Raw genomic sequence first — 230,309 nt, 5'->3', positions numbered from 1 at the left:
TGGTCCTGGCCATTTAACATTTATCTGTGAGCATTATCGGTGGCATCCGCAGCGACAGCAGCTGTTTGCTCGCGTTCATTTGCTCAATCTCTACATTCGTTTCGGCGTCCGCTGCTGCCAAACCGAAACTATGCTCGGGCGTTCGGGTGCCCAGCGTGCCTATGCTAACTGTTGCTTCGCCTGTTGCTACACCGCCACATCGTGGGGGCAGGGGGGGAAAGGCTGTGTCCAGAAGCCGGGAGGACACCACACACTCACCAGCCACTTCACAGGTTATTCGCTCGAGTCGCATGTGTCGCCGCGAAAGAGCAGCCTCCGCGTGCTCCGTTCTTTCCCACGCGGCTGGTGTTCCCGAGTGGCGGGCGGGCCGCTGGTCCCAAATGTTGCGGCATCAACACGAGGACGAAAATAGAATTTCCTCGAGCTCGGTACATTTAAGGCTTCGGTCCCGAAAAAGCCTCCGAGCGATGGAGAGACCCACGGAGCAGCGGCCGTTGTGTTCTCAGAGAGAGAGAGAGCGCGCGGGCGCTTTCGTGAGAGAAATCCTTTCGTTAGACCCAGTCCTATCGTTTTAACGTTGCCCGCGAACCACGTTTTTCCCCTCGCCCTTTGCTACCTCTTCTTACCCTCTCCGCGCAAAACTTAACTTTCGAGAGGGAGCAACAGTTTTCCGCATTTTGCGCCAACGCGTGTTTGCGTTTCCTTTTGTTCGCTAGCACAGATATGTACGCTGTCGTTGAAATTTACTTCAAAATGCAATGACCCAAAAGAAAGGAAAGTTGATTGCTGTACGGCAGCCGATACTTCCCCATTTCCGGTTGCTGGAAGATGAATTCCGGTTCAACACACAGCGTTCAACAGTGCCTCGCGTGTGAGCCGTGTGCAGCTTCGTTCGCTCACAAAATTAGAGCCAATTTATGATTAGATCCAATTCCGCGTGAACCGTTGCGTGTTCGTTGCGCAGTTCATCTCCATCTCTTCATTCCTGGCATCAGAACCTCAGCCAGACTTCCTCATCCCCGTCCGCACTGCGAAATGAGATGATATTTCAAACGACATTTCAAACAGCTACTCGTAACCAGATTCGTCTCACTGAACACATCGGAAGCCGTGACAGTGTGCTTGTTTGTGCGTGTGTGTGTATCAAGGTAAAATCAACATAAATCATCCGGCATCATGTCAATCGTTATGATTGATGTAAGGTGAGAATGCTCACTTACTTTTGTACATGTGTGTGTGTGTGTTTATTTGCTAGATTGTGACCACGGTGAGGGCTTGGTACTTGTTTCGACGCAGCGTATCGCAACGCATTGCGTGACGCACGCTGGTATCTGTTCGCTGCGTTCTGCATGGATATGTCAACACATTTTACAAAGAAAAACATCAACAAACAGCAATAATGCCTCTTATTTATAGGTTCTGATGTGATTATAATGTTAAATTACAACTGTAAAATCATTTCCAGTTCTGCTCAAAACAGTGCAAAGCATGTTTTCGCTTTATTATTGCACATTGCATACTGACCCGCACACACCTGTTTTGCAGCAATTACGAAATTACTTTCTCTACATTTATTTTGTTTTGTTAATAAAATTATTTAGTAGTCCAATTACACGTCCAATTGCGCTCGAAACAATTTAACGTGAAAAAATATCGATTTTCACCCGATATGATTGAACCATTTTGACAGACGCATCACGACGTGCGTCGAAATAGAAATTTTTCTACTTTGACGCTGCGTCGTGCGTCGTTAACGCATGCGTCTGTCAAATCCCATACATTTTGGTAAAATCGCAACGCATTGCGTCGGAACAAGTACCGCTCTCTGAGGCTTTTCCTGCATGTTTTCCCCCCACCTTGGGGTTCCTGTTTTGCCACAATCTGCGCTTTGATGAATTCCGGCGAACGCGACGCTCTAGCTGCCAAAAGAATGAAATCAATACCTCCTGAAGCGAGAGGATCCTGCTCCTGAGGAATTCCAGCCCCTTGGGTATGACGTCAATAGACGGTGGAAAGGTTGTGAAATTATCACACCGTAAAAAGAGGACAACCATCTTCATCTGGTTCGCCCTTTTCTGCCTGCCTGCCTGCCTGCCCGTTCGCCATATCATCACGCTCATTGGCGCTTGTTGTTTGAGCTATGAAATAATATTTAGTAAAGACAAAAGCAAGAACCATGAAGAATGTTGTTGCTGCTTAACCATACACAGTCACCACGCGTACGCACGGTCCGAATGAAGCAAATCATGACGTATTAAAATCACGCTGCCAAATGCTGTAAAGATGGATCGTTCTACACAACCGCGTGCAAGCGCTCGTCACGTGCCAAACTCCATTAGCAGCACATTAAACATACCGTAAGGTCTAATAATCTTATCGTTGTGCTTTGGTGAATTAGCTCCACTTCGGGGTTTGCTCTGTCGGTAACTACTGTAGGAGCTACTGTTGCTGCACAATGTATGTAGCCTTTCCATCCTCATTACAGTCGACGTTATTTGCGCCATCTACTGCTCTACGATACCCAAAGGACGGTCGTTCGTTTGGAATTTAACTAATTTATACATGATTATACTATTTGCCGCTTCCCTTGCTGTTCTCTCGCGAGGCTCTCCGCGTGCTTTCCTGCAGCATCGACCAGCCCGCAGACGCTTTGCACGATAATCCTGTGGCTTTTTGTCCAGATTGGTCCTCTGGTAATCTGGACCACCGAAAACAATTTCCAATCACCATCAACCATTACGGTTGGCACGATTTAAATTACCCAAAATGTGTATCTTCGTCTTGGAGGAACCGGGGATGTAACGAAACGAAATTGAAGCAACCAGCAAAACCAAGTTGAGAATGTTCTGCGATGAAGGTGGGGCGGGAAAGCACTAAAGATGCGAATGAAACACAAACAGGCGTACATTTCCGGTGCTGCATAGAATTATCTTCATTCGCGTGTCGCAGGCTGAACACGGCTGAAACGGATATTCTCACCGAACCAGGCGCTCCGATTCCCGGGGAGTAGTCCGGCAAAGGAAAAGCTGCTCACTCCATTCCATTGCGGGAGTTGTTAGGAATTGCTACAAGCTACTCCCCCCCCGCCCCTCTCCACGAAAAGATCGGCCACCATTACCATAGCCACCACGTTACTACTACCGCTTGTGCGGTGCTGGTGGGACTAGGACGAACCAAATACGGTTAGCGCAGGACGAAGCAGGATCAAGGTCGCACTGACAGGCGAACGCACCAACACCACCAACGCACAGCACATACAGCATACGCAGCAGTAGCAGCAGCAGGTGAGTGGCGTAACGCAGGCCTACTACGATGATGCTCCAGCGTTGTAGACCAGCTGTGAGCTGTTCTCCCATGCTGGAAACTGGCGAGAGGACGAACGCGCGCGCTTCGCAGAAAGGTTCGGGCTCAGGTGCGCGGGATGAGTAAAATGTGTTCGTACTACAGAATGTGCTACAGAATCGGCAACGCACCGTGTTTCGAAGGGAACACGATAGGATTATAGCCGCAAGGGAAGGTAACGAGAGCGAGAGAGGCAGAGAGTGAGAGAGTGGGAGCGAGAGAGAGAGAGAGAGAACATGAACGGGATCTGACTTTGCCCAGATGTAGTTCCCCCGTTCTTCCATGGGGGGGTCTTCGTTACATTGACCCAATTTTTGTGCGTTGTGCTCCGGTTGGCATTGGAAACAGGGACATTGAACAGGCTTCTCGACTTTTCAACCGTTTTTCCCAACCCCAGACAAGAAGCTGCTCCCACTTTGGAACGATTTGCTCGTTCGTTCTCCTTTGTCTTGGAATGGTTGGAGTGGAGCAAGGGTTATTTGGCATTTTTTGTTGCTTCTTCTCAACGTTATCGAGCAGGTCCAAATCGAAATTCAAATCAACTAGCAAACAGTGACATCGTTATCGCCCTGCGGGATGACGCGCCCTGGTGTGTTGCGTTTGCACGGCCGGTGGCCCAAAAAACATGGCATCTCCCTCAGCATAGGTTGTCGTCGCCAGCGCCCTGGGCACTGGGCGTACACGCAACTGTATGCGACACACCTGCACTGACGCAAAAGGCGAACATCACCATGCCATGTTTATAAATAGCGCAATTATCTACTTTTGGGGCTAGTCGCTGGCGCAAAACGCACCAGCAAACCGGCTTTTGTCGTCCATTTTCCAACTCCACCATTTGTCCAGATTTGGACACTGCAACAAGTAGAGCCAGCCTGGTGCCAGAAGCGCAAATAAGCACGATTCTATTCATGGAGCATTAGTATGGAACATCATTTGCATTCGCGTTGGTATGGAAATTGCGGATGAAAATACCTTTTGTGCCACAGTTCCTCGAACTACAAATACGACCAGAATGATCGGTTTGGTTTGCGAAATTTCTGCTATTTTTCGATGGAATTCGATGGAAATTATGCAATACACGTTCATCACGCTTCATTTGCGGTTACGCCAGGAATCGTGGAAAAAGGGCGTGGGCATTCGGGGCGTTTGCGTTTATTAGCTGCAACAAGCTGCCGCGATGTCGGCCGTTCGGCTTTCCCTTTTCGTTGTTATGTTTTGATGCTCTTGTTTTTATCTCTTTAACACGCTCATTATACACAGTTACTGCCGGGTGGGTCAAATGATGTTGCGCATTTTTAACGCAACACGTTTTGTGACGGTGACATGTTTTTAACGATGGTAAGACTGCTGGCAAGAACAAATGAAAATTGTGGCTGATGTCACGAATGCGATTACATGTTAGAAAGCAGTTTAAGTAGTAAATCCCACAGTACACACGGCTCGTTTTGTTACGTTGCGTGTAACCTCTTTACCCTTCCATTGCATTGCTAATGAAGCACGATTTGTAAACACGACGGTTTACATGTATTTTTGGAATTAAAATTTCCCTAGGACATTCCTAGCAGTTGTTGATTTTGTCAATGAAAGAATAAATCTGAGCTTTTAAGATTGAGACTTCCTGCGGAAACAAAGAATTTTTAGATTCTTAATACTTCATGTTCATGTTCATGTTGTTAAACTTTTTTATATCGACAATGCAAGACACGTTTGCTTCTAGATGGTCAGTAGAATTGTTTCAATAATATGATGGCATTGTACTAAAATAAATCTTTTAAGTCTGTATGTAACCACCCATCAAAAAACTAACAATTGAGATAAGATATCTTTTTAAAATTGCTTTAAAAAGTCCTGTTCGATTCTCATCCAAATCGTCACTCCTGTAGGAGCCATGCTGCGAAGGTCGTTGCGCTCCGATAACGGAAATATTTAAAATTTGAAACGATTTGAAATAATTTGAAACGATTTGAAACTGTTTGAAATATTTCATCATTTCAATGGCGAAATTTTTCACACAACGGAAAAGTTTATACCGCTTGGTTGCATTCTACACCGTGCCTTCGCGTCAAAATCTATTCATCTTGACTTTGTTTACAATAAATAACCTCGTCAATCGACTGCCCACAAGCCAACAAAGACTTCCGTGTGATAAAACGTACATTTCGTGCTCAAACTCACCTGTAAAACGTGGCTCTACCGGTTTAAAACGCTCTCCAAAATGATGAACCAAATGGGCATGATGATGCAGCAGCAGGGTGTCGGTGTACCCGGCGGTCCGGGTGGTGTCGGTGGCGTTGGTATGCCCGGACCGGGAGGAGTCGGTGTAGCGCCCGGGATGATGCAGTCGCCTCAGATGCAGCAAGCCCAGCAGCAGCAAGTGCAGCAGCAACAAGTCCAGCAACAGCAGGTGCAACAACAGCAAGTACAGCAGCAACAGCAGCAAGTTCAGCAACAGCAGCAGCAGCAACAGCAGCACAGCCAATCCGCCCAGCAGCAAGCACAGCAAACCGAGAAGGTGGACAACATTTCCAAAGTGAAGGTTCTGGTCGGACCGCTTCGCGACGCCCTGTCTACTACGATCAAAACAGCTGCCCAGCTCATCCAGCAAAACACACTGGCCGATGCAGGATCGTAAGTTCCTTCGGTTGCTTAGATGGCGCCCGATTCTCATGACAGTTTCCTTTTTCACACGGCAGGAAAACGGTAGACCTGAACAATGCCCCTCGGTTTGATAAGCACTTGGAGGAGTTTTATTCGATTTGTGACCAAATCGAGCTGAATTTGGTGAGTAATGGGAGGAGGAAAATGTTTCGATGGAGCAATATCGTTTATTCTTCCCATTCCGTTCGCCTCTCCCCAGAAAACGACCAAACTGTGTATGCAGCAGTGTACCTCGTCGCAGCAGTATCTTCCCATTCCGGTGGCCACGAGCCAGCCACCACTGCCGGAAACGAACGCACTCACGTACAATCAGTACCTGGAGGTGGTGAAGCTGCAGATCGGCTACGCGAAGGACATCCACGATACGCTCATATGCGCCGCGCAAAACATTTCCCCCAGCGAATGATAGCCGAACGGAAGCCCAGGGTGGCATTACGGTGGTAAGAGAAGGATAATGGTTTACTTTATTTGTTCTTTATGGCATACATAGAGGAATGAGCGCATGAGCGAGAATGGTGGAGAGGAAGGGTCCAGTTCGTTTTTCCTCCGCACGGGGTCCAGTCTGGTTTCGTGGTAGCGGTCTTAACGATCGTCTAAGAAATAAAATTAAGCTTACACAACTATACAGCAATTCAGGAATTAGATACGGGTTTTACGGTTATTTATCGCCCTCCGTAAAGACGGCGTTGTCGATGCCCTGCTTTTCCATCGCTTTCTCGGCCAGCTTGGACACGACGGCCACCATTTCCTCGTCCCGGTTTCGTCGCGGAATGTAGATGTCGGTCAGCTTGCGCTTGTTGTCGGAGAAGTACAGCTCGATGTCCTCCAGCGTGCGCTTTTCCGTTTCCGGCAGGAAGAAGTACACGAACGCGAGCCCGACCATGCCCATCACGCCGTAGAACAGGATGACACCGGGCAGCGAGAGCGCACTCTCCAGGTTGAAGTACGTTTTGGTCGTCACAAACGACATGACGTAGTGCAGGGCGGCCGTAATACCGCACGCCAGGCTGCGATTTCTGTAATTTCGGAAGTGAAAGTGTGTTAAGACCGCTGAAGCTGCCAATTTCACGATCCCTCACTCGCCCACGACGACGTACCTGAAGGGAAACACTTCGCTGAGCAAAATCCAGGGCACGGGCAGCACGCCCACGCTGGTGAAGAACGCCAGCATGAAGAACAGCACCATCGGAATGTAGCCCATCGATGTGACGTGGCTCGTGCCGGGATGGTTATCGAACGACGTCCAACCGGGCGGGAACGTGTTGAAAGCGTAGATGGACAGCGAAATGCACGACAGCGCTGTGACCGCCATCGACGTAATGGCGAGCCGCCGTTTTCCCACAAACTTGATGCTCACCATGCACACGATGTTAGCGATCAGCCCGAGCAAGCCCGTCGACACGGTGGCCCAGTTCGCGTCCAGCGGCACACCGTACGCCTGGAAGATTTGCACCAGATACGGTCGCATACCCGTCAGTCCGCTCAGCTGACCGAAAACGAAGAACAGCATCACCAGCACGAACGGGCGCAGGTTACGCTTCCTCGTCAGCTCCTTCAGCTTGGTCCACTCGGTTAGCGGGGGATGCTGGCAGGTGGTCGTCGAACCGCTCTTCTCGCAGATGGCACACTTTGCCGAATGCAGGCTGTAGCGCTTCATCTCCTGGAACTCCTGCTCGACGGCCTTCGGTGACACCCAGCCACGCAGCCACTGGAGCGACTTGAGTGCATCGTCCGCCCGGTTCTTGGACAGCAGCCACATCGGCGTCTCGGGCACGAAGCAGATCGCAATCATCGTGGCGATCGGAATGACACCACAAATGGCCGCCGTCGTACGCCAGGTGGTTACCGTCCCCAGCAGATACACCATGAAGAAGCCCAACATCACGGCCACACCGGCACAGGACGTCAGAATGCCGCGGATCGATGGTTGACTGATGACGATGGATGGATGGAAGAAAAGCCTAAGGTTAAGCCGGCGCTACAAACAGCAAAAGACAGCGTAATTACCAAATTTCCCCAACATAGGTCACGATCGGCGCTTCCATGAAGCCGACGCCCAGTCCGAGCAGTATGGCCGCCGTGTACATTTCCTCCAGCGACCCCGCAAAGTGCAACATAAACCAGCCAATGATGTGCGGAATGTTGACCAGAATCATCGATCGCTTGCGCCCGAGCGGCTCGAGAATGATTCCGGACAGAACGCTTCCCACCGGTTGGCAGATGTAGGCAATGCTTCCTAATTTGCGGCAGAAAAAAAAAACAAAAAGGGGAGGAATTTTAAGAAATGATGGTCTGCCGCCGCCACATTGGCGTAAGGTGCTGCTGCTGCTGCTCACCAAACCAGGACGCTTGCTGGGGTGTAAAGTGGAGAAACTCGTCCGGGGCGCGATTTTTTATGCCCCGCAGTGCGGGAATGACGATCGTCGGGAAGGCGACCGCCATGCCGAGATCAAGCAGGAGGAAATTTTTTGCCGTACTGGCCAGTATCTGTGGCAGGATGCGGCGGAACGCGCTCACTTCCTGCTGCTGCTGCTGCTTATCGTTACCGTCGAGCCGTGTTGCCATCTTGTCGTCAGGTCGCACCTTTTTCTCGTCCCGCCCGTTGGTGGAGCCATTTATTGTGTAGGCCGTTTTGCTGCAAAAGGCCAACGGGAAGAAGAAAAGGCAAACGCCGGTCAGTAACGCACGTGCCGGTGGCAATATTTCGATTGAGAATTACAACCCCAAGCTCGGGTTTTAGATAAGGGATGATCTTTTGCGCTCGTGCGTTTTTGCTTTGCTTCTTGCGCTTTTCAATCCAATCGATCTGTCCGTATGACTGTGTGTCCCCGTACGTCAACCCGTACTTACCCCATGATGGAACTCGGAACGCCTGGTTTCGTAGATCAGATAATGATAGCAGGATCAATTCTTGAGTACAACGCACGATGATGATGAGTGCACAATCTAGTGCGATTGATAATAATTGGTCGCTGTCGATGCTGCTGCTGCTGCTGCTGCGTACTGTTGTTAGTGGATCGACATTTTCCAACCCACGGGCTCGATGGTCCAGGTCACGTCGATGGACTGCTGAAGGCAAGAGTGAAGCGTATCAGAAACCGAGAAGCAGATTATAAGGAGGCCACCCCGTTGAAAGGCCCGATCAACGGCGTTGAAAGAGCCGGTAGTAAGGCTGTTGCTGATAAGCTGAAGTCGGAGGACACAAGAAACCTCTCGTGACCATGTCCCTCGCTTTCCCTGGCACCCACCGTTAAAAAAAAAAGAAACAACGTTACAGTGTAAAACGGTCCCATCGTTTGTACCGTATGTTTTGATTAGTCTACGGGTCTATAAAAACAGCAAGAATTGATTTTGTCTGACAACATGTTTTGATTTGCTGGTGGCTTCTGAGAACGCAGCAGCTGTGCGCACACGACCCGCAAATGGGTTTTTCGCGCAGCGCCATCACAGCTGAACCGAAACGAACCGGTTCGTGCGCGAGCGAGCGCGCGCCCGCAGTCTATCTAATGGTACAAATGGGCGCAAAAAGGAACCGCGTGCATTTGGAAATTGCGCACACCGATCGGTGGTGGTGGCGCAATCGAGAGCAAATTGAATCTCCACATCCTTCTTTGCGTGCGTTTTGGGACACTGTGGGCACAGAACGGTAAAGCGTGCATTGAACGAGATCAGTCACCTGAGTGTCCAAACCCACGGCACCCGGCTAAGAGCACACAGACACACGTACGGCTCGTGGTGCCATTAAGTGCCGCACCATTGACCAACATTTACGCTCAGCCACGGTGGCGACAGATTTTGAAAGCGATCAGAACGCGCCGATAAAAACACGACTGGAAGGAGAGAGAGAGAGAGATGCTGAAAACGTGTCTCTTGCAGGCTCTGCACTTTGCCCACCCGTGGCCGAACCGAGCTGTGACTAATTTTGCATGAAGGTTTCTGTGCGCTGGAATTGGTGCCACGGGCATAGGAGGAAAAAAAAACGGTCGTAAATTCACTAAACGACGATTAGAGTTTGTGTACGGTAGAAATCGCCACCAGCATTGTCCACCGCTTATTGTCATTCCTTTGCAAATGATGCTAAATTAAGCAGAAATATGTTGTACAACTTGTGGTGTTTGTCCACCAGCTTCGATCGCTCCTCCAAAGCGCGTCTAAATGCCTTTCACTTTCTTTCAGCGCTGTACGCTCGCACGGTGCCTTCCTGCAAATGCTGCAATTCCAAGTCGCTTTCGGGCACAAATGCACATTGAAATCTAACGTTGACAGGTCTCTCTCCCTATCGCAACCGTTCAAGGTTTGTTTATCTAGCGTAGAACTTGTGCTTCCAACGCTTCCTAGGTAGACACACGCACGCTAGGTTCAGAACCGTCAGCGCCGTCGCCTACCTCGAGCACGATCTCGTATTCCCGGTTTTCGCTTGACGACACAGTGCGACTCGCTCTATGATCGATGATGATGATGGCGACGGTGACTTTTCTTTCTCTTCTCTGCTCAACCCGTGTGTTGCATTGCGTGCTGAGAACGTGCGAACGAGCGAACGGTCGCGGGGTAATAAGTTTAGTGCGATCGTTTAGAGTTTCGCCCATAAATGTAATTCTAATGAGGTACAATTGTGCATCGGAGCGCATCGCAGATTCCCCCATCCTTCCTCCGGCTCCATCCATGAAGCCGGCGAGCTTACAAGTGAACTTGTCACGATACACCAGATGTAAGTATGGTAGGGGGTTCGAGAACAGGTCCCGGTCAAGGCTAATCCTCGCGATCTCTGCTTCCATGCGATGATCATGACGATGAGCGCCATTTTCGGGGAAGGGAGATGACCCGTTCAGTTCAATTTGTTGGTTTGCACAGGTTTAGTGCCCCCTTACCCTGGACCATCACCACCATCGCCGCCTTGACTTGGCTGACTGATTGATGGGATTAATGGATCTATGTAAATAGCCTACGTGTGTGTGTGCGTACTCTCCTCCTATTCTGCGTTAAGCTTCAACTACATCTCCGGCTCACACAATAGAGACACTTTATAGATCCTCGCCTCATTCAGTTAGGTGACCATGTTCTACAGTACGTCTAATTCACTTTTCTGCCTTCGCAATGATAGGGAGAGAGAGAGAGAAAGAGGAGGCAAAAACAAGGAAGGGCACAAATCTCATTTATTCGAGGCAAAAACAGCGTAAGACGACGCAACAATTGCTAAGGGACATAACAATTCGCCATCACCTAGCGCGTCTAGAAAGATTCATCGCTCCCACGGCCTCTATCGTAAGCAATCGATCGCAAGTACACACATGCTACAGGGGCTCTCGTGACCCCTTGCTGCCCGGCACATACCACTGCGCCGACAGTCGGGGGGTTTCTGTGTGGGTTGAGTGGTACGACGGCTTGTGCGCATGATCCACCATCGATCATCACCACCATGTTGGCGGATGTTAATTTCAGCGGTTTCCCCGGGCCAACGAAATTGAATACCCCCTCTGGCGGCTCCGATGGCTCCGATGGCTTGTGGGGAAGAAAGCACAACTGAAGCCTGGTAGACAAGTCTCCCTCCAGGGTTGGATGGCATTTTCTCCCGCTATTTGCTTTTACGAATGTAATCCCCTCGCTTGACAAGCAGCAGGTTCCAGCAGAGTTATTGTTACACCTGCCTGCCACCTTCGTGGAGATGGATGTCGAAGAATTCGATGACGAAAAAACAGGCGATCTCCCTACTCTGCTTCTCTTCCCCTTTCATTTCTCGACTGCTGGTGGCGGAGCATAGTTTCCCTCTCTTTGCAATTCTTCCTTCACCTACACCTCCATTTCCATGCCGAATAGATAGAAGATCCGAGCCAAGGTGCCACGGCCACGGGAAGGAGGTCCGAAAAATCTAGAAACCGTTCGTTCATGTCCTTGAGTGATGGATGGGTCTCGCTCCACGATCGCTCGACACACACAGCCATGATCAGGCGTATATTTTCAAATCCCTCCGCCATCGGCAAAACAAACACAGGAAAGAGCCAGCACAAAAAAACAAAAAGCCAACGCCACACTATCGTGAACTGTGAATTGTATTGTGTTTTGAACTTTTGTACGCAAATTTTGACCGCGTCATGTAATTGCAGCAATCGCGATCGAATCACGCACACACACACACACGCACACACAAAAAACAAACAGCAAAACAAGACCTAGCAATCTTTTCCGCAAGCTCCAAATTTGGCCGACTGCAGCAGCAGCAGCAGCAGCATCGGCCCAACGGCCATATATTTATAGATGGGGTCATATATCTTAAAAAAAGGAGCATCATGGCACCTCTATCGCTCTATCTGGAACCCGTTCCGAAACGGCACAGCACAACAACAACAGCAAAACCGAATCAAACCGGCCCGACCTGCCCGACCCGGGCCCCGAAACCCCGGTGTCCGGTTCGGAGAGGAAAGAAGAAATTAAAACCTATTGCAAACCTAAATCTCAACTCCCGCGGGTCGCGTCCCCGGTCGACGCATCTGCGCAGCTGGCGCGACTGCTGGAGAAATTAGTTGCACAACACGTTTCGATCGCCGTGATGCATGGAGCGGGCATGGAAAGAAAGATCCGCGCAAAGAGGTTCAATCGGGCGGCGGGAGCGTGATGCGGTGTCTGTGTGTGTGTGTTGTTAATATGTGGCACAACGGTGGCCGGACACACACGGGACAGGTTTTGCATGCACAAATGCGTGTAGGTGGTAAGTACACTCCTTTCCACCCACTTTTCACCCGTTCGGGACCGGCGTCCGAAGTAGTACCCCCTCCCGTTCCGCAAAGGTAAGAGAAGAAGCGCACCGCGCTCATCAAACGGTTAATTAAACGTGTTGGAAAGCCTTTCTAGCATGGCATGGGGTCGGTCATTATCGTGTACATGTGTGGGATTGAATGCATATTAAAACGAACGGTACTGCAGAACGGAATCAGCTGAGCTTACAAAGCTTACGACACTGACGTATTGATTTAGCTAGCTAAACAACTAACCCACAAGTACACGCCATCACCCCTGTTATGATCACTATAATTGTATGCATTTTTTTCAATATTCCTTTTATACTAACCGTAGTATTTGCGCACTATTTTTAAACAATTTTGAAAAGGCCCAAAACACAAAGTCGCGATCAACAACGATCTACATTGACGAGTTTGTTTTTGGATACCTTTACACACAAATGCCGCTTCACTGCACTACTCCACTGCTTCCTTCCTGCGCCAAAAAAACATCTGTCCTTTCCGTTGTTGTTTTGTGCGTTGTTTGTTGCCGAATTTCCGTGCGACACACTTTTACTTTCACACTTGTCGCACGCGTGATATGTTGTTGCCCGCGGGCTAAAGTTTGTCCGTCGGTGGTGGAGTTCGAACTCGAGCTGTTTGCTCACGCGTCTGTGTTAGCCAGGCACACGAGCCACTCGACAGTTCAGTGCGTGTGAGCCGTCCGATGGTGTAATTCAAACTGAACCGCGGTTATGGTCCCGGAGGCTGAAAACCGTACCCACCGCACGGGCCGGGCCCCGGAGCCGTACGAACGATCACCGACCACGAAGCCCGTGGACGACAAAAGGGGAAGGGATGACCGACCGACCGAGCGACCGACCGAGCGACCGTGTTTGAGTGGTGCCACATGCACGCCTAGTGATCTCGCGGTATCGCGGCAGCATAATATACCAGCATATTGCTAAGAAAAGCTGCGGCCATTGTGCCGCCCGTGGATGGTTCATGGTTTTTGCTCTCGGCAGAAGGGTCAACGGGTAGTAGCAGGCTGGCAGGCAGGCAGGCATTTCGCAACTGCCTTGACGACCTTGCACCGGAGTAGCGAATCCGCAGTTGCATTATGACCGAGCGCGCGATTTGCAGTCTAATTGTAGTCTTCTTTTAACGTAGGATGGAAAAATGTAGAGCACGAGGGTGGGGGAGGATGGTGAGAGATGGAAAATAGAAGACCGATTGATAAGAAGGTGGGTAGTGAAAATGGAAACCGTTTGCGTTTGTGTTGTTTGTCCATGCAGCTTCGTTGCCTTCCGGTTCGTTTGCATTGGCTGATGGTGATGAGGCTATTGCAGATAATGGGTGCACTACTTGCATTGATATTTTCCACCTATCGCATTCCACCATTCTAAAGCCAGTGCGAGATAAAGGATGCATTATCTTTCGCAGTAATCAAGCTTAGAGATGATTAAATTACACAAATCCATTGTACGCTTTAGCCTGCAACGCAAACATTGTAATAGAATATGAATTTTGAACATCTCAAATAAGACGTTCGAAGTAAGACGTTCAACATGGCACGTTCGAGCCCACACGTGTCTGCAATAGACTGAAGGCAGTAGCTGTCGTTTGGATATTAATTTTTTTTATGTGCAATAAATAAGATGCATTCTCAGTAAAGGGGGTGAGTCTTATAAACTCCAAGAAAAATAGAAAAGTAGGGTGCATAAGATCTACCACGTGTCAGGGTACTAGTAGCACGTGGTCCACCTTATTAAACAATGTTAAGTGTTCAGTTCTAGTACAAACGCCTTAGTTTTGTCATTCCATTTCATTCGATCGCTCCAAAAGGAAACCGAAATGGTTAATTGTGGCTTCTTGTATTTTATCGCGTAAACAATAACCCTGATTCAACCTAGGTAAAACGTTCGTTGCCCATCTCGATTTTTTAAATATTCGAGCAGCTCTCGAATAGACCCGAACACTTCCATTCGAGCAAATCATTCGGAATACGCCCCAAATCGACTAGTGTGGAACCACTGTGATAGCAATTAAATGTTCAACTCTCTATAGTTGCAATTTGTATGTCAGCTTCGTTAGAAAGTATTTTTTTTGTTATTTAATTGTGATTTATTCCAATATATTTATTAATTAAAATGTACTAAAAATGCATGTTATTTTTACATCTCGGTTTTAGAACAATCGACTCATGACCTACGGACCTTCCACCGTCCACGCCGTTTGACAGCTGACATTGACATCAACAAAGCGTAACAGGGTGAAAAGAAAACAAATCCCTCGCACAGATAAAGCACACTCAATTGCTGATAAAATCGTACAAAAATAGCCAAAATTGTGAATTATAATCGCAATTCCGTTACTTTTCTTGCGCTGCGAACCACGCAGCAAACGCCCAGTACACCCGCTGGAAAGTGCGCGGAAAGAACGGGCCAGGCGCAAATCAGCTGATCGCGATCAGTGCATCTAGCTCGATCGACTAGGAAGGTGGTTTAAATAGTAGCAGCCGTGCAAACAGCGCAACAAATCGTTCCGTTCGATCGAGCGCGAAAGACGATCGACCTGTCCGAGCGTGTGGTTCAGTGCGTGAAAAGAGCGAGTGTACTTTAGCAGTAGCTCCACAAGGAAACAGCTGCCGTTCAGGATGGCCGTGTTTATGCCAAAATATAGACTGTAAGTTTCTAAATTACAACACCGTGGCGTGTTCGTTCTAAGCTGGACGGTACAATTTAACCAAAGGGAGTAATCATCAATTGACCTAGCTCGGCCCTGGACACGCATTTACGTTGATGCTCGAACAAAGAAACAGCTACCATTTCCATGGCAACGATTGCCTCCTCGCTCTTCTCCCGCTTCGATCATATGGTTCTGTGTTTGCCGTGAGTGAAGAAGACAGCACGATCAAGAATGTTGTGTGAAGTTGGGGGAGAAAAAGTGAAAAGATCGATCCATTTTAAGAACCAAAGATTAGAAAAACTTTCTCTTTTCGAGTTAGATTTACAATGTGCTTGCGAAAAGGCAAGGCTCTGCTGCACCAAGAAGCGGCCGTTGCAAAGCATTGATTATACAACCATTCACCCTCTCCCGTCGTAATCTTCCCTAATCTAGAAATTTCCTGTCCGCGTGGCCTAAAACAAATCGAACGCGTATTCTCCTGCAGACGACAGCCCACCGCTCATGGTGCCATGTGCTTCGCGGCGCGGTTAGGGTATGTGTGCATGTATGTATGTGGGAGAGTATGTGGAGTCGCGCGCATGATTAGCGCAGGCCGCCTAAACGCCGGCAACTGGGCAGCTCGGGTGGGGTCGGGTGTCGTAGGAATGTATGTTACTAACGCTACACGAGTATTGGTTGCTCGCGTTGAACATTATCAGCTGCTGATGGTGGGAGAAGGCGGCGGCGGCATGCTGCTAAGCTTGCCATCATCGTCACAAGGGTCAACAAACTGGATCGGTGTATGTTTTGGTATGGAATGCCCATTTTTTTAAAGGGGGATTGTGAACGTTTATGAATGTTCACCTGTGTGGGCCAAGGCCAAGGACCTCTGCATAGCTAGTTGACTTTCGATCATGCCTTGCTGGAGAGTATCTATAAAAAGTATGAATATATTGATCAATTGTAACATTCATCAGAGCTGTTGGAGGTTGATCTAATTTCCCAATTTGGTATAAACCGTCTCAGATAGGAAAAAACCCAATCAACTGTGCTTAGTGCACTTCCTTAGGGAGAAGAGAGCCGTTGTAAATGAAATATCAAGCGTTTCCGCTTTGATAAGTTTTATGTGTTTGCGAATATTCGCACGCGATATGAAACAGCGATCAATGAATGTGTTTGTTGATAGCAGGAAATGGGTGCCTAGCTTTGAACCTATCTCAACCTATCCAGGCATATGTTTTCTAGCCAATTTCATTATCTGCTATATAAAAAAGAAGGATTGGTGTGTGTGTGAGTTATCGCAGGAAACAATAAAATATTATCGCAATCGTTGCTTCATGTTTCGTTGCTGATGACTTAAAGTAAACATTTGCTCCAAAAACAAGAGCATATCTTTCAGCAACAGCAGCCAACAACCAGCCAACATACGTTTGCAAATCCTTCCTGCAGGAAACGCTAACCCCTTGCGAAGGTCTTGCGCAAACCTTGCGCACCCTCACACAAGCCATCATAGACAACACATGCATGCTTCATTCATACACCGAACGGCAGAAACAACTCCAGAAACAACAGGTGCCGGCCGCCCTATCGAAGGAAATCCACAACACCCCACCCGATTAGTCACTGATATCTAGGGATCGTGATAAAACGGCTCCGGTCCCCGTACTGCCCCGTACCCCGTGGATGCTTTATAGCCTCCCGGTGGCTAGATAAGGTGGGCTAATATCGCCAAAAATTTAACCGCTTGCCATTTGCCACCCCGGGAACAGTTGATTGATTGTCGTCGCTCGCGAAGGTTGCTGCTTTTGGGCATCTCTAGTTGCCAAATTAGCAGTATCATCTTCCCGTGCAGTGTCGTTGCAAGTCTGTGTTGTGAAAGAGTGCTGGCGGAAGTACACCATTGTGTTTGCACAGTGAGTAAAATTGGGAATTGTAATGGTTGCAATGATTTGTCCTTGTCCTTGTCCTTGCGACCAGCATCTGGTGCCAGTTCTGTTCCAGCCAACTCCCTGCACACGGGCATGTGTTGTTATCATCTCCGATATTGAACTCTGACTAACTGTGACTGGAGCTTGTTGACCAACGATAAGGATCGTGACGTGCATCGTGGCTCTCTGCCTGGTAGACTTGGAAGCCACACTAAAGCACAAGTGTCTCCAAACAAAGGCACTTCCTCTTTCGCTGTTCCGCTCCTCTACGGGAATCCCGGGACCCACAGGTCGCCGAAATGTGGGAAAAATCGATAAACTGTAACAGTACGCGCTGCTATTATTACTGGCCGCTTGTCCTCTGTGTGTCTATTTTCGCGAACCTAGCCTAGTGTGCAAGTGCAGCTACATGCCAGGGTCAGACACGTTACCAGTGGCCAGGTAGCATGGCTTGAAGCACGTGCTGCGCTGTAGTGTTTTGCGTTCGTCCACGCCAAGCGGTAGCGCATCACTGTCGGGGACACACCGACGGATGGATGGATTGATCCAAACGGCAGTAACAACACGTGATTCCGCTGATCCACTGGGCAGCATGTGCGCCAGAACCTTTCCACTGGTTGTTATTTCTGTCCCTGCCTCGGTCGGTTGGAGCCGATTCGTGTAATTTACATTGTCGTACGCGTACCAGTCGTCGGGCGTACGTCGCACGATGGACTTCCACTGCTAGACTTAGTATCCAGCTGCGCGTGGTACAGCCGTGTTGGGTTTTGATTAGATTTTCGCGTTTCGGTCGAGGTCTCGCAATCGTGAATAATATTTGCGCTCGTTCCTGAGTGTGTGGCTGTGTGTGTCTGGTGCCTGGATATCTTGCGAATCGTAATGCTGGATATTAAATTAACCAATTGAGCCGGGCGCGATCGCTCCGACGATCCACAGCAGCGCGCGTTTTGGGGATGGTCTGATTTCGCGTGAGTGGGGATTCGCGCGAGCAACCGTGCGCGCACATTGTTTCTGTGGGCGCGTGGAGTTGATCGTTGTGCACCGTCGTTTCGCAGTCCAAATTTTTGTCCCGGGCCGGGCCCAGTCACGAACGAACTTGTGAAAGATGCAGCAAATGACACTCCTTGCGTACAGACGGAACCTTATTCTCAACGTTTGTTTCGCTGTTTCTTGGTTTCTTTTCGCGTGCGCCAGGTTCTCGAAGGCGGTCAACTTAAAGCCAAACCCCCGACAGTGGTCTGCGCGATGGACTATTGTGCAGCGGTCAATATATGGTAGTAGACAGCTTCAGCAGCAGCCGAATTCATCCTCCACAAACCAGCACAATCATCACCATCAGCAGCAGCACCAGCAGCAGCACCAGCAGCATCATCATCAACAGCAGCAGCAGCAGTTCCACCATCAGTCGACGACAGGTAAATCCCGTAGCAAAGTTTACAGAAAGTGGAGTTGGAAGGCAGGAGCGGGCTGGACTATATTATCGGTTTTGGATTGGTGGTTACTAGCAGCCGGCGGTTGGCTGACCTGGCGTGGTGTATTTCTTCGTTGGACACCCATCGGTATCTGTATGGTGGTGGCAGCAAAGTGGCACCTTCACAATCGTGAACTCGATAAGAAGGGCCTACCGCGAACCGCCGCAAAATGGCAGGTAAGCAATGGCAGTTGATGTGCCGATGGCACGTTGCGGAGTAGAGTTACTCAAACGGTATTTGTACGGATTGCAGGCGAAAATGTACTGCTCGCTGCCCCTGCGCCTCATGAGCCGTTGCTGGGGCTGGATGGCCGATCGAAGAGTTCCCAAACCGGTGCGGCCCATGCTGTACGGGCTCTACTCGAACACGTTCGGTGTAAAGATGGAGGAAGCGGCCCCAGACAACTTCAAGTAAGTGCATCGTGTGCTCCCTTACAGATCAAGTATGTTTGTCCCTTCGTGTTTGTTCCCAGCGAACGAACGACGTTCCGCTCGGGCGTTACAAGTTCTCGTTGTTTAGTGCAACTTGCAGATAATCTATTATTACATTTAGAAAAGAAAGAAGGTAATGTTTTTTGTTTGTTGTTTGATATAAGCCACCCACACGATCGAGTGAAAGATTCTCTAAAATGATCTTTGACTGTTTGCTTACTTCTTCTTACTATCAGTGTGTGTCGTTGTGTTTGGTGATAATTGTCCTTTTCTGGGTGTTAGCTCGCTTTTTTCCTTTGCATTCATCAACGTTTAAAAGGTGTTTGTTGAACTGTGTGCTTCATTAATCGCTTCACTTTGCCTAACCTGTTCTTTTGGCTTCTGCTGATCAGTTTTCTTGATCGGCTCTTTGCTAAAAATGCTTCCTTTTTATGCTGCAAAATGGTTTTTCTCTATGTACTTAAACTCTTTTTCTCACCTCCATGTGTGTTCATTATCGCGTTCCTTTGTACTAATCTTATTGTATCCGTGTTTCCGTCAACGCAGAGAGTATCGAAGCTTAGGAGAGTTTTTCACCCGCCCTCTCAAGGAAGACGCTCGACCAATCGATCCCAAGACCAGCTTCGTGTCACCGTGTGATGGACGAATTCTGCACTTCGGTGCCGCCAATTCCAACCTAATCGAACAGGTAAGACCACCATTCAAAGCAAATCGCAACGAACGTTCACTAACTGGACCACATCCGTGATCCCCCGCCACCGTACCACCAGGTCAAAGGAGTATCGTACAGTTTAGAGGCCTTCCTGGGACCACCGACCTGGACAACCAAGGACGCCCCCGAGATGGTGGAGAAGGTGAAGAAAAACGCCTCGCCCGACAGCGTGCTGTATCAGTGCGTCATCTATCTAGCGCCGGGAGATTATCACCGCTTCCACTCGCCGACGCTATGGAAACCGGAACTGCGAAGGCACTTTTCCGGCGAGCTGCTCTCCGTCAGTCCGAAGATTGCCGGCTGGATTCCGGGGCTGTTTTGTCTCAACGAGCGGGCCGTCTACATCGGCAAGTGGAAGCACGGATTCTTCAGCTACACCGCTGTCGGTAAGGAGGGGGAAGCTTTTTATTTTTATTTCTTTTCACCCGGATCTAACTAACTCCACTAACTGACCGACAATTAGCCCCGGAGGGTTCGCTTATCATCTAGAGTTCAGCCGAAAGCCGGTAAGGTGTGGGCCTGGAAATGATAGTGATGCGGTAATCATTATCAATTGGCTGGCTTGGGATCCGGGAGGTTTTCTTTTTGTTTTCGTCTTCTTCGTCGACTCTGCGAGATCTGCTCGGTCGTACGATCGTACGATCGATGGATTCCCGCGCGAATCATGAATGAAGGTTGATAACACACAATCCGGTAGGGTGGCGTGAGAACTAAAGATCCGGGTCGTGGGATAATGCTGACAGGAGAATTTACATGTCTCCCTTTTCCTTTTTTTCCAGGCGCAACCAATGTCGGTTCGGTGGAGATTTTTATGGACGAGAAGCTGAAAACTAACAAATGGGTCGGTTTGGCCTGCGGCAGTCACAAACACAAGGAGTACGACGAGCTGGAAATGCCTGCTGACAAGTACCTGGAGAAGGGCGAACTAGTTGGCCAGTTCCGGATGGGCAGTACTATTGTGCTTATCTTCGAAGCTCCGAAAGAATTCAAGTGAGTGCGCTGCTGTTTGCTGAGCTTTGCGTTTTGTTATTGAAACATCGCCTTTCCCGTTCACAGGTTCAACCTCTTCCCCGGACAGCGTGTCAAGGTCGGAGAGCGGTTAGGAACGTTCGAAGGTACGGAAGAAGCAGTGGAAAACCCCGAGGAAGTGAAGCGGGCGATTCAATCCTTGGACGCAGTGGAACCGGTCACTGTGTAAAAGTATTCACCGATTACTTCATGCAGTATGAAAACGGAACTCGTTCTCGTCTTGGTAGTGTCTCAGGTTGAACATAGTTTTAGTTAACAATTATTTCTTTATAGTGTATCTACACCCGTACCCAAGCCTAAGTACAATATTGATACAACTGCGCGTGATCGTTGCTTGCGGTTGTTAATCCTTTAGAATATATCGCGCCAAGTGATCGTGCGAACGCGAAGCGAAGTCTATCGGGAAAACATTTGTTTAACTAGTTGCTGTCGATCGAACGGACACACGAAGCACGAAGCATACCACAGCCCGGCCACTGGGCAAACCGATGTGCGTGCGTTGTTAGTTGCAAATACCGTAAGAGTAGTACATATTGTACGCGACTGGGATTGCTTTCCGATTGCTGTCAGAGGAGCGTATGACAAACGATAGGAGACGACGAGAGCCTGTAAAGACTTGTAGTATTTAAACAGCGTGCTACACACACACACACACACACACATGCATACAAAGTGCTTTAGACAGTGAAAACGTTTTGCACGATCGTGATTTAAATGTGATGTGAAATACCGTGAGCAATCCCGCGCTTGATTGCTGCACGAGCTATTGCCAACACATACACGCGTATACATGACCTCTAAACAGTTTGTAAAAAAAAAGAAGAAGACGGACCCACTGTTGACCTCAATTACCCAAAGGGTTCTTAGGTGAACCTTTTACGTATAGGTGATTTTGTAAACTACTAGCAATGTACGAGATCGTACGAAACCTGTACGTTAGCTGAAACCAATTGTTCCTGCCGCGGTGTTTCATTTGAGGAATATATTTTTATGTTAATAGAACTATTAAAAACTGTGTTTGTTTACCTGCATTTCTTTCCGAAGAGTCCATTCCTCTGATTGGGTTTGTTCGTGTTTCGTGTATTTCTTCATATTTCACCACCCATAACTTAAGTTTTCTCCCAGTTCGTAGACCTCGGCACCCAAACGGTTCGCGGCTTACCAGAATCCTTTCGCAAGTACTTGCTGCAATCCATCCTTTTCGCCTTCCGGTGGTGGCACCACTTCGAACTGTATGCTATACTGCTGATCCAGCCCTATATAGCCATCGGATACCAGGTACACTGTGTATATGCACCGTCCTGCAGTGAACATTGAGAGGAAATGATTATACAGCACCACCAGAGATGTACAACACTTCCACTTACCTATTCGCGAAGGAGCATAAAAGCACAACTGATGAGTACTGCGATTGCTGCGGTAGACGCAGCGTTTCAGCGCCACCACTTCGCCCTCCGCCTGGTGGCCGAGCGTTAGGAACCAGCCCTCGTCCTTGCCCTTGGGGAACTTGGGACAGTGAATGTTGAGCGACTCGAACGCCCCCAGCCGTATCAGCTGCACGCAAACCACATACTCCTGATCGGCGTACAGCTCGATCCACTGGTCACGGCTCATCGGCTGCTGGACGGGCCGGTCCACGTCCCCATCCTTGCCGTACGGTCCACGCACGGAAATCTGCACGTTCAGCGACGGCAGCTCACATATCACCTTGTAAATCTGCTCAATTTCCGGCTCCTCAAACTCCTGCCTTAAAGTCGCGGCCAAATTCTCGTACTTCCGGTTGCATTTTTCTTTCAACGCCGGAAGCGTCAGGAATGGTAAGCTAACGATGGGGATAGAGATAACGTAAATTATCAAATTAAGCTTCAATTCCTGCTATGTGCAAGCGGGCCCAGCTAAGCTGCTTACTCTGTTTTTATCTGGCTAAAGATAGCCGCATTATAGGCTTCAACGTTCGGGAGCGTCATGACTACCGGATCGTCTAGCCAGCGGGCCTGGATGATGCACTGCATCAGCTGCTGTATCCGCAGGGTAGTTGCAAGCCAACCCCTTTCCGCACTAATGTCGACCATGGCCTACAAATGGAGCATGGGAACGGAAGTGAAATAATCAAATTCGCGATAAATGGTTAGACATGATTGCCCATTCCAGTTCGCATCGGTTTCGAGTGAGTGTGAGTAAGGAAACGATGATAAACGCTACATACCTGTAGTATTCGTATTGATTGATCGAGTACCGACTTGGTGTCTGTGCCGTAATCAGAGTTCGGTAGCGGCAAGCGCGATAAGTGTGCCTGCAAAAGCAGGAACACCTTCGTGTGCGGATTGTCCACCGATAGTGGATCTACCTTCAGGGGACACAGTTTGGCTAAGTCACTAAATAAAGAAAGGCAGCAGATAGAGAGAGGAATGAGATCATTATACGCTCGACCAATGCAGCTTCTTCCCGTATCAACTTACGCATTATACAAATCTTCATTATGGCGCACAGGATGCTCCTCGAACTCGGCCGCATCTGCCATCGCGCGCAGCAACTCTTCCATGTTCATGTCGTGCCGTAGCGTATCAGCAAAGTGACGCATGGTGATGTGGGATAGGTAATAGTACGAGGAAATGCGCCCCATCGATGTCGCCATCAGCGATCTGTTATCTTCCTCCAGCAAGACACACCCGGCCCGAATCAGCTTATCGAGCACGGTTTCAATCAGCTCCGAGAGGAAGTAGTTCACGTTCTCCATCTCCGTAGTGTCCAACCCGTAGTAGGTCGGATTGCGCAACAACCGGCGATAGAAGTACGTCCACGTCAGGTAGTCGAGGATGCTTTGCTTCGTTCGCAACGTTCCAGCCACTATTTCCGCATTCACGTGGTCCGGCAGCACGGCCAGCAGGCTGGATTCCACCGGGAACGGATCGTACAGGAACTTTTTGTAGAAATTCTTCTTCGTATCCTGCACGTACACGCAGGCGATACCTTCGTTGCCGAACTGCGGTCGTCCAGCGCGGCCCATCATCTGCAGCACGTCCGTGATGGGCATATCGACGTATCGCTTCAGCTTGCCATCGTAGTACTCCGTGCCCTTGATGATCACTAGATGGGCGGGAAGATTCACGCCCCACGCTAGCGTTGCCGTGGCGATGAGGATTTGAATTTTTCTGTTCAAAAACAGCTCCTCGGCCGTCTTTCGATCGCGCTCGTGCAGGCCCGCATGATGCATACCGATGCCGAACGCTAGCGTCAGCCGCAGGTTACTATCACGCACGTTCTGCAGGATTTGCTCCATCTCCTCTTCCGACGTGTGCAGGAACTGTTTGGAGTTGTCTTCGCTGGCCAGGAACGATATCAGATCCAGCGCGGTAAGGCGTGTCTGTCTACGGGAGGCCACAAATATGAGCGCCGGGGTGCAGGGTGAATACTGTCGAATGGCCTGGAACGCGGGCCGATTCATGGTGGCCATGCGCGGGCAGTAGTGCTTGCCCGGGAATCCCTGTATGTGCACCGACAGTGGAACCGGTCGGACGGATGGCTTAAAATTGTACAAGCCCATCGTTTCGATCCCGAGCCAGTTGGCCAGATCGCGTGCATTAGCCAGCGCCGTCGACAGGCCAACGATACGCACCGTGCGATCGGTGTGCGAAGATATAAAGTTCATGCGCGACACAATCACCTCCAGCACGGGGCCACGATCTTCACCCAGCAGGTGAATTTCGTCAATCACGATCAGCGCAACATCGCGCACGTAATCGCGCGTCTGCCACGAGCGACTGATACCGTCCCACTTTTCCGGCGTGGTCACGATCACGGACGATTCCTTGATCGCGCGAATGTCCGGCGTAACGTCCCCGGTCAGTTCGACCACCTTTTTGCCCAGCTTCTGCTCGATTCGCACCTTCCAGTCGTCCATCCGCTCCTTGACCAGCGCTTTCAGCGGTGCGATGTACACCACCTTCCCGGTGGGCAGCAGGCGAAACACGCGGAACATTGCCATTTCGGCGGCGATCGTTTTGCCCGACCCGGTCGGTGCCCCGAGCAGCACATTGTTGTCCGTGTGATAGAGACAGTGGAAGATTTGCGTCTGTATCGGGTTGTAGTGCGTGAAGTTGTACAGCGATTCGAACTTCCGGTTGTTTAACACCGTCACCGGCAGCGGCTGCAGTGGCAGCAGCTCCGTGTGCGGTGGATGCACCTCCGGCAGGATGAGATGCTTGAAGGACAGCGGTACCAGATTGTTGCTACCGAGCCAGGTATCGCTCGCCACGCGAATGTAGTACTGCGGTGGTAGCGGATCCTTCAGCGGAATGGTCATGATGAGTTCCTGCTCCTCCTGGCGCATCGTTTGACGTTTCGTGATCTGGAAGTACTCCGAATGGTAGATGTAGTTGCTCTCCGGATCCTCGATCCAGATCCAGAACGATTCGGCCGTCTTTCCGTGCACGCGATCGTTCCACCGGAAGGATGCCCGTATAAACACCCGTATCCGCAGCACGGTGCGCGTGATGGGCTGCAGCGTCGCTTCAATTTCCAGCATCGGGAACTCTTCCGCGCAGCGCTTCACCATTTTCGCATACCGATGGTTGCGCAGGAAGTCCCCTATCTCCTTCTCCTCCATATCGCGCAGCGCGAGCACGCTTAGGCCACGCTTCTCTATCTTGTCCACCACATCCAGCGGCAGCAGGGTGAACTGGTACATCGGTGTCTGGAACTCCCACATCTGTTTCTCGAACATTTTGCTTACATTGAGCATACGGCCGGCCAGAATCGGGTTGTTCGCCCGCAGCACCATCGTAAACAGGGCGCGAGCGATGCGTACCGCGTTCTGCGTAATGTACGACATGTCGGACATGAGCGAAAACGAACGCACCATACCCTTGGACAGGTACGTCTGCATGAGAATGTTCACCTTGCCGTGGATGTTTTCGCTGCCACCGCGCACCGGCACTTCGCAGCAAATGTGCGTCAGCTCGTCCAGCTCGTCCATCTCGTCGTCGCGCACCTTCAGCTGCTGGAACTCGTGCGCGTTCGACATCATCTGCAGGATGTCGGCGTCGGTCATGATCGGTTTCAGCATTTCGTTGAACACCTCCACCGTATCGTACTTGATGTAGAAGTGGGACGCCGTACGACCGAGATCCGTTACGTTCAGGTCGCCGGTGCGATCGTTGTACCGCACCATTCGCGCCTTATCCAACGCCATCGCGGCCGTGTGGATCAGCTGCCGCCGTTTAACCTCCAGCGAAGGGTCCTCGCGCAGATCGTCGTAATTCAGCCCGTAGCACTGTGGGTTCATGCGCATGCGCACGAACAGGTACGTGTAGCTGAGCCACACGATCGCCTCGTCCACGTTGCTGATCGTGCCCAGCGTTACCTCGGCGTTAAGGTTATCCACCAGACACTGGATAAAGTTGGATTCGATCGGGAACTGATTGGTTAGCAGGGACAGGTAATGGTTCAGCTTGTCGTGCGTGGTAATGATCGTGCCGACGCCACTCTTGTCGTACTGTGGGCGACCCGCTCGCCCAAAGATCTGCAGCACATCCAGTATACCGAGATCCACGAACGTGCCGTGCTTGGAGTCGTAGATTTCCGTCCCCTTGATGATGACGGCATGGGCCGGCAGGTTAACACCCCAGGCCAGCGTGGCCGTACACACCAGCACCTTGATCAATCCATCGGCAAAGTACTTCTCCACCAAGTTCCTATCCTGGCGCAACATTCCGGCGTGGTGCATTGCCAACCCGTTCTGGAACAGATCCACCAGCTGTTTGTTGCGACTTTTCGACACCACCTTCAGGGCGCTACCATAATCCGGACTGCTTTCCGGTACGAGCAGATTAATGTGTCCCCGCTGCTGGGCGAGATCCTTGATCAGTGTGGCCGTACGAACGGTCGCATTGCGCGCATGCACAAACACCATCACCTGGTGGCCCTGGCGGACCATGTCGATGCATCGCTCGTAGCAAATCGTATCCATGTCCGACATTTGCTTCAGTGCGTTCAACGCCTTCACGCCAATAAAGTTAGTGCTCAGTGGAACCGGTCGGAAGCGGGAGTCAAAGAAGAACAGTCCAATCATTGGATTGACTCGAAGAAACCGGGCCACATCGATGTAGTTGGGCAGCGTGGCGGACAGACCAACGATGCGAATCATACTTTGGGACGATTCCACTAGCCGCAGCGTTCGGGCAACGAGTGCCTCCACCACGGGACCACGTTCGCCGTGCAGCAGATGCACCTCATCGATGATAAGCAGCTTCACTAAACTGATGAACGCAACGTCCCCAGCACCCTTGCGCGTGACGACGTCCCACTTTTCCGGCGTAGTAACAATCATTTGCGTCTGCTGAAGCTCGGCCTTCGTCAGCTGCATATCGCCCGTCAGTTCCCGCACCGATATTCCCAGCGGCTGTAGCCGGCGACCGAAATTGGCCGTCATTTCGGCGGCCAACGCTTTCATCGGCGCTACGTACACGATCTTGAACTGGTCGCGGTGGATCACACCCTGGTCGACAAACTGCCGGATCGTGTACACTATCGTCAGCATGGCCACGTTTGTCTTGCCCGCACCGGTCGGTGCGCAGACAAGCAAATTCTCGTTGCTATTGTACGCCGCCGGATACACGACGCTCTGGATGCGGTTCAGCTCGTCGCACCCCTTGAACGCGATCTGCCCGATCTCATCCAGCGAGCTAACCTTGATTCGGTTGCTACCGATCGTCAAGGGCGGTGGATCGGTGGCCGGAATTTTCACCTCCTCAAACAGCTTGTTATCCGACCGTTCGACATTTTCCGGCAGAACGATCTTGTTGCCCGCGATGAAGCCCACGTGACTGCGCGCCTCACTGTACGAATCGTACACGTTCGGGTACTTCACCTGCTTCGACGGCGGTTTCGAGATCGGCAGCACCCCTCCCCGAGCCTTAATCTTTTCCAGCATCAGCTGTGGCATCTGTGCGGCGAGCAGCAAACTCTTCTGGTAGTTTTCACGCAGCTGCACCGGATCGATTTCGGTACAATCGCCCTTCTCGACCGATGCCTCGTTGAGGAACTTTTTCAACTTCTTCTGCTCTTTCGTCACCTGCTTGCGCATCTGTTTCTGTGACTCGGTCTGTATCGTGACCGGCATCAGATAGGCGGGGGCGTGCTGCATCGCTTCCAGATTTTGCTGGATCTTCTTCATCACCTTGATTTGCTTCAGTGCCTTTACCGATTCGATCAGATGCTTGCGGTTTTGCAGTATCTCCGGTATCACGTCCAGATACTCCATCCCGAGAAAGTCGAACAGATCCATCTGCAGTTCGTCGTTCGTTTTGGCCGACTTGAGTAGCGTCATCAGATTGTCCACCAGATCGGGTGGGACTTGCTGGGCCAGCCAGCTGCGTGTATACTTTTCCGTCTGTTGTTTTGCTCCGGACGCTCCGGACGACCCCGCAACGGGCTCGGTCGTCTTTTGAATGGCGTCATAGTTCATCGTGAACGTTTGTGCCACCTGGCTGTCCAGCGGATTCACGGGGGACAGATCCGTCAGCTTGCTGTGATCGTGTTGCTTTCGATCGAGTGATAACGAGCACTCGATATCATCACCCCACACTGTTTCCGCGTGGCCATTGGTGGTGATCTCTTTCTCCTCGAGATATTCCCGACATTCGGCGTTCAAATTGCTGCTGATATCAAAGACCAACTAAAAAAAGGAACAAAACGAAACATTATCAACCAGTGTTGCGGATTGACTGGCTCTACGGGTAAGCCTCCAATGAGGTTGCTCCTTACCGTACACATTTTGTTAATCAGTGCGTTCGGTACCTGACCGAACATTTTCTTCAGCTTCGACGAATGCTTCATCATCACGACCTTCTGATCGAGGAACAGGCGCAGCACCAGGATAGCTGCCTCGTCCACCAGTTCGGCATTCTCTTCCGATCCCACCATCTCCCGGCTCAGTTCCCACAGGTCGCGTAGCTGCTTCGACAGAACGCCGCCTACTTTGTGATCCGCGTTACTGTTGATGAACAGTTTCAGCTCCTTCCACGATACACCACTTGGGGGAGAAACAATGTGAACCCGTGAGTGTTATCGAAACGAGGATACTTCCACCTGATCTCTCCGCGCACACCTACCTGGTTACTTCTTTCTTGCGAAACAGCTGTATGGCGGCTCGTTCCTTCGGATCCTGGGTCAAGTTTCGCTGTGCATCTAGGTCGGTGTTGGCTCTCATGGCACGGGTAAGTCTCGGCAGTTCCGTCATGTTTGCGCAAGCTTTGAGCACCGGCAATTATTTCACTACTTATGATTATAAGCTAGCACCAATAGGATTTAGGCGAGCGGATGTGGCACTTTGTACGATAGCTCCGAGGCAACCGGATACAGTCGCGTGCAATGTGTAAGTGAAGATACACACTGGATTCCACCCTGCTCCCGAACCTGCCTTCGTGCAATGCGGTTAGTCACCGGCACTGATATGGAAACAAACGATTTCCAACCTGGCGAAATAAGCAGGTACACTACTTCTGCAATTGCAAACGTTGTCGCAAGAAGAATTTTTGCATTCCTCGTCAAGCGACCTGTCAACCGGCTTTCACGGCAACGATTCGCCCAGGTGGCATGTGGTGTGTACATAGACTGCGCGAGCGTGCTCCGTTGGTGCAGTTGAGTTGTGGCTGAAAAGTGCCGAAAACTGCGAGAAAAAAAATATTTCGTAATTTGCTGATGAACAGTTTTTCCTTCTTTGCACATAAATTGCATTAACTAAGGAAAAAGATGGTTTTCAAAAAGATGAAGTTTTTATTACCAACGGTTTTACACCAAATTCAAATATCAGCTGTCAGCCGTACCAGGTTTGTTGTTGTTTTGATGAACATCAACCAGTCGGCCATTCGTCCCCTTGGAAACGTTCTTGTGCGCCGCGCAATTTGTGCAAATGGAATCGAAAGATGACGATTATTGGAACGATTCGGCAAACAAATCATTCAACTTTGATGAAGATGATGTAAGTACGCCATTATACGTTGTGTGCGTCATGCTGGCACCAATCCAACACATGCAACTCTCCCTGCTCCGTCGCTCGTTAACAGGTGGCCGTGCTCGAAATAGCGACCAACAACAAACGAACCCTGTTCGGGGAGGACACTGCATCGGAAGCAAACTATGGCACTGGTCAGATCGAACTCCCACTACACACAATCATTTCGGACGAGAATCTCGAGCTGATATTGCAGGAGCAGTCGCGCAATGAAATGACCATCCCGAAGGGCATCTCGCTCGAGGAGGAAGTGAAGCTGCTGCGAAAAAAGATACAGGAGTTTAACTACGCACCGTCGACGGAATCGGTCGTGCGGAAGCTTATCCTTGGCAAGCCATGCTCGCTGGAAATGTTTCGCTCGATGGCGGAAAAGGAGCAACTGCTCGACGAGGCCATCGCGTCCGGCAGCGGTAACGCGATTCTGAAAGTTACCCTCTTCCTCGACCAAACGCTGAAGAAGAAACTCTTCTACACGCTGCTTCAAACGCGACCGGAAGCCGTTTATCATTATGTGAATTATTTGTCGCTTCGATTGAAAGTGACCGAATGTACTGATTTGTTGGTGTACGTGTGTGCGATATTCTGTGGGATAGAATTACATTTTTCAACCACGTTTCCTTTCTTTTTGCAGATTTCTAGGCCGACACCACGAAGCGAGCGTAAGAGAACCACTTCAAAACACCTTTTTTACCGTATTTAATGCTTCTTCTTGCATTTCAGTTGCTTCAATTTTCCATATTTGTGTGCAGCACATCGAATCTCGATATAAAGCGACAACGGTTGAAAAAGATTTACAGCGACTATTTCTCTCAGCCGGGCGCGAACTCGTTCTACGCGCAATTGGTGGCCAACTATATGAATCTGTTAGGTGAGTTCGGATAGCGATCGGAAATGCCCCGCGCTCTGTAAATGCTGTGTGCTGTGTTCCCTCCGCTTCAGAATATCAAATGGGCGAGCTCCATTCGTCGGGTGGCGGCAGCAAAGCGGTCGCCATTCAGGATAAGTCGGTGCTGGAAACGTTAAACTACGTCTGCGGGAAGTACAAATGGGGCGACACCTCGCTGCAGACGAACGACAACCCGTTCAAGCTGAGCGAGTACCACCAGGTCTCGCAGGCCCAGTTCGAATGGATCGCCTTGAATGAACGTGCGAAGCAGCAGGCGTGGCTAGACTTTGACCACATTTTCGAGCGTAAAGCGTGGTTGAATTTAAAGCAAAAGTCGTTTAAAATTAACATTCCCATCGATCGCACGATATTGCGGCTGCATGCACTGCACGCACCGGATCCGGTTCTGAACACATTCCTCGCGAAGGTAGAGGATCCGCAAAGGCGGCTGGCACTTGCGAGGAAGGTACAATCCAAGCACGGCATTGTGGATGCGCTGGTGCTGCTGAAAGATCGCGCCGAGCTGGAGGCTTACCGAAGCACACTGGATAGCGGGACGGAGGAACGTTTGTATGCGGAAAATGCTCTAAAATCATTGGTGAGTATTGATGCATGGCTGCATTTGAACGTTGTACAACAGAAATGCCATTACTTTGTCCCCATCTTCTCTTTCAGAACAACAAATGGAAAAGTGATGCAATGAAGTTGATAAAATGATGATGAAATAAAAACAACGCAACGCGTTATTTGAATGAATTCAAAATGCCTAATTCTTTACCATCGCGGACGAACATGGCCCATCGATGCGGTCGAAAGAGGCTCCTTACTTTGGAATTTTATTTGAGAATGTGCTAAAACATCAACTACAACTCGTACAACACTACTGGGACTAATGGCGCTTATTATTATTATTGTTAAGCATCGACTACTACGTGCATTAAGATATCATGGACTGTGTAATTAATAAGTGACCGACCGACTGGCCGGTCGGAGAGATACGCAATTTACATCGAAATTCTTTGCCATCGGGTTTGTGCGGCCGCCATTTTATCGCCCCACTGGAAATGCAAACATCGGTTGCCATGGGTAGTCACAGCCGAATCCGGGCGTGCCATGGATCGCCAACAGGGTGGAAAGCAACAGGCACCACCTATGCTATTTGAACTTTTTCTCACCATCCCGCTGAATCAGATCGGTCACAACGTTGTCCAGCTTGGTGCTGAACGCTTCGAAGGAAAAGCGCTGCTGAACGCGCTTCCGCCCCATGGCGCCCATGCGTTCGCAGTGCTTGTCGTCTCGCACCAGCTTTGCCATTGCGGCGGCAAACTCCTTCGGCACGGGCTCGCACAAAAAGCCCGTCTGCTCGTGAATGATGGTCTCCATCGGTCCGCCACTGTTGGCGGCAATGACGGGCTTCGAAAGGTACATTCCCTCCAGCGGGACGATTCCGAAGTGCTCGAACTCGGGTGTGTAAACCAGCGCTTGGGCACGATGCAATAGGAACAGCTTTTGACGATCGGTGGGAGATCGTAGCAGGCGCACTTTGGCTCGTATCTGCATGTCTTCTGCCAGCTCCTCCAGCTCGTCATAATGTTCCACGTTTTCCATCACACGATCGTCATACCCGCCGGCCATAATGAGACACACCTTGTGCCACTCGCTCGCGGACACCAGGTCCTGCAACGCCTTGAAGGCGTGCAAAGCGAGCGCAAGGTTTTTCTTCCGCTCGTACCGATTGATGGACAGGAAGACGAACGCGTCGTTCGGTAGCTTCACCACCTGGTCGGACTCTTCGATGGCGGTTTCGTCAAAGAACCTGGTGTTTAGCGACGGATACAGCACATCCGGGTCGGTTGCGATGCGCTTGAACGTTTCCTTAAACACGCGGCTGGTGAACTTGCTGTTCACCAGGATGCCATCGGCCTGGGCCGTAGTCACTTCCTCGAGGTAGTTGAGCGGCATGCGGTAGCACTGTTTCAGCAGGTTGCCCGGCTTCGAAAGCAGCTGGTCGGGGTAGTGACAGTAGAACAGGATCTTTGGGTTGGGCCTGGCGAGTCGAAAAATGGGAATGCCTAGCGAAATCAAATCGCAAAACACGACATCGACCGGTTCCTTCTTGGACAGGAACAGACTGTAGTAGAAGGCAGCGTACAGCATGCGTATGTAGGCGCACACGGCGTAAAACTTGCCAAAGATGTCTCTCGGCAGCCAGTCGCCGACTGTCATCACCGGCAAGCGACCATCCTTCGTCTCGTCGAAACAGTGGTTCGGATCGTGATGGTTCGTCAGAAAGCTGACCGTGTGGCCCTTGCTCTGCAAAGCCAGTGCAGCATCCACGACCAGCCGTTCCGCACCGCCAATGCCCAGATCCGGATGAACAAACAGTACACGCACCATGTCTGCACGTGGCGATCAAAGAAAAGGGTCTTACTTAACACAGGACGTCGAAGGGAGGAAAACGATACGATAAAAACAAAACGACCACATACCTGTGAAAAAATGCCCCTGTCGACGGCGAAAACCGCAAATACGTGTTGTGTGCCAGCAAAACAGCACCGAAAGTGAAGCACGACCGAAACCTGTCAAAACACGTTGTCACACGAAAGAAAAACATACTCTGCGGACGTGCTCCGCTAAACAGCTGATTGGACGCAGCAGTCCTCTGTCAGAGCAGCGGCATAACCAAACAAACTGTGTAAACAAACTGTGCAGCAATGAACGATCCCAACCGAAAAATAGAGATTGATAAATCTTCCGTAAGTATTTTACTGCATAAAATGGAAACAGAATATTGTGCATTGAGTTTACTTTTGTTCGTACATTGCTTACAGCTTCTCAGTTTGAAGGCGGAACTGTTGCGCAAACAGGAAGAGGTGGGCAGAGCAAAGGCGTCCACTTCGATCGACGATTTCGTGCCGAAGAAAGTCCCCAAACCGGAGAAAGATGTATCGGCGAAGCGAAAGGAACGCCGAGAAAAGAAGGATAGTTCGCAGCCGGTGGTCACAGAGCTGGAAGATTCGGCACAGCTCGCCCGGTCGAAACAAATGCTGGTGGCAAAAGCGAAATACTACGACCGAATGGTTGCAGCCGGCGGTTCGCTAAACAGCGACGAAAACAGTCTCGTTATGTTTAACAAAAAGAAGCAGGATACCAAACCGGTGTACAGCTCCTCCGAACATTCGGCCGAAGAGAGCAGCACAGACTCGGAATCGTCCGACTCGGACAGTGAAGGTGTGGAAGACGGAGACAAATGGTAAGGAGCAGCTGCTTACCGTTGAGTGTATTTCTTCGTATTGACACAGCACGGTTTCTTCTTTTGGCAGGGTTGAGTACACCGATTGCTTAGGACGCACGAGAAAGTGTCTCAAGAAGGACTTGAAAGAGTGTTTGGCTCGTGATAAGGAGCTGGCTAAATCGATGGCACCGCGCGAAGGACAACGCAGAGAGGATTTGCAAGGTGCTTCTAGTGTGCATACCGTACCACCAGCGAGAGAGACGTTGCCTAGTACCAGCACGGATGCACAAGAACAGGAAGACGAGGACGGTGAAATTGTCGGTCCAATGCCTCCTGCGATGAGTCGAACAGACGATACAGATCTGGGTGAACGGTTCCTGGAGATGAAAGAGCAGTGGGCACAGCAGGAAGAAGCTAATCTGGAGAAGGGTTCCATACACTACCAGGACGTGCTGTTTAATGGTAAGTACAGACAGTTGTTTTTTGTTTATACGTTACGGAACTGTTGTATAAATGGCTTTTGGTACGAAGAACATTGCAAATGGGTAGCTTGTTTTGTCAATGTGTCTCTCCATTTGCTAAGAGACGATACTGTTACAATGTTTTTTTTTCTATTTGGCGTACCGTCCTGCGCGGACATGCCGTTCTAGTTCTATATAGACTTTTGAGAGTTATTCAGATACTACGCAACCGGATAATCAGTCCTTGGTACGGGGAGGCGGTCCATGTAAGGCTTGAACCCACGACGAGCATGATATTGAGTCGAGCTTTTGTAACATCCAGTTGGATAGACACTGCGGTCTATTCATGACTATGCTGAGTCGTAAACATCTCCGTGCCTTTGGCCTTTTTATCAGACACTAAGAGTCCTTTAACATGCAGTAGTAGTCTTCGGGTTTTGTGCCAGAGTAGGACAGTCAGTGGTTTGGTCGATTAAACATCACCATACATATGTAAATCGAAGGATGATTGCATGATTTGAAGGGTCGAACTGCTGCAGTTGATTCCGTCACATAGAATTACATTAATTGAATCCAAACGCAAAACATTCATACTTAAACAAGTGTCAATTCACAGTATTGTAATGATTGAGTTAGTTGTAATACGATGCACTCGATGCAAGAGATTAAACAATCTAAATATGCTTCTGCACGCCATTCAACTCCATCGACCTCGTGTAACAACACTATTCAGCTACATTGTGGTTCGTAATCCAAATCCACCGGATGGTTGGATTCAGTTGCACCACATCTCCCGCCATCAACAAGAATTGACCCAATGGAATTGATTTGCAGACCATCATAAAAGGGAAGCCAATGTGTCATACACACAGCCATGTGTCATAGAGCGAGGGGATGCACTAGCACTGCCATCATTGGCGTGGCCAGCTAATTTACCATTAAACGAGGGTAGCAAGCGAAGAGTGAACCCGCCCAGGGTATGTGTTAAATCTGGCACGATTGAACACGACACCGGACCACGACTTTCATGTGGTGTGCGAGAGTTAAAACTGCTCGCCAGTGGAAAGGGAGGCGGCAAATACGCACTTCCGAAAGTTGTTATGCAAATTTGCACATCCCCCCCAAAAGCGCGAGATTGAGGCCGCCCCATCGCGCATTAGTTGTTAGTGATAATTTGCAGATCCACTTACTTGCGGCACGCATAATGTGGCTGTCGGAAATAGCGCCACCGGTTCCGGACATTTGAAATGTGCGCTTTACCTACCCGGCTTACGCTTCCGACGAGGAAATGTTTCATGGCTCGAGCACGTTGAATTGTGATATTTCGCACCGGCCTACGGGTTGCTTGTGCCCCTTTTCACAGCATCCGCATCCGTGTTTCAGCATATTTCAACCGGTTTTTTGTTATTTCTGGAGTTTATTTTCTGTTCATTTTTCTGGATCGACTTGTAATACTTCGGGATACTTGTATTCGATACAAATCGGCGCTAATTCTAACATTCAATACAACACGTTCCGACCGATGCAGCCAGTTCCTGTACTTTCCATTCCGCTACTGTTGCGTTTGCTTGTGTGTACATGGGTGAAATTCGAACAAATTGCGTACAATTTTGTTCCTTCTTTCTAATACTAATCAAGCACTCACTTTCCACGAACTCTGCTTGTCGGTTACTTCATTTCCCTTGCTTTGAGCTGTCGACGTTTTTCTCCTCATTCCGCCTTATTGCAATACTGTCCCCGCTAAATACTCGAATTACACCACCGCTCCAAGAAAATGCCTAGATTTGTGAAGATTAATAAGAGAACGACACACACAAACAAACACACACACACACACGAACACACATGTCAACTCGACTTCTCTCTACTGGCGGCAATCGTAGCCTCCGGGAAGGGAGCATTTTTGGGGATAGTTGAGCGATTGGTGTGTGGCCCCTGAAACAAAACGAAGCTCTCCCACGAAGCTCATTTGCGGACAAAATTGTGCCCGGTGGCGGGAAGATACACACAAAACTACATCCTACTGCTGCTGCTGCTGCTGCTTTCATCCTATAATCCAATACAGCCTAACCTGGTTCTACTACTACTACTACTACTACTACTATTGCTACTCGCGCCGTGGTCGCTTGCTTCACGTTCCGCTCTAACCGACTATTGCCTACGTGTATTGCTGCGTGTGTGTCCTTTTAGTTTGCGGGAAGGGATGGAATGAGAAGAAGTTGTTTACGATAATAGAATACATGATAGATTTAGCTCGTCGTCGTCGACGATGCAGAACGTAGCCATTGGTAGTAGTGGCTGTAGGTTTAGTGGCTGTTTTCGCTATTTACAATTATGTACAGATGTCTACAGCCCTTATCCCGCGCGCTCTCGCGTGGTGTACAGATAATTATTGCAGACCGAAGGACTAGCGGCGGAACAGATTGAACCGATGTATGGCACCGCACAAATAGTGTCGTTCTGCCGTGTGAGTGCGTTTCAACGGTGGTGGTGGTGGTGTACTCATGCTGCGTGAAACATGATTACTACTAATCTACTAATCGATCCAAAACCCCCCAGAAGACAGGGGGATACGGGGATGCGGGGAGATGGCAAGGACACTATCCTTTTTGTCTACTTACTCTTCTATGCACCGAAAGGAAAATTCGCTACCATTGGGTTATGGTTTTATTTTCTGTTTTGCGTTTAATTTCGGATCTTGCGGATCAACGACGACCAAGACGACGAAAACGCTTAGCATCATCACAGCTAACGCCACTCTCTCTCTCTCTCACACACACACACACAAATCACTTTCGCGCACCGGGCTCTGTCGCCGGTGGTGTGAGCTTCATTCTTGGAATGCAGTCGGGCGTTTGCAAATTACGGTTCGGCCCCAACAGAGGCCCACGGTTTAGTACGGATCGGTGTTGATTGGAAAGTGTTGCAGTGTGGCAAACAGGAGCACCGAACAGCTGGCAAAAACAACCAGTCGGCCCACAGAGCTGCAGGAGGATGGTGCCGAGCTGCTGCTCGTGCTCGGAATAGCGTTGCCATCTCTGCTTCGATCCGACGAGGCGGTGCCGTTCGAGTCTTCCTTGCTTCGCCGATCGGCCGTTGTCGCTACCGGCTTGAGCGTAATGGTGAGTTGCGTCGTGACGTCCCGATGGCCGGGAGCAACAATTGCACCGCCACCGCCATTGTGCAGCATCTCTCGGTGGTGCTGCTGCGAGGACGAACGCGACGACGGCAGCGTACGATGGTGCGTTTCGCTTCGGTCCCCATCCATACCGGAGGATTCGGCCATATCCTCGTCATCGCTGTTGTTGGGCGGTAGCTGATGATGCATACCAGCACCACCGCCCAGCCGGTTCCGGTGATGCGCATGCATCAGCGAGGTTTCGATCGACCGGCGGATCTCGGCACGGGTCAGCTGGTTGCACAGGTCCGTGCTGCAGTAACAGTAGTCGATGCTGTTTGCACTCTTGCAATCGTTGATGGCCAGATTTTCACCGCACGTTCGTATCTCGATATCACCTGCAGAAGAGAAGGGAAACAAAAAGAAATAACAAATCAGTTGATGTCTTAATTTTGTTGTTTAACGAACACAACAAGCAGGAGCGTCGTTTTCCCCCATTACTCATTGGAGGAATCAACCCTTTCATTCTAACGCCCCAACACACACACACCCACTTACAACATTACAAACGTTACAATTAGACGGTAATAAATTTCCACACCGATCGTGACTAACTCCAACAAAATCGCACGGAAAGGTTGCCGAATGGTGTTGGGGCATTGAGGGCCGTTGACGTTGACTTGTGTGTGTGGTTTTTTTTGCTTGTTTTCGGTCGTAAAAAGTACAAGGACGTCAATAAATCAGCGTTTGCAGTAGAAGGGAAAATATTCATACTCGCGCAGGCTAGAAATTTGCATAAGAAATTATAATTGCGCGCGGTTCGAGACTAAATTTTTTTGTTTGGCGGCAGCCACAGAGGAGGGTGCAGAAAAATGCCACGTGGCTTTGTGGCGCAAAAAAGGACATTAATTTGTTCGCAGAAAAAGAAACTGTACGCCAATGGTTGAATTGCTTTATTGCATGATTTCCTTCACGCGATCGCAACACACGGAGGTTTTTTTTACAAAATGTGAAATTTTTACTGGGTCCTGGGTTTTATGTACTGTTCTTAGGGTTAGAGTGTTTTCTAAAACTAAACAGTTTTGTTGGTGTGGTACACTACCTTCGTCTAATTGATTACGGTAAGGGGTTTGGCGTTTGTCGCATGATCACTTTCAATTTCTCATCCATTTACTCCAAATTACCATGTTTGAGAAGGATTCTTTTCCAAAACCGGTTCGAGTTCCTGAGTAAAACTTTAATTTTTCATTGCCTGCTCTGCAATCCCATAAAACCGCTAACTGTTTCCGGTAGGCGGAACTGTATAATACACACACACACTCACACCGACAGATCATAGCAACCGGCTTTTCTCTTCCGGGTGCGTGTAGAACTAATAAACTTTCAATCTTCATTAAAAATGAATCCTGTCATCGACCACCGGGGAGGCTCGCACGTTTACCGTACACACTACCGGTTGTGGTACGCACGATACGACGACGGTTGTAGACGGTTTTAGAACCGCACGGCTCGGTTCCGCATACGTGAACGATGCCGGGCCATAAATCCTGCTTCGAAGCGCCAGTGGAAACCCCGTGCAAGAGAAACAGCATGAGCGGAGTAGGAGAACGCGGAGGACAAGACAAGCGAGGTCCATTAAGATGTCATACCATTTGCGCGATTTTCAATGTGTCACATCGAACACCGGAATCCGTCCCTTTTCTCCCCATCTCCTGCAGTCGCTCCACGTGTTGCTGTGGAGAGCATACAGCCTTCAGCAGCGTAGAGAGGGATGGAGCTTTTTTGAAAGGAATATCATTAAAATTAAATTCGCTTTTCCCCATTCGCTGTGCGCGGTATTACGGAGCGTTTAGAGCGCGCTTTTTATGTGTGTGTGTGTGTTTGTGTTAGAACGTGTTGCCTGTTTATATTGAGATTGCATACCTTCTCCTCTCTAACTGCAACATCCCCCCCCTCCCCCCTTTGCGCCAACAACCATCAAAGTCTGTTGTTGATAATGATTTGTTTGAAGCATTTAAGGGATGCGGGAAAAGCAGCGGATTGGGATGGGAAAAAGCGAGTTGCCTCGATCACTGACGTGGGAAAGGGAAAGTGACATCCTCCTTCTTTTTGCGCTTCCGAACGTACTTTGTCCTTGGAAGTAATGTCCCCCCCCTCCATTGCCACTCCACCTCCACCATCTGCAGTTGAAGAGTTTTGTGAAGTTTGGTTCTGTCTGGTGCGCTTTTGCTTATTGCGTTTCGTCGTGCCTTGACTTCTGCCCATACTTCCCTTGTGTGTGTGTGACTCCCCCCCCCCTGTCTCTCTCTCTCTGTGATCACATCTTTCCACCCATGGGTTGTGTTAATGAAAGCGGTTTGTCTTGCCGATAAGCGCGAACCGTAACGCAGGCCTATGCTAAAATGAGGGAAAACTTTCTACCGAGGACGAAGAAAGTTTTCCCCGGTAGCGGCAGCAGCAGCAGCAGCAGATAGCAGATAGAAGCGACTGCATAGGCACAGCATCATCGTTACCGGAACGTTTCCATCTTTACCCGTTTCCCGTTTTTGCACAAGGGCAAAAGGTGTGCACAGGTACGGAAAGTTTTCACTCCCAGGCTCCGTGACGTTCGATGTGGGTTGATGCTGGTTGGTTGGTATGGATAGGTGAGGATGTGTTACTACTACTATGGGCGCTTTTGGGGACTTTCTTCGTCGATGCAGATGCCGATAGTGAGGGAAATAAACACAAAAACAGACGAGAGCTTTGTTCCCATCAAAAAGAACCACGGCAAGCATTTTTCAACCGAAAAAACCCTTCACAAAACGCACAACACTTGGATAATCTAGAGGACGCAAATTGAAACGCCAAACAGCTCACACCAAACGATCAGTTCAAACACATTGGCGTATCGCATTTAGTGACAATTATTGGCGATTAAAAAGGGCGGAAATAAAACCGCCCTCCCCGGTGTTTTGGCCCGATGAAATCCAATTTAATTGTGCACTGTTTGTGTGTGTGTTTAACCCGTTATTGCAACATGCTGTGCGGTCGTCTGTCGATGATGGCAGCAAACAGAAACAATATAATGTAATAAATGTGGTTCTTTTCTCCTGGCAACCCTACGCCCTACCCTACGGACCAATTTCCTATTGGTTGAAACTAATTTTCACTCGCGCGTCCCAATTCCGCGTCCACTCCTGACTGAGCTGACCAGCTGTGCGGGTGAGTTTGCGGCAAGGATTGCAACTTTTCGCCGTCAGGCCAGCCAGGTCCATGTTTTCTTTTGTCCTCCTCTGTGATTTTGGCACTATGGTGGTACGAGCTTGTTTCTGGCAAATGCGTGTAATCTTTGAATGGAACAAAGATCCCTCCCCTCCTCCCTCTGGAGGGAGAGAGCACGGGGAGCAATTTAATTAAAAACTTGCACCAGACAAAAATCGCTACCGTTTGCTGAATCTCTTGCACAATCGGTGCGTTTGGACGGCGGTATTGCGAGAGGAAAAGAAAAGAACATTACACCATTTGTGTGCATTGTGATAATGGTTGTCGTATTAATATATGCTTCAAATTTAGTATTCATATTTTGCATGAGAGACAAGAAGAAAAATTTAATTCTAATGCAATGGTTCCACTTACTGAAATTGGCTGCAGTGTGCGCTCATAGAAAAAACGGAATCATTAATTAAGCTTCACATGTTTCCGTTTCCTTCCAGAGGCAAGATTACACGGCGTTGGGTACTATGCATTCTCCACCGACCAGGAGGAACGCAACCGACAGCGGGACGAGCTGGATTCAATACGCGAAACAACGATGGAAGCGCAGAAGGAGCGCGAAGCACTGCGGCAGGCACGCGACAAGCTCATCGCCGACAGGGTAAAGGCAGCCCGGGCACGACAGCGAGCACGCCAAGGTTTACCGCCCGAGGAGGACGACGACACTAGCAAGCAACAACAGACCGAAGCATCCGATCAGCTGTACGATCCGGTGGAGGAACGACGTAAACGCAAGGCGGAGGAAAAGCAGCGCAAGCGAAAGGAAAAGGAAGAACACCGCAGGGAGCGTGAACGGGCGGACCATGTACGGCCGTGGGACGAGGGCAAGGAGCAGAATCCCGACGATAAGGAGTGGGTTCCGGCGAAGGAGAAATTCATTCTATCCCAGCACGAATGGAACGATCTAAAGCGAAGCGAACGGATTGCCGAATTCGCACCACCACCCGTCGAAACGGCCAGTACGGCACGGTCCCGGAGTTGGACACAAAAGCCACGTGCGAATAGTCGTGGTCCGTCCCCCGAAAGCGAATCGGAATCGTCCGATAATGATGAGGAGGTCGTCGTCGGTCCAATGCCTCTAATGACCGATCCCACCCAAGCAGGAGCGCTCGAGGACATTCCGCTTCCGGAGGAGATGGATGAGGAACCGTCCAAAGGGTCGCTCTTTTTCACCACAAAAAAGAACCCTCCCAAAAAGGAGCTCAAGCGCCGGAATCTAAACGCGGTCGAAATGTCAACACCCGCCAAGATGGCTGCTCCCGTGCCCATTAGAAATGAGCTAAGTGACGGGGAAGCTGATGAGGAGGCAGCCGTGTTGCCGCCGAGGAAAGGTGCTGAGATAGAGCCACCGGCGACGTACGATTACTACGGACCGTCGGATGCTGCGCGTCGCAGTCGTCCTGCAGCAGGCCAAACGGTCGCCCCGGAAAATAGAACAAACCTGGAGGCATCGATTGAGGCGGGGTTGAAATTCTTAAGAAACCAATCGGACAAATCAGGTGGCCCGGGGACCAAAAATCGCTGGACATCAAATGCAGATTATTAAGTAAGATAAATGGTTTTGACTGGAACAAACAGAGTTTTGCTTGAATTTTATCACACATTTCACCTTTCATTTCGTTGACTAGTTCAATCCTATCAGCGTGGCGCTTAGCTGTGTGTGTATGTCATCCGAAAGTAATGTTAACGAGCAGTGTGTGGAGTTACGAAGAAATAATAATATTCTCAAACTTCAAATTACAACCGTCGTTCTAGCTGTACCGCTGCACTCGAGCGAACATAATCAAAAGCGGGCAAAGTAAACATTTGAGCTGTGTGCGCGCCATGATGGTGGTATGATGAGACCCCTGGCAAGTGCGTTAATACGAACGGTTGTCCTTCGGCGTAAACCGCAACCGAGAGTTTCAACATTCAAGGCAAGGGGACACACATTCAGGGCTGCCGTTGGTTACTTCTTTTACTTCCTGGAAAGTGTAACGGTTGAGAGCCATATGTTTTAATGAGCAGCTAAAAAAGCCATCCAGGCACAAAACGCCACACGCCACCTTTGGAACCCGAAAGCGAAAGAGTGATACATCCCCTCGTGCATTCATACTCGATGCGACAAAGCACAGCGCTCAAGTGTGTGCACTTGTCATTTGTATCTTTTCTCGAGTGGCCCTCTCTCGCTTCATGTTAGTTAGGAATAATCTCTTACCACCATCATTACCATCAGTATCAACAGAATCAGCACCGCCATCATCATCATCATTATCGTCATGATCATCTGATGAGTACAGGCGACAGGGCAGTGTCATGATCATTATCGTTTTTGTCACCATCATAATCGTAACGTAGCATCATCTTGCCCAACGTGCCCAACGTTGCTCGGTGTTGGACACTTGGACGCGCCCGGTCTAGGGACAGCAGGGACCCGTCAGAAGTACATGAACCGATTTAAAAATCTGTTTTACGATTATGTTTGCGATGATAAAACCAAACTTTACCGGCATAACGTTAACCTCGTCCGCTCGGACAAATTCTGCTACGGCCAACAAATTTGTCAAAATTTATCTCGCCGGCTTAGCTCATTACAAGATGAGGAAAGCTACTTTCTATAACAAACACACACACACACACGGCGCGAACAGACAGTCAGTAACTTACCATCAACCTGCGTCAGACAGCTCGTGTACGTTGGTGGACAGTCGAAGGCATACTTCTCCTCCGGCCGGAAGTCTTCGCAAGTGCCTTCCACGGTCGGCACACTGCTCTGGCCGTGATGCGTCGGCAGCGTCCGGAACGGTCCATCGGCACCCTCGCCACAGATGTAACACTTTCGGGCGTGCACCAACCACCCGTTCATGCATAGCAGGGCTGTAAAGATAGTGAGCAAAGCATGGAAAGAATGAGAGAAATTACCGGAAATATTTTTGCACATGCGTTAAGAATGCCATTCCGCTTTAGTGGAGGAACAATTTCCGTGCGGATTTGCATTTTAATATGACAAAAGCAGGACCGACTTTACAATTACTTAAAATACTTTATCATGTTAAACAGTTTTTATGAAAGCAGCTTCACTCTAACCAGCGATCGAGTTCAGCTACTATTTAAGCACAACTTCTTTGTAATATTTTGCCATTTAATACGTCACTTTCTATGGCGTTCTCGGTAAGAACAAAGCCGAAAATACCACCAGTAGAAGATGATTTTATTACGCTTCTCGCACATGGGCTTCCAGCACCAGCGTCACCAGCCGGCACGCCCGCAAGGCGCACGAGAGCACAGCATCATTTAATTACGGGAAATGAAAACGAAATCCTCTTCTGGGTGTTTCTGTTATGCAAAAAACATACACACACATACACACACCCAGTTCCCCATCATCTGCAAGGAAATATGATGCGAAGAAAGAGGAAGCAAAAATAATAAAAACCTTCACTCGCTAACTGTGAGCTCAGGTTCGAAGAAATGTTTTGATAGCATACATCATACAACATATCATAGAATAGCTGACGATGGTGCAGCATAAAAGGGCACCCGGCCCACCCCCACCCCCACCGATGCGAGCGACTCCCATTTGTCCGTAACCACCTTGTGGAGAATCACATGAAAGATACATTAAAGCCAATTTTCCTGCTAAAGAGCTTCTCCTAAATGGGTTGCGTTAATAGCATTCCGGGTTTGAGGAATCGGTCCACCATTGAAGTGAAGTACGCCCGCACATGTGCTTCAAATTCAAATTTCTATGTAAATAATTTCACCAAATTTACCCGTACCGGTCGCGCTTTGTACCGACCACTGCAATCTATTACTTTCGCATTTCCGACACATTTCTGTGCAGCATCTGCCCCGTTTTCGAGCAAGTTCATCTTGAGGTTGATTTAAAGAGAAATAAAATTGCACTTTAAACGGCCAGCGAATGTGGGCCACATGGTTGGAGACGACTGTCGTTGGCTGTGTCCTTCCCCCTTGCCGAGAGAGTAGTAGCCGCCGAATGGAAACGAATGAATGAATGAATGAATGAAAAATGACGAAATGATTGAGCAATAATCGCGCGACTGTCCTCCTCCGGCCGGTTTCGGGGTTCCCAGCGGCCAACAAACGGCCGAACCTTCCGAGAGTTGTTACGATCGACTGATTCCCATCTGCGCGCTCGGTGCCCTCTCGGTGTAATTGGAATGGGTTGTTCCCCGGGCCGACAGCCGACGAATGGCAAACCATCGCGTCACCGGGCACAGGCAAACGATGAAACGTGAGAAGCTATTTACCGTTGCCCGTGTCGTCGTAATTGAGATTTATTTAAGAGGGTTCTCGTTCTCCGCTTCGGGGATGCCGCCCGGTCAGTTGCTGGATCGATCTCGAGAGCAGCAAGCTCAGCAGAAAGCAAGCGAGCGGGTGCGCCCGCACGCCCCAGCCTTGCTATTGTCACCGCACCACGAACCAACGTGGATCCTCAATTGAAGGCAAAAGGGTTCCTTCAACCTCCTCTCCCCTACCTTCTTCCGGCAAACATTCGATCGCCTGAGCGTTACCAAGAAAAGTCGTTCAGCACACGGAACCAATTGCGCCCCTTTATCCACCCATTGGCCCGAAAAGTTGTACACCAGGTGAAACCAACCTGGCGTGGAGAAGTCTCTCCTCGAACGTGTCGGCATTGTTACATGCACACGGAGACCCGGTGCCATTGTCGAATGCTGCGATCCTTTTTTTTTCTTTCGCCCTCGCCCATCGACCTCAGCAGGCAGTTCAGAAGTCAGCAGCTCCTTACATGGTTTGGCCGGTTCGGCAAGAAAAAGGATGAAAGCTGCTCTGATGGCACTCCACAATTGAGCCGGCTTGCGGTTCACTACTCCTGGCAGAGTGAGTTGCTTTCGTTGGAATCTCTATTACAGCTGAGCTTCCCATCCATCCATTTTCATTTCTCGATCGATTGCTGGGGCAATACTCACACACACACACCCAGTGGAGGCCATACATTACAGTTGTGGCCGATTTTTTGCACTCTCATCGTTACCAAGAATTTCTTGTTTTTTTTTTTTTTGAGTAAATGGCTCCTTGCTTGCTTTAGAGACTGTAGAACCTGAAACCAACAGGGAATGGTTGTGTCATGCCAGTTACTTAAAATTTTAACACTCACTCAAACGTCGTTTCCAATGAATTTGCGTTCCTCGCATGGTAATATGTATAATGGAAGCACCGAATGTTTCCGTTCCAAGATTCTACACACCAGCTTCTTATTTGATCGAACATTTCCGAGACCATGCTCTCCGCCCCCCTTGTTCTATTGTCGATGTCATCTTTCATCCAATTCGGATTTATCTATTGGCCATTCATCTCTGATCCCAGTCGAACGCTTTACGTCCTTCGTTAGTCTGCCTTTCAAGGGCTTTAGGCTTTTTTTGCCGATGCTTTCCGCCGCTAGTCTGTCGTCGAGAGCGCGCCAACAACGCGATTCTTGCACGTGCGGGACGACTCGTACGACGACGGTTCTTGCTTTTATTATCATTATTATCATTATTATTACTATTATTAGTAATAACATTACGAATTCTTCCCGTCAATTTCCCGATGCCTAGACAACTCCCGGTTCTGTCGATTCTCTGCGCCTAGCACCGAAACAGCGCCATCTTTGATTCACGTGCGCGCTTTTTATTTGATTACATTTCGTGCTTACCGCCAGTCGTTAGGCGTGTGCCGATTCGAGTTTCCGATTTGCCTGCGGACCTGCACCACCATCGGTGCTCGATGCGATGTGTCACGGGCGAGCCCGGCACCGTGCTGCTAAAGGATATACGCTAAGCTGTGTTTTGTTTTCTTGTCGCTAGGGACGACACCGTCACTCGCGGCAAGCACAAACACTCACGTCACACACACACACGCGCGCGAGCACCGGTTTCCGGGAAAACGGGATAAATATTCACAATCTTATGAAAGCTTCCGATTTCCGACGCTCGCGCACGGGTTCGTCCTCGTAGCGCCGTTAGATTTCCTCGCTAGTTGCTCCGGGGATTTACCAGCTGCCTACTATGCCTCGGAGCGTTTACCGAGCGAACGACGTCATATCGGTCCCACCTACCCTCGTGCTACCTTCCTGCCTACTATGATTTCTTTTCGCTATTCACCAACGACGGACGGCGTTACTAAGCCGACGTTGACAGCGTGCAGAGAAGCTACGCTATCGAAGAATTCGCGACACGCCGGTGTAATTCCCTTCGAATCATCTAGCACCCCCCCCCCCCCCCCCTCCCCTATCCCCCGCACTGTGATGCCGAGAGAGCTCAAGGCTCACTGGTAATGGAGTCACTCGGCCGACGGGCTATAGAGAATGTGTCACAGAAACTGTCGTAAATCAATTTATGGCAATTTAGCCGCGCTGATGTACCGTAGTAGTTTGGTATGCTTAGAGCACTACCTTGGAAGTTCTTTTGTAACAGCTTTTCTAGGCTCTGCTCGACTAGGGCAACATGCAACTAGGTCATCCCGTCAGCGCGCGACCGACCCTCGCCTGTCATCAACCATTCTCATCCCTACAACGGTACGAGACCGAGCTGAGAGGATGAGAGTCTTTTGATGCAATTAGTCAACGTGTGTCGGGTTCGGTTCGGGATGCAACGGTGATGATAACGGCCTGTTAAGGTTTTAAAGTCATGTCAGCTCGGGCACGCGGACACTTAGAGGACACAGGCACGAGAAGGGATCGAAAGTCACCGGAGCGAATAAATCTTTCTTCCTCGAGCGTTTCCGTTTTTGCCGCTACGGTGTAAGATTCGGTGATGCTGAAAAGTCCCACCTACATCACACAGACATACAAATTCACAAAGACCACGTGTACGTACTACCAGCTACACACCAGAAGCTCAAATTTGCCATAGTGCTGTGGAAAGAGCTACTGTTCGACGGAATCCTTTGCTCCGATTCGACACTGTGTCCAACTAACACTTTCGGGTCCGGAACTTTACCGGTACATTGTCAAACAAAACACCCAAAGGCGAACATGTCGAGAATGGTAGTGCTCGGAACGCTATTGGTGCCTGGGAGAGCCAACACGGGAACCTTCCAGGGTAGCACGAACCCCGCCGGACCAAGTGAATCATCATGTCAGCGACAGCAAGTGTCATTAGATTGTATTTTGAACTTCATTTCCTGTAACTCTCCTCCTTCCACTTGAACGCTGACCGTTGGTGGGAATCATTGGAGCTAGCCGGACGAACGGACCCGAGACCCGGACCTGAACTTGGAATTCCAACCAACCGAGAAAAGCTCAACCAACCCTTTAAAATCCATCGTCACTGCTCCGGATCCAATCCCGCTCTCATCATAGCAACGCCTCGATCATGTACTACTACCACACACACACACACACACACCCACCCACATAGCGTGTCCTCCCGGGGACGGTAAATAGAACTCGTCGCCCCTCACCCCCCTGCCCACGATCGGAGTGAAATCGCTTTTCGGTCCAGTTCAAAAATCGAAGTTCACTCAGGTGTAAGCAGCACGAGCCATTGTATGAAGGGAAGGACGACGGTTCTCCCCAACACCACCAGTATCTGAAGGGGAAGGAGACAGGCGGAAGCCGGCGCGTTACAGTGGTCTGCCACTTGACAAACAACAAAGCGGAAGTTCTTCATCAAATACACCCAACCCCAACACACACACACACACACATATACGTCGAAGCGTCCCACCACCAGTGGAACACAACTGTTTCGGGTCGTTGGACTAGCGCCCGAATGTCTGAAGTACGTTGCATTTTCAAACGGGCAAGTCTCTTGCCGGATGGGGAGTTTGCACCAGCAACATTCCGCTGGTGGCGCGTGTAAAATTAACATACAACATTCATTTAGCAAACCCAGACCGTCCCCGGTCTCAGTGCTGGGCCGACGGAGACGGAGAAATGGAGCCCGAGATGCGCCACAAGTCCACTCGAAAAATTAATTTTAAGTGACATTTTGTCTGCACTTCATTCGTCCCCTAACCCGGGTGGGGGGGGAGTTGAGAAGGTGATGAAGAGGCGGGTTTCTTTTGGCAAGGAGGGCCGCGTTGCTTGTTAAATTCCCGCAGGGAAAAATTCACACACCAACTCAACTCCACACAGTAGGCGGTGTAAAATGTCTTGCGGGGACTTGGTGAATACGGGGGAAAAGGTTCTTTCTTTTATATGATTCGTGTCGCCCGAAGGGACACGGCACACAAAACTAAATGTTTGAAGAGAAGCATAAAAACCAACAATCGAATAAGGAGGAAAGTGTTAAAAGCTAGACGATGAAGGAAGAGAGTGTTTCCGGTTCGATGAAGCAGAACACGCGCCGGCAACACTGGGCAGGTGGCAGTGAAGGATTCGCCAAAGACCACCATAACACCCGCAGCACAGCAGCACACAATAAGCGAAAAGGCTCACAACAGAAAGAGAATAATCCACCACACACACTGTGGTGTTCCTCCTCTCCTTCACACTTTATTCGATATACCAACGAAGTGCGCAAATAATGAACTTCCTGAAATTCGCCTTACATTGAATATTAAATACAGGATATGGAATTATATTTACCAACTTTTCGCCTGAATCAGCTAATGTTTTTTGTGGAGTGATAAAAAACCCGTAGATGAACACTCTAAATAGCATACACACACCGCTCCACTGTTAAAACGTGCGGACAAATTATAAAAATCATAAACAACCGACTTTTTAGGAAATGATAGCACACAATTACACTTTCCACTCACTCTCATACACTCTCGCGCTTCCTCGACGACAACTGTGACCGGAAAAAGCTGTAGTTCCGCTGGTGCAGCAGCAGCAGCAGCAGCAGCAGCAAAGGGCTACGATTTTTGGAACCAAAACTTTGCCCATCGTTCTCCGTTATCTAACATTCGCCAGACTGCGCGCCACAACCGAACCGTGTGCCCGCATCCCGTAGCACTTTACTCCCGGGTACTGTATATAGCTGAAGCGAAGCGAGACGACAAAAAGCCACGAAACCACCGGTAACAGGCACCGACTGCGAGCCAACTATGCGCCTGCAAAAAGTGGAGCCTACTTCGTTTGCCGGTGGGAAAAACGGACACACGCTTATACCACCCATGCTTGAAAGGAGGGTGAGGAGTAGGCGGCGATGGGAGTCAACCACTGGAAAATTTTCCCACAATCGCGGTAACCTGTGGTCCATGGAAACCAGCCGTAGCGACTGTGTGCAGTGTGCATGGGGCATTAGGCATCGCAACAGTCCTGCTGGCCCGAGCCCCATCATGCTTGTTGCATTTCCAAATAATGGTACTGTACTGTTTTTCGAGCGGACTGTCCACCAAACATGTCTAATGACTTCCGAAATGATAGAATCCCGTAATCCCGGCCAGCGTTTAGCATACGACCCCCGCTCTTATCAAAGCGACAGCAAGTCTGCAAGTCGGCGGGAGCTGGAATTGAATGTTGTAAATGATCGCCTCAAGCGGTTTTGCGGGTCTCGGATGCATCACTGGATCCAGACGGAGGAGCACATTAGAATAACACACCGAACACCTAACCTCTCTGCCGTTGGTCAAACCGACACGCTTTCGGGCGGGAGAGCCACAGAAACAGACAAAGTTTGATTCTAAACTGACCCAAATCTACACCGAAACTAACTGCTCTTCAGACCATTTCAACCGGTTTCGAGTGGAGGACACACCCGACAGCTGTGTGGTTGGTGCATTACGGTACAAGACTCAGAGTCTCCGACTTTTCGGGCATCGGGACAACTATTTGCCATGTCATGGGGATTCACAAACCCCTGAAGGATCTCCTTCCTCGCGTTCGGCTCCCGTGTTCGTCCCGACTGACCCTGAAAACCGTGACACACTCTCACACACATACACTGAAACTTCGCACCATGGGAAGCATATCCCGAGGACGAAGGTTGGAGCAGGTCCCGTCCAGTACTTTTGATCCAACCCGGGTTGCAGGGGACGAATGGTGAATGGTGGCGGTAAACGACGGCCGGATTTGTCGCGTAATGAAGATATATCTCTACAGTAAAAATGCTTAATGGGCGTTATTTATGGAAGGATGCAAAGGTACACAGCTCCAGCCCCCCCCCCCCCGCTCCTCCTTCCTGCTCCAGTCTTTTGTGTCGGTAGGTCAAAATCTGTGTATCATTTCCGAGCAAGCACTGAATTATGGAGCTCAATTTAGTTACCGTTACCTCCTCCTCGTTGCTGTTGGGTTAGATTGGGAAGCAGAAAGCGTCAACCGACGGCATTCTAACCTGCGAGGCTTGATCTGCTGGAGTTTGTGATATAGAAATACAAAATATTACCTTTCGCGGGTGTGATGTCATCGGGACGCATTTGGCAAACCGGGGCACTCGCAATCACTTTTCCCCGTCATGGAAAAGGTTGTTTGTGTGGTGACCCTTGTGCTGCTTGCGCCAAACATTTATCGAAGCGGAAAATGGATATTATTATTTCATCCACTGGAATCGGTTACCTCCCTTTTTACCAGGAACTGGCGCTCTGGCCCCATTGCTTTTTTTTTCATTGCTACAGTTTTTCCGAGACAAACAGTCGTCGGTCGGAAAATGATACTTCATAAAGCAATGTTCGCTTCGCTTTCGCAGCTTTCTTTGTATGAAATGTGCGATTTGCACACGAAGCAAACACACAAACACATCGAAACGATTTCTTTCCAGATAGGTCTGGGTGTAGATTTCCGATTCCCCTCTTCCAGATACAGAAGATACAAATAATAAACAGACCAATATTTTGTACCCAGTTTGTCGTTTGTTTTCCTTTGCGTCCGACTCACGGAACGGTGCGCGTCTTCTCCATTACAACAGCGCCGCTGCACCGTCTAATGATTGTTGCTCTTCCCTATTCCACGGCTCCGTTCTTTTGCAGGGGGGGAATGATGGAAATGAAACATAACGAAGTCAATTACCACGATGGTGGTAAACACAGCACAACACACAAAACCCACGAATCAGGTGAGCCTTGGTCCTCCTTGGGGTTTTTGCTTTCCGCTTTTTCCTCCCCAACACCAAGGCGGTTCATTTGAATAATTCGAACATTTTTTCAACACCTCTCGCTGCAGCTGCAGACACATGGGCACCTCAAAAAAAAGGCCGTTAAAAGTCAATAAATCCCATTTTACAACACGAAGCTCCCCCTGCTCGAAAATTCAAAACGCTCCACGCCATTGTCAGCCGTACGAGCGACTGATGACGTGGAACGGTGGAGAGCGACCTGTGCAAAAGGTGTGATATATTGTTGTGTACACGTCCCGCCGTCGTTGAAGCGAATAAAACTTTTTCCTCATAATTGCATTTCATTTCGATGCAAATTTTGTACCCTCCCTCCTCGTTTCCTCGTGCGAAACCTTCCTGGTGCGCGCACGCCGAGATACGCAACAGGATCAGCGCAATTGGTTGGGACGCGCACGTGTGTTATTAGCGTCCTGTAGTACCATGTCCCGTAGTTCTGCTGTAAAAACGCTTAGTATTTAATGCAAATTACTCTTCATCCTCTCTCTGTCTACTGAAGTGTTTTTTCCCTTCTGTACCTTAGGACAGGAAAGCATCCACACAACAACAACAAAAAAAGAACAACATAGTGGACATCCCAACAACTGATAAAAAAGGCACTCAATAAACGGTCGAATTACTGCTCAACCGCTTACGACGCCACGCGTATGGAAAGTGGACTATCATCGGGACCGGGAACTCCTGGTGCAAGCCTACGGGGAAAAAACAATGCCCTCCAGAGGACCACACACACATTTTTCCCCTCTTCGTGTGCATGTGTATTGGGTGTACTTTTTCACCGGTCAAATCCGATCCCGACCGTTGGTGCTGGTGGTGGCGGCTGGGTTGCATACTTTCTTCCTCCTCCTCGTTCTGGTCCAACTTTTGTCGACCCAGCACGGGCCCAGTCCCGGTGAAGAGTAGACAAAGTTTAAATATTCATGATCCATACGACAGCGACACCAAATGCAAACAAGTTAATTCCAAACTACGGTGGCGGCCTGTGTCCGTGCTGGCTATGAATATTCCACCACCTGAAGGCAGGAACGGTAGAACTACAACACTGTGCTCCTGTCGACAGTCGGGCGGACGACGCGCGTCTACTCCCTTTTCTCCCGAGTCCGTTTGTGGGTCCTTCCCTGCGCCTCGCTGTACCAGGCGCGCCAAATGCTGCTGCTAGAACATATTAGACTCTCGTTTTTTTTGGTCGCTGGCGCACATCTACAGCCACAGAGACTAGAAAAGTTGGCAATAGCTGCTTGTAGCGTACAAAAAAAAAGGGGGAAGAGAAGTTGCCGCGTGGGTTTTAATGTTTTGTTTCGATCGTGATTTCCAACAGTGATTAATATTCGCCCACCCACTCATCGTGGTGGTGGTGGTGGTTTGAGTGTGACTGTGAACTCTCCCAAGGATCCTGCTGCTCCTGCAGAAGAGTCTGGAGTGTGCAGGAGGACCTTTTGTGTACAACATAAACACAACACAAAACTTCCTTGAAGGACGGCGCGCACGCCGTGCTCTGGCTGGGGCCGCCGTTGAGGTCAACTTTACGAGGAAATTATTCAACCACTATTTTATCGCTTTTAATCCCCGCAGCCAAGCCACAACCACGCCGCAGCCAACCGCGCCAACCAGCCAAAACCACCAAAAAAGCGTGTTTCGCAAGCTGCGATAAATTAATTGATTTTGTTTCCGGCCATGCGAAACCCGGCGACCGCGGTCGGACCAGCGCCACCACCATCACCACCAAGAGGCTTAAAGCATTTTCTTTACGCCCGCCCTTTTGTTTTACCAGCTGAAAAAGGCAAAAAGAGGGAAATTGTAGTAGTTGGCCTAGCATTCTGCGGTGGGGTGAAAATATTCCGCCAAAAATAAGCCACCCCTTGAGGTCTTTTTTTTGGGGGGGATGCGAAGGAAAGAAAAAGCTGCTATCGTACACGTCGCGACGCAACCGTCACATTCGCTAGCCGTCGCACTGGACAAGAAGTAAGAAATTGGCGGCCCACAATAAGTAGGCCTTTCATTCGTCTCCCAAGTAACCATGGTGAATGCCACGACGGACTCAAATGCTCCGCGCTCCGAGTAATAATCGGATCGAATTAACATAAAAATATCAACTTAGGTAAATGAATTTTCAGCGAAGGAATCTTTCAATCAAGGTCGTATAATTGAAAGAGTAAAACACAAAACAATAAGTGATTCAGCTTGGGAGGGTTGGGGGGGGGGGGGGAGTGGGAAACGAACGGACCACCAAATCTCGCTCTCGCTTGGATGTTGGTCCTAAAATAATTAGGGACCGCCAGTGTTTTCCCGAAGGGGTTCTGTGAAGTAAAAAGACTATCATTTCGCAGCAGAAAGTAACAAAAAGATAACTAAATTCTCTCATCCCCGGAACCTTTCTCCATACCTTTCGGTGGGGATAAATCACTGAGACTGGTGACTACGCTTAGGATGGTTAACGTCCTAACGTTCCTAATTCAATTTTCACTAATTAGAAATGAAAACTAATCATGGCCCAGGCAGGCTTCACGGACAGCGTTGGGCGGATGGTTGTATTTTGTGTTTCTCTCTCTCATAGTCTCATTAAAAAGTAGCAAACCACCACAAGCCGTAGGACCGGTGTGTGTCTAAGGCATGGCGGCTGTGGAAAGAGGAATTGAACCCCAAACATTCCACAATCATCGTACGCCATCGAACGATCAACGAGAACCCGTTGCTTTCCCTCAATGCTCTGCTGGTGGCATTGAATCAGTGTGTGATACGATCGGTATGCTTTTTCGGCTTAATTTATGCGCATAGATTAATTGGAACACTTCAAACGATCGGCTCGAGGTAAAATATTTGCATTATCATTTTTTACAGATTGTACCTTTTGTCGATTTTAAACCAGATGGACACGGTCGTTAGTTTGATATGCTTTAGCTAGGTGTATCATGGATGGTCAAACCAGTATTTTTGTACGATGCCTTCAATCCAGACAACGCAATGCTTATCCGTATTACTATTCAAATCCAGTGCTCCAACAGTTTGTTAGATCATTTGTACGACTCATGTTGGCAGACCCGTATAATTTGGATTTTTGCTTCAGAACCTGCTTCAGATCCATGTAGTTTATCCATTACCCAAAATCAAAACACGCCAACAGTTTTGCATGCAACCTACCAAAAATCTCATCGTTTGCTCCCGACGACGTGTCGTACTACGGTGGCCGTGTGTTTTTGATGGGCATCATCACCCACTCCCCCCCCCCCCCCCAGTTTCTGCCTAGCTCTTAATACGGCTCATCAACATCGGCGCACCAAAATAGCACCGGCAGCCCAATAAAACCATACCGAAATGGAGCGCTGCGCGGCGCGAATGATCGACAAATCTAGAAGTCAGGCCTCGGTTCGTCCCAGAACGCAACCCTCGCACCGGAGAGCACCAGCTCGGATGGTCGGCCGGTGAAACGGTTGCTCGACAGACGGACGGACGGACGTCGGTTGTTGGTGACATCGTACCAAATGTCAAAGTATTTCCTTTGTTTTTTCGACCCTCTCGTTCCTGTGTGTCGTTTGGGACATCGGGGAGAGAGACCGGTTTTTTATTCGCACGTTCATTCATTCGCTATGCTGCCGGGCAGATTTGACGGCATCAGAACTTGCACTATTAAACACACCAAAGGCCCTCCCTCCGGCACCACCGGACAGGTTCTCCCGTTGCAGACATCTAAGCATGTTGCAGGATTTTAGAGGGCTGACATGTTGAAAAATAAATACTTTCTGCTCGCTTTTCCTCTTCGCTTTCGCTTGGGAACTGTCGCAAAAGCGTTAATTCAATTCCACGGCTAATTGGCAGGAACTTCATCGGTAACTGATGATAAACCAATACAGCCGGGCCCGTTTCAACCCCACGTACGATCGTGCCCGTCCTATTTTGTGTTTCGAGTGAGCTGCAATCAATTTTAATGATGCAAATAATAAAACAAACTAGTGTCACGGGATCTCTAGATCACTGGGAATCGCTGTGCCTAGTGAGTTTGTTTATTACGTAGAATTAGAACATGTGCTCCATCGCCCGAGCTGGAGTCAACAGGAAAATGCATCAACGAAAGAGGGGAAAAAAAAGTATTCTAACCAACCAAAAACTAGTGACTAGAGCATCCCGTACGCTGAATAAACAAAAACCTCCACCAGCAGGTCTGGAATTCGGGGGATGTTGTTTTGAAAAATGTCCATCTGTTGGGAGTCTTGTTCCTTTTTTTCCCCTGAGCCATGTGAAGATCGTTCAAACGAATTTGTCACGTCCAATCGTTGAGCCAGCCCAGATGTAATCCCTCGGTCCGACTAGTGAGAAGTTTACCCAGAATTCCACCCATCTGCAACACACAAAATCAATCAAAGCTGTACCACTTCTACTCAAAATTCCCCCCCCCCCCCCCCTCCCAAAGCCCAGGCCTGGGAAAGGTAATCTAGCGCGATGGTGCAAAGTTACCTACCCAGAGATAACCATTAAGCTCTCCGGGGGCTGATGATTAGGACGAAACAGCTTAAACGAAAACTAATCCTGTAATTCGGCAACTCTCATCACATCAACTTAATCTGGGTAATAGTATGTTTCATTAACCCTCCTCCACACACACACACACACTCATGCAAGCATTAACCTTTCTCCGGTTCCACCATATCATGCCGCGCAAAATGGTGTATCGTAAAAATTGATCTAACCTCCGCCGAGGCGAGAATTACGTCCATTACACACTTCGGCGAAGGTTAAGATCCCGCCCATGACGATGATTACGACGACGACGACGACGACGACAACGATGATGAGTTTCATTTTCATTTTCACATTTCCCAAGTGAATTCCCGCCCTCCAGCCCCTCGCTCCTTCTTCGGTCGCTTACACTTCTTACATGATCAACTACCTTGACATTGATTTTCTTTCAGAGAGAGAGAGAGAACCGCACAACCTTCGTATATCTGCAATATGTTTTGGGAGGTGCAGAAAGGTCTGGTAGAGAGTGGAGGTTAAACTGTATGTGTGTGTGGTAGAGGAGGTGTGTGCCATCAGACGATAAGCGACGCTGGAATGGTATAGAGTGGGATGGGGAACTTAAAATGTCGTCGTAAAATATAAACGAGGTGATAAAAAGGGAAGCACACTTAGCATCCGAATCTCCAGGGAACTTCCGGAGGTTTCTGCACCCTCGCACTCGGTGTGGCATTGGGGCCATTAGAAGACAAAAAAGCACACCCACCCACACACACAAACCTCTATTGCACAGGGTACCGTTTGAAATTGGTACCGGTAATTTGGGTTCGTGGTAAATGACACTGATAAACATGTGCGATAGGAAAGCGGCAGGGCAACGCTGTTGATCGTTGGTGCCGACCAGCCGACCGTTCGTTCGTTGGCCGTCACGCGATCAGCAGTATATAGTGACTCATTTCGTCGGAAATTCCGAATTTCAAACGGCCCGTTGCACACACTCCGGCATCGGCAAAGGTAAACAGTTTGTATTTAACTAATTTTAAACTTTGATCCTAGTCTGTGTTCATGGCAAATGGGTGAACAGGGGTAGCGTTACCAATTATAGGATAACAGAGTTTGCCCCGATTGGTACCTAATCACCTGGGGAAATGGGGAGCGTTGTGAAGGAGCAGTCACACACACACACACACCTGCATTTCCGGGTGTTAAATTCGATGGTTTAATTGGACCAAAACGCACCAACCGTAAACGCGACTAGCGAACCAGAGGGAACCTCCACTCACTCGATTGCTTTGTTTGCTTACACACACACACACCAAGAGATGCTTCGACGGGCTGCATTTCCACGGTCGGCAGATGCTTTATAGGTGCTAATGAATCGCCTCATTAAGCACGGCTATTGGTTGAGTAATATTTGACCCCAACGCCCCCCCCCCCCCACGATCGATACACCGACCACTTCACTCGCACGCGTCCGACTGTGAGAGTGTCGATCCAATAAATTCTACTAAATTATTGCAATATTACGTACTCAGCATTTACCCACCCACCGCCTGCCAGAACCGAAAATTAATGAAATGCGTAACAATCATGGGCATGGTAATTCTGTAATGATGATTTTAATCAGGTGGTTATAAGCCCGTTTTGTACGGGATACGCAGCAGATAGCGTTGTTGGGTTACGGCGGTAACGGCTGTTGGCTTTGCTGGTTTCGGTGGTTTGTCCTCCACACACACATACGCACGGCCCGGAGCCAATTATGCACTGCGATGGCGTTTCCAATGCCACCACCTACCAGGCCTGTTCATACAGAGGACATACCGAATTTTCTCTTACATTCCAAATAGTGAATGCCTTCTTTCCCGTGCCTCGCGTACGTGTACGGTGTGGATCACGTTTCTGTTTACTTTAAGCCCTCGTTCGCTACACTTGTCAATCGTTTGCCAAACTACACAAACAAATAAAAACTCCTTACTGCCCTCCCCCCGGGGAGCCGTAGGCAATAAGTCAGAGCAAGTGAAGTGAAATTTTGCACATTCCATCGCACATAATTTCTGCCGGCGTGCGTCATGCATGCGCGATGGGGCGGTGAACCTTCTGATGAGCGGCGAAGGAACATTCCCCAAATTCCCCACGCATAATACGCCCACCAGCCGTCACGGGGAGGGAAAATCGTGAAGCATCATCAGCAATGTTTTTCTAAATAAAGCCACCAACCAAACGGCGGCAGTGTGTGTGTGTGTGTGTTAAACGGTAGCGGCAATATGCATTCCCGCGATTCAGAACTGCATTCCTATGTACGGGACCAGCGAAATGGTGAAGCATCATTTGCGTTATGCCATTGTGAGTTACAAAGTATATTTCGGAAGAATTTGTATGTGTGCCCCTGTATAGAACCATCTATTATTGGGCTAAATTTGAAACCTCTGGCACGAAACAACCATCAAACATTTTGAGCTGGAAACGTTGAAACCCAAAATAGAACCGCCGGTCTAAGGCTTCATCCCGACATTCCCACGCTACACATCGATCGCATCCATCGATGATTGATGGCCAACATAGCCAACCCCTGTGGGCTGAGCCGAGGGAAGTCGTAATCCATTGGAGAATTGGACACCGCCAGCCACGCCGCCACGCCACCACCGACCAAATGGAAAATGCAAAATGTGATGGATGGCACGCGAAACCTGGAGCACGCATGGGAGCTTTTTTTTTGAGGTCGTTCCAACGCCAATTTCTGAAGGCCATCTACAGCAACACTGACCTAACGCACGCCGTTTTACCAGATTTTTGCCCTGGTGCGTGACTATGCCCCTTTCGCGGTGGATGGAAATTAAATTGAAAAGCATTCACCGTTCCGTTTCCTAGCAACCTGTGGTGTGTACACGTTGCTGTGACCTTTATCCCCGGGAACGGGGTCGTTGTAAGTTGTAAGAAAGTTTTGCGTGTGTGTGTGTTTGATTCACCTACTTGGATGTTGCACAAGGTAGTTGATTGCATTTATTTCCGAGAAATAAGGCTACACACACCACTGAGTTACAGTTACCGACACACAGTTCTTAAAAGCTTTTTAAGTTATTGATCGACTTTATTCCCCTTTTTTGGTGGTTTATCGCGGAACCGAATGTGGCGGGAGGCTGACAAAATGATGTGCAATTTTGCTGCACTTCTTCGTAGAACAATGATGGACCTTTCAGAAAAAAAATACGTTAAACATTTCCGATTACATCCTCGCTTCCTCGCTCACCCGATACGCTCTGCAACATGCAAGGCCCGTTGACAGTGACTACACGCTGCATGTGTTGTAGAGAAGCCCCCACAAAGGTACTTAATCGTATTTTGTGTTCTCCCGTTCTCCCGCTACACTCTCTCCGGCAACCGGGAGCTGAACAGGCTGAACAGTTTCCTGCATCGTTGATACCGAACATCGAACCATATTGTTTGAACCAAACCCCGCCCGCGATGCGCTCTCCTTCGCCGACCGTGAGAATGATGTATTCATAAGCATAAACTATGTCCAACAACATCATCAGCAGCAGCAGCAACGACACCTTCTCCCCGTTGCCTTTGCAGTATACCCGTATATCCCGTGGATGCACCAAATCGGCACCGGACTGTAGTAGCAAAGCGTGCAGTTTTTGGTGCATAATGCGCTAGTACTGCCAGCTGACATCCTGACTGAAGCAGCTGCGTAAACGAGCGCTCTACACAGACTTGCGACGCCCCATAGTCGGGTCAGGTCCGCCGATAGGACGATGGGTTTCCACGGGACACTTACGGACTGAACGGGAATGGTGCGCTCGCCACCAGCCATAACCATTCTCCCGAGCTCGAGTGTGCAAATAAATTCTGAACAAATTTTCCTCTTCCCACGTAGCGAGAGAGAGAAGCAGCAGCAGCGGCCACAGGACATGATACAGCTTCGGTCGTCGAAGGTTTTCGATGCAACCCGTTACCGGTGCGGCCCGAAAGTCACGAAGAAAACACACACACATGCACCACACGGGTGCTGCAGCCATCGCCGTCGCTCGCCCATCTTGAAGCATGTAACGAATTAAGAAGCGATCGCTTCCACTAAACTTCCAAACAATTTGATTTATGTTACCCTGCCGCGCTCGTACACGACCCGGGGTTCACGGGGCCGCATTCTCCACATATGACATGTGTTGGCAGATTTTATAGCCGTTCTGGGTCGTTCCTCACTGAGTGCGCCAGTGGCCTGTGATGCGAGGTGCTGTATTTATATTATCGGTACACACTGTGTGCTGCATTGGAAAATTATTATTTTCCTTGCTTCGGGGTGCTTCGAGCAAGAGTGATCGGCGAGAGAGAGAGAGAGATCGAGAGAGAACCTGCCTTCGACACTCGTCCGTACTCGCACCAGAAAAGGGTATGGTTGTAGATGCGCGCAGCACTAATTTAATGTGTGTAATCAAAAATTTATTGTGTCGTGTTTTATGAGCAGCCACATTGCACCAGAAACGATAACAAGTTTACCCCCCCCTTCCCCCCCCCCCCCATTGGCTGTTTTGGGTTTTCTGTGTCGGACTGTTTATCGGTCCCATTTCGAGTGAGTAAAACAGAAATTTACTTCTGTTTATCTGTTTGCTCCTTACACTCCTGTGCAGGCTGCTAGTAAAAGCAAAAGCGCTCAACAGTGAGTCTGTAATCGGACGGGCTGCATAATTGAATACCGACAACAACCTGGCCCTTAAATGTCGCGATCATGTTGAATTTACATAATCGATGTCTCGAACTCGCGCGATAGCTTGATCTCATTTCGATCACACACACGCACACGTGTGCTTCTTAATCAACTACCGCAAGCCCCCTTTGCTCCATCCCATCACGATCACCCGAGCACCACCACTCGTCGTCATCATCATCATCATTGGCAACGCAAAAAGCCAGCAATTAAAATTTCAATATCTACTTAATCGCCTCCGGTCGCAACCATTCACCACCACTTCGTGCAGCACACTCAAGAGTCAAGAGGGGAAAGACACTCAAATTATGTACTCGACACACTGGCAGAAGCATACACACACACAAACACACACCGGGGCAGCTACCACGGCCACTAGAAAGGTTCGTGTTCGTGTCGATATCGTTTTCATCCCTAATTGACAACAATTATGATAATATTCCGAACCATGTCCATGCCACGCATTACTCCCCCCCCCCGGCCCTCCCCATTTCACGCCCTCCATCTCCAAAAGGAACAAGAAAATGACAAAACAAATAATCAGTACTTTCCGATCTCAGCATCTCAGCGGTGAAAACGTCCGAGGTGCACGGTATTACTTCGGCTCGAATTATTTTCTTGCTTTATATTTTTAAAAGGAATTGTACTGCTAGAGTTCCATTCCCACTCCCCCCCGAGGGGTAGAAGTGAATTGCTCAACAAGACGACCGCTCGATGGTGTCGTTGGTAATTGCCCTTCGATGAGAGAGAGAGAGAGAGAGAGAGAGAGAGAGAGAGTGAGTACGCACAATGGTTAAGAGAAAACGTTCACTCGCAGCATCTCTACCCATTTAGCTCGTTCCAGCCGATGCTGCGGGGCCTAGGCTGCTTGTTGAGGTGAAATTACTATTCTTGAACGTGTAATTGATAAGAAACCCTTAAGAATCGTTATCGTCGTCTTCCGTTTCGACTTTTGCCGGATCGCTTTCGCCGGATTGCCGGTCGATCGATATCGTCGTAGACTGACGCCCCGCCCAACCGGAACGGATGCTCCCGCGGGGTGGTTCAGTTTCAAATTAATTTGTGCTTCACGCGCTTTCGTAGTGGAAAAACTTTATTAATTAAATAAAATTTCCACCTCCAATCCCCACCAGTCGAACGCGTCCTCGCAAGCAGTAGTACACAAGTACTACTACTTCTACTACTTTCTCACTAATCAATCTTTCCCCGTCGGTGTTGCTGCTTCACACGCACCAAAGCGTTTACCGTTACCATCGGTGACATTGTGGGTGGTGTGGGTGGTGTTGGTGGCAGAATGGAAAGTTCACGCTCGCTCAACTGTCGAAAAAGTACTCCGTCATTGGTTGCTTAAAGAACACCAACCACCCCGCCCACAATGGTCCTTTTCTTGTGGAATGAAGAAAGACCAAAAATTCACACACCCCACTAACACCACTCCACTGAGGGTTGAGGGCTGCTGAGTGAACTGGAAAATGGAAAATTGGATCAAATACGACTGACGGCCGTGCTCAAAGCGTACGCAGTAAATTCGTTGTGTCACCTAAGGATGACCAATAATTTTCAGTTCATCGGAAAGAAAAAAACGCTCCCACACTAGTACACACTTGGGTTAATTCTACAAAACCGAGTGAATATCCTTACTCATCGAAGATCATCGCTACAAAAAAAAACCACTGTCACAGAGATAAGATTGAGTGAGCGCCCGGTACACGCTTCTCTGCCCGCTCAGTGGTTGCTACACAACACGCTAACCCTCCAGCAGCAGCAGCAGCAGTAGCAGATCGATCCATTTCGGGAAGCAATTTCCCGACGAAAGACACTCCTTCATCCAAGTGTCCTTAGGAATGTTGCACATTCCTTGGCAGCTGTCATGAAGCTACCCATCCGCCTGGCTGAAGATTAATCGTACGCCGGGTGTTTCCTGTGCTCCAAAGTGCAGATCACATGCGAAACCACGTTTTGACACATTTCCGATACCTTCCATCACCTGGACACGCAGCAAGGCACGCAGAAGAAGATTAGTTCGTTCTGCCAGTCTCGCATCGTAAAGCTCAATGATGCGCAAAGCATGTCCGGGAATACTGTATCGACACTACTACGTCGGACGGTCGAACGGAGAATTAACGAAATGGTCCATCGTAGCAATCGCCCACTGGCCAACGAGCAGCAAGCTGCCTTTCAAAAGGCGGAACATCATCACCAACATCATCATCATCAGTCATTATATGGATTGGCTCATCACGTGTGTCAGTGTGGGTGGGTGATGTGTGTCGGAAAATCTCGAGATGAAACTGTTTCCACCAGCTCTTGAGCACCCATTCGCCTCAAACGAGCCCTGCATGACTCGGGCGCCACTCGGGCAGGAACAATACAACCTCCCCCCTTCCTACTCGCAGCACTACGAGATAATGGGGAGTGCTCCGGTGTACACGCGATACCAAACGATGCACTGGCCACAAAAAGCCGCGGCAGCAAACCCCTCCATGACCCGTTGCGGTAAGCGTTACAGTTCCATCCTCCAGGGTTCACTTCCATCATCTATTGTATTCCAATCAGGTGTGCTTCCCCGGGGGGAGGTGTGGTGTCGTGGAAGGTGACACACAACGGCGGAAAAGGGATTCTCCTACTATCTACCCCTCCCCTCTCCCCCTCCAGTACGACGCATTTACACCGGTTTTCAATTAAACCCCAAAGTCCTTGTCACGTCTTTCGCTAACAATGAGCGCCATCTCTCGATCATCAGCATCTACCATCCCCTCCTGCTGCTGCTGCTGCACGGCATTCCGCGGCACGAAACGCGTATTGCTCTATCTGGGTCACATAGTCACGGTGAAATCTTCAGCACCCACAATTGTTAAGCTTCTCACGGATGTGAACACGGAAGGTGCGAGCGAGCGAGCGAGCGTTGGGGTTGGAGGTTTTCCTTTTTGCAAAGAATTTCTAATTTTCTATCCGTGGAATTTTCCAACCACCGTGCTTCTCTTTCTCTCTCTCTTCAGCGGAGAGCATCAAGAATGAAAGAGGGCGCAGCTGCTTGAGCTTACAAAAAATGGCAAGATACAAGAAACCCTTTTAAACAGCTGGCCCGGCCCTACACTCACAGCATCCGCGGTGCGTAATGCCGGCAATTGTGCCTGCCTGCGCTTGCTGCTGTTGCGTAAAAGCAATTAAGTAATGTTCACTTGCCAATGGCGGAAGTTTGGCGTAAAGCGTCACCTCGACCGGATCATAACACACAAGCGAAAGACACGGTCGCTGCTTACCGCGTGGACAAACGGTGATCCATCCATCCACGTTGTCTCGCGGTCATGGAGCTGGCCTGCATGGATGCATTGCGTGCGCCCGTCCCACTACACACACACACACTGGGTGGTCGTCCACTGTGAATGCCGACTGCTATTGCTGCTGCTGCTGAGTGCGTTGAGTAAACAAGCGCATTTATGAGACCACAGTTAAATCAGCGCTAACCCGGTGTTGCGTTCTCTGGCAGTAGGCAGGTTCCCTCTGGCCCTCCGGCGACCGGCAACCTGCTAGGGACGATTTTTCATCTCCCATTACACACAACCCCATCGCCGCTCCGCCTGTTGACGGGTCTGTGTATTGTCGTACAAGTTGTTGAGACAACCGTTTGCCCGCCCTGTGGTGCTCCTACTAGCGCACCTCCGACCGTGTTAATGAGCGTTCCGCTTCCGAGGAAAATCCCAAATCGTTCGAGTGTCTCGGGCTCGGAAAAGCACGGCCAGACGGCGTTCTCTAAATACATGAATGAGTCCACCAACATCCAAATGCGAAGTGATGCTGCTGGCAAAGTGGGTAGAGAGTTCGCTTCGTTCGCCAAGAAGCAGGCACAGCATCGAGACGTACAAATTTACGACCACATGGTTGTTCGGCGCGAACCGAGGAAATTCTAAAGAAAGGTGATGAAATGTTGATGGCACGCTAGTGCTCCTGGAGAGAGAGAGAAGCGGATTTGAGAAGCGTCGAACGTAGGTGGTGGTTGAATTTGCATTACAAAAATGTGCTCCAGCCTGGAACGGAGTTTGTATAATTTTATCGTACTTTAAATTAATTCATGTCAAGACTTCTCGGTTACCATTTCCAGCAACCATTCCCATCGATGGGCGGTTGGGGTTGTGCCGAACATACATTAAGTTGCTTTTAAATTAAATGCGTTTGGTACGTCCTAACAACATCTAGCGCACACTCGTCGTCGCACCAGATGCAGAGAACAAAGCGCCAGCCGCTCGTGTGTGTTCACAGAAACTACAACAAGTACAGCGTAAATCAAAATTAGCTCAACACATAAAAAGGACCTCTCCGCGCGCGTTCCGCTCGCGCTCGATGCTGCTGGGTGATCGGGGAAATCGTTAAACCGTCGATAATAATGATACTCAAATCGCACACGCCCTACACGGCCTGCCGGCATACCAAACAGCAGCGTGTCCCCCCACCAAGCACACACATAAACCTATTTGAAAGCATAATTAAATGGCACAAGCCGGCCGTTGGTTGGCGCGGATCCAACGCAAACACATTGCCAAACGGTGTGCGGCAAACAACGCCCGGATATGGACGGACGGACTCTAGCACACAACACATTGTTGGGGAATCGAAAATAAACTATTCGTCACGAAGGCTCGGAGGAATTGCACGGAGTTTATTACCCACAAAGGGGGGGGGGGGGGGGGGGATTGGAGATTATTTTCAACTTGTGGGCCAGAGCACACAAGAGGCGAAAGACTACACACACGCACTATTCTGGTAACTGGTCATTTAAGAACGCCCTTTATGCCGAGCAGTGCATAAATGACGTGAATTTATGAACATTGAATTTATGGTGTCGTCATAAAAAAATATGCTCACACAAAGAGGACAACGCACCAACACCATTGCCAGGGATCGTCCACTGTCCACAGAAGGCTTGGGGACTGTTTGAGATTAAGTTCTTGGCTGCTGGTACGACGACGGTCGACACCAGGCCGGGCATTCCAGGCCTGGTGCGATACCCAAACGTCTCAGGACTTAATAAAGCCGCCCAGAACTGCCCAGAGCCCGGCGGCCCCGGGGTATTGCTGTTCTCAGGCTGCAATTAACATAACATATATAATTAATTCGGTGCGTAGTGCACCGCGGGAAGTTCGCCCGGGCGCTTCGGAACCTAAACAACCGGCTGCTCCGGAGAGACCAGAGTAACGGAGAACCTCATTTAGGGCCGACCCCAAAGCGGAATGAACCGATTGAATTCAATCAATGGCGGTACGCCCCTTTCCCGCAAAAGCCTCCCCCCAAACCCGTTCCGAGCCTTTCGTTCCGTTATCACTTAACACCTCTGTGGCCACCATCTCGGACTGTATGTGGTTCCGGTCTGCGTTCTGCTTCTTCGCTTCCCGCTGCAACACTCGCACGATGCAGCTTGGACCGAGCTTAAACGACTCATCTCAATCTTCCCTCGCGGCAAGTACGCCAGCAACAGCACAGAATAAATACTAATCTTAATTGGAAATCACGATAAGACGTCCATCTTTATCTTTCGCCGAGTTTCGTTCCATTAGGTCCGCCCTTCCCGCGGCCACTCTGAATAGCAAACACACTCACACATCACACTCTCGTGCTGCACCGTTGAGTACTGCCCTGTCCGAGCCCTGTCCTGCGGTGGAATTGTGTCCGTCGTCGTTTCGTGTGGAAATTCAATTAACTGTGCCTGCATCTCGATCTCCATAGGCGAACGGGGGAGAATGTCCGCCGGCAGGCGCAGGGAATAATTTGGCCGGAAGCTGGCAGCCAAAATTTAAACAGCCTTTTGTCTGCGTTAAGAGCCAAATCCCCCTGCCCTGCTGCCCGTGCTGCTGCTGCTGCTGAACATAAAGGGGTTTTAGAAAATGATGACTCCGACGCATAATGCTAAACGATTGTCCGATGCGTTTGTTATTCCCATTGCTCGCTCACTGATTGCCCCGGCGCAGCTACCAATGTTGGGGGGATCGAACGGATTCGGTGATCACGCCGCTCGGATGCATATTCGAGCGTTACCCACGGTAGTTATGCATTTTTATTGCCTCATTCCTATCCATCACCAGTTTGCTCTAATTTAATGTTATTACTCGCCCTCTATCGCTCCTCTCGTCCTATCAACACACACCAGCTGTCTTCGCGGCAGCGGCAAACTGAAAGATAAAAACATTCACCATTTAAACACGTGCTGAGAGATAGGGCCGCTTCCCATAGGCAGGGGCACCAGCATCCGATGTCGGAAGATGGTGGAGGTGGAGAGTGTGAGATGAGATTGAATCGACCCGAAAAGTGGCACCGCTTTTCTATATCGCACGATTTCGACACATACACACGGTGCATCATCGCATGGCACATGGAAAGCATAAAGCTGCTGATGTCTTCACCAATGTGCTCCAAACGAACGAACGATCGAGCAGAACCCCAAACCAATCAATGCATTCAACAAAGCCGGAATGCCGCCCGTGCGAAGATGACGTGCCACGAAACATTTTAATTGGATGCACCAAAATGCTAATGTGGAGTGTCGTGAAGGGTCCGGCAGGGCGTCCGCCGTTATTGCTACCTGATAAACGAACGGCCAAACGGTAGAGATTAAGATGACCACTTTCGGATGTTTATAAATAAACCATTCCAATAAAAGCCATCAACAGGTAGAGAAAAAATAACGAAGATAGAAGCATGTTACCTTATCTCAAGTCATAATTATGTTGCAAACTAACTTTTAAAACCCATGAGCTTGGCTCATGAGTCTCTAAGAATAGCGGATTAACTCTGCTACCACCAACGCTGAAGTTAAAGCCCTGGCCGCACGTTAATACATCCTTTCCCAGGTGCAATTATTATTATGCTACTGCTTTAAATCCAACTGCTCTCACTGCTGCTAGCGTTTCGAAACAGTTTGTACTAAAATTTATGATAATCGCATATCCGCGTACTGAGCCTGAGAGCGCGAGAGACAGACAGAGCATGTTAACTTTGCAATTAACTTTGCAACAAATTACGGAACCAAAAAATAAAGAAAATACAAGGTACAATTCCTACTCTTCCGTCAGAATACGGAACCGCAGCGGCAGCAAATGGCAAAAAAGGAGCAAACTTTCTGCCTCAGAATTACGGTTGAATAAATCAGCGCAGACTTACGGAGCGTTTCCCGATCGCACAGCAGCAGCACTGCACAGAGTAATTGCAAAGCGCTGTTCTTCCACCCTCGATGTATCGCACACTTTCCCCTTTGCTTGCAGTTTTTGTCTTTGGAGTGCATAATTAAAATTATCATAAACTTTGCTTCGGTAACGCACCTTGGCACCTTGGCGACGTAAGATGCAATCGACAAATACGATGAAAAGTGCTACCAGATCCCCCCCCCCTTTCCGCTTTCGCTCTCTTGCGCTCTCAGTTCAAAAGGGATCGATCGGAACGGAATCTATCGGTGCAGTGGAAGGTATTGGAGACGGTTCAGCAGCAGGTCATACAATTTTATCATCCTTCCAACCATCCGTCGAACGAGATTACATTTTCCCGCGGCGGCAAAGGAAACGACAGAAAAACGGCCGCCTGCTTGGATGGTATTACAGGTGTATAAGTGTGTGTATGTGTGTTTCTGTGAGTGAGAAGCGGGAAGTAAATATTCAACCTCCCTGGGGACAACTTCACGACATGGGGGGCCCCTACCAGAGAAGTTTGCAGTTTTGTAATAACAGGTACAACTTTCGAGTACGTCTTCCGCGCACTGGGTGCGATAAAGAAGATGGAAAGCGGTGAGCCCGGTGAGTTTTCCGGAGCAGAAGGTACAACAAGAAACAACTATGATGAAAATAACCGAGACAAAACGTACTGACATTCCTGTCATTTTCATCGCCATTTTGGATCCCGGTACGATGGCAGCAGTCCTCCTCCCGCTCTGCCACCGTTACTGTCATCAGGTCAGGCGCGGGTCCGTGGCCTCCTCCTTCCCTCGCGGGGAGGGTGGAAAGTTTGAGATCTTGTGGGAGGGAAAAGAACCTCCTGGCAACTGACATCTACGGCCACTGGTGGCTTGATCGCAACAAAAAGTTGACATTGTTGAAGTGGAAACACGCCAGCAACGCCAGCGAAAGGCCGGAGAGAAGAAGCAAAAAAAAAGAAATGCTACCCAACACACGCGAAAGATTCAGTCTCCACGAGCGGTCTTGGTCTGCTCTGGTGTGGAGCGCTGGGCATTCGAAGACATTCCGAGATGGAAGCGGCAAAAGTTCACCACCTTTGTCACTTCAGTCACTACCGCGTCAGGCGCACTAGGGCACTGCACGGTATTGCCCTTATGGCCTCGCGTATGGTTTCCACTGAAAAATGCTGCTCTCCCAAAGCTATCGCATGCCGGAAAATCCAGCATCCGAAGGCAGGGGTGGGGCGCAAAATAAACCAGAAAAAATACACACCAAGAAGGTGGAGCTTCCCGTGGTGGTGGCAGCATGGGGAGCGCATCAGGAAAATACACAGCCGGAAAAATCCACTGACTGAGAGACTAGTTTTTCTTGTCGTCATTTTCCACCTCGGCACCTTTCGGCGGGCAGTTTTGCTGCACTGCTGCTTCTCATTCGGTTCGGTTCGCGCTCATTCCACCATCGATTCCTTCTCCGTGCTCCTTACATCCTCTCCTTTGCTATCATTTGTCTGGCGATGGTAAACGGAAAAAACCGGTCTCCTGAAGGTGCTGACTGCGCCCGGGCAAACCGATCATACGGAGAGAGGACAAAATGTAATTTATTTCCATGGCGTTCGCACCACGGCGATGTACACACGGTCGTGGTAGTGATAGAGATGAAACTAAAACAAAGGTGAAATGAGAAACTCATGACAGTTTTTGTCGTCAAGTCCGAATTCCCTGGAGGGGAATTACAGTGTCTCGCCGGGCCCCCATCACTAAATATTACAAAGATTCGGAAAGGACAGTAAGAAAATCGTCCATAAATTATGAACCTCGTACACGCGTGAACGGTGTATCGGTGGCGTTGATGTGCATCATTACTCTCTGTCATTGTGTTAAATAATGACATTCAAAAGTGTCACTTCTAATCGTTTTCACATTTTTATAGAACAAAACAAGTACAGAACGTATCACGCGTACAACCATTCTAAACTTTTGCTAGGCCGGATTTTCCCAACGCATACTTCAAACGCATACATTGCCGAATTTTCGTGACTTTTTCACATTCTCCCCACATTCTGGATGCTTCCACAGTTTGTCCTGCGAGTTTCGCCCCAAGCTCCCCCAGCTTCCCTCCCCGTTAAACGTTATAATCGGATTCATTTTTTATTCAATTGTTTGCAACACCACATACACACACACACACATGTACAAACGAAGCAAACAATTTTCGAAACAATTTGCTGTACAAATGCAAAAACCTTACAAGTGCCTCTTGAGCAACAACACTCCCACAACACGCCATCGCATCACACGCCACGCTGAACATAACAATTCCAGCTGCTTCTAGTCGAGTTCCTGGTTTCATTCGCCGTGCGCAATCAAACCGTCAATGATGATGGATCCTGCTGAGTAACCGAGCAACGTATGAGGAACAGCGAAAAAACCAACAACCAGCAAACGGAATCGGATTCAAGTTTAAAGCTTTTTCACCCGACAAACACCAAAACGGTAACAGAAGCAGTTACAACCGTAGCCAAAACGACCCGTACAAGTGGTTCGTTCTGAGCGTAGAGCGTAGAGTCAGGAAAAGTTAGTATCATCAAACTTATTACTGGCATTTCGCAACTGGCACAAAACTCACGCCATTTTCTGGGGGCTTAAAACAACGAAAACATATTTCATGCTTCCGTGAAATCTCGCAAATATAATTGAATCGAAATGAAAGTGCACTTTTCCGCTTTGCCTTAGCTCTCTCCTCCAGTAACTTCCTGCAGACTGCATAATGCGGCAAAACAATCGAAGCATACACATTGGACCAATCTCTACAGCAAGTTGTGCTAAAAGTCGACCCATTTGTATCTTGGAGCACTGGGAAGGCTCCATCATCCAGGTATGACGACAGGCTGTGCCCCAACAACAACAACAATGATGGGCCGGGCAATGATCCGACAACTTTTCGGCCGACAATTACCACCATTAATTGGGCCGTAAACCGAGGTCCTGTCGATGGCTCCTGGTTGGCCGAAACCACCAAAGCTGACCATTAATCATCGAATGACGTTTTGAGGCGCGCGTGTTCGAGAGGTTTTTGACTTTCTTCGAATCACGGTACCCATCATCTCGAGAAGGGCCTCCGATTTTAATGGGTTTCCCATACCTCTTTTGGCCAAGCGGTGCGGCGAGCGTCCCAGCGGGTGACTCGTGATATCTTCATTCCGTACCATCCACGGTACAATCAAACACATTCGGCCGTGTTTTCACAGTCTAGTTTTGCTCGATTTGTCATTGTCACGGGATGCCTGGTTTTGGATTTCTACAAAACACACACACACACACACAAACTCGGTGCTTGAAACCGTGTCCGACTAAGCCATACCGACTAACGAGGCCCGAATGTGTACAGGCCCGTGCGCCATACGGTCGGACGACTTCTGACGAGTTCCACCTGCCTGCAACCTCACAAACACTGAAATTTGTTCTTCACAGACCGTGCGCTACCGGTAGAACCCACAGCATCAACTCCAACGAGGCACTGCCTACTACGATAGCCGCCATATTTAACTTTGTTGGCAAGCGACAACCGGAACACCAAAAACAATAGCTCGATGTTAGCCACCTCGAAGCTACGGAGTACAAACGTTGCACAATACATGTTTGTGTGTGTGTGTGTGTGCCTTTGTTTGGTTACGGCATAGAAAATTGTGTCCTTGCGTCCTTGCGAATCTCTTGAGGCTCCCTTTTGGCGCCCGTGTGTTTGGTCGGAAACTCACATGTGCTCTATTGACATGTGGCTCCCCTCGCGGCCCTCTCCACTGCACGGCCCAACTTGCGAGGGGCAGCACTTCAAGTGCAAAAGTTGGTATCTTTTAATTTGATCAACATAGTTTTCCATTATTGCGATATAAAACACCGGTTCGGGTTCGGGTCCGGGCGCATTCAGGCATCGACATTAAATGCAACAACACAGTGTCTGCCAAGGAAGAGCGCAAAAGGGCATGAAGTGCATGAGCTGTACGGATTCTTGTACGGCATTACGGTGTGCACTCCTGTGTGGGTGTGTGTGTGTGTGTGTGTGTGTGTGTGTGTGTGTGTGTGTGTGTGTGTGTGTGTGTGTGTGTGTGTGTGTGTGCATGTTTGGCTTGTTCGAAAACAACGTCATCTTCTCGTCTGCAGCGACTTCCGGTTTTTGTGAACCTCGCGCATTCTCCCATACCGGACCTACCGCAACGGGGCGCCTAGCAGAGCAAAGGGCTACAACCGTCTTCTTCGGCCAAAGTTCAGTCAAGCAAAAGACGAGACGAGTGACGAACAACTTCTGGCATTATGGTCATAATATGCACGACGAGCTTTTCGGGGGTTGGGCTGAGGCAAGAGCACCCGGTGGTGGTGCAGGTGGTATATTGTTCTACGCCAAACATGCACATCATGTACGCTTCTGCAGCATGCATCAACGCAGCTACCACACTGTGTGTGCTACGGGTGGTGTGTGACCTGCCCCATCCTACCGGTCCAGCAAAACCAACTGACCAAAATCTAGAGCTCGTACCGCATTCCACGAACAGGAGCATTTGCTGTGCTTCCTTCCTGCCTATTGTGGTTGTGCTGTGCAACAACTCTAATCGCTCTTCAGCTGCAAGTGTCAAAACACAGGGTGATTCTCCGGTGCGCTGTTTGGAGCGTCTTTCGAGACCGATTATAATTTGCACGATAATATGTTTACCATTCATTACAATTCCACTCGCTCACATACACACACACGCCCATTTTAAGACACCTCCGACAGTGTCTGACGTTTGGACAATCGAGTTTTTGTTGAACAATCCGCTCAAGGTAGGCTATGCCGCATCACTTGTACTTTGTCTGTGTACCTTTTTTCTATTAGCCACCTCACTGCAGGACCAACGGAATCCCCTTGTGTCTGCTATCTAATCCTTCCACCTTCCCTCAAACGATTGCGGGACAATGTCCGACATTCTGAGCCCGAGGATTCAATTCAATTTTCCTATTCCACCGAGATGAAGCATATTCCCTTGGACAACAGACAAACCTAAGCAAGAAACTGACCAGCCCTTCTCTCCTTATCGGTTGTCTCGCCCATACGATTCTCGCTCTCTCTCTGTCTCTCTCTCTCTCTCTCTCTCTCTCTCTCTTCCCTTTATCCAGTCGAGATACTGCACTTCTGGTTTTCTGGTTTCACCTCAACAAAAATGCCATTCAGCGAGACCTCAACGAGAAGAGGAATATTATCGGGTTGATGGCTCTTCAAAGGAAATGAGCTTGCACAATCCTTGCCTCTGTTGGCCATGTACACACCCACCGATCTACCTGCCTGTCTGCCTGCCCTCCCGGTCACTGCTTTATTTATTTCCCCAGAAATATCACCCACCATAAACGGGTCGACCGCAAACGGGTCCCACCCCCTGAGGGAGGGAACGACCTACGAAAACTAGAACGAAGATGTTGCCGAGAGTCCAAGGATCAACATTCGAAAGTGGACGCAAATAAACGGTGGGGAGTGTGTGTGTGTGTGCGAGCACACGAGAGGGCAATAATGCTTAGAACAAATAAGCACAAAATTTAATACCACAGGCACTTGGTCCATCGCACTTTCCCGACCCGAGCTGCCGGGTGATCCTGCTGAGCAGCAGGACGATACGAAACGATAAGGCGTAGCCCACTGCCTCCTGGGCTATTCCCAGCGGGCAAGGGATCCATCCGCCCGTCCGTCCGTCCGTCCGTAAGTTGGTTTGTGCAGAACACTCAGCAGGCTTTACTGTTTTTCCTGTCCTCCGGGACACAGATCGTCATCGTTCCGATTCTACGAGCAACCCCTTTTTCCAGGACCACCTGTCTCCCCGCTGTATCGGTGTACAAACGGGAAGGCAAAGCCAAATCAAAGGATGACATAAACGTGTCCGTAAATTTTTAATAAGCCTTTGTCTGGCTAAACTTTATCGTCCCCATTGTAAATCCCTGACGTTTCACTATCGCTACAGAGGGAAATGTCCAGCAAACAGCCGCACAAGTGTTACACGCCTGACCGTCGGCCATCGTCCCTATCGTTGGGGACGGCATTTTAAATCCAGTGCATGGCTTCAGTGTCTTACCAACCCGAACAAGGCAACACCAGTCCCCCGCTCGAGCTAATCTTCGATAAACGCTCAACGCTTTCCTTTCTTAGTCACGCTGAGACAGTGAAGGCTGAGGGCTACGATCGTAACCTGGCGAGAGGGGGATCTTTTTTTATAATCACTTCCACAAGTTGGATAAATAAATAAATTACCCGAAACTAATGATGAGCTCACGCTTTTCCAGTTTGCTCTAAATTACGTCCGTCCACGTACCCTAGCGCCATATCTGCCGTTTTGTATGTGTGCAAATGTGTGCAAATGTATCGTGTATGGATGTTTGCTTGTATGTATGTATGTATGTTAGCAAATAATAAAACTTTTTAATGGAGTTTCTCACCACCCTCCGTCCGCTTAAGGAATAACTTTTGCCACACAGCCGTAACTGCCGTAACCGTCCTAATGCCCATAATGATGCTTATGTGTTTGTGTGTGTGTGTTTTGGGGAGCCCTTGCCGTCCCACTCGAAGGAGTCAATTAAACTAACGAGAGGAGTAAAAGATCTTGTTGTGGGCTTTCGCCGTAGAGCGATCTGCAAAGCCGCTGAAGATGCTACACTGTGAGAGCAAGGCGCGATGCAGTCCCATCACCATCCGCTGTCGGCAGCTAACTTTGATATCAATTTCGTTAGGAATTTCAACATAATTAATCATGTATACATTTTATGAAACATGATCCAGTCTATCTTTGCCACACACACACACACAGACGTGTGCGCGCAGTGAGTAAGGGTGAGAGAAGTGGAATATTTTCTATATTGCCAACAGTCGCAAACAATTTTACTTCAAAGTGATTCATGTTCATGGTAATTTGTCCTCCAGAGATTCGATCGCTTGCCACATACCTGAAATGAGATAGAGAGAAAGAGAAAGAGAATCGTGAATATTTCAATCAAAGCTGTACACTCAGCCATTACAAGCAGAATACAATGTTTATTGGAAGCAACAGTAACAGGCAGTGAGTTGAGTGAGTGTGTTAGCAATATTCATCCCTACATTATATCCTATTGCATCTATCAACGTGACACCGGGCTCAAACTCAAAACAACCACCACTCGATGATGACTCGACCTACAGGAACATAATTCTCCAGTTTCCCTTCCGTCCGCTGAAACTCGGAAGCGCAGCACGGAACGGAAATTCCAAACATATCAATGACCTATCGTTGAACTGAGCCAGTTCATGTTCGTATGTCGCTTTCACTCAACTGGCTGTGTTCTCAATGGTTATCTACAGTAAGCTATACCATTCCCAACATCATGCGGTTTGTAGTTTGACCATCAATCGGCTTCCACAGCAACATGAGCGTGTTGTGCTCCAGTAACATATGATCGTGCATCATCCACAGATCTGTAGCTTAGACACAAACAAACTAAGCCTACTCTGTCTGCTACGATGAACGTTGTTGTTTCGATTGGTCAATTTGTCCGTTTCGAACAAGACGTCACAACAAACGACGACGCTAGCTGTTTATAAAGCAGTAAAATCAGCAATAAAAACCTGATCTATTGTTTGATCAACTGCACCGACGGGCCTAAAAAAGACACCAATAATATCGTACAATTTAAACCAACCCTCCTAGCTCCCGTAATCCATGCTAATGCAATTCTTCTATCCAAATTCCTCCAGACAGAATTAAGAAGATTAATGCTTGTTCCTACCAACTGCTGAGGAGCTCGGTCCGTTTCGCTGACTTGTACCTGATTGCACGCTAATGTAAACAGCTTAAAGTTCGTTAGCATAACCGTTGCACAACACAACACATTCAACTTCCACACCCGCCCCATATTATCAGCTTAGCATTTCCTGAACCCAGTTTTCCTATTTCTTCTCCCCCGACCCTCATGCGGACATACTAATGCTATCCCTATGCAAATGGTTTACATCACCATAAGCGCGGTGCCTGGTTGCTACTGTGGCGCTATAGCAAAAGCCAACGATGGAGAAGTGGATGATGCGAATGGTGCATTCGTTTGATGTGAAGCGTTAAGGAAACAAAAAAGAAAATTCCCCAAACCCCCTACAGAACCGGGCGGCGTGAATGACACTAAATGTCTCAAACAGAGGTGGTGGGAAATGGGGACCGAAAATCGAACTTCCGTTCTTTCATCTTGCCATGCCAAAGTGTCAAGTAACACTAACACTAAACACCCGATGGAACAACGGACGTCTTTTCTTATCGTGTTTCCCCCGCACCGTTTGGCGATGTGTCCCGGGGCACGCGGCACAATTCCACTCTCACAAAGACGCCGAGCGACTGAAACAATCTGTTTAACAAGCAACAAAATAAATCGATTTTGAATCTTTTCAGCATAATCCACTGTACGCTACACTCCACTTCCCTTGCCCAGAGAAAACACCGTTCAACTGTCGATAATTTCGACCGTACGCGCGACGACATCAAGTCACACTAGTGAACATCCTCCTCGCCCAAGTCAGTCTTGTGTCAAGGTGCTGGTGCGTCACTGCCGAGAAGAGATGGACGGACGTCGAAAACACATCGTTACCGCTTCCGATCGATCCTTTCGGTTTGATTAATGGAATGTAAATCGAACCATCACGCTTCGGCTTAGGCAAAAAGGGATTCGAGCCGAGCCGGTTCCGGACCAAAGTGACGTGAGATTGAATTCCATTCCAGCAAACCCACACAGCCACACACCGTCCAGTGCCTGTACCACCTTCGAGAAGTAACCCGAGGTTCCTTCTTTCCGGGTTCCGGGTGCCCGTTGCAAAAGAGACGAAATTAAAAACAAACATTCATATGTGTACGGAGCAAAAAATATACACACACACACACACTGCCGGGCACATTGCATCGATTTGAAGGGTATTGGCCATGTTGACAGCATTGTCGACTGGACGGACAGCGCAGACAGACAGAAGGGAATGTTTTGTACACGGGTGGTTTTAAATTGATAGAACCTTTGAACACATTCAATTTGCAGATCCTTTTGCGGTGTATACCAAACCTTAGTTAACTCAGAAGAACCCATTTTGTAAGCTCCGTTTAAGCCCACTTCAAAGTCAACCGGTGGAGGTTTGTTTCTGGGAAGTGTGCCCCGGTTGCCAGTTCAGTTGCACGAATAGCATAAAGCGCAGCAAGCGGAGAAAAGTTTGTTTGGCAGATACTTCTGCCTAATTGAACTTGACCCCGTTGCAGTGTCAGCGGAGTAATGATCTAAGCAGGCTGGCGTGTGCCAGCTCATCACCGACTCGTCAACTACACGAATGTTAACCAGATGTGTGAGTGTGTTTATGTGTCACGCACAAACGTATGACGACGTGCTGTTTTCGGAGAATTTAATCGCGTTCTGCATTGTGTCATCGAGAACGATCCCTATCCCTACACAATGGACAAAAACCGCATCCATCTCGCACATCCATCGATAGCAGAGTGTACCACGGCACAGACGAAGCTAAGCCGGCGACAACATTAGCAACAGCCACACGGTTCGCCCACAGACACGACGGATCCCCCGTTTGCCCCTTGGCAACTGGAATGCACACGGTAGGGCATCTCGCTGAAATTGATTCAATTATGATTAGTTTAAAATAGCGCTCCTCCTCGCGAAACTCGTTTGCTGTGCTGAAAGTCTAATTATTCTTCATTATTCGCGCCTCGCTTGTCGCTCTCTAGTTTCAACGGCCAGGGCACGCTGTTCGCGTGCCAAAGCCAAAGTCTCCCATAGCCAAATATAAGACCGGGATGTGCACTGGCGCTCGCAACGCTTTCCACCACTTCTACCAAAAACTAGTCGTCTTTTAGACGTCATCGTCGACAGCCCGGTCTTGTATTTTGGTGTGTGCAACTTTTCGACCAGTCTCGGGTGAAACTTTGTCTTGTTTCTGCTAATTACACGCCGGACTGGTGTAGACGAATTATATGCACCGGCAACACAGCGCACGCTTCCGGAACAAAGGAAATGCAACGGAACGAAATGTGTTTTCGCTGGGCTGCGCTCCAGCAATGGTCGGATCGGTTAGTTCTCGCTCTATCACTCCGTTGCACCTGTAGAAAAACAAGAGGGTGCGCAGGGAATGGAAAGTGCATTCTGCTTTCTTCACGGCTAGACTTGGTCGTTATTTGTAAGACTTTCTGCAACTACCTTGCTGACGTGCGCGAAAGAACTTCTTACAATGCTACCGGTACGGATTATACGGTTTTAGTTGGGGCCGTTATGGCTTTGCTCTACATTGTGTTTACAACAAACCCTATTTGTCGATCGATACAAGGAAGCATTTCCTCTAACAGAACAACGGATAAACGCGCTTCATTTATTACTCTTCTAATAAACAACGATCATTATCTTCCCTAAAATACTTCCCTGTTGAATGTGTTATTAAATTTCTACCTCGATTGCTATTTTTAGAGAAAAAAGCACAACTTTCGCAATTTTTCGACACCCTCTCACTAATGTATGCTAAATTGGGTAAAAGTGTTCCAACGACCAACTCACGCTGTCACCATTGATCAACATTTTTGTTCACCATCACTTTAGCAGGAACCTTTGCCCAAAAAAACAAAGCTCTACTTCGATCCTGAAATCCTGAAAGCATCAAAAATATAACTTCCACTACCTTTCCTCCTTACTCCTTCCACTACCTTTCGTGTTTTGGCGCCATACCACGCCATAACAAGACTACAATGCCCGGCCACCGCCGAGGTGGTTTTTGGCAATTTTTTACACCAATCCTTGCGTACGTACCCCTGAATCTAATTCAATAAAACGTTTTGCCCGTGCGCTGGGAAAACAAAAGGGGTGATAAATTGGAAAGATTAAAAAAAGGGTTTCCCCCGGTAATATTCCCGGGCCCAAATCCAGCCGGGCGCCGCCCACCGACACTTTGGGACACCGACTTGCCAACGTTTCGTCCGGACAGGTATATTAATGCCACAGTAATGGATTCCGAGCGGAAAGAAGCCTCGGTAAAGTCGCTTCCCCCGCCTGCCCTTGTGAGCCCTTTATGCCCTCTCCTCGGATTCAACAGCAAAACAGAGTTCCGTTTTGACAGGGATCAGCTGAAAATATGATAGGATTAAGGCCGAGCGATGCCTTGGGACGGTGGATGTATCCGAATATTCCGTGTACAAAAAATCGAGCCGTTGCCTTACCAGCAGAAAAAACGACCGTCTGGTAAAGTGAAATGTAACAGTAAATACTTTGCTGCAAGTTTGTTTATTTACCTTCCATATTGAACTAGACTCAGATAGACGCAACGGTACGTAAAAATCAACATTACTTTGATACCGGCAGGCTCATTTGAACGGATAGTTCCAGGGCCAAAAACTCCTTTACTAGTCACTCATACATTTTCAATCACGAAAGGAGAGTTTATTTTAATGATTTACTACAATATCCGAATATTCATCCAACTAAACCCAAAGCGATATCTACACCAGAGTAGATGGGGCAATAGCGATTTACAAGTTAACGGTTGATTGAACCGATGGCACCTTTCGTTTAAACGATTTCACAACTTCCATAACGCATCATTTGTTTACAAAAACAGTAGAGACCGAAATCGCTGTAATGGCTAATTGATTTCAAGCAGATGTAAAACATTACAAGTTATCAAGATTTCACGGTTTCTTGCCAACCGCAGGTGTCCCGGTGTGGTGACGCATTACATCACAACCGATGGTCGTTCGCTTTGGTTGGACAGCAGTTGAAGATTGAAAGCTACGATAAAGCGAATCGAAGATGAGATCTCATTAAACAAATGCCCTTACGGGAATAGAGTCGCACCGAACGTGTTACCAAACTGGTTTGACGATCATGCACGATCAATATTTACATAATATTAATTTCTCGTTTCTTAGCTGCTTTTATGGTGTTTAGTTTCCGTTGTTTCAAGATAAGAAACAAACCGTTGGTCTCAAAATAGATCAGTTTTTATTGAAAGTTTAAAAGATAGAAAAAGAAAACAGCTCAGTCAGAAAACACGGGTTTGATTTTGGTCCGATTTCCGCTTTTTATCCAGCGAATCCAAAACCGGCGCCTGCAGTCAGTCTGCTTCCAAAGAGTCCGCCGCTACCGGCTAGACTTCCTCCGGCGCTCAACTGAGAGCCAACATTGGATGCAGCCTGAATGCCGCTGGCCAATCCACCAAAGAGTCCCCCGGCAACATTGCCAATCACGTTTGAGGCAGCACCGAGCACATTGGTAGCAGTTCCAACGACTCCCCGCACTGCACCACCGGCCGTATTGATCGCAGTTCCGGCCAGGTTTCCAGCCGTATTGACAGCAGTGCCAGCCAAATTGCCAGCCGTATTGATCACACCGCCAGCCGTGTTAATTGCAGTTCCGGCCACATTTCCAGCCGTATTGATCGCCGTTCCGAGCAGCGATCCAATCGGACGAATGCCAGTGCCAGCCGTGTTAATTGCAGTGCCGGCCACATTTCCAGCCGTATTGACCGCCGTTCCGAGCAGCGATCCGATCGGACGAATGCCAGTTGCAGCCGTGTTAATTGCAGTGCCGGCCACGTTGCCAGCAGTATTGATCACCGTTCCGAGCAGCGATCCGATCGGACGAATTCCAGTACCTACATTGAGTCCGGTTCCTGCTCCGCCAAGATTGATTCCAGCACCAAATCCGGCACCGAGTCCTCCCAAACCTCCACCCACATTTATTCCAGCACCGATACCTCCTAGACCGGCACCAATACCAATGCTTCCTCCGATTCCTCCCAGTCCTCCAATGTTAATTCCACCTCCGATTCCAATGCCAACTCCACATTTACGTGTTGTCGTGAAGGTAGCAATCGTGGTAGTGGTAGGTGCAACAGTAGTGGTCGTGGTAGTTGGGGCAGCAGTAGTGGTCGTAGTTGTCGGGGCAACTGTGGTGGTCGTGGTAGTAGTAGGTGCCGCAGTAGTGGTCGTAGTAGTCGGGGCAACTGTGGTGGTCGTGGTAGTAGTAGGTGCAGCAGTAGTGGTCGTAGTAGTCGGGACAGCAGTAGTCGTTGTGGTAGTCGGGGCAACAGTAGTAGTCGTTGCTGTCAAACTTGTCAAAATTTGTGTCAACAAATTCACCAAGCTCGAATCGGAAGCCACAATGGTGATAGTATTTCCGTTGAGAGTAAGAGTTACAGTCACACTAGGAGCCGCTGTCGTGGTCGTAGCTGCAGTAGTGGTTGTGGTAGTCGGTGCAGCAGTAGTGGTTGTGGTAGTCGGTGCAACTGTAGTAGTCGTAGTTGTCGGGGCTACTGTAGTTGTAGTTGTGGTTGCAGCGGTTGTGGCAGCAGTGGTAGTAGTCGTAGTTGCAGCGGTTGTGGCAGCAGTAGTGGTCGTCGTAGCAGCAGTTGTTGCAGCCGTCGTAGTGGTGGTAGCAGCAGTGGTGGCTGCAGTAGTCGCAGCTGTCGTAGTGGTAGTAGCTGCTGTAGTAGCGGCAGTAGTGGCAGCAGTGGTGGCAGCTGTCGTAGTGGTAGTAGCTGCTGTAGTAGCGGCAGTGGTGGCAGCCGTCGTAGTGGTGGTAGCTGCTGTAGTAGCAGCGGTAGTTGCAGCAGTAGTTGCAGCTGTCGTTGTTGTCGTAGCAGCAGTAGTAGCGGCAGTGGTGGCTGCAGTAGTGGCAGCCGTCGTAGTGGTGGTAGCTGCTGTAGTAGCCGCAGTGGTGGCAGCGGTAGTGGCAGCTGTCGTAGTGGTCGTAGCTGCTGTAGTAGCAGCAGTGGTGGCAGCGGTAGTGGCAGCTGTCGTAGTGGTAGTAGCTGCTGTAGTAGCAGCAGTGGTGGCAGCGGTAGTGGCAGCTGTCGTAGTGGTCGTGGCAGCGGTAGTGGCTGCCGTCGTAGTGGTCGTGGCTGCTGTAGTAGCAGCAGTGGTGGCAACGGTTGTAGTAGCGGCAGCAGTTGTCGTTGCTGCAGTTGTTGTGGTTGATGTTTGCAACGCTGCTACAATAGCCAATATCGTCGACAAGTCCGACGACGCTAAAGTGATAACACCTGCGATGGGATTAATTCAAAGTTAAATTATTAATTTCCGATAGTTTAACCACATTTTGCACGCTTCCTTATTGCACTCACTTCCTCCAATATTGATCGATACCGTTGCCGACTGACTAGCAACTGGGCCGGTGAGTAAACACACGGCGAGTACCAGAGAAGCCAAATAGTTCTTCATTTTGATCACTACACGGCAGCTATCGAAGGATAGGTTCTGAAGATTGAAGGACGTGCACATGCTTTATATACATCTAGTTCAGACCACATGTGCGGGTGCGCGTATCACCTATACCTCACGTGTTAAGGCCACTGTCTGCAGACGTATCCCAATATAACAGTTTGCATTGTCTCGCTGTTTCGCACGAGCCAATATATGGTACACCGCATAAATGAATGAAAAGTTATTATAGTCTAATGAACCACAAGTATAGTTCTACAATCCGATCACGTCAATAGCTCTGGTGGTAAATAGGTTGTTCTTTCTGTCGTGCAAAGATCTTTTTTGGCTTCAAAAGACTCTTTCTTTGTTTCATCGTCGACGATCTGGCCAGCAAAACAAGTTAAATGTTTGCAAAGATTTTTCTAGAACTGAAGCACTTTTATTTTTTGTAAATAATCATATTCACATACATTCACAGAGCTATAAACCGTATTACATACAAGGGAAATTTATCGAACTCAATAAAGAAGTATTGTACTACTCAATGAGCTTATGCTCCACCCATGCTTTTGCTATGCTGTAACAGACCACATTTAAAATATATGTTGCAATATATCCACAAATCTGTTTAAAACGTTATATGTGATGCTATTTCTGACAAAACAGAAGATATTAAATGAGTTGAAAATACAATACATGTTTGTTGCATGGATTCTTTATTTTGAACTAAACATATTAGCTAATCGTAACAGTACACATTCTATCAGCACCGTCTATCAGCCCATTAGACCGGCGCGGAATCCAGTACGGAAACTTCCTCCAAAACCGCTGCCAGCCTGCAGATTACCTCCAAAGCCACCGCCAGCCTGCAGACTTCCACCAAATCCACTTCCCACTCTTGCTCCAATACCTCCGCTGAGGCCTGCATTCAGACCAGATCCAATTCCAGCGGCAGCATTGCTTAAACCTCCAAGCAATCCACCTGCTGCATTACCGACGGCTCCAACTACATTCCCAGCCAAATTAGCGGCCGAGCCAACCACGCCAAGTCCGGTGCGCACAACTTGGCCTACGGCTGGCAGAATTCCGAATCCTCCTACTTGTGGAGCTCCCAAGCTACCTCCAATTCCTCCTCGGAGACCCACACCAAAGCCGAGCGGACCCAGGCCTCCTATGATACCAAAACCACCTCCCAAACCGATTGGGAAACGTGTACCGCACGGTCTTCTAGTTGTGGTAGTAGTGCTAGCTAGAGTTGTGGTGGTAGTGGTTGGAGCAACTGTGGTAGTCGTCGTAGTCGTTGGTGCAACTGTAGTAGTCGTTGTCGTCGTGGGGGCAGCGGTGGTAGTTGTAGTGGTTGTTGGAGCAACAGTAGTAGTTGTAGTGGTGGTTGGAGCTGCAGTGGTAGTGGTCGTCGTGGCCGCAGCTGTCGTGGTAGTTGTTGTGGCCGCTGCTGTTGTAGTTGTAGTACTCGTAGTCGTTGTGGTCGCCGCCGTTGTAGTAGTGGTTGTAGCCGCTGCCGTAGTGGTTGTTGCCGTAAGGCTAGCAATAATTTGAAGAACAGTATTCACCAAAGAATTGTTGGAGGACGACACAGTAACGCTGGATCCGTTGACAGTAACAACTACACTAATAGTAGCAGCTGTTGTAGTTGTTGTGGCAGCCGTTGTTGTCGTCGCAGCCGCAGTGGTAGTAGTCGTCGTCGGAGCCGCAGTGGTAGTAGTCGTCGTCGGAGCCGCAGTGGTAGTAGTCGTCGTCGGAGCCGCAGTGGTAGTAGTTGTGGTCGGAGCCGCAGTTGTAGTAGTCGTTGTTGGTGCGGCAGTAGTAGTTGTAGTTGTTGGGGCGGCAGTAGTAGTTGTAGTTGTTGGGGCGGCAGTAGTAGTTGTTGTTGTCGGTGCGGCAGTAGTAGTTGTAGTTGTCGGTGCGGCCGTTGTAGTAGTAGTCGTTGGGGCGGCCGTAGTTGTAGTAGTAGTCGGAGCAGCTGTAGTTGTAGTAGTAGTCGGAGCAGCTGTAGTTGTAGTAGTAGTCGGAGCAGCTGTAGTTGTTGTAGTTGTCGGAGCAGCCGTAGTTGTTGTAGTTGTCGGAGCGGCCGTAGTCGTTGTAGTTGTTGGAGCGGCCGTAGTCGTTGTAGTCACCGCCCCTGCTGTAGTCGTTGTCGCAGCTGCAGTGGTAGTTGTAGACTGCAAAGCTGCTACTATTGCCAAAATGGTGTTAATATCGCTCGAAGCGACTGTGATAGTACCTACAGCAAAGAATCACAAATATCGTATGCAGTAAACGATTCATCATGTCTAGAAATTCGACCAATGCTTACCTCCACCAACATTTATAGCTACAGTAGCTTGGGCCTGCACTTGACTGATAAGCAGACATGCTGCCACAGTTAAAGTTAATAAAATATTTGTCTTCATTCTCTCTTCAAGTGTGGCAGAAGATATTGAATGCTACAACCGAATTATAGCCCGCACGCTTTATATAGGAAATTTGCGCAAAATAACCACCAGGCGTTTATTTTTTTGCAAACAATTTACAAAACAAACAACATTTTCACACATCGCTAATGAGCCAAAGTCTATGGTAGAAAATTCTGAAAAGAACTGATTCTTTATCGTTCCTAGTAGATTGAACAGTACAAAATTGATCTTCAGTTCTAAGCCACTTGTTGCAAGTCTTTTTTGCAAATACGCAATTTCTGTAAGGCAAATAAAGTACAGACGGACTATAAACCATTTAATTGTTTACTTTCAAGACCACTTTCACCAAAATATTTGAATACCGCTGTACAAGTCAACCGCTGGCGTATAATTGCTTTCTTTGATGCTCAAACAGCTTGGCTCCGACGCTCTTTTAGACTTGTACATAATAAAAAACTGCATTATACTGAGCTGGTGAACAGCTTTTGCTTCATGTTGTGGCTGTTTTAGCAACATACAAACAAATTTTATTGTGAAGCTTTGATAGTGGAAATTGTGTGGACGACGCCTAACGACGACTAATAGACAATTCTTTCCACTTGAAGTCAATTTTCCGATTCCAGTAGTACAACTCAAATCGATGCTTTTATTGGTGTAAATTTATAAGTCTCACCGATGAAATAATTTTTAAATGCTAAAAAAATTTTTAAATTTTAAATTTTTAATTTTTAAATGCTAAAATTTTTAATTTAAGTTCGCTATCAACGCAAGTGACTTTGGCATGCACTAACTACTAACTAAAATATTTGGCAATATTCAAAAATAAACTAGCACAGGAAGTTGGATTTTATTATTTAAAACGCTCAATTTGAGAGAGATTCCATGCATCGAATCTTTTCACAAATTTTACTTTTTATTCGTTGAAGCCAATGGAACATCAGGCAAACAAAAAAAATGGCAAATTAAGTCTACACACGTGTGTGAAAACTACGACAATCTATGGTTCGAAAATACAAATCAATCTATCAATCAGCACCTTGTTCATGTGACCCTTGCCTATGAATGTTAACTATTCATAAAACCCACGTTGACACTGACAAGCCCTGAAGGTCGGAAGAACATTTTTTTCTCACAGTATAGAGAAAGTGATTCTTCTTTTATCTGTGAAACACTAAACGCACAACAGTTACCATTCAAGTGTACATCTTTATTTTAGTTTATACCTCAGTGCCTTAACCCATCAATGCTACACCACCTCTGCCGCCCACACCAATGCCAAAACCACCGCCCACACCTACCCCCGCAGAAAGTCCTGCACCAGCGCCAACCACAGCACCAGCCGCATTTGCAATTCCACCTGCTATATTGCTAATGCCCTGCCCTATTCCATTCACAATGCGCCCGGCAGCAGTCAGCACGGGTCGGGCAACGAGACCAATAGGATTAACAACCGGAGCGAACGGTACTATTGGACCGGATGTGATGAGCGGAGCAGGAGGAGCGACCGGTGGCCTTCCAATGCGTATTCCTCCGCCAATGCTCAGGACACCGCCAGGACCACCGATACCGATTCTTCCACCAAATCCGAAGCCGAAATGCTCGTGGCTGTGATCGTGTCTATGGCAACCACCTCCGCGACGAGTTGTCGTCGGTGCAGCTGCCGTCGTTGTGGTGGTCGTTGTCGTGGTGGAAGATGTTGAACTACTCGCTGCTGCGACAGTGGTTGTGGTAGAGGACAGTTGATTAAGCAGCTGTGTCAGCAGTGTGAGCAGTGAAGCATTGTTAGCTACCACAATAACGTTAGACCCATTGTAATTGATCGTGATAGAGATCGAAATAGATCCTGACGCCTGAGTTGTAGGAGCTACGGTAGTGGTCGTGGTCGTTGTTGTGGTTGCTGCAGCAGTTGTGGTAGTTGCTGCAGCAGTGGTGGTTGTTGTTGTGGCTGCTGCCGTTGTGGTTGTGGCCGCAGTCGTGGTCGTCGTTACCGCTGCTGTAGTCGTTGTTGTAGTTGGACTAGCTGTGGTTGTTGTTGTTGTGGATGCAACTGTAGTAGTTACGGCAGCCGCTTGTAAGGCAGCAATTACAGCCTGAATTGTTGCTACGTCAGATGCAACAACAGTGAGGATGCCTGAAACACAAATGCGCACCAAGGTAAACGAAAATGAACCTCCCTAAGGGACAGTCGCTGCTCCTTTGGAGCCATACTCACTGCCACCGATGTTGAAACTGACGGTACTGTCAGGTGCTTTTGTCGTGGTCGTGGTTGGTGCAGCAGTCGTTGTAGTGGTCAGTAGACCTGCCACCGAGCCAAGTATGGGGATGGCAGATGGTACTGTGACGCCGAGCGTGGGCACTGTTACTCCCAACGTGGGAACTGTCACGCCCAGCGTTGGAACTGTGACTCCCAAGGTTGGTACGGTAACGGCGAGTGATGGCACTGTTACCGGGAGCGTTACAGGAGGTACTGTCACTGCCGGTATCGAGACAGTTACGGGTGGAACCGTAATAGGTGCGACGGACACGGAAATAGGTCCAACAGTTACCGACGGAACGGTGACAGGCGCCACTGATACCGTCACCGGTCCAACAGTGACCGGACCGACCGAGACTTTACCAATCGCGAGTCCAGCCCCGCTACACAGGTGCCCGGTAAGGGCTAAAAGTGTCACGACTGTGGCGAATGTTTCTTTCATTGCGATACCTCCACCTACTGCTTCCGAAATAGCAAATTCGCGAAACATCTCTCTATTTATATGTCAAGCAACATCTTTCATGTTAACACCTTCTAAGCACAATAGCTCATATTGTGCAAGCTTGCAAAACCAAACCAATTGTATAGCGCTGCCATTTTTGCAAACAACTCTGCCGGATATTTGTCCATCCTCATGACTTCGGCAAGTCATTTTGCCAAATTAAGGCATTTGCTGTGTAGCATGGAACATTTGGTACGGCAAAGGATTGAACAAACACCACACTTCTAATACAAAGGAGAAAAGAGAATGAAGCATACTATACTACTTCTTATTACGAAAACAAATGATCCAGTGGTATATACAACATTTTATATATTCATCTACATAGGTTTAGTAGGAATTTTATCTTTTTGTAACATTCATATTTTGAACAATGCCATTGATTGGTATGTGACTGTGAATGTTTGTGTTGATCTTGACAGTATTTACTTTTGTAGCGTACTTTTTGACAATGACAGCGACACAGCAGAACGTGGGCTTCTTGGATCAATTTTTCCAATTCAACAAACACACGATTTGCAGCCTAAAAGTATGCTATCCAACACCTTCGAACGATCAATGGTTTGATCGATTTTTCAAGAGCCTTATCACCGGAGAACACACACGTTAAACACCTGCTCATATAAATGTACTTGAAGTGCAGGGTTGTTTAGTGCTTGGCAGTGTTACCACCACTGGCAATATCATGAGACCGAAAAGAAATCGAGTAAAACGCATTCGATAATTAACTAATGACAATGATTCATTCCATGATGGCGTTAACATGGAAGCATGCTGTACATGCTTCCAATCCTGCAAAGGGGTAGATTTTGATAATTCTCCTTTTCTCTGATTGCGTTTCATGATTACTACCCATTTTGGTACTTCTTTGCACGCAATGGCTCCGAAACTGCACGATCCTTTCTCATGCGACAACCACATCGGTGCACCATTCGCCCTCCTGGGGGAGCCAATGGAGAATAATGGACTCAACAAATCCTGGATTTTTTATTACTGCTTCTTCCAATCCCAAGCGCACGGTACCCTGTAGCTTTAATTGAATTAATCAATCTGACGAATCATACAGCTGCCTTTCGTCATGGAAATTTTCAGCAAAAAGAGGAGAAGAGTTGTGACCTCGTCTGGCTGGCAGCATTGCGAGCCATTGGCGAATAATTGCATCTGCATTTAATTTTCCAGAAACACTTCCGTGCACTGGGGAACCCGGCAATCAAAAGCCTGTATCGCATACGACCCCCAATAGTGGTTTCTTTCGACATTCGCACAGGTACAGAGGGGACACTCCAGGCAATTCCGATCTGCTCATTCATTCTCGGAAATCCTTGCCTATCACACAAGATGATGCCTGGAGCATCATGCCAAAGTCCGCTTTCCGTATTGAACCACCTTCAAACCATCCCCAAAACCCTCCGTTCCCCATTCTTCGGTGATCCGGCAACTAGCATAACGGCTTGCTACAAACGTTGACTGAGCGCGGCTTGAGTACGATACTACACCACTCTGTGCTTCATTAAACTTTGAAAGTGTACCACATTTTAATGGATATACACATATAAGACTACCTCATCAGAAAGATGTGTCGCTGCTATCGGTGGTGTGCTTGTGGGAAGGCTGGCTGGCCATGTTGGCGAGTGCACATGCCGGATGTGGAGCACAGGTGCCCAAAGCCGACCGAAAATTTCCGGCACCACACCTCATCCAATGCAAGAACGCAGGACATTATGAAATCGCCCCTGGGACTGCTGCTTCGTTGAATTTACTCAAAAATCACACATAAATACGTAAAACGAATACGAATACCTCATGTGACAGGAAACGTGAACGATTGCGCTGGGAAGTATTGAGCGAAGGGCTGTTCTTCCTAATTCGTTATGCGTTTGCTCCAATCGCACGGGTACAGGTATCTTAAAATTTTAGTCATTTTGCCTCGTTATATATTCATGATGATTTCCATTAGATTTTCCGTTTCGCTTGCTTGCCTACGGAACGGGTTTGCCTTTCTCCGGTCCGGCAACATTCGGCAAAAAGCAAACGCTGCACAACCTAGATCGAGGTTCGGTTTTTTTGGGTCATTTTCTGAAGGAGCTGCTGCTACAGTATGCGCAATATGCTTAAATAATGCAAATTATTATTATTCTACAGGTCGATTAAAACCGAAACCATTAAGCGACGGCGAACACTGCTGCTTCGCACTGCCACACGGCAACGGATTTTTCATCATCTTGTCAATTGGGAATTAAAAATTCATCACTCAAAGAACGCAACACCCTTCTTTGCTCTTTCCCTCCCTCTGCGTTGGAAGCGTCCGGATACAAGCAATCAGCTCTGGTCGTGCTCTGATCTAATGTTGTCTAGCCCGAACCCTGTGAATGGCGCTTCGTCGTACACAGCTTAATCGAATCACACTCTGATTAGCATGCCAACGGAAATAGAAATCCTGTTGAAGGCGTGTTAATCCCTCCCCTACTTTTCATTATTCGGGAGAGACAAAAATTGGCCAGATAATAACAGCTACAGAGAGAGAGAGAGAGGGGGGGGGGGGGTTGTCTCACTCTTCTTCCCGCTCGGAGAAAACCAACATTCCGTGACGGAACGTTATCGATAACGACATTACCGCCGTGGCTAATGCTTCCGATGCCGACTCTGTTGCTGATGGGGTGATTTATTCACACGGGAGCTAGCCGTAGGAGCGGACAATCTTTTCTCGAAGCCCCTTCCTAAACCTTATTCCCTTGAGAGGGAGAGGGAGAGAGAGCAACTTCTTCGGTTTAGATCCGCGCGTTCGGTAGTCTACGCCACTATCAATCCTCATAAAAGCGTAATTTCCTGCGTTCGCGAAAGATGAATCGCCAGCACATTCAACTGGTGGTCGATGGCCGTGCTCGTGAAAGTACACCGTGTCTCAGGGCGGAAGTGCCGAGTCCACTTCCTATACCCTCTGTTCCACGTCCAGGCCCAAAATGTACCGAGCGTGACTTTCTTGGTCCGATGCAAAGCACACGATCACGCGCGCCCTCCTGGCCACGGGGGTTGAGAGGATTAAGAGTAGCCCAGCATGCTCCCGTCCCCGCAGTGCTGCTAAACCATCACGATATAATGCATTTCAAATTGCATTTTTCCCGTCCGAGCATGCGTCCCGTGCATAGAAAATACATAAATAGTGGGATAAAATATGTGCTTCAGCACGCGCACCGCTTTGCAGCACGTCAGCAGAATGTGCAACACATTTTCCTTCAATTTGTGTCAGTATCATGCCTGAGCGCGCTTTCCGACCTTCTACAGCAAACGGGAGCATAGTACCAGGGCTGCATCCCTGTTTTTAATGCCATTTTCTGGCGACCGATAAGGTTTGAACGGTTTCTAACTTATCCTTTCTTACGTTGATTTATCTGCCACTTCTTCCACGATAAGCAACACTAGCGAAGTGATACTGCTAGTTCAGAGGTTCATTAAATGCTTTGGGTTGGGTTGATTTTCCAAACGATTATTTGCTTTTCTTTCGTGTTTTCTTTCGTGCCATGTCTAAAGGACTAGAACGTTATCTGAAAAAGTGATTATGTTTGTGATAAACGGTATGCCAGAAAGGTTTTCAAACATTTCCTCAGTCCTTCAGCAAATACTTACTATCTACGATGCATTCATGACACACAGCATAGTACATTTCACTTACCTGTGAAGTAGAAACAAAAGAAAAACTGTTTTAAAACGCTTGTTATGTGCATAAATCAAAACTATATCAAACTGGCGATCAACACAGGAAAAAGCTACCAAAACAAACCCAATACAATACACATTCCCTACCATCAACTCAACCGGACCTGCTGGGAGTGGTTCGATCCCCCAACAGGTGTCATAAAATTTCTAAATGGAATTTTAAAATTTCACTAACTGCATGAATTATGCAGCAGAAAACTTCCTTCCAATGGTTTTCGCTTACAACAAAGCATACTCCTCTGTCTCTCTCTCACTCTCTGTCCCTCTGTTTGTCACTATCTTTTTCTCCACAGCTCTAACGCAAGGAGGGATAACCATACTATCCCATCACACCGGCAAGCAACGGTGGGAGACGATTTAAATATTCAAACCCAAAGTCGGTCAACCGTCCGGGTGGTCGCTCGTCAAAATTGCATCACCAATTTCGATGCCGTTTTACAAAAACAAAAAAACCCCAACGACCACATCCTCACACACACATTAGCACGGTCGATAAACAAACATTCGTGGCAAAAAAAAACAACATTCCACTATCACCGCCTACTGTTGCCGGTAGCTATGCTGCTGGGGTATCTTGCTGGCCGTTTCGGGCAGGTTAAGGTTTGCGTTGCTCTCGCACACCAAACTCCAAACGATGCCGAATTAAGGAACGATTGGAAAAGAAAAACGTTTTGCACACAGACCAAAAAAAAACTGCTACCACCATTGCCAGAGAGCAGGCTACACACAAAGCGAAAAAAAAGGATAACTTCCTCGGAAGCAGGGCCAAATATTGAGCTCTTCAAAGTGCGACCAACAACCTCCAGCAGCTAGACGGCTGCCAGACGGGAACGAAGATGTGCCCGAAAAAGTGCTTTCGCTTCCAAAAACGATCATACCGGAGACGGCACTTCCCCTTTTCCCTGTCTTCCCTGTCGCATGAAAAATTCGGTCGCTGTTATGCTTTGCCCCAAACGTTCGGAAGGATCACTTTAAACCTTCGAAACTTTGCACTAACCCTCCACACGCACACACACACAACACACCGAAGTACCCTTTGCCCGTGGCTGACATTTGGGCCACTTCAAAACATGCTTGCATCCTGAAAGGGATGCTGCTACTGTGTTGTTTGTGCTAAATTCCTTCCGCGCTTCCTTTCCACCTCCCCTCCAATTGGCAATGCATTTTCTTCTTCCTCTCATTCCGCTCACTGCTCAACTTTCTGGAGGCGGTGGGCGCGCAATATTTTTGGCATCCGATCAGAAGGCTCCACAGAAGGCTCCAAACCACCCAAGCCCCACACGTGTGTGTCACACGAACCAGCGGCAGTATATATGTGGGCGAAAAATGCATGCTGCAAGTGCAGAATGAGGGAGAGGAGAATACCATCTTCAGCACGTTGCAGATTCCACGCGAAATGCCACCCCAATCCCCTCTCCCCCCACACACGCTCTTCTTGCTCAGATGTCAGATTAACCTGCCCGCCATTTGCCAAAACGAAGCTACCCACACCACACATACGGTCGCGGTCGCTTTTATAAGCGAATTCCGGGAACCAAGCCCTTCCAACCACACTCGCAACCACTTTTCCTCGTTTTTCCTGTGCAGATGGTTAGGAAATATTCCCCCCTCCCCCCTTCGTTGCTTGACCTACCCCCAATCACGTTGAATGGTGCAATGTGAATGGGGTAACATTTAGCCACATAGCCCGAATACGACTCAGTACAGTGAGCGAGCGCGCGTCGCTTGTTTCGGTTTCGGTAGCTCTAGCTGTCCGGTACAAAATCAGCATTCGAAATGTGGCCAATGGTCATACAGACACACACACACATACACGTAGAACGGCCACTCACCTAGATCGCAAAAGTGGATTTGAAAACGGAGAGAGCTGGTGGGAGTAAAGGAAAAAAAACCCTTTCCCGAAACTTCTGCTGCCAAATTCGATTCCATTCGATCCCGATGTGAATTGTTTTAATGCTGAATTCATTGAATGCTGCCAGCTCGCGGCCAAGTCCTTGCCAGAGCTTCCGGCTCGCCACATTCCCGGTGCTTCCAATGCAGAGGTAGAGTGGTGAAGCTACTCGAAACCGCCTCCCCCGCTAAGCCGGAAGGACGTATGAAATCGGTCGGAAAATGGATAAAACTGTACCACAGACGTCCGCGGGGCTAAACTTGCTCCAGCTTCCCTATTTCGTCGAACGAACGAACCGGCAATGAAACCGCAGGAACGACAGGGACAGGGACGAAAGCACTGCTGCTACTGCTACTGCTACTGCTACTGCTACGAGTGGCGCTGCTTAATTTTCATCATACTTTTTCCAAGCTTCCGCTATTGTCTCCTCATTTATCAGTGCCGTGTCGAACCGCTTCCTGCCTTTCCGTGCGATTTCCGCATTTAAAAAATCCCTGCCCCCCCCCCCCCCCCGAACACTCAAACACTGAAGGATCACGAAACTCGGCGCAGCACCGTCATCAGAGCCTTCGGCACGTTACTCGGAAACGAGTAGCTCGATTTCCGGCACACACATACAATCAACACCGGAACCACGTCGCGAGCACCGCGCCCTCGGCCAATCATCTCTGCCGCCTCCATCGCCAGCATCGCCATGCATATCAAGCATGGCTGTACCCCGACCGTGACCAACTGGACCGTGGCGGGAGCGTGAGCGAGCGATAGTCCCGTTTTTCTTTTTTTGTTCGCGTTGTTCGCTGCACCCCGAAAAGCTCCACCTCACCTATTTTGCACGTAAAACGGCGTTGTGCCGGCCAGTGCAAAGTGCATTGCAATGCATTGCCATTTTTGCACTCTGCCGGCTGGATCGGTCCGTGCCGTCTCGGATGTCTCATGCCTGACCGCACACCGCACCGGATCTGGAGCAGAACGATACACACCCCGATACCGCACCAATCAGAAGGGGCTTTGGATGGGAAAACATGTGTATGTTCTTGACGTACATCTCTCCCCCTCCCTTCACCTATCGCACACGTTTCCCGTGGGACATCCTGGACACCGGACCAAATGCCGCTGTCAGTGCCGTGGATATACATGACCGACCATAACCATCGGGATGATGATGAGGATCTCGCCCATTCCATTGCCAGCTCCCTGTACCGAGGTTCGGGGTTCGAGGAAAAACAAAACAAAAAACAAAACCTTCACAGATCGGTACTATCCGGGGAAACCACGACGAATGATAATTGCTTAGCCGAAATTCGATGGACGAGGAAAGCTCTTTCTGTCGCTTCAGCCGGATGCAATCCTTACCGTCCTTGCGGTTAAAGCATTCAAAACAGCAAACACACACACATACACAGAATATTCGGTAAAATCGCTGCACTCGGTGGTGGGATTGCATTTCCGATCCGATCAACATGCCAATCCGCCGGAGCTAGTGGCAAATAATAACCACAACACACTCACAGAAGAGAAGGTCGTACGGCGAAAATTCGTCTCAATTATACTGCCCCGAAAGCTGATGCTACCGGGGCATGAGCAGGCCGGTTGGTTGGTCGGTTCCAATAAATATTATGTTTTATTCATTTTAATTGATCCATCTCTGCCCACGTAAAGCGCACGCAGCAGAATGTACAGGGCAGAGGGCTGGCAAAACTGAATACGACTTCTGTACTTTGCAATAAACTCATGCCGTAATGATGAAGAAACGGATCTCTCTGTCTCACACACACATGTACAGACCATACACGATGGAGACAGTACTTCCACTGCACTGCTGGAAAACTAATGAGGCGCATGCATTCGATAGCTTTCGTTATCATCGATGAATTTTGATCCACTTGCCGATACGATACATGCGCTCTCGGGGGAGGCTCCGGGGAGTTGTATGTGTATGTTTTCGTGTTTCACCATCCACCTTCTTAGAGCAGCTTTCATTTTTCACTCTTATCACGGATGAAATATTTGCATAACGAGATTCCGCATTCGTTTCTGTCTATGGTGCTCCTACCTACTCCACGCTACTGCATGCGCGCCATTTGAAAGAGCTTTACCGCACATTGCTGGTGGATTCTGCATCGATGGTTTTAAAATTGCTTCCCAGCCACGCGCAATGAACAATTTTCCCCAAGCATAGATAATGTGTAACATATTTGGATGGTTGGCGAAACGATGCATGCAAAGGTATACGATCCAACCTAGCTCAATATTTCCACCAGTATTCTCGCTCTCCAGTATGCATCCAGCTCACGTAGCGAAGCATATAATTGTCACACATCAACAGACTTTGGGGAGTTGGTGTGCAGGGCTCGATGTATTGATTTAAAACGGTTTCATCCATCATTTTGTGCTCGTTTGTTCATTTCTACCCTTCCAGACGATGACAACCGAATGTCGCAGAATCGAGACACATACCTAGCACAAACTAAGATTGACAAAGCGGCCGTCTGTCAATGTGCAGGCGGCATTTGTCAGCCAGTTTATCTTACTATCCATCGGGGTGGTACCCACCAGCTCTTTCTTCCTTTCCAAACTCGCCGTGTCTAGCGCGAACGAGATTCGATTGGGAAACGCTATCTCACTGCTAATCGCAACGTACCGAGCCGTACTGGAAGTAAAAGTATTCTAGCGACAGGGGAAAAACATAACATGGCCGAATGGACCTATGGATCACACAAACACACAGACGCAACAACCCCCAGGTCCAGCTAGGGTGTGTGAATACGTACAATTAAGGCTTCAATTCTAGTCCGGTTTAACCCGCGCCACACTGAATAGGGCGTTAAATGAGAGCCAAAATGATGACACTTTACACGCTGGTCATTCGATGAATGGAATGGCCAGTTAAAAATCGTCCAGTCATTCCCCGTATCTCTTGTATCCCGGTATCTACCTCATCCCTAGCCTTTTTTAACTGTAGCGGAACATAGTTGCTATGTTGATTTTACATTGGCTGAGAAACAATCCAGCAATAAACTGGATAGAAACAGTTGGAAGAATAAAAACGACGTCCCAAGAGATCCTATCACATTAGACCTAACAAGTTAACAAACCATTTTTCACTTAACATTGTTCGTGTAGAATCATTTCCGTGATTTTAACTCCATTCCTAAAACATTCGCGCAACACCAATGCACCAGCGCTCGCTGCTGGCAGGTCTCCAAACGGGACACACAAATTCCACCCAATCCGTTCATCGAAAGCTCCAAAAACTGCTGACGCCTGCCATAACGTGCACTCACACTACCTGCTGCTGCGGTGCTAGGGCTAGTACGTCTACGCTCTGACCTGTCATTAGCATTTATTTCCATCATGAAATTCCAGTGGCAGCGATTTCCTTTTTTACACACCTTCCTACAGCAACATCGGTCCTCCCCTCCAGGGTAGACACCGTGCCAAAATGTCCACGATGCACTGTCGTCGCTCAATTAATATTCATAAAAAGCATTTTACGAAAGGCTGCCGAATTGTCGTCCAACGTTTCACACACACTCTCTCTCTCTCCCATCAGTTTCCGAGGTCAATCATGTTGCGACCCGACTTCCTGACACCTGACCATCGTGTGGCAGGTGGAGCAGCGCGTCCCGGAGCACTCGATGTGCGTATTGATTTTCAGCAGGACACATTGCACCGGGGGAGAATGTAATCAATTTACTGACCATCGGAGGCTGAACTGAATGGACGGATGTCCAGGACACTGGTCTGTTGGTGGTGTTGGTGGAACCGGGAGGAAAAACTCAAATTTGCCAGCACACAATTGTTCGGTTTACCGTTCGAAAGCCAACCCCCCAGGCCGTAAGGTTCATCCGTCAGGAGCGCTTCGGCCGATCATACTACCGCAACCTGCCAATAAAATCGAACGCCGAGCCTGGAGTGACACACGCACACACGAAAAAACCGCACACCAAACCAAACCTGACTGACTGGCAAAAGTGCAACGTGCCATTTTCACCCCAACCTACCCCCTCATGATCACTCCCCATCTATCCCTCTATCTCTCTCTTCCTACCACCACCGTCGCACCATCAACGGAAGGTCTCCACTTGCCCTGGAGCAAATCTTGCGGAAGAAAAGTGCGATATCGATTTTTCATTTGCATCTCCGACCGCCGCTCTGTTCAACAACGGGATTTGGGCCGCTTTTTGTGGACCGAGGCCACTACGACGACAGCGACGATCCGTTGGCGACGGTAGTCGGTGCCAAAAATCATGTCATTCCCTCTCTCGTCCGACGCGGCCAAGCCATCGGGTCCAGCGCTTATGAGATGGCATTCAGTATGCAAAGCTTTCTTGGCGATTATTCCTTTCCGGAGCGGCACAGAGATGTGGCGTGATTTCTCCACAGTAACACACCACAGTCAGAATGGCCGGAGTGGATTTGCATTTCCAACCGAGGAAGATTGGCTTTAAAATCTGAAAAATGTTTATTCTAAATTATGAAGCCAACACAGTATGAGCTACACATTCCACCGCGAACCGGAAGCCTATAACGTTCACGAACGAAGACGACACCACCAACGACACATTGTAAAACAGGTTCTGAGCCGCCAGAAGGTCACACAATTTATTCGCAACTCAACAAACCGCTGTCCTCTAACAGGTTGTGCGAGATTCGCCAAATATTCCGGTTGAATAGATTAGCCAAAGAAAAAACCTACCCAGCTCTTTTATGACCTTCATCACGCTGTGTCCATTGATGATTGTGACGATTATTTACGAGGATGGGTAGAGAATGCCCAGCCCCTTCCCTTATGACACGCGCGAGAATGATTGCGTAAAAAAGGGAGGAAACAAACTCCCATTAACGTGCCAAGTTCTTTGGCCGAAACATAAAAATGACCACCCGTTGGGTAAACATCAATGCGTCAAGGCTCGGGGCCGATCGAATCAGCACAATCGCCCACTCAAACAGCATCATTAGCCATCGGCAACAAAACGATTAGAGACGAAGCTCACAGCTATTGTGGCACAAGAGCGGTTGTGTGAGCTGCTATAGACAGGGCGCGCTTCTGCCCAAAAGGTTTCAAATCATTTCGTTGCGCCATTAATGGCTACGCGGTATTATTATTCGCCACGATCACGATCCAGTGGGACGTTCCGGTAAAACAGATTATCTTGCTCTGGTCACACCTTTCCTGGGCTGATTGAACTCGCTTCATTTTTGCCAACAAATTCCACTAGCTTCGATCGAATGGCCAGTCCAAACAGTTCTCACAGTATCCTTACTGACTGAAACTGAACACGCATAGTTTGTCCCTCGACACCTTCGGGCCATCTTCAAAGGATGGCTTCCGAACACCGTTTATTTTGCCAACATTGTGAATTCACCCTTACCTGATGCTCTTAAAAACATGGCGAATCAATATTTACAGACCACTTCAAAATTCTCACCACTGTTACAAAACACTTCTGCCACACACACACACTCGCTTCTCCCCGATCCTTTGGGGAGGGATAACATATGACGGAAAGGTTGACCTGAGCTCCTCAAAACAACACCGAACAGAGTCCGAAGTTTGATATGACATTTGCACAACGTATCCAGTATAGTGTACACGGGGGTTCTATGACATGTACGGGGGGAGAAGGGACACACACATGACCGAGAACGGTGGAGCAGTGAAAGTTTGTTAATAGAATCTGCTCAAGATGCCAATTTGCTCCTGCTCCTGTGGGCAACAGTCCGCTATCGAAGCACCGGTTCGCTCGGGCGTGCCAAAAACAAGCCATAAATTTGTAACCAGCCAGGTAGCGCGCCATGTCTAGACCACGGTTGCTGCTGGTAGCTGATGCCAAGAATTCCAACCCATCGTGGCTCTAGACGACATGGAGCTCTGCTACCTACAAATTGATTACTTTCTAATCTATAATGCATTGGTAAACTGGTACGGTATGCCGTTTGTGTGGTCTAAGTCATGTCAAACAGCAGCAGCAGCAGCACCACCATCATAACTTCGAACCTTGTTATCTATGCATCATCGACCAAGAATTCGGGACTCGTAACCCATCCCCGCTGTATTCATATCCCACCTCTCTTCTCTGTCAAATACCAAACCAAAGGATTATTTTAAGTTCCATTAAACATCGCCTGCATGTGAATGAACATTCGCACACAACACCGATGGGGGTTCCCGCCCCGTTCGTCGGAATCCACCGACAGTTCCGCGGCGGGTGGTCCTGGGAAAGTGAACTATATTTATGATCATTGTTATGCTGTCCATCTCACAACGCCCTGTCGCTGTTTCTACACATTCTCCCAGCACCAAATACAACGCGACCCGGTGTCAAACGGATAGGGCCGGCCACCGATACATAACCATAAACAACCACACAAATCAGTTGATTTATCTAGCATGAGTTAATCAGGCCGAATTTGTGCTCGATTTAATTCGGAAATGCTACCGACACATTCCAATCTCCTACGTTTTGTTTTTTCTTCTTCCACCACACAATCTTGTGCATTTGGATGGGATGGCATGGTGATTGCATTACTCCGAAGAGAGCATTGTGGCGAGTTCATTCACGCATCGCGACTGACACAAAAGCGACAACATCGACATGACTTTATTAGCAGCAGCAGCAGCAGCACATCAAGCACACGCCCCAGTGCGTGCACAATGTGCGTAAAGATGTGAAATATGCAAACCATGATTGCCATGCTTCTCATGAGTGGGCTTTAAAAAAGCAGTCCTTCCAAATGACACGCCCTCGGACACATTTTCCCATTTCCCCGCGATGCACGCATCAATTGTGTTTCAATGCAACACGTGACCCGCACAAAATCACTCACACACGTGGTCCTGGGTAGCAGCAGCAGGCCCGCCGACACACCAATAAAGCTCGTGCCCGACGGTACATACACGCATTGCTGACAGTAATTACATTATTGCAATTGCACCAAAGCCAGGCCCCATGCAGCACAGTGAGAAACGCGCTGGAGGGCGGGGATTGTTCCCCAATCGCTTGCGACCGGTTAACCAAATCGAATCGCCCAGCAGCGTCGAACACTAATGATTCAATTACGTCTCTTAATTAGCTATAATTAATGAACTCGCGACGACAACAAACGCCGAACTGCCTAATTGACAGTCGACCGATTCACAATTGACAATTTTACCAGTCAAAACCATACAGGGCACTAGGCAGGAGGATAATGCTAAAGGTGATAAGTACTCCGCTGTCGGTACTCCGACGGCACCGATCAAAGTACAATCGTCTCTGGAGGGATCTTTGTTTTTTTGTGAGTGTGATTTATTACCATTTCACCTCTGTCACAGCAGCCGTAAAGCCTTGAATTGTATGGGGGGAAATGCCTGTCGCTAATTAAACGCCAACATACCACAGTTCAGTAGCCATTGGTCCTTTGTTTCCATCTTACGGCGGAGCAGAATGAAAGCACATCGTCAGTTTCCAATTTATAAGGCGCGGACATAAATTCTCCAAGGTGCAGCAGCAGCAGCTCCCACTCAAAACCATCAAATAGTGTGCGGCAGTAAAAACAAGGGGTCGGGGAGCCAATTCGCCCCGTTTTTATGTGCCTCGGACCTCCAATTCGGCAAAATCAAAATGAAAAGAATCAAACAACATCAAATCGTGTGCAAATAAATAAGAACAATCAAGCGAAGTATAGCCGACTGCGGCTCCTATCGGAAACACGTCGGACGCGATTTCTTGGCACATTTCTTTTTTGTCGATCTGGAGCTGTTTCCACCTCGCTTCTCGCTTCTTTGCCACCGTCTAGCAACAAAAGGGCATTCGGTGGCGCCCCACACGCACACACAAACACACAGCACGGTTGCAAAACTTTTAAATTTAATTTACAATCGAACCGAGCCGAAAAACTTCCCGGCCCCGAAGGCCATCGACAGTGGCACCCCAGCCCAGCAGCAGCAGCCGGGCCGAAGAAAGCAAACCAGCGTTGCGCCCTTTTCTTTTACCAGAAACCAGAAAATTAATGAACGGAGGATTCGTTGTGCCATTTCGTGTTGTGTGGAGGCTTGCTGTTTCCGTTTCGTCGGTCGGGGTTCGTTTCTTGCACCGAATCGCGTATCGCAGCACCGAACTAGGTGTATTGTTTTACGATATTCCTTCGCCAGCCTACTGCCATTCGTGGCCTTCGGGCCGGTAACAAATTTCGGAAGAGATCGATTGTCCTTGCTGGCGGGGTTTTATTATTTATTTTGCTGTTGTTGCTGTTGCTGTGGCTGCTGTTCCTTCTTCTGGTGGCTGCTGGGAGGGCCGGCGCAGATCTCATCATCGTCCCGGCCAGTATCATCCAGCACCGAAATGGATCCGGAGCCGTCCGCCCGGAGGGCTGTTTGTTTCGTTTACTTTTGCGGTTTCGATTTGTCGTGATTGATTTTAATTTGATTTACCCTCTCCCAGAGCTCTCCGCAAATGTTCCGGTGTCGTACTGCTTCCGGACAAGAAGGTAGAACGAGATTGATTTTTCCCTGCAGACATTAGCTTGCCTCTTTCTCTCGCGCTACCTAATCAACCGTATTTTTTAATCATGTGTATTTCCCTTTTCCAAAGCATGGGAGAGATGACTTGGCTGTTCTTTTACTGAGTCTGAACCTTACCTTCCTTTGGGCGGTTCGATTCGCGAGTGAAATGTTTCCGGCAAAAAAGGACAGAAACGCAACTGACAGAAAATGACTCTTTCATTAAAATCATGTTAATGTAACCGTCACACGCGCGACACAGAAAAACACACAGCACAATTCGCAAACGGAACAACGGAACAAAGCCCCGCGCAAGCAATCGCTCGGCAACCGACCGGCACTAGCACGCCGGGCGCACCAGAGAACCACGAGTGGGTGAAATTTTCAATTTGCCTCAGTCAGCATGACTCACCACCACAGGTGGCATAATTGAACCGCGGCGCCCGACGGTCCCATCATCCCAGCACACGGCACCCAGCATCCCATCTTTGATGCATGAGTCCTTCGGTGGTTTTGACATATTTTATGTATGGTAAAAGAGCTTATCGTGCACGAGCGATGGCGGAAGCAGCAGTAGCAGCACACAACAAACGCACAGAGAAACCACCCGCCGGAAAGATCGCTCGCTGTACAAAGGCTCAATGGAGGATTAAATTGAGCGATCAAATCAGCTCCAGCGAACGGGACGGAGAGCGTGTGCGCGCGTGGAAAGGCGAGACATTTTTTCATTTTTACTAACCACCCAATCGACCAGATTCAAACACACGCTAAGCTTGTCAAAAAAGCGTTCAACTGCACCGAGATCCGTACGATACACAGGGCGACGTACGCAACGCCCGATCAAAACCCGAAACACATCGCCTCGCGTATCGGGTGCAATATTTAATTTTAAATAGGCCCATAAATCGAATCGGTACTGAATTATTATTATTGTTTTGTCCCGCGACTCGGCGACTCCCCCGGATGTCGGGGCTGGACTGAACCAGATCGGCCGGCGATGGGTTGGGCCCCATTTATTTCCTGGCAGGCAAGCGCGCGCGCGCTCACTTTGCACACAAACACACAAACTTATGGCGAAAATCTGGCCAATAATTTTCGACCTGCCCAAGCTCACTTAATCCTGTTGCGCCGTGCATTTCGAGCCGGTGCACTGGAGACCCAGCGTACTACAAATAAAAATGCAAGCCTGTCCAAACAACAATACAAGGGTGAGAGCGGGCGGAACAGGGGTTTACTTTGAGGCAACCACAGTGGGACGACGGGTGCGGTCACAGATGCAGTGCTCAAGATAACAGCATACAATAACGATTTCCCTGCCGGGTGGGGGGGGGGGGGGGAGAAAGCCCCCCACCATCCCCTCAACAACATGCCAATCCATCGAATGCAATAAATTTGTGAACGAATGGCAGAAGTCGCAAAAACGCTTTGAACGATATTTACCCATTGTTCAAATCAATAAATCGCTCGTGGCGGTTGTAATTGTGTGCGTATGTGTGTGTATGCATGGTGAATGTATGGCCAATCACGGTGCACAGAACGTGTAAATTTAATTCTCATTTTGTTTTATAAAATTATGAGTTTTTCAATTCCATCCGAACGAAGGAAAGGAAGTTTTTTGGGGGGAAACGACGAAACGGACACCGACCGTAGTATCAAAGCGGATAAATTTTAATCACTCCAATCAACATACAATTCTATCGGGCGGCAGTACTTTATCATTTTCCCATTTTTTTTTTCCTGTCGTGTTTTCCATTTTATTTTCGAACTATTTATGTTTCGCTTTTCCCGTTCCGATGAGATAAGTGCCCATTGAGGTCAATGTTGATGTTCGACTGTTTCCACACACACACGCGGCGAGCACACATGCGATCAGTAAACATGAAACAACAACAAAGCGGAAAAAATGAACGGAAAACGGTTGAAAACAGTATAAAAAAACAAACTGCCATCAAACAAAAGCGCATTCAACTTTTCCTGACCGCGGGAACAATTTCGGTTTTAATGCCGACCATCGGGTAGCGTCCGATTGAGCAGATGTTGTCACACACACATACACACACACACCCTTGCCACCAGTCGGACCGCGGGCTGTTTGGGGTGACACATCCACGGTTCGCAGCCGTAAACATAAAACCAGAGACAAACAACGGAATGGCTCCTTCCGCCTCAGTTCGCTTCCATAGTGCCTCGCTCCTCTCACTCTCTCTCTCTCTCTTCCTGCTTATGCTCGTTACACGTTGGACCGTAATCCTAAAAGTCGGGATCAAGCCGGTATGAGAAAGGGCTTTAAACAGATTTATTGTGGAAGGGAATTAGTTTTATTGCCCTCTCCCTCTCCCGCCGGTGTACACATGCTAGGCGATGTGCAGCAGAAGGGAGGGGAGAAAAAGGATGTTTGAATTGTTCCGCACTCGATGGTGGAACTGCGCCAACCACCGACCGCTGACCAGCTGACCGATGGCTGATGGGCCAGTCCACAACACTGCTCAACCGATTCAAACAAAGGAAAGTGAAAAGTTCTGGCGAATGTTCTGTCCCCGCTCGCCAGCAGGGAGGGAGGGTGAGGGTCAAGAATCAAACAGTCGTCGGACCTTAAATGGCCGGCAAATTTTATCTGTTGATCTATTTGACGAGTTTATTGCGCGACAGATTTAACAACAGTCCAATAGCAACGACCGCGGATTACCGAAAACATGAACCGGAAGCATACTCCATACTCCCCGGGGTCTCCCCATAATCAAACCTCCTGTGCAAGTCCTGGAGATTGTCCCCGTAGCGGAACAGCTTAAAAAACCACAAAACCACCCAGAACTGGACGTTTCGTCGTCGTGGGCTTCGTCTACACGCACTCATAACTCAGACCCGCTATCGTTGCGGATCTGTGGCAAGTAACAGCGGGTACGCACATTTATATTGCCGCCACACGACAACACGACAACGTTCTTCAAGATAGGGTCAACCCATACGTGATGGACGAAGCGTACAACAAAACCAGCGGAGCATAATCGCGCTTGCTATCTATCGGGCCGCCCGAAGGTATCATATCAAGATCAATAGAAACCAGTCCCACACCCCTTGACGGGGGGTTGATTGACGGTTTTTTATTCTCTCCCTCTCTCTCTCTCTCTCTCTCTATCTCCGTGATTTTAACTCAAAGTGACCGCACGCACTAGCACCGATCGATCATCATTCAACGTCAAAAATGGACACACTGAATTATCGATCAACGGTGTCATTAATAGTCAACCGTCCGGCTTCGCCTCACCAGCAAGCAGGCAAGAATGGCAAAAACAACGACAATTTAGATCGTTTAGACGATTGGAACAAACAAAAGTACTTGCAATAATTGCTAACAACGAGAACAAAAGTGTTGTTGATGTGTCAACCGAACAACTTTGCAACACAATGTACACATGTTGACTCTACCTTTTAAGTTTGTTTAATCATGCAAAAATATAAATACCTTCTCCTCAACGCTCGAAACACACACTTTCTTAGCCTTTTTGGAGAAAACTTTAAGCAAAACCCTTTACCTCAACACCACCGCCCATCTTGGCTCGGAAGGTGCTTCCTAGTTTTATGTCGAAAAGTTTATACACTCTAAATGAACACTTCTTAAGCAACTTGCCGTTGCTGCAGGAAACTTGCAATCGAGAACAACTACCCGATAGCGTACCTTCGATAAGAACCGAACAAACACAGCACAGTGTCCAAATTAAATCGACCCATGCTTTGCTGCTTTTGTAGACGAGAAAAGGGGATGGTGGCTCTATTGGCACTAGTGCCACCACTGCAACAAAAAGGAGGTCCAACCAACAAACCCTAATTAAAGATCATCTCCATTGATTATCTCATTATCACGCCAAAAACCTGCCCTAAACAAAGCATGTGCTTTAGCTGCACTGTGATGCTGCTGTTGTGCTACCTTCGATACGAAACATTCCCAAGCTAGCCCGGGCAGGCCGAAAGACGACACCGTCCTTCATTGCCTTGTCCATTCGCCCTGGCAGTATCGAATAAGAAGGGACGGTGTACGCTGCAGTCATTCTAGAAACCATTAATTTGGGTTCACTTTGTTTTTCTTCTTCTGCCCGAACTACCGAACTACCGAGTTCGGGGGTAAAACCCGCCTTTTCTTTCGCCGGGGCTCTTTTGCTAGCGCCATCCGACTAAGAAAGGTTTGCATTCCTTTCCTCGGCAAGTCAAGCTTTCAGAGTCCTGCTGGGAAAGGTCTCTCTTCGTTCCGGAACCTTTTCTCCTCCACACAGCAAGATGCCATCAACTAACTGCTAAGGTAAGGAAGCTTCAGGACTACATTAAGACACGGTAGGGGCGGCGATTCCTGCATCGAAAGTCATGCTGTTTGTCCCTATCCTTCTCGCCTAATCCCAGCGTAGGTCATTTTTATTTCCGGTCACAATCATGCGGACACCCCTTTTCGACGTTTTGGTTTTTTGAACATGTTGACCGACAGAAACAGAATATCCTAACAAGAACCATCATTTGAAACCCCCTTTTTTATATATTCTGTTCGATTTCTTCGTTTGCTGGAAAAAGACACACACAAAATGCGGTGCGTGCCGCTTATGATTAGACCACTCCAAACCCGCCAATTCAAAGCAACGGTTCTGAGGGTTTTTTTCTTCTTATTCTTTCTCTCGTGCGTCTTCAGGGTCGCCCTTTGATTATGACATTGCCGGTTGAATGAGACGTTGCTGCCACCGCTTGCATGCCCTGTTGTGGTGTCTCGTGAGGAGAAGTGAGATATTAATGGCACCTCATCAATCGTACTAATTTGATGATTGAGATGATAATCGATGCATGTTAATCAATCCAATCCAGCCAGGCACTGCCTTCCCCGCCACGATCAACCATGAAACGCACAGTCATCAATATTATAAGGGTTAGAGGGGAGCAGCAGCAGGCTAACATCATGGGCCGTGTTTCGGTGGGAAACTTGTTCCCTTTCATTTGGCGTGACGCTTGTTCTTTTTGTCGCCTAGTTTGAAGGGATGGAATAACACAGCATAACAGTCACAACATAAAAAAAACACCAACAACAAAAAAACCCCAGCAATATTCTATCCCAACGAAAACACATCTGAAAGAAATATATCTTTTGCAGCGTTTGGAGAAAGAGGACTTATGGCAAGATACAGGGGAGAGCTCGTAAAATTCCGTAGGAAAAAAAACAACAAAAACAATAACACTGAGGATACAAAACAAAAACTTTACGCCAGGCACACACCAACCATGCTTTATGGTTCTCTCGAGAGGTCGGCGCTCTGCGCCTTAAGGCGTTCAATGTACGCAGGCAGGCAGGGAGGCAGGGAGGCAAGCATACAAGCGCCAAGATAAGTACGCACGATATCAAACGAACGAAGGCAGGCGGGAACGCACTTGACCAACGCAACAACCCGTCACACAGCCAGCCGAAGAAGAACTAGGCGCTTGAGCTCTTCTGGAGTGGTACAGGCACACGACGGAGGCCCTGGCACAGAACTTGTTTTTGCCATTTCCTGTTTGCTCGACTCAATCGAAAGGCGCGACGAAAAGAACATGCAGTAAGTACCTGGAGCCACAGCCCAAAACAGAGAGGCGAAGCAAGCGAAAAGGCTCGACAGAAAGAAAAAAGGAATGCTTATCGCAAAATTACCTTCTAATACAACCGCGATGTACACCCAGCAAGCGTATCTACACCTTCGAGCGAGGGAAGGACGGTTCCGAGACCGAACACCGTCGTACGTTTGCTGTTTGCAGGCTGTGTAGAATCACGGACAGTGTTGACATAAGACCTGCGTACCTCCTGCGCCATCACCAGCGACAGATGGGCAATTTAGGGTACCGCTGCGCTGCCAAACGGTCCCCCCTGCAGACCCTTACCCACCTATGACGCCTGACAAAACAAATAGCCATTCAAAGCCAAAAACCAAACCAAAACCTGCGAAATGTAAACAAGCCGTGTCTGACGCCTTGGTACGGACCGGCCAGGAGGAAGCAAAGCAAAGCCAAGCTGGATGCTCCGCCGATAATTTGATGTAAATGGTTGACTTTGGGTAGACTTTTTTCACACCCTGTAGGGGACCGTTTTGGGATCTTATCGCCGGAAGTATCGGGTGGTCGGTCTTTGCAAGCGATAGTAATCATCCATCGCAGAGCGGAACTGTACCAAAGTGTCTCGTTTACACATCAGATTGATCGGAGTCCATAAGTCAATGCAAATGGGATAGTGTTTTGGATATTTAGGCAATCGGTGAGTTCACATCACAGTAGGCTATGTACACATAATCGAAACGCGGGAATGGCTTCTTGATGGCGCTTTGTGTGATAGCTCTTCAATATGGCTTTTATATTTCGCAAAAGGGAATGTCCTTCATTTGCAAACCTCTGCCTACCATTATTGATGTATTGGATCAAGGCTGTTACTGCCTCTCAAATGCTGAGGTTCATGATAGGAAATCGTCCTGAAAGGACACTGATGGACTATACACTCCCGAAGCACTTATTTAGAGTAATCAGTCATTATCGTTACGAATAATTTAGCATCGTACGTCCAAGACAATGACTGTCAAACGTTCGATAAATAAAAATAACGACGTCATTCAGAACGAGTTCCGCTCTTATATCTCTCAGAAGCAACGCAACCCCGAATGGGGGGGAACACATCGACCATCTCAATTTGCGTGCTGTCATCCATAATTAATCAATCGACAACGACAGAAGAGCATCGCTACCCTTCCCACGTGCCACTAACCAGTGCTGCTGACTTACCAGTTAGTATCCCAATCGCGCTGATGTAGTTCATGTTGAGTCGTTCAATCGACGGCGTTCTTGGATGTATGCGAAAAAATGCTTATCTGCCTGTGTCTGCTTTCGGCAAGAGTTCCAGGAAATGGAAATTCAGGATCGGTATAGGCTTCTTCCGAGAGCCAAACAGGATACCGCTACTCGGAGGCCTCTGTTTCACTTGGGACACTTTGGACTTTTGCAATCCACACACAGCAGTGGCATACACAATCGTATGCCGCACTTTTTCACTAATGGCGCGAAACGCGAATCACAAAACAAGATTTCACTGCACAGCTTTTTATTTTTTTTAAATATTGCAACTTTTCTAACACGTTTAACCACTCATGCACTCGGTCGTAGCAGCTTCTCTGGTACACAGGTTATACACTTGGGACCTCGGCTGCAAAAAGGTTTTGTGAAAACTATGAATAATTAATCGTTAACAAGCTACTGCTGCGCTGGGAAAAGTCCGGCAGTCCAACGGTTCTTCGTTTCTGAGACACTCCAATTGCCGGTTGCTTGGATTGCCGATCCAAGAGCAATCGAATTGCAAAATGTTTTCTGTCGCCCTTTCACTCCGGTACACCACCTGGATGTTTTGCGGCCGTTCCTTCTTCACACACACACACACACAGCTTCGGGGCAAACTTCCGCCAAAAACCCGAACACCGTACCAATTGGATAAGCAATCAAATATTCCCGCACCACTTTACCACCGCTATCACGCGGCCAAAAACTTACGCTTCGACGGTAAACAAAACGTAACAGGGACGCTCTGTGTGCGTGTGATGAGAAGCGGGCTGATGTTTGCCCTCCGCCCGCTTTCCTTGGGAGAACCTGCCGCCAGTCCTGCTACTGACTACTGGCTTGTTTGTTTTGACCGTCACACGGCGTTTGGGAAAGGTCCCCGGTAGCGTGTGTGCGGGGTGTACGTAAGGGGGCGTATTGCGCGCAGATTCTTGAAATGTAACACTCACTTTTCCGTTTTCGTTACTCCACGTTTTCTTCGCCTGCTGCTGCTAGAGCAAATGTGAAGGGCGGGAACTTTAGGTCAGGTTTTGACACATCAAACGGTTCACTGCCTTTCAATTCTGCGTTGGGATGTTGGGGTTTTTTTTCTGTTCACCCGCCTCCTTCGATAGAATTCGAATGTGGGTTGGAATGTTTCCCCCGCACGCACGGCAGTGGAGTAGAAACCCTTTGTAAACGCGATCACACACTCACGGTCCGTGATCTAAATAGCGACCCGGAGCCGGGTAGATAAGATGGGGGGGATGTAACCACGCACGAGGGGGGGTTTGTAATTACCTGCCGTAGAATGTCGAAGCTGTCCGGCGGTTCGCGATCGTGAAGCGCTTTAATTATTCATTCAATTTACTCTCAACTCGATCGACCGGCTTTACGATAGCCAATTAACGGCTAAATAAACGCAGCACGTTTCGCGATGTTGGATTTTTTTTTTTTTTGCTTTTTCCAAAGTCTTTCAAATGCTTTTTCATACACGTGCGAACAACTTGACAAAGGGACAATGCAGTTTACTCCAGCTCACTCACTAGACGGTTCACAATTACTACGTAAGCTATCGACTTTTCGTGCGAATCTGCGGAAGGGCAGCGCTCGTCTGCTTAGCACGACCGCTCCGGTAGAAGTCTCGTAACGGAAAACGCATCGAATATTTCGCGACTGGCCAATGTCGCCCGTATTCTCTCGCTTCAAGCTCTCTGTTTCTCTTTTTCTTCGATCATCGCTTCTCGCAGTGTTCATGATGTGGTTCATCTCCCGTGTTCAACGTTTGAAATATCCGATACAATAGCGTGTAATAGGCAAGCGTTAGGCACTATGATTTATCTTAAACAGTTTTCGTTTCCTCTTAAAATTTGTCCAAGCTCTTTCAAGGTTCAATTAAATATTGTACAATTGGGTTAAAAAATGCTTTAAATTCAAATATACTTACCGAAACATGTTCGACTGCACGTGAAGAGCGGAAAGTGAGAGAGTTCATGAACGTGTTCATTCGCCCTTAAAATTTCTCTCCCGCTTAAACATTACCATCATTAAGCGTAGTTTCGCATCGTCGCCTGTGCTACAACAAGTTTGCAGCGTAAAACATACAGAATTCATCCGACTTCGGAATATCTCTTACTGAGCGGAAAGCATTTAGCTTTTTAGGTCATATATGATATTTTTCTCATCAATGATTGTAATAGGAAACTGACGAATTCACATACGCTAAACAAAACTATCACACACTAACTAGCGTTCTTAATACCATTCCAGAACATTCCTTCATTTCATAAAGCATAAATATAAAGGGAATGGTATGGAATGTAAGGATATAGGATAAAGGATGTATGTTGGTACTGGGCCATATCCGTTTATGTTTTCGTTCAACCAAAATCTGTAAAATAAGAGAAAAAATAAATAAATAAAAAATTTAACAAATATTTTTTAACTCATTCACCACTGGCGAGTTAAAACGATGCTGAACCAACTTCTACAATATTTTTTAAAAAATAATCAACATCCAAAACATGCTGGAAAGAGTATTAGGCTTCAATCGGATACAATTTCATGAACTTCCAACAGTTCATTCATCTCATTGAAATGCTCTCTCGCTTTCTCCTCGCGTCTCGAATTTATTACTCTCCCACGTGCTTTCTTCCCTCTCTCTCTCTCTCTCTCGAGCATGCTTTTTTGCTCAATCAAAACAGCTGTTTGGCGTATGTTTTCCTTGCACCGCATGTGCATGTTTCGCATAACCACCCGCGCGCATAGCAGAAAATCATCCACTTCACTACTTCCACTCTCGTCCTTGGCGCTAGTTGTGGCATTTCACCATTCTCTTGTCTTTTCCTTTGGAATTGTTCTCTTCCAATCAATCTTGTAAAGAATGCTATGTACGATTGCCTTTGCCACAACTGGCCTCTCTCGGGAAAGGGAATATGAGTATGAGCTTCAATCATACATCGATATCCAACGATCGGTCCTTTTGGGGGTTGTTATTTTAAGTTCAAAGTTGCAAGTTCGTTCATATGGTTCCCCACGTGCCTTACTTTCAAAAGTGTTTCCAAAACTTTGTTTGAGCTACTTTCTCGCCTGAAAGGTAAAAGGGGGTTTATTTACACAACCACTGAAGGAATGATATCATATCAATGATAAAAATAACATCAAACATTATTGATTTAGTATTGCAAATGATTACTTCAATAGATTCAAGCTAGCCATACAGCTCTTGCATTGTTCTCGTCGCAATAACATTAAAAAGTCTCGCTGCTTACCTGCAAACCACCTAAAGGACACGCTACAAAGTCACATTGCCTTCTAATGGCTAAGTAAGTACCTGGCTTACTTTCATTTATGTTTTTTGCCGTATTCCTATTCTCAGCCTTATTTTTCATAACTATTGCCATCCTCATGCAATTACGCTCATTCATCCTATTTTGGCGTAGTGTTGTCGTCGTTCGACTGTACGACCATTCGTCGGAATAACTGTTTCCGATCACATCCCAAAATTCCATGCATCCTTGAATCATTCAAGTGGGAATTCTTTATCGTTTCATACTTTCTCAGGCGAATGCAAAAAAAAAAGTACAGATGGGACACGGCGGCGGCTATTGGTTGATGCTGCTCTCGTTGATTCTACTCCACCTCTCCCCCTGGTCGGCTGAGGTCGTCGTAGTAGCTGGGAAATATTTTCCCGTGATTGACTTCAACCAAACCCTAAAAGGACGAACAACTTATCTTAGCTACACTGCTAGTCACGATAGTCATATACTTCCCTGCCTTTCCATCCTTCCCGGCATGTACTCTCTCTCTCTCTCTCTCATCTACTGCTGTGCCCCGCGTACCAATCGCGTTTCTCTAGCATCCTTCGCAAGTACTTCGAAACTCGACGTACTACATCATCTAAATTGCATACCACGCAGACGAAAATGCGCGCACGTGAGATGCTTCATGAACTTGAGGCCTTCGCCTCCTTCGGCAGGTGTAGGAAGACCAAGCACGTGGAACCGGTACACGCTCCACTTTCTCGCAAACGAAACGTCCACCGAGCGAGGAGCCGGCCGAACCCTTTTTATTGCTTCCGGCCATTTTCCTAACATGTGGCATGTTAACCCGCATTAAACGTCATCATCGTACGTTCTCCTTTTCTACACCGTTTCCGTTGCCTATTTGCTATTTAGCAGCAGCGTTAATCCCCCCAGCCGATCAGCCCGGAACGGGCTCTGTCTGTATGCTTCGCTCTAGCCCGCCAGCATTTTGCTATGGCCCTGGCTGAGATAATATCGTTACCGATGATGCATTATTTATTGCACATGTTTGCCGACACAGTTTTTGAACTGTGAATGGGGATTCGATACATCGGATGCTGCTACTTCGTCCGCGCTAAGTTCAAACCACTAGCATTTTTCAGCCAGAGTACGGCTTGATACTCTCCCTTATGTTTCTCATATTCATCTCCACTACTACCCCTGGCCACTATTGATTCGCCTTATTTTTCATCAAATAGAACCCTTTACCCGGTCTCAGACCGTCAGTCAGCGAACGTGCGAGCGAGCAAATCATGAAAATTCATGGCTAATTATATGAACCCGACCAAAGAAAGGATACACATTCACTATCAATGTTTGCTCAACAAAATAGCCCGAGGTGAAACATCCCTGGAAGGTTCACGGGTCTATCTATCTGTTGTGGAGAGTGCTGTATCGACGCAGCACAATTCCTTCAACCTGTTCGTGATATTAGGCACTGCAACTGTGCTCTATATGCAATGCTAGGAAGCAAAATAAACACATGCGATAAACACACAACATTCTGATATGAACCAAAATGATGAAATGAAATTAAATAAAGATTGATATCAAGACAGATAAAACAAGAATTTGCTTTGAGCAAGTTGTTGGGCAAAGGAACACCAACAAAAGACAAAAGACAAAACAACACCGACAACAACATCGCACGCCGGTTAATCGCACATTGGCATACACAACACTCCAAGTCCGGGGCACATCCCACAAATCATAGTATTGTAAGACCATCTGTATAAACATGTGAATTGATACAGAGAAGGCTTATTTATTGCTACTATTCGATGCCATTGAACCAAAACAAAACTAAAACTAGAACTGGATACAACACTATTACACACACCATCTCATACAATGTAATGTTTCAATGAAAAGTTTGTTTCATTCAAAGTGTGACGCTTTTACTTACCAGACAGGCCCGTCCCACTCCGCCGCCACACGCACGTGTTTAGTCTGTGGATTCATCCGTTTCAGTGCTTGCCTACCGCGTAGACACAGATGCTCTCGATGTGTAGTGGAGTACGCTGATTGTCTCGGCTTCCGCCAAAGGTTTTAGGGCAATGAAAACACGCTGCCTTGTGCAATGTGCTTGATTAACTTCGGTAGCTTCCAAGCATCTGCCATCTATATGCTACGTTCTTTCGTGAATTACAATAGATTGTAAGTAGTATTGCAGCAACTCTCCGTGTATCAATTCTTATATTCTACGTCTATTGTGTATCCTTCACACATGGTTGTTTAATCAACGCGTCTTCTATCAGCTAACTCAACGAAAACAATGCGTTTTTCCTTTGTAAAGCGTACACCTGTCATAATCCTAATTCTTAGTGTTTCCTCCCATTTCTTACTTCCGGTTTCGCTGTGTGAGCACGAAAATTTACAAAACTTGTATTGCCAACCATGCTTTCCTATCATCACGTGGAGCCCAATCACTTACAGCGCGATGAATTGTGTCTGTTGTGTGTCGTTTCTTGCTAAATTGTGCTACAGCAATTGTCGGTAATTGCTGTACTACCACAATAAGTTGCTACTGTTCTCTTCTTCCATGTGTCGGAGCGTTCCACCACACAGTGCTTCCTTCCGACAGCTGCACAGCCTCGTACGATATAGAGGGTAGGGCCCTGTGCTATCCTAATTGCTATGGCTTACATTGCAATTTAATTTTTGCATTGGACATATCACACTATTTTATCGAAAACTGGCTACCAAAAGGATTATTAAAAGGGAAAAGTGCAACATTGTGGGCTGCCGAGCCTGTTATTTCTACAATTTTCTCTTCCAAAATAGCTGATGTTTACACTATAACTGCTGCTGAGGGTGAGAAAAACTTTCATACAAGGGGCACAAGACTGCCATACGATTCTAAATGCTGTCAGCGGACAGATAGTTCCTATTAATTGTAATAGTATTATCGAATAAAAATAAATTAAATCAGCTCACAGGCTAAGGCGATTTCTAACATTCAAAAGTTAATCCACCAGCGGCAGAAAGAAGCACAAGATACGCAAATTCATACAGCATCGCGCGTCTAATTCTGTAAGAAACCCCATACGCAGCAACCGAATGCGGGAAAGAAATACGACGTTTAAAACATTCATACAGCTATAGATCAACCAAATTGACGGTATTTTTTATGGAAATTAGTAGACATCATTGCTCGTTCACTCGCCAATGCGTGCCTGTGCATGACCCTTAGTCGAAAGATTTTCTTTAGATGGAAAGTCCAAACACCGACACGATGCAGTACATGGTCTTGTTCTCCCAGCGCACTGTGCAAGAACCATCGGTTTCGTTGTTCCAGTAGCACGAGCTGGCCGTATGCAATCCAGCTCCATTTTTCTGCATTATCATGCACGTTACTAGACGCAGAACATATGAAAATAAAGAGAAGGTAAAGAAAAGTGTGAAATTTTGCTTTTGAAATCAACTCCAACAACATTTAATCGGATACACACTTTCCGGCAACGATGGATACATGCGAAAGCGACACAACACTAACGTTACGATGATTTAATTCCATCACACAACATAGTAGCCACAGAGTGCGTGCAGCACGCAAGGCTCCGAAATGGTGTGTGGTGTTGCGTCGCAATAAAATCGTTAATATATTGCCCCTTTCGCGCTCCAGCACATTACTGCCACCCATAGACAAAGACAAAGCCTCTCTTTTGGCGCAAAACAAAAATTCGATCTATTCCAATGCGCCCCACAATATGATGCACTATAAAGTCACACCCACGGTTAGATTGGAACAGCCTCAGACGAATTCGCTATTAAAAATTTGCCAATATGGAAAATCCATACCATCTAAGCACATAAACACAAACTGTTTGTACACGAGTCAATTCGAATGAGATAGCTGTTCCCTCGCAGAATTTCTAAGGTCAGATCAGACCCAAACAAAACGGTAGAACAATCGATCACACTATTCTAAAAACTGCAAACATAAAACCAGCTTTTCTGCCAATTGACGCACTTTCTCCGCTAGAACAATAGCGTCGTTTTAGGGTTTTAAGTTTAAGTTACAGCTTTTACGAACAGTTCAATTGATTGACCTAAGTGCTTTGAACAGCCCCCTGCTTGAGGAGTATATAAAACCAAAGGATCTTCGATCAGACCAGAATCATCGGTTATCTTTAGCAACTCATTTCAACGGACAATCGACGAAATGAAGCAGCACTTCCTTACTGCCGTCCTACTCGCCGTGTGCTTGTTCACCGGCCCAACGCTTCAGCAAATCGGGGTCGGCGTCGGTGGCATCGGCGTCACAGTCCTCGGATCGTCGTCACTGATCGGAGTCACCGTGGCCACGACTGTGGCTGCAGGAGCAACCACCACGACTGCCGCACCAACGACCACCACTACCGCTGCTCCAACGACCACCACTACCGCGGCCGCTGCTACGACTACCGCTGCCGGAGCCACGACTACCACCGCCACAGGAAATACTGTAGTGTTTAATATCAATGGAAGTACGTATAGAAAATAGTTGCAACCATAGCACCAACAACTTAACGCACAATATCCGTATGCTCTCAGGTATCGTAACCGTCGCCTCGTCCGATCAAGCCACGATCGCAGCTATTGTTGCAGCCTTGTCGGCTACTACTACCGTCGCAGCAACGACCACTACTGCTGCCGCTACGACCACTACTGCTGCTGCTACGACCACTACTGCTGCTGCTACGACCACTACCACTGCCGCCACGACCACTACCGCTGCCACAACTGCTGCCACGACCACGACAACAGCGGCCGCTACTACTGCAGCTACCACTACTGCTGCCACTACTGCAGCTACCACTGCTGCTGCCACTACTGCTGCTACCACCACTACTACGGCCGCTACCACCACAACGGCCACTCCCTCCATCTCGATTACGATTAACATGAATGGACAAACGGTTGTGTTGAGTGCGAGCGACCCCAACCTGCTCTCAATTCTCACCCAAATTCTAAACAATCTGTCCTCTACTACGACGGCTGCCGCTACGACCACTACCACTGCCGCGGCAACTACCACCACGGCAGCTGCTGCCACCACCACCGTCCGAGTTGGCGGTTGCGGAGGCCACGGAATTAGACCCGGAATCGGTTTCGGCGCAGGAATCGGCTTCCGTGGCGGTGCCGGCGGTGCCGGCTTTGGCATTGGCATCGGCGGAGGATTCCGAGGACCCGGCCTTCTTCGTCCGGCTATCGGAGCCCTCACCAACACGGCAGGTGGTTTGCTGGGAACAGCCTTAGGTACCGCTGGCAATATTGCCGGATCTGCGGTGAATCTCGGCGCGGGTATCATCGGTGGTGCGGCCAATGCCGCTACTGGCATTCTGGGAGGAGTGCGTAACGCACTCGGAGGTATCGGAGCAGGACTGCAAGCAGCTGCCGGTGGCGCACTGAACGGCGGTCTGCGTGCCGGATCGAGTTTTCCAACTGGATTTAATGGAGGCGTAGGCTCGCGCGTCGGATTCGGAGCCGGATTTGGAGCAGGTATTGGCTCGCAAGGAATGCTCGGTGGTGGAATCCAAGCTGGTGTCGGTCTCCGTGCTGGCTTCAGCGGATAAGCAGTACCACTCATCCACCCGCAGTACCCCCGCCATCCCCACACAGACCGTGATAGAGATTCTCGCGTAAGAAAAGATAGCCACTACTATACCGACACACAACGTATACCGCATGCATATATACAGCAATAAATTAAAGAATCCATGTCGAAACGCGCAGCGTTCCTTACACTTAATCCGACTTACCGATATATTTGTACGGCTTTTGTAGCTTAGTTAGCACGCTGAGGCAGCTTTCCACCACCGATCCGGTCCAGTTGTTAACTTTGTCATGCTGGTAAGCATTACCTCCGATCGTCGTCTCGATAGCTTCCTTGATGATTTTGCTCACATCGTCCACGACGAATTGGTGCTGGTGAAGAATTAACATTGTGCATTAGTTTGGTTTGTTTCCCCCCCTATAAGAAGTAACCATTCGCAGTCCTAGCCCGGTCCGCCAACTGGGGACGACTGAATCGCAGCGGAAGTAGCGGAAACAAACAACCGCCAAAAGTTTCAACATAAGGAAAGATGTTTTTATTTCCCATCACTTCCCCGCCATGTGTACATGTTCCCGTTGGGCTACTGGTTCCTTCCAGCGATGGAAACAACCCCGAGGAAGTTAGCGTCAAACACGAATTACTTCGCGCCAAAGTTTGATCAATGCAAGCTCTACGGGCTCGAAACAAGCTGCTACGACTGCTGCGTGTTCCGAACGAGGTCACAACAAACAAAACGTTCGCATTTTCCCACATGTTTTCTCGCACACACGGTTTGAGTTTCACAAAGATTACCGCTAGATAAATTACCACCCACATGCCGGAGGAGTCAACTTCCTTACATGTAGCTGCTGGGTAAATAAGCCATCACTACCGAGCCATTGCATGACCAGGTGCGATCAATCGCAAAGAATGGCATCATCGCACCCGCGGATGGGGCGTCGGTGACGCATTCTTCACACATTCTTCCCGCAGCCTGTCTTCTTAACCTTAATGTGACGCCATTTGTGTGGTCTATGTTTAATGAAGACGCTACCGTCAATTCGAACCGGATCTTTGCTCTAGCAAGCGCAAGGACAATGAACGTTTGTACCCGACCCAAGCCGCCGTCTCATTGCGCGGCATTGATGAAGATTGTAGAAGACTCGGCTGACCAATTCTAGCTTCAGCAGGAATCGTACAATACAATACAGGCAAACATAGAGCAAAAGGGGTCGCATAGTTTCACCAATTCAGCCAAAAGTAGGTGCCCTTTTAACCACCTCCCCATCGCAGGGCCATCGGTATCGACCACCTTAAAAAGCAGCAATGACGGAATGCTTCAACGTCAGCTGGCCATCACCTGCGCCAATGCTGCGTACCTCTCACAGCACTGCCCTGCCCAGCACCCAAGCGGACCGGAATGGATCACACGAAATGTAACTACACGCTTACCTCTTCTTTGCCGTCCTCCATGCTGATTTGGTGATGGGATCGTTGCGGAATTTTCACGTTATCACTGGCTGTTTTGAATAGGCCGATCTGCCGCTAAACGCTGTTCACCACCAAGTCCTAGAACGTTCCGCACAGCTACTTTGCTTTTTTGCCAACGATTTTTGACATCGCTTGTGTTTCTTTTTTCCCCAGAGCCGTCAGTTTACACTGCACAGTTTCATTTCTCCATGCAGTCTGCAACGAACCTACAGCCAACTCAATTCAAATCGTTACGCTATTGTATACGTTTTTGTTTCATTTTTACTAATGTTACGATATGTTACCTTTATTACACGGTTTTAGTTAAGCAATAAACAAAAACATAGTTTTCAAGCACCTTCATTGCCTCAACAACGAACAGTCGTAGAACTCAGTCTGTTAAACTAAACACAGATTTTTTTGACACATCACGCCAAACGATGGACGTCTGTGCCAAGGTGTGTTTATTAAGGAGGTGAATTGCTAGCGCGTTTTCCGGGCGCCATCATTGAGTATTGTTATGTCAAATCGCATACAATTTTCTATACCCCCCTACAGCCCTCCCCGATTTTAATACCGGAGCCAAGGTGAATTTAAAAATATCAGGTGGTGGACTCTAGTGCATTTTGACAATTCGTCACTTGACGTAAGGTCCCCGGGATTCAAACTTTGTTTACATTAATTAAATTTGTTCATATAATTTATCTACCCCATTTTTTCGAATAAATATTCTTTAAAAATATATTTTGGACTTTGTGAGTTCTTATTTAACATTGAAACATACATTAAAGTGTGTTATTTTGTGTTATTCTGTGAATTTATTCTAGAATTCTTTGTGTTTTCGACATTTTTGATGATAAAAATTAAGAAATCATTATTTTTTTCAATTTTTACATTAATTCCTCATTATCTACGAGCCGCATGGACAATTTACTTGAGATTAGAACTCATGCTAGCATGATTTTTAATTTCGTGCATAAACAAATCATCAAATCTTTTGTTAATATATTACGTTTTTTCGATAAAATCAATAGACACACTAAAATGCACATAATAACAAAGAAATCTGTTATATTTGCTAAGCTTTGTGTGCGGAAACCAATGGTCAACGGTTCTAAAATGACGTAAAGTCCCTCAACTATGGCGACCCCCCAAAGGACCTAATCCACCACCTGATATTTTTAATCCACCTTGTACCGGAGCCCCCAGTATTGTTATGTCAAGTCGTGAAATGTCAATTTGCTCTGAAGCACTTCACCTCCTAATATCCATACACCTTGGTCTGTGCATTCACTGCAAAGAAGGGCTCATAAACAATCCTGCATACCGCAGATTACCACGAGAAGCGGTCGAGCAATTTTGCTGGGTGTTCTCCAAAATATACACTTCTACCAATTTAAACATCCCAAACAATGGCAGGATTCAACCCGGTGGATATGGTGGAGGAGGATGCGGCAGATCTTCAGTTTCCCAAAGGTAATGCGTGCTCCATTGCATCGTTTCTTCGCAAGATTGTGCTGACCCGAGGGCGTTTGTTTACAGAGTTTGAAAGCGCCGAAACCCTGCTGATTAGCGAGGTGCACATGCTGTTGGAGCATCGCAAGAACCAAAACGAGTCGTCGGAAGAGGAGCAAGAGTTTTCCGAAGTATTCCACAAAACGTACACCTACACGAACGAGTTTCGGAAATTCCGCAACAAGGAAACGATTGCCAGCGTCAGAAGGTACCCTTGGTTGCTCTAACCAGTTCACTCGGTCCCCGTCCGTCCTTACCATTGTAGTATATTTGATTTCGTTTGTTTCTAAACACAGTTTATTGATGCAGAAGAAACTTCATAAGTTCGAGCTTGCAGCGTTGGGGAACCTTTGCCCGGCTTCGCCGGAAGAAGCAAAAGCACTGATCCCTTCACTCGAGGGCCGCTTCGAAGACGACGAGCTGCAGCAAATACTGGACGACATTGGCACGAAGCGCAGTTTGCAATACTAACGAGCCAAATCCTCAGTATGGCACATTGTAACTAAACGCATCAGCGAGCCCCGTAACTGTAAGATATATAAAATGAATACAAGACACATTCAATAGCAAACGTGCTCCATACTTACGATGTAATTTGTGCTTTCCGTACGCTTCACGACTTAGCAATTTGGCCAGCTGTTGATGACACTTGCAGTACGTTCGCTCCAGTTCGTCCACCTGAGAATTTTCGATAAAGTCGCCCATTGTACTGTTGTCCGGGATATCGCCTCGGGCGTCCATTTCCGTGTGCAGTACAGTGTTGTTCCACTCGTCGCGCAAAATGTGCACCAAGTTTAACAGGCGCACAATGCCTTCCATTACCGGTTTGCTATCGTCCTGCTGAAAGCAGTGATCGAAAATCGTACCAATGTACGACTGATGGACCGTTATCATTTCACTCAAATTATCGGCCAGATCCAGCTTCTCGTCGAGCTGTTCGCCAAACGATTGCAGCACGTGCGTCATCAGATGGGAATGGATGCACTGCACCGAAAATATCATCCAAAACTTGAGCATTGCTAACCGCTTCAGGATCAAATCGAGCATGCCGAAGTTCGCGTAGGGAGGCCGCTTCTTCAACAGTTCCGGAAAGCGTAGCATTTCCAGCGTACCGAGCGCCCATTTCACTTTCAACAGGAACCGAAACACGCTATTGTAGCTGGCCATCGTGTCGTCGTTGATCATGTTGCTCAAATCGTGACTCGGATTGTACAGCACGCGTATTTCGTCGATCGCCAACAGCACCGTGGTTGTGTCGAGCTTGTAACCAGCGGTACGATTCACCTCGACCGTGAAAAGTGACGTCATGTCGTTGAACCGTGACGCTAGAATGTCGTTCAGCTGAATCGTGAGCAGATACGGGTTGGCCCAGTTTTCACCTGCCTCGATCCGGCGAAACAGATCGCTGTAGAAGTAATCCATCAAATCGCTCGCCTCGAGCAGCAGCACTTTGCGAATATTTTTCAAATGGTCCATCACGTGGAACTCGTCCTTGTAGATGTACGTGACATAGTGGTTGGCTGCATGCCGTTTAGTTTCCATGAGATTTTTAATCGCATTAAACAGGACATGCTCGAGCGGCAGCTGCAGGGTAGATATCGAATTGAGCTTCATATACAGCGTGTAAGCGTTCGAGAGTGTTCGATCGGATCGTGCCGCGGAAGACTGAGATGGTTCGGAAGCTTCAGTCAGGCGATAGCTCTCATCCACCAGCTGAAGAGTGCTATTGAAGGCCAAAAGCAAGAGATCATCATCACAAACCTCTCGCATTTGTTTCCGAAGATTTTCCACCATGGAATGTTCTCTTTCCTGCAAAATAAGAAAAACTTACATTGTCAAAAAAGAAATGTGTACGCTTAACCAAGCGCTTTCGTACGTACCTCTACTGCTAAGGATGCCTGCGGATCAGATTCGCAACCGCTCTCCTTGGGATTTTCTGTACGGAATCTTTCCAGTTCGTCTACGATCGTTTTCAAAAAACTGGTATAGATCAAATTCTCGTCCGTACCCTGCTCCTTGCGCATATCGCTTATCCTATCCAGCCCGTTCAGAATGTTCAGCGTGTAGCCGGCCTCCAATGAGTGGTGCAGCAACAGCTTAATGATTGGATCGTTTTCAATCACCTCCGAAATGGCCGAACTCACGTAAAAGGAGCGTATTTTGCACTTGGAAAACATCCGGGCCTGATACCCGGTCTGCAGACCGGTGGGAGAATGCTCGCCGTAGGTTTTTTCCACCAAAAACTCTTCCCGCCAATCATCGAGACGGCCTTCCGTCCACCAGGTGTCGATCATGTTCATGTAACACTTCAAAGCGGCCAGCAGCAACGCAAAGGCAAGATTTCCCTTCTCAAGGTTGGCGCTTAGCTTGACGCTTCGGAAAAGCCCCGACAGCAAATGGGCGACCGCAATGTGGGCCGGGAATTTGGTCCAGTCCAGCACGGAAAACTTGTGGATGTCGTACAGCTTCTTCAGCACAAACAGTTCCGGTTCCAGCTCATGGAACAGCTTAATGATCGTGTGCGTCTTGCCTGGTTCCTGCTTGATAAGCTCCTTTTCGTGCCGTATCATCACCGATTCCATATGGTCCAAAAAGCTTTTCACCCCGGCCGCATAGCATTCGAACGAGTGTGGCGCCTGAAGGCTTCGCGCCGTGTGTTCCAAAATGCTTCGACAAAAGTTTCTCAACCGATACGCGATAGTCATGTACTCGGTAAAATTCAACAGGAACGTTTGTATGCCGTGTTCGGTGGTGCTGGAGAGCGAGACATTTGTGTTGATCCAAATCTGATCGTCATCGATGCGGAACAGCTTGCAATCGACGGGGTTGGTGAACATCCACAGTATCTCTCTCAGAATGCAATACTCCGACACGGTGGAGACGGGATCGCTTTTGAGAAACCCATGCGACACCTTTACGATACGCTCGGTCCAGAAATCGCAAAACGATGCCCCTCTATGTTCGCTGTTTACCTCCACCTTGTATTGGGGATCGTCCCACCAGGCAGATTGAACGTTTTCCTGCAGCCAATCGATGGCAAATTCGTCGCTGAACGTTTCGTAAGATTCCTCCTGCCTTGGTGGCTGAATCTTACTAAACACCACCATTTCGGTGGACTCAGCGGTCTTGCCATCCTCCAGCTTGTTGCCCACCTCAATCGATTCAACCTCTACCTCCTTCTGCTCTATACTGTGATAGTATCCCGAGGCACTCTCCTCTAAATCACTCCAATCACTCAGCTCCGAACCTTCATTATCATCGCAAGGTTCGAGCGGAAGATTGTCCTCGAGCAGCTCTGCAATAAGTTCTTCCCGTTCCTTGTCCTGCAGTTTGACTTCCGCTGGTTCAGGTTCAAACAGTACGATCGTTTCCCCCGTCCGCAGACGTTCCTTTAAAGCTCCGACTGGATTGTACGCAACAGTTAGAAGAAATAGCAGTACCGACCAGTGTATGTCGTGCACATAGTGATCCAAACATGCCGGATCATTGATCAACTCCTCGTAGCATCGGCGCAGGTGGCCAGCCTCCGTGGTAAAGTTTGTAATTTCCATGTTTTCTATAACCGCCTCAATCTTTCTCCGTATTTCATGACTATTTACCGACAAGTACCGGTCGCTTCTTATCGTTCCGAGGGTAAAATTATAGCAAATACTGAAATTCTCCTCCGATTCCTGAAAGAGAATGCAATCCGGTCAGATGTACGCGGAGGTTTCCGGGCTAGCGAAACGGGGCCAAAATACTCACACTAAAGCCGGTCAAGGATTTTATCAACTCGGGGACATGCTGTAGCACCAGGGCTTCCACTTCCGCCAGCATAGTCGACATGGCTTGCTTTTTGTTTTTTCCAGTTCACACAGATTTTAAGCATGTGCAATTTCCAACACTTTTCTTCCGACGCGAACTATTCGTAGCGTTGCGGGGTTTTCGCTTGTTTGTTGTGATTCCTTTCTTTCGCGTAAATTCGTCGAAGGGCACCATTTGACAGTTGCTGTCAAACGAAACCGCCCGTTTTTTAGCATTTGCAATGAGCAGAAGAGAAATAATGTTTAAAAAATAATAAAAGCATGGCGGAGATGGATTTTCAATTCAAATACGAGTGTTTGTGCACGAGCCCCAAAAGCATAAGAGTTAACGATATTCACAACACCGACTATCAACGGCGAATAAAGGAACGCATGAACGAAATCGTCGATCGATCGTGGGACGAAACGGATCCCAGCATCCTTTCGCAGTTGGTAGGAACCAGTGGACCAACGGGATATGCGGAATGAGTTTAACGTGGTTCTTGTCTTTTTTGTGTGTTTCAGACAATGCTCTCCCAATGCATCCCGCTTACCAGCAATGTCAATGCGACCTTACCGGACATTACCATCCCCGACCGTGAAAAAGGATTGGCGATCATGAAAAGCGTAAGCAATAAATTGCCGCCTTCCGGATGTAGTTGCGCTTGTGAAGCAATATCCAACGTATTATCCACCGTGCTGGACGCAGGTTTGGCGGAAGTGAACATCGAACCACTACGGGAGCAATCCCTGCTGGAAAAGGTACAACTATTAAAACCGTTCGTGCCAGCGTTCCACGATGATGTTTCCTTGTGCAATTTCTTCATGCGTGCCTGGAAACAGGCCGTTCGGTTTTATTGTCCTAGACTGGTGGGCGAACTGGCGCAAGTCTACCCACAGTTTCTCGAGCCACTCGTAGACGCACTGATGAAAGTACAGGACGCCGATTACGGGTCGCTGCAGCTGCTGAAAGAATTCCAATTTTTAGCCCGCTGCCTTACGATAGGCGAATCCTTCTATGCCATACTGTCATATCTCGCCAAGCAAGACCGCGTTCGTGCCCAGCCCCTGATTAGCGCTTGCATTCGCTCTGCCAAGGACCAGCTGTCCAGCAAAGAGTACTACGCACTATTCCCGCCGGCAATTAGACCCTACGCCATCGTAATGAACGAGATTATCAATCCCAACGATACCGATGTCGAAATGCTAATCGGTCAGTTACGAAGCGAGCGTCCTCACGAGTACAAAATTCTCATGATGATTTCCCCCGTGTTTTGCTGCCTGGACGATGCATTGCCTGAAGCAGCTAGCTGAGCGGAGATTAATTAAAAATTGTAAATAAAGCATGTGAAACAAAGGATCCAACGCTCAACGTATTCTTTTGGCTTCGATTGAACACGCACGAACAGCTGTAAACTGTTTTCGTGTGCGTTTTCACTTTCTTCTCCCTTCGCCAACTGGCTCAAGTCACTTTCGACTTCGACACAGTTGTCCGCTTGTTTCGCATTTGACAGCAACTGCCAGCAAGGGGACGAAATTCACAACACTGCTAATTCTGTGCAGGTGAAGTACGTCGTGAGTGTGTGATTCGGATATAAACCATCGGAGTCTGGAACTGTTTGCCAAAGATGAACAAGATGCTAAACTAACGTACTTAAGAACAGTGCCGTGTGCGTGTGTGTGTGTGTGCAAATCCAAACTGTGCCTACTCTCCCGCAAAGTGACCAATTCGTTTTGTTAGTTTCGCCGTGCTGGCTCGCCTGCTGTGTTGTGTTCGGTCCAAGAACTACGCAAACGATTTACACTATTGGACAGAAGAAGAAAAAAAACAACAATCGCATCTCGATCTGCAGCAGGTAAGTGGCAGTCGGTACGTGTAAAACCCCGTATCCAGATATCATTGCTCGGCAAGGACGTTCGTGTACGGCCACAGATTAGCATTTGTGGCAGCCAGGTGTCTGTGCATGTTTCATCATGCTGCGTGTGTGTGTGTTTTTTTTTATTGTTCCGCTGACGTAGCGACGGGCTGACGGGCAGAGAGAAGCGCAGCTGTTATTTACATTGATCCAGTTTCATCTCAAGCTCCCGGACAGTGCGCCACTGCAGACGCAGTGCGATAGGCCACCAAAGACAACGGACAGACCAAAGCGGACGGAGCGATTGCGGAGTGTTTGTTTCCACTATCTTCTACGATTGTGTTGCCATCCACCCACGCAGCGAACGGGGTTTGCTTCGTGGGCTTTATCGGTCAATGTAAACAAAAAGTCCAGTTATGATTGCATCTCCCCCCCCTCCCCTCCCCTTCAATCCGCGTTTCATCTCGTATCTAGGTGCTTACACGCCGCGCTGAACGCTGCTGTTACTGATTTCACGCATGCAACGCGTCGCCTACTTTTCCTCTTCGCAGGTAGTGCTGCTAGCCAGCCAGCCATGGGGAATGATGACTGAGCCCGACGACTGAAGGAGGAGAGTGTTCCAAAGGCGGGGAGGGAGGGAACAAAGATAGCCTGCTTATCGGGTTCGGAGCCGCGACGTGTGTGATGCTGAAGATGCCTCAGTCGACGACCAATCAGCATAATAGTGCTGGTGCTGTAAACGTGTGCAGTTCCCACCAGCAACAGCTCCCGTTCGATACAATCACTGGAATGGCGAATGATTCGAGACAGACGGTGGCTGCCGCAGCAGCCCACAGCACCACCGGGCATGGTACAAGTGTGGCACCGCGATCTAGACCGAAACCAACTCAACAGCACACGTCGAGCACGCCTGCGATTGGGCTAACGCTGGCAGCGATACCGCTGAATCCCTCGCCGAAAAACGTCATTTCGCCCATTCCGGCAGCAGTCGTCGAGTGTGACAAGTTTGTGGCCAACTTTGACGATAAATTTCTGGGTGCTTCGATACCGAGGCACAGTCCAGTGGACGGAGAGGCAAACAGTTTTAAGTAAGAACAAGTGAAAACATACAAAACAAACAAATTCCGTTTTTAAATCAATTTTTTGCTTTTAGGTTCAGTGTACCATCGGCCGCAGTATCACCTGCCGCTCTGCTGTCTCCCTTTGAGCAGGATCCAATGTCCACATCCACCACGGTGTCCATTCGCCCGCGGCCAACAGTGCTGTCGCACTCGCAGCAACAGCAGCAGCAGCACCAGCAGCACATACTGAGCAACTCAAACAGTGAAAAATCGCTAGTCTCTCCGTTGTCCGGATCATCGACATGGAACCCGTTCGGAGATCCATCGCCTTTCAGCCCCATCTCAACGCTGACGGAAGATCAGCTGTTCGGAGCGGAATTCGATAAACTACGCCTCGAAGGCAGCCAAACGTCTATCGTGACCTCGCCGGAGGAAATGAAATCGGACCGCTGCGTGTCGTACTGGGGCACGCAGCGGGGATCCCTTTCGCAAGCCCTCTCTACGGGTATGATTGCTGCTTCGAACGGAGCGTTGGCGGGCAAAGATATGCTCACACTCGAGGAAGATCCCTTCGGTTCTGCTCCGTTTACGCTGCCGAAACGATTCAAACAGAAAAGCAGCTCTGCAAAGCTGGCATCGAAAATAAGCGATCGTTGGCGCTATGCCGTGGGCAGTGGACAGGGAGGCACGGGCAAGGAAAGCTTGATACAAAACACCCCTACGGAACCATGCAGCAGCAATGGCATCGACGTGGCGGGCTTGAGCAGTGCCCACAAGGACCTGGATAAACCCGCGCTCGGACCAAAGAACCTGAAGCTAGACGATCTCATCGGCAGTGGAGAGAAAGGTTCGCCCAGCTTCATCAAGCTACCGCTGGACGATCGTAACAAGTACGAAAAGCTCAACTCTAACGACATCACATCGGACGACAGCGATTCGGAATATTACTCCGAATCCGTCGGATCTCTAGCTCTCGGCGTTGGCAGTGCGGTCGGTGGAGCTGGTGGCGTTGGTAGTTACGCAGGTCACATGCACACCGGCGCCACCGGCAGCACCGGAGGAGGAAGTGCAAAGAAGCACAGCTTCAAGCAGTTTGTGGAGAGCAACATTCCAGAAAAATTGCAAGCCGTATACCATAAGGTGGACAAGAGTCAGATGAAAAACGTGCAGCTGGTGAAAAAGCTGCGCAGTAAGGTGGCTCATGCCGGCAAAGACTCGTCCTCGCACAGTGCATCAACAGCAGCGAAGGGAGGAGAGCGCCGATCAGCGAAAAAGGGCGCAAATCGCGAGCAACCGAATGCACCGGAGAATGGTAATGCTTCCGACGATGATTCGATCGGGTCGGCATCGGATCTACGGGCGAATGATGATTTCCCGGAGGGAGATGAAGCGAATGCGAAGGTTCCTGCCTGTGAACCGGCCCGCCGAAAACCGTTCGGGCGCGGAACGTTCGGCGGTGAGGGAAGTGTGGACGATTGCATCAGCGAGAGCATCAAGACGTGCGGTTCAAGTGCCTATCACGCGGAATGCGAAAGTGTGACCACCAACGAGGACAACACGAGCCGAATCGTGACCAGGGTGCGCGTCAAAAAGCGGGACCACATGGACTCCAAGCACAGCGTTATCGATGAGGACGATTCCGCGGAAGAGGACATGATTCAGGGCGAAAAGCCGCTGCTGTTGGACGATGAGCTGGACTATGAGTCGGCTGCTGAAAACAATACCAGCGGCGAAGAGGTCCTGATGGATCCGTTCACGCCCGAGGACGATATTGCCGCCAAGAAGCGTGAGTGCATTAACGACGACGAAGAAGCGGAAGCCGAGCTTGACCCGTTTGCGATGGCGCCCTTCCGCAAACCGTTTGTGCCAAAGCGGAACAGTGTCATCAAGTTCCTACCCGAAGTGCATCCCATCCCAGAGCACTGTCCGACCAGTGGGGGTGCCGAGTTGCTGCCCAGTGAGTTCGTCACTTCCACGCCGATAAAACCGGCAGCTACAATCAGCTACGAACCTGCACCAGCGACGTGCAACGACTTGTTCGATTTAAACATAGCCCCTACAGCAACGACGCAGCGCGAAAAAAGCTCCCCCAATGTTCGGCGCGATCTGTTTGGACTTGAACCGTTTCCAGTCGCTCCGATAGTACCCACAGTACCGGCCACATCGCCTGGAATAATTGCCTCTCTGCCGCCTAGTGTCATGGTAGCTTCTCCGCCTACAGTAAGCAACGCTGTAAAGCATCCAATGAAAGCTTCTGCCACAATGACACCTCAGGAACCAACAATCTCACGCGTAACTCTCGAGTCCGGTGGAGTTACCTTAACTCACATTATTCCTCATACCGGTACAGCTTTACCAACGATCCCCATACTGCCTGTACCAGCAGCAGCAGCAGCAACTGGTACCGTGCCGACAGCTTCACCATCGTCTGCATCTCTATCCACGATAGTGACTAGCCATTCCGCATCCTACAGCAGTAACCTGCACCATGCAGTTGCAGGACAGCAATACCTGAATGCGAGACGCGACTATGTAAATTTCAGCCAAATTCCCTCGCACAGCGTGACCTCCATTTCGCCGGATAACAACTACGTCAACTTCTGCCCAGAGGACGAGGAAGACGATGACGTGCGTAATCTCAAGTCGGACGATTACGACGACAATAGCAGCGATACGGTTGTGAAAGTGTCCTCCAAAGGATTTCTGACGAAAAAGCAGAAGGTCAAGTATAACCATCTGCAAGAGAAAAGCAGTGGCGGCAGCACCGGTCATGGACGGAGTGAGGAGCTGGCCAGTAGGCTCGGGCAGAAGGTGAAGGCTAACGTCAGTGGCTACCGCAAAGCCGTGCTGGAAAGCGGCGTCGCAGTGATCGGAAAGAGCAAGAAAGACGACCAAACGTCCAGACCGGCGAAGGGAAGCTCAAAATCAAGCTCGAAAGCGATGGGATTCAGCAACATGAGCTTCGAAGATTTCCCCTCGGATGAGCTGGCGGATGAGTCGGTGGGAGCGGCCGATGGTACTACCCGGCTGACGACGGGCGTCGCCGGCGGAAAGCTGCTGAAGATGGCCCCGTTTGAGGTAATCCGAAACGAAAAGATGCTGCTGGAGGCAGAGAAAAAGTTTGGCTCACTGAAGCGGCGGAGCAACCCATTCTCCTGATTGTACGCCGAAGGATATAAGAAGCGGAAATGAAGCTTGGGAAGATCAGGATTTCGAGCAGGAAGAAGTACATTATTGCTTCATTAATTTTACAACTGTTCACCGCTTGGAATGGCAACTACTACTCCGGCTCCGGAGAGCATGCATGGTCTGGCTGGCAGACCGTTTGGCTCTTGGAGAAAATTGATCAAAAAATGCGCTAGAAGTAAAACAGCATGGGCACGATTCTTTAGAAGAACTCGCGACATGCACCGAACCAAGAGACTGGAAAGCTTCGTAAAGATGAGTGAAAAATAGTACTTTCAAGTTAGCGACAACACGCTGATGCACCTGTAAACCGGTCGTAATGAGCAAAAGGGCACGAGCACACAGCACAGATAGGACCCAGAGCCTCATCGATCCAGTAAGATTAGGCTGATATTTTATCTAGGCGTTATTACCAAACTGTAGAATTATGGTATTGTACATGTATTGTGTGAGTGGTTTGCTTGCGCCCTAGAGAGCAATGTGGTACGCTGTTTGTGTGGACAACGTTTCACACGTTTGTTTGTATTATTTTGAATTATCTTAAGCTATTTATTATAGTTTCAAATACAACTGAGTCAATGGGGTAGCGTAGCGTAGGTCTTACAGTAGGATTGTAGGATGCAATAGGCAGCCCGGAAAGCAGGCGGCAGCTACATACATATGTTCAGTATTATCAGGTAGCCAGGTAATACGCAATGTGCATTTCTCTTCACGTCATCAGTTAATCCCGTATCAAAATTAGTACGCCTTGTGCAACAGTTTTGGGTTCGTAATCGTGGCGTGTGGCGCAGGGACAAAGACAAAACAAAATCTAGAAACTTAACCTTGCCTCAAATGCTAATCCACCTCTAATTCCAAGTTTATACAGACTGCAAACTGGAAATATTCTATAAACGCAATCCCTGTACGATCCGTATATAGTATATGATACGTATGTGAATATATATATTTATATAAATTACTTCAAACGTGTTGTTTTTTTTTTGTTATGGTTCTATATGTTAAAGTTTCTTTTATTTGCAATTGTAAGACAAACTACGCCTCTCCTCCTTCCCTGCTCTCTACAGTAGTAAACTTTGCCTGAGCTTGCGCACGGTCATGTACACCGTCTGATACAGCTGCTCGTCCTGGTCGCATTCGACTTCGTGCGTCTGCAAGTTGATCACGATGCGCTTTCCCCGCACGGTCACCGTTAGCCGGTCCGAATCGATGAACTTCTCCATCGACTGCTCGCCGAACAGTTCCTGCAGCGTTTCGATCAAACAGTCCTGGTAGTGCTTTTCGTCCACCTTCGACATACGCGTCCCGATGACGCTGCTGCCCGCAATGTCGCACTGCAACAGGCAGGCCATCACCATGTCCGCATACATGTCGTTTACCGGTGTCGCCTGCCATTCCAGCGTAACGATCTTGCCGTCCGCCGTAAGATCAATGCAATCGCACACCCGCAGCCGGGCCGTCGCAGTGCTTCCTTCTGGTATGGGGGTTTCCACGACCGATCCCGGTCCACCGGCACGCTCTAGCAGCAGCTTCAGCACTACGGTCGACCCGGGCCAATGAATGCTTTGCTTTTGTGTCACGATCGACATGCTCATGTCGGTGTACTTGGACAGATCGGTCGGTGCGAGCAGGTGGTACTTGAACTCACGCTTTACCAACACCCCGCTCAATCGCTGACAATCGGCCGGTTCCCCTACGGCCAGCGTTCCCATAACCTTGGCCGTTTTCTCCCCCCGGAAGTACAACTCTACCGGTTGCGTGTTGCGCGGGTTGTGGAACGTAATTTGTACCTTCGGGTTGGCTTCGTACTCGCGCATCAGGGCCGACTTCAGACGGCCCATCTCGTTCTGTTCTCCGTGCACCAGCACCACGTGGGTCGGTTGCAGCAGTCGAATGAATTCGCTCGTCTGCTGGTAGTCCGTGTGTGCGGAGAAGGAAATGTAGTCCACGGACATGTTGAGTGGCAGCTTCTGGCCGTTCATGCTGGTGATTTCTTCCGGCTCAAACAGAATCGTCTTGGCTAGCGTCCCCTCGACACAGTAACCGGCTATGATGACACCGTTCTTCGGATCGGTACACCACGACTCGAACAGCTCGCGGGACAGACCGCTCTGCATCATGCCCGGCGACGCCATCACGACGCACGGTCCGACATCGTCGAAGTGATCGATGCCCTTCAAGTTCGAGATGAACCGAAACACAAACGGATTGTTGATGGCAATCTGACGCCGGATCTTATCGTTCATCGCGTTGATGTACGTCTGGTACACGGCCATACATTTCTTGGCCAGCGAGGATGCGTAATAGATGGGAATTTCCTGCAGATCCGGATTTTGACTCCAGTACTCGTCCAGTATGAGCAGCAGCTCCTGCGCTCGGCCAAGCGCGAACACCGGAATCAAGCACCGGCCACCCTGCTGGACAATCTTTTGCACGAGCGAGGTGAATCGATTCTCACGATCCTCGCGCTTCTCGTGTATGTGCGTTCCGTACGTGGACTCGGTGATCAGCACGTCCGGGCGCATGGCCGGAATCTCCGCCGCCATCAAATGCCGATCCTCCTGGCGGGAAAAGTCGCCCGTGTACAGCACCCGAATGCCGGCGATTTCAATCATAAACATGGCCGCACCAAGCACGTGGCCCGCGTTGTACGCCCAGAACCGCACCCCCAGAATGTCGCGCTCCTCGTGGAAATTGATCGTTTCGATCTTCTCCATGCTGGCCTCCAGATCCGCCTCCGTGTACAGCATTTGGTCGGTAGAAATGTTGCTCACCTTAATGTAATCGGACAGCATCCACCGGTAGATGGCCTTTGTAGCGTGCGTCATAAAGCATCGGCCCTTGAAGGAAGTCTTCTGCAGAAACCAGGGCAGCGCACCGCAGTGGTCCAGATGGAAGTGAGAGATGAACAGCAGATCGATTTGATCCGCATCGATCAGATCGACGAACGGCAGTGCATCCATCCCGGACAAACCGGGATGGATGCCGCAGTCCAGCATGATCTTTTTCCCCTTGAACTCCAGCATGATGCAGGATCGACCCACTTCCTGGCCCGCACCAAGCGGGCGTATCACCATCAAATCGCTTTCCTCCTTCAGCAGCCGTGCACCGTTCGACGCTCGCTTTTGAGCCATTGTGTGCGCTGAAATCTTAATCTGTTGCTGTGACGATCTTTTGCCGGTCTTTTTGTGGGATAATTTAACTCTGCGTCGTGTAGTGAAGCGTCGATAAACACACAATTTTCACCACCAGCTTTGTTTTGGCGTGTAGCTGCTCGGGGCCTTCGCCGGCTTGCTATGTGTCAAACGACAAGCAGCTGCTGCTGTCAAACGGTGTGTTTGAGGTAATCACGCGGGCACGTGCATTTGTGTTGTGTGGAACTGCCCCAGAGAGTTGTGTGATTTTACGGGGGAAATTGCAACATTTTTTAATCCGTCCTCAAACATTCAAAAAGTGCTCCACATGTAAAGATGCCACGACCGAGCGGCAAATGGACCGAGCTGTCCACCCCACTAAGTGCGCCAGTGCTCGAGGTGATAAAACGGCTCGGATTCGATAAGATGACACCGGTGCAGGTAGTACGATGAAAATACCGAATTGCTAGCTTCTTCTCTAACCGAGGCGTGTATTTTACAGGGAGCCACCATTCCCCTGCTCTTGTCCTACAAAGACGTGGCAGCAGAGGCGGTGACGGGTTCAGGAAAAACGCTAGCATTCCTCGTCCCCCTGCTGGAGCTGCTGCTCAAACGGAAGCGAAGTGAGGCATGGAAGAAGCATGAAATCGGAGCCGTGATCGTTTCGCCCACGCGCGAACTAGCCACTCAGATTCACGACGTGCTGTCCGAATTTCTGGCCCACGATGAGTTGAGGTGCTTCCGGCAGAAAATGCTCATCGGAGGAAACTCGGTAGAGGAAGACGTGATGTCGATCCTGAAGCAAGGTGCCAACATACTCGTTGCCACACCCGGTCGCTTGCAGGATCTGTTTGAACGCAAAGGCGATCTAAATTTGGCTGCAAAGGTCAAGAATCTGGAGCTGCTTGTACTGGACGAGGCGGACCGCCTGCTCGACATGGGGTTTGAGGCGACAATCAACACGATCCTCGCATATCTGCCCCGCCAGCGCCGTACGGGACTGTTTTCGGCAACGCAAACCAAGGAGGTGAAGGATTTAATGCGCGCCGGTTTACGCAATCCCGTGCTGGTGAGCGTCCGCGAGAAGGCAACCACAAGTACGCCGAAGCTGCTGCAAAATTACTACCTGATCGTCGAACCGGAACAGAAGATGGTCGCTATGCTCGACTTTATAAGCTCGCAACAGATCAAGAAAGCGATGCTATTCTTACCAACGTGCGCTTGCGTTGAATATTGGTCCGTTGCTATGGCGGCTCTGGTGCCCTCGATGCAAGTGCTGGGGCTGCACGGGAAAATGAAATCGCAACGCTTCGGAATACTGCAGTCGTTCCGCGAAGCCGACAGTGCGCTGCTGCTCTGTACCGATGTGCTTGCCCGTGGCGTCGACATTCCCGAGGTGGACTGGGTACTACAGTGGGATCCACCGTCCAGTGCGGCCGCATTTGTGCATCGTGTAGGCCGCACAGCACGCCAGGGATCGGAAGGTAATGCGCTAATTATGCTGCTGCCGACCGAGGACGCTTACGTGGACTTTCTGACGCGCAATCAAAAGGTTGCCCTCAAGGAGGTGGAACTGGAAATTCCCGAAGCAAGATTGGCGGAAACGTTACGCACACTGCATCAGCTGCAAAAGACGGATCGCGCCACATTCGATCAAGCGAATCGAGCGTTTGTGTCGCACGTGCAGGCGTACAGTAAGCACGAGTGCAATTTAATCCTGCGATTGAAGGATCTCGATCTCGGTAAGGTAGCGACCAGCTACGGACTGCTGCAGTTGCCCCGCATGCCCGAGATGAAGCCACAGTTCAAGGAAACGTTCCAAGGACCAGAACAGTTGGTGGACGTATTCAAGCTAGCGTACAAGGATAAGCAAAAGCAAGCGTCATTTCAGGCGAAGCTGAAAACGTACGCCGAAACAGGCGAATGGAAGGGGAAGAAGAAGTTGATCCGGAAGAAAACGATACCCTGGGAGCAGGCCAGCAAGGCACGCGAGGAGCGGAAGGAAATCCGTAAGAAGCGAAGGGAAAAGAAACAGGTACGAAAGGCCGCCATCGAGGCGGGTGAAGCAGTGCCGGCCAAAAAGAAACGGACCAAATATTCGCAGGAAGACCTCGAGGAGCTGGCCAACGATATTCGATTGTTGAAAAAGGTGAAAAGGAAAAAAATCACCGAAGAGGAGTACGACGATAAAATGGGCATCAAGGATGGGGATGGTTTGGATGACTCTGAATAAAGAAGACGCTTAAACGGGGCGCACGGATTACAGCTAAATAATGTTTCTATTCAACGAAATCATGAATTCGACTCTGTAACTATTTAAAACGAATCATTCCCCCTTTGCTATGTAGCTAGAATTTATGTTTAATTTTAAGAAGAGGCAGGTTGCAAGTCCAGCACACGTCCCTCGAGCACGTGCAACCGGTTGTTGGTGGCATTGGTGAAGCCCTCCCGCGTACTGAACACGATGAACCCGTAGCCGCGACTGATGCCGGTCGACTTGTCATAGATTACGTTGGTCGAATGGACGTGACCGTACTTGGAGAAGTACGTTTTCAGCTCCTTTGTGCTGACCGTCCACGGTAGGTTGCCCACGAACAGTTTTTGCACCCCTCGGGCGATGGTACTGGCGGCAGCTGTGGTGGAAGACATGGCAGTGTATCGGTTGTGGCTAATCACTCGACTGACCGACGACCGTTTGATTTTATCCGATAGGCTTTCGTACTATTTCCAGCAAGTGCACGGTATGGTTGCCCATCAACTCTTGCGGGTCGACACCGAGATCCTCGCTCAGATTGTCCAAGCTAATCACGGAGCACACCAGGTCCCACTTTTTGAGCAGATTCTCGATACACCAGTCGGCGCTCCGTTCCTGATAGGTGCAGATGAATTTCGCTCCCGGATTCGCCTCGAGTATGAATGATATCGTCACTAGGATTTCCTCAAACACTGACGGGTCGTAGAACACGTCCGAGCCGAGGATCAGATCCAGCGGGCCGAGCTGCAACACCTGATCCAGAAACAGTCCCCACGTCAGCCCGATAACCTCGATGTCCTTGCCCGGGCCGGGCACTAAATTGTTCAGCCTGCAGCAGCGTTGGATGTGTTCCAAGGTTTTCGGTAGCGTACTGCAATCGCTGAGTGTTACGTGAGCCCCACACTTGGCAGCCAGCAGACCCGGCAGTGCTGTGCCGGCTCCTATCTCCAGTATCCGCTTGTTGATGAGCGAGTGCCGCCGTTCCCAGAGAAACCACGCCAACACCGGGGCAGAGGGCCAGGTGTAGAACGAATATCCTGGCAGTGGAAGCTGCAAAGCAACGGAATCGGATAGAAACTTATTCTCCGCGTGTGGTGCGTGGTTCACAAGATCGCGCTTTGACACTTGGCCAGAACGCAAGCGTCAGCCCAACAGCAAACAAAATCAAACAAATACCGCACACAAACACTTTTCCCAATGCCATCAGTGCGCAACTTACCTCCGGTATGAGTATTTCCAGCTTTTCACCCACATACGAGGCCCCGTGCCTAGATTTGCTACCGAAAACAAACCTTTTTATCTGCTCGCCATCGTTTTCCATTTGTTGGAATTTGGTCATTTTCGTCCAAACTGACCCTTGTTTGGGGCTATTGTACACATTTCACACTGGTCGACCACTAGGACATGCTCACGGTAAAGCGACGGGCATTATTTATGGCGCATGGTTGTTATTTAGTTTGTTTGCGTTAAAGTGCAATTTAGCCCTCATCAAGCCGAATGAAATAGAATTGGCGAAGGCTTGCAATCCATCGCAAATGTAATTGGGAACAAGGCGAACGGAATGGAAAACTGATACACTATTCCAATCAACCGTGCTGGCACCACTGGCATGGCTGCGTCGATCCAGCACTCTCTTGCACACCGGACGAATGTGACAATTCGCGCGTTCGACAAACGTAGCTCAGTACGGCTGTAGCTCAATATACCGAAATAGGCACGAACTCTCAACAAAACAAAACATGTTAAAATGTGGTAAATACAAACGTTTTCTAGTGTGGAAAAAACATTTTCATTCACCAAAACAGGCGAGGCGGCTTTTTTGTACAAAGTTTTTGCTTTTGAATGCGCTTGATGCTTTGATTTGAATGCGCAACCGACAAAGTTCGTGTTGGGTTCATGGGGATTTTCGTTCATAAATTTGGATATGAGCAAGTTCGTCGAACTCGCGAATTGCCACATTCGTCCGGTGTGAAAGGGCCCTCAAAAAATTCGTTTACATCTACATAGTTGAGTTGAAGTCGAAAACCAATCAAAACAAACCCAATGCTAATTCTACTGCTCAACCCGGCTTCAAGCGCGTTCTTGGAATTACATACACAAAAACCCGAATTCAATCGTACTCGAACCGGAAGCATAGGAAAGGTGCACAAAAGCACAATAAACAATAATAAAAAAATATATAAAACACCCTCGTCGGGCAAGCTGTCACTATCGCGAGGCTTTTTGTAGGGATAAAAGTATCCTAAATTTGGGGAGATTTCTTGAAAAATGTTCCGTAACAAGTAAATACAACTGCTACAGCTACGGACTAATGGAAGTGATACTCGTTCAACACAACAAACCGTAAACGGCATTCGAATGGCACTGTGAATAGATTGCGACTTGGTGGAGAAGCTTGGCAAATCTGTAGCCCAGGAACTAATTGCAATTAGATGTTAATTAATGTAATGCTTCACCTGGAACCATCCGAAATCTGTATGCAAAATGCGAATGAAGGGCATCACACTATCGGCTATACTGGAGCAAGGAGCGACACGGCGCCGTAAATCACCTCCCAAAGAAGAATGTCCGAAAAAGCAAAAACGTGACTCTTGGCGAAAGGTAAACAACGGATTTGAATGTGGCATGGTGTGTCCTTCGTTGGCTAATTATCCTTTGTTTGCCTTTTCAGATAGCGGCAGTATTAAACAAGTGCGAAAGCAAACGTACCCACGATGAGGTACGACTGTTGGAGAGTGAGCCGGAAGTGGTAAAACAAATTCTCGAGCGCCGCAAACGCAATGTAGAGTACAAGGAGCGCGTACTGGAAACGGAGGATGAGCCAGAAATTATCGAAAAAAAGGCGCTAAAGCTAGCCCAAGCGATTGCCAAAGCGAATCATCTGATCGTATATACTGGGGCGGGAATAAGCACGTCCGCTAAAATACCAGACTATCGCGGCAGCCAAGGAATATGGACGCTGCTCGAGCAGGGCAAAGACATAGGAGAGTACGATTTGTCTCTGGCCGACCCCACCTACACCCATATGGCGCTCTTTGAACTGCACCGACGGGGCATTCTAAAGCACGTACTGTCACAAAACTGCGACGGTTTGCATCTTCGTTCGGGGTTGCCTCGCTTTTCCCTCTCGGAAGTGCACGGAAATATGTACGTAGAGGTGTGCAAGCAGTGCAAACCGAACGCCGAATACTGGAGACTTTTCGACACGACCCAGTTCACCGCACGGCACTACCACAAGACGAATCGTCGATGCCGACGCTGCGGTGGGCCCCTGATCGACACGATCGTGCATTTTGGCGAGAGAGGCCAGCTAAAGTGGCCCCTGAACTGGGCCGGCGTAACACCCCACACAGAGAAGACTGATTTAATCCTGTGCATTGGCTCGAGCCTAAAGGTGCTTCGGAAGTATACGTGGTTGTGGGCCACAGATCGGCCGATCAAAAAGCGGCCTAAGATCTTTATAATCAACCTCCAGTGGACGCCCAAGGACAAGGTATCGACGCTGAAAATAAACGGTAAATGCGATCAGGTGATGATGCTGGTTATGAAGCACCTCAACATAGATGTGCCGGTGTACAACCGGCTGAAGGATCCAATATTTGCTCACGCAACTTTGCTGCTGGCCGACGAACAGCACACTGCTTCACAGCCAATGCTGAAGAAAACCACTGCCACCACCAAAGAAGAAAACACGGAGGAATCAGCGAGCAGCGAGCGAGAAAAGGAAACTAAACCAGAAACGAGTCTTTCTGCCAGTACATGCGCATCTGCACAGCAAATGTACCTTAACAACTTAATCCTTGCCCAACAGCAGAAAATTAGTACCAATTATAATATACTGCTAAGCACAGCGGGTCGTTCAGAATCGCGAGGATCACCCGGGCCCGGCCATTTACCTCCCCTGGTGCCCTGCTTGACGACATCTAGCGGTGCAGATCAAACGAAAAGCGAACCGAACAACAATCCGACCACAAGCAGTGAATCTAAATCAGCTCCATCGTCTCCTCCTGCGAACGTGATAAAAATCGACACCGCATCGAATCTGTTCGGCAATCTACGACACGTACTGACAACCATGAACTCTGTAGGATGTTCTGGCCTCTTGGACAGTAAACCACGGCCAGTCGATGAAGCTAAGAGTGCGGAAAAGCTAGGTAAGTAGAAACTACAATTCATAAATAATACTATAAACGCTTACATTAACTTCTTTTTTAGTACAAGTTCCCGTGCCACTATTGCTACAGCCAGGTGTAACATTAGTTCAGCAACAAGTAAAGGCAGAAAGCAAGAATATCCCTGAAAAGAGCGCTTCAAACTCAGGCCTTCTGAACAAGTTGCCATTGTGTAATAACATACAACTTATCGTGAAGCCGGTAGTTGTAACCAATCCGCCGCCTGGTTTGGTGCCGCTAAACCAACACCGTCCTGAAAATGTAAACCCATCATCAAGTTTCGTTTCCTCTGGTACTGCAGTAAATGAAGCAGAATCAAAGTTAAATAGTGTACCAAAAGTGGAACCTATAGAAGAACCATCAGTAGGATGCAAAACTGTGCCAGAAAAGCTTTTGCAGGAGTGTGTCATCGAACACGATGCTGGAAATGTCAAGAGTGAAAATACATTGGTTTCCGATGAAGTGAAAGATCAGAATGCATTTGCAGCTATATCGTCGGAGTTGCAGAGGACAGAAGGAAATAAAAACGAAAACATAGCTGCAACGGCTCCGGAACCCATTCAAATCAAACTGGAATGCACCCAGGAGAATGGTATGAGAGAAGAAATTCCTGCAAGGGATGAAGGTATGGATAAACCGACATGCGTTAAAGATGAATGTCTTGTGGATACATCGATTTCAACCACATCAGTACGAAACGAGTGCGTAGAAGGACACGAGAGTGTAAATTCTTGCGAAAGGCATAGCCTTGGAACCAAACAAGAGGATGTCACTGAAATAGAACCGAAGATAGAAGAGAACAAAAGTTCAGGAAACACTCTTGACTCAACCCCGGAAATGGGTGGAACATCACAGGAAACTGTAACTGCTTCATGTACAGAATCTGCAATGGAGCTAGCCGATAATATGAACGAGTTAAAATGCAGGCCGCTTGCAGAAGATGTCGTCTCTTTCCCCGATATTATCGAATGCATTACGATAGATTCATCATCTTCAGAGAGTAATTCTGGGGAGAACCAAGAGATAGACTTTGACGCAAATATTCCATGCTTTGCCGTTGGCACTTCTACTGTATGTTCGGAATCTGGCCCAACGCTTGCAACGGTTATGAATGAACGGTCAGAGCATACCGAACAACTCGGTGATAAAGAAACTAAGCATGAGGAAGAAGAACGCCGGGAAGATGACAAAATGGTAAGAGAAGAACTGTTACCGACACCGCATCCAGATAATACAAAAGAAGGTGAAACATCAGATAAAGAGTCATGTATTGGATCAGATATACAACCAGTAGCCACTTTATCGATGACTGTGGAAAATGATAACTTCGTTGGAAATGAAAATATGGCTTCAAATTCCGGAGCAATTTCCGACGCTATCGTCGCATGTGAGTTAGATGAACTGAGACACAGTGCTACAACAAACCTGGAAAGTGAAGATGAATCATCATTTAGCAGGAGTTTCCCGGAATATGAACAAAAACCAATTAGTCCTTCGCATTCACCGAAAAAGAATGAAGACCAGATCGATTGTCAGGCTGACGGCAGTTCACAAAAGGAACATCTAAGAATATTAAGCAAAGAGACTGGCTCACCAATTCACAGCCAAGAATTGGATAAACCAGTGTCTACTTCTTCTAAGGAGTCCTCAAAACAAGAAAAAGCTGAGTTTCCAAACGAGCCAACGCCAGATACTTCTGAAGATTCCAAAGCAAGCAACGTAAAGGGTTCTTTGAGAGAAACAACAAACTCGCCAGATGAGGATGTCATAAGCAGCCAAGAGCATGATGCGGCCCTGAATGCTGAGAATGTTATTGATTGTGAGTCATATGAGCCATCCAAAATTGTTGAAGAAGTGACCAAAACTGATCCACACACAGAGACAGTGGTAGAAGATTTATCGGTTGGTGAATTATCTGCTAAAGGCAATTCGAATTGCAAAGCGGAGCAAATGCCGTCATGCCATGAACAAAATCATTGCACAACTGTCAACCATTCAGATCAGTTGGAAGTGTCGAAGTTGTGTGATGTTTCGAACATGATCAACAACAAAGACGATCGGACAAGCTCGACCGAGAAAGAAACAGCCACTGTTACTGCTGAACAAGAAATACCGATAAGGAAGTCTTTTGGTGGGGAAGCGACAATGATCGATCTGGGCAGCGAAGAGTCCTGGCGCAGATATGAAACATTCGATGACATTGAAATGATTCCAGCAGATTTATGTGTAACGCCAACGAAAGAACCTAAAAGTTTTAATGCAACAGCCAACACAGACAGTACCCGGGAGGATGATCCTGATTGGAAAGACGAGAAGGTTCAGCATGATTCATCTGGGGAGGAAGTTGTCCAGTCAAATGCTTTCTCCAATGTTATGTTGCATTCAACAGACGTAGGATCTAAGACGATAATTGCTCCACAATCAATCGATGTAGACGAGAAGGACCATCACTCAAAGGACATATGTGGTGAACTGACCAGTATTGAATCAAACGATGTTGAGTCTTTATCTCCAGAAAGTAAGCGCTTAGAAGAAGATGCTTTGGATAATGTTGATTGTCGTAATGAAAGTGAACAGGAATCATCGGTTAGTGATGTACCGTTAAAGTATGAACCTGATAACTCTTTGCAAGTTACTGAAATTTCTGCACGACTGGTCACGAGGAATGCATGTTCTCCTTTAAAAAGTGAATGTTATCAAGAGCATATCGATCTGACTGCCAGTGATCCAGAGCTAGATCAAGCTGGAACAAGCGCAATGGATGATACAGCAGAAGGCTCAGCTAACAAAAGAACTTCCGAAGAGGAACTTCCATTAGAACATCCTGAAATTAGCACCGATGTTTTACCTATGGATCAAGACGAAAGATCTTCCAACTTCATCCCTCAGCCGTTGGATGAACATGCTCTGAACGAAAAAGAACCCAACGAGCAGATGGACGATACGAATAGAAAGGAGGATTCGATGTCAATTGAGTCCGACAACTTTGCTGAACCTTTTACAAAAGGTGAGTAGACATCATCAAAAACGCCCATATATGTTTTCTTTTTCTAATCCATACCATGATTTCCGCAGATTTTCCAAGTAACAGAAGCGATATTCAGGAACATATTGATCAAAGCACAGCTTGTGCAAATGATGTTGCAATGTCATGTGACACCTTAATTCAACCTTCCACAGAAAGTAAGTCCACATTAGACACGGATTATAAGAGTGAATGAAATATATAATGGCATACGTTGTTTTTCTCGTACTAGGAAACAATCCTGAAACCCTGGAGTGTATAGCAAAGAGCACAGAGTGTGCCCCACACCAATCGTCACAGCTCAAGCCCACACCGCAGCAAAACATGGTAAAAGTTGTGCTTAGCAATAGTGCGCTGTTAGAACTGTACGAAGCAGCCCCAAGATTCACCGAAGTTTATCCGCCAGCGCTGAAGTTGATAGCGCCGATCAAATATCAGCTGCCGCCACAAGTGGCTGCCAAAATAGCCGAACCCGTTATTGATCTAACGGAAGATGAAGTCCCCAAAAACGATAAGACTGATGTGGTTAACCAGGAGGAGCAGAATTCTACACAACCTCCAGTAACAGTGCACACGCCGGCCTCTAAACCGATGCAGATGCCATCCGCATTGCTGCTCACTGCACCGATGCACTGTAATGCGCTCAAAGTCACCCCCGCACCAAACGGTGCCGGTCATATTATTCCACCAACACCAACCGCTGGCGTGGGAATGACTCCATCGTTCATACCTTTTCAAGCTGCCCTTACACCGAACGCGACCGGTGTGGCCGCGTACATGCTAAAGAACAATAGCTTCATCAGCACGCAGGCAAGATTCCCGAACCTGTTAGGTTTTCCTACCGGCATGGGTACAAACTTAGTGCTGCTGACAAGCCCACTGAAAAGTCAAATTGTACCCGATAATGTGCCGACGTCTGCTTGCTCTTCAACGACTGCCACTCCAACCACACCCGCAAAATCCTTCCGACTTGAGTCGGACGAACAGACGGACGACGATGACGAGAGCCGAGTGAAGAAGCGTCGCTCTAAGCGTCTCGAGTCCGTGCGTTTGCACAAGCAGCTCGCAACACCGGAAAAGACTGACTCCGATACGGATACTACGATCGATCAGTCACCACGGGAACGGCGAAGAAGCAATCGCTCCAGCCGGTCCCTGGATGGAGCAAACGAAAGTGACGAAATGGGTGAAAGTAGTTGTGGTGGTGGACGGTCACGTAGTTTCCGCATTCGCCGGAAGCCGGAGTTTTTGAACATTAAACATCCAGAGAAGAAGAAGAAACGGTCGAATGACGAATCGTCAGAGACGGCCACGTGCTCGAAGCCTGCGGCGAGCGAACATGTGACAACGACAGCGGCGACAACTTCCACCACGGCGGGCCGGTTATTCACGATAGCTGCCCCAGTAGGCTATTTCCAGGCTCCATTCGCCGCAACAATTGGGACGAGCTCAAATGCTGCAAGTAAGTAACTTTGAACGATAAAATGTATCATTAATGCGTGCGGGGTTGTGCAAAAACAAACAAAAACACCTCTTGATAGCAGCGTTGTCAGCAAAAGTTCGTTGATACGGTACAGTACGTGCCGACTTTCTACAACATTGATACAATGGAAAAAGTTATTTGCATTCGGGAAAAACGAAAAGTATAAGGTCATTTGATAAAGCAGTAACAACAACAACAAAACCATAATTTAAATCATCTCACAACAATTACTCACGTAATACCCCAAATTGATCGTATTCTTCGTTCTCTTTCTTTGCTTACCAGTTATTTCGCAACAGGAAAAGTACAAACGTATCCTAACGTACTACAAGACCGCTATCCAGCAACACCAACAACAGACCAGCACCGCGAACGCCGCCTTGCCACAATGGTACGACGTGAACTACGCCTACTCTGGTCTGCACAGCATTATTCATCCACCGCCGCCGGACGTGAACCTGTGGGGCTGTGGCTCGACGTTGAAGCTGGAACCGCAGCAACCGCTGGAAATTGAGTGCAAATTTTGTTTCGAAAACTATTCCCAACACAGCTGCCAATTCTATCCCCCACAGCCGGCAGAGTTCACGGTCAAATCATACCGCCGCGGTAAACCAGTGGTTTGCGAATGTTGTGATTTCTCTGACGGTGAAAGCGAAAAATATCAGCCAGACATGCCGGAAGCAGCAGCGTCGTCCCTTGCATCGACATCGAAAGCGCCTGCCGGTGACGGTGGTAAGACCATTTCCTCCTCTTCTGCCGTTGAGCGAACCGATTTGCTAGAACAAAAACGACGCCCGCTGGCAGACGAAGAATCGAAGGAGACGGACGCTAGAGTGACCAAGCGAGCGAAGTGTGAGTCGGAGTCGGCAGTGGGCGATAGTGCGTCACCGTCCAACGTCACTAAAAATGGAACCAATGGTGCTGTGCATAGGCCCAAGGTCAAACCGGGCTGGTACGGAAAGGGCTACCGGAAGCACCTGCGGCGCAAGAAGCGCACAAGTCAAGGGTGAGAAGTTGAGCCAGGTAGTAAGTAAATTTACGTTTAGTTTGTGTGTTTGTCCTTGCTCTTCGGCAAGGACAGGGAAAGTAGTTTGCTGTAATTATTTCCTCAAGGTTAGCGTGCTCTTCAGCTCTATGGAACGAAAGATAGAAATAGGAAGGTGCCTTGAGTTAGGTGATAAGGGCCAACTTAAACCTGGACTGTACAGTTTTTCTTGCTTAATCTTGGTGTATGTTTATTTTACACCACAGTGTGTGTGTGCGAAAGCTACATTTGTAACATTTTCCTTTGAATGTTCCTTTTTTCATAAGAATTATCGATCGATCGATTTCTGTACATACTTGCTTCGTAAGTGACGATACTCAAAGCTCATCCTACTCCTTTATCGATTCCCTCGCGGAAGAATTATGACGTAGAGAGATAGATTTGTAGTCCAGCAGCACACAGGACAGCGGTTGAAACGTTTAATTAATTACATAAACGTGCGACCTGTTTTGTTTGTTTGTTTTTTACCTCCAAGCGTTTAAAGCGATCTCAACATTTTGCCCTGTAAAATAGTTTTCAATTTTTCATGCGTGTATTTTAAAGCTGCTGCATAAGCTATATTCCATCTTCCACATTTTGAATTGAAGCGTTCCGATCCCATCTTACATGTGTTGAGAATTAGAATGAAAAACCGACGTTTTTTCAGCAGTGGGAGCAAAGTTTTGATAAAGAATCAGTTCTATTTATTTCGCTGCATTTATGCTTAGGCGATGATCAGTCGTCAGAGTTTTGAAGGAATTTGGAAGTTTCAATGTAGACAAGCTAGCTAGCAGTGGTGAGAACTAAGGTAAGAGTAAAATCAACCAATTGGCCATGCTGTGGTGGTGATGTGCAAGTGGTACGAATAAAAACCAACTCCATTCAAAGTGCAACTGGGTTAAGCAAGCCATATTCCATTCCGAAAGCAAACCGAACCATATTTGATCATTCACTTCACCTCACAACTCAGCCATTCAAGGCAATTTGGTGGTCTGAAATAAATTTGTCGCTCTTAGCGGCTAGAAGGCGAGACGTGGGACGTTTTAGCAGGCAGAAATGGTCATACAGGGTATGAAGTGAATCAACGTGGGACGTTCGGAACAAGTTTGTAATGAATTTCGCCTACCAGTGGCTTCGTGGTGTTTTCAAACTGCCGTTAGTGTGCGTTGGCGTCGCCCCTCCTTTTGAAAGATTTGTTTAGTGCGGTCTTAAATGGTTACAATTTTATGCTTCAATATGCACGAGACGCCAGCCAGGCGGATGACGTTGACTAGATAATTGCCTTTTACGGACCCGTCCTACGCTCCGCTTGGATTGCTTCAGACTGCGCCTACTCCAAATATGGAACGATGTGACATCACGTGTGCCGAACACTACATCATGATGATCTCATCCCCCCATGCTCTCTGTCGCCCAGCAACGAGACAATCGTACCCGCGTTCCACTGAAACCAAAACCAGTTCAATGTCATCATATTTGTATTACTCAAAGCATAACATTCTTTAGTTTCTTGTACAGAAATAATTTATTCAATTATTTCCTCATTTTTGAGTGAAGGAAGAATTACGAAGAATGTACAAAGACTATCTTCCATCTTCCTTCAAATGTTGTTGTTGCTGCTGTTGCTGATGCTGCTGCGGGCTGCTGCTGCTACTGGGAAAGTACCTTTGTTTAGTACTCCTCAGCGCCTTCGCCCTCACCCTCGCCGGAGTCCATACCGACCTCCTCGTAGTCCTTCTCGAGGGCGGCCAAATCTTCACGGGCCTCAGAGAACTCACCTTCCTCCATACCCTCTCCGACGTACCAGTGCACGAAGGCACGCTTGGCGTACATCAGATCGAACTTGTGGTCCAGACGGGCCCAGGCCTCGGCGATGGCCGTGGTGTTGGACAACATGCACACGGCACGCTGCACCTTGGCCAGATCGCCGCCCGGCACCACGGTCGGGGGCTGGTAGTTGATGCCGACCTTGAAGCCGGTCGGACACCAGTCCACGAACTGGATGGTGCGCTTCGTCTTGATGGTGGCGATGGCCGCGTTGACGTCCTTCGGCACCACATCACCACGGTACAGCATGCAGCAAGCCATGTACTTGCCGTGGCGAGGGTCGCACTTGACCATCTGGTTCGCCGGCTCGAAGCAAGCGTTGGTGATCTCGGCCACCGACAGCTGCTCGTGGTACGCCTTCTCGGCCGAGATGACCGGGGCGTAGGTGACCAGCGGGAAGTGGATACGCGGGTATGGCACCAAGTTGGTCTGGAACTCGGTCAGATCCACGTTGAGGGCACCGTCGAAGCGGAGCGACGCCGTGATGGACGACACAATCTGGCCGATCAGTCGGTTGAGATTCGTGTAGGTCGGGCGCTCGATGTCCAGGTTGCGACGGCAGATGTCGTAGATGGCCTCGTTGTCGACCATGAACGCGCAGTCGGAATGCTCCAGGGTGGTGTGGGTGGTCAGGATGGAGTTGTACGGCTCGACCACGGCCGTCGACACCTGCGGGGCCGGGTAGATGGCGAACTCGAGCTTCGACTTCTTGCCATAGTCCACCGACAGGCGCTCCATCAGCAGGGAGGTGAAACCGGATCCGGTACCGCCGCCGAACGAGTGGAAGATCAGGAAGCCCTGCAGGCCCGTGCACTGATCGGCCAGCTTGCGGATGCGGTCCAGCACAACATCGACGATTTCCTTTCCGATCGTGTAGTGTCCGCGGGCGTAGTTGTTGGCGGCATCTTCCTTGCCGGTGATCAGCTGCTCCGGGTGGAACAGCTGGCGGTACGTGCCGGTGCGCACCTCATCGACGACGGTCGGCTCCAGATCGACGAACACGGCACGGGGCACGTGCTTGCCTGCGCCAGTCTCGGAGAAGAAGGTGTTGAACGAGTCATCACCGCCTCCGATCGTCTTGTCCGAGGGCATCTGACCGTCCGGTTGGATGCCATGCTCCAGACAGTACAGCTCCCAGCAGGCGTTTCCGATCTGGACACCGGCCTGTCCAACGTGTACGGAGATACATTCACGCTGTGGAGGAGAGAGGTAAGGGGGGATAAGGTGGCGAATTAGAACATTTCTTTTCATTTGGAGTTGCAGAGTCGGACTGTACTTTTGCCGGAAGGTATTGGCGGTTTGTTCATCCCTCTCCTCAACATTGTGGCCATCGAGCGTGCCAACATGCAAAATTATTCAAAGGACTTTTCGCTATTGCCTCAAGTGATTAAAGATTCAAAGCCAGAAAAGGGGCTTATTTGTCTATTGCCCACTGAGGCGAACCACCAGGTTCCCACATTCACCATGACCTCGCAGACCCCGACGACCTCTTTTCCATGCGCACTGGCTCGGTCTGTGCTTCTCGCGAGAGTTGCTTTCTTTTTCCTACTGGAATCCAAGATGGCACCGCACTGCGGTATGCGGCCCCGATGGTGTGACTCATCACCAGCAGGGGGCCACCATCCAGATCGATTTCGACCAACGCCCTTTTTTCTTCTATGAACATTTTTTACGTTTCAGTGCATTTTTGTCGCTTAATGCGCACCAAGAGCAGGTACGGGGGTTTCTTCTACACTAACGGTAATTGAAGCAAATAACTGAAGGCATCGTGGCGGGTGCCGAAAATAGCCGGCAAGCCAAAAAGCGGATGACGTGGAAGCACGAAACGAGGTTATGTTCGATGATGCCCCGAATCGGGAGCTCTTCTGCCGGAAGGGCACAATTGAATTTACGGCCATCATTCTGGTCCTCCCCATTGCTGTACTCACCATGTTGACTAAATGCCTTGGTTAACACTTCACACAGAAAACTGGAATAACTTCACGTTTGTACGGGATTCCGCTTGGCGCAGCTGACAAGGACGCTTTCCAAACAGATTCGGTTTGAATGAAACAGCCGCTGCTTTTCAGTTTTATACAATCGACAGGAACGCTCTGGAAACTGGACCGACCCGCTCTCTGCTAACGGTCTTTTCTCGCACTTGCCAATTATCGCGTGGGTACAGTCCATGGTTCGATACTTCTGGTGGATGAAGGCATCGCGGAAAGGGGGAAACCGATGCAAATGGCCTATTTGAAGGCAATAGGAGTGTTGTTATTTATGTGTTTGATAATGTGTGGATTGTTTTGAGGAGGTTTAAATAGAATTAATGCAGGAATTAGGCATTTTTATCGACATGTGCATCTCGGCAAAGGGGCGAGCTAAATGGAGAGATATCGTTGTGTTCGGAGAGAAAGAGAATAGCGGAAGGAAATTTGGAGAGAAAAGTGTTCACACGATCGTTCCATTTCATTAAGCAATGGTTAGACGTTGCAAATGGAATAACGAAATTATCGAGCAGTAATAGAAGATTATTTGCTGTAAAATAAAATGAAATCAATTTTATTATTTACCACATAAATCTTTATTTTATTTTGTTCTCCTAGTATTTTTTGTTTGTTTCTTGCCAAATGCTCTTTGATTATTCTTTCTAGCTAATAGGAACAGAAAATTTACATTGTAGGATGATGAGAAATATTCTCTCCATGTATCATGTCTAGCTATCTCTCAATATTAAAATATTCTCTTGTGTTCTCTCTCATATCGCTTTCTCTCAATTTAATTCGCTCTCCTGCCGAGATGCACATGTGGCTAAAAATGCCCAATTCCTGCCTTAATTCTATTTAAACCTCCTCAAAACAATCCATAAATGATCAAACACACAAATAACACCACTCCCATTGCCTACAAATAGGCCATTTGCATCGTTTCCCCCCTTTACGCGATGCCTTCATCCACCAGAAGTATCGAACCATGGACTGTACCCACGCGATAATTGTCAAGTGCGAGAAAAGACCGTTAGCAGAGAGAGCGTCGGTCCAGTTTCCAGAGCGTTCCTGTCGATTGTATAAAACTGAAAAGCAGCGGCTGTTTCATTCAAACCGAATCTGTTTGGAAAGCGTCCTTGTCAGCTGCGCCAAGCGGAATCCCGTACAAACGTGAAGTTATTCCAGTTTTCTGTGTGAAGTGTTAACCAAGGCATTTAGTCAACATGGTGAGTAAAACATTGGGTCAAACAAGCAAGGGGGAGGACCAGAACGATGTCCGTCAATTCAATTGTGCCCTTCCGGCAGAATCGGGGCATCATCGAACATAACCTCGTTTCGTTCTTCCACGTCATCCGCTTTTTGGCTTGCCGGCTATTTTCGGCACCCGCCACGATGCCTTCATTTATTTGCTTCGATTACCGTTAGTGTAGAAGAAACCCCCGTACCTGCTCTTGGTGCGCATTAAGCGACAAAAATGCACTGAAACGTAAAAAATGTTCATAGAAGAAAAAAGGGCGTTGGTCGAAATCGATCTGGATGGTGGCCCCCTGCTGGCGATGAGTCACACCATCGGGGCCGCATACCGCAGTGCGGTGCCATCTTGTATTCCAGTAGGAAAAAGAAAGCAACTCTCGCGAGAAGCACAGACAGAGTCTCAGTGCGCATGCAAAAGAGGTCGTCGGGGTCTCCGAGGTCATGGTGAATGTGGGAACCTGGTGGTTCGCCTTAGTGGGCAATAGACAAATAAGCCCCTTTTCTGGCTTTGAATCTTTAATCACTTGAGGCAATAGCGAAAAGTCCTTTGAATAATTTTGCATGTTGGCACGCTCGATGGCCATAATGTTGAGGAGAGGGATGAACAAACCGCCAATACCTTCCGGCAAAAGTACAGTCCGACTCTGCAACTCCAAATGAAAAGAAATGTTCTAATTCGCCACCTTATCCCCCCTTACCTCTATCCTCCACAGCGTGAATGTATCTCCGTACACGTTGGACAGGCCGGTGTCCAGATCGGAAACGCCTGCTGGGAGCTGTACTGTCTGGAGCATGGCATCCAACCGGACGGTCAGATGCCCTCGGACAAGACGATCGGAGGCGGTGATGACTCGTTCAACACCTTCTTCTCCGAGACTGGCGCAGGCAAGCACGTGCCCCGTGCCGTGTTCGTCGATCTGGAGCCGACCGTCGTCGATGAGGTGCGCACCGGCACGTACCGCCAGCTGTTCCACCCGGAGCAGCTGATCACCGGCAAGGAAGATGCCGCCAACAACTACGCCCGCGGACACTACACGATCGGAAAGGAAATCGTCGATGTTGTGCTGGACCGCATCCGCAAGCTGGCCGATCAGTGCACGGGCCTGCAGGGCTTCCTGATCTTCCACTCGTTCGGCGGCGGTACCGGATCCGGTTTCACCTCTCTGCTGATGGAGCGCCTGTCGGTGGACTATGGCAAGAAGTCGAAGCTCGAGTTCGCCATCTACCCGGCCCCGCAGGTGTCGACGGCCGTGGTCGAGCCGTACAACTCCATCCTGACCACCCACACCACCCTGGAGCATTCCGACTGCGCGTTCATGGTCGACAACGAGGCCATCTACGACATCTGCCGTCGCAACCTGGACATCGAGCGCCCGACCTACACGAATCTCAACCGACTGATCGGCCAGATTGTGTCGTCCATCACGGCGTCGCTCCGCTTCGACGGTGCCCTCAACGTGGATCTGACCGAGTTCCAGACCAACTTGGTGCCGTACCCGCGTATCCACTTCCCGCTGGTCACCTACGCCCCGGTCATCTCGGCCGAGAAGGCGTACCACGAGCAGCTGTCGGTGGCCGAGATCACCAACGCTTGCTTCGAGCCGGCGAACCAGATGGTCAAGTGCGACCCTCGCCACGGCAAGTACATGGCTTGCTGCATGCTGTACCGTGGTGATGTGGTGCCGAAGGACGTCAACGCGGCCATCGCCACCATCAAGACGAAGCGCACCATCCAGTTCGTGGACTGGTGTCCGACCGGCTTCAAGGTCGGCATCAACTACCAGCCCCCGACCGTGGTGCCGGGCGGCGATCTGGCCAAGGTGCAGCGTGCCGTGTGCATGTTGTCCAACACCACGGCCATCGCCGAGGCCTGGGCCCGTCTGGACCACAAGTTCGATCTGATGTACGCCAAGCGTGCCTTCGTGCACTGGTACGTCGGAGAGGGTATGGAGGAAGGTGAGTTCTCCGAGGCCCGTGAAGATTTGGCCGCCCTCGAGAAGGACTACGAGGAGGTCGGAATGGACTCCGGCGAGGGTGAGGGCGAAGGCGCTGAGGAGTACTAAACAAAGGTACTTTCCCAGTAGCAGCAGCAGCAGCAACAAGCAACAGCAGCATCAGCAACAACATTTGAAGGAAGATGGAAGATAGTCTTTGTACATTCTTCGTAATTCTTCCTTCACTCAAAAATGAGGAAATAATTGAATAAATTATTTCTGTACAAGAAACTAAAGAATGTTATGCTTTGAGTAATACAAATATGATGACATATCACAGATATTAGTGGAACGCGGGTACGATTGTCTCGTTGCTGGGCGACATAGAGCATGGGGGATGAGATCATCATGGAAATGTTCGACACACGTGATCTCACATCGGTCCATATTTGGAGTAGGCGCAGTCTGAAGCAATCGAAGCGGAGCGTAGGACGTTTCCGTAAATGGAATTTGTTTTCGTCGATGTTGATCTGGCCTTCGTTACAGTGCATACAATCGATTTCCCCATCCCTTGGTTATGGAAGGAGCAAACACTGGGTGGAATCGCAAACTCCATTAGCGATCACACCCACTATATCATGTTGTGGATATGAATCTTGAAATTATCTAAAAAAGTTCTTTTACGCTTCCACATCTCAATAAAGATCCTTCGAAAGAAACACTTAGTTCGATGGAAAAACTCTCTACATCGCTTGAACTTGGCAGTGATAATAAAAATGGAAGGAACTTTTTTGATCGTTACAGTGAATTCTGTTGGAGAAAAAAGCCTTTACATTTAATTCTGCTTTTCCTAATTAAACATTTTCAACATGTATCCCTCTCATTCCATGTATGAAATGTCGCAAACAATGTTTTCAGAATCACCCTGTGGTGCTGCATGGGCATCTACATTAAAATGAATTGAAATTAATCTATCTCTTTTGAGAGACAGCCTTTTATAGTCTTAAGTCATAAAAAATACTCATTTCTTTTCACTTTCAATTAGCTTACGCTCCTTTTTTATCTCTTTTCGGGCATTTGGGAAAATTTAGCGAGTTCCGAACTGAACTTTCATTTTCGTTTGACAACTGATTAGCAAACGTCAACTCGCGAGGTGGAAAGTTTGTCGCAAGAAACTTTGGTCCGGAGCACTCGCAGTGTTGTCGTGGGAGATAGATAAATATTAGTCTAATTATTCTAAGCGCGATGACATTGTGACGTGTACGCGAACGTGTGTGTACCTGCTGCCCCTGCCGCCATCGCTTCCGCACACGTTTCTGCGGCCCAGAGGGAGGTGGGCCACCTTCCCTTGAAACGGCCCGCTATTGATCGGGTGGAACACTCGCGCTCCTCGAACGAAGCCGTCGCCCCATCAGATGAAGCAATTCAACGGCTCCATCTCGCCGTCCTCGTCCTCATCGTCCTTGCCGTTCGCCAGTTTGGGATCGGGTAAGACCTCTTCCAAGCAGTCGTCCGGCTCCACCATCATCGACACCGGGATGTATCTACGAGATTGGCGGAAAGCGCTCCGTTCACCACCGTCGTACAGGATAGGCAACAGGACGATCCGGCTACAGGTACACTTTACCTGGGTGCTGGCGACACTGTGCGCGTTCCTGCTGCTGGTGCTGTACATCTCCTCCAGTCCTTCGTCGTTGCTGAGCGATGGACCGCCGACGAACAGCTTCCTGCGCACTTCCGCCATAGTGTACAACCACACCTATCCGCTGACCAGTCCGATCGTCAGCAGCGGTATCTACTCGTTCAGGGTGGGCATCATTGCGGATTTGGACACCAACTCGGCGCTGAAGAAGAATCAGTGGGGCAGCTACTATCTCAAGGGCTATCTCAGCTTCATCCCGTCCAAGCGTTCGATCACGGTGTCCTGGGACGAGGGCGAGGCGAAGGCACTGCAGTCGGGCTTTGCGCTCAAGGGCCGCGGAATGGAGCTGTCCGAGCTGGTGGTATTCAACGGCAAGCTGCTGACGTTTGACGATCGTACGGGTTTGGTGTACGAGATTGAGGGCGAGAAGGTGATTCCGTGGGTGCTGCTGATGGATGGCGACGGCCGTACGTCCAAGGGCTTCAAATCGGAGTGGGCCACGGTGAAGGACCAGGTGCTGTACGTTGGATCGATGGGCAAAGAGTGGACGACCTCGGCCGGCGACTTTGAAACGCACGATCCCATGTACGTGAAGGCCGTCACGGTACACGGAGAGGTAATTGCCGCGAGCGACGAGTGCAACGAATCGTACCACGCACATTCAACGTTATTCTCGATCATTTCAGGTGTACCATCTAAACTGGATTAACCACTACAAAGCCATCCGGAAAGCGATCGGCATCGAGTGGCCCGGGTACATGATTCACGAGTCCGGTGCATGGTCGGAGGTGCACCGACGGTGGTTCTTCCTGCCCAGGCGCTGCTCCCGCGAGCGGTACAACGAAACGCGCGACGAGCATATGGGATGCAACTTTCTCATATCGAGCGACGAAACGTTCCAAAACATTCGCGCAATCGAGTTGAAACGGAACGACGTACCGGCGACGCACGGGTACTCGAGCTTTAAGTTTCTGCCCACCAGCAACGATGAAATTATCGTTGCCCTGTCAACGGAGGAGCTGAACGGCAAGACGTCCAGCTTCATCAGCGCGTTCACCGTCGAGGGCGAGCAGCTGATGGTGGAGACGCGCATCAACACGGAGTACAAGTACGAGGGGTTAGAGTTTATCTAGAGCGCGGGTGCTGGGCGGGTTGGGCACTTGGGGTTGCCATAGTATTCCACTGTTTTTTGTACATAGTAGCCATGAGTCTGAATGTTCCCGCTCGCAGCTAGGCAGCTAGGTTAGACAATGACACTTTAATCCGCAACTGATACCGCTTCCTTGGCACGGGCCCGGTAATTGGGTCAAAACACTCATGTTCAATGCCAAAATAGATCATCACCTTGTTTGTTTTCTCTGTTTGTGTAGCATCAGGGTTAGGTACTCCCCCAAAGGAGGTACACAAGCAGGACATCCCTTTCGTGCAGGCTCGTGTGTTGGCAGGATGGCCAAACCATCTCGTTGTGATATAGTATTTCTGTTTTGTTCGTTGTACAGCAATTATTTTTAAATAAACACAACCATGTCGCTCTAATTCGAACGGTATTTCGAATGCTATAATCAAAAACCAATTTGACGGTGTAAAAAAAAAGGTTCTGGCTTGGGCTGATAATTTCCCCTACATACGTTTATGTGTGTGTGTGCCTATGTAATCCACGCGCCCCATTCCAGGAAAGCAACCAAAACAGAGAGCAACAAATGCCGGCACAATCGAGTAGGCGAGTCAAACGGAACACGAGAGAGCGAGAGAATGGAATCCTGTTCGCTCACGGAACACATTTCACCATCCTCGTGCAAGGAGTTCCGCGTACAACGGACGGAGAGATTATCCGTTGTCGTTCGAGTCAGTCACACCAGGACGGAGCTGCAATGCGACGAATCCCGTGCTTGGCCCTTTAAAAAAGCTGATTCCGAAGCACCGCACGGGTGGTACTCGAATTTGTTAGTGAAAACAGTTCCCTCTTCCAGTGCCGGTGTGCCTAAGTGGTTCGTAGTTGTGCGTACTTTCAGCGCAAAAACCAGCGATGCAAACACGGTAAGCCTTGCGTTGCCGCGTTTCCTTATCCATTTCTCTAATCGCTTCGGCGAAGTAGTGAAGCGTAGCTTAAGTGTTAGTGTCTGCTTCGTTTGGATGACAAGTTGTGAAGGTGTGAAAGTGTGAACCGAACCGCATGTTATCAGTGGGATGGTGTGTTTCTTTTGTTGACGTCGTCGTCGTCGTCCCTACGAGGTCATGCGGGTGGCCCTACCAATTTTGGGACCGTCACTCTGTTGTTAGTGCGAGCGGGGTTTAAAACAGTGCTGCCTTTTGCGTTTGCTTTGGTGTTTGTTGCTCAGTGCGTGTGTGGTGACGATTGCATAAAGTAGGCAGATTCGGAATTCCAGTGGCTCTGCTGTGGTGTACGGGGCGTGGAGCAACATTTCGGCGGATCGAAGCAACGCCTGCTATTATTAAACTGCTGGCTCATCTGGTATGCACTTGTCGTCGCACATGCATTGAATATTCGATCCGAAAATCGATCCCTTCACACCCAGAACACAGAACACATCATCTTCGTTTGTACGCGGGTTTGTAAATGTTTATTGAATTTCCACGTCCAAACCACCATGAGCAGTATCCAGTAGCCTAAACCCGTGCCAGGATGTGACAGTGTACCCGGCGTCGTTCACTTCGTGCTTCATTTCATGTCTATTTCTAGAATCGAATGGCAAATCGAAATGTAGCCGCTATCCAAACGCAATCATTATCAAGGGCTGTTCCATCGACATTACAATTCTCTTGCTCGATTCGATCGGATGCCGGAACCGGACGTTTTCCTTCCGCTCTCACGTCCGTTTCTAGTCGTGTATCCGGGTATGAAAAGCTATTTCAATCATGCAAAACTGTATTGTATTTTGGTTTTGTTTTCACTGCCGAAACATTCGCAAATAGTTGCCATTTTAGATGGACACTTTGACAGTGTTGCGGCGCTTTCACGTGCTACACACCGGTGGCCAATTTACTGCAGAGACAGCACGGGGTACTTTGCAGATTTGCGTGCCATGAAATAGTATATTGCGCGCCCCTGGGGACTTGGGGACTTGGAATAAAAAATCAATTTCCCGCACAAAGCGTTAGTGCAAGTTCGAACAAAAGCAACGAAACGTGCCCATCGAGCACGAATTCTTTGCAGTCCTTCTTTCCTTACTCAACGTCATCCATTGTGACGGCATGAAACGATTTTTTTTACCATTAAAGATTCAAACTTGTACAACGCAATGATGATGTCGATACAATGAGCTTCGCCCCATTCGACAGCCGCTCATTTCATGGTTCGTTCAATGGGTTTCTATGTCTTTTCAGAGTTTAATTACTGCCGACGGGTGGTTGTTATGAAACAAATCCTGCTCCCCGACGAACGATAACGCGCGAGCGGCCGAATGAATTAGTGCGATTGGCTAGAATTTGCTGCAACACAGCCAGCGTGTGTATTGATTGGCGCTTGATGGAATACGCTGTACCGCGAGTCACACAGCGAGCCAGTTAATACGCGGGAACCTTTGCGGGAATGTGTACCGCTTCCGCGCGAGAACAAACGATGGACGAGCTGCAGGATTGGGAGTACGTCAAGCGGGGCATCACCCTGTGGCTGAACAACATGCCCAAGGCGGCGGAGGACAGCTTCAAGGATCGCCCGTCCAGCGTGCATATTGTCGCTGGGCACACATTCATCTCGTTCATGGTAAGTAAATGGAGTGTTTTAACTCTACTATGTCTTCTTAAAGCACAGCATTCAGTAAGCTCAGCTGCAAAACAGCTTGCATACTAAAAGAGCAAATTGTTGTTGGTCAGTTTTGAATGTTTCGCTCTATCCATTCTTCTTCCTGCATCGCTTTGTTTCTTTGTGCACTGCTGTTAAGAGACTTTCGCATAGTCTGCATCCAATTTTGCTATCTGTTAGACAATCGCAACTGCAAACAACAATAAATATAGCAAAACAATAACATCTGAGCGCATACAACCCCTTAGGGCTGTGAAGCCTTGCAGTGCTACGATGTTGGTGATAGCAAATGCGCCTTGTCAGAAACAAGCACCCGAGAACATTGAGTGGAAATGGCCTGCCTGTTGTATAGGTGTACGTGCTCACTCACCGGATGAAACTTGGTTCAAGCCGTAGCGGGCCATGCATGAATCGGTTGCCATGGTTAGTGATGTAGCATGCTTTGTCGTTTGAAGCGAATGAAAGCAACCTTGCGCCTCCATCATCCCAAGCACACGCACACACGTGGTGTGAAGCCTCCGTCGGCGTGTGCTTTTGTTGCGTTCTGCTTAAAGGGGCAGGAACGGGCCAGGAAACAATAATATAACCGTTTGGATGAAATGGCTTCCATCCGTCCGTCCGTCGCACATGTTTTGTTACATTCGTCGTTAGAAGTGTCACTTGATAAATTGTTGCTACATTAACGAATACACATCACCCGCGACCGGGGCGGGGTGGTCTCGCAGACAAATTGTTTCCAGCGCACGGTCTACATGACGATGCCGGGTCAGAATACAATCTGGCTCCCTTGATGGGTAAACGAAAAAAGCGACAACAACTGTTTGCACTACACTCGAACAAACAACACGGTGGGCTGAGGACGACGACGCCTACGGGACGTTTCGCTTTTGTTGAAACGTTTGCTCATAAGTGATAAGTGAGTGGGGGGGGACGTAATAGCGTAAGCTAGAGGGAGGTAGAGGCAAGAGTTCCCTATTTTAGTGTGTCTCGGCGCCTAATGAATGAACCCGACGTCTTGTGACAAAGATTAATTAGCACACTCCAATGTTGCTGGGGAAATTAGATTGAAATTTTATTGCACGACTCCATCCACTGATGGTTGCAGGATGGTTTGTTTGGTGGTGTGGTTTGGTCTACTGCTTTTCACTGTGTGGTGTTGATTTGGGAAGGACTGGGATTTTAGAGCACCAGCCGAGGCAGCACTCCTGGGCGACGGATCCACGGACGGCGTATCCAGGGACGACGAATCACGGCAGGACGAACACGGCGATCTAGGATGGCGACGGCCTGGAGACGGCCAACTAGATAGCGTTTCAGGTAGTCCAGCTCCTGCTGGCGTTCTTCCAGTTCCTCCGCTACCAAGCGTGCCTCTTCAAGCTCGTCACTTTCTTCCGATTCTTCGGACTCGGATTCATCCGCCTCCTCCTCGTCTGCCTCTGCCTCCTCCTCCTGCTCCTCCTCTGGGTGGTCCTCGTCGGGTGATCCATCCTCCGGGACAGGCTCTGGAGCATCTTCGGGCAGTTGATCGCCACTTGGGGGAAGAGGTTGTTCGGCGTCATCCAGAGGAGCTTCTGGTTTATCGGCCAGCTGCAGCTCGTCCAGTTGCAGCTGCAGGTCCGATGGCACTTCCGGTACACTATCAACCTCGGCCCCTACGGCCAGACCGACGCATAGCACGAGAGCAAAGGCGTATAACTTCATGATGCTGTAGTAGTAGACACGTATCACGTACTGTACTTTCCACCTACAGATGGTCCCGCTTTTTATAGGAGAAGTTATTGTTGTCTTAAGGTAGAATAGTTACACTACTTGAAGCATCATTAGATTGAACATCGAACACACACACAAACACAGTTTGTACACAGTAGATAAAATTGAATCGTCGATGAAGTTGACATCTTGTCCTTATGAAGTGCTTTTGCCGGTAAACCCCACCATCATCGCATTACTCACGCAGTCAACGTGTTTCATTATCATATTTTAAACAGAAAGCAGCAACGTGTCTCATTCGCAAGATGAGTGAGTTGAATTTTTCATCAGACCGATTTCTTTTAGCATTGATTGAGGCTGATTGCACCGTGTAGTGTGTGTTCAATAATTCAATCCAATTTTCTTTTTCAGCATTGTCCTCATCCGAAAAGGCTTAGTTTGCATATCAAAGCATGTTTTGTTGGCTCTGGTGGGGGATGGTGATATAATTTCATGCAAAATTAAGCACAACGCACAACACAGAATAACACAGATTTGCCAACGCACTTTCTGCTCGTCTCTTTGCAGAACGCCGTGATATCGTGGGAAACGGAAAAGATGAACGAAGCCCAGTCGCGCCTACGCGAACTCGAGAAGCAGTGTGCGGGCGACGTTGGCTGGCTGAAATCGGTTCGATCGAAGCTGTTCGGCTCTAGTGAGCCTCGCAAATCGCTAACCGAGACGCTGGAGGAGCAGATAATTTTGGCCGACAGTCAGCTGTGCCTAGCCATACTGGTGTCGCTGGGCCAGGATATTGGTGGATTCGTCAAGGGCGGCTGGCTGTTGCGCAAGGCGTGGAAAGTGTACCAGCACACGTATCAACAGATTTATCAGCTGTATTCCGAACAGCTGCAATCGGATGGCGACGCGTCCTTTCCGCAGGCACCGCTGCGGCTACAGCAACAGTCGAAGGACGGTGATGCTGGGATGAGGGTTTCGCTTGACTTGGGCACTCCTTGTTCGGCCGATTGGACGGTACCAAATTCGACGCTGCAATCTCCGGACGATTCCAGCAAGTGGTATGCGTTATTAGCTGATTATATCTGCCGATTTCGTACATATTGTACTATCTGTTTTTCATTTCTAACACAGGTCATCGCACCTTGAAGCTCTGCGCAAATCGAAAACTACAACCTTTGAATTGCCAGACTCTGGCCGTGGAGAAGGGTCGTCATTTAGCGAGCTGACGTCGAGCGAGTCCGATCCGAGTGGCAGTGGTGGAAGCGTGAAAAAAAGCTACACCACAGACTTTGTCGGCATTACGAGCCCTTCGCGTGCTGGGAGCAGTACAGAATCTCTGGACCACAACGATACGAACGGACTGGAGAACGTTACCGTTGCACGGGATCGTTTAATGTTGGATCTGGGCCAGGGAAGTGCACGTCGTGTTAACGGGCTCCATGGCATGCAGCCACCACCAAAAGCAAGCCCAAACTGGCGGTCGTTTAATACTCCTGCTGGCGAGTCCCATGCCCCTGACGAAATACTGCCCGAAGACATTCATCGTCTGATGGGGGCGATCAGCTTCGGATATGGTGTGTTCCAGCTGAGTATTTCGCTGTTGCCGCCGAGCTTGCTTAAACTGATCAGCTTTCTCGGGTTCGAAGGGGACCGGGCAATGGGAATAGCGTGCTTGAGCTTTTCCCGCCAAAGCACCGACATGCGCGCCCCGTTGGCCACGCTGGCCCTGCTATGGTACTACACGATTGTGACACCGTTTTTCGCACTGGATGGGTCAAACTTGAGCATGGAAATTAGCGCCGCACAGGAGCTGATTGATGAAGCGAACGAGCAGTTTGCGAAATCTTCACTTTTCCTGTTCTTCCGGGGTCGTGTCGAGCGGTTAAAGGTAAGCCATAAGGGTAGGGAACACAATGTCAGAGAAGTGACACATCTGTTTTCCGTTGTAGTCCCACATTCAGGATGCAATACGTGCCTACGAACTGGCCTATCGATCATCGGCTCAGCGGGAAATCAAGTTGCTCTGTCTGCATGAAATCGGCTGGTGTCGGCTGATACAGCTGGACTACGGAACTGCGATGAGGAATTTTAAAGAGCTCAAGTATGAGGCTTCTTTATGTATGAGAAAGTGTACAAATGCTTACAAAACGTTATCTTCTTTCTTCCCCCCAGGGTATGCAGCCAGTTTTCCAAGAGTTTCTATTCCTACCTGACCGCAATATGTGAAGGTTCGTTTGGGCAGTTTTCCAACCTTGTCAAATGGCGGGCAGAAATACTGGAATTGATCAATCGCTCGCCGCAGAAGGTAAGTGTACAGGCACAGGCACAATAAGACAGGGTAGCTCTCATTTAATGCTAACGGCCCTTTGTAGGACTCGCAAATCGAACGGTACATATTTCGACGCTGCTTAAAGCTGCCGCGGGCGGAAAGTGGAGAGCAGCCCAAGTACAGCAGTTCCCTCTACTGGAAGTATCTGGTGTTTGAGATGCTGTTTCTCTGGAATGCACTGAGCAGCTGCAACGAGGAGCAACTGGCAAGCATGGTGGCGGACTGTTCGCAACCAACGGACGCATTCAGCGAGCCGATGGTTGGAATCTCCCGGTTGATTTTAGGTGCCTGTCTGAGCTGTCTGGCCCGCTACGAGGAAGCAATTGGCGCGTTTCGGGAGTGTATCTTCATGCGGGAAACGTTAGAGCACCAGGAGCAGCAGGATATGCATATTTCCGCCTTTGCATACTACGAACTGGCCGTGCTGCTGCTTCGCCAAGATGCTGCGGGCGAAGATGGCAGAGCAGAAGCACGCCGATTGCTTCTGCACGCGCAGCAACACTTTAAGAACTACGACTTTGATAATCGCGTCAGCGTACGCATTCACACTGTGCTGAAGAGGCTGGATTAAGGGGCTGCAGGCGGTCGAGAAGCGCCTTGCGGGAAGCATTTTATAAGTTTAGACGATATAGTTTGATAGTGCCTTATTTATTGAAACCACACACTAAATGTTAGCTTGCGAGTAATGGAGGTAATTTAGGCAGGAAAGCAAAAAGCCGAAAGCTATTCCAAAGAAGTGTGAAAGGAGCACGCATTTAACGGCGCCTCTCATTACGTACTTGCTGGTCAAGGAAGGTAGATAGGATGCCACACACACAGTGTCACAGTAGATAGATGCGTGTTTTTTTCTTTCTTGGTCACCAGTGCTGATGCAAAGTAGAAGCAATGTTGTTGATATGTCCCAATAATAATCCCCAAATACAATACAAAGCGCAAAAAGGTTCAACAATCGCTAATGGAAAACAAAAAGCGTAAACAGGAAACAATAAATTTTATACCAATACCAAATTTGAAGCAATTGTCCTATTGTTGAAGTCACAGAATCGCAAACTATCGCAATAAAAATAAAAATCCCTGATTAAGAAGAGCAGTAGTGCCGGTGGTTTTAGTTTGAGGATTTATTTTAAGTAATAGGTAATGCTGTGATTCGTGTTCGTGCTGTGTACAACAGAGTTCCCTCAACAGTTCGCCTGTGAGCTTTGTTTTTGTCGCTATATTAGAGTAACTATACCATTTTCATGCACGGTATCCGGTAGTGGTAGTGTCGATTCGGCCTTCGGGAATGTAAGGAACAACGTGTCTTTGCACTCGTTACATTGTTCTCGCTTAACCAAAGGGGATACCGGGATACTAAAAGGGGGTTAATGTAATGAGGTGAGCTTAAAACAAAACATTATGTATCAAAAATCTTTGCATGATCCTTGCATTCTTTGGCGGCATGAATCACTGAGACCACTTTAAATCACAATGCAGTTTTATTAAACTATTTAATATTTCATATTACACAAGAAACAGGGACAGGGAAACCCGTTTTCGCTCCTGCTCTTTTTGTTTGACAAGCGTTTGAGTTTTCCTAGTAATCCGTGATGCTGATTTGCTGTTATTACTACTTTGCTGATGTCCTTTGAACGTGACGGAAAACGTTTGTTTGACTAGAATCGTAACATGCTAACTTCTTGCTTCTCTCTCTCTCTCTCTCTCTCGCTCTTTCTTGCTCTCTGCCTCTTTGGTACCCTCGCCCTTTGGAAAACTGATCCTATTAGGATTAGTGTCAATAAGTGAAAATAGCGGCAGAAGGAGAGCTTTTGCTTATCCTTCCACCATTTGCATCACGATTGAGTGTGAAGTTTTGAAAAGGCCGAGGGTGTGCATTTGTATTTAGCGTTTAGTTCCATTGGATGGTGGTTTAACAGCAATGGAAAGCAATTCCATAGTTGAGTAATGTGTATCGTTTAAAAATATCTCTTATCCACCTACGTTCTGATTTTGGTCGTCATAAAGTCTTACAGTTTATCATTTTGTTGGTTTTTTTTTGTCAAACATTTTTCCTTGATGTTCTTTCTCTCTCTGCTCTCTACTGTCTGGAATCGAACGATCAAGCGATGATAAAATGGATGCGAGTGTGTGTTTTACTGTTAAGAGAGTTGTTTGTTATCTGGAGTTTAAAATTGAATGATTTGGTAAGGATATTTTTGCTCAATTCTGTTGGAATAATCGTGCAAAGTATTTGATTTGCTTTTGGAAATTTCCTTCTTCTGGGAAATGTGTGTGTTATTTATCTTCTCTACTTACAAAACGAGGTTTGGAATGTACACAGATAAAAAAAAAGATGCATTGTTGCAAGTGGTTGAGCCAAAATGGAATATGGAACGCGTATAAGCGTTTCCCACACATTCCGATACGCCTACTAAGTGTATCTATTCCAGGTAGAGGAAATGTAACTTTTTCCTCGTTTCCGAGTCTCTAGGCAACGCGAGGGCCCATTTGCGCAGGCCGGATAAAACGACCGAGCTGACCACTAGCAGCGCCCCGAGCACCGAGTAAAGGCTAGGAGTTTCTTTGAAAAACATAATCTGCCAGATGAAGGCAAACACGATGTCGGCCGAACGGGCAATCGCTACAGGACCGGCCTGTTCGTATTGCAGCGCGAGCGTAAGCAGTATCTGGCCGCCGAAGCTAAACAGCGCCAGGGCTATGACGAGAAACCGATCCGTACCGCACAGTGGCCAACAGAGCGCTCCAATGTAGTAGCACACCAAAAGCGTGTACAGCAAGGCAAAGGCGCCAAAGTTGGACATGATGACGGAGAAGTGTAACCCCTTCAGGGCGCGCAGCAGTACGTACGCGTTCGCACCGAACAAGGTCGACGAAAGGGCCGCCACCGGGCCCCAAATGTCGTAGCTGTTTTCCATGATCTGTTCGTCCACTATCGATACCAGATTGTCCCCGAACAGAAACGGTGGCTTGGTGATGAGCACCACGCCGATCAGCGTCAGGATAATGGTGATAACATTGAACATACCGCAAGCCTCGCGCAGGAAAAGCCGTGCAAAAATGGCCACAAACACGGGCGTCGAGAAAATAATCACGGACGCGTCCGCAAGCGGCATGTGGCGAAAAGCGTAAAAGCTAAGCATGAGTCCTGTGGTTCCGACGAAACACCGCAGCATAAGTATGATTCGCTTTCCCTCCGGGAAGAAGGTTTCCTCCCGATAGATTGCGATTGGTATCGAGGGAAGCAACACGCCAATGAATCTGCAACCATGGAAACGAAAGGCCATATGATTGGCTGGTAGGTAGAGCAAAATGGAGAATACGCATACGAACCTGAAGGTGGCCAGCTCGATGGGGTTTACATCAACAAGTCCTTTCACAATGACGGAGCAGAGTGAGAAGAAAAATGACGAAACCGTAGCAAGGATGATGCCCAGATAGGGGCAGGAGCACTGCAGCCAGGACAGTGACCGGTGGCCTGTGGTGCCCTGTAACACCCCGTCCACCAGCTGCTGCAGTTCAAGATGTTCGGGCATTTTGTCGTGTTGCTGTACTTCCCACGCGGGCTGCTGGTGTCGTTCCGCACGTCCGTCCGTCCGGTTTGGGGTTTTGAGCTGCTGAGCGTTCTAACAATTCTACTTGCAATTAGCTACAACCTTCCTCGACGCGGCACTACAAAAAGAAGGCTCCAGTTTACAAAGGCGTATCCTCGCTGGGTGCGACACGATAAACAAACCTTCGTTTCGGTCGCATATTTTTCTGCCACGGCGCTCTAGCACAGGACGGAACCGAGTAGTGGAAGAATCCGACGCACCATTAAACCATGTTGAATTCGGAACGCACTGTTTGTTGCTTGGCGGAGGCGGGGGCACACGGTCGGCACATTCACATTCTCTGCATGTGTGTTTTACTAAAACACGCTTTCACTACTTTTGCAACTAAAGCCTAGTGGGAAAAGTGTCTCCTCACTGTGTGAAAGCATTTAAGGATTCTGGAATCGATCACCGTGCACGGAAGCGGAGGTACGTTCACAGTCCTTTTTCACACTCACACATCAACAACACAACTGACGTTTTGGTACTTCTCCCGTTGACCGTTGAACGCACGCAGTGGAATGGGTGGAAAGCAAAGTAAGCCACTTTATCAACCTTTTCACTGATGAGTGATTTGTGTAAAATGAAAGATTCATTCCACAACTCGCTTTTGGGATGTCGTCGAGCTAGAAGAGAAATTAAAACATTCCCAAAGGATATAACCGCGCGTGTTCGAAAACGTTCGAAAAAGGAGTTCAAATTTCGGCACCGTTCGGCACACTTCGGGCTCGGTCGTTTTTGACAGCGGAGCAGTTTGTTTACCGTGCCAAAACAAGAGAAAAAAACACATCAACAAACAAACGGTCGGTGACTCGCGTGCAGTTTAGTTCGCTTTTTAGTTTTTTGTTAGAAATGTGCAACTGTTTCTCTAATTTTCACAGGTAGTTCAGTGAGTGCAAACACACCACCATCAGCTATCGTACATTAAAGGTAAGTTTATTATGCGCGTGTGTGTGTATACAAAAGTAACGATGTACAAAAATACTTGTATTTACGTGCGGCGCCACCCAGGTCAGCAGGTTGGCTGATGCGAATAATATTTTCAGAAGCGAATGCTTTTTTGTCCATTTGATTATGTGTAAGCGCTGCCACGGGTTTTGTTAAACGCCGGTGGAACCAGCGGAAGGGGGCTCGTTCCTCCCTCCCTGTTTCCGTATTGTACCTAGGAAACGATACATTTGCACCAGCCCCTCGTACGTAGCTGGTGTCCTGTGTGTTACTATTTCGGTAAAGATTGGATCGGTAGCACACCCCCCGGGGGGGATGGCGACGGGTCGAAGGAAGGGACCGCCATCATCAGCCCAAGTCCGCTATGACGTTGTCCAGGTCCGTCTGCAGCGTGCAGCACTCCTCGCGCACCTTGCTAATCTCGTCCTTAATACGATCGACGTTGGCCTGCAGCAAGTAGTTGCCCTTCTTCAGCGAGGCCAGCCGAGCCTCGTGCCGTTTGACTCGTGGTTCAAGGTTGATCTTCTTCTTATCATCCGGAGCATCCTAGAAGAGCAACAGCGAAAAGAATGCGTGTGAGACACTTAGCAAGAGCGAACTGTCCCGATGGCTTACCTCTGCTTCATTTTCACTCTCATTTTCGCTTTCCGATTCCGATTCCTCCGATTCACTCTCCTCCTCCTCTTCCTCCTCTTCCTGCTCGTCTTCCGGTTCCTCCGGCGGTGGTTCCTTGGCCTCGGCATTTTCATCATCGTCATCCTCCAGCTTCATCATGGCGGCCATTTTTTCCACCTCCTTCTGAAGCTTCTTATACTTCTTCTTCTCAGCCCTGGAGGCGAGGGGAAATGCATGAATGAGTCATTCCATCAAAGCGTGCGTTCCTTCCCCAGCAATACTTACTTGAGGGCATACTGGTTGGTTTTCATGGCATACTTTAACGCCTGCCGTTCGGCATGCTTTTCCTCCTGCTTCTCCTTCAATCTCGTGAGCCGGGCCTGCAGCATGTTGACCTCGCGGTTCAACCGCTTGGCCAGCTTTTCAGCCTTCTTTTCCTCGTCCTCCTCTTCCTCCTCCTCTTCCTCCTCCTCGGGCTGCAGCTCCGGTGAGCTTTCCTTCTGGGCCGACTCCGTCGCTCTGCGATCGTCCGTAATGCCCTGCGCCCAAATGCCACCCGAAACAAGGAATTAGTTTACGTACAGACCTATTCGCTTAAGCTACAACAACACACAAATAGACGAATCGTCCCTATTCTAAAGCCACCGATGCTCCAACTGCAAGATCAGCATTATATTGACGGTAAGCAGTGCGCGCGTGGCAGTACGCAAAGCTACTTGCGCATTCAGTACGATTACCAGATACGCCACAAAATTACGCCAAAACCATTGATCATTCCACATTACCTGATGCTCGTTCAAGTAGAAGTCATCGTCCGTTAAGCACTGCAGTTTAAAAAGGATAGCAACATAGAACGATTGATTAGCGTCGAGAAAAGCAATAGCGAGAAGAGGAAGCATTGAGAGAAGTGAAAGTTTAATGTATACTAGAATCTCCTATGACATTGTGTTGTTGTGTGTTAGCTGTTTCGAATCGTTCCGTTAGTGACAATTTGTTTGACCAATCCAAATGTAGCTAGGTTCAATTGTTAAAGTGTAAGATCATCCTCCGGCTGCGCCCCGTGCGCCATTGCGCACCATTACCTGGAGTTTGCGCTCAAGTTCGGCGATCTTTCGCTTCTGCTCTTCCGTCTGCTTGTAGGCCGTGGCCAGCTCCTTGGCCACGGTTTGATATTTTTCCTCCAGCTGCTGCGACTGCTTCTGCGCCTCCAGTGCTTCGTCCTTGAGCGACTGTATTAGATCGGACTGGGGACCGGTAACGGTGGTCCGTTCCTCGCCGCTCAGCGGGTTCCATCGCTCGCGGGACAGCTCGGCCTCGAGGTTCTGTACCCGCGCCTGGAGCCGTTTGTTTTCGCGCTCCAGCGCCTCGTTGTTGCGCAGCTCGTGCGCAAGCATCTGCTTGGTGCTCTGCAGATCGTCCCGCACCTTGTCGATGTCGTCCAGCTCGTCCAGCTCCTCTTCCTCGGCCGGGGGCGCCTCGAGGTTGGCGCGCGACTCCGACTTGGCCAGCTGCTCCTCGAGCGTCATCTGGCGGCGGAACTTGCGCAGGCCGCCGAGGATCGGTTTGCTGCGATCGTTACACTTGGTCGGTTTCAGCTGCACACCGCCCTGGATTTGCTTCAGCAGCTGATTGTGTGCCGTAGCCTTTTCCGTCTCGAAGATGAACTGATCCTTGACCTTGGTGATCGATTTGGAGTTTATGATCGGATGCGATCTGTCGGGACCATGGGTGATGTGGATCAAGGGAAGGAAAATAAAAACAAAAACCATCATCATTCATTGTACGATCGTGCTAGATCGAAGGGCAGGATCACGGAAATAGGATCTACTGGAAATAGGATCTAAGGACAGGGGCATTGTTACACAAAATCACACAGAAAGCAGACAAACGGGAACATCCAGATTAGGAGGAAACACAAAAATTGAAGGAAAACAAGAAGATCGCGGAAACTTCGAGCCGTGCCGGGGGATGGTTTGGTGGGCCATCTCTGTGGTGTACCTGTCATTACACTGAACGTGTCTCAGTTTTCTGCCCTGCTCAACCTCCTTCATCATGTCCGACCAGTCCGGACGTCGACGCGGACGACGTCTGCAAGAATGGAAGATTTATAGAGAATAGAAGGTAACAGTTGTTAGTTGACTATGACGACGACGACGACGACGAACAATTCACGAACACGATCTATTAGTGACGGGGTGAGTTTTAGTACACGTGGGTATGTGTGTGTGTGTCATTGGGATTTGAGGGTTGGTTGTGAAAGTGTAAGATCACATTGACGATCACAGACAGAGGCTTGCAAATGGACAAGGGGACAGAGTTGGTTGGTGATGAAGTTGTGATCATTCGTTCGTTCAGTTTTGCCTATCAAACTGCATTGGCAGTACACTTACTTTAGCTTGTCTAGCACCTCCTTCTGTTTGTCGGATATTTCCTTCTTTTCAAAGTCCGGCGGAGGCTTCAAGCTCGGCGGCGGTGGAGGCGGTGGCGGTATGTTCGACTTTGGCATCGGTGGTGGTGGCGGAACTGGAACGACACAGGCAGCAGTGGGTTACTTTTGGGTACTTTTACCATTCGGAAATGGAACGCTTCGAGTCGATGAATCATTCTCGACGGTGCGGCACCTTAAAAAAGGCACTTCACAAGCGATAACCGCAGTGCAAATAGCGCCAAAGGGCCACCGGGGGGGTTCTCCACTTGTTTGGACGGGCGGGGATGTAGGTTTCTAGCTCAAGGTTAGGTTCAGTTTGAACGCCATTAGCCAGCGCACTGTGTACTTACTTCTTTTACTGCTTTCCGATTTCAGCATCGACGGTTTGTGCGGATAGGCTTCCTCCTTCTTCGGTATGTCCTCCAGCAGCGGCTTCTCCACCTTTTTCAGCTGCACCTCGGGCAGCTTCTCCTTGACGCGCGGCGCCTTCAGATTGGAGGGCACTTTGCGCAGCTGCACGCGGAAGTTTTTGGCCGGCTCGGGCGATACCGATCGCTCCTTGGGCGGTGGATCTTGCTGCGGTCGGACCACCTTCTTCAGCGGCGGTCTGATGAATGGTTTCGGCTCCGGCGAGGACGACTTCTCGGACACCGACTTCGAGGAGGGTTTGCTTTCGCTGTCCGACTTGTCGGGGCTCCTCGTTGGCGTCACTTTGCGCAGCTGCACCGGCAGCTTCGGTGGTGGCTGCGACGATGCGTCATCTGGGCGCTTCAGTAGTGTGCTCGTCGGTTCGGGCTTCTTCGGTGCCGGCTTCACCGGTGGCGCCGGCTCTTCCTCGGATTCCGTTTCCGTTTCGTACTCCGTGCTTCCCTCTTCCTCTTCCTCTTCCTCCTCCTCTTCCTCTACCTCCTCTTCCTCTTCATCCTCTTCCTCGTCGTCGGACTCGGGTGTTGGTTCCTTGGCCAAGGGTTTCGGTTTCGGCTTTGCAACCTCCCGGTGTACCGTCATGACGGGTGTCGTGTTTTTGAGCCCTGTGGCCGGTTCGGCCTGTTTGGTGAGCGGAGGATTGACGGGCTTTTTCTGTGCCACTACAACAGGCACCTTAATTTCTTTCGACTGCAGCTTGGCCGTCGTTGTGGGCTTTGCCGCCGCCGTGTCACCATTTTCTTTGGCCGGCACGGTACTGCTGGCAGCCGGCTTCTTGACGGCCGTGGTGGCGGCCGCTGGTGACGAAGCTTTTGTCGACGAGCTTTCCGTTGCGCTCGCTTTGGACGAGGGCGACGATTCCTTTGTGTCAGTGGCGGGCGTGACGCTGGCTTTGCGAGCCCAGGCCGGCGGTACGGATTTGTTTACCGTCTCGAGACGATCCTTCAGCCACGGGGGGCGGCTGTTTACCGGCATTATGTACCGGTTGGAGTCAGGTTGGGCACTTGTGAGTCAGGTGGGCGACAAACTCAAGCTTGCTCTCGCTGCTTCTGATTCACGGTCAATTGTTTGTGGCACTGTTTTCTAAATGTACTATCGCTGCTACCGTTCGTTTTCACCAAAGGCACCGTTGTGGTTTTTTTTGTTTATGAATGCTGAATGCTTTGCTTTTAAAAATAAACACATTAATTTAGAAACAACTTGTATGCATGTGTCCGTTAAAAATATCTGTGATTCATCTGGGATGGCAAGTGGCTTTAAAAAAAAACTATCATAATGATCAGATTGATGATCATCAGTTTGTGTAGAAGGTGTGTATGGGTGTGTTATCAAAAGATAGAAAGAGAGAGAGCGAGAGAGAAAGGACAGAAACGTAATATTGTACATTGTAGCCACAAGAAGCTGGAGCAAACCAATCGACCAATCTTCTTGTCAGCCCGCAAGCAAGCAAGACGATCGCGGGTTGGATTTGCAATTAAAATTTTCCCCGCTCATCCGGCGCGTATGTCTTTCTGTGTGTGTGTTAAACTGTTTGGCTTTGTCGCAGCCGTTCCGATGACGTCTGCAGCATCAGTTTGTCACATACTTTTGCTTGGGTGGGGGTGATCGACGAAGAAGCAGGAGATGACAGAGATGAAATGTGGTATAAATAAAGGTGTACAACATTTGCCTAAAAATAAAACACCAAACGATCGTGGTGGTTTCGGAGAGCGCGCGCGGGGATAAAGTGATTGGCCAATGGTGGTGGTAGGGAAGGAAGGAAGGGGAGGGAGGGTGTGCAAATATTCGCCACGGTTTGTTTCTTATCGAGGGAAGTCGTTGCATCGTGTAAACGGGGAGCTTTTGGTTGGTTTTTATTTCATCTTCTTCCATAATACAGGTGGTCAATAATGCACACTGAGCTCTGTTGCAAGTTGCAATCCATTATCGGTTAATGTTTATCATTTTATCACGTAATGATCACAAACATCTTCTTCAAACAGTAACCTTTTCTCGATCCTCGCTTTCGATCGCGTTTGGGTGTTGGGTTGGAGTTGTGTTTTGCGCTGTTGGTATAATTCTTCAATATTTTACCTAACACCAGGAATAAACCTAAACCATTCACAGCACTAACCAGTACCATTCGTGTACGCTTCGGATCAAATCGCTTAATGAACTGATTTCCTAAATCAAGACCATTAGTCCAGCAAACCTATCGCAATCGAACAACTGCAGCAAATTTGCGTGGGAAAACGCCATAAAGCGTGGCGCACCCTTTCCGTGGCGACACAATTAATTCGCAAAGGCGGCAAGTATCTGCTCATTTTAATTTTGCTAAGGCGTTGCCGGACGTGTATCTTCTTCCAATCTCCCCCATTTGCTCGTCCATGACATTGGCGGCTGTGTATTGATGCGCGTCTTTTGTACCCTTGAGATTATTAAGCGCGAGAGTAGAGCGTAAAGCCCTTGCCTTATCTTAATTGAGCGATGAATATAATAGGAGTGATTAACTGTGTTTTACGAGGTTTCTACTGTCAGCACCCTTTAGACGGCGGTGACGGTGGTGGTGACGAACTAACCTCCCAGTGGATGTCGCAGCACGCTCTACCGTTCCGTGCAATAATGCGTAACGTGAGGCGATGTTTGTTTGTTTGTTTTTTTTTGTAAGTTTGCTAAGAATAACTCCTGCTCAAAATGCTTCAAATCTACGAAGAATAGCTATTTAAAAAAGAAAACAAACCCACACACACACACTCACACGTGTCTCATAGAATGGAGGCGTACGGTCTTTCACTTCGCTTTGTCAACAACGCTACGAAGCACGGGAGAAAGACCGGAGTGCGAGGGAAAGAAGGCACGAAATCGACTGGACACCGTCGCACGAAACATTTGAGTACGTAGTTTAATTTAGAAGTGTCAGCCAGCTCCTCCGTTCGCACGATTTAGTCAGCCTCCCTCCGTTGGACCTTCGGAGCGGAGTCGGGGGGAACGATGTTAAACAAAAAGGTCAAGACGACAGTTTTATTGGAGGCCGCTGGGGCGGCGCAGTGGCCATGTGCTTGCTGCTGAAGGCCACTAGCAGCAATTAAAGTGACCCACCCGCAAAGGGGTTTAACGGACACGCACCCGCCTGCGAAGGATTAACCCACTTTGGGGTGCAAAACAAGGGAGAACTGTCCATTTACGATCAAATGATCCTCGAGATCGTGCGCGACACGATCGTCTGGTTAGGTTTGAGAGTTTAAGCTTAGAATATTTACATTGCATGTCGTCTGGCCACGGACATGGCCGTGGAATACGGTGGCGCACTGATTTGGCAATAAATTTTCCCGAATGACGTCACATGGAAATGGCTGTCCGTGGTATCGCTCTATCGGCGTGTGTGTGCGTATGTCTGTGATATCACTTCACGTTGTGTGTGTGTGTATGTGCGCATGTGTGTGTGTGTGGGCCGACAGATATTTGTGGGGGTGTGTGTTAGTATGAGCATAATTTTACGAAGAATATGAACTCATCAGGAACTGTTCTACCAGACTTCAAATCACAACACACAGTAATGCTCTCGCAACGTAACTGGGACGGTGTAACCACACAGAAAAAAAGGAACTTGCAATCTTCTTTTCCGAAAGAAATGTCGAAAATTTCACTCATTCAGAAGTGGGTCAGCAACACGTCGAATTCCGCACCCGCTAAGACGACGGATACGCCTCCCTCTCGCCTCGTACTTGCTGCGCACACGACGGATGCACCGTCGTCACACGTCGCCACAATCCCACGTTTTTTCTTGGTTTTGGGGAAAAATTACACATCAACACACATGCACACACGCTCACACACACACTGAGTGGCACAGTTTGCACTGTGATAGTGATTTTTACGTTTTGGTTTTACGATCAAACGATCGAATTGTGCGAATTTTCCTACGCACATTCACCAACACGCCGATCAAGAGATCATACCACACACACACACACACACATACACAAAACAGCATACCAAACACACACACACGCGCTTTCCCTTGCGTGAAGAATCAGGTGAAATTGAAATTCTTGTCTCCACCTTCGTGTGTCGTAGCTACGTCTACGACACGACGGTGCGTTACGACACGGGATTTTTGCACCACGAGAGCAATCGGTGGAGGGTCTTTTACACGCACTTTTGCTAACCCGCCCCTGGAAACGACTCCACTCCACGCTCCAAAGATCACATTCTTCACATCACAGCACCTCCGCGACGGGATTCGGTTCGTTCGGAATGGAAAGATTTCCAACCCGCTTGCCCGTTACCCCGCTTACCCCAGAAGAAGCCCGACACTGCTCGGAATACCGATGACGTGACTGACGGTTTGTCGCACCGTGTGTAGCCGTTCTTTTTGCTCTTTTTTCTTCTTTTTTTCGTCCCTATTGCTCTGTACCTATCGGAAAATGCACCCCCAGCACGGCACTGCTCCGGAGTGGTTGCACTGCGTACGTCGGTGGCGGACCGACCATTGACGACTGGTGCTTCTCACGCACGCACGATCGCAGCGCACGGTCGCGAAAATGGTTGCGAGAGATTTGCCCCCAAAAAAAACCCTCGGCCCGAACGCCCAAAATCACGAGAGTTTCCCCCGTTGCTGCACGCTCTGCCGTGTATTTTGGCGCACACGACGACGGTTATAAGGTGGTTTTTCCCGAACACAGTTTTTCCCCTTGCCTGCTTGTCTCTGCTGCCCACACACACATACGTACCGATCGAGTTGTGGTTGCTGTTGTGCGCAAGAAATGCACGCGCAAAGCTAAAATTAAAATTCTTCTTGCTTACTTTGGTCGCTTGGTGTGGTGATCATTTTCGGTGGTGTGAGAGAAGGACGGGGCGTGTCGGAAAAGCGGGGCAAAAAAATGAGAAATTATGTCCATTTTCTTTCGCACGATCGTGATCGTGGCTCCCTTTCTGTGGGGTTTCCTTCTCTCTCTAACTCTTTCCACTCTCTCCACTCTCTCGTTCTTATGTGGTTGAATTCACAACGCCAACAGGCCTCCCGGCACACGTCACGAAACATCGTTTAGGAAGATCATTAGGATTTGCTTTGTTTACCGATCGTCGATTGTGGCATGCACGAGCGCCACCCTACATTAGGCTGGGGCTGTTTTCTTGTTGGTGCTGGTTTGTTTTTGTTTCGCATCGACGGAACCCGCGGCCGCAGCACCCCAAACTCAGCTGATTTGGTGCCTTTGTACGCAGTGGCCACCGTGTCAAGTTAAAATTAAAAAGGGATGCCTCAGTTCGATTCCGGTTGCGGCAATGAGGCCAAGAGCAAGATGGCAAGAAGCTGGCACATAAATTACGTGATACAGCACCTAACATACGATGTGTGTAAGACCTTGGTGGTTGTTGTTATAAGGGTCTCTGATTCGTGCAAGGGCATGCCAGCGGGAACAGATGGTAAACGTGATCCTTTTTCGTTACTAATCGTTGAATATGTTTTGAATTATTTTATTACAAAAAACACACACTTTAGGAACATGATGGTTACCGTATGCAAAGGAGAGGTAGCGCACGTTAATAAGCTATTAAGAGTTTCTTCAATACTTGTAGCATGTAGGGGCCGGTTCCGTTCGCCACTGTCAAACACTGTTCTGATCGACAATGTCCGTCATCGGATCGAAATGGGGCCAGGTTTTGATCTCCTCGAACAGCCGATCGCCCGGACATTCCGTCGTGCGTACCTGCCGATGCCCGAGCAAGGTGTAGTTCTTTGCAATCAGCCCATTCCGGACACCATACTCGATGAGGTTTTGGGCGGCCGTGAGCATGTTCTTCGGTGGCAAATCCGCTGCAAAGAGATCGAAATCGTCAGTGTCCTGTCCTGCTACCTGGCATTCCAGCGCATTTTTTTGTTTCTCACTTACCAACCCAATCACCGATCAGACAGATCCCAACGCTGCGGTTGTTGTATCGGGGCGCATGAGCGCCAATCACATTGAATCCCCGGCCCTGGTACACGCGCCCGTCGCCACCGACCGCAAAGCTGTACCCGATGTCGTTCCACTGGCGCTCGTCCTGGTGCATCTTCTGCATCGATTGCATTGCCGCGATGCACTGCAGCCCGTTGTAGCATGCCGCCGGCCGGTACGAATGATGTATGATGACGTACGGGATGGGACCGGCGAAGTGTTCGATCCGTTTCGGTGGCAGAGCACTCCAAAAGTCTCGCGTCACGTAGGGCACCGAGTCTGCAAAACAATAGATGAGGGTTAAGCGTGGAAATTTGACCTTGCTCTGTACGTCATTGTTGGTGCAGTAGTAGTATCGGAATCGTCGGAAAAGGGAAAAAGTTCCATTACCGCAACACGAATGACTGCAGCATGCAGCTGAATGACGGAAGCAATGATCACGATCACGTACACGATCATGATTAAACTGTCCAACTGGCAGTAGGCTCTAAATATGCTGGCATTTGAGTAAACACAACTTGTACTGCCAATTTGTAATCTAATGTTTGGTCAGCTGTTTGCCAACGTAAATGGTATTTCAGTGATAAGAAATTCATTTACAATTCAGTCGGTCGATCGTTCGACGTCATCGATAGTATGCAAAGGTCATTGAAAAGAAATGAAAATGTATTCTTGCAAAAAGGAGCAAAAACAAAACTAGTGAGTCTGCTAAGCAGGAGTTAAAAAATGACAAATTCCTCAACCACTTAATCCTGCATTCTTCGTGGTAAAATGAACCCACCAGCCAGGGCTCTTCAGTGCAGGGGATTTTTAAAACTTGTACACACACAGGTGACGTAGAGATGATGACCGTTCGCACTGGCCTTCCACTTAGCAAGCCGCAAACACAATGACAAAGTGTGTGGCCAAAGCTTGTTTTTTGCTGTCCATTAAGGTAAATTTGATTCGTACACACAAACAAAACAAAACAAAAAACACACACTTACCACATGCTTTACTATCAACCGCAACGTAAAATAGGGTAAATGCTATGACGCCGAAGTAGTAACAAAAGTCTTTCACAAAGTCCATTTTGTTGCAATAATTTAGTGCACTAACTTCTGCGTTAAACCGTTCCGAAATCGCTTCTTGGACAATCTTTCTCCTCACCGCCACTGGAGTTTTTTTATAAGCAGTATTTTCGTGAGGAATTTGTTGTACGGTGTTGTGTGCGTTGGTGCGTTCAGCAAATAAATCACTGTCACTACTGTCGGGATAAGAACCACGGGAAGGTTACCGATTGCACTTTCATGTCTGTCTGCAGGTGCGGTATCTAGTAGCCTGCGCCTGAGCTTGACAACGCAACCCAAAGAGCAGCCCCACTCGATCGAATTATTTGCGTACAGAGAGCAGTGTCGCGCGTGGTCTCGACGCGATTGTTGATAGCGTGGAAACGCGAAACGTATTGTTTTTGTTCGGCACGGGATGGCGCACAACTGGTCGGTGGTACGCACTCAAGTACGCGCACTTATTATCGCGGATGGCTCCGGCGCAGGTTGAAATGATACTGTGGCGGACGAAAGCAACCGGCTGGCGTTAAATACAACACGAGCTGCGTTACCAATTTCAGAGACAACACAACATGAATGAGGAGCACCGGATAGAGCGAAGCGTTGTGTAAGCGGAATGTGTGTGTACCGTGAGCGCGAGAATGGCGCGATTACTGAGAGCAGAAGAGATCAATGAAGATCCCCGTCAAGTGGCCGGCTAGAGGGAGGAATGGGAAACACGGAACAGGTTGCGGCGGGATTGAAGGGTTTGGGCTGTGAGAGATCGGACAGGTTCAACCGATTGGAGAATGGCTCGCCTAGGGGTGGGTCGTGAATGTCGGCGCCCATTTCCCAACGCTCGTTTTTTGTTCGCGGGGAATCACCGCGGGCCGTGTGTGATACGACGCTCGGAGATAGTTGTGTTGTACCATGTGCTCAGTAAAGGATAAGCTGCCGAGGATCGGAAAATTCCTGCCAATGATTCATGTTGGCTATTAACTGACCTATCGCTTAGATTGGACTATGTTACACAGCGTTCGATTGCATGAGATTTATCTGTTACCAATGAAGCATTAATATTTGTTCATGTTCAACTCCCGTTTCATGATCATATTTTCTATGGCCGATTTTGAGGATGGCGCTCTTTATAAAAAATGACACTTTTTAGAAATATTATTAATGAGAGTATGTTTTTTCAATAAAAGTGACAATAACTTTCTGGTCATTCGTTTACCGGTGGGAGGGAATGTACCGTTTATGATTGTGCCCATTAGGGGTGGAACTTCTCACGTGAGATACATCGGGGGAACTCAGTTTTTTTTTTTTGCTCGATTGTGTTTGTAGAGTATCGCCGGTTGTGTTGTTTACCCTTATAAATGTATGTATATGCTCGCGAAAGTAAACGAAAGCGTGGCGGTAAAGTACAATAAAAAATAAATACAAAATGAATCATAACTGACCGTACCATCTCGCGAGGGTACTTGTTGATTTAGTTCTTATCAAAAGTGGGATTTATTTGCCACATTATCAATGATGGCGCTACCGTGAAGCAGCAGCGGCCAATTGAAAAGATTGTTTTGAGATCGATACAGTTAGGTAGCTCTGTTTTTGTTTAAATGATCGATTATTTCAACTACTTTGGAGAAGAAATGAACAGCAATAATGATGATATTCGACTATTCTGTTTCTCTTTTAGCTTTATCTGAATAGTAACCACTGCACCATTCCTCCATCGAGATCATCACGCGTGCAAACGATCGATATCGTTCGGTTAGTTGGCTCTACAGAAGAATGCGTAGCGCAAAGTTACAGGCAGCGCTGGTGAAACGACGGGAAGCGGAACAGATCAAGTACCAAAAGTCAGCCGCCGTAGAACGGTACTACGACCAGTGGGGACGCATCACGAGCCGGTACGAGTCATGGACCACGCCCAAGTACTACCGGGAAGCGGAAGAAGCACTCCGGAAGCGAGAGGATGAGAAGAAGAAACAGGAAGCACTGGAATTGAAACGTGCCCGTCTAAAGGAACTTTTACAGAAGGAAAATGAGGAGCTACAAAAGGAGATGGAAAGTACGCGAATCACTGTTTGCGGTACCGGTAGAGCTACCGTGGATATTCAAAATTTCCCTTTTTTTTACTTTTCAGATATATCTCGCCCAAAACCGAAGTCAGTTTCAACTGAAATCCTGGAAGGAATCCGATCGCGGTTGCACAGTGCGGAAGAAGCAAAGAAGCGCATGGACCTGGAGGCAAACTTGTACAGCAAGTGGCGCCTTGGCTTTGACAAAGACGCAGTGATAATGGACTCGAAAACGACACACCAGGCGATGGCCAAGCTGAACTGGATCGATCGGCAGGTGGAGCTGCAACTGCAGGACGAAAAGGATCGCCGCGAGCAGCAGGAACGGCAGCTAAAGCTATCCGAGGAGGTCCGTCGAAGGGAGGAGCTGATGCTGGAAAAGAACCGAATGCGCGAGCAGGAACTGAAGGAACTTCGCAGCATGCAGGAAATGCACATGGCGGAGCTGAAGTCGCGGGAACAGGAAGCGAACGAGCTGAAGATGTACGAGGTGCGGTTGAAAACGAAAAAGGAAGAGATGGTCAACGAGTTGGAGCAGCTGCGCGTGTACAACGATGTGAGGCGCGACCGTGTGGTGGCGATGCATAACTTAAGGCGCATAAAGATGCTGCTCCGCGAGCGCTCGGAAGCGGTGCGGAACGATCTGCAGCATGACATTCAGCTGCTGCAACGCATCAGCAGCGATAATCCCGCATCGTGCGACAGTGCGGAAGGGATCGAGTACTTGCGGCGCAAGTTTCAGCTCCAGTACGATCTGGAGGTGGAGCAGCAGATGACCATCGAGGGCATGTACGAGTCGGAGGCGAAACACAGTTTGGCCAAGTGTGAGGACAAATGGAACAGCGAGGCGATCATTCGAGAGCAGCAGCTGCGCTGCCTGCTGGAGGACCGGCTGATGGACTTCGAAACGAAGCTGGTCGACTGTACGCAAAGGCAGCGCGAGCTTATCGATGTACGCGAGCAGCACATCAAAGCCATCGAGGGGGCCAATCAGCGGCTCAAAGAGCTGATGTCCGATAAATCGCGCGATGAGTTTGTCACCTCGTCCAATAACACCGAACTGCGGGACCTTCTGGTGCAGCGTGGTGGTGGTGGCGATGGCACGGATAGAGGACACCCAATTCCGAGGCGACCCTCCACACAGAGTTCGCAGCGGAGCAGCACTTTTAGCAGCATCTTTCCCTTTGATGATTATTGCAAGGAGCTGAAACTGACTGAAAATCGCACCGGTAGACCGAACGGCGGGACGGTTGGGGCCCCCGAAGGTTTGACGGCGCCTCGGTTTGGCAAGAAGAAGGTAGCCTGGTGCTAAAACATGACATACCACACCGTACGATAAGACGCTGTTCTGACGATAAATCGAGCTTAAGGAGTAATATGTATTTTTTTAGAATTTTTATAGTAATAATTTGTGGTGTGCCTTTTAAACAATATATTTATTTTATACAGAACACTCACGTTTTATGCGTTTCAGATTTTTTTTTTTATTATTTTTTAAATTCTACATCCATCAACCCACACATTCCCCGGATCACGTTAATTTGACCTTTCAAAAAGAGTATACCATATGAATGTTCGCGCGTGTGTGTGTGTGTGGGCGGGGTGAATGAAATGAAAGGATTGAGCGAAGAAGAACGAGAGGTCCGACGTGAGGTTTTCCCTCCCAACCAGTTCCTGGCCACGTAAACGCACATGTACCATTGCTGCAGAGTACAGACATGCCCAAGCGCACACGATATTATGGTTATGGTACTGACACGGGAACTACAGTTTTGCATTCTGTGATTCTGGCACCGGAGGAGCTGCATCGTGCAATGATAACGATGAATGATCGAGGAGGAGTTTGCATCGCATTCTGTCTACCTCTTGCGGTCTGGACTGCTCACACCACAACTATGTCTAGAGGAGATACGAAATCCGCAAATAATGTTTGTTTAGCCCTGCCTATTGGTGTGTTTACGTATCATAATTTACGTTACAACGACTTGGTCGTCAGCAAGCTTACGCGAGACACGATAAAACAATATCAACTATGTTGCTGATGGAATGATGGGCGGTAATTGGTACGACGACTACGCTCTCCTGGACGCATGGCCATTGTTGTTGACTGTTTACATGCGTTTATTGCTTTTTCGGGGCCACTTTTTCAACTGATTTTAGCAAAGGAGTCTGTGTTGAGCCTATAGAAAAGGATCGTAATCCAGATGGACGCGTAAGGAATGGTAAAGGAAAACTTCCCCTACCCACAATTCCGCTACCCTGCCGCTGAAGTGTTCTCACCGTTGTGTTTTGTGGCTTTGCACAAAAATACACACATGATGGTAATGGGGGTTTAATGATGACATCTCTATTTCCTAGAGCGACGCGCTTTGCTTTACATGTTTCCCTTCCAAAAAACAGCTACAGCCATTGTCGAAGAATATTGAATGTTGAGTTCTAGAATTCCATGCTCTTCCGAAACCATCGTTACTCTAAAACAGAAAAGCCTAACATTCGTTTCGAAGCGATTTCCTTTCAATTGCTTTTGTTTTCCTTTCGTTCGAATGGATTTGTGTCGTAAAATACATCCTAACTTACGCAGTGTGTGTGTGTGTGCATTCTTAAAGTGTAAGAATGCCTTTTTTCAGAAATCACCACCCTTGAATCGGTTCGATCTGAGAATATGTATGACGAATCCATTTTACAAACTCCATGAGCCAACGTCCGCGTGAAAACGCTTCGTTTGTTTTGCGCTTTTACATTTCGGGCAAAATCAAGTGAAGAGGAGAAATCTTTCTCCCTTCCACCCCATTTCGGTGTGTATGTGTGTGTGTGTGTGTGTGTGAGAGAGAGAATGTGACGTGTAGTGATGAATGTTGCATTTGCGAATCCGTTGTCCCTCGACACCAGCCGTTTACATACATTTTAAATAATAATAGTGATAATTATTATTTAGTGTGTTATATAAAAAAGTAATAATTATTAATAGGACTATTGCAAGGTCAAAACAGATTGCACTTCGATAACCAACTCGGTGCCTTCCGTGGTTCGACCTGCGGCTTAAGCTGATGGCCACCTTTCGGTGGGTTGTTTGCTTCCTGCAAAGAGAACAAAGAACGCATGAAACGCGTCTCGCAAAAGGGGAAAACAAAGGAAAGTTTCAAATCGATCGCCCCTTACCATTCGCTTTTCCATTTTACACTTAATATCCCGGGCAAGAGTGAAAAACGCGTCGTCCACGTTGATGCTTGCCTTCGCAGATGTTTCCATAAATTTAATACCATACTCTACAGCTAGCTGTTCACCACGGACTCGGGTAACCTGAAGGGCAAAGGAAGGGAGAGGTAGCGTGTTAATTTCGGTGCTTTTCCATGCCGACCGCCTTTTTCCATCTCCGTGTTCGCGTATACCTGTCTTTTTTCATTAAGCTCACACTTATTGCCGAGCAGCATCTTTTCCACGTCGGCTGCCGCATTTTCTTCGATGTTTCTAATCCAGTTTTTAATGTTCTCGAACGATTTCTCCTGTGTGATGTCGTATACCAGCATGATGCCCATGGCTCCCCGGTAATAGGCGGTCGTGATTGTACGGAATCGTTCCTGTCCCGCTGTGTCCCTGCAAAGGTAGGAAAGATGTGATACCATGCCATGAAGTCACGGGAGCAGGTTCGCTGGTAAAGGGTATTGTGTAAAGTTACCATATTTGCAGTTTTATCTTTTTCCCGTCCAGATCGATTGTTCGGATTTTGAAATCGATACCTGCAAGATGAAAAAAACATAGAAAACCAAATATTAAGATTATTTTTACTCGGTGCATGATCTACATTCCAAACCAGCGGCTGTTCTTGATCCTGATGCACCATGTATTTGGATAACATAAACAAGAATCATCTTCAATCTTAGTTGAACATGTATCATAGTATTGGCATACATTCCTTCGAATGAATGTGAAGCAGAATATGTACGATTTGTTTTGAAAACGATTAAATTCAGACGGTCAAACTTTGGTTCGACGATTACCAGCGCTCCACACAACACATGGTTACTATGGAGATGATTTCACGTGTTAACTCGATTAACCATCAGACCAACGATGAGACTAAGCAGCAGGCAGCAAGCACTTGCTTGCCAAACCTTCGACCGGCGTTTGTCGTTGTATCTGTCAGTACACAGCAGTAAGCAAGGGTTGGCAAAGGAAAGGACGGTCCGAGCAGGAAGGGTACCGGGATGTTTAGAGGGACCCGACCAGAGCACAGAACATGTTGCCTGTGTGGCGCAGCAGTATGCTCATGCAAAGATATTTTTATCTTATTGTCATTCTATTTGCATTTTCTTCCTCCAATTCTGTCGCGCATCCCTGACTGAGCGTGTGCTGCAAACAAAAAAAGGCAAGCATTTCTAGCTGGTCGCCATAGCTAGACAGGGCATCATACATACAATTTGCCATATTTTACGTTTCCGTATCTGATCCGCCGCCGCGCAACCGGTTGCGCGGTTGCGGTAATTCCAAATGTATCCAAACCAATCGACTGCGACGGATCGGAATGAATTAAGACGAAAGCTGCACCCTGGCAGAACATGGATGGGCGTGTGAAGAGGGGTGAAGAGGAGGTACTCGTGTGTTTTATTTGAGCTGTATAAATAACGCTCTCTTTTGGGGGGGGGGGGGGGGGGCTGTTGTATCTCGTTGGAAAAACAGTTTCATTGTTTTCTGGTAGCTATGCCGTTGCCTGCATCAGCAAATCCATGTTTCGCCTGCCTTTATCAATTACAGTTGCGGCAACAATTGTGGACACGTCTTGATAACCTCTCTGCTGCTCCGTATCATCCGTATCGTTTCGAATAGTACGAACAGAAATTATTAGTAAATACAAATACAACTCCCGCCAATGGGCCACGACCGCTGCTGTTCGCGGAACTGGGTTAGTATCAGCAGGAATCGATATTAGATAAGTACACAGGCGCAACCAGTCGCGTGCTTATCTAAATTAGCTGAACAGTTCATTCTACAGTGTTCGTTCTGGGTGGTGGCAGAGGAGCATGTGGTGCAAAATGTACAACGCCGAATAGACGAACAGCAGAAAAAAAGGAAAACAAACAAAACTTCTTATCGGACTTTCTGTGGAATAGATGATGATTGGGGGGTCTTGTCTGAGCCCGTATAGCTTTGGAATTCTTCTCCTTACAAGCGATCTATCAACGCACGCACACATACACACATAAACGCACCAGCTGAAAATAAAAGCATATCCGTTTGACCGGAAAGGCCTCGCCCACTAGAGAGTAGGAAGCGAACCGGGGCTATGATGGATCTCCGCCGGGGACCAGCGGCCTTTGCTTGTACTTTCCATTTAGCTTCCATTTAGCTTGTGCTCCAGCTCGTCTGAGAAGGAAGTGAGTGGGTGGGTGGTGAGCGGAGCCGCAGTAAGGAGGCTTCATCGCCTTGTCACGACGACAGGTGTCGTCGTCGTCGTCGTCATGGTATTACTCATTGTAAGACCAGTTTCTTTATGTGTGTAGTCGCCTTATTAAATCTCGCCTGCTTGCTGCCCGTGTCGAGGGCGCTCCGCACAAGGTCGCCATCATCGTGTTTATTACTCACCGATTGTACTGATGAATGTGGTATTGAAGGCATCCTCCGAAAAGCGGAACAGTATGCAGGTTTTGCCAACGCCGGAATCGCCGATCAGTAAAAGTTTGAACAGATAGTCGTACGTTTTCGCCATCTCTGCTGCTGCTGTTACTTCGTTGGACTTTGGGCACTGAAACTGCTGTTACTGCTGTTACTGCTGGTGCTGCTGCTGCTGTGGGGAGTCCGGGTCGTCGACACTACACGGTTGCTTTGTGATCTGTCAGGGCGAGGTGCAAACGGGAGAGACAAAAAAAACACTCCGTTCCGCGGCGAGGTCCTCACAAAGCGTACAATTCACACCCGGCAGTGCACGATTTCCAAATCCGACACTTTCACACGAGCCCTAGAATCAATTCGCATGCAGCTGGGTTCGCGGTCGCCGCGGTTGAAGAACTGGCTCGAAGCACGGAGCAATCGAGTCAAGGCGAAAGGCGAGAACGGATCTGAAGGTGGCGGTAACACGGCGGTGGTGGTGCTCCTTGCTTCGATTCGCGTATGCGATATGATGAGTCCGATGACGATGAAAACTTGCTAATAGCAAGCGAACAACGCGGCAGAGGATAACACACCAACACACGGGTGCTGGCAAAGTTTCGACAGGCTGTGCGAGCCTACGCACCGTTCCGGAGTTGGTAATAAAGCCGACGAAAGATGAAATTATTTAAAAAAAACTTTCCTTTTGCCACACCGTTCTGTGGAGGTTTTTTCTACTGTCTAGCGTAACAACGTAAAACGAAAACGGGAAAATGGGAAAATGGACTTGAACGTCGCTTTTTGTTTCAATCACGCACGCAGCAAACGTCAAACTGGCACGTCAAAGCGCCCCCGATTGGCACGAAGTGCTGGGTTTTGGTCATCGGAAAATGGAGAGTCGATGTTTTTCACCAAATATTGTCACGATTCCAGCGCAAATTGTGGAACGATTTTTTGGGGAGCTTATAAAATGGGTTGGTTTATGTTTGCACGACGCTGAGTATCGGAAAATCTGCGATTGAAGCAAAGTGAGCAACTGGAGCATTTTGACAGATAACAGGTGGAAGTTGCTCAGTCAACCGCAGGCTGTCAACGCACTAGTGGCTCAGTGTGTAGTGATGGGTCTGTTTGGTCACAACAAAAAGTAAGGAATAAGCGAATAAAAACAAGATAAAGTGCAGAGATCCGATTTAGATACGATTTTCACTTCAGTCGTAAGTGAAAAAAACTGAAAACCAGTAAAATAAACAGAGAAATAAGAGCGTATAAAATAAACATGATCAATTTTGTCCCCTTGCTCCATTCGCATAAGTCCACTGTACCGAGCGGTTTGACGTTTGGAGCGAACAGATTCCAAGAAGAGACCTTTAAACAATTCCATTGCGGAAAACGGAGGAATTCGCTAGTGTGTGTCCCGCTGGAATATGGTTTAGAAGGGAACGGTGTCAGGTGTTTTAGATTAATCACCGCGTAGCTAAATCAATCGTCGCTATTGTGCGCTTTGCGGCCGTGTGGCTACAGTAGTTTAAGTAGCCACACACAGCAGACGACGAGTTGCAGTGTTTTTATGTTCCCTAGCGCGCGTGTGTGTATGTGTGTTTTTATGTGCAATCAGCGTTTGATTTTTCTGTGTGGTGCGACGTATCCACGACGGTCAGCAGCAGCTAGTGTACAAAACAAGGGCCTCGAATTGCGTTGTACTACCACCACTATCGCCGCGCACGCAGACGGGGTGAATTTTTCGCGGCCTGCCGATCTGTGAGCGATGGGGTTTTCCTGTTGAGTCGCAAGGAAGCGAAAGGGGGCAGCAGCAGAAAGGGCTAAGAGTGAACCGCAAAGGCTGATTACACGGTGGTGCGACCCCAGAAGGTGGTTCAAGTTAAAGAAAGTGTGACGCAATGAAAAAATTGCTTGTGCTGATTGCTGCTGCTGCTTAACCCGCTATCTTCAGCGCATGTTGTCCGAAAGCATGTTACAACGGGGAAAGCGAAAAGTATAGGCGCGGTGGTAAACAAGTAAACATAGGGGCACACCTCCCACCCGTTCTCACGCCGCCGCCGCGTTTGTGTGATTGTGTGTATGTGTGTAAGGTGTAGTGTGCTGTGTTTTTGTTAAAAAGGATCAAATTTGCGACTGTGTGGGCGTGCGCTTGTCCAATAGAAAAGCGAAAGAAAAAAAAGAGGGTATTGCGATCCTGAAGGCAAGCGAGTAGCCCAGCTCCGTGCAGTAGGGAGAGGGGAGCCCGACAATTGAGCCATGTAAAGTGACATGAAAGAGCTAGCAGGCCTGCGAAACACTGGATAACTGCGTAGTGCTACTGCAGCGAAGCAGGAGCCGAACGAGACAGGCGGGGCTGACAGCGAGGTTCAGGGTTCAGGCATCTCCCGATCAACGCAATTTTCACACAGAAAGCAATCATGGGAGCCAAGGATTCGAAACCGTCCTGCATCAGCTACGAGGAAGCCGTCAAACGAGGTAAGTAGGCAGTGGTGGTGGAACAGCTTCATCGTGTGGCCCCCTTCCCCTTCGAGTGGGTCAAAACGTGATGCACACCTGCAGCCAGTCCATGCATCCGGCGGCATCAGGGGACCACCACTCGATGAATCCACATGCACACACATCGACACGACGGGCAAAGGGAGAACACCACCACCTGCACGCCACCCGTCGCCATCGTCTGAGCCGCGAATGAGAAAGCTAATTAGCAAACATCACGTCAGCGATAGAGCTGTAACGTTAGCAATGTAATGTGCCCACTTTTTGCCGTGCTTTGCTGCGTCCGTCCATCGCTGAAAGACACAGAATTTATTACGCCTGCTTACTCTTGTGTCGTTCTAGAACTGTCGCATGTAACCGAGTTTGGCCAGTAGGCTGCGGCTGCTGCTGTTATGATGTTCGCAGCTCGCTACCTCGCAATTGCCGCGAATTACGTCCAAATTACGGGCACGACAGACACCACCGGCAGAACAACCACCACCACCGCGACACACGACAAAGGAATTTATTGATTTTCACGTTATGCTGCAGTTCCGTTTCGCTATTTGTTTGTTTCCTTGCTGCGTTGCTGCAAAAAATAAACCCCCTCCCGGCAACCGCCACCGTCGAGTAGTGGAAATTTCTACTCGTCATGGAGCGGTGCTTTCGCTGGATCAGGCGGTCGGCCCTCGGCCCTCTACCCCCGTTACAGCTTACCGCTATGTAACATACATACGGTACGTTGTATCTAGTGAGCTGAGCAGACGCCTTTCTTTGTCCCAGCTCCTTGGGTGTGGCGCAGGAAGGGGGGACGCGCAGGCGGACGGTCCTCAGGACATGCTGCAGTAAAGCTTTATTTGTTTAAAATATTCAAATCAAACAAAACCGCTACCGGCCGCTTTTACGCAAACGTCCCACGGGAGGAGTACGACACATTCCTTGCCGCTTGTGTCCGGTAAAGATTAGATTAGACAAGCCAGCCTGTCACTTGGTGGAGCGAGCCTTTTCGATGCAAAAAATAAGCAACTTCTGTCGTGTGTATGGTTTTAACTAGAATGACAATTATTTTAGTGCTTTTTACATTCTTCAATGTTGGTCTTTCTTTTGATGGTTGGGGATGGAAGTTGACCCTCTTTTTTGTAACCGCTCCCTCCAAGGCGGGAAGAAAAAGGGATGGAACGGCATCAATCACTCAACCCACTGTCCGTCCCGTTGCCCCGTTGTCCCCAAATGCGTATTTCGGTGGAATGAATAACGATTAGCTAATGCTTTCGTCATTAGATCACACCAGGCGGCCGGCTGATTAGACGACGATGGCCAATCGACATGCCGTAAGGGTGTAATTTTTGGGAAGAGGGGAGGACCGCCAGCCATCCGTGTGCCACAACGGCGGCAGAACGCGTCGGGCCACATTGTGTTTACTTTGTGTCCGTTTGTGTTCGCTTCGTGGTGCAGCAGTTGTCCCTGCTGATAGCGTTTTATCGCTGCTGCTTGCCGTTGGTCGTTGAGATGATGATGTTTTGCTAATTTTCTGAGCTTTCGCACTGGTGTGTGCGTGTGTGTGTCCGGGGGTTTTATTTGTTTTTTTTTTGTATTCGTCGCAAGTACCTTCAAATTGGCTAATGAGGGGGGTAAAAAGCATTATACACAAATTGAATCGAGGCATGAACGAGTGTAGGATTGTAGTAATGACCCGCCGTAAGAGCCGCGCGCATCTGGTGGCAAAACCACGCTTCGGTTTGAAAACTGTCGCAATGGAAGATTGATTTGCCCGAGGAGTAGTGGAGATAAGAAAAGAGCTTCCTCTCGTTTCCTTTAATTAAGTATTGAATGTAGGCCCGTTTGAGCATGCTGAATGTATGCCCGTTTGAATTCTTCCGAACGATTGCAACCTCGACACAGAATGAAGGGTTTTTTTGACAGATTTTCCACAAAAAAAAAACCATCCACGTTCTTGCCCGCCAATATGGGTGTGCGCACAGGCGTGCCCGCAAAACGACACAAATTATCATACGTCCGTCGATGTGTCTGTGTTTGTTTAGCAGATTTCACCAGATGGTGACAATTCGACTTTAATCAAAAGCCAAATATTTACTCCGCGTTGTTCCGCGAGGGCTAAAACTGAGGAGATCTGTGGTCGCGCTTCTGTTGTCTGCTGGCTAGGTTGACGAGTAACCAAAATGTGATACAGGCCCCCACAGCATGGTCCACAGCAGGTCCATACAGAGTAGTAAGTGAATGAACCGCTGGGCGGCCGTCTCTCGGAACCGCCATGGAACGGTTTGCGGATGTCGCTAATGACTAGCACGTCGCTTCGTGTGGTGCTTTTGCTTGTTGGTCGGTGTGTGTGTGTGTGTGTTGGTATGTTGCTTGTACGGGAAACATAATATAAACCCATTTTTGGCGTGTGTATAAAAAGTAACAAATAAATAAAAGCGTTCCGTCGTTTGCGCAAGTGGTGTTGCTGCTTTGCGCGAGCGATTACTAACAAGTTGTGAGGGAATGCAAATGGTTTGTGGAATTTTTGGCAAGTGTCTTAATGTAATCTGCTGCAATAATTCGTACGCGTTTGCGTCGACCCTTTCCCGTGCGGTTTGTACGAACATTGCGCAAAACTATTTGCAGCTTTTGAGTGCAACAAATTATACGCAGTACGCGCCAGGGGAGTTCTTTCGCTATCGATAGATTGTTGGGTCGATGTTACCCCGCACCTGACTAACCGTAAGCCCCCCGCAGCCAGCAGGTGCTCAGGAAGATGCTTATAACGCTCTAATATCGTAGCCATACAAACTGCATAGAGCTACATTGCACACCGCTGGCTGTTTGCTATTTGTTGATTATTCCGGTACTCCGGTTGATTTGTGCTCTTTCCCTCTCTCACTCTCGCTCTCTCTCTCTCTCTCTTTCCCTCCGCGATCGGATGTAAAGACTGGTTGACATTGAAACACGAGGAGTAAAGGAATGGCCTGCTTCGCACATGGTGGTGGATGCTGTTCGTTCGGAAAGGGGGGGGGGGGGGGGGGAAGGGAAGTTCATGCACGCGGCCAATGTAATAGAGTGGAACCAGTGAGCTAAGCCCGGGCTTTTTCCCTGCACTTGTAAATACCTTCGTGTGAACGGAAATGCGCTCAACGGAATAAGGAATGTGTGTGTGTGTGTGTGTGTCTGCGGTACTCCAGCACAAACATGCAACTTGCCCGTTAGTCGTTTCAACGGGGAGCACACCAGCGGGACCCTTTATACAACGGAAACAGTTGTTAACTCTTGATGCACCGTTTCAAGTCTTTCGATAAAAGATGAAACGAAATTGTATACGCTGTGGGAGTTTTCTAGAAAACAAACCCGAGAGTGTCTTTTTTCCTAGCAAATCTCCAAGCAACTACTCGACTCGACGACTCAATTGTACTCAATTGCTATGGCGTTCGAAGGGTTAATCGTTTTTATCTGGCCCAAAGGGTTCTATCGCAATAGTGTGGGGTGTGTGTAGCGGATTAAAAACCTCTTGGTTGGTGGTCGTTTTTTTTAGCAGAAGGTGCTACCATGCAGTAAACCACTCATAGTAGGCTGGAACGTGTTGGGGCTGTAAAGGCAGCCATATCAACCAGCAACCGTTCGATCGTTGTTCTAGGTGGCAATGGGTTTGGGTGTGTCTGAGGCCGCCTGCTAATAAATGAGTGCGAGATATAAAGCCATCGAGAGTGAAGTGTTGTGTCTGACAGGCCTCGTAGAATAGTGTGAAGGAGTTCCATTGGCACGATATTTTTTTGGTATAAAAGAGGGACGAATTTCTCCTCCACTGAATTTTAACTAATCTGCACTGCATTCTCTCTTTTAGTGACCGACTCGGAGCTGCGACGAATCAAGGATGCGTTCAAACGGTCCGCTGGCACCGCCGGATCCGTGCTCAGCAAATGTGCCTTCACGCAGGATGTGCTCGGCGACGGCGTTCCCTCGGTGGTTGCCGATTGGCTGTACACGGCTTGCGGCGGTACGGCCAAAGGTATCGCCTTCAAGGAGCTGCTGTGTGGCCTCGTGCTCCTCACGAAAGGAACGCAGGATGAGAAAATTAAGTAAGTGTATGTGTGGATAGAGCGAAACGAGGTGTAGAAGTCAAGGCCGAAGCTTTCTTATCGTTAGACACTTCCACCACCGTGTCCGTCCGTTCTCTGTGGTTTTGGCTCTTCCGTCGAGGACTGTATGTTTACTTCTACGATTCTACGATACATTATTCCCCATCGTTCGCCGCTTAGTCGAAGTTGTTGTAGACGTTTATTTATATTGTCTTGTTATCGACGGCGGGTGCGATATCGCTCCGCGCTTTGTATCATCATTGTTTAACGACAGGTCGGTCGATATCAGCGCGTTTGCGTTCGTTATCGGCGATAAAGATACGCAACAGTGCGATCGGTTCGATTGGTCGCATTCGCCTCCGATGAAAAGCGGGGGATAGTACCCCGGAGGGATAGAACCTTTATCCCTGAAGGCTTACGAACGATGATGGAGCGACTACTTGTCACAGTTACTTGCGGATTTCCGTTTTATCTGTTGGCCTTTTTGTTGTTATCGTCAAATGATGCACCGCTACGGTTTGCTTGTTTTGATTCCAACCCATTGGCCGCATCAAAGTCCCACTTCCTCTGTTCGATTCTTGTTTCACCGTTCGTTCTGACGTTGACGGTGGTTTAGAAGCCGCTTCGGTATTGCTATCTATGCTTTGCCGTGCCGTCATTTAGCAGGCATACTGTTTCGGACAATAACACGCGCTGAAGGAAGACGCATTGCCGGAAACGCTAATTGAACACCATTTGGGGGAAATTGCAGAAATCTGCTAAACGAAGAAGCCACGTTACAAGGGTAGGCAATTATTCAATTAGAATGCAAGGCCATACCTGCAGAGTTGTGGCGTATGGTTTCGACCGACGCTGTCTAAGTCAGGGCCATTGACCTTTTGTCGGAATGGTCGGTGGATACTTACTTTTTGTTGCCATTTACGAACAAATTTGCTGATTGATGTGGGTTTTAGGGCGTACTGTGGAATAATAAGCAAACACTATGACAAAATCGAACACTGGTTACACTTTGCTAATGATGTTGTTTGCACATGTTGTTTTAGATTTCTCTGGACACTGTACTGCAACGAGTCGGGCACGCATATACTGAAACAGGAATTCCAAAAAGCCATGCAAATAGAAACGACCTACCAAAGCAATGCCACCAACAGCCCCAACAACAGCACCACCAACTGTAGCAATAATAACAATAACAATCAAACGGTCGCGAACAGAAACAATCACCAGCAGCAGCTGCAATGGAGCCGATATCAGGTGTCACTGTTCGGCCAGAACGATCGCGTCTCGTTCGAGCAGTTCAAATCGTGGATACAGATGCACCGCGGCGCAACGGCCCTGTCCAAATGGTTGCTGCAGGATGCGTGCGTCAATCTCAGCTCGGAGCTGGAAACGCCCACCTTTTACCAGAGCTTGGCCGGCGTGACGCACCTGGAGGAGCAGGACATTGGCGACCTGGAGAAGGTGTTTTGGCTGCTGAAGGGAGCCGCTGTCACTGGGCAGCTGGATCTGGAATCGCTGGGCCCGCTGGTCAGCCCTCCCGTCCCGAGAGCCGCCCTCGGGGGTGTATTTCTGGCGTTTGACGAGAACCACGACGGGCACATCGATTTCAAGGAGCTGTGCTGTGGCGTGAGTGCTGCCTGCCGCGGGCCCAGTGTGGAGCGTAGCAAGTTTTGCTTTAAAGTATTCGACATCGATCGGGACGGTGTGTTGAGCTTTGTGGAAATCCGGCAGATGGTGGACATACTGCTATCGGTGGCACGGGAGTCGAACGCTGCCATTTACCGGAATCTGACCCACGAACGGGTGCTCGCCGAGCTGTACCGGCGGGCAACGCGGGCAGATGAAGGTAAAGCCAATGGCAACGAAACCGATATCATCAGCGCATCAAACGTTCCCGAGTTTAAGTTCACCCAGGAAGACTTTCTGATATGGAGCATCGAGAGCAGCTCGAATCTGGTTCAACCGTTTCTAGATCTGCTGTTCGAAGTGTGCCACATCGTATTGGGATTGCGTCCCCAGTGCCGCCATCTGGAAGGCGACATAGTTCGGGGATGGTTGTCGCGGGAGGTTCGTCGGGGCTACAAGGTGGGACAGTTTTGGTATTTAATATCGTCCGACTGGTGGCAGCACTGGTCGCAGTACACGCACCTGTCGTCGCCCAGCTCGTCCTGTGTGCACTGCAAGACAACGGGCACAAGCTATGCGAACAATCGCGCCATTGCCGGCGCTGGCGGAGTGCCTTCGCTGATGCCAAACGGCGGAACGAGCAACGGAGGAGCGGTGGATGAGGCAATGATCTGTGATGAAAGCTTTACGTCCAATTCGACCGAGAGTATGGGCGATTTGCTGGGGACGGGAGATTCATCTAGTCTGGGCTCGGGAAGCAGCGGAATTTCGTACGGTCGGCATGCAGGCAGCGCGCCCGGAACGATCGACAACAGTTGTCTGATAGCACCGAACATTTACAAGCAGATTCCAACGCTGACCGGCGAAGGGGGTCGCTTAAAGCGTGATCTTACGCTGGTGCAGCACCGAGACTTTGAGCTAGTGCCGGACTCGCTCTGGAAAGCGCTAGCTCAATGGTATGGCGGGCCGCTGCCCTTGCCAAGACAGGTCATTCAGCCCCACAGCAATGCGGGAGACGTCGAGCTGGAGCTCTATCCGTTGAATTTGAGAATACTGCGCCACCAGAGCCAACCGCCACCGCACCAGCAACAGCACGGCCAAATGGGAGGTAACAGCGCGTGGGCCAGCATGTCCGGTGGGTACGGTGCACTAACGACCGGAAGCTATCCGACCACGGTTTCCTCGGTACCGACGGTTTTGCATCCGCCGAAGAAGTATCTCGCTTACACGGCTGCGTTCAGCCGGCTGGCTACCGTGAAGCAAGTGGCCGAGTTCCTATGCCAAAGATTGAAGCTAAAACCGGAGGACATTCGGCTCTGGCACCTGGTACCGACGCCGACGGGTATCAGCGAGTTCCCGTACCTACTGGAGGAAGATCACTTGACGCTGCACGAATTGTCGATCGGCGACAACGATCAAGTGCTGCTGGAGATCCGTAACAAGGACCTGACCTGGCCGGAAGAGCTCGGATCGTTGGCTCTTTCGCAGGGCTCGGGCAGCACTAGTATGGATCGGCGCGGGACTGTTGCCTCGATCCAGTCGCAGCATCCGCCGGGCGCAACGGGACTGCACAACCTGGGCAATACATGCTTCATGAATGCGGCGCTGCAGGTCCTGTTCAATACGCAGCCCCTTACGCAGTACTTCATACAGAAGAAGCACCTGTACGAGCTGAACACGTCGAACAAGATGGGCACGAAAGGGCAGCTGGTGCTGCGGTACGCTGAACTATTGCGCGACGTTTGGACGGCCTCCACCCGCTCGATCGCTCCGCTGAAGTTGCGCTTTTGCGTCACGAAGCATGCGCCTCAGTTTTCCGGCGGAGGGCAGCACGATTCGCAGGAGCTGCTTGATTGGCTGCTAGACTCGCTGCACGAGGACTTGAACCGGGTAATGGAGAAACCGTACACGGAGCTGAAAGACTCGGACGGCCGGTCGGACGTGATCGTGGCAACGGAAGCCTGGAGTCAGCATCATGCTCGCAACCAGAGCATCATCGTCGATTTGTTTTACGGGCAGTTAAAGTCGAAGGTAACATGCCAGGGCTGTGGACGTGATTCGGTGCGTTTCGATCCGTTCAGCTTGCTGAGCCTACCGCTGCCGGTGGAAAACTACACCTACTGTGAGGTTCTCGGTGAGTACAAATTCGTCCTAGTGATCAGCAGTATTATTGATTTAATATTTCGTTTGCTATCCTACAGTGATGCTGCTGGATGGTTCCGTACCGGTCAAGTATGGTCTGCGATTGAACTCGGAAATGAAATACTGGGATCTGAAGAAACATCTGAGCGAGCTGTGCGGGCTCGAACCGGATCAGATGCTGATCTGTGAGTTGTCCAACTCCCAAATACGGCTTGTACTACCAAACGAGCATCGCATTAAGCCGAGTACCGCGTGTGAGCTGTATGCGTACGAGCTGCCAAAGGTCGACAGTGTGCTCCGATCCCGCGCCGGTTCCGAGCTTGGCATAAATATAGAGAAAGGGCTGAAGGACATACAGCGGAATCAAGGTACGTTCACGGCACTTGTTGGTAGGTTAGGCCACGGTTAGGTGTTATATGAAACAATTGGACTTTGAATCATACGCATCTAGTGGATCTATTCGCTGCTGTTTGTACGTGTCATTATTGTTTCATATTTGTTTGTACCGTTTTCTCGGGGCTTTAGGACGGAATGGATGGGAAAAGCGATTGTTTGTTTTTGTGCGTTTCGATCATAGCGATATGATCTAAGATGTTCTCAATGCTGATTTTAATTGTGTTGTTTTTCTTTTTCGTTTTTTGTTTCGCATGTTTTTTAAAACTTATTTTCTGATTCATTTTCCTGTTCTCTCTTGCGTTCATTTTTATAACAATCCTTCTTTATACGCGTCTCATTCATGTGGCATGCACATTTCTCATAACCAAAACCACCGTTTGTTTCCTTCATATATGTGTGTTTTTCTCACTTTTCATCTTTCTTCCTGAACTGAATCCGTCCCAACACACATCATTGCCATCATTTGTGCCCGTGGTTTTCATCAATTCGTGCATCATAACCACCACCATCACCACCACCAACTTCCTTCCTTCTTCACACAAACCGTTCGTTCCGAAAATCTGTACCGTACTGCAATCCAGCTCTTCTACTACCATCATTAGACCCGCACCAGCTCACGACCAGCTCGATCAACACGACGATCTCGTCCACATCGTCGTCCGCGTCCTCCTCCTCCTCGACGGCCACGGCAGACGATACGGCGGCCATAACTGGGCGCAAGCCGGGCGGCTCCTCCACAGGTCGTACCGGTGATGATGGTGGAGCCACACTGCTAACGAACGGCATTCTCTACAATGGTGGTGAAGGCGGGGGAGGAGGAGCAGGAGGTGGAGGAGGAGGAGGTGCCGGTGGCGGCAGCGGAACGACGATGGCTAACCGTAGGACCTCGGCCACGTCGAAGGTAAGCCGGTGCTTTGGCAACACACTCTGCATGCCCCCGAATATGTTGTGCTTCAAGGTATGGTTGTGTATATAAGTTTTTTTCTTTACTCAATATTTTGTGTTATCGTATACGTTACGTACTTAGCTAGCGAAGAGCAGTTCTTTACTTTCAAAACAAAAAAAAGTTTCAGTTGAGTTGAAAGGTACTCCCGCGATACCCTGATGGTATGTAACTCAATTGAAAAAAAAAAAAATAAAAACTAAACCAGAATACTTGCTAAAGATGAATTCGGCAGGCCCGGTGAATGAATTTCCAGAAGGTGACGATGTAAATTTCATTTAAATTGTTCTTTTTCGTTTGTTACACACGTATTTTTTCTGGCTCCACGCTCCTTAATCATTGTAAATATGCAAGCAAATTTAAAAAAGCACCCAAACACTCATACGATTTAGCTAAACAAAAAAGGTAGCCGTTAAATGGATAACAAAACTAACAGCTCCAATTGCTTATTGCAACTGGAAGATGTTGTATTTATTTGGTCTTGGAGTATATTTGGACCTGTAAGTAAATGGAAAACAAACAAAAAATGTAAATATATGACACATTGGTTTTGCTTCTTTTTGACTCGTACGAGAAGGTTAATATTTTTGCAATAAGTTGGTAATTGAAGTTGTGTAGTAAAGATAATTATAGCTTTTTTGGTATGATTGTTCCAGCAATTTACCAATTACTGTCGTAGACATCAGACAATTAACCCTAGTAGCATAACTGGTATTAAACCATCCTCACGCGAAAATACATTTCAGGGGGCATTTATTCTTTTTCTTATTATTAATGTAATGATTAAACCAAGCGAAAGCAGCGCTAGTTTTCACCTGTAATGTAATGTGTGCGTTATTAGTTGGCAATTGTTAGCGTAGCTAGAAGAGTAGGTGGCATTGCTGCTAGCGACAGAGAAAGAGTGATGTGTGTTGTGTAGCCTCTGTATGTGTGTGTGTATGTGCGTGTGTATGTGATGATAAATCCCATGTTTTACAGCACATTCCGGAAATAAGCACCAGTCCGGACAGCACGTTCATTTACGGGGCCGGTCAGTACAGCGAACTCACCGGGTACGGTACCAATGGGTATGGGAACGCGAACAGCGCTATCGGGAATCATCAGCACGCGTCCGCCACCCAGCAGCCATCGAAAGATCCGAACCGATCGAAGACGATATCGACCACCAATTTGTTGAACAATGCCGATAACGGTTGGAGCAACGGGAGCGGTGCAGGGGGGTATGATTCCCCGAACGCGCACCACCTACACCATCCGTACGATTGTAACGATTGCGATAACGTTTACATGGGAGAGGACATGCCCCCTTACGGTGACCAACAACAGCATGGCGATGCGATAAGTCTAAGTGCAATTAGTAAGCGACCGCACCCGCTCGGCGGTGGTACGGCAGGCGGACTGGCCGGACAGCGCAAGACCAACTATCTGATCGCGGTGCACCGCAAGCTCAGCCGGCAGGATACGTACTTCCTGTCGCATCACAAATCCAAACCCGGCCTGTTCGGCGTGCCGCTGCTGATTCCTTGCTATGACGGTGTCACCAACAAAGAGCTGTACTGCTCGGTCTGGTTGCAGGTGGCCCGTTTACTCAGCCCACTGCCTCCAACGCCGCCCGACCAATCGAACCACGCAACGGACTGGTGAGTCATTGATTTCACGTGCTTTCGAACGATTAAGCTCGCGTACAGGCGGGGGCACAGGTCCAAAATGGGTGATAAATAATAACGATCTATTTGTCTTATCTTTTGTTCTTTCCTTTCCTTTCCGCCTCCCGCCGGCAACGCCGACAGTGATGATAGTCTAGGGTACGATTTTCCGTTCACGTTGCGAGCGGTCGGAAGCGGTGGCCGTATGTGTGCCCTCTGCCCGTGGTCACGTTTTTGCCGTGGTTGTGAGATTCCGTGTAATGATGAACCGCTGCTGCAAGGGTTGATTTGTTCGGCGCCCGGGTCAGCAAGTAAGTGGATACGATCTTCCGTGCTAGACCAAAGGGGTCATACATCAATTTAACGCCACACTGTTTTCTTCCATTGACACAGGCAATAGCTCCACACCAAATCTATCCTCCCGTGAACAAACTCCGACGCTTCGACGAAAGTTTTACGCAGCGAACTCGTCCGGCAGCTCGTCTTTGGACGGAACGACCAATCAGCATCAGCAGCAACAGCAGCCAGCATCGATGGGCTCGTTACCGGGGACGTCTTCCTCGCCGATCTCGTCATTGCAGAGCTCGATCAATGCTCGATCCATCCAAATTGCCATAGACTGGGATCCAACTGCGCTCCATTTACGTTACCAAAGTACACGCGAACGGGTAAGTGGTGGGCAGGCGAGGTGCGGCTAGTTACAACTGGAGGAAGGTGTAGCAACAATGCTAATGGTTCTTCTTTTCACACAACTCAATAAACGTGTGCTCTAGTTATGGACCGTACACGAATCGGTGGCCGTATGCCGCAAACAGCAGACGGAACCGGTGGATCTGGATCACTGCCTGCGCGCGTTTACCTCAGAGGAGAAGCTGGAACAATGGTACCACTGTTCGCATTGCAAGCAAAAGAAGCCGGCCACCAAAAAGCTGCAGATCTGGAAACTGCCTCCCATATTGGTAAGAAACCGCCTGCTCAAAGCAATTGTTTGTGTGTGGTGTTATGACAAAAACCACTCTCCTGACTCCTCCATCATTATCCTGCAGATTGTGCACCTGAAGCGCTTCAACTACGTCAACGGCAAGTGGGTAAAGTCGCAAAAGGTAGTCAATTTCCCGTACGAAGATTTCGACCCAACGCCATACCTTGCGTCGGTGCCGCAGGAAACGATTCTTCGGCATCGTGACCTGCTCGAAGGCGTAGCGTCCGGTCCGCGTGGCGATGGACGCAATCGCGACTGTCACGAAGAGTTTGTTGAGTTTGATCGCGAAATGTCCATGATCGATGAGGCGAGTGATGAGATTTCGCTGTCCTCGCTGCGGATCAATGGCGTCAAGGGGAGCAGCGACGGTGGCGATAGCGACGATTGTGGCAATAACAATAATCGGCAATCGGATCAGTTGGCGGATGAGGAACAGAGGAGCAGTATTATAATACCGGCCATTGCCGGTTCCAATCATGTGGCTAGTGCGCGTCACCTGCACGAGAGCGACTTGATGGCAGGCGGAGGCAGTAGTTCTTACGCCGGCGGTAGCGATAGTCCGGCAGCCTCGACGTCCACTGTTCGAATAAAGTCGGCCAGCTCGGTTCGGAGCAGCGATTCCACGCGACGACAGCGGTTAGTGTCGACGAGTCTGACGAAGACTCCGGTCATCGACGGAGAGTTTACAGATTTCCACAAACACCACCTGAAGCCGGAGTGTGATCCCTTCGAGTTGAAGTATCAACTGTATGCCGCAGTGGTAAGTGTGCGCAGTACATTTCGCGGCTAGTTTGCTCCGATGGACGGAGTGGAGTGGATAGTGTATTGAATTGTCTTCTTCCATCACTTTGCTTTAGTGTCACTCTGGAATGCTTAACGGGGGACATTACATCTCGTATGCGGCCAATCCGAACGGGTCGTGGTACTGCTACAATGATAGCTCCTGTCGGGAGATACCAACGCGGCCAAAGATCGATCCTAGCACGGCCTACCTGCTGTTTTACGAGCGGCGCGATCTCGACTACGGGCCGTACCTACCAAAGGTAGATGGAAGGCAACTGCCAAGCGAAGGCCTGCTCGACATCGATGACAGTGATAATGATTTGAAAAAGATGTGCTCGTTAATGTAAGGCCGGACGATTGTTGCTAGCTGGGGAAGCTGCGATCACAGTGCAACGCATCAGTCGGTCGATCGGATCTGATCGGATTGGATCGGACGTAAGCATACAGCAGCAAGAAGGTAGCTAATCGAAACGAAAGTAATTTAAATGTACGCCATTTCTTTCATAATCAGAAAAGCAACTAGTTCCGGATATGTAGTCTAGCTTAAATTGATCAAATCAAAGTATAATCAAAGCGAGTTTTCACGTCTTATATGCAATCGAACATGGGATTGTTTATTGCAATCCACATCTTACAATGTGCAATCCACATTCTTGGAGAGAACGGCAGGTAGAATCGATAGGACGGGACGGCGGCACGGTGACATGTGAAACGGGTTGGGCAAAGGGTTCGGTGTGATGTGCGATACGCAGAGAGAAGGAGGGATGCATCGTATTTTAGTTTTTACGCGTTGCTTTTGCAAAAATTCGCTAGGCTTTACATTTTTCTACGAAAAATATAGCGAGATAAGCATACACAGATAGCGCAGAGCAGCCTGCTTTGAGTTGGCCGATATGATATGAACGCGTGTTGCAACACTTTGAATGCGCTGTGATGTACTATTTGCAGAGAGTGGAGGCGACAGGGAACATTCCATAAGCGTGCAGACTACGGTGAAGGAGTCAGTAGGCTGTGTAGAATTTGCGCCGCTGGGAATGTGAGAGATGCTGTTGTGCGTTTATTGTGCTTAGAGTGGGTTTGATTTGCGAGCGACCTAGCGAAGTTATATTCAGGAATTTACTAATGGAATATCGATATTGTAAGCAATAGATATTATTGAGGGACCGGGGTGGGCATCGAAATTAGCGGCTGGCCAATCAGCCAGCCTGCCAGCTAGCCAGCTGGGTCTAGCTTCATCGTCTGAGATCTGTTCTCGCTTGTATGTAGCGCTTCACAGCTACGAAACCAGCACACCACCACCACTTTACGGTATTTGTGCAAATTTTGCTAACGTTATGATAGGTTTTGTTTTCCCTGTTTTTTTTTTAACAACTGTTGAGTTGATCGTGCACGTTCATTGTTGAAAGCCATTATGCCAAGATATTGTAATGAGAAAAGAGGAAACACTCACTTACATACGTGGTCGCACTACTGGCCGGTTCCTTGTTAAACTGTAATACGAAAGCTGTGTTGCGTGAGCCTAATTAGTTTTTCTTCTACTTTGTGTAATATCTCGTTACGTTTCATGTGTCATGCTTTTTTTTTAATGATTTTTATTAATCTGTATATTCGTTAAAAGCGTTGTGCGATCTCCGCATGAATGAATGGGATGATTTGCGCTCAGCATCCGAGCCTGGAACGTTCGATTGTGTAGAAGAAGGGGAGCGGCGACCACGCTATTACTGTTGGTTTAGGTTGATCCATCTGTTTACTTGTTATTTTTTGTACATGTATAAGCTTTTAGTTCGGTAGTTGTTTAAAATAAAGAAGTAAACCCGAATCTACACGTACGCTAAGAAAATATGGCGTCGGGAAGGTGGCGAAAGGAAAGAAAAAGCGTGTCAGTAGTTTTACAATGAGTTTGTTTATTCATCTTGATGCTGTTGTAGCACGTGAATGCGCACGTGCGACACGAAAACAAAGGTTCTGCTACACTATACAGCGAAAGTTCTACGGCGCAAAAGAAAAGGACAAAACAAACTATGGCCATATGGTTGGTAATGCCTTATGCAATTAGAACTGGCGGGCCTGAGAGCCAAACCCGAGACCAACGCCACGCATCGTGTGTGTCACCTGTCGGGCAACTTCGTACTGCTGCTCCATCGTCGAGAACAGTTCTTCCTGCTTCTTAATACTGTCTCCCGTCGATTTGCCGCCATTTGAAGGGCCGCTCGCTCCCGTCGCCCCTGAGCTGGAGCCTACCTTTGCCGAGAGGGATGCCGAAGAGGTTCCTCCTGCCGTCGAAACGGGCGATTCCCCTTCCTCGCCCGGCTTGGGCGCTGCATCCTTCACTCCCATTAGGCGCAGGAATTTCGACGCAACCCGACCGTCCGTGTCCTGTGCAAACTTTGCCTGCTCCCATTTGCTTATGTTCGAAGACACCTCCTTGCTTTCGGTTGTCTTGTGGCTCCAGAGCAATTTGCGCTTCTGCACTTGATCCGCATACCGGACCGGATTCACCACGCCCGGGTTGTAGTAGGACGGGAGCGGTACACTGTCCACTGCCTTCTGGCTCTGCTGCAACACATCGATCCCCATCTTCTCGAGCTGTGCCGCCTTTGCGGTGTTGCGCAGCAGCGCACTCCGGGACAGTAGCACACTCGTGACGGCCGGATCTTGTTGAGCGGGTGGTGTTGCCAGCGGCAGGGCAAGTTGTCCGAGCTTCGATTCGTTCGAAAGGGTCAGTTTGGCGGCAACGGCTGGAGGAATCAGCGAGCTGATCGGTGGTTTCGTTGGGATGCTCATTAGGGAAGGTATGCCTGCCGTCGGAACAAGGCTAGGAGCCGCTCCCAGCAGCGACTGTGCGACGGGCGGTGTGGGCAACAGCGATACGGGCTTCGTCGTCGGGCTTTGCGTGAATCTGCTCGGAGTGGGAAGCAAACCAGCGCCGGCGTAGGAAGCGTTTGTCGATGGTGTTTGTTGCTGACTGGTGCGAGGCGGCGAAGACTTGGCGCCAGATCTTGACCGGGATCGGGAGCGGGAACGTGAATCGCGCGCTCTCGATGATGGTACTCGCTCGTTTGGTGAGTGACGTCGTCGGTGGCGTGATTCGCGTGATTCTGAGCGTCGGCTTCTACGGTGATCCTTGTCGTAGTCTCGACCGCTTCTCCTATCCTTACGATCATCCTTTCGATCGTATCCACGAGAGTCGCGTCGATTATTATCACGCTCATTGGATTTGCTATAAAGTGGAAGGAATGCGAGTTAGTATAGGATCTTAAAGTAGCAGAAAGCAGAAAACAATTACCTCCAATTCCCTCCCCCACGTCGTTGATCTCGGTGGTAATCGCTGCGAGAGTCCCGAGCCGAGCCACGATCACGATCATAACGGCTACGTTCCCGGTCTCTATCCCGTTCCCGCTCGCGCTCACGCTCACGATCACGGTTACGATCCTTCGGGCGATCCTTTTGGCGCTCTCGCTCCCGATCTCGGTCACGATTGCGCTGTTCACGCTCCCGTTCTCGTGTACGATCACGCTCGCGCTCACGATCCTTGTCACGATTTTTACGCTCACGCTCACGGGACTGGCTTCGGTCGTGCTTGCTGGCATCGTGCCTCGGTGGGGAAGATTTCCTTTTATCCTTCCGGTCTGCTTTCATTGGACTCTACAAGGGAACAGGGAAGTTTATTGAAACGATCGAAAGGAATTGGTAGCCGCTTGACGGCAATTTCATACCTTATTGTTACTACCGTTGCCAGCTGAACGGCGCTGATCGCCCGAAGGCGATTTCGATTGTCTGTTCTTGCTATCCTTTTTCCCGGATGATGTTTTCTCTGACGATTTATGCTCATCAGCACCATTTTTGGCCCGTTTCGATCGCGATGCCGGCGAAGGGCTGCGGGACGGAGACTTCGAGCAGCGGGAACCATCCGTTGAGTTAGAACGTGACGAGGTGCGCGACGACGAGGATGACGATGATGAGTTCTAAAATGAGAGAAGCAAACGCCATGCGTACGTCCCAGCTGTTGTTTTATACTGCACTCAATCCGCTCGCTGTCGATGCAGTGACGGAATCGAATCGAGCTCGATTCGAACCCGAAAGGCGTCACGCACTAGGCGAGCACAATTGTTTGCAGTAAGTGAGCTTATTTGGGAGAAATAGGTTCCTTCTTTCCATAGTTCGATACATAACATTCAGAAAGCGGCGCCGATCGATACCATGGATGGGTGGTGGGCCCAGAATGCACCGATATACGTACTCATTACAGTATTTGTAAATTACGCTTTAAAAGAGTAACATTATTGGAAATTGGCGGTAGAGAAGAAGAAAGGGTGAGAAATGTGTCGGTTTCGGTACAAATTAGGTTGCTTTTCTAGCCATACTTACACAGCAAAGCTTCTTCTTACTCACAGCGGATTGCGAAAGAAACGATCCGGTGCTGGGGATTGCCACTCTCTGAGCGTTTCTCACAATCCGCCATCCCTACGCCCCATCGTCATACACATCGTCAAAACCCGCCCTGTTTCTACTGCTAGGCCGCGCGTGGATCTGGCTACGGGATGTTGGTGTCCAGAAACGGACTGGGCAGTAGCATCTTCCAGGCAAGACAACGCTCCCGATGGAAGAGTGGGAATGTTCGGCGCCTACAGTCCGATGACCGCGCTTGTCGTAGTAGTGGTAGTACGGGGCTGGTGACATGAATCCAGCAGGTTCGTTGCACTTGGGAGGTTCTTTTGAGTTTGTGTTTGTGTGTGTGTTTTGAGGGATTTTGTGGCATATGCATTTTTTTAAAAAGGCTAAATGATTGAGGTGTTCTTTGGTCGACAACATAATAGGCGTCAGGATTATTGGCAATTGACAATTGGCGGTGGTTTCGAAAGAAATGAACGAAGTACTGATCGGTTAGTGAGAGATTCGAGAGATGTGAACGGGTTTTGGAGAGAGATAGAACAATACAAAACAGCTTGCAACATTGGAATGGAGAATTGAGCTCGCTTTTCATAGTTTTTGTTTAGAAACATTTCCGTTCAAGTATTGTATAATTTCACGTACTATTACAGATTGCGTTAAGATAAGGTAGATTATTTTTCTTTTGCTATATGATTCAGTGGACAACAAGCTAATTTTACAGTGAAAGTGGGAAATATGAACAAGAGAAAGGTGCTAAGCCTAAGTGCATGCATATTTACCTCGTCCCGCTCCTTGCGTGATTTATGCTGGCCCTTGCCTTCCTTTGCATCCTGTTTCTTATCCTTTTGGTCGCGGGCTGACGGCTGTTTGTCGGCGGTGCTTCGTTTGGGTGATCCCGCCGATGCGGACGAGCTCGACGAACCGGTCGGTGAGGCGGTATGTTCCTATGGGAAGGGGCAACTATTCAGGATACATACAGGCAAGACAGGCAAATGGTGTTATTAAGAAGGTCTTTACAACTGATGCTTCAATGTTTCTTCTGCTTTGCGGAAACAACCATTTTCCCCAACCAATCCGTAGCGTTCACCACTCGACTGGTAGAATTGCTTTGGAATTGACACTCTCGTGACCTTGAGCCAGTGCATCAGCAATGTTTAGTAGGGACAGTAATAAGAGACATTACGCTAATCATCATCATCATCTATAAACATGGAATCACATATTCCCTCGTGATCGTTTTGACACCATTCAACTTGAGCACAAGTGCAGTGGCTTAAAAATTTCAGACAAAAAAAAAATCAATAATCTTCAACCGCAGGAGATGCACACGCTACTGTACCCACTCGTATCGTATTTGTGCGATGGTTGGTTAGCACATCCAGCCAGGCACTGCTCGCAAGCTATATTTAATTTTGAAAATTTCTTTTTTTAACCATTCAACGGCTAGTGTCACGCATTGGTTAATCTGTACCCTTTTCTGTACACAGATCCGGGATAGCTTCCGTATATGGCCATATTCTCCCCCCAAAAAAAGGTCTAGCTTCCGTCGCTCCTGGGCGTGTGTGCACGATCACAATGCTTCGCACCGTACGCGATATCAAAATCGTTTACAGCCTGTAGCAAACATGTAAGACCAAACACTATAACCATTAGCATTAACTATTTACCCGATTCGAGTCCATATCCTCTGATTCATCCTGGTCCGCGGCCTCGTAGTTACGTAGAAAGTCCATGGCGTTATCGAAGCCTACGGACGATGGGGGTCCGTTCGGGAGAAGATCGATATCCTTGCCACACAGCTCACTGCACGGAACAGTTCGGGATGATTTCGTCGGAAACGCGTAACTTTGCCCAAGTTATCAAATACTCCTCTATTCCGATGGATAAATTCGTTCCGGAAACAAACAAACAAGGTGTCAGAAAATTTCCTAGAAACTTTTTCAGGCTTCTTTCCTGTGTTCTATACATGTGCAGTGAATGCTCCGCACGGCGTATGTGTGTGTGTGTGTGTGCGAGTCTTTGCTTGAATGCGGCTGTCAGAACGTCTATATGGGTCTCTTGAGTTCTTGAATGAATTCAAAACGCGTCGAATCGTATCAGAAAACGATCGTTTAAATACGGATTTTTATTAAAACTAGAATGGAATAATGCTTCACAAAACAGGTGATTCGATTTAATCGCTTAGAATGCTTGCAAGACCGTGGGAAGAAGAGAAAGTTAGTGGATTTTGAATTGCAGCACCCACCATCGCAGGGTGTTAAGTTGCGTATACACGGCGACTATTTCGATCACATCGCTGGATCCTACTCAAAATTCGAAAATTTACTTTTTCTATGACAGAAACTTTTAAAACTAATTTATAGAGAGAAATTATTGTAACGCTTTCCTTTATCAGTGTACATTTTATTTTTCTTCCGAATATTTCTTATCAAAATTATAGCTCTCCATCGTATCGCGCACAGCTTTCAGCTCGCTGAGCAGCAGCAACGCATCGTTACGGTTGAGATTCACGGTGTGGGCCGTTTTTCTCGGCAAACCGTCCACTATCTCGTTCTGTATTCCGATCTTGAGCTGAATGCAGTCGATCGTATTCTTCGGAATGCTGCAGCTGAAGGTGTCCAGCTGATTGATGCTTAAACTTTTCTCCCGCAGTACGGCCCGTATCTTTTGCACGTAGTCGTCCAGCAGCCGACAGAGGATGGCGGTATGCTCCTTCGGCAATCCGAGCTGCTGCAGTTCCGTGCTGAATTCTGCACTCTCCGTGTTGTACCGAGAGGCACTGGTGAGCAGAAACCGTAAACAAGCGATACCGCCCTTCGGCCCGTCCATGGAACCTTTAGTGATGGAATAGATTTTGCTAATCTCACCCTCCTGCAATGTACGTTGGAGACAGAGAACACGTATTTTTAAAGTCAAAAACAAAAACCGACCCTTGACGACGATCCTTGGACTTACCGGTATTTCTTCTCCTAGAATCGATTTGGCCGTATGTTCGCCGAGATCGTTCAGCTGACCGGTGGTGAGTTGGGCCAGATTGGAATGGATTTCGGCCAGCACCCAATCGGGACAGTCGCCATCACCGCAGAAGCGAAATTTCTAAAAGCAGACCAAGCAGTAGAATGAGAACACACTCACAATGGAACATCCAGATCGCCGATACGCTAAGCATAAAAGCTAAATGATTGGTTAAAAACTTTCACCAACTTCATTAAACGGAATGGGTCCAGTTAACGGCGGGACAGTTTGGAAGAAGTTGGCAAAGTTGGCGCATAGCTTGGCAATCGGTTTAATTGCTCTCTTCAACCGATGACGTACGATTCACGGCAGGCCGTGAAGAGCTGCCCCGAATACAGACGTCGCAGCGCAAACAACATGATGGCTTTCGAAATGGAGGGCCCAACCGGGTGGTACGGGGGTGTAATGATAAAACTTGCACTCCGAACCTCAAAGACGCACCTTTTGCAGTTATCAACTGTCCCGAATCAAGTAGCGTGATCACAGCTGCTCCACAACGACAGATATGTTTTCGTCACGAAAGCAGGTCCACCCTTACTGTACCTACACTACTTACTGCCAGGCGATACGTTCAAAGGCCAGCATAGAGTGGGCATTATTCGGGCACAAAAAGGATTTTCCCGGCTACTGGGATCCGACTGCTGCTGATCCGGTTGCTTTGGTGCAACTTTTCAAATGAGTGGCAACGTGCTTCATCGGTTCCGCTCGGTTGAACAGATTTGATTGCACGACAAGGCGGACGGACGGACGGACGGACGACGGCCGGACTATCCTACCTGAGCGCCATTATTTTCCGGTTGGCTGTTTGATGCGCCCCAACCCAACCCCAGCCGGTGTCATTTAAGGTTAAAACTTTTCATTACGCACGTCCCTTCCTGCGAAGGAGGCGTAAATGACTTCGCCGGGTCAGGAGGTGCGGCGACGGCGACGACGACGACGACGTTTTGATAATGGGTGTAAATCTTAAATCAAGGCAGGCCATCCTATCCCTCCCATCCTTCCCATCAGCATCGCGCGTTAATATTTTTCGTTTGTTAGAAATACTTCAATCGGTTGTAATTGTCAGCAATCAAGGATGCTTCAGTGGCAGTGGTTGGTGGTTGGGGGTTGGGTGCGAGCACACAACTCCCTTCGGAATTATTTTACGAATCGATGATTTGTGTAGGTTTCCACCGAATGGTGGGCCCCGGCGCTGATCTTATTTTGGAAAGGGTAAGGGAGTGTATAAAAAGGACATCCGCCGTTCAACAGGTGCGTCAGTTTGCGTTTGACCGTGGGCGCGTCGACATGCACCCGATCAGGACGACCACGACGACCACGACGATGTCGCGTTCGGCTTTTTGAGTGTGTCCGCGCGGTGTGTGACAAGGGTGAAAGCGACAAACAAACACGCGGATAAAAAAGCAACTTCAGTGCACAGAGAGGACACAGAGCTATTTTTGGAGCAAAAGGATAAAAAAAGTGCAAAAGAAACCGGTGCGGACGGACGCAGTGAGTAGTGTGTGAAGTGTGCCCAGGTCGCGGACAGCAAGGATGGCCATATTTTGTCTAGTTCTGGCAACGGCTGCATTTGTGCTGGTTGGTGTCCCTCAGGCATGCCGCTGTGATCGCCCCCCGACCGTCGAGAACGGGTTCGATGGTGCGAATATTTGGAAAAGTATCCGCGACCGGCTCCTGGCTGGCGCTGGGGATCCAGCCGGCAGCAATTTGATTTCAGTTGCAAAGATGCCCCACGAAATTGGTCCCACGTTCGGGTGGAACCTGCGGCCAGCTGGATCCAGCCCGACCGAACCAATGCTTCTGCAATCGCTGATCAATCGCTACCGGAAGTACATGGTGGAACGATTCGTTCGATTCGATGACGCCTGTTCGCTGCTGTTTGGTGGCGAGACGACGCTCAACGGCGAAGATGAATCGACGGACGGCGACGGTGACGACGAGGACGACAACGGTGAACCGTTGCCGAACCGGAGAACGACCGACGTTGGGCCACCATCGATGGAGGGAAGCGGCATTGCCGTCGGTGCGGGGCGCGGTGGCGGTGAGTCGTTTCGACCGGAAATCAACGGTCTGTTTATTTGATTTTGGAAGTCGCTCGAGGAGGTTCTCTGTTAGCTTTCCCCGTTTAAGAGCATCGTGTATTTTTGTGCGCTACTCGCTCTACACACACACACACGCGCGCGCGCGCTCGCTCGCGGACATTTTACACGCGGAAGTTCTTGGAGGGTTGAAGGGTGAAAAAGGGTATGTTCGTTTTTTTTTGTTTTTGGTTGGTCGCATGTCCACCCCACGAACACGAACGATGTCAAGCAAAGCGTGTTGTTTGCTTTCGCTTGTTGTTGACCGGGGGACGGTCCTGTGAGCCATTTTAGCGTGATTGCTTTCCGCGGGCAGGGTGTGGTGGTAGAGGGGGAAGTTAGTTGAATTAATGTAACGCAATCATGCAATTATGGCGTGGTGGACTCGGTAGGATGTGTGAGGAGTACGTTTTAAGTGTACTCGGTGGGGAAGCAATTAAAAAATGGCGCATTTTAACGGAAAACTCTGAACCATGCTGTATTGATTACCGATATGCATGTCGAGCGATCGGTTTATGGGGCTTGCGAGAGAGATTGCAATACAAAAACACACATTTTAAATAATTTGCATTTTTTTGTTGCTTTTCAGCGTCAAATTCAATGCTTGAAACGATGCCGCTGACTCGACCAACCCGCTACGAGATGTGCTCCCGAAACGCGAAACAGTACTACCGCTGCCTGGTGGAGCATTTTAACGATCAGCAGCTGATGGGCATGCTGCAGGATTATCTCGAAACGTACTGCGACGGTGTCCGGCGTGGCAGTTCGGTGGGGCCACAGAAGCGGGATACGCCACGGTACGTTTCGAAGCAAAAGTTCCACTCGTGGGGTGGCAAACGGAACACGGCTCAGGTGTTTTATCCCTGGGGCGGCAAACGCAACATGCCCCGGACGCACAAGCAGCCGAAGGTGGTCATAAGAAATCCGTTCCATTCGTGGGGTGGCAAACGAAGCGATCCACCAGCCGCCTGATGGACCGGTGAGCAGCCCCTGCCCGATCTCCTCGCATCTCAGGTAGCAGCAGCAGCAGCGGCAGCGGCAGCAGGAAGGTGGTTCGATCATCGGCAGTAAGATGATGGGAACCCGGCCAACGCCGCTGGCCCGCCTGCCCGACCGTCACCGGCGTCACCGATCACCAGCCGAGTTCGAAGCTTTCCCCTCTGGTCCGTGCATGATTGCAGTTTGTGTGTATGTGTGTTTGATACTACCAAGATATTGTTGTTATCATCGTCCAGTCCAGTTGCTAAGCCGATCATTATTGCTCCCGTAATCAGTTCGCCGCCACTCGCCACAATTCTCACAACAGAGCAGCAAGGATATTTCAATAAACAATGCGTTTGCGAACCGAACAGAAGATGGCATGTACGATGGCGGTGTTGCGTATGTTTTGAGGATTGGAGGAACAAAAAAAAGCCCCGAAAGAAACTTACCATTTTGATAAGCGAATGCACCACCCACCGGAAGTTGGGAAGTGTGTAAGGCCTCGGCTGTATCAAAAACGATCACCTTCCTCTGTAAATTTGAACGTGCAGAGATCACAAAGGAAATCGGATGCATTAATTTAGTGCTTTGGACTGTGGTACAAAGTATAAAACACGAAGAAACTTACTTTTTATCACGCACCGGGCACACAATTTGGTATTTGTTTATTTTGCGGCTTTGCAACATGATAAAGGCCCGTGTACACGACACGCCGTCAAACAGCTGTCAAACACGAAGGGGGAGTGCCCGGGCCGAAGCTTTCCGAAGTTAAACTTAGCTTTTCTACAGATGGCGCTCCTGTCGCCAAAGAGTGAAGGGAATCTTTTAGCCCCCCCGCACAACAAAATCATGCAGTTTTAAGCGCTATTTTGCGTAAATTTTGGGCAAATTTTGATTAAGTTTCAGTACTTTAACGGTATTTGTGCTGTTTTTTTTACATTGGAATGAGAGGTTAAATGAACCCATCTCTTTCTACAAATTCAAATGTGCTGAAATGCATTCAAATGAGGGAAGTTGGAGAAACAAATTCAAATCTTTTCAAAATATGCCACCCATGCCAAACGGTCTGCTAGCTATTTTACCTTTTTAAATGGTAATTTTAACGTAAATGAAAATGAAAGTACTAGTTAAAAGTGCCAAAAGGCATTGTCCCCGAATTAGAGAGACAGAAAGTGATTAGATTAGTTTGCTGCACTGTGTGGAATTCTCTCGGCCAACCAACCAAGACGACATTACATTCGAAAGTGTGTAAAGTTGGGCGTGCGGACCAAGAATGCAATGGTTAGAAAGTCTTTGTGATAAGAGAGTGGCATAGGATTACAAAACGCTTTCGGGAGCTTTCGGTTGATTTGCGATGAGCACCAGCCAAGCCCCGAGTGAAGATGTGTGAAAAGTTTTGGCAAAGATTCCCACTCCCGGTCGGTAACAGCCTGCGTCGCTGCTGCTGGTATGCGGGGTGTGGTATGCGTTGTAATTCAATCAAATGTTTGGCCAACTTTCACCTACTCGACGAAAACTGCAGAACGATATTGTTGGGATGAAAACACCCCGTCCCTCTGAGGTTGCCGCTTTACCGAGCGCTTTAGCCGTGAGCCATGCATGTTTTAATCTCTTACGTCGTCGATAATCCGACAAGCGATGTAGGTCCTTTATGCGCCTGACTATGGCCGCTCACGAGCGGTGTGGAAAGTTCTAACAAGGGGTATTTTCTTCTCGATTAGATCGTAACCATTCGTTTCGCATTCCTAAGCGGCACCACGTGGAGTAAGAAGCTTGGATGCACCGTAATTGAACCGTGCACTGCATCCCGATGGAAAAGGACTGTACGTCACGAGGAGCAACGAGTTGTGACATCGAACTCACTTCTGCCATGCTTTTTCCATTGATCTCGCGCACCCATTAGCAGACGTAGCAGGCGATGATGCGTTCCCAAGACCGACGGTGGTGCACCCATTAGTGGGTACTTTCGGTAGCGCCAATTACCTGTTGTGATGCACTTTTGTGTCACATCTGCAACTGCAATCGTAGGCAAACAGGTAACGAGTGCAATGTGGTGCCATTAAAAAATGACGTTGTCTGTAGGTTTGCCCGTAGGAAATGGGACACAGAACGGTATGGACGATCTTCTGATTGAGTTGCAAAATGGCCCATAGCACACAGTGAGCGTATCGTTTGAAGGTTTGGCCACACGCTAGTGTACTCTTCAGACTCCAGGAATTTTTGTGCAAAGGTAGCTGTTTTTTGGAAAGTGAATTCACGTACGCAGGGAGAACGTTCGGCGCAAGAATGTTGCGTAATGTTTGACCATCGATGAGTCCCCGAAACAAACGATCCTCCTCCGACCTTGAACGCAAGTGTCGTCGGAGTGTCGGAGTGTCTAGCGCAGAAAAGGGAAAGGGAAGCTGATCGTACCGTACCGAGGGAAGCTGTGGCGACGATTTGTTTGACGGGGGCACCCCGTTGGAAAAGTGAGACAATGTGGGCAAAAACGGAACAGCATGACGGCTGCGAATTGAGGGCGTCCGATATGTGGAGCGTCGGCGTGATGTCGGACGGACCGGCCACAGGCACCGGGTATGACGTTCAAGGTTCTTGGAAAGAATGGTTCAATTCGAATGGAATCGCGCGATCGGATTTGGCTGATCCGTTGCGTTCTTTGTACGAACGATGGGAAGAATGTGAAGCCCGACAGCTGCGTGGCAGCCGGTTGATCTGACAGACTGACCGTGGACGACATTTGACTGATCTAGGTCTAGAATTGGAAGGCAGATTGGAAATGGAGATGTTGGACGATCAGGCAAATGTCGATATCGATTGATACGCACAGAGAACAAGGAGTACTGTGGCCCTCGTCAGTGAGTGAGAAAAGAGCGTTTTACTTTCAAACACGTGGCCGAACGACAACCATCCGAAACGGTGTGTTGCCTTACATCCGCCTACTGGCTTGGTGGTCGTCGCCACCGCCACCACCAATTGGAAGGTTGCTTGCCCTTCGATGTTCGTGACGGAAACGGAGCAATTCATCGTATCTCTTGAGCCATCTGAAGCCGCGGGAAACACTGACTGCCACTCACTTTCGACGAACAACAAATGACGAGTGTCATTAGCTCCAGCAGGGAAAGGTCCAGGGAGTGGGTTTGGTTTTAGGCGTCGAGCTGGAACTCTCACATTGTAATGGGCTTTTTAGGGCTTTGCTGTACATTTCCTGCCAATAATTATTTGTAGGTCGTAGGTAAAACATTTCAATTTTCCACACATTTCCATACCCCGAATTGACAGCTCGTTAGCTTGCATGTACCGATCGTGACGTACCCGCGAAAGGAGCTGGCCCGCCCGTCCTACAATGCAAAGTAAAATTAATTTATTGTTTAAACGTTGAGGAATGCTAGTCGTAACCCATCGTTCATCATCCAGGTCGAAGCATTCCGGACCAAAGTTTGAAGCTTTGATCGAGAGCTGCCTCTCCCCCTGTCTCCTCTGCTCGTGCCTCGCAGTGCTCCCGTCGCTGCAAAGGATTGAGATAATTCGGTTAACTGCGCTTAATTAATAGCTAATATTTACCCTGTCGAGCGCGGTACGATTGCATCTTGTCCCCCCCCCCCCTCCCCCGGAATCTGCTCCGGTGCGCTGATGTTTAGTCAGTAATTTACATAATACCTACCATCGATAAGCCTCGGATTTGTAAGAGAGCGCAAGCGATCGGGATTGATGTTATAAGGGTCGGCTGGTGTGTGTGTGTGTGTGTGTGTGTGTGTGGATATTATAAATCATAACTTTGAGAAAGCAATGGAACCGCGCCCTCGGTAATATTCGGTCTGAATTTGTTCGCGTAGTAGTGGAAGTTGGCCCATCTTTCCAGACATTCCTGGAGTTGTGTGGTTTCAAGCTGATGCGAGCATTGCGAAACATTGAACCGACTGGGTGATTTGTGCTAATTAAATAAATGGTTTGCTGCTACAGGCAAGAGCACATGTTCACCGTGGAAGTCGTGGGCTGTAATGGAGAGAGCCACCATCGTTAACACCGCAGGTCGAAGGTGAAATACAGCCAGTGTTATGAATGGTTTGCTTAGTGATTACTGCAGCATTTTCAGGTATCGGTTTGGCTGGCTGACAGAAGAGTAGAAGTTGTCTAAAACTCACCCGCCCTAAAGTTCTACACAGTGCACCACAATATGCACATGAGGATTCAATTCTCTCGGTAACCGGAAATGAACCACGTGCATTGAGAAAGCAGGAGAGAGAGAGAGAGCGTGTGAAGTGCATGTAAAAAGGACGCGTGCAAGAGTTGAGGAAATGCTAAAGGCGTAAATATTTGAGTGGCAATGATTTTATAATGTGTTCATTCAAACACACAGGAGCCAGGGGCTGAGCCATGGAAAACGGTCGGGCCTTCGTTGGGTTTGCTGATGCTGGTCGGATGAGGGATGTCGAACTGGATTGGCCCTAGAGTCCTGCGGATAATGGGTGTAATAGTCCGTGAAGTTAGTGTAAAGTTTGAGTGTGCGTGTGTGTGTGTGTGTGGATGAAGGAGGCACGGTGTAGGTGAGTGCTACACGTGCTTACACGTGCTCGAAGCATTCAGGCGAATCTGCACCGAGTACTAATCAAGAAAAATGACGATTCCATTAGTGGCGTGATGGCATAAATTACGCCTTCTGCCTTTCACCACCGTGTCGATTTGCGTTCTGTCGATTGTCGTTTGTGTGTGTTTGAGAACTGCTCATGCTAATTAAACCATCTCCCTTGCAGTAATAGTGTGCCTCGGTACGCAATTTAAGGTTTGATTTTTCACGGGGCCCATAAATTCAACCTCCTCTTTAATGACTTTAATGACTTCAAACGATGAGGCTGAGAGGCACTCTTGGATTGCTGAGTTTTTTGGAGCATTTTTTTTTGGTGTAATGTCCAGTCGTCCTGGAGCTCTTCATTTTAGCGATTTCCCATCACGGTGGACACGCGATGATGAAGGTTCTGGAAGGAATTTGTCCATCGCCCCAGTAACGACGTTATTATTATTCATTATCATGATTAATTACAGTTGCAGGGGTGTGTTTTTTTGGTGTTGTCGTGGTTGTTGTTGTTGTTGCTACAGCCACTCGCTTTTAAAGGTGTGGCGAAAAGTGGCGGGAAAACCTGGAAACGGGAAATGACTCAGCGCGAGAAGCGAATTAAGGAAAAGTTGTTTTGCCTGTGCTTGTGTTGTGTGTGGTTACAGGGCGAGGAACTCTTTAAAGCGGGCGAAGAGCACACCACGGAAACGATGCCTGTACGCTGTGGATCGTAAAAATAAACCGCCGTTCAAACGTTCGATCAACAGCCCAACAGCACAGGGCACACGGCACGTGCGGTCCTCACCAAATGCGGCCCGCCGGTCGTGTTTGGTTGCGCTGGGAAGCAAAAGCAAAAATGGAAAGAAAAGCACTTTAACATTACACCATCGCGAAGGTGGCCGCAAGAAGCTGGGATGCCGGCGGGAAGAAACTTTGGCGCCCGATCGAATGCCGCTTAAAACGGGTGTCGATTGCCGAGTTTCGAAGGTGTCGCTTTTAATTAGTTTCGCGTTTGCCGGTGTTGTTGGCGGTTCGAGATGGGGGAGGGGAGGATATTTTTTTCCTGCCACCTCTCAGCGGTACGGTACGGGGTAAGTACAAAGCAACAGATTAATTGCTCACGTCAGAATGGACGATTAAGATCGGACAGGGGAACCACAGGGAAGCAACAATTAGCTCGTCGTTGCAGGATGTGACACAGTGTCACAAACGCTCCCCGAAAACACCATCCAACATACAAGATCGGTGGCATTTAGCCGTGTTGCGTGTGATGAAACACGATCAACACACACGCATACACGCACGATTTACATACAGGTACAGCTCGTGGGAACGCACCATCGGGACGGAAGTCGGACGAGGGAAACGAGATCGTTCGGAAGCATAATTTATGCACCCTGACTGACCTTGTGCGGGCCGGAAACCCCTCCGGCCAATCGGATCGGACGTGGCGTTTGTTATCTTGACGGAATGCGAAGCGTTTAGAAAGGTGTGAAACACACTCACACACACACACACACACACACACACACACACACACACACACACACACACACACACACACACACACACACACACACACACACACACACACACACACATCCGAACACAAGCGCTAAAGATCGAAGATCACTGCCGCTTCGATCGATCATGGAAATAGCGGGTTTTTTGCTTGACTGCCGTGTACCGGGCTCATCAAAGGACTTGCGAAATTCAAATGCACCACCGATGCGCGCAAACAGAGCACAGAGTGTCGGGTGAAGGCAACCCACGCGCCTCAGCGTCGATTATGATCTTGAGCGTGTGAGTGTATCTGCGTGCGCAGGTTTATGCCGAGCAAGAAGAGGTACCGAGGTCGCGAATGCTCGAAACATCATTGCGCAAACGAATGGCGGAAGATAAATGGTGCGGATAAAGTTGGGTTGGAAAAAAGATGTGCTTTTGATGCCAATTGCGATATGAGTGTTTTGTGTGTGTGTGTGCTGTTAATGATATTCAGAGCAAGTGCGTGCGTTTGTGAATGGTTTGGTCTCAGTTACAATCATGTCCTCTCGAGATGGTGATTGTTGTTCCTAAACAGTGCCCCCCCCCCCCTCCTGTCGCTTATGGTTGGTATGTGTGGGTCATCCTCGCGCAGAAGGTTACATTCGCTCGACACTGAACTTCAGTGCCGAATGTCTCGATTGGCAGAGACACTCTCCAAGAGGAATTTGCCAACTGTGGCTGAAGGACATCGTTTTCGGATCGACTATCGTTTGCATTGTGTCTTTTTTATAACAATCTCCTTATATGGCCATATCTGAGATTGCTTTTTTTTTGTCTTAAAGCAATACAATCATTCTTCTGCTGTGTGGCTGCAAGCGTGATCTCAAGCTGTGAAGCCATCCAGCTAACGAGTGCTTGCGTGTGAGCTAACAATTAACTTCCAACATGTAAAGAAAATGTGTAATGTCATTCGTTTTGATGTCGTCGTAAGTGTATTAACTTTCTCGCGTCCGTTATCTTACATCTTGCCTTTTTGGGAGTAAGAAAACGGGGGAAAAATCAAAGTGATGAGTAAACAAAACCAACGGCAACAAAACCGAACCCTTCTAACAATATGGAACCCAACAAAAGGGGTTTCGATAGACGACGACGATGACGACGACGACACAGGTGTAATTGCGTCACCCACAACAAAAGGGCGGGAAAACACGCGCCATCAAAAGACATCGAAAGGGAAGGGCATCTATAATTGTGCTGGTGCAGGTGCTGATGTCTTCCCTTTGCCCGGTACAGCAAACGCGTGCCAAAGCGAAGGAAGATAATCGTGATGAAAATACGGTGATCGAAGCAACAGCAAGCAAGCAGGAGCCGGCATGGCGGTGACGGGGTGGTGTTGTCGGCCAGCATCGTATGCTGGCGAAATGGCATAACTAAATAAAGCAAATGCAGACATCTCCACACAAACTCACCCGACACTCATTGATCATTGATGACTTCAGAGACTTCACAGAGAGAGAGAGAAAGAGAAAACACTTGGACGGTTGGGCGATGCGGGTCGTTGATTTTATGCTGCCAGTCTCCTTCTCCTTCTTCTCCTCCGATGTTGTGTAGCTTTTTGGGGGAATCGAGTTGCTTTGATTTGAAGTAAAAGCTCGCCGAAAACAGTACCGGCAAAGAAGGGGGTTGCAGTTGCTAGGAAACGTTGTTGTAGGGGTGGAGGGCAAATATTGTTGAATGTACATGACCGAATCATGCTGCCGGTTGATAAATAGAGGAAACCAGTTTTGTTTATGCTGGGGGGCAAAAAAGAATGGGACAGAAATCGATACGGGAGTTGGTAATTGAATCAACCGCTTCAACAAGCAGACTCTTATTGACATCGCCTAACGAATAGGTTCGCATTTATCAGCCCGGCTGATCAATTGAACCGAACAACAAAAACCGATGGGTGCAGCATCCCTCCCCCCAAAAGCCCCTTGCAGTCAAAGTCAAAGACAAACAAAAGCATATCCATCACGGTGTGTGTTTCTTGAACTGATGTTAATTAATTTTCGCGTTCACGTGCCTCTTTACCCCAAAAAGAAGGGGGGATGCAGAAAGGAACAAAAGGACAGTGTGTGTGTGTGCGATTAGACAAAACGTTCGACAGATTGACCTGGTAAGAAGGGGGGACAACCGCATGCTTACTACTGGGCAACTTTCGTACTTTAAAACCCGCCAGAAGAGTGATGCGATTGATGACACCGGGTCAGCTTCAGCTTCCATCGGGTAAAGGTTCGGTTTGAGGCTGCGGAACGGCTGCTCGTTAGCTGCTATGCGCGCTGCTCATTTTGACCAGTCGGTACGGCACGGGTTACGGTTACCGCATTTCATCACTCCATTCGCTGCCGAGTGCGTTTGAAGATGAAATTGAAAATTAAGCGACCTTCCAGTTCAATGTCTGCACAATGTTCGCACAACGGACGGGGGGCGGCGGTTCAGAAGCTGCAGGAGAGGAGCTTCGAGGAGCATCTCTTGCGCATCGGTTGTTGGTGCAATGGATTAGGCTCTGAACGCGTGGTGGCTGTGTACGCACCGAGGAGCCGATCAGTAACGATCGCGCGGATAAATAAGCCAACGTGTACGCGACTGTTTGTCCGTTTCCGTCGCTTTTTATTCAATTGCATCTCCATGCCGAGTACGTGTGTGTGGGGATAGAAGTTTGTGGTTGAAATTGTACAAAATCATAATTACATACTAGCAGTAAAGTGTATCTATTGTGGGAGGTAGAGCCTGCCATATGGAATGTTAGGCAAATAAAAATGAAGCGATAATTATGAATGCATCACAAAAAGGGTGATTGTTTTATTTTTTGTTTAGAAATTAAGTTTGTTACAATGAGAGCAGCATGTTTCAATAATGTAATTAAAAATGAGCTCATATATAAAAGCCACAAAGATTGTTATTTAACAAAAAATAAAACTTTCACCGAATTACATTTACATTATTAGCTTCTTTTCAAATAATGGTACCATTTGATCGAAAAATCAATTGAAAGTGCTATCTTTCAGTGGGAACGTTAACAAGGGGAGTTCCACAAAACGACACGGTCACTCCAGGACCGACGTAACGAACCGTCCCGCTTCCAGGGCGTGATGGCGCAATATTGCAAACGTTAAAAAGTTATCATCGTCCGCCACCACTCCACTCCACTCGCCATTCGCCAATGGGTTTTTTATTCTTCTGTTGCTTACTGCATTTAATGTTTAACCCGTCGGTCATCAATCGTCATGGTGGCAGCGGTAAAAAAAGTCCGCTGCAATTAAGTGTCCGCGCAGAGATAGTCTTCTTTTCTATTAGCTTCACGCGGTTTCTACCGATTGGACGGCATTTCTTTCTTCCTTCTATGGGTGAAGGCATGCAGCCAGCGGCCAGGTGAACGGTTGTTGGTGGCTAGTTTTATTTCCCTATTGGCCGGTTGGCATTAGTTGCATCGTTAAGATGGCGTCTCTAACGTACAACGATGCTGTGAGCAAACTTTTATAAACACATTTTAAAATACATTCTCTTCTCAGCCCCTTAAGCGACGGTTCATTGGCGAAGCCTTGTTGTTGCACTGCTGCTGGACCGTTTCTTATTATTCATTGCACCGGCATGCATATAAATCGGACCGGAGTGTAAAGTTGCCTATTGTGTGGTGGCAAACCCCGAAAAGAAACTAAAAATTGAATAGCCCAACATGTTTTGCAGATTTATGGTGCACCCAGGGGGCTGTGCCTGTTGGTTTTTGGTTGGTTTCGCGAAACTGCCGCTGCAAATCGAGGCCAACGCCCAGTACTAGGAGAATGAGAGTGTGTTGAAAGTATCTCGGCACCGCCACCCGTGTCCCAGCGGGCGATAATCTATGTTTAAAGCTAATCTTTCCACTATCTTTGCCAACATCGAGTTAGTTGTAGTCGAGAAGTAACGAACATGAAGCGAACAAAAACGCTACATCGAGTCCTAACATCGAGCTACCTACCCCAAGCTTTGTGATGTGCGGTTGTGCGAAAAGGTGCAACTAATTGTTGGGCCCTGCTTAAAAAGTGATCTCCGCCAAAATGGTGACCCCTGGCGGGTGTGACCAGCACCTCGGTTGTGCGCTTGTTCCCGCATAAATTAGTTCCGTTGTTATGCTTTTCGGCGGCGCAACGGTGGCAACCGATGGTGCAGTTCTCAAGGCCCGATGGTGCAGTTGGTCGCGTGAAGTAATGCTCCAACGAAAAGAAGAAAAAATGCATCCTGATAAGCAGCAGGCGAGCAGGGCAAGCGAGTCGAGCAACGCTTCCACCCACAACGACCCGACCCGGTTTTCGATCGACGGGTAAGCATCATCAACCTTACCTTTCGTAACTCAGCAGAAACGTTAATTGCATTTATGATTATTGCTCGTTAAAATCAGAAGGGTTGTAAAGTAAAAAAAAACACCCCTAAAAGCCCGTTGTCACTTTCATTCGACCGGTTCGAGCGTACAGTCGCGGACAGCTGTCGAGCGGAACTAACCGATGCAGTGAGAGTGGCCACAAAAGTGGCCATCTTTTACGTACAGGCGAACCAAAGCCACCTTTTATTGATGGAATTCATCACGGACTTTGGTGGGCTTCAATTAAGCGAAAGCGCACTAAAAAGCGGGCAGGTCAAATTGCGCGAATTTGAGGTGCGAATTGCGTATGGTTTCATGATTCCATGCTCTGTGCACACTGTGTTAGTGATAGGAAGCGAGCGCGAAACGAGCGGAAACTGTGAGTGAAAATGAATTTTGATAGTGGATTTTTGGTTTGCCCGGGAGAGTGTTGCAAGTATTTAATGCATCCGATTATTTACAGCTTAAAATAAAGCGTCTTTTGAAATGTATTGCTCTATTTGTAGAGTGTTGCGTGCAGCTGGCATAATTAGGAACCGACTCTAAAAGCCTCGTACAAATGTTTAAGAGCAATTTAGATAATTACACACTGATTTTATTACAACAAAGTGCGGTGAATTCGTAGAAGAACCTCACACATGAACCCAATTGCACAATAGATGCCGCGGAGAAAGCAACGAACATTTGTTTCGAAAATGGGTAATGTTCAATTATCGCTCCCACAAAACGTACAGACACACCCTGAATGGGCAGCTAAAACCAACAGATTATACATCTATTAATTTAATCTAAAGCGTACCGCATTCAACTGGACTTGCCACGGGCTCGCTGCTGGCGCTAGCTGGCGTTATGTAAAGCGACGACAAAAGAAACACGATCGCGATTGACCGACCGGGTGCTATCTTTACAAAGTAATCGCCCAGCACGCCCAGCGAGCGATGATATTGTAAACGAATCTATCATTAGCATCATATCGAAAGATCGTTTCGTACCGGTAATCTGGCACGAACGTGGTTCACATTCGCCCCTCTCGGTCTCGGGTGCTGTATCGGCATGAATTGATTCGAATTTTGCTCTGCTTGCCTCGTCTAACGCATCACATACCCTCTTACGGGGCCACTTGGTCCGAGCTGGGCAAGACCTTCGTTACGGGTTAAGAGACAGGCATGGACCGGGTAGTCCAATCGATTGACATCCTACACTAGCGTAAGCGATTCGATTTACCTTCCTGGTTGTGCGCTGTAAAAGAAAACGCATCCAAATGGAGGAGTAGGAGGATTCATCCGCCGCGGGGGTTGAAGAAGAAGAAGGGTTCGAGATGAGGCATGTGTCTAGATGTTTGTGTCCTCTCCCACCCCTTAGCCAATAGTTGCTGGTGTCCCTTTGTCGACCGGGTACGGTTAACGTGTCGAGTTCGAGTTACAAAAGCGACCGTAACACAGTTACGGCAACACGCTTGGACCCACCAAAGAAACCGTTCACTTTCGCACACAGGTGAGCTGTTGGTAAAAGGGACGGTCGGTATGGTAAATATGATTTGTGTCGAAGCTGGTTGGACCGGAGAGAAAATGTACTAACGGTTTGGGGCGATCGGGCAGGAAGAATGCGGAACATCAGACGGAGGTGGTGGGCGCCGATGATCGCCTCTTCACCGCTGATCCTTTCGACTCGAACCACAAAAGTGAGCTTATTTTAGTATGATCGCGCACTAGCTCGGTAGGGCCTGCTGTTTAGGGCCGACGTGACTGACGACTGAGATCAAGAAATCATCATCAATCCAACCGTTTGAAGTTGGTAATGGGGGATGTTGGGTCTTTTGGCTGCTTCTGCTTCTTCTTCGCCGGGAGCTGGACAAGTGCATACGTTCGGCGTAATTGCACCTCAAGGTTCTTCCTTTCACAAGAGCTAATCTCGTGGTTCACATGTTGAGGCTTTTGGGGGAAAAAGGGAGAGGTAGGAACGAGATCTTTTTGAATGTACGCTTCGCCCGGATGCTACCGTTTTGTTTGGATTGACTTTGTATCGGCCATAATGCATGCATACGCAACTCCCAAACATCAACAACGTGTTCATTTCCATAACGATCGATTGTTTGCGGTTTATTGGTGGCTCTGGAGAGTTCATTTATTTTCCCGCGCTCATTGGAGTCAATCGGTGGGTAGTATTATGAACCGTTTTATGGTTAATAGTCGATCCGGTGCCTTGGTGCGATTGGAGATCGCATGCAAATGCCTCGACCGATGCAACATCCACCGCGATGTCAACGAACAGGCAATTGGAGCTCTTTCGCCACCGGCACGAAATTGACCTCCGGGAGCTTGAGACGGCAGAGCGCTTCTCCGGGGCAACTCAGCTGACGGAGCTACAATTAAAGGTGTCAAAACCCTTGCGAAGATTACCTTCGCTTAAGTGTGACCCCATCTGGTTACGCTCGATCGTGAGTAGCTCCAACTGCTCCAATAATGCTTCGCGCATCTTCCTATTGTGTAGTGTAGGAACACCTCGCACCTGCCAGCCCCATCCATTGACCATCGCGTCGGGACTGGCGGGCTTTCGTGCAGAGCTCGGTGTGGATGCTTCAACACACACACACACACGCTGGCCAGCTAGTTGCACGCCAGCCGACTGTGCAAATGGGCCTTGAGGGACTCCGTAAATGGAACGGTAGAAATATATTCTTTTCTCGTGATACATTTTCCCTTGCACGGTTGCATTCACGCCGAGGGAGCCATCCGGTCGTGAGCTGAGAGGGAAACCAGACAGCCCAGTGCATTGGCAGCGTCTATTGACCATTTTTGTCTTTTTTCTCGCCTTCTAAGCAGGTTCGCCGTTCGAAGTTTGACATGTCAATTGATTGATGGTGGGATATGGTTGGAGGTCGGTAAAGGATTCCCTCGATGTCGATGGAGTCGGCTGTGTTTTAGCACGTTTCGCCATCGAGCGAGCGCACAGCAGAGCTTCTGCTTTGTAATTTGGAGTGTGTGAGTGTGGTTTTTTTCCGTTGGTTGCAAATTTAAACTATGTAAATTTAACAGTTTTCGCGCGAAGAAAATTGCTAGCTGAGGCATGATGAATGTTCGCGCCCAGGTGAGAGGAAAATGGTGGCCGATCAAGCCATCACGACCTTACATCATGTCTCTGGTGCAGTGGAAAAAAATCGTGCCAAAATCATCTTAAAAATCGTTTGGAATAGTGTGAGGTGGAATCGTTCAATTATCGAACCATAATTGCTTAAACCTTCGCAGCATTGGGAGGATAATTTAAGCTGTTAAATGATTAATTTAAAAATAATATTAATACAATTACCGGTAATGGGGATGTGTGTGTTGAGGTAAATGCTTAATTATGAAAACTGCTGGACCGCGTATCTGTTTGTATAATTGAGTAATGTTTTAAAGACAATTACCCATTTAACAGCTGCTTTAAAGGTTAAAACACTAATAAAACATTATCTCATTCTAGCAACATGAACGGGCTGCGCCGTGTTGTGTCAGTTTAGCGTGTTAACAAATCTCTTTCTCCTCTGCGTTGCTGCGTGATTAATGGGGTTTAAAGCTCTATGTTGTGCACCTACACGATCGATACACTTGTTGCTCGATCTGCTAGACATGTGAATAAACAAAACGCTCACAAGCGCTCCGATCGTTGAAGGTGATTCCATTCTGTCTGCTAGCGTTTCCGAACCCGCACATTGTGCATCAAGCGAGCGCCTGATCAAAAGTAGTTCACATGAAGATCTGCTGCCGGCAAGACCATCCGTCGTCATGGTAGGGATGATTCTTCACCCTCTCACCTGTGGTGGCGCGGGTCGTTTCCAACACGAGCACGAGCCGCAGTCGGCTGGAATCGACCCTTCTGTTCGGTGGAGGCTGGCGAGCGGCGAGGCAACAAAACTACAATCTCTCATACAAAGACAGAAGGTGCACGGCGTAAGTACAAGCGAAGCGCGGTTACGATGAGCACTGCTGCGGGTGAGCACGTGCAGCCGTGAATTAGAGAAACAGAGAAAGAGCCATGAACGATCATGACGATGATGATGATGATGATGTCGCTCGGTGCGGATAAAGCGGCGGCAGCCTACAGCCAGCAGCAACTGAATGGAAGGGGAAGCAAACAGAATGCAAACGGGCCGGTCGGTAGTGCAGCGGGCCAAAGCGCACGAACCCTCTACAATGCGGCTGAAGATTCAAACACGATCCATGCCATGCGACACCCGGAGTGGGACGGATGGTTTGGTGGCGTCACGGTGACGGGGGTCTCGTTTTGGGGTTGTTTTTCATAAAATTGAACCACAAGGCGAATAATGGCGTTATTTGGTGTTTGAACGTTCGGCACCGCGCACAGCGTCCGGCTGCCCTTGTGTAGCAGATCGCGTTCGTCGCTTGATCCTGCGTTGAAGTCGTTTGTTCGTTCAGCTCGGTACGGCTTTCCATCGTAGCAAAACGGTGCAAGAAAGTGGTGAACGTTGGGGAAGCTTAGTGAGGTGGAGCTTTTTGTTGGTGATTGATGAGTTTCAACGATAAGGATCATTAGGTACACAACGGAAGCTGCCGCTCGGGTGCGGGTGATTTATGTTTGAACGAGTGAAATACGACATCGACATCGACGTGAACTGCCAGTGACATAACAGCCGAAACAGGTGCCAATGTTAAGCTGAGGTGAAACGTTTACGCCGTTATCGTAGCATAGCGACCGGAAACCATCTCAAATCCCAACCCCAGAAGATTCATAGTGAGTGGCACGGACGATCGTTATGGTGTGATGGGATTTCATTAATCATTGCAACAGGCTCGGCAAACGCTTCCGTGCAGTGTTCGTTAAGATCGATGGGTGATTGCTGTGGGGCATTGGAAGGAAGGGAGCTAAAAAGCCAAATAAGGTGTTGACTTGAGCGTGCCCCCGTTCAGCTTATCGGGTGAAAGGCAGATCGACGGTGGGAGTGATCGTGATCGTTTTCTCCTTTCGCAATAGTGCAAACCGATGCCATAGGATTCTCAGTCCTTCTCAGGTGGATTAGATCGGTCGATAGGGGCACAAGTAAATACAAACCAACCTCCTCTCGTTTCCATGGCAACTAAAGCTCCAGTTTAATGGCTTATTGTATTGGTGGTTTTCGTATTCAGGGGCTTTGTAGGCACGTAGTAGCGCCGCTTCTGCCTGAACGGGCAAAGTATTTAGAAAAGTGCTAGTGGGACGCAGTTACTTTCAACATCGATTACACCTCCAATGATCGTTCGCGCTGTGTGTATCCGTGCCCTAATCGTAAGCCCCTCGGTTCGAAACGTGCAAATTTGTGTTACGATGAAAGGAGATTGTACTTTGTAGAATCTCGTTTTCGATCGATCATCCGGAGATCGGGTCTATCCTCCGTCTACGGTGTATTCGCACGTGCAATTATGCAAGAACTGTTGGTAGCGAGAGAGCGGTGGAAAAAGGTGGTTTTGAAACAACTGGAAGGAAACAAAAAATGTACATCGACTTTTATGCCACTCTTCGCATTGTTTAATTCATGCCGCACGGTACGGAGCAAGAGATCATCCTCATGGGTGTTGTTAATTTTCTCAGTCATATCGCGCCTGGTGATCTATTGTTTCACGGTGCCCGTTTAGCGGGGTATCTGGATTGCACACGCGTACACAAAATCACGCTTCTCCCGACAACATCGCTTGTTCTCTCCTTCGTCTCGCCTCCGTCACTCGTTCTCTAAGGTCAGGTGGTCATAAATTTGGCTGTCTTTCTTGGCGGCCGGCATATCGCATCCATCTTTTGTCGAGCTGCTGGTGCGCGATGCGACTACTGGCATTTAGTGGTACGGTGCCGCTCTTTGGGGGCACGGTAGACGATTTCGGCGTTTGCGTTAATGTTTACGAAATTATGCTAATGTGTGCTCGCACTCACATGAGCCCGCAGATAAACGCAGATGGGGAAAGGAAAGCTCTCGCAAAGAAAATGCATACACACACGCACACAGAAACACACACACAGACGGTTATTATGTGCAACCCGGTGGCGCCCGAAACCTTTTGTTTCTCGTGCCGAAGAGCTGAAGAGACAGGTTCGTTAATGTACGACCGTTAGGATTGTTATCAAAACGCTTACGAGGGGAGGGCTGGAGAGGCATGAAGCAAATTTTACGGTTATGGAACACCGATGCAGTGAGGTTAGCAGGTGCATAGAGAAATAGGGGTTCGATTCCCGGAGGCTTCTGCTGGCCGTTGGCTGGTTGGCAGTAGATAAGAGTTTGCTTTTTAAATGAAGTCATCAGTTTGTTGTTATGTCAAGGTCTGCTGTTGCTGTCACTGTGGTAGCATAAACTTTCAAAATGAAAATCTTCTACCAAAGTTTAAAACTATCAACGGGGAAGCAAAGTAAATTCTTCAAACTGCCCTGGGACGTTCGCCTTTTTTGTCTGCTGCAATGAGACAATACGATGAAAAGAAGTGAAAAGAAAATGGTGAAAATAGTAACATACCAAAGGTTCGTTACAAATGCACAGGACCAGAAACGGAGAGTAGAAGCGTAGCGTACCGAAAGAATTGTGCAGTGGATTCATTCAATTTAAATTTTTATGATTGTTGCCCCCCCGTTTCTTAGACATTCCGCGAGCAGCCGCGCATTGCAGCTAGAATTTGTTGCATTGTGTGTTTTCCTTTCACTCCAGACTCTCCCTAGAGTGCACAGTGCACATTGCATTGTTTGATTCTGCACTTTTCCGTCCCTACTCATTGCTTTATCCTGTTGGTCAGAGTGTATAGTTTTTTTTGCTGCACTATTGTGTGTGCGCATCCTTGGAGGGTGCATGGCTGCGTTGCTAGCGTCGTTCAAAATGCTTCAGATTGGATTAGACGATGAGAGGAGTAAAAAATCTACTCAAAGCAAACGTTGAGCTCGTTCGCCTATCCTTCCGTTTTTATACCACTTGGCATGCATCGAACACTTGGACGATCGAAAGGAAGTTTAATTCGATTAGAAGCATTCGTCTGGATTTGCGGCAGGTTCAAGGGGCGCAGGACAAGCAGGAATGGATTGGTATTGATTTTCTGTTCCATTTAAAGCGGCCGCTTTCCCCATTGTCGACGAGTGGGACGATCTTGGGCAGGATGGTTATGCAATCGTAACCTGCGTCTGAATGAAGGGGAAAGGATTGGAAGCTGATGAATGCAATTATCTGATGAGTTTCTGGAGAATATTGTACACACTTTTGATGTGCCATTTTATGCAACAGCTTTCGGAACGGAAACTGAAACGTTTGAAGTGTATTAACTGCCCGTAGGCTGGCATGTAATGCGGCAATGTGTATATTGAAAGTAGCAAATCAATAATGTTGAAATAAGCAATGCTTTGGATCACTAACGACGATGTGAAACGCATTCCCTTAAAAGTTCTACGATTGCTGCAACATTCAGCTAAACAGTTCAGTGGAGTATAATTGTAAGCCACTTTAAAGGTACGACTTCCCGAACGGGAGAATCATTAGCTTAATACAAACGCCATTCCGTACAGCAACCAAGAATGGCACCGAAGTGGACGAACATTTCGTTTCCGCATCGCAAGCATCATAAAAATAGATGACAAGGGATTTGTAAACATTTTCCATCCAGTGTGTGCTGTAATCCGCCCAACCAAAAGGCAAAGTTAATTGGGAAAGGTTAAATTAACGCTTGGGCTCAGGTTGGAGCTGGCAGCGCCGGCAGAGAGCTTTCGCCGACGGGTTGCGTGGTAAAAGTTGTCAATTTGTCAATCTAAACGGGGTACGGCGCTCTCCCGCAACCCGCGAACCCGTACGTACCCGCGAAAGGTGACCGTTAAAGATTGTAATGAGTAATTAAATTTTAATTGATAATTTAATACTTCCAGTGCGCGGTTGTATGGTAGGACCTGGTCTGGTCTAGATGTTAGCCCGCACTAACACTTGTTTGTGGAGGGTTTGCGTTGGCGAGAGGCCACTCGATAATAAATTACCGGGAATGTGGGTAAGGCCCATTTTTTGGTAGAAATTGTTCGAAAATCGGCGCCGTTTGGTAAAATGAGTTACGAATCAATTTCAACATTCACATAAATAATTTATAGATAAAAATGTCCATGTCCTCGAATATTCAAGCAGTTGCCTGTGGAGATAACCATGGCCTAAATAATGACGACAGAGCTCTGGAGAGTATTGGTCTCATTACCCAATTTCTCTAGGTTGTCTCCAGCTAGCAACAAGTGTAACAATTCCTGGAAGCTTGTCCACCGCTTGTAAGCAAACTGGCCAAATGATAGTCCTTTTGAAGCGCTGAGGAATGCTCGTTTCAGAATAAATGAATAGCAACAAGAAGCAACCGTCAATAGACATACCAATTTTCCATACGACGCGGTGAAACGATCAAAGGTCAGAAAGAAGAGGAAAAACTCACTTTGTCCAACCGACCTAAAGCGGTTCATTAGGGGTGCTATGGCAATCTAACGCTTTTCCAGCAATTTGAATGCTGTTCATCTTGAAACGTGCAATCGTTGTGGTTGCTAGCCAACGGTGGAGCTTAAAATTGACCATAACTTTTGACCATTTCCCGCGACCTGTGGGTGCTTACGCACGACACGCTTTCGGGCGTCTGATTGCAGCACTGACCCTGAAATGATATTCCAATTCCGTAATGGATGTTGTGTCTGCGTGAGGTTTGAGAAATTGTTGTACCTAATAGACGATAAACGATGCATTGCTAATGCTGGTAAAGAGAGCAAGGGCAATTGTTGTCATGGGTATGCCGCTAAGAAATCAATACCATACCATGATTACAGTTCGGTTGTACCCAAAAATTGTCGGACAACAGGTTGGGGAAGAATTTCAACGCATATTGCACACACTGAGGCACGCTGAAGAGGATTCCCGCACGACCAAACCTGAATGTTTTCGAGGTTTTGCCTCTAGCCACGGTTTCTGCGTGTGTGTGTGTGTGACCACAGACGGTAGCGGTTCGCGACACCGGCAGAACCAATCCGGAAAGATCATCCGGCAGGACATGGTCCCACGGCGAACGGTGTGTGTGTGTGTGTGGTTCTGTCCGATACGTGTCATTTCGAACGGAAAGGATCGCGCCCGGACACACGTTTGTCACACCGTGTAATGTTGCGGTTTGTATGTATGACAGTGAGAGAAAGAGAAAGAGTGTGTGTGTGTGAGAGAGAGCGAGAGAGAGAGAGAGAGAGCAAGAGAGAAACCACTTATCTCGTGCACTCGTTTTCCTTCAGCTAGCAATTAAGCATGGACATTTGATTGCGTGTGCATAGCTTGATGTGATTTGCACGTGGCGCAGAACGAACCAACACACGATGGTAGCCTATCGAGTAAGAATCGATTGGCCCACCCAGCATGCTGGCACGGATGGATGGCAGGGGTTTTTTTTATAAGGCTTCTCGTTCGGAAAAGTTTTGCACCGCAACCCTGGGGCCAGTACACGAGTGCATGGTGCAAACTGTTGCAATGCAGAGACACGTTTACCGGTGTGAGTACAGCATTTTTTTTCCCTCTGTGTCAACCTTTTCCGGACTGATGTGTGATGGAACACCGTGTGGGATGATTGGAAGGATATTTTCTGAATTGCAGTTTTACGCGCCAGAGGGAGTATCAACGACCACTGAAATGCTCAATAAAGGTCAAAAGGTTATCGATCGAAAAAGGGATTAGTTAGTGAAAATGGGAAAGTACTGTGGGTGTGTCGTAAATATCAATCTATCGGTGTGTGTTTTTTCTCTCTCTCGAATTGTCTAAAGTGTGTTTCTAATATACCAATGTCCATGATTCTGGAAAATGCTTATTAAACCATTCCCATGGCATGGAAATTGATGGGTGGTTAACCCATCGATTAAGTTTCTCCCAGAACATGGGGAAAAAAGTCACACGTACACACACACACACACACACACACACACACACACACACACACACACACGTACACGTTTGCGGTGTACCAAATGGATGGGATTTAGCACGAAATTGACAGACGGAGGCGCCCAGAATGCTCAATCATCGCTCGGCAAACAGGCCGCCGCACATCAACGAGCTGGA

At 48.6% G+C, this 230,309-nt stretch overlaps 35 protein-coding genes across 68 annotated transcripts in view; 17 read left to right on the top strand and 18 right to left on the bottom strand.

Moving 5' to 3' along the window:
• Positions 1 to 5,427: 5,427 nt before the first annotated feature.
• On the top strand, positions 5,428 to 6,625 carry LOC1281934 (mediator of RNA polymerase II transcription subunit 29). The gene is made up of 3 exons (XM_321918.5): positions 5,428 to 5,970; positions 6,036 to 6,123; positions 6,200 to 6,625. Exons 1-3 carry the CDS (start codon positions 5,558 to 5,560, stop codon positions 6,404 to 6,406), a joined length of 708 nt encoding a protein of 235 aa, XP_321918.4. The 5' UTR covers positions 5,428 to 5,557; the 3' UTR covers positions 6,407 to 6,625.
• Positions 6,433 to 14,503, bottom strand: LOC1281935 (facilitated trehalose transporter Tret1). 4 transcript variants are annotated; one of them, XM_061647390.1, is made up of 6 exons: positions 13,064 to 14,503; positions 8,851 to 9,069; positions 8,337 to 8,635; positions 8,008 to 8,236; positions 7,098 to 7,931; positions 6,433 to 7,016 (listed from the first exon to the last, which is right to left on the bottom strand). In XM_061647390.1, the coding sequence occupies exons 2-6, from the start codon at positions 8,853 to 8,855 to the stop codon at positions 6,659 to 6,661; spliced, it is 1,725 nt and encodes a 574-aa protein (XP_061503374.1). In that variant the 5' UTR covers positions 8,856 to 9,069; positions 13,064 to 14,503; the 3' UTR covers positions 6,433 to 6,658. The 4 variants fall into 4 exon arrangements, with proteins under 4 accessions (XP_061503374.1, XP_061503373.1, XP_061503375.1 ...); XM_061647389.1 differs by having other exon boundaries at positions 8,851 to 9,066; XM_061647391.1 differs by having other exon boundaries at positions 13,163 to 14,503.
• A 445-nt stretch (positions 14,504 to 14,948) lies between these two features.
• Positions 14,949 to 21,964, top strand: LOC1281936 (phosphatidylserine decarboxylase proenzyme, mitochondrial). Of its 5 annotated transcripts, none has more exons than XM_061647387.1 (8): positions 14,949 to 15,398; positions 18,503 to 18,723; positions 18,817 to 18,956; positions 19,033 to 19,190; positions 19,758 to 19,899; positions 19,982 to 20,309; positions 20,703 to 20,913; positions 20,980 to 21,964. In XM_061647387.1, exons 1-8 carry the CDS (start codon positions 15,370 to 15,372, stop codon positions 21,119 to 21,121), a joined length of 1,371 nt encoding a protein of 456 aa, XP_061503371.1. In that variant the 5' UTR covers positions 14,949 to 15,369; the 3' UTR covers positions 21,122 to 21,964. The 5 variants fall into 5 exon arrangements, with proteins under 5 accessions (XP_061503371.1, XP_061503370.1, XP_321921.5 ...); XM_061647386.1 differs by having other exon boundaries at positions 14,963 to 15,398; positions 18,814 to 18,956; XM_321921.5 differs by having other exon boundaries at positions 14,963 to 15,398; positions 18,503 to 18,956.
• A 47-nt stretch (positions 21,965 to 22,011) lies between these two features.
• Positions 22,012 to 29,519, bottom strand: LOC1281937 (activating signal cointegrator 1 complex subunit 3). Its single transcript, XM_321922.6, has 7 exons — positions 29,064 to 29,519; positions 28,717 to 28,984; positions 23,412 to 28,627; positions 23,159 to 23,327; positions 22,861 to 23,027; positions 22,320 to 22,774; positions 22,012 to 22,253 (listed from the first exon to the last, which is right to left on the bottom strand). The coding sequence occupies exons 1-7, from the start codon at positions 29,189 to 29,191 to the stop codon at positions 22,111 to 22,113; spliced, it is 6,546 nt and encodes a 2,181-aa protein (XP_321922.6). The 5' UTR covers positions 29,192 to 29,519; the 3' UTR covers positions 22,012 to 22,110.
• A 253-nt stretch (positions 29,520 to 29,772) lies between these two features.
• Positions 29,773 to 31,607, top strand: LOC1281938 (vacuolar protein sorting-associated protein 16B). Its single transcript, XM_321923.6, has 6 exons — positions 29,773 to 29,932; positions 30,018 to 30,529; positions 30,597 to 30,624; positions 30,686 to 30,833; positions 30,905 to 31,449; positions 31,527 to 31,607. Exons 1-6 carry the CDS (start codon positions 29,864 to 29,866, stop codon positions 31,566 to 31,568), a joined length of 1,344 nt encoding a protein of 447 aa, XP_321923.6. The 5' UTR covers positions 29,773 to 29,863; the 3' UTR covers positions 31,569 to 31,607.
• On the bottom strand, positions 31,598 to 33,470 carry LOC1281939 (alpha-1,3/1,6-mannosyltransferase ALG2). The gene is made up of 2 exons (XM_321925.4): positions 33,341 to 33,470; positions 31,598 to 33,250 (listed from the first exon to the last, which is right to left on the bottom strand). Exon 2 carries the CDS (start codon positions 33,246 to 33,248, stop codon positions 32,007 to 32,009), a length of 1,242 nt encoding a protein of 413 aa, XP_321925.3. The 5' UTR covers positions 33,249 to 33,250; positions 33,341 to 33,470; the 3' UTR covers positions 31,598 to 32,006.
• On the top strand, positions 33,362 to 42,495 carry LOC1281940 (coiled-coil domain-containing protein 174). The gene is made up of 4 exons (XM_003435736.2): positions 33,362 to 33,607; positions 33,683 to 34,104; positions 34,175 to 34,548; positions 41,361 to 42,495. Exons 1-4 carry the CDS (start codon positions 33,566 to 33,568, stop codon positions 42,464 to 42,466), a joined length of 1,944 nt encoding a protein of 647 aa, XP_003435784.2. The 5' UTR covers positions 33,362 to 33,565; the 3' UTR covers positions 42,467 to 42,495.
• Positions 35,945 to 110,170, bottom strand: LOC11176119 (uncharacterized). Of its 5 annotated transcripts, XM_061652363.1 has the most exons (5): positions 109,795 to 110,170; positions 109,464 to 109,720; positions 108,469 to 108,886; positions 43,567 to 43,776; positions 35,945 to 38,063 (listed from the first exon to the last, which is right to left on the bottom strand). In XM_061652363.1, exons 3-5 carry the CDS (start codon positions 108,500 to 108,502, stop codon positions 37,441 to 37,443), a joined length of 867 nt encoding a protein of 288 aa, XP_061508347.1. In that variant the 5' UTR covers positions 108,503 to 108,886; positions 109,464 to 109,720; positions 109,795 to 110,170; the 3' UTR covers positions 35,945 to 37,440. The 5 variants fall into 5 exon arrangements, with proteins under 5 accessions (XP_061508347.1, XP_061508348.1, XP_061508345.1 ...); XM_061652364.1 differs by lacking the exon at positions 109,464 to 109,720 and having other exon boundaries at positions 108,469 to 108,908; XM_061652361.1 differs by lacking the exon at positions 109,464 to 109,720.
• On the bottom strand, positions 86,038 to 87,583 carry LOC133391527 (mucin-5AC-like). The gene is made up of 2 exons (XM_061646375.1): positions 87,064 to 87,583; positions 86,038 to 86,982 (listed from the first exon to the last, which is right to left on the bottom strand). Exons 1-2 carry the CDS (start codon positions 87,545 to 87,547, stop codon positions 86,084 to 86,086), a joined length of 1,383 nt encoding a protein of 460 aa, XP_061502359.1. The 5' UTR covers positions 87,548 to 87,583; the 3' UTR covers positions 86,038 to 86,083.
• A 3,789-nt stretch (positions 110,171 to 113,959) lies between the features above and the next one.
• On the bottom strand, positions 113,960 to 119,190 carry LOC1281942 (dynein light chain Tctex-type). The gene is made up of 4 exons (XM_321929.6): positions 119,091 to 119,190; positions 118,768 to 119,012; positions 117,542 to 117,707; positions 113,960 to 115,153 (listed from the first exon to the last, which is right to left on the bottom strand). The coding sequence occupies exons 2-4, from the start codon at positions 118,786 to 118,788 to the stop codon at positions 115,005 to 115,007; spliced, it is 336 nt and encodes a 111-aa protein (XP_321929.3). The 5' UTR covers positions 118,789 to 119,012; positions 119,091 to 119,190; the 3' UTR covers positions 113,960 to 115,004.
• LOC133392267 (spore coat protein SP65-like) lies at positions 115,867 to 117,508 on the top strand. Its single transcript, XM_061652360.1, has 2 exons — positions 115,867 to 116,266; positions 116,334 to 117,508. Exons 1-2 carry the CDS (start codon positions 115,963 to 115,965, stop codon positions 117,353 to 117,355), a joined length of 1,326 nt encoding a protein of 441 aa, XP_061508344.1. The 5' UTR covers positions 115,867 to 115,962; the 3' UTR covers positions 117,356 to 117,508.
• Positions 119,191 to 120,039: 849 nt separating the features above from the next.
• Positions 120,040 to 120,882, top strand: LOC1281943 (DNA-directed RNA polymerase II subunit Rpb4). The gene is made up of 3 exons (XM_003435734.2): positions 120,040 to 120,261; positions 120,328 to 120,508; positions 120,597 to 120,882. The coding sequence occupies exons 1-3, from the start codon at positions 120,198 to 120,200 to the stop codon at positions 120,769 to 120,771; spliced, it is 420 nt and encodes a 139-aa protein (XP_003435782.1). The 5' UTR covers positions 120,040 to 120,197; the 3' UTR covers positions 120,772 to 120,882.
• On the bottom strand, positions 120,575 to 124,297 carry LOC1281944 (gamma-tubulin complex component 5). Its single transcript, XM_061648315.1, has 4 exons — positions 124,045 to 124,297; positions 122,181 to 123,971; positions 120,888 to 122,109; positions 120,575 to 120,827 (listed from the first exon to the last, which is right to left on the bottom strand). Exons 1-4 carry the CDS (start codon positions 124,123 to 124,125, stop codon positions 120,784 to 120,786), a joined length of 3,138 nt encoding a protein of 1,045 aa, XP_061504299.1. The 5' UTR covers positions 124,126 to 124,297; the 3' UTR covers positions 120,575 to 120,783.
• Positions 124,298 to 124,364: 67 nt separating this feature from the next.
• Positions 124,365 to 125,442, top strand: LOC5667660 (uncharacterized). Its single transcript, XM_001689327.3, has 2 exons — positions 124,365 to 124,535; positions 124,608 to 125,442. The coding sequence occupies exons 1-2, from the start codon at positions 124,365 to 124,367 to the stop codon at positions 125,394 to 125,396; spliced, it is 960 nt and encodes a 319-aa protein (XP_001689379.3). The 3' UTR covers positions 125,397 to 125,442.
• Positions 125,443 to 125,545: 103 nt separating this feature from the next.
• On the top strand, positions 125,546 to 131,146 carry LOC1281945 (uncharacterized). 3 transcript variants are annotated; one of them, XM_061648312.1, is made up of 3 exons: positions 125,546 to 125,938; positions 126,490 to 127,026; positions 127,092 to 131,146. In XM_061648312.1, exons 2-3 carry the CDS (start codon positions 126,623 to 126,625, stop codon positions 130,156 to 130,158), a joined length of 3,471 nt encoding a protein of 1,156 aa, XP_061504296.1. In that variant the 5' UTR covers positions 125,546 to 125,938; positions 126,490 to 126,622; the 3' UTR covers positions 130,159 to 131,146. The 3 variants fall into 3 exon arrangements, with proteins under 3 accessions (XP_061504296.1, XP_061504298.1, XP_061504297.1); XM_061648314.1 differs by having other exon boundaries at positions 125,546 to 125,952; XM_061648313.1 differs by lacking the exon at positions 125,546 to 125,938 and adding an exon at positions 125,959 to 126,335.
• LOC1281946 (cleavage and polyadenylation specificity factor 73) lies at positions 130,677 to 133,556 on the bottom strand. The gene has a single exon (XM_321933.6). The coding sequence runs from the start codon at positions 133,317 to 133,319 to the stop codon at positions 131,247 to 131,249; it is 2,073 nt and encodes a 690-aa protein (XP_321933.6). The 5' UTR covers positions 133,320 to 133,556; the 3' UTR covers positions 130,677 to 131,246.
• Positions 133,557 to 133,624: 68 nt separating this feature from the next.
• Positions 133,625 to 135,590, top strand: LOC1281947 (probable ATP-dependent RNA helicase DDX55 homolog). The gene is made up of 2 exons (XM_321934.6): positions 133,625 to 133,760; positions 133,822 to 135,590. The coding sequence occupies exons 1-2, from the start codon at positions 133,656 to 133,658 to the stop codon at positions 135,550 to 135,552; spliced, it is 1,836 nt and encodes a 611-aa protein (XP_321934.6). The 5' UTR covers positions 133,625 to 133,655; the 3' UTR covers positions 135,553 to 135,590.
• LOC11175582 (SRA stem-loop-interacting RNA-binding protein, mitochondrial) lies at positions 135,575 to 135,968 on the bottom strand. Its single transcript, XM_003435733.2, has one exon. The coding sequence runs from the start codon at positions 135,966 to 135,968 to the stop codon at positions 135,687 to 135,689; it is 282 nt and encodes a 93-aa protein (XP_003435781.1). The 3' UTR covers positions 135,575 to 135,686.
• LOC1281948 (histone-arginine methyltransferase METTL23) lies at positions 135,575 to 137,219 on the bottom strand. Its single transcript, XM_321935.6, has 2 exons — positions 136,793 to 137,219; positions 135,575 to 136,623 (listed from the first exon to the last, which is right to left on the bottom strand). The coding sequence occupies exons 1-2, from the start codon at positions 136,910 to 136,912 to the stop codon at positions 136,021 to 136,023; spliced, it is 723 nt and encodes a 240-aa protein (XP_321935.4). The 5' UTR covers positions 136,913 to 137,219; the 3' UTR covers positions 135,575 to 136,020.
• Positions 137,220 to 137,690: 471 nt separating this feature from the next.
• On the top strand, positions 137,691 to 146,164 carry LOC1281949 (uncharacterized). The gene is made up of 6 exons (XM_061648311.1): positions 137,691 to 138,174; positions 138,245 to 139,727; positions 139,789 to 142,752; positions 142,821 to 142,928; positions 143,003 to 144,232; positions 144,539 to 146,164. The coding sequence occupies exons 1-6, from the start codon at positions 138,058 to 138,060 to the stop codon at positions 145,261 to 145,263; spliced, it is 6,627 nt and encodes a 2,208-aa protein (XP_061504295.1). The 5' UTR covers positions 137,691 to 138,057; the 3' UTR covers positions 145,264 to 146,164.
• A 619-nt stretch (positions 146,165 to 146,783) lies between these two features.
• LOC1281950 (tubulin alpha-1 chain) lies at positions 146,784 to 149,235 on the bottom strand. The gene is made up of 2 exons (XM_321937.6): positions 149,033 to 149,235; positions 146,784 to 148,298 (listed from the first exon to the last, which is right to left on the bottom strand). Exons 1-2 carry the CDS (start codon positions 149,033 to 149,035, stop codon positions 146,949 to 146,951), a joined length of 1,353 nt encoding a protein of 450 aa, XP_321937.5. The 5' UTR covers positions 149,036 to 149,235; the 3' UTR covers positions 146,784 to 146,948.
• A 724-nt stretch (positions 149,236 to 149,959) lies between these two features.
• LOC3290439 (tubulin alpha-1 chain) lies at positions 149,960 to 152,550 on the top strand. The gene is made up of 2 exons (XM_551626.5): positions 149,960 to 150,297; positions 151,039 to 152,550. The coding sequence occupies exons 1-2, from the start codon at positions 150,295 to 150,297 to the stop codon at positions 152,386 to 152,388; spliced, it is 1,353 nt and encodes a 450-aa protein (XP_551626.4). The 5' UTR covers positions 149,960 to 150,294; the 3' UTR covers positions 152,389 to 152,550.
• An 836-nt stretch (positions 152,551 to 153,386) lies between these two features.
• LOC1281951 (soluble calcium-activated nucleotidase 1) lies at positions 153,387 to 155,437 on the top strand. Its single transcript, XM_321938.5, has 2 exons — positions 153,387 to 154,517; positions 154,588 to 155,437. The coding sequence occupies exons 1-2, from the start codon at positions 153,675 to 153,677 to the stop codon at positions 155,032 to 155,034; spliced, it is 1,290 nt and encodes a 429-aa protein (XP_321938.3). The 5' UTR covers positions 153,387 to 153,674; the 3' UTR covers positions 155,035 to 155,437.
• Positions 155,438 to 155,705: 268 nt separating this feature from the next.
• On the top strand, positions 155,706 to 162,793 carry LOC1281953 (tetratricopeptide repeat protein 39C). Of its 5 annotated transcripts, none has more exons than XM_061648298.1 (7): positions 155,706 to 155,938; positions 157,247 to 157,625; positions 159,942 to 160,432; positions 160,506 to 161,262; positions 161,324 to 161,475; positions 161,547 to 161,679; positions 161,747 to 162,793. In XM_061648298.1, the coding sequence occupies exons 2-7, from the start codon at positions 157,452 to 157,454 to the stop codon at positions 162,272 to 162,274; spliced, it is 2,235 nt and encodes a 744-aa protein (XP_061504282.1). In that variant the 5' UTR covers positions 155,706 to 155,938; positions 157,247 to 157,451; the 3' UTR covers positions 162,275 to 162,793. The 5 variants fall into 5 exon arrangements, with proteins under 5 accessions (XP_061504282.1, XP_061504281.1, XP_061504283.1 ...); XM_061648299.1 differs by lacking the exon at positions 155,706 to 155,938 and adding an exon at positions 155,964 to 156,374; XM_061648300.1 differs by lacking the exon at positions 155,706 to 155,938 and adding an exon at positions 155,964 to 156,471.
• Positions 158,712 to 159,543, bottom strand: LOC11175515 (uncharacterized). The gene has a single exon (XM_003435730.2). It carries the CDS (start codon positions 159,363 to 159,365, stop codon positions 158,844 to 158,846), a length of 522 nt encoding a protein of 173 aa, XP_003435778.2. The 5' UTR covers positions 159,366 to 159,543; the 3' UTR covers positions 158,712 to 158,843.
• A 366-nt stretch (positions 162,794 to 163,159) lies between the features above and the next one.
• Positions 163,160 to 165,935, bottom strand: LOC1281954 (solute carrier family 35 member G1). Its single transcript, XM_321941.2, has 3 exons — positions 165,434 to 165,935; positions 165,031 to 165,369; positions 163,160 to 164,958 (listed from the first exon to the last, which is right to left on the bottom strand). The coding sequence occupies exons 2-3, from the start codon at positions 165,231 to 165,233 to the stop codon at positions 164,121 to 164,123; spliced, it is 1,041 nt and encodes a 346-aa protein (XP_321941.1). The 5' UTR covers positions 165,234 to 165,369; positions 165,434 to 165,935; the 3' UTR covers positions 163,160 to 164,120.
• A 115-nt stretch (positions 165,936 to 166,050) lies between these two features.
• On the top strand, positions 166,051 to 180,191 carry LOC11175707 (trichohyalin). 2 transcript variants are annotated; one of them, XM_003435727.2, is made up of 3 exons: positions 166,051 to 166,220; positions 178,350 to 178,724; positions 178,800 to 180,191. In XM_003435727.2, the coding sequence occupies exons 2-3, from the start codon at positions 178,445 to 178,447 to the stop codon at positions 180,044 to 180,046; spliced, it is 1,527 nt and encodes a 508-aa protein (XP_003435775.2). In that variant the 5' UTR covers positions 166,051 to 166,220; positions 178,350 to 178,444; the 3' UTR covers positions 180,047 to 180,191. The 2 variants fall into 2 exon arrangements, with proteins under 2 accessions (XP_003435775.2, XP_061504292.1); XM_061648308.1 differs by lacking the exon at positions 166,051 to 166,220 and adding an exon at positions 178,220 to 178,249.
• LOC1281955 (neurofilament heavy polypeptide) lies at positions 166,201 to 174,239 on the bottom strand. 8 transcript variants are annotated; one of them, XM_061648290.1, is made up of 9 exons: positions 173,985 to 174,237; positions 169,632 to 170,873; positions 169,244 to 169,376; positions 168,852 to 168,941; positions 167,936 to 168,566; positions 167,639 to 167,677; positions 167,139 to 167,392; positions 166,854 to 167,067; positions 166,201 to 166,784 (listed from the first exon to the last, which is right to left on the bottom strand). In XM_061648290.1, the coding sequence occupies exons 2-9, from the start codon at positions 170,680 to 170,682 to the stop codon at positions 166,587 to 166,589; spliced, it is 2,610 nt and encodes an 869-aa protein (XP_061504274.1). In that variant the 5' UTR covers positions 170,683 to 170,873; positions 173,985 to 174,237; the 3' UTR covers positions 166,201 to 166,586. The 8 variants fall into 8 exon arrangements, with proteins under 8 accessions (XP_061504274.1, XP_061504277.1, XP_321942.6 ...); XM_061648293.1 differs by having other exon boundaries at positions 169,632 to 170,868; XM_321942.6 differs by having other exon boundaries at positions 169,632 to 170,868; positions 174,104 to 174,235.
• LOC1281956 (peptidoglycan-recognition protein LB) lies at positions 175,127 to 177,197 on the bottom strand. The gene is made up of 4 exons (XM_061648309.1): positions 176,759 to 177,197; positions 176,612 to 176,706; positions 175,581 to 175,904; positions 175,127 to 175,504 (listed from the first exon to the last, which is right to left on the bottom strand). Exons 2-4 carry the CDS (start codon positions 176,694 to 176,696, stop codon positions 175,296 to 175,298), a joined length of 618 nt encoding a protein of 205 aa, XP_061504293.1. The 5' UTR covers positions 176,697 to 176,706; positions 176,759 to 177,197; the 3' UTR covers positions 175,127 to 175,295.
• Positions 180,192 to 180,193: 2 nt separating the features above from the next.
• Positions 180,194 to 186,641, bottom strand: LOC1281958 (ras-related protein Rab-8A). The gene is made up of 5 exons (XM_321946.5): positions 184,315 to 186,641; positions 182,411 to 182,471; positions 182,124 to 182,328; positions 181,894 to 182,034; positions 180,194 to 181,811 (listed from the first exon to the last, which is right to left on the bottom strand). Exons 1-5 carry the CDS (start codon positions 184,436 to 184,438, stop codon positions 181,716 to 181,718), a joined length of 627 nt encoding a protein of 208 aa, XP_321946.4. The 5' UTR covers positions 184,439 to 186,641; the 3' UTR covers positions 180,194 to 181,715.
• On the top strand, positions 186,641 to 201,199 carry LOC1281959 (ubiquitin carboxyl-terminal hydrolase 32). 5 transcript variants are annotated; one of them, XM_321947.6, is made up of 11 exons: positions 186,641 to 186,792; positions 190,628 to 190,862; positions 191,906 to 194,622; positions 194,690 to 194,998; positions 195,629 to 195,927; positions 196,948 to 197,609; positions 197,760 to 197,926; positions 198,009 to 198,283; positions 198,389 to 198,574; positions 198,662 to 199,357; positions 199,455 to 201,199. In XM_321947.6, exons 1-11 carry the CDS (start codon positions 186,735 to 186,737, stop codon positions 199,725 to 199,727), a joined length of 5,877 nt encoding a protein of 1,958 aa, XP_321947.6. In that variant the 5' UTR covers positions 186,641 to 186,734; the 3' UTR covers positions 199,728 to 201,199. The 5 variants fall into 5 exon arrangements, with proteins under 5 accessions (XP_321947.6, XP_061504271.1, XP_061504272.1 ...); XM_061648287.1 differs by having other exon boundaries at positions 195,629 to 195,984; XM_061648288.1 differs by having other exon boundaries at positions 195,608 to 195,927.
• Positions 201,200 to 201,264: 65 nt separating this feature from the next.
• On the bottom strand, positions 201,265 to 205,796 carry LOC1281960 (arginine/serine-rich coiled-coil protein 2). 5 transcript variants are annotated; one of them, XM_061648305.1, is made up of 7 exons: positions 204,790 to 205,351; positions 204,552 to 204,716; positions 203,749 to 204,176; positions 203,621 to 203,644; positions 203,097 to 203,345; positions 202,667 to 203,023; positions 201,265 to 202,600 (listed from the first exon to the last, which is right to left on the bottom strand). In XM_061648305.1, exons 5-7 carry the CDS (start codon positions 203,288 to 203,290, stop codon positions 201,433 to 201,435), a joined length of 1,719 nt encoding a protein of 572 aa, XP_061504289.1. In that variant the 5' UTR covers positions 203,291 to 203,345; positions 203,621 to 203,644; positions 203,749 to 204,176; positions 204,552 to 204,716; positions 204,790 to 205,351; the 3' UTR covers positions 201,265 to 201,432. The 5 variants fall into 5 exon arrangements, with proteins under 5 accessions (XP_061504289.1, XP_061504291.1, XP_061504286.1 ...); XM_061648307.1 differs by having other exon boundaries at positions 203,554 to 204,176; XM_061648302.1 differs by having other exon boundaries at positions 203,097 to 203,644.
• Positions 205,797 to 206,154: 358 nt separating this feature from the next.
• LOC1281962 (COMM domain-containing protein 4) lies at positions 206,155 to 210,574 on the bottom strand. The gene is made up of 4 exons (XM_321950.6): positions 210,475 to 210,574; positions 210,296 to 210,377; positions 206,728 to 206,868; positions 206,155 to 206,643 (listed from the first exon to the last, which is right to left on the bottom strand). The coding sequence occupies exons 2-4, from the start codon at positions 210,296 to 210,298 to the stop codon at positions 206,176 to 206,178; spliced, it is 612 nt and encodes a 203-aa protein (XP_321950.6). The 5' UTR covers positions 210,299 to 210,377; positions 210,475 to 210,574; the 3' UTR covers positions 206,155 to 206,175.
• On the top strand, positions 207,928 to 210,230 carry LOC11176097 (leucokinins). Its single transcript, XM_003435724.2, has 2 exons — positions 207,928 to 208,828; positions 209,455 to 210,230. The coding sequence occupies exons 1-2, from the start codon at positions 208,321 to 208,323 to the stop codon at positions 209,835 to 209,837; spliced, it is 891 nt and encodes a 296-aa protein (XP_003435772.2). The 5' UTR covers positions 207,928 to 208,320; the 3' UTR covers positions 209,838 to 210,230.
• A 14,216-nt stretch (positions 210,575 to 224,790) lies between the features above and the next one.
• LOC3290438 (uncharacterized) overlaps positions 224,791 to 230,309 on the top strand; it is an 18,163-nt gene continuing 12,644 nt past the window's right edge. The window contains exon 1 of the mRNA XM_551639.4: positions 224,791 to 224,995. The gene's annotated coding sequence lies outside the window, so the exon portion shown is untranslated. The remainder of the gene's footprint in view (positions 224,996 to 230,309) is intronic.

The sequence above is a fragment of the Anopheles gambiae genome, chromosome 2 (genome assembly GCF_943734735.2).
Source record: "Anopheles gambiae chromosome 2, idAnoGambNW_F1_1, whole genome shotgun sequence".
Classification (NCBI taxonomy): domain Eukaryota; kingdom Metazoa; phylum Arthropoda; class Insecta; order Diptera; family Culicidae; genus Anopheles; species Anopheles gambiae.
The sequence above is the reverse complement of the archived record's forward strand: the minus strand, read 5'-3'. Positions and strand labels throughout refer to the sequence as shown.

Excerpts from the sequence above, each read along its gene's own strand:
- LOC1281934 (XM_321918.5), top strand. The coding sequence starts at position 5,558 with ATGATGAACCAAATGGGCATGATGATGCAGCAGCAGGGTGTCGGTGTA. Across the intron at positions 5,971-6,035 it reads ACACTGGCCGATGCAGGATC|GAAAACGGTAGACCTGAACA; the intron begins GTAAGTTCCTTC and ends TTCACACGGCAG. Across the intron at positions 6,124-6,199 it reads ACCAAATCGAGCTGAATTTG|AAAACGACCAAACTGTGTAT; the intron begins GTGAGTAATGGG and ends GCCTCTCCCCAG.
- LOC1281935 (XM_061647390.1), bottom strand. Across the intron at positions 8,237-8,336 it reads CCAGCAAGCGTCCTGGTTTG|GAAGCATTGCCTACATCTGC; the intron begins GTGAGCAGCAGC and ends GCCGCAAATTAG. Across the intron at positions 7,932-8,007 it reads ACCTATGTTGGGGAAATTTG|TCAACCATCGATCCGCGGCA; the intron begins GTAATTACGCTG and ends CATCGTCATCAG.
- LOC1281936 (XM_321921.5), top strand. The coding sequence starts at position 15,370 with ATGGCCGTGTTTATGCCAAAATATAGACT. Across the intron at positions 19,191-19,757 it reads GCGGCCCCAGACAACTTCAA|AGAGTATCGAAGCTTAGGAG; the intron begins GTAAGTGCATCG and ends CCGTCAACGCAG. Across the intron at positions 19,900-19,981 it reads ATTCCAACCTAATCGAACAG|GTCAAAGGAGTATCGTACAG; the intron begins GTAAGACCACCA and ends CCGTACCACCAG.
- LOC1281937 (XM_321922.6), bottom strand. The coding sequence starts at position 29,191 with ATGACGGAACTGCCGAGACTTACCCGTGCCATGAGAGCCAACACCGAC. Across the intron at positions 28,985-29,063 it reads CGCAAGAAAGAAGTAACCAG|TGGTGTATCGTGGAAGGAGC; the intron begins GTAGGTGTGCGC and ends TTCTCCCCCAAG. Across the intron at positions 22,254-22,319 it reads TTATGCTCCTTCGCGAATAG|GACGGTGCATATACACAGTG; the intron begins GTAAGTGGAAGT and ends TGTTCACTGCAG.
- LOC1281938 (XM_321923.6), top strand. The coding sequence starts at position 29,864 with ATGGAATCGAAAGATGACGATTATTGGAACGATTCGGCAAACAAATCA. Across the intron at positions 30,530-30,596 it reads GAATGTACTGATTTGTTGGT|ATTTCTAGGCCGACACCACG; the intron begins GTACGTGTGTGC and ends TTCTTTTTGCAG. Across the intron at positions 31,450-31,526 it reads AAAATGCTCTAAAATCATTG|AACAACAAATGGAAAAGTGA; the intron begins GTGAGTATTGAT and ends CTTCTCTTTCAG.
- LOC1281939 (XM_321925.4), bottom strand. The coding sequence starts at position 33,248 with ATGGTGCGTGTACTGTTTGTTCATCCGGATCTGGGCATTGGCGGTGCG.
- LOC1281940 (XM_003435736.2), top strand. The coding sequence starts at position 33,566 with ATGAACGATCCCAACCGAAAAATAGAGATTGATAAATCTTCC. Across the intron at positions 33,608-33,682 it reads TAGAGATTGATAAATCTTCC|CTTCTCAGTTTGAAGGCGGA; the intron begins GTAAGTATTTTA and ends CATTGCTTACAG. Across the intron at positions 34,105-34,174 it reads GTGGAAGACGGAGACAAATG|GGTTGAGTACACCGATTGCT; the intron begins GTAAGGAGCAGC and ends TTCTTTTGGCAG.
- LOC133391527 (XM_061646375.1), bottom strand. The coding sequence starts at position 87,547 with ATGAAAGAAACATTCGCCACAGTCGTGACACTTTTAGCCCTTACCGGG. Across the intron at positions 86,983-87,063 it reads CAGTTTCAACATCGGTGGCA|GCATCCTCACTGTTGTTGCA; the intron begins GTGAGTATGGCT and ends TTTGTGTTTCAG.
- LOC11176119 (XM_061652363.1), bottom strand. The coding sequence starts at position 108,502 with ATGAACTACATCAGCGCGATTGGGATACTAACTG. Across the intron at positions 43,777-108,468 it reads CGCGATTGGGATACTAACTG|CCCTGCTATGCATGAACGGG; the intron begins GTAAGTCAGCAG and ends CTATCTTTACAG. Across the intron at positions 38,064-43,566 it reads CTGTCTGACGCAGGTTGATG|GTGATATCGAGATACGAACG; the intron begins GTAAGTTACTGA and ends TCTCTTCTGCAG.
- LOC133392267 (XM_061652360.1), top strand. The coding sequence starts at position 115,963 with ATGAAGCAGCACTTCCTTACTGCCGTCCTACTCGCCGTGTGCTTGTTC. Across the intron at positions 116,267-116,333 it reads AGTGTTTAATATCAATGGAA|GTATCGTAACCGTCGCCTCG; the intron begins GTACGTATAGAA and ends GTATGCTCTCAG.
- LOC1281942 (XM_321929.6), bottom strand. The coding sequence starts at position 118,788 with ATGGAGGACGGCAAAGAAGAG. Across the intron at positions 117,708-118,767 it reads TGGAGGACGGCAAAGAAGAG|CACCAATTCGTCGTGGACGA; the intron begins GTAAGCGTGTAG and ends ATTCTTCACCAG. Across the intron at positions 115,154-117,541 it reads AAAGCCGTACAAATATATCG|TAACGTGCATGATAATGCAG; the intron begins GTAAGTCGGATT and ends TTCTGCGTCTAG.
- LOC1281943 (XM_003435734.2), top strand. The coding sequence starts at position 120,198 with ATGGCAGGATTCAACCCGGTGGATATGGTGGAGGAGGATGCGGCAGAT. Across the intron at positions 120,262-120,327 it reads AGATCTTCAGTTTCCCAAAG|AGTTTGAAAGCGCCGAAACC; the intron begins GTAATGCGTGCT and ends GTTTGTTTACAG. Across the intron at positions 120,509-120,596 it reads ACGATTGCCAGCGTCAGAAG|TTTATTGATGCAGAAGAAAC; the intron begins GTACCCTTGGTT and ends TTCTAAACACAG.
- LOC1281944 (XM_061648315.1), bottom strand. The coding sequence starts at position 124,125 with ATGTCGACTATGCTGGCGGAAGTGGAAGCCCTGGTGCTACAGCATGTC. Across the intron at positions 123,972-124,044 it reads AATCCTTGACCGGCTTTAGT|GAATCGGAGGAGAATTTCAG; the intron begins GTGAGTATTTTG and ends ATTCTCTTTCAG. Across the intron at positions 122,110-122,180 it reads AGGCATCCTTAGCAGTAGAG|GAAAGAGAACATTCCATGGT; the intron begins GTACGTACGAAA and ends CTTATTTTGCAG.
- LOC5667660 (XM_001689327.3), top strand. The coding sequence starts at position 124,365 with ATGGCGGAGATGGATTTTCAATTCAAATACGAGTGTTTGTGCACGAGC. Across the intron at positions 124,536-124,607 it reads CCAGCATCCTTTCGCAGTTG|ACAATGCTCTCCCAATGCAT; the intron begins GTAGGAACCAGT and ends TGTGTGTTTCAG.
- LOC1281945 (XM_061648312.1), top strand. The coding sequence starts at position 126,623 with ATGCTGAAGATGCCTCAGTCGACGACCAATCAGCATAATAGTGCTGGT. Across the intron at positions 127,027-127,091 it reads GGAGAGGCAAACAGTTTTAA|GTTCAGTGTACCATCGGCCG; the intron begins GTAAGAACAAGT and ends TTTTGCTTTTAG.
- LOC1281946 (XM_321933.6), bottom strand. The coding sequence starts at position 133,319 with ATGGCTCAAAAGCGAGCGTCGAACGGTGCACGGCTGCTGAAGGAGGAA.
- LOC1281947 (XM_321934.6), top strand. The coding sequence starts at position 133,656 with ATGCCACGACCGAGCGGCAAATGGACCGAGCTGTCCACCCCACTAAGT. Across the intron at positions 133,761-133,821 it reads ATAAGATGACACCGGTGCAG|GGAGCCACCATTCCCCTGCT; the intron begins GTAGTACGATGA and ends TGTATTTTACAG.
- LOC11175582 (XM_003435733.2), bottom strand. The coding sequence starts at position 135,968 with ATGTCTTCCACCACAGCTGCCGCCAGTACCATCGCCCGAGGGGTGCAA.
- LOC1281948 (XM_321935.6), bottom strand. The coding sequence starts at position 136,912 with ATGACCAAATTCCAACAAATGGAAAACGATGGCGAGCAGATAAAAAGG. Across the intron at positions 136,624-136,792 it reads TGGAAATACTCATACCGGAG|CTTCCACTGCCAGGATATTC; the intron begins GTAAGTTGCGCA and ends GTTGCTTTGCAG.
- LOC1281949 (XM_061648311.1), top strand. The coding sequence starts at position 138,058 with ATGCGAATGAAGGGCATCACACTATCGGCTATACTGGAGCAAGGAGCG. Across the intron at positions 139,728-139,788 it reads TAAGAGTGCGGAAAAGCTAG|TACAAGTTCCCGTGCCACTA; the intron begins GTAAGTAGAAAC and ends CTTCTTTTTTAG. Across the intron at positions 144,233-144,538 it reads GACGAGCTCAAATGCTGCAA|TTATTTCGCAACAGGAAAAG; the intron begins GTAAGTAACTTT and ends TTTGCTTACCAG.
- LOC1281951 (XM_321938.5), top strand. The coding sequence starts at position 153,675 with ATGAAGCAATTCAACGGCTCCATCTCGCCGTCCTCGTCCTCATCGTCC. Across the intron at positions 154,518-154,587 it reads CCGTCACGGTACACGGAGAG|GTGTACCATCTAAACTGGAT; the intron begins GTAATTGCCGCG and ends CGATCATTTCAG.
- LOC1281953 (XM_061648298.1), top strand. The coding sequence starts at position 157,452 with ATGTGTACCGCTTCCGCGCGAGAACAAACGATGGACGAGCTGCAGGAT. Across the intron at positions 157,626-159,941 it reads ACACATTCATCTCGTTCATG|AACGCCGTGATATCGTGGGA; the intron begins GTAAGTAAATGG and ends GTCTCTTTGCAG. Across the intron at positions 160,433-160,505 it reads CCGGACGATTCCAGCAAGTG|GTCATCGCACCTTGAAGCTC; the intron begins GTATGCGTTATT and ends TTTCTAACACAG.
- LOC11175515 (XM_003435730.2), bottom strand. The coding sequence starts at position 159,365 with ATGAAGTTATACGCCTTTGCTCTCGTGCTATGCGTCGGTCTGGCCGTA.
- LOC1281954 (XM_321941.2), bottom strand. The coding sequence starts at position 165,233 with ATGCCCGAACATCTTGAACTGCAGCAGCTGGTGGACGGGGTGTTACAG. Across the intron at positions 164,959-165,030 it reads ATCGAGCTGGCCACCTTCAG|ATTCATTGGCGTGTTGCTTC; the intron begins GTTCGTATGCGT and ends CCATGGTTGCAG.
- LOC1281955 (XM_061648290.1), bottom strand. The coding sequence starts at position 170,682 with ATGCCGGTAAACAGCCGCCCCCCGTGGCTGAAGGATCGTCTCGAGACG. Across the intron at positions 167,678-167,935 it reads AACTTGAGCGCAAACTCCAG|TGCTTAACGGACGATGACTT; the intron begins GTAATGGTGCGC and ends TTTAAACTGCAG. Across the intron at positions 167,068-167,138 it reads ACCAACCAGTATGCCCTCAA|GGCTGAGAAGAAGAAGTATA; the intron begins GTAAGTATTGCT and ends CCTCGCCTCCAG.
- LOC1281956 (XM_061648309.1), bottom strand. The coding sequence starts at position 176,696 with ATGGACTTTGTGAAAGACTTTTGTTACTACTTCGGCGTCATAGCATTT. Across the intron at positions 175,905-176,611 it reads GGTTGATAGTAAAGCATGTG|ACTCGGTGCCCTACGTGACG; the intron begins GTAAGTGTGTGT and ends ATTGTTTTGCAG. Across the intron at positions 175,505-175,580 it reads TCTGATCGGTGATTGGGTTG|CGGATTTGCCACCGAAGAAC; the intron begins GTAAGTGAGAAA and ends ATCTCTTTGCAG.
- LOC11175707 (XM_003435727.2), top strand. The coding sequence starts at position 178,445 with ATGCGTAGCGCAAAGTTACAGGCAGCGCTGGTGAAACGACGGGAAGCG. Across the intron at positions 178,725-178,799 it reads GCTACAAAAGGAGATGGAAA|ATATATCTCGCCCAAAACCG; the intron begins GTACGCGAATCA and ends TTTACTTTTCAG.
- LOC1281958 (XM_321946.5), bottom strand. The coding sequence starts at position 184,438 with ATGGCGAAAACGTACGACTATCTGTTCAAACTTTTACTGATCGGCGAT. Across the intron at positions 182,472-184,314 it reads CACATTCATCAGTACAATCG|GTATCGATTTCAAAATCCGA; the intron begins GTGAGTAATAAA and ends TTCATCTTGCAG. Across the intron at positions 181,812-181,893 it reads GTAAAATGGAAAAGCGAATG|GAAGCAAACAACCCACCGAA; the intron begins GTAAGGGGCGAT and ends TTCTCTTTGCAG.
- LOC1281959 (XM_061648286.1), top strand. The coding sequence starts at position 186,735 with ATGGGAGCCAAGGATTCGAAACCGTCCTGCATCAGCTACGAGGAAGCC. Across the intron at positions 186,793-190,627 it reads CGAGGAAGCCGTCAAACGAG|TGACCGACTCGGAGCTGCGA; the intron begins GTAAGTAGGCAG and ends TCTCTCTTTTAG. Across the intron at positions 194,999-195,607 it reads GGACATACAGCGGAATCAAG|CTCTTCTACTACCATCATTA; the intron begins GTACGTTCACGG and ends ACTGCAATCCAG.
- LOC1281960 (XM_321948.6), bottom strand. The coding sequence starts at position 205,505 with ATGGACTTTCTACGTAACTACGAGGCCGCGGACCAGGATGAATCAGAG. Across the intron at positions 204,717-205,439 it reads AGGATATGGACTCGAATCGG|GAACATACCGCCTCACCGAC; the intron begins GTAAATAGTTAA and ends CCCTTCCCATAG. Across the intron at positions 202,601-202,666 it reads CGTGGGGGAGGGAATTGGAG|CAAATCCAATGAGCGTGATA; the intron begins GTAATTGTTTTC and ends TCCACTTTATAG.
- LOC11176097 (XM_003435724.2), top strand. The coding sequence starts at position 208,321 with ATGGCCATATTTTGTCTAGTTCTGGCAACGGCTGCATTTGTGCTGGTT. Across the intron at positions 208,829-209,454 it reads CGGTGCGGGGCGCGGTGGCG|CGTCAAATTCAATGCTTGAA; the intron begins GTGAGTCGTTTC and ends GTTGCTTTTCAG.
- LOC1281962 (XM_321950.6), bottom strand. Across the intron at positions 206,644-206,727 it reads TTCTAGGAGAAGAAATACCG|GAGGGTGAGATTAGCAAAAT; the intron begins GTAAGTCCAAGG and ends CGTACATTGCAG.